We start from the raw sequence: 288,358 nt of genomic DNA, 5'->3' as shown, positions 1-288,358 counted from the left end.
TTATCCGTGAGTTTTCTTTCTTTATGTTCTTGAAATTACACAAATTTTAAAAAGTCGAAATTGGCAAAGCAAAACCTAGATTTGGTCTGTAAGACTATAACTAGTTTTTTCTCTGTGTCCTATTTCATTCTTCGCTTCCTCTCTCTTTTCTTTCTGTCCTTTCCTTCCTTTTGTTTTTTTCTTCCAAAAAGAGTGATTGCTATAATTTTCATTAAAACCATGCAGCAAGTCATGTTATGAAAGCATGCCTTAGGAAAGGGACAGAGGGACTTTGAGAAGTCTCATAGGCCTAGTACAATTCAGGAAACTGTTTTATTGCTGACTTCTTTGCGTGTTAAAATATTCCCAGTTGATAGTTAGGATAATGACTTGCAACAACTATTTTAATCAATTAATTTTTTGTTTGGATTTTTAAAAAACTATTTCTTTTGTTTTTAAAACCCCAGGGCATAAGCAGCTTTTAAAAAATCATTAATTAAATATTCTAAACAACCAACAGTAACATTAGTAAAATGAAAAGGAAACATTAAGCTTTCAGGAAATCACTATACTTGGTAGACAAACTGTCTTGTACATGAAGATCAAGATCAGAAATTCTCAGCTTGCTTAAAATTCAATACTGGACACCTAAAACTGTGTCATGGAAGCCTATGCAATATGTTGGATTTCTGTGCTATTCAGCAATTCCTGAGGTCCTAAGGATGCGAAATGTCCACGTGCCACTATTTTGACAGAGTTATAGAGACCCAAAATTAACCTTATAAAGATATTCCTGTTTCTTCATGACAGGGATAGATTTGACATCTTATGACTTACCATTATCTGCTTTGTGAGTGTTACAGCGTTGTGAACTCTTTCTAACAAGGAATTTCTAGCAGGAAATTTTCAGAATACATCCAAATTATATGCAGTAATAATTGCTTTTGTGAATAGTAGGTGTGACATTTCTACCAGGCAGTTTAATATGCCATGGTGAGATTAATGAGGTAAGGTCTAATAAGTTTGTTATTATTATTATGTTCCTTTTTGGGTTAACAAAATAGAATAATAACTCAGTGATGTATTGACAATTTTTTTCACATTAACTCATCTTCTCATTTTCATTCCTGCTAATTTTCTCTTTTCCCCCTGACTCCCATCCAATACACAGAGAATGAAGAAAAGGGAGGAAAAAAGGGGGAAACTAGCATGTGTTTTTTACTTGTTATATACAGGGAACTATGCTCCTTTCACCTTTGTTATCTTATTCAATTCTTAAAACAGCCCTATGAGGTAGTCCATATATTCTTATTACTGATGAAACAAATAAGACTCAGAGAGCTTATGGCACTCTCCAATGCCACACAATTAATAATCAGTACAGTGGGAACTTGAGTTCTGGACTATGAGACTGCAAAGCCTAAACAAAATATTTATACACACTCCCTTATTTCTCACCCCCTATTTATAGTGTGATATCTTATGGTGTCTCAAACATTTGTCTTGTAGATCCTGCTTTCTGACTTTGAACATCAAAAACTTTAAGCAAAGGAAAATAGATCACACTTCCTGAAGACCAGGCCAGGTTATAATAATAGCAATAGTAATCCTTTGCGACTGGTATGAGGTTAAAGAAGTGCAAAATAAGCAAGAAACTTATCCAAGGTTATGCAGGTAGTAAATGTTGGAGACAGACTTGATCTTTTAATGATCATGTAATTCACTGCCTCTATAATGTAATACAGCAGATAGTTTAAAAAGTGGCCAAGAATTTTAATTTACATTTGCACTCACATCACTTTAATTATCATCTTTCTGATAAGATATATAATATCATGGCATCTAGGCAGGATGGCTCAGAGTTACTGCAGCCTAATCCTCACACACAGCATCAGAACGCAAGGCATTTTCTTCTATAATTAAGCTCATCATTGAAGCTAGATGAACATTGCAAACAGATCTAGCTAGAGGCAAAAAGGTACATGAAAAAAACTCGGTATAAATTGACCTGATGCCAGAAACAGAGTTCCATATTTCATATTTTAAAATTGTTACCAGAATATTATTACCTCAACATGTTATCAAGCTAATGGGAGTAGGTTCAATCTTTTCCATAATAAGATAAATACTTTTAAAATATTTTAAAAGTTATTTTCAATAAAACTGATACTTTGTACACTATAAATATAAAAAGGATTATGATTTACCCAATAGTCCCAACAGCAAATGATAAGTATTAACATTTTGTTGATATTTTTCTCTCTTTTTTGTATGTGCAAGTAGTTTATGGCAGTGAAATTACACTGAAGGTGTTATTTTGTTTCATGCTTTTTTCAGTTTGTGTTCTAACATATAGATTTCCCTCCTTGTTCAGTTATCTATTGCTGCATAACAAATCACCTCAAAACCTAGTAGCTTTAAACAGTACAAATTTGTTTTCTCAAAATCTCTGTGGGTCAGGAATCTTTTATTTATCTCTGTGATTCTGGCTTGGCGGTCTCTCATGAGGTTGCAGTCAAGATGTTGGAGAACGCTGCAGTCACTTGACAACTTTGCTGAGACTGGAGAATCTGCTTCAAAGACGGCCCAGTGACAGAGCTTTGGCAGGAAGCCTCAGTTCCTCACTGGCTATTGGTGGGAGGCTCAGTTCTGTTCCTCCCGACGTGTGTCTTTCTGCAGGGCTGCTCAAGTGTCCTCATGGCATGTCAGTGACTTCCCCCAGAGTAATCAAAGGGTACAGAGATGGAAGCCACAATGTCTTTTATGACCTGGCCTTCAAAGTCCCACTCCATCATTTCTGCACTCTCCTTTTGGTTTCACAAGTCAGCCTTATCTGGCATGGGAGGGGTCTGCATAAATGTGAATGCCAGGATACAGAGATCGCTGTAGCCCAACCTGGAGGATGGCTGTGATGCTATTATTAACACTTTTTAAATTACTTTAATGTGGTGAGGTAAATAAATGTTCTTGTTTTCTGGGAAGTGGCTTCTCAAGCTTACAGCTGAAAACAAAGATAGGTAAATACATGCCATTTTAGATTCAGGCAACACCCAGAATTTGACAAGAGACTCCTGACTCTTACAGTCCTCTGAGAATTATTTCTCTGTCTACTACATTCCTCCTCCATTACTTCTCATGACCATTATCCCCCAGAGGACAGCCCCCAAGGGGTGACCAAATTGGAGATGATGTGGGAGCCTTGTCCTCAGGGACTGTTGCATGTCAACTCATCCCTAGTGAATGCTCAGGGAACAAGAAACAGATAAGGGAAAAAGACTTCACCTCATGTCTCTCTCTTCTCCTCATTCTAACCCTCTCAAAACAAGAAAAATAAATTCATGAAGAGAAAGGGTGTGTGTGAAAGTAAATCAACATCTGTACGTGGGCATCCTTTGGAAGTGTTCAGTGAAATCACGATACCCAAATATTATGCATCAACATGCATTGGCACTTAGTCTGGGAGAGAGGAACACATCCGTCCCTATGTTTCTTTAAAGTCCTCGATTAAAACATCTCAGATTGTGAGGATATGGAAAAAGAAATGAGAATTTATAAACATAGAAAGAAGGAAATATTTTCTCCTTAAATTCATTCCTCAATGCTTTCTTTGCAGCAAATCTCTTGGCAACCCTTTTGAACATCAAGAAAGAAACAGACAAAATGATATCTGTTGCAGACATATTAGCTTTGATCTGTTTTATAACCTTGCATTGATCAAAGAACCATAGAAATTTAGTTTTACTTTTTCAGAGAGAACTAAAGGGACATTGGGGTCAATATCACTTAGGAAATACCATGTACTGCTGATTTTAACTATTTCCAGTCAAAACTGTGGACTTGTTAAAGGTATCTAGTTGGAGGCAAGGTTCTGTAAGGGGTAGTTTAGGGACAGTCTCTTGAATCTTAGGGTCAGGGCCTCAGTAGTTTAACCTTTGAGTTCCTGAAACACAATGTCTCATAATGACTTGTTTCATGTTTCAAAACCGAACTCTTCTTTATTATCAGAATGTGAATGCACACATGTCAACAGGCACCCAGTAGGGCTCCCTTAATGGCTTTCACTCCTCAAATGCAAGAGAGGTCAATGGACACGAAGCAATTGGGAATCTAAAGGCAAATCATCAAATACTGATATGTTTTTTCTTTATTTTATTAAATTTCCTACCTCTAACTTTAATTTTCTTGCAGTTTTTCTACATTAAAACTGTAAAATAGTATTTTCCTGAGACAAAGCAATAATCATAAATGAAATCACTAATACAATACCAACTACATGCCAGGTACTCTTCTAATTGCTTTGCATATATTTTCTCATTTAATTGTCCCAAAGCCCCATGATTTTAACCCTATTTTCTGGATGAAGAAATTGAGGCATAGAATGATCAAATTGTCCAAGCTGCTAGGGAGTGGAGCTAGGATTCAAAAGATGGGAGAATCTGAGTCCAGAACCCATGTTGTTAAGCACCCCCTTATGCTACCTCCCAATTACAGAAAAAGTGAAACATAGGAAGCTTGTAGAGTTCTTGAGACCTAATTCATGTGATGACGGGCAAAATGTTCATAGTGGCCAAATAATAAATGCCTTACTCTGCCATATTTAGAATATTTAGAAACACTTTGGACAAAAATTATGTATTTTAGGCAAATAGTGATGCATAGGTGCATAATGTCTTCCTCTTAGGGACCAACATCTGTAACATGGGTACTCCTTGCCGCCCTCTCAACTACCCCTCCTGTCTACATGTGTTACAGCAGCAGAGGGTTTACTACAGGGTGAAAGAATTCTTGAGCCAAAAATAGTTCAACTTTTCTGCTCTATCCTTTTGCATGAAGTCACTAATTTGAGGATGAATGCCTTTTTGTTTTTGTCAGAGCAGCCTAAGGAAATTTCAGTATTAGACAGTACTTGGATTTGTCTTCCTTCAGACTCTGAACTTGCAAATGAGGGCAAATATACAAATCATTACGTTTAAGAGAAGACAGATCTCTTATCAGTGTCAGAAAAAATGGAAACTAAAAGCTCATAAAAATGCTAATGATCATATCTTTCCCAAATGCTCTGGTTTAGTACAAAGTTTCTTTTTGATAACACCATATAATGCTCTCTTCCCTCTCGCCTGTTAATCTCCATTTCTCAATATGAACTTGGAGCAAATAACATATACCTATAAAAAGAAACTCTGAATTCTTTTCCAAATATAATACTTAGATAATAATGCAATTATTGGGCAAAGTAGCATGCTTTGCTCATTAGCAATGAACTCAGATGTGAATATGATCCTCTGTACCAGCTTTTTCCCTACGCCCGTGGCTGCTCTCCAGTAGCAGTGCCTGTAAGCCTGCTGAGCACATGCTGCAGAGGAGAGGCCACTCTCTATTCACCTCCATCAATTTCTGTCCTTTGCTTACAGTAGAGTTCCTTGCAGCTGTTCCTTAAACACCAGCTAGGGAGAACTAGTTTTTCTAATTGTGTGGCGGTTGTCACCTCTATAGTTATAAGCCTGAGTTTGCTTAAGTGAATAAATAGGGCCTTGTGTACTGATGCTACCGTATCCTCTGAGAAGAAATCTATGGCCTTGTCATTTACGTGCAGACTAGTTCAACCTGTTGTTTGAGTAACGTCCATTGACCAAAGTTGAAAAACATAATGCAAAGTAATCAAAGGCACATAATTAACTCTGAAGCAAGGGAAAGCAAGGAGAGATAATTTTTATGGATTCTTAGTAATAAGTCTTTTCCCTAGATAACAGGTGTTGTCTTGTTCAATGAGAGACAGAGAAATTTGCTAATCCACAATTAACTGATTTTTTAGCATAACCTCCCACAGGTGACATCAAAAAACCAGAATGACCTGATCTATTTCTAAGACACATGATAAAATGAAGTACCTGTTTACAGAATAATGAAAAGCTCCTGTTTGAGGATGTTTTACCTGCTTTTATCCAGGAATCAAATCTGTCAACTATACTTTAAAAAGCTATGAAAATGTAATGACAGAGTAGTAATTACATAGCAGATTATGTGATATTTTATTGCAAAATTGAGTGCAGAGTTCTATGATATTTGAACTTCGCATTTTTGTTTTTGTTAACTTTTCATTTAAGAAAAGGACTTACTACAAAACAACATAGCAATTGAAATATACTGTGTGTGGTTTTGTTATGGTTCCAAAATATCTTATGTGACCTTAGTCAAAAACCATTTTTACGTGAATATAAGATTCTCATTTTTGTGTAATCTTTTTTTATTCCTTGTCCTATTTCTAAAATCCGAAAAACATTATGAATCAGAGAAGAGTATTGACTTGTCCTAGTTAAGGCTGACTTAAATGAAATTTGGTTGGAGATTTAAATTCCCAAGTATTGAGACAAATGCAACAAACCCCTAAAATGAAACCTAGTAGAAACAGTTTCTATAACAAGAATTTGTTAGTTGGAATATTAAATATGTTTTATGTAATCAACACTTGGCAATCTTAAACTGTCAGATTCCTCCTGTCCTTTGACTGGATCTGTCTGGGACTTTCTTGTAGTATCTGTGCTGGTGGGTCTTTGTTGTCCCATTTCTCTTTCCTTTCCTAATTTCCTGAAACTTTCTTCACTTCCTTTCTGGAGTGACACAAAGCAGAGCTTGTCTGCTTGTTCTGTGATTGACTTAAGTCTTATATATTGGGCAGGCAACTGGGACATTAAAAATCGATGCTGTAGAGTTATTTTTTTTTTATCTGAATACTATTATTGTGACCTATGGATGAGTTTATAATAAACTCAATTGGCCTCAGTTGAAAAATTTACCTGGATATAGGACTGGCCAGCAGAATAAAACAAAATTATATGCTACAGATGCATTTAACTGGTATTTTATATTTTTTTGAAGTAAGTTAGAGAATTCTCGGCAAGAAATACCACACAGTGGCTTTAACTTGCAGTCAGGCATGAGGTGGCATCAGCTGGCTGGTGTTCAGTCCATTTGGAGGAAGACAAGCTTCAGAAGGTCTCTGATGTTCTCTGACCCCTGAACTACACTGTTGCATACTTCCCTCCCGCATCACACCAGGGTTAATCTGTGCACTCAATAAAATATGGCAGAAGTGATGGCGTTTCACATCTGACATTAGGTTATAAAAACACACTTTGTCTCTCTTCAATTAGTTCCTTTGGGGAAAGCACGCTGCCATATGATGAGCAGTCTTATGCAAGGCCCACATGGTACGAACTGAGGCCAATGGCCAATAGTCACCTGGTGAGTTTGGAAGCAGATCCTGCAGATAAGCCAAACCTTCAGATGACTGCATTTCCAGCTGGTGTCTTGACTGCAACTTCATGACAGACCGAGTCAGATCCACACTATTTGTATATTCCTGAACTCCTGACCCAAATGATCTCTGTGAAGTAATAAATGTTTATTATGTTAAGCTGCTGGGTTTTGGGATAATTTGTTACACAGCTATAGGGAGCTAATACAAGGACTATAGCTAAGGCATGGGAAAAAGATTTAGTTTCTTGGCCCTGGGATCTGGCAGAACAGTGTTTTAAGCCACCAACTAAGTGGACTGTACCCAGGGCAACAATCAGTGCAAAAGAAAAACAGTCATGGGTACAGCTTCATATCCCACAGTAGAACCAGCATATGCCAGTTGCTAAATTAGTCTCTGTAAACATATTAACTCATTTAGATTAACTCAAAACCATTTAATGAGGGAGGTTTCTTTTCTGATTTTTACATATGAAGAAAGCAAGTCCCTTGTCATCAGTAATGTTGAGGATACACAGGTATCATGTGGCAGAGCCAGTAATTCAGTCTTAGTTCTGTTTAACTATAAAGATCATATCCTTAAACTGGCATGGTTTGCAACCTCTGATTATTGTTAGCCTTTACTGAGCTGCAGTGAGTGCCCACTACCATGACACTTCTCTCTTCCTCTAGTAAAAAAAGAAAAAAAGAAAAAAAAAATCTCTCCTAATCCTAAAGCCCCCTCTAGATAGGTATCACTTCTGTAAATAAATAAATGGGAAGGGCCTTTTAGAATGTAAGTATTAACATGGGGAAAGGAACGCTTTTAAGAATTCATCTTGTTTCTCAGACTCTCCCCTAAGAATACCTTCCAGCTACTTACTCATTTTGTTATTTCTCTAAATTAAAGACTCTCATAATGCCCTTAACAGGTTTATCAGAAGGATTATTTCCTCTTCTAAATCATTTACTCTGCTCCTCCTTTCCATTAGCTTGGATAATAAGACATTACCTGCATGCCTTCTTTGTACACATACATTTGAGAGAAGAAGAAAGAAAAACTTGTAGATGTATCTGAAGACATTTAGATTAGAAACTCTAAAGAAAGGATGCCTTAGTATCAAAGCATCAGGAAGATGTTCTTAACACCAAGGAAGTGGTTATCAGTATTAAAATAGGCAATAAAAATAAGAGAAAGACTTACACATGGATACAATCAAAAACTGCTACTGACACTTTATTTTATAACATACCTGCTCTTCAGGTGTGATCATTTAGTGCTGGAATTTAGAGGAGACACAGGCCATTTTATAAAGATTATCTTAAGGGACAGAGATTATACATGTCTTCTATCGGTTCTGAAGACTCCACCTCTGTTGAAAACAAATATTTGGCAGTGACCAATAAATGTTTAAGTTAAAAGAGATATGAGATGAAAAAGATCCCCCTGTATTAACTATTAACTTTATAAACAGCTGCTTCTGATTCCTCTTACTGTGGAGGTAACACTTTGTGAGGCAACAGACATATACAAGCATGTGCACACACACATACACACACACATGTATTTCTTATTCCTCTTCCTTTCCTCCCTTAACTTCAGTTGGCTCTATTCCCGCCAAAGTACACAATGAAGAGACTGTCACAAATCGTCAACACCTGGAACACATTTTCTCTTGGCTATGGTCAAATAGGTATCTTCGCTCAGAATGGGGAAATAGATTAGACTCCTGTCATGCCTGACTCGAACATTTACTTGGTATTAACCTAGTTTCCTTAATTTCAGTGTTTTAGAATTAGATACTTTGAGTATCAAGATCCTTTTTCATTCTAAAGTAAAAGTGACCTTCTGCTTTCAAAAATCTCTTAATTGCTGCAATAGATAATAGATCCATGCAACCTTAAACTTTAATAACTTCAGGGGCCCATGTGATGGAAGCAAAAATAAATGTTTTGAGAAAGCATAACAGTAATATTCCCACATCCAGGCTTCAATATGATGAATGTTAACTCTGATTTATATTTAATTTCCCAAGTCATTAAAACATTCTTGGTTGCTGTCAAATGTGTCTAACACCCTTACTCTTGATTCTGGTCCTAAACTCATCCAGAGATGTGTTTTTGATGAGTCAATACTTATTTACAGTTTGCTTAACCATTAGTACCACTGAAGTTATCAAAATGTAAAGTTGGCTGAGAATTTAATAAACATCCTGGGTATCTCAGGGTAACATACGTTGGGCCATTTTAGGGAAAGAAAACCTGCCCTAATTGAGGAAATGGAAAATTAGTCCAAGAAGTGATAGGACAGTGAAGGAACATATCAAATATAACTTCTTCCGATGACACTTTAAGAGACAAACAAAATAATGCTTACAGTGCCCATGGGTGTTGATGGTAATGCTGTTGTAAATTATTATTAATGACTCGGGTGCAAGTTAATCTTTGATTTCTAAACTTTCCTGCAAATTTTTTGTAGCACTTCATACATACCCTTCTACATACCTCAAATGAGAATTGCTTACATTCCAAAGTAGCCCGCCATTATACTAGGATAAAACTATAGAACCCAGAAGTGCTAATCTAACAAGTTTCAAAACTTTGCGGCAGTCCTATGACTGGCTTGTTCTCCCATCTTACAAACTGAATAAATATTCTCTCAAATTAACCAAACTGCTGTGCTAGGATTTAAAATTAGCATTACCCATTTTAAAACCTATCTTCATTTTGAAACCTAAAATTTGTCTAATTCTGTCACCCATTGACACTTCTTCACACTCTACTCCTTGTTCGTGTCATAATATTTTTTCTGTGCATGTCTGAATCCACTCCAATAGATCATAAGCTCCTTGGTATGTTAGTCATCTTTATATCCTCCACTGTAACCAACAGAATATTTTATGCTGAAAATATGGTGGAGTCATATGTGTACTATAGCAGTGTAAATATCACATGTTTCCATCAAAATAGAAAACTAAAATTAAAAAAAAACAAAAAACACAAAACATCTAGGAGTCCTAGAGACCTTTCTAATAGGCTCAACAAATTGTGATCACGTCTCTGCCATTTTAGTTATGTTAACATATTATTTATAAATAATGATGATAATGCTAATGATCGATAGGTTGATAATACTTATACTTACTATACTTAGTACTTACTTATATGCCAAATACTGTTGTTAAGTGCTTTACAAATGCTGATTCTAATGACAACTCTATGAAGAAAGTATTATGATTATATCCACTTAATAAATGAAGACACTGAGGCAAAGAGCATTTGAATACGCTGCCAAGGTCACACAGGTAGCAGATAGAAGACACTGGATTTGACCCCACAAAATCTTGCTCCAGAGTCCATTAATTGAGCCAGTACATTGCAAATTAAATAGACAGGACATACTTGGTGTCATCTCTCCTGCTCATCAGCTTCTTAGTCAGTGTCAGGTGGTCATTGTCTCATTCACGTGAAGAAAGTTTACAAGGCAGAGTAGAGACAGTAAGAGAAACATCACTTATCATTGGCTTTTTTCTTCTACATAAATGTGCATGCAGCTAGTCAAGATTTCCTTAATTTTGTGCTGTTACAAGTGTATAATTCTTGATTTGGCTTAAGTTGGAAAAATAATCTCTTTTCATCAGAAGACTGACTGAAAGGCTTTGCCTCTGTGCAAATTTCTTTTTTGTCTATGATTATTTCCCATCTTGCTCTTTAAAATATATGCCTGTCTATTTTTCAACATTAAAATCTAGGGTCTGAAATAGGAAAATGAGGTAAGTAACATCCTTTTACTGAATGGAGCCTGAGCAGAATGAATGCCCAATTGGGTGAGTCAACCCTTTCCTAGGTTTCTGTATATCTTCCTGTGGGAATAAAAGATTATTAACAAATAAACAAGCAAATCTTCAGTTATTTAACTAAGCCTCGTCAAGACTAACCCTTGGTAGATACAGAGGATCTGGCTCTAGATTCACACTAAACAGATTTGATTGATTATACTTTTGGTGTCCTCATTTTTTGGAAGGTGAGAAAAAGTTAATTAAGCATTTAGACCCACTTGCTTGGCTACAAGTGTGTTCATTATGCTCCAGCTGGATAGCACATTGTTTAGTGAGTACTTTCTTTGCATCCCTAAATCAATTCGTCTGTTAGATGAAACCCAATGATTTATCTGCTGTCATTAATGCACTGAGAGGTCACATAAGCATTGTGGGAAGTATGCTCCTGGAGAAAGTTGATTCTTTCTGCAGGATGTCATATTAGGAGAGGAGCTTGTAAAAGCATACCTCTATTTCATACAGCATCTGGCATTCACCCCAAGTGGCCACAGGATGCCATACTTATGGGAAGGGTGCTATTGTATTAGCAAGTGATTTATGAACTCCATCTAGCATTTAAGCAGGAAATATTATCTAATGTGGGAAAAACAAAAGCAAACTTCTAAAACTGATTTTAAAACAATCAAATAAGATCAAAACCCATTATTTAGACTCATGACTTTAAAAATAAAATTAATAACTTTTTATTTAACCATTCAATACTGTCTCAGGCACTGGAAATAGAATAATAAATATTCTTCATTTAAATATAGATTCTGACTTCAAAATATTTTTAAATGATTTCAGAACTCAGACTATAAGAGTGTCTGACTTTGTTTTCTATTTTTCTAAATATTTAGTATATGAAATGTTGTATTTCAGTAGAGTAGATATTTTACAGGCATCGTGCTGGGTCACTTATATACATTATTTTATTGTTTCACATAACCATTTGTTATGGGTGTCATTATCTTTATTTTACAGGTAAGAGAACTAGCATTCAATAAGATTAAGTGACCTAGCTATAAAATTGTTGAGACTGGTACTGAAATACCATAGGCTTGAATGCCATGCTCATTTCCAATATATTTACATATGGCAACTATATTTATGTCTAAATATTCCTTTGTATTGAGGCCAAAGTGAAACTCATTTACTTTTGTTGAAGTTTATCAGAAGTGTTTTTCTAAATAAACTTTCTTCTTGACACTGCCATTCACAGTCATACCTTAAAAAATTTGCACTAGAATTTCTTGACTTTCTTTAGCATCTAAAACTTAACTATTACATCTCATTTTCAAAGGGAGATTTCCATTCTTATGTAGAACCCCAAAACACTAGAGAATAGGTTCTGGGTTATAGTGAATAGGATTTTTGTTCATCATTATGTTGGCATTTAGAAGTCAGAACTTGTATCTTTCTTTTAATACTGTAAATTTAAATTACACCATTTCCTGCCACGAGGAAAGGAGAACTGAATTGATTCAATTGAATTTAACCCATATTTTTTGGTTTTTCAGGTCCATGGCTTAGCCTAATAAGGCAGAAATTAACTTTTAGATCAATCTTTTTAAGGTCCAAAAGGCAGTCATCAAATTCTATTGATTTCTTTTCCCCATATCATTTTTCCAAGGTTGTATTTTCAATAAAACTTATTTTGGATTCACAAAGGTGCCAGAATTCTCCTTCTTTTCTATTAGACCTTATTTTTTCCCCAAATGAAGTTCAGGAGAATGATAATAATAACTGGCCACAGTTTCTGAGGACTTGCCAACATTTTTTTAGAAGGAATGTGATAGTCTAGGCCTACAATCATTTCCACATGTCCTAGCTCTGAAACTGAGGGGAATAAGTGCCAATCCCAGTTGCCTTATCTTAATATTCAGTGAGCCTGGGAGGTTGCAGACAAATTTGCTTTCGATGCAGACACTATCATACATCACAGCAATTTCTTAGCCCTCCATCATGCTGGCTCAGGGTTGTACTAAGATAGCCAGAACAGCTGTTTTATGCTGTATACTTAGCTGTCTCAAAGAAAGATCTGTCTTTGACATCAGGACAATCAAAACCCAATTCAGAGGTTCTTAGGCTTTCAGTTTGGTGGGAGATAACATTTTAGCTACTATGACTGTATCATTAATTCTTATAAAGTTTAATTTGCATGGTTCCATTCTAGTCTTTAGAGAAATAAAAGGAGCAATGTTATCTGTTTATTTAATCTATAGCTGTACCCCCATACACCTCCCTGGCCTAGCTTCTATAGTGATAGTATTGTTTACTTTGCATGTTCTGACTGCAGAGAATATAGTCATCATTCAATTTTGCCTTTGGGGGATGTACATAGGAGAGAGTAAACAACATTGAATAAAATGACATACTTTACAAAGCAAATTTTGTACAGTGCATAATAAATTTTGTTGAGGTCACATTTTGCACTTTTATTAATAATAATAAGATTTGTGATTCTAACTGAGCACTCAAACTTAGTCTTTCATCTTAGTTCTTTAAAAATCTCAGTGTGTCAAATTTGGCAAACTCTAACTTTACTAAAATGTACCATCTTATATTCTTTCGCTGTTCCCTTTCATGGTGATATCACATGCACTGTCAGAGCTTACTGCATTGCAAAATGCTCATCTTTCTGTGCATAAGGCTATAAAAAGGAATTTATTTTGCAGAATATGCCATAAACTCATTTGGTAGTTTTTATCTGATTTAAATTAGTGCCTTTACATAATTATTAAAGCCTAAGATGCATAATGCCTACTTTGCCCTACGGAACAAATACATGATTTTAATATTATAGACTTGATCAAGGTAGTATTGCTTGAAATAAGTACCCTTGAAAGCTGCTCTTAAGAAAATGAACATCACTGAAGACAAAGCAAATATTTCAAGTTCATCTCAACCTGAGCTACATGTCTTTCTGGATCAAAGGGAAAAAGAAACTCATTTGTCCTAAACAGAGATTATACCTAAAGTGTAGTTCTCTGTCTTCTTGGGAGAATAGGAAACCTAATGGCCTTCTGGGCAGTGGGCTCCTCTAGGAGGGAATGGTGGTCTTGCTTTCAGTATGGATCACTACTGTTTAATACCTACCTACCCCTCTCTTCTGCCCTGAAGGCTGTTTGAAAACCTATTGATCAAAAAAAAAGAAAAAGAAAACCTCTTGATCTGGAAAGATACAAGTGATGATATTATCTATTGTTTTAAAAACTCTGTGTGGCAGGAAAGGATAAGTTAAAGACTGAAAAGCAGAAAGATTACTAGAAGGTCTAGGGTAGAAATGGTCAGGTCAGGGTTGACGTGTGACAGTGAGAATGAAAAAGGATATAAAGGAATGAAGAAAGAGGTAGGATCTGTAGAAGCTGGAAAAGTAGACAAGCTTAAAAATCTTAGCAATCAAAGGGATGTGTGTGTGCCAATTTCTGAAGTGATTTCATAGTGTACCATTTATTTGATATTAACTCTGGTCTAGCCTTATGACTTGAAGGTTCAAGAACCTCACATTTCCAAGTTCACAAAGCAACTACCTTAATAGAAGGGGATGATTTAATAAATTTCCTTCAGAACTCTATCAAATAAAGCAGCAGACTCAATCATAATGAACTGCCCATATCTTCATGGTGTTCCTCTGGCAACATACAAAACAGCCCACTTAAGACTTCCTCAATTGGATGTCATTCAAATGGCACAAAAATGATAGTAGGTTACTAGGAAGTCTTCCAGATCTGGGAGCTGTTCTGTCTCTTTAGGATAACTGTGCCTCTCTCTGATTTGGTCCAACATGTGTCTCAGAAGCCAATCTTATTTATCCAATTTCTAATTTCCCGAGGAAGGCCTCTCTGGAATAATCACATACTTAGTTCAAAAGACAGTTAACTATTAATAAAGGAAAAGTACAGGAAGAGCAGGATTTAAAGTTGATTCCGGAGTTTCTATCCTGGGAAAATTACTACCGAGGTAGGAGACATTAGAAGAAAAAATACTCAGCCAAGAAAGGTAATATATTCAAGATTTTAATGTGCTGAGTTAGTGCTCCTAGGATATCAATGGTATAGATTTAATTTGATAGTTGGAAATGGCTCTGAAAGTACAGTGTCTTTGCGATAAAAGAAAATATTCACATTTTCTCCAGTTTATAGTTCATTGGCTCCTGGATAATGTGAGAAAGGTCTGAGCTAGTGATATATATCTTCAAATTAGCTGCATATAGGTGATTGCTTAATTTGGGTTAAGGGAGAGAGAGCTAGTGGAAAATACTGACTCACAGTGATCTACCTCATGCCCCGGTGATCCATGGATAAATTTCACTATATTTGCTTAGTGTTTAAAAACTTGGCATTTGGTTTCTTTTAGATAAGTTGTGTGCCTTGCAGTTTGTCCCAGTGCCCTCTACTTTATGTTTTTCTCTATGAGGTTTATTTCACTCATTTTTGTTTGCTGCCTGGCTCCTGAAGTTAAAGACTATGATCATGGGAACAAGAAGACAAGGAAAACAGAATTCCTTGATCAGCACTTAACACTTTAGCAGAAAAACAGGATCTGAAGAAAGTGATTGTGAATCTTAAGAGGAACGGCAGATGGATATTTTCTATCAGATCCAAAGAAAGAGAGAAAGATGATGAAAAGCATGTAAGCATGTAATTCAGCAGAAAACTGAATAAAATTAAGATTAAATGTAGTACATTGAGAAAGTTGTTAGGGAGATATTGTTGAAATTTGAGAGAGAAATTTCAGAAAGTATTGAGAAAAGGAAGCAGAGTTTGAAGGGCTGAAGAGTGAATGCAGAAGAGGTGCATACAAGGATTATAGATAGACAACTTCAAGAATGCTGTACCTGAGCACACTCACAGACTCTTTCCCTCACCCTGGCACTCACATCTATATATCCAACTGTCTATTCAGCTAGGATAGCTAATTAACAACTCAAAGGAAATACATCTTGATTAAATTTGTGAGTTTTTTTTCATGCAAAGTGTTCCATTCAAAATATCCCCCATCTCTATTAACTGAAACTCTATCTTTCCAATTGCACAGATCAGACAATGAGTGGACGAAGCCATTGGGAGGAATGAGGACACTTACCTCACTAACAAAGGCCTGAATTAATGCACTGTAGGATTTAAAACAAACAAACAAGCCTCTAAAATAGCCTGCATGGAAAGAAGTGTTCTCCAGGGGCAGTCAGGTATTAATTTAAAGAAAAAATGAACTGAACATTTGGAAAGAATTTGAGAATATGCTGAGAGTTTAATGATGATAAACCTTAACTTATAGAAAGTGGAAGAGTGGATTCAAATTATGATATACTCCGTTAAGTATGTAGCTCTGCTTCTGTACAATCACCACATAATAGTTATGTACTTAACCTAATTGTATCTTAAAATCCTCATTGTAAAATTAGGGTAAAGAGAGCTGACCCATAGTCTTGTTTTTGTTTTTTTCTTTGTATTTTGTTTGTTTTCTTTTTGCTTACTATATGTGAAGCTCTAAAAGCAGCATCGGGAATACAAAGAGAGGTGGGCTTTCAATAAGTGTTAGCTGTTATTTCCTTTGGTACATAAATAGTTCTCAAAACTTTCTAAACTCTATCATTCACACATGAGCTCATCTTCCTCTCAATTTCTCCAATGTTGATTATGTATTTCATACTTTTTTTGCATTGTGACATTTGTATATATCATATTTTTCCTCATATGTTATAAGGTCTTAGAAGACAGGGACTTCTACTTCTTCGTGCCCCTTATTACCTAATCCACACCAGGGCTTTCAATGAATTGTTTTACTAATAACCTTCTTTCACAACCCCTGGGGAAAACTTGGGAAAATTATCTTGTAAATCCTCAATTTCCTCCATTTAATAGTATCTACCATGCAGGGTTTCTGTAAAATATCAGGCATGCATTAAGTATCACATAAGTGTCTGTTCCCACCTCTTCTATACTACATTCAATAAATAATTGTTGTCAGTGGTAATGTCTATTATTTTCTAATTAGCATTTGGAAGAGCATAGATAATGGGTAAAAGGAGGTGGGTAGGGCTGGAGGTGCCTAAAGGGCAAAGCTATTATAATGTGGTCCCATCTTATTAACTAGAAAAGAATAAATGTTAAGAAGACAAAATTATTTTAGGTGTGATGTGACATCTTATTTTAGTTACAAAACCACCATATTTTCTTATCCATATGATGTTTTCCAGGATAGAATAATAGTTTTAAATACAGGAGTATCTTTAAAAGAAAGCTGCTCTATTTTAGGATAATCATCCAAAGTTTTGCCTCAGTAATAGCGTCCTCTTTACCTGTCCCAAATAGAGAAATTCATGACAGGTCACTTTAATCCACAAGCTTTCTGTCTTTTCTTTGAACCAAGTGGTAAGAACAATCCTGTTCCTTCAGCTGGAGAAGGTGAGCATGGCCTGCTGGCGAGGTGATTTAGCAGCTCTGATGCTCTAAAGCATACCAACTTCTCTCTAGACAGCAGCTAAGGCAGACTAAAGTGAGAAATCCATTATAATAACATGCTTTCTGAGGAAAGGGGATTACAGGTAATTTTCTTTTATTCCCTAGTAACAGGGTTTTAATACAGTGCTGAGACAGTAGTTGAAAATCAAATACCTCATTGAATTAAGGTGAAAAACAGATGAATTGTCTTATTCTTTTTCAAGGCTTTGAACATGTGGAAGTTAGAGATTTTTTAGTGAATAGTTCTTTGAACATCAGATATGCTTCAATATCTAGAAAGCACATTTCTCCCGCCAGGCAGGATTCAATATGAACAATTGTAAATTCCATGAAATTCATGTTAATAGGGTTTTGAAAGAGAACCTTTGAAAATGACCACATACTCTAGGAAATATACATTCCAATGAGCATATACTTGAACTTGTAATCACAAATTTATCATGTCTGTCAGTGAATTTCTTGTTCTGAGGCAGGACTAGAGACATTTAGGAAAATTGTGGCAGAACTGTGACTTTGTTTTTTCTTACCACTTTTTCTTTGCTGGTTAGCCTGTTGACTGATGGTTGTGGCTACAATCAACAACGTTTCTTCCCTCAGGCATCTCTTTCCTTATTGGCCTGTAGTCATTGTATAAAATTTTTGTTTCTAGCATGATAATTAGGCAGCATATGCTGTTGATTCCCATAGATGAACAGCCTAAATTTCCTGAAATTCTCTCTATATTCATACATGTGAACCCCTGGATACTCATTCAGTATAGACTGCGTGAGTACTAGAAAGATTGCTAGACCAGAAGCCATACCCGACTTGACCACATCCAAGGAAAGTCACGTACCCTTTGGTGCCTTAACATTTTAATTAAAAAAATGGAAGAACCTGAGCTTCCCTGGTGGTGCAGTGGTTAAGAATCCACCTGCCAATGCAGGGGACACAGGTTTGAGCCCTGGTCCAGGAAGATCCCACATGTCGTGGAGCAACTAAGCCCAAGCGCCACAACTACTGAAGTCCGCGTGCCTAGAGCCCGTGCTCCACGACAAGAGAAGCCACCTCAATGAGAAGCCCGTGCACCGCAACAAAGAGTAGACCCCGCTCGCCACAACTAGAGAAAGTCCACGGGGGCGCAACAACGAAGGCCCAATGCAGCCAAAAATAAATAAATTAAAAAAATAGAAATTTATTAAAAAAAAATGGAAGAACCTAATTTAGATCATATATTGTCCAGACCAGCTCTAAAATTCTGTTATACATACACACACACACACACACACACACACACACACTCACACTCACACGCTCACTTCACTAACCAGACAGTAGCTCCTTCAGAGTATGGTTTGTAAGTTCCAGCACATAGAAGATGATCAATAAATATTTGCTGAATAATTAAAAGGAACCTGCACATGCGTATTTTGTTCAATGTCATAGCTTACTGAGATAGCAAAAGTAACTCATTTCCTTCCAAGTCTTATTTGTAGGCTTCAAAGCTGTGTGCATAATTTTAGATCTTCTACAAGATAGAATGTTGATATATTAGATCCTGAAAATGGGTTTCTAATGGAAAAACCAATTGACCATTAAGTAGAGCGGTTTCAGCAGTACATCTAATGGTATATTTATAATGAATAGCTGATTAGCCCCATCAGCTAATGGTGATGAACCTTCTATTTTATCCTCTTCTGAGGGCTTGTACTCTATGCTAAATTGTTTTGGAGCTCAGCTTTGTATTACTCCTGATTTTGCTGAGTGAATAGGAACCTGAAATTATGGTTTTCATAAGAATTTACTCAGCTTGTCTTTCATAACAATGTCAACACACAATGTTTTACTGTTGGGATTCCAAAAGTAAATACAGAATGATATCAGTTTTAAAAAATAGCGTAAACTCAAGGTTGAAAAAATAGGTCCTCATAACTAACTTAAAATTAAGCAAGGCAAACAAAATCATCCACCTGCAGAGGACAGTTAACATTTGATGTAGTGTAAACAAGAACCCTGATCACACTGTAGAAACACAGGTGAAAAAATATTGACATCATAGTTTGGCAAAGGAGCATGTGGGATTTTGCAGGAATGGTGACATATCTTTGCTGCTGTTAAAGCTTAAATTAACTGGCCCAAGGCTTCTGAGTACAAAATGTCTCTTTACAAATTTCAGAGGGACAAAAATGAGGAGAAAGAAGGTTATCTCTAATGTATGGGCAAACTTCCTTCATTTCTGCTTGTGAACTCCAGCATAAATCCAAAAGCCAATAGAAACCGATTGAAGTGGAACTGAAGCCAGATGGTGACGCAGAAGAGAGAAGGGTCCTCAGCTGGCACTCACTACTACCCAACTATGCCATGATGACAATGCAGGGAGTTGTTGGGAAGAGAAATACTGTTTTTCTCCCTGTTAAATCCGATTTCAACTATGGCTGATTTAAGGTATATTACAGTTTAGTGGAATTTCCAATGTGTTATTTACATGGATCTGTAAATTATATTCATTTGCTTATAATACATAAAGTTGAGTATTAAAATTTTACTGAACTTGTCTCTCACATGAGATAATACATATTATTACTAATATTTATGCTCATCATTTTTCTTAATCTCCAGGGACAGAAGAGCTGGGTGTTGCCTTTAATCTACCAGATATTATATCAGATACAAATGCACAATCTTCTGAATCACTTCCTCAGTTTCCAAAACAAGAACATAAACATGAGTTATCATCTGTCACAATAGTTTTAAGTGATCAAGCTCCTGCAATTGATCAAAATTAAGCCATTAAGCAAAATTATAATAAATGGAAGTTTATGATAAAAGGATCCCTATATATCCTAAATATTTCACAACAATAATGGAATTCCCCTGAGGGTAAGGGAATACATTTTTTCATGTCCCCAGGGCTCTCTAATATTAGATATCTACATCCCTGAGGCTAGAAATTAGGCCTGAAACCAGCAGAATTGTTGAAGCTTCAGTGGTAGAAATTCATAAGCAACACAGATGTGAAATCTCTTGATACATTTTTCTTAAAAACAGTTAATATTGCCCCAAGTAGGTAGTCTTTAATCAGTCATAGTTTCTTTATGCCATATATATATATATATATATATATATGTATAATTTGTATATAGTAGATGCACAGAGCTAACGGAGAGTCAAAGTCCAAGAATGTGCATCATTTTCTCTTTACCACTTAAATGTCTGATTCCTGTATTACTATTATTATACAATGTGTGTCCACTGAGGAGAGTTGAGTAATAGTATAAGCACAGCAACTGAGGAACAATACATGAAATCAAGAATACAAAGTTGAGCATTTGACAATCTCTTCTTGATTGCCAATAACAAATGCCAAAAGCTAAATTACTTTCCAATAAATTGCAAAAATACTTGGGGAAGTAACAATGTCATGAATCACCCATACTATCCTGCCTCACAGGAAATCAACTAGGTGACTGAAATCCATTTCTGGAACTAAAACTGGTACTCAGGATACTATGCAAGACTCAACAAAGTTACTTTGTTGATAATGCCTACACTGCTCTCAGCTATTAGTCCCTATACTGTTGCCATTATGTGTTTCAAGAAAAACTTTCTATGATCCTTGGTAGAACTGCAGTCTATTGGCATTCAATTATTCACTCATTCACCAGATATTTATTGAGTACTCATTCTTATGCTAGATACTGGAGATTTATGAAAGCAAGACATACACGATCCCTACCCTTGTGAAGCTCAGAGTCTGGTGGGAAGAAAACTACCTAAGTATAATTCCACAATTAAGGTAATGTTATGTAAGAAAGGTATAGGCTTCTATGAGAGGAAGTAATAGATGCTTTTTGCCCTGAGTTTTCTACTTATATGTGCTTCCTACTATCTCATGGCTCCTGTTTAGTAGGTCCCATTTTAGATTCTACCTATTAACAATGACACGATATTCTGTCAGAGAGAAATTGATTGATTGATCAATTGATTGATTTGGTCACTATTGACTTAGAGCATCTGTTTTGGGAAGTTCATATTGCGAGGATGTCTCAAAAGTCCACGGACACCTATAAGATTGCTGGCTCTGCAGAAGTCACTCATTCATTTGTGTTCAGGGTGAAGGGGACATATAGTAAAATCATGTGGACCTATTTATAAGGAATTCCTTGGAAGGGCTATAGGTATAGCAAGGATTCCAACTCTTCTATTTGAAACAGATAAGTCCCTTGTGTGACCTAGCCAATATTTGAATATAAGCATCTCGCTCTTCTTGTAATGGTTGACTGCTTCTAGAAACTTCCCTTTCAGACTGTTTTAGTCAAGGTTATTCAGTAGACAAAAACCACACCTGTAATATGAACAGGGAAAATTTTAATATTAAGATGTATTAAATTTGTAAAAGGAGATTAACTACTAAAAAGGGTATAAAGAGAACCCCCGAAAATACAGGTATAGCAGAGTTGGAGAACACTATCTCCAGAGCTGAGGAAAGAACACAAGGCAAAAACAGACTTGGAGGTGGGTTCCTCCCACCTTCTAGCTCGAAGCTGGGATTCAGATCTCACCTGAGAGATGTGGCTGAGGTCCCTTTGGAGCACAAAATTCACTGAGGTGCCACAGGAAACCACTCTGGGGATGCCAGTAAAACTCCCCAGGAATTCATCTAATGGAGTGGCCTTGAAAGTCGCTTAGAAGCTGTGTGCTGTGAAGTTAGGAAGCTAATTGGAGAGTTGTCTGCTGTGGTGCTGCTGAGACTCACTGGCAAGCTGTTGCTAGGATGATGGTGAGACTTGCTTTGGAGCTGCCTTGAGGTGTCCTGCCAGCCCCATTTACTATCATTGTGTTGCTAGCAAAGGACGAGGTTGGCAGGGTCCAGCTCCAGCATCATAAAACATGGAAAGAAAACTAGATTGAGAAGCTGTAGGTTGAAAACTAGCATATACTCATAACTAGAGTTGAAGTGTTAGCTTTCCTTCTTGACATGGTTTCCAATTATCTGGATGACTTTTGTGATGCTCTGATGAAAACTTACATTTTATTTAACTTACATCTAGAAAAAATGGTTTATTCTAAAAATATTTATTCAATATCATATTGCCTAAATACTACCCTACATGATAATATATAATGTTGAATTCAACTATCTTATGATATTATTAATGCTCACATACAGATTTATTAGATTGGTACATCTTCAGAAAATTTGAGAGATCAATTTAATTCAACAGTTATTCACTACCTACTATACGCAAATCTCCTTATAAGGATGAAAATATTTAAAGACGACGCTGTTCTCCTGATTATATAAGTAAAACAAACTGATACAAAAATAACTTTAACACAAGACAAATTTTTGTGTGTTATTGCATTCAGTCATTTGACTCACATTGTTTGGCCACCTACCATGAGCCATGTAACTTATTATAGTTACAAAAGATGAAGGCATTAGGGAATTCCCCTGGAGATCTCAGCGATTCTTCATAAAAATTGAGATTTGAATTGTGCTTTGAAGTGTGGAATTATTCCTTCAGTAGCTGAATTTGGGGAATAGAAAATAAGCAGTCAAGACAGAGAGAGCAACCTTAGCAAAGAATTGGAGGAGAGTGTAGGAATTGTTCCATTTATTATGTTCAAATAGTAGTCAGCCTTCATTATCTTTTGCCTAAATAGATTCCCTTGTCCTCTCCCATTTTTAGTCTTCCCTTACACTACAGTTAGATTAATCTTTGCACGACAAAGTTTAGATTGTATTGTTATTGGTCAATATCTCAATAACTTCAAACCCCTGCATGCTGAATTAAGAATAAATAACTTCTCCTGTTTTTCAAGGCTTCCATGGTAAAGTCTCAAACTCACTCTTCAATTTGTTAACCCACAATGCTCCAATGTTCAACTCAACTAATTTACCTCAAGTGCTATTGTTCATATGCACTCCTTCACCTGGAACACCCTTCACAACTCTGTCAAAGAAATGCCAGTCATTTATCCAAGCCTGTCTTAAATGTTAAGTTTTCCATGAAGAAAGTTTTTAATCTCTCAATCAATAAAGTTTCTTTTCTGAACCCTGATATGAGTAGAGGTAGAGGAAGTATCGGTAAGATGAACGATGAGGCCTGATGTGTTTTTATATCTCAAAGATAACAGTGAAGGTTATGGAAAAGCTTTGGGGCTACAGAATATAAGATATCTGGGGAAAGTATCTGCAACCAGAAAGGATCAAATGTGATGTCAGGAGAGTGTCATTACCTATTCAGGAAGAAGATGGGTCCCAAACCCCAAAACCAAACATACCAAAAATAAATAACACATTTTCTCTTGGATCAGAGAAATAGCCCGTGCATTCTAATATTCTTCTTAGACTTCTAGAAGTGAATGGCTATTCCCTTCATGTCAACTTCAAAGGTCAGAGATATGCCTCCGCGATATCCTGGATTCCCTAATGAAACTTTAGTAGACAGACAGAAAGCCGGAAGCAGATTTACTGTCTATCTGTAGTTGTCTGATTATTTATATCTCTTCATTCTTCCAGGGCTTCAATGAATAGTAAATTTGCAGTTGGCATTTTGCTTGCACTTCAGGTGCTATAAATCAAGATGGAAAGAGCCCACATTTTAGTTTATTAATGGTCAAATGTTGGCAGTCATGGGGGCTTCCTAAAGAAGGCTGTTTTTATTATCCAAGTGAAGGCTTATTATGAATATTGAAATATAAGTTAGATTCCAGATGTGTCTGTAGGCTAGATTGGAACAGGAGAATAAAATGGTATGGAAGACCATGGTCTCATTCTAGTTTCAGTATTTTCCCTCAGAGTTACCTGTCTGTCTCAGTACACTATTGAAATGTAGCATCTAAGGAAACATGTATTCTTGTGCTGGAAACCACTACTTTTGAAATAAAGACTGCTAGGGCATAGCAGAATTATATGTTTCTGTGGTCTCTGACGACTTGTTGTGGATGAGGCATACTATATACCTCTCACTTCCTTTTCTTTCTAGAGAGTTGGGCTTATTGAAGTATAACTGATTTTTCTTTATAATATGTCAAACTGGCATTTTATTGATGTAGGTAGTGGTGTAATACCATAATACTTTTGATGCAATTTTATACTATAGTGGGATTTGGGAGGGGGAGAGTTGCTAGCTTAACAGTACTTTAAAAAAAAATGTACAACTTAATATAGATTTTCTCCCTTTGGTATTTAGTAGAACAACATATTTAGGTCACCAATAAAATAACTTTTTTGAACTTTTTGCTGATTAGCCTGTATATCTTTCAAACTTGACTTGAAGAAACTCTAACCAGTCATTTAAAGCAAAATATAATGATTCCCAAAATCATAATAAAAAAAAAAGATAGTATTTTTATTTCTGGACTTGTGGGATAATCATTCTCATTCTTATTTTTACTTATTGGGACTTATTAAGAACTAGGAACATTATCATATGTAAATCACATATTAATGTCAATTATAGTGAATAATCCTATCTCTAATTATTGGAAATATCTGTTTTTCTCAATCTTTTAGAAAATTCAACCCTTCCATACTAAAAAGCAATAATTAAATTATTTAAGCTCAATTGAAGGCAGCTTTAGGTTTACAGTCGCATGGAAAGTTTTCGACATAAACTCACTACTAACAAAGAGTGAAACATTTCAAAGTATTAACAGTTAACTGCTTAACAATCAGCTTAAAAGATCCGACTTTAAAAGTACATGCACAGACGTTTATTGTCTCCATGACTGGCGTCACACAAGTGAGACTGGCTTTTTATTCTTTTGCTTTTCACTCAGGGCACCTTTGACTATGAAGACCATTCATCACGGTCACCATTGTCTGGCACTTTAGAGATCTCACTACCAACAGGAGCAGCAGGAGACTCTGGTTTAGAAGAAGAAACGATTCCAAAATCATTTAAAGAATGTGAGCCATTTAAAATCTTTGTATTTTGACTGGTTCTATATTAGTAACAATGTCAGTCGCACTATTGTCGATGTGCTCTGAATACATACTTATTAAGGGACAGCTAAGACATTAGAAGGTATAACTCTTAAGGTTGGTCTCCTTTTTTATTCTCTTGCCAAAGGGCTGTCACTGAAAGGCAAGGGGATGGCTTTAGTTGAGCTGGTTTCCATAGCATCTAAAATTGATGGGCTAGCTGAGTCCAGGGAACAAGCTGGGAAGAAGTCTAGTACCAGTCAAGATACCTGGTCTCTCCATAATTCTGCAATTATCAAACTTTGAGCAGAAAATTTTAACAGCTGATAGCTTATAAAGGCATTTTAAATTAAGCACTATTACTAAAGATGAGTCAATATAGTTTCAGTACAAAACCCTTCTTGAGCTAGAATATCTGCTTGTCTTTTGCAGGCTTTTGATAGCTGTTTTCTGGTATTCCTTGATCCTTCTGAGAGATTCAGCTAGGAATAGAGAATGTGGCTACTTTATGATAATGTTTTGTTGTCCATGGTAAATGGAAGAGTGGTTTTCCCTTTAACTTAGAAAACAGAGCAATGAGCATAATGCAAGGATTTATTCAGAATTGTTGGATCATAAAATTAATCCTGAAATGGTCTGTGGTCTAGAAGATACAAACTGGATTAGGGGACAGAAGGCCTAGGTCTTATTTCCTGTATTGTCTGAGCTGCTCCAAAAGCTGAGAGGATTGGGTTTCTTGGCCTTTAAGATCAAGATTGGAAATATATAGCAGTTTTGAAATCTGTATCACTTATATAATCTCTCAACCCCCTTGCTTTGCTTAGGTTCTGCGTAAATCTGACCTAACCAGGAATCAGTGAGATTGGTAATGGATTCCATCTTCCTTTTAGCAAAGACACCATTGAGAGTAACTACATGTGACATATAACTTTGTGGAGGAAGTTATCTTAGGATAGCTGCATCCCTCTATTATATATTCTTGTTGGCACCTGTATTTTTCACAACTGTACTTTAAATTTAAATACATGCAACTATCCATTTAGCGTCTGTTTTCCCCACTGGGCTCTACATTTTAAGATGCAAGGAATTGTATCAGTCTTATTCTCCTCTGTGCCTAGCATAGTGTCTAACATATAATATGAGGACTTAATAAGTACTTGTTCTATGAATAAATTAATAAATGATAAATTACTAAATTAAATTACTAAAGTCATTTTATAAACTTTTGTTTGAAATTGATCAAAATATTCAGATATTTTTGGTAATGATACTACTACTAACATATTTTAATAGAGCCAATCTAACTTTTAAATTTATAGTTAACTGCAATAGCATTCTATAGACAGACTGGCCTTTATGTCAACATCAAGAAAGAGATGGCTGGCTAAAGAATGACTGCTGTAATGAAAACAAGGCAATTTTTAGAAATCTAGACACTTGAATCAGAGATAGAAATTCGAATACTGGCTGAGCTTTTTAGGCAGGTTGCTTAATTTTGTACATCCATAAAATATGGATAATACGACCAATCAATAGAATTTTGTGAGGGTAAATTTAGATGGCATATGCAAAGCACCTGTCATGGTGCCTGGTGCATAGTAAGCACCCAAAGCCTATTAGTGGCTAACATTCTCAAAATTATAATTTTTACTTTTTTTTTTTTTTTTTTGTGGTACGTGGGCCTCTCACTGTTGTGGCCTCTCCCGTTGCGGAGCACAGGCTCCGGACACGCAGGCTCAGCGGCCATGGCTCACGAGCCTAGCCGCTCTGTGGCATGTGGGATCTTCCCGGACCGGGGCACGAACCTGCATCCCCTGCATCGGCAGGCGGACTCTCAACCACTGCACCACTAGGGAAGCCCTAATTGTACTTTTTATTATTTGACTATTTCAAGTTTATAAAAGTGAGTTTTCTACTATGCCATCTAGAGTTCATTTTCTATGAACAATGAAGTTCATATAGCCTCAAAGTCATGTTTGAAGGTTCCCCTCATTTTCCATCTGGTATTGAAATTTGGCTATCTCTGAAGACTCCCTTTCCCTGCTCTCATGTGGAGGCAACTTTGCTCCCATACCCCATGTATCATGAAGCCCAAAGGTGCCCTCCTTGATTTTCAGCTCTCAGTAAATTTCCTCACTACCTGTCAATCACCACAGTGTCAAAGAAGTGCATGCCACCACACTATACCACCCACCAGGCTTCCTTGTGCAGTCACATACTATCTCATCATTACTCCCTTTATTTGTTGAATGTTTGACAGCTGACTCACCGTCTTTCTCTATAGAGGACTCCTGTCAGCATTCTTGGTAATTTCAAGAATCACAGAGGTGATCCATTTAATTCTGGCTTCAGTTTTTTTGACCATTTCACCAATCATTTTTAACTCTATCTCACTTCAGATATCCAATCCTATAGTCATACATTAGAATTTGTCATTATCAATAATGGCCCCACTTCTAAATGCCCAAATTCAAGCATCCTACATTCTTGCTCCCATTTCGTATATTTTACTAGCTCATTTTCTCTATGGACTCCACTGTCATAATTCTTTAACCACACAGGAGCTCTAATTTATTGTCCCCAACACTTATTCACTGTCTGCTGTCTTTGTCCACATTTTAACCTCTTTTACTTATTAGCTTAGATCTCATGGCCCATCATTAAAATCAATAAAATATCTCTCCTGCAGATATTTTCATAGCTCTAAAACCCTTTTCTACTCCTCACTCATATCTGGTGGTCAAAATGATTAAACAATCTTATCTCAATGAGAAAATACCAGTGAAAAGAAAATGAACTCACATGTCTATCACTAAATCTGTTACCCACCTGTGGCCTTATTCTTTACATTTTTTTTTTCTTGCAAACTATAAACCATTCCTGTTCCCATGGAGAGTTAACCTCTCAATCTGTGCTCTAGCTTATTCTCTTGTACTCAAAGAATTTGCTCCTGAGATTATTTCTTCTCTCCCTTTGCCACCAATTTTCCCTTTTATGTTAGATTATTTCCAAAAGGAGAAAAAGAAAACTGAGCGGTCCTATTATTACAAACTCCTCTATCTCCAGTTTTCTTCACATTGCTCAGTAGCCTTTTGAAACAGAGTTCCTTGAGAGATTGGCTTATGTTCACTGCTTGTTCCCCACTTAATTCCCTAATTAGTGTATTATCATGGGATTCTGTCACCACCACACCACTAAAGCTGCTCTTGATAAGGTTATCAACAGATCCATGTTGTGTAAAATCCAATGATTAATTTTATTCTTCATTATGTTTAAATGCTCAATAGAAATGGATACAAATATTCACTGTTTTGTTCTTGACCAGTCAATCCCCATTCACTTGACTTCTAAGACACCAATTCCTTTTGTTTTCCTCCTACTTCACTGATGATAGCAAATTATTCTTTTCTGTATCTTCTTTTTTTCTCACTTGAAATACTGTCATTTCCAAGGCCCTGTCTTCCTCTCTACTTATCAATGCATGCCAAAGCAATCCCATTCACTTCTATGGCTTTGAATACAGTATAATTTTATCACAACTCCCAAACCTTTATCATCATCCCTGAACTATATATCTGAAAATATTTCACATTATATATAAGCAGAATCTTTGATTATTCCTCTTTTTCATGCCCAAGTCTGATCCTCTTAGCAGTTCCCTGTCCTAATAAAAAACACACATTCAGTTTCTCATCCAAAAACCTTAAGCATTTTCTTTGATTTTTCACTTTCCTCAATTCCTCTTATCCAGTCAATCAGAAAGTTCTGTGAGCTTTATCATCGAAATACATCAAAATTCAATCTTCTTTTTACCATACACTGTTAGGATCCTAGCCCAAGCAATAAGTATTTCTTGCCTGGGTTAAAATATTAGTTTTCTAATTGGTCTTCCTATTTCATTTATAACGCCATAGTATATTTTCCACAAAGTAGTTAAAGAAATGTTAAAGGAGGAAAAAGAAAGAGAATATGATGATATACTTCGTCAAGACTCTACATCTGCTACTCATCATCAAACCAAATACCTCAGAGGCTTCCCATCACATTATGGATAACAGAAATCTTTAGCATTGATTGTATAAGCCATACATTCAATGATTTCTAATGCTACTTCACTCACTCTGTCACCTACTCCAAAAACATAGACATTGCTGATGCTTCTTAAATGGGCCAACCTCATTTCCATCTCAGGGCGTTTACACTGACCCACATGAAATGCTCTTTCCTGGATCCTCACATGATTTTCTTATCATCTGAATCACTGGTCAGGTATCATCTCCTTAAAGAGGAATTTCTTGACTGCTCTATTTAAAGTACCTCCTCCATCCCCAATCATGAACAGTTCTTTTATTTTTGGCTTTAATTTTTTATTCAGCATTATCACACTACACTACACACACACACACACACACACACACACACACACCCCATAGATATTTGCTTATTGAGTTATATCAATAGAATTTAAGATTCATAAAGGAGGAAATTAGTCCTGTTCAATGCTGTAACTTCATGGCCTTGAATAGTGTCTGGTACATTTTGGATACCCGATAAATAATTGTTGAATCAGTAACTGGAATCTGTGATAAAAAATAATTACACTGAAAATGACTTTGGGATTTTGTCTATCTATTCAGTTGCTTAAAACACGAATGAAGATGCAGAGTAAAAACTGTAATTAAGTGACACTGTGTATTGCACAGAGAAACTATTTTGTTTTCATTCATTGAAGTTTTTTTTTTTTAATTTATTTTAAAGAGAGTATAAAGAATATAATCTAAGCCAGTCAGCCTGCTGTATTGCCTGCTATGGCAACCCTAAAAATATCTGTTTAGAGGTGATCTTCAGGCTTTCAAAATTGCTTACTTTTTTATGAACCTAACAAAACTAAGAATATGTTGCATCAGAGAGGCAGTACCAAGAAAAAGGATAATTTGGGTTCAACAACTTCACTTTTGTATTCAATCCAAATGTCTTTGTCCTAGTTTTTTTCTGGTTGGTAGAAGGGCAGTTCTTGGGAGTTGAATCACTGCCCTATTTTCTTGAGCTCCAGCTTTACTGGGAAGAAGCTTCTTGACCAGTTTATAAATCAATAAATATTAAACACTACTATATGTCAAATAGTCCTTAAAACATCGAAAAATTGCAGTGAACAAGATGGATTCCAATATTCCTAACCTTCATTTAGTTAACTGTTTATTGAGGAAGACATTTATTATCAACTAACTGCATGCATGATGGGCTTTCAAGGAGAATTACAGAGTACCATGTTCTGATGATCCTCCCTAAGATAGTCCCGATGGTCTAGATGTCGTTGGCTTTCCTTCTCCAGCCTGTTTTCTCACTCTTAGCAACTAGGTATCAGGTCTGCTCCTCTGGCATCTTAAGAGTTTTGGGTTACTTGTTCATGAGGAAACTCTTTTTACCCTGGGCCAGCTGTATTCCAAGAGCTCCAACCATCAATATCTGAAAAATCAGACAAATATTACAAATATTACATTATGATTTCCACATCCTGAGAACTTTTCCACTAACCCAATATCTAACTCCACCTTGGAAAAGAAGATAATGTATTTATATTTAGCATTAAATGCTCACCACCTAATAGTGCCTGAAAATGTCATCATCCTACCTTCCTAACTGGCCATTGCCAATAAAACTCAGGTCACAATGACTTTCCTGAGCCAAGTACCCCCCAGCTCCAGTCATTAGACCAGATTGGATCACTATTAAATTGTATGTGTTTATCAACTTCATCTTTTCCACAGATTATGATATAGTGACCTCCTAATGAAATTTACAGGGCTACAGAAAAATATGGAAGATGGAAATTTATTTCATTATTTTTATCTTAAGTAGAGGAGAAGTTTAGGACTAATATTAGTTTAGGACTATTATTAAAATGGACTTGATATGCTGTGGACATGTGATTGTTATATAACAGACTGGCAAGTAAGAAAACTAGTCTGCTTTTTTCATGTGAACATCTTCAAGTAATGCTGTTTTAATATTTGATAGATATGGACCTCAGAGCTTAAAATAAAACAGAAAATTATATTTGCTTCTCGTCTTTTATTTTCAGACATTTTTTCAAGGCCTCCATGACTTGTTATTTCTCAAGGTTAACATATCCAAATTACAGTTCCCACCAAGTATTTGATTTATTGAAGCACACATAGCCTCGTACTGAGTGGAATTGCTGAACCTCTTTTGGTGTACATTTTCAAAGTAAGTGCGGGGAAGCAAAGCAAAAGGTGTGTCTCTTTTGTGAATGTGAATGACAGCTCTCCTGGTAGAACACTTAGTTTCCAAGGTGGATGTGCAACTGACACTGAATGGAGCACATTTAAGCTTTGTACCCTCCTACAAAATAAGTGAATAATGTTGCAATTTTAACTTATTTCTGCATCTACTTTAATTCAAAACATTGTAATCCATTGGCTGTAAGCAGATTTCAGAATTTCATGTGCCAAAACAGGATTGAAAATAATTGCTTTCTATTAATGAAGTAAACCAATTATGGGCACCATATGATACAAACCCATCTAAAATAGTATTATTAAATGACTAACTTAACTTAATCTACTTATGATACACATTTTAAAAGGAATAATTGAATTCAAAGAGAGACATTAAAAATATGTGATGCTAACAGAATACATTTTGTCTAAGAAATTAAAAAAATATCAAGCCCTGTTTCAAATCATGTGGCATTGCATTTTTTGTTTGTTTTGTATATTTATATCATTTCCTAGTACAAGTGTTTTGAAAATGTGCATTTTTCTTATACTTTTAATGCACTAAATTATTATTCTAAATGCTCATTATTTTTCAGAGTAACTTAACGTTGCAGAGATCTTTACCCTTAAATAATGAGATTTTTTGAGATACTGACTAGTTATTAATTATATCTAAAATAATAATATTTACTATTATCTGAGATTCTCAAGTACATATAATGTGTTTGTTCTATCTATAAGAAGTAACAGATATAATAAGCATTATCAGAAATACTAAATCTTAGAGAAAAAATTTCATAAGTTTATTACATATATTAAAATTCTAGGTGTTAGACAAGTTTCTCACTGTGGTATATTTGTGCACTTTAATTTGAAATGTATAATTGCTTTCAATAATAGCTTTAACATGTTTGAAAGTTACCTGTTTTCAAAAGGTCCTGATAGATGACACTAACTTATTTGTCTTTTTTAAAGTATTTGTATTATTCTAGAGTTTGCAGACAGCCTCAAGATTCCCAAGTCTAATATTCTCCTGACGTGAAATCTAGTGTTTAAACTCTCTAATAAAGCCAAGGTTCAGAGTCTTACTTAGTCTTACTAATGAGGAGACTCTTCTTTAATGCACCAAGATAGCAAACTGGATCTATTCAATTACGTAGAAAAGCAGATATAACTACCTGGAATTCCCCTTAGAGAAACCTATTTCTAACATCAAATTATCTGAATTGTTTTTTATCCATTTAATTTTCTAGGCTGACCTGTTTCCCAGTTAATCTCCCCCAGTCCAGCCATATCTGTTCACGGTTTTCATAAGCTGACCTTGGGTACTCTTCCTCCAGCTTTTATTACACATGCTCCACCAGGCAGAATTTTGTCCCTCTTGATTTTATATAGTTTTTATTTTAAGAATAATAATTATTTTTCTAATATAAAATTGTATAACATTAAATGTGTTTTGAACATAGACTCTGTATGTATCCTTGATCCTAATCCCTTTTGTTATCAAGAGACAAAAATGGTTATCTCTTTCCTTTTCAGGAATTGACTTTAAATATCTCTGGTTATGATAACTGGTCATTAAAAACAGCCCCACCTCACCATTTTTTTCTCTTTCCCCCTCTTCAAAAACATTTTTTTCCTTAGACGTAAATCTTTATTAAAAGTTTCTATGCCTTGTTATACGTGATTACGAGGGATATATAAAACATATTTATGGCAGTCTTACCACTCACCTATAAGTTCCTTAGAAAACTAATGTTTTTTTGTTTGTTTGGGTCTTTTGTTGGTTTTTGGTCTTATGAATTGTTCATTAAATTTTAGAAGAAGGACAATACAACTAAGGTGAGTGGTAATATTTGAAACCATCTACTGGAATTTTCTAGATATTCATATCTAAGTAGTTCTGCTTTAAGAAATGAAAATTCCACCTTCACATCGTAAACAAATAGTAACACTTCAAAGCTGACAGAGAAAAAGGACCAGGAGGAAATGACTTATACTTTATAAAGGTGAGTACTAAACCTTCCCCTGCTTTTACAACAGACATATACACACTCAAAGTTTGAAGATAATACTTTACTGAACACTCCCTCTAAATTAAGCCACATTTTCTTTTCTTTTCTTTTCAACATCTTTATTAGAGTATAATTGCTTTACAATGGTGTGTCAGTTTCTGCTTTATAACAAAGTGAATCAGTAATACATATACATATGTCCCCATATCTCTTCCCTCTTGCATCTCCCTCCCTCCCATCCTCCCTATCCCACCCCTCTAGGTGGTCACAAAGCACAGAGCTGATCTCCCTGAGCTATGCAGCTGCTTCTTACTAGCTATCTATTTTGGTAGTGTATATATGTCCATGCCACTCTCTCACTTTGTCACAGCTTGCCCTTCCCCCTCCCCATATCCTCAACTCCATTCTCTAGTAGGTCTGTATCTTTATTTCCGTCTTGCCCCTAGGTTCTTCCGACCATTTGATTTTTTATTAGATTCCATATATATGTGTTAGCATACCGTATTTGTTTTTCTCTTTCTGACTTACTTCACTCTGTATGACAGTCTCTAGGTCCATCCACCTCACTACAAATAACTCAGTTTCGTTCCCTTTTATAGCTGAGTAATATTCCATTGTATATATGTGCCACATCTTCTTTATCCATTCATCTGTTGATGGACACTTAGGTTGCTTCCATGTCTTGGCTATTGTAAATAGAGCTGCAATGAACATTTTGGTGCATGACTTTTTTTGAATTATAGATTTCTCAGGGTATATGCCCAGTAGTGGGATTGCTGGGTCATATGGTAGTCCTATTTTTAGTTTTTTGGGAACCTTCATACTGTTCTCCATAGTGGCTGTACCAATTTACGTTCCCACCAACAGTGCAGGAGGGTTCCCTTTTCTCCACACCCTCTCTAGCATTTATTTTTGTAGATTTTTTGATGATGGCCATTCTGACCGGTGTGAGATGATATCTCATTGTAGTTTTGATTTGCATTTCTCTAATGATTAATGATGTTGAGCATTCTTTCATGTGTTTGTTGGCAATCTGTATATCTTCTTTGGAGAAATGTCTATTTAGGTCTTCTGCCCACTTTTGGATTGAGTTTTTTATTTTATTTTATTTTATTTTGTGGCACGCGGGCCTCCCACTGCTGTGGCCTCTCGCGTTGTGGAGCACAGGCTCCAGACACGCAGGCTCAGCGGCCATGGCTCACGGGGCCAGCCGCTCCGCAGCATGTGGGATCTTCCCAGACTGGGGCACAAACCCGCGTCCCCTGCATCGGCAGGCGGACTCTCAACCACTGCGCCACCAGGGAAGCCCCGAGTTGTTTATTTATTTTTTTGATATTGAGCTGCATGAGCTGCTTCTATGTTTTGGAGATTAATCCTTTGTCAGTTGCTTCATTTGCAAATATTTTCTCCCATTCTGAGTGTTGTCTTTTGGTCTTGTTTATGGTTTCCTTTGCTGTGCAAAAGCTTTGAAGTTTCATTAGGTCCCATTTGTTTATTTTGGTTTTTATTTCCATTTCTCTTAAAGGTGGGTCAAAAGGAACTTGCTGTGATTTATGTCATAGAGTTTTCTGCCTCTGTTTTCCTCTAAGATTTTGATGGTGTCTGGCCTTACATTTAGGTCTTTAATCCATTTTGAGTTTATTTTTGTGTATGGTGTTAGGGAGTGTTCTAATTTCATTCTTTTACATGTAGCTGTAGAGTTTTCCCAGCACCACTTATTGAAGAGGCTGTCTCTTCTCCACTGTATATTCTTGCCACCTTTGTCAAAGATAAGGTCACCTTCTGTGTGTGGGTTTATCTCTGGGCTTTCTATCCTGTTCCATTGACCTATATGTTTGTTTTTGTGCCAGTACCATACTGTATTGATTACTGTAACTTTGTAGTGTAGTCTGAAGTCAGGGAGCCTGATTCCTGCAGCTCCATTTTTCTTTCTCAAGATTGCTTTGGCTATTTGGGGTCTTTTGTGTTTCCATACAAATTGTGAAATTTTTTGTTCTCGTTCTGTGAAAAATGCCAGTGGTAGTTTGACAGGGATTGCATTGAATCTGTAGATTGCTTTGGGTAGTAGAGTCATTTTCACAATGTTGATTCTTCCAATCCAAGAACATGGTATATCTCTCCATCTATTTGTATCACCTTTAATTTCTTTCATCAGTGTCTTATAATTTTCTGCATACAGGTCTTTTGTGTCCTTAGGTAGGTTTATTCCTAGATATTTTATTCTTTTTGTCACAATGGTAAATGGGAGTGTTTTCTTGATTTCACTTTCAGATTTTTCATCATTAGTGTATAGGAATGCAAGAGATTTCTGTGCATTCATTTTGTATCCTGCTACTTTACCAAATTCATTGTTAGCTCTAGTACTTTTCTGGTAGCATCTTTAGGATCCTCTATGTATAGTATCATGTCATCTGCAAACAGTGACAGCTTTACTTCTTCTTTTCCAATTTGGATTCCTTTTATTTCTTTTTCTTGTCTGATTGCTGTGGCTAAAACTTCCAAAACTATGTTGAGTAATAGTGGTGAGAGTGGGCAACCTTTTCTTGTTCCTGATCTTAGTGGAAATGCTTTCAGTTTTTCACCATTGAGGATGATGTTGGCTGTGGGTTTGTCATATATAGCCTTTATCATGCTGAGGAAAGTTCCCTCTATGTCTACTTTCTGGAGGGAGTTTATCATAAATGGGTGTTGAATTTTGTCAAAAGCTTTCTCTGCATCTATTGAGATGAACATATGTTTTTTCTCCTTGAATTTGTTAATGTGGTGTATCAGGTTGATTGATTTGCGTATATTGAAGAATCCTTGCATTCCTGGGATAAACCGGGCTTGATCACAATATGTGATCCTTTTATTGTGCTGTTGGATTCTGTTTGCTAGTATTTTGTTGAGGATTTTTGCATCTATGTTCAACAGCAATATTGGCCTGTAGTTTTCTTTCTTCATGACACCTTTGTCTGGTTTTGGTACCAGAGTGATGGTGGCCTCATAGAATGAGTTTGCGAGTGTTCCTCCCTCTGATATATTTTGGAAGAGTTTGAGAAGTATAGGTGTTAGCTCTTCTCTAAATGTTTGATAGACTTCGCCTGTGAAGCCATCTGGTCCTGGGCTTTTCTTTGTTGGAAAATTTTTAATTGCAGTTTCAATTTCAGTGCTTGTGATTGGTCTGTTCATATTTTCCATTTCTTCCTTGTTCAGTCTCAGAAGGTTGTGCATTTCTAAGAATTTGTCCATTTCTTCCAAGTTGTCCATTTTATTGGCATATTGTTGCTTGTAGTAATATCTCATGATCCTTTGTATTTCTGCAGAGTCAATTGTTACTTCTCCTTTTTCACTTGTAATTCTATTGATTTGAGTCTTCTCCTTTTTTTTCTTGGTAAGTCTGGCTAATGGTTTATCAATTTTGTTTATCTTCTCAAAGAACCAGCATTTAATTTTATTGATCTTTGGTATCGTTTCCTTCATTTATTTTTATTTCTAATCTGACCTTTATGATTTCTTTCCTCCTGCTAACTTTGGGGATTTTTGTTCTTCTTTCCCTAATTGCTTTAGGTGTAGGATTAGGTTGTTTATTTGAGGTGTTTCTTGTTTCTTAAGGTAGGCTTGTATAGCTTTAAACTTCCATCTTAAAACTGCTTTTGCTGCATCCCATAGGTATTGGGTCATTGTGTTTTCATTGTCATTTGTTTCTAGGTATTTTTTGATTTCCCTTTTGATTCTTTCAGTGATCACTTGGTTATTAAGTAGTGTGTTGTTTAGCTTCCATATGTTTGTATTTCTTCCAGATTTTTTCCTGTAATTGATATCTAGTCTCATAGCATTGTGGTTGGAAGAGATACTTGATATGATTTCAATTTTCTTAAATTTACATATGCTTGATTTGTGACCCAAGATATAACCTATCTTGGAGAATGTTTCATGAGCACTTGAGAAGAATGTGTATTCTGTTGTTTTTGGATGGGATGTCCTATCAATATCAATTAAGTCTACCTGGTTTAATGTATCATTTAAAGTTTGTGTGCCCTTATTTATCATAATTTTGGATGACCTGTCCATTGGTGAAAGTGGGGTGTTAAAGTCCCCTACTATGAATGTGTTACTGTCGATTTCCCCTTTCATGGCTGTTAGTATTTGCCTTATGTATTGAGGTGCTCCTATGTTGGGTGCATAAATACGTACAATTGTTATATCTTCTTCTTGGGTTGATCCCTTGATCATTAGGTAGTGTCCTTCCTTGTCTCTCTCTCTCTTTTTTTTTTAACATCTTTATTGGGGTATAATTGCTTTACAATGGTGTGTTAGTTTCTGCCCCATAAAAAATTGAATCAGTTATACATATACATATGTCCCTATATCTCTTCCCTCTTGCGTCTCCCTCCCTCCCACCCTCCTTATCCCACCCCTCCAGGTGGTCCCAAAGCACCAAGCCGATATCCCTGTGCCTGTGCTAGTGGGCTGCTTCCCACTAGCTATCTACCTTACGTTTGTTAGTGTGTATATGTCCATGACTCTCTCTCGCCCTGTCACAGCTAACCCTTCCCCCTCCCCATATCCTCAAGTCCGTTTCCAGTAGGTCTGTGTCTTTATTCCTGTCTTACCCCTAGGTTCTTCATGACATTTTTTTTTTCTTCTTAAATTCCACATATATGTGTTAGCATACGGTATTTGTCTTTTTCTTTCTGACTTACTTCACTCTGTATGACAGACTCTAGGTCTATCCACCTCATTACAAATAGCTCAATTTCGTTTCTTTTTATGGCTGAGTAATATTCCATTGTATATATGTGCCACATCTTCTTTATCCATTCATCTGATGTTGGGCACTTAGGTTGTTTCCATCTCCGGGCTATTGTAAATAGAGCTGCAATGAACATGTTGGTACATGACTCTTTTTGAATTTTGGTTTTCTCAGGGTATATGCCCTGTAGTGGGATTGCTGGGTCATATGGTAGTTCTATTTGTAGTTTTCTAAGGAACTTCCATACTGTTCTCCATAGTGGCTGTATCAATTTACATTCCCACCAGCAGTGCAAGAGTGTTCCCTTTTCTCCACACCCTCTCCAGCATTTATTGTTTCTAGATTTTTTGATGGCCATTCTGACTGGTATGAGATGATATCTCATTGTAGTTTTGATTTGCATTTCTCTAATGATTAATGATGTTGAGCATTCTTTCATGTGTTTGTTGGCAGTCTGTATATCTTCTTTGGATAAATGTCTATTTAGGTCTTCTGCCCATTTTTGGATTGGGTTGTTTGTTTTTTTTGTTATTGAGCTGCATGAGCTGCTTGTAAATTTTGGAGATTAATCCTTTGTCAGTTGCTTCATTTGCAAATATTTTCTCCCATTCTGAGGGTTGTCTTTTGGTCTTGTTTATGGTTTCCTTTGCTGTGCAAAAGCTTTTAAGTTTCATTAGGTCTCATTTGTTTATTTTTATTTCCATTACTCTAGGAGGTGGGTCAGAAAGGATCTTGCTGTGATTTATGTCATAGAGTGTTCTGCCTATGTTTTCCTCTAAGAGTTTGATAGTTTCTGGCCTTACATTTAGGTCTTTAATCCATTTTGAGCTTATTTTTGTGTATGGTGTTAGGGAGTGATCTAATCTCATACTTTTACATGTACCTGTCCAGTTTTCCCAGCACCACTTATTGAAGAGGCTGTCCTTTCTCCACTGTACATTCCTGCCACCTTTATCAAAGATAAGGTGTCCATATGTGCGTGGGTTTATCTCTGGGCTTTCTATCCTGTTCCATTGATCTATCTTTCTGTTTTTGTGCCAGTACCATACTGTCTTGATTACTGTAGCTTTGTAGTATAGTCTGAAGTCAGGGAGCCTGATTCCTCCAGCTCCTATTTTCGTTCTCAAGATTGCTTTGGCTATTCGGGGTCTTTTGTGTTTCCATACAAATTGTGAAATTTTTTGTCCTAGTTCTGTGAAAAATGCCAGTGGTAGTTTGATAGGGATTGCATTGAATCTATAGATTGCCTTGGGTATTATAGTCATTTTCACAATATTGATTCTTCCAATCCAAGAGCATGGCATATCTCTCCATCTATTTGTATCATCTTTAATTTCTTTCATCAGTGTCTTATAATTTTCTGCATACAGGTCTTTTGTCTCCTTAGGTAGGTTTATTCCTAGATATTTTATTCTTTTTGTTGCAATGGTAAATGGGAGTGTTTTCTTGATTTTCAATTTCAGATTTTTCATCATTAGTATATAGGAATGCCAGAGATTCCTGTGCATTCATTTTGTATCCTGCTACTTTACCAAATTCATTGTTAGCTCTAGTACTTTTCTGGTAGCATCTTTAGGATTCTCTATGTATAATATCATGTCACCTGCAAACAGTGACAGCTTTAATTCTTCTTTCTGATTTGGATTCCTTTTATTTCCTTTTCTTGTCTGATTGCTGTGGCTAAAACTTCCAAAACTATGTTGAATAAGAATGGTGAGAGTGGGCAACCCTGTCTTGTTCCTGATCTTAGTGGAAATGCTTTCAGTTTTTCACCATTGAGGATGATGTTGGCTGTGGGCTTGTCATATATGGCCTTTATTATGTTGAGGAAAGTTCCCTCTATGCCTACTTTCTGCAGGGTTTTTATCATAAATGGGTGTTGAATTTTGTCAAAAGCTTTCTCTGTATCTATTAAGATGATCATATGGTTTTTCTCCTTCAATTTGTTAATATGGTTTATCACATTGATAGATTTGCGTATATTGAAGAATCCTTGCATTCCTGGAATAAACCCCACTTGATCATGGTGTATGATCCTTTCAATGTGCTGTTGGATTCTGTTTGCTAGTATTTTGTTGAGGATTTTTGCATCTATGTTCATCAGTGATATTGGCCTGTAGTTTTCTTTCTTTGTGACATCCTTGTCTGGTTTTGGTATCAAAGTGATGGTGGCCTCATAGAAAGAATTTGGGAGTGTTCCTCCCTCTGCTATATTTTGGAAGAGTTTGAGAAGGATAGCTGTTAGCTCTTCTCTAAATGTTTGATAGAATTCGCCTGTGAAGCCATCTGGTCCTGGGCTTTTGTTTGTTGGAAGATTTTTAATCACAGTTTCAATTTCAGTGCTTGTGATTGGTCTGTTCATATTTTCTATTTCTTCCTGCTTCAGTCTTGGCAGGCTGTGCATTTCTAAGAATTTGTCCATTTCTTCCAGATTGTCCATTTTATTGGTATAGAGTTGCTTGTAGTAATCTCTCATGATCTTTTTTATTTCTGCAGTGTCAGTTGTTACTTCTTTTTCATTTCTAATTCTATTCATTTGAGTCTTCTCCCTTTTTTTCTTGATGAGTCTGGCTAGTGGTTTATCTATTTTGTTTATCTTCTCAAAGAACCAGCTTTTAGTTTTATTGATCTTTGCTATTGTTTCCTTCATTTCTTTTTCATTTATTTCTGATCTGATTTTTATGATTTCTTTCCTTCTGCTAGCTTTGGGGTTTTTTTATTCTTCTTTCTCTAATTGCTTGAGGTGCAAGGTTAGGTTGTTTATTAGAGATGTTTCCTGCTTCTTAAGGTGGGCTTGTATTGCTATAAACTTCCCCCTTAGAACTGCTTTTGCTGCACCCCATAGGTTTTGGGTCATTGTGTCTCCATTGTCATTTGTTTCTAGGCATTTTTTTTAATTTCCTCTTTGATTTCTTCAGTGATCACTTCATTATTAAGTAGTGTATTGTTTAGCTTCCATGTGTTTGTATTTTTTACAGATCTTTTCCTGTAATTGATATCTAGTCTCATGGCATTGTGGTTGGAAAAGATACTTGATACAATTTCAATTTTCTTAAATTTACCAAGGCTTGATTTGTGACCCAAGATATGATCTATCCTGGAGAATGTTCCATGAGCACTTGAGAAAAATGTGTATTCTGTTGTTTTTGGATGGAGTGTCTTATAAATATCAATTAAGTCCATCTTGTTTAATGCATCATTTAAAGCTTGCGTTTCCTTATTTATTTTCATTTTGGATGATCTGTCCATGGGTGAAAGTGGGGTGTTAAAGTCCCCTACTATGAATGTGTTACTGTCGATCTCCCCTTTTATGGCTGTTAGTATTTGCCTTATGTATTGAGGTGCTCCTATGTTGGGTCCATAAATATTTACAATTGTTATATCTTCTTCTTGGATCGATCCCTTGATCATTATGTAGTGTCCTTCTTTGTCTCTTCTAATAGTCCTTATTTTAAAGTCTATTTTGTCTGATATGAGAATTGCTACTCCAGCTTTCTTTTGATTTCCATTTGCATGGAATACCTTTTTCCATCCCCTTACTTTCAGTCTGTATGTGTCTCTAGGTCTGAAGTGGGCCTCTTGTAGACAGCATATATAAGGGTCTTGTTTTTGTATCCATTCAGCCAATCTGTGTCTTTTGGTGGGAGCATTTAGTCCATTTACATTTAAGGTAATTATCGATATGTATGTTCCTATTCCCATTTTCTAAATTGTTTTGGGTTCGTTATTATAGGTCTTTTGCTTCTCTTGTGTTTCTTGTCTAGAGAAGTTCCTTTAACATTTGTTGTAAAGCTGGTTTGGTGGTGCTGAACTCTCTCAGCTTTTGCTTGTCTGTAAAGGTTTTAATTTCTCCATCAAATCTGAATGAGATCCTTGCTGGGTAGAGTAGTCTTGGTTGCAGGTTTTTCTCCTTCATCACTTTCAGTATGTCCTGCCACTCCCTTCTGGCTTGTAGGGTTTCTGCTGAGAGATCAGCTGTTAACCTTATGGGGATTCCCTTGTGTGTAATTTGTTGTTTTTCTCTTTCTGCTTTTAATATGCTTTCTTTGTATTTAATTTTTGACAGTTTGATTAATATGTGTCTTGGCATATTTCTCCTTGGATTTATCCTGTATGGGACTCTCTGTGCTTCCTGGACTTGATTAACTATTTCCTTTCCCATATTAGGGAAGTTTTCAACTATAATCTCTTCAAATATTTTTTCATCCCTTTCTTTTTCTCTTCTTCTTCTGGAACCCCTATAATTCGAATGTTGGTGCATTTAATGTTGTCCCAGAGGTCTCTGAGACTGTCCTCAGTTCTTTTCATTCTTTTTTCTTTATTCTGCTCTGCAGTAGTTATTTCCACTATTTTATCTTCCAGGTCACTTATCCGTTCTTCTGCCTTAGTTATTCTGCTATTGATCCCATCTAGAGTACTTTTAATTTCATTTATTGTGTTGTTCATCATTGCTTGTTTCATCTTTATTTCTTCTAGGTCCTTGTTAACTGTTTCTTGCATTTTCTCCATTCTATTTCCAAGATTTCAGATCATCCTTACTATCATTATTCTGAATTCTTTTTCAGGTAGACTGCCTATTTCCTCTTCATTTGTTAGGTCTGCTGCATTTTTATATTGCTCCTTTATCTGCTGTGTGTTTTTCTGTCTTCTCATTTTGCTTTGCAGGCTGCAGGTTCGTAGTTCCCGCTGTTTTTGATGTCTGTCTCCAGTGGCTAAGGTTGGTTCAGTGGGTTGTGTAGGCTTCCTGGTGGAGGGGACTAGTGCCTGTGTTGTGGTGGATGAGGCTGGATCTTGTCTCTCTAGTGGGCAGGTTCACGTCTGGTGGTGTGTTTTGGGGTGTCTGTGGCCTTATTATGATTTTAGGCCGCCTCTCTGCTAATGGGTGGGGTTGTGTTCCTGTTTTGCTAGTTGTTTGGCAGAGGTTGTCCAGCACTGTGGCTTGCTGGTCGTTGAGTGAAGCTGGGTGCTGGTGTTAAGATGGAGGTCTCTGGGAGATTTTCGCTGTTTGATATTATGTGGAGCTTGCAGGTCTCTTGTTGACCAGTGTCCTGAAGTTGGCTCTCCTACCTCAGAGGCAGAGCCCTGACTCCTGGCTGGAGCACCAAGAGCCTTTCATCCACACAGCTCAGAATAAAAGGGAGAAAAAGTAGACAGAATTAGTAGAAGTATGAAGAAAGAAAGAAGGAAAGGAGGGAAGGAAGGGAGGAAGAAAGAAAGAAGCAAAGAAGGAAAGAAGGCAAGAAGGAGAGAAAGGAGGGAGGGAAGGAGGGAGGAAGGAAGGAAGGAGGGAAAGAAGGAAAAAAGACAGAAAGAAAGAAGATACAGTAAAATAAAATAAAGTATAATAAAGTTATTGAATTAAAAAAAATTTAGAAAAAAAAAGGGACGGATAGAACCTTAGGACAAATGTTGGAAGCAAAGCTATACAGACAAAATCTTACACAGAAGCATACACATACACCCTCACAAAAAGAGGTAAAGGGGAAAAAAATCATAAATCTTGCTCTCAGAGACCACCTCCTCAATTTGGGATGATTCATTGTCTAAAGGAGGGAAGGAAGGAAGGAAAGAAAGAAGGAAAGAAAGAAGGAAAGAAAGAAAGAAAGAAAGAAGAAAGAAAGAAAGAAAGAAGGTAAAGTATAATAAAGTTATTAAAATTAAAATTAATTATTAAGAAAAAAAATTTTAAAAAAAAACCATGGACGGATAGAACCCTAGGACAAATGGTGGAAGCAAAACTATACAGACACGATCTCACACAGAAGCATACACATACACATTCACAAAAAGAGGTAAAGGGGAAAAAATCATAGATCTTGCTCTCGAAGCCCACTTCCTCAATTTGGGATGACTCGTTGCCTATTCATGTATTCCACAGATGCAGGGTACATCAAGTTGATTGTGGAGCTTTAATCCGCTGCTTCTGAGGCTGCTGGGAGAGATTTCCCTTTCTCTTCTTTGTTCTCACAGCTCACAGGGACTCAGCTTTGGATTTGGCCCTGCCTCTGCGTGTAGGTCGCTGGAGGGCGTCTGTTTTTTGCTCAGACAGGACTGGGTTAAAGGAGCCGCTGATTCGGGGGCTCTGGCGCAATCAGGCCGGGGGGGGAAGGGAGGGGCACTGCGTGCAGGGCGGGCCTGCGGCGGCAGAGGCCGGCGTGACGTTGCACCAGCCTGAGGCCCGTCTTGCGTTCACCCGGGGAAGTTGTCCCTGGATCCCGGGAACCTGGCAGTGGCGGGCTGCATAGGCTCCACGGAAGAGGGGTGTGGATAGTGACCTGTGCCCGCACACAGGCCCCTTGGTGGCGGCAGCAGCAGCCTTAGCATCTCCCGCCCGTCTCTGGGGTCCTTGCTTTTAGCCACGGCTCGCGCCCGTCTCTGGGGTCCACGCTTTTAGCCGCGGCTCGCACCCGTCTCTGGGGTCCACACTTTTAGCCGCGGCTCGCGCCCATCTCTGGAGTTCTTTTAAGCAGCGCTCTTAAACCCCTCTCCTCGCGCACCAGGAAACAAAGAGGGAAGAAAAAGTCTCTTGCCTCTTCAGCAGGTGCAGACTTTTCCCCGGACTCCCGGCTAGCCGTGGTGCACTAACGCCTTCAGGCTATGTTCAAGCCACCAACCCCAGTCCTCTCCCTGCGCTCCGTCCGAAACTGAAACCCGAGCCTCAGCTCCCAGCCCTGCCCGCCCAGGCGGGTGAGCAGACAAGCCTCTCGGGCTGGTGAGTGCTGGTCGGCACTGATCCTCTGCGCGGCAATCTCTCCGCTTTGCCTTCCGCACCCCTGTGGCTGCGCTCTCCTCCTAGGCTCCGAAGCTTTCCCCCTCCGCCACCCGCAGTCTCCGCCCGCGAAGGGGCTTCCTAGTGTGTGGAAACCTTTCCTCCTTCACGGCTCCCTCCCATTGGAGCAGGTCCCGTCCCTATCCTTTTGTCTCTGTTTATTCTTTTTTCTTTTGCCCTACCCAGGTACTTGGGGAGTTTCTTGCCTTTTGGGAGGTCTGAGGTCTTCTGCCAGCGTTCAGTAGGTGTTCTGTAGGAGTTGTTCCACGTGTAGATGTATTTCTGATGTATTTGTGGGGAGGAAGGTGATCTCCGTGTCTTACTGTTCCGCCATCTTGAAGTTCCTCCCCAAGTTTTCTTTTGGATAAATTTCACATGTGTTTTTCTCAGTTCAGTATTCTCCTTGAGGAACAAGCAGGGTTTAGTTAGCTCTGTAATACTCTTGAATACTTTTCGTTTCTTTTTCTGAATAATGTGTCCAAGATGGAGATCACTACCAAAACAATCAAAATCAGAAGCTGTTAAATATTTAGTTAGCCTATATTTCACCATTTACCACTTGTTTATTACATTTAGTTATTTAGATGTATATTTTGAGTTTCACTTTTCCCAAAGGATATTCTCGTCTATGAATTCAATATAGATATTTTTCTACAGCCATACTGGGTAATGGTAGTATGTGCTTTACTTTTTTCTTTTTTTCCTTTCCAGGCAAAGTTTATGAGAATCATACTTCTAAGGGAAAACTCTGGAATTTTGAGTATTAAATTTCCTTCGTGTTGAAGTGAAACCAGAATTTTCTGTGAGGAAATTGTGTGGCTGCTTACTCCAGTTCCACTGGCAACCATGTGTACAGGTGTGGCATTACAGGAGTCCTGGAATAAGCTCACAAATGGATGGCGATCCTGCTGTCCTCTGGGTTGTTATGACAAGCATAGCATACATGGACTTCAATAGTTTGTCAGATTATTCAACCTTGAATTCACCGCTACCTTTGTTAAAAATTTGGCTGTGAAACCAGTATTCCTGGAACAGTTCATAAAAATATAAAGTTTATTCACTTGAGGGGCTAAAAAACAAACAAACATACGCCCAAACCTCAACACGGAAATTCTAGTCCTTAAATTTGGGATAGGGATAAGACAGTCCTATTTTTCTTTTACAATCCATGGTTGATTGAAAAATAATGAGGATTAAGAACGACTATTCTAGGTACTTTACGTTTTATTCCTGAATCATGTCAGGGAAGCTCAAATCCTCAATTGTCACATAAAGCTGAAAATTTGACTTTTAACTTTTTTATCAGCCAAAAGTCTGAGACTACACTTATCACAATCATCGTGGCCACCTTCTGGAATCTGCTGAGTTTTCTTATATCCCCATGGCTCAGAGTGAGCCTTTGAGCATCACAGTGGTACAGAATGTACTACACATTGGGGTACTTTATTACTTGTTATAGTGTCTAGACAGGTGTAGAACAATGAGATTCCCAAACAATTCTAAGACCCTCTTCCCCTTGGAGTCGACTCCATTAACATCCCTGTGAAAGCTTCCCTTCTTCCTCAGATAATCATCTGACTCAGGTTTCTCAGAGTTTTGTGTGACTCTTCATTAATAACTTTCATCATTCTGATGGGTTAGAGTAAGACATGTGTGCATTGATCTCTCCACTGGTCTTTCCCCGAGTACATGTACATTGTCTTTCAGCACTTGTATTCCTATCTACATCCAGCATGGTGCCTTTCAAACAGGTGTGCTCAGTGAAAAGATGTCTCCAGAACCCAGGTCCAGGCTGAGCTGCAGAAGTATAACTGATACTGCTTAGTTTGCAAGGTAAATATGTGATTGGGTGTAACAACTACCTTCTTGTATTAGCTTTCTATTATTATTGTAACAAATTGCTACAAATTTAGTAGCTGAAAATCACACAAACTTATTATCTCATACTTTTTTAGACCAGAAGTTCTAATCAACTTGGCTGGTCCCTCTTCTTAGGGCCTCACAAGGCCAAAATCAAGGTATCAGCTCACACTTACTTGGAGATTCTGGGGGAGAATCCACTTCCAAATTCATTTAAGAAGTCACAATTCAGTTCTTTGCAGTTGTAGGCCTAAAGTTCCCATTTCCTTGCTGGCTGCAGGCCCAGAATCTCTCTCAGCACCTTAAAATCATTTGTATTCTTTGTCATGTTACCTTCTCCATCTTTTAATCACCAAGGATGAGTCTTCCCATGCTTCCAATCTCTCTGATTTCCTTCTTCTTCTGCCTCCATCTGGAAAAAGTTCTCTGCTCTTAAGGGTTTGTGTGATTAGATTGGACCCAGCTAATCCAAAATAATCTCCCTATTTTAATTACATCTGCAAAGTCCCTTTTGAATGAACCATATGATATTCACAAGTCTCAAGACCATGGACATATTTGGAGGGAGTAGGCACATTCTGCCTACTAGACTTTTGTACACTCTCCAGTTTTCCCCTACCCATTTTATATTTACCACTCTAACTCATAAGGAATCTTGCCATTATGTATCACTTGCTTTTAGAGCCGATTAGGTGAATGCTGAATCAAAATGTTGGTGAGATGCTGTGTTTGGGAACTCAATACTACAGCCTCTCTTCCCTCTCAAAGACACACGAACACTGGAACTAGTTTTCTTCTTTCTTATTCTCATTCCTTATGAGACATACCACACCATAATCAAGAATACCTTGCCTTCATGTTTAATTAACTCTGAGCTCATAACTTATCTTCACCTTAGAAACTGCAGAGAATATTTTTCTGCATTTATGTAAATATTCTTTCCTATTAAGTTATAAGAATGAGCACGGGTAATTTAAAATGTGTGATTCCCCATGGATTTAAGCTATAATTTGTTTCCTTAAATGCAGAAAAATAAATGGGACATTAGGAGTGTGTTTTAATAGAGTTTACTAAAAGAAAACAATGTACATTTCAATCACAATTTCAAGATTTGGTTCATTTTTAAAAGAGGCAATTCTGTCTTAAAATATAATAGTGTTTTGTGCTAAAGGCTGAAGTACTAAAACACATCCATTTAAAATAAAATTATAATAGTCTCAAGAGCTGCGTCTGATCACACTCACTTCTCATCAAAAAATAGTGTTGTGTACAGATAGCAGCAGTGATGTAATGTAATGTATGTCTAGAGTATTTGTTAAGATACCATCGGGGGCCAATGCTTTATAGCAGCTGCAGTCCTTTCTTGGTGTGCTTGGTTTTAAAAATGATTTTTCATCCATTCAGACAGGTCTTTATCTGAAAGTCTCCAGAGACTATTGCATTATTCTACCTTTTCAATGACTTTCCATAAAGGAGTACAAGATGTGAATCTGGCCTTTGATGTGTACCATTTGAAGCAGTTATCAATGATACATTAGTCATTCCATCCAGTGCCCCTGTGAGGTGGGTGAGTGAATAATTACAGGTGACCTTCAGACAAGTGAGGATCTAATGTAGCCTTGAAGGCATCTAAGTATGGGGTGTTTTGTCTGATGGGTGAGTAAGCACTGAGTCATTAGCATGACATTTGAGTGATCATTAGGAATTTGTAACTAAAATAAACCTATTTTTCTTAGTCATGATAATGGGTTACTTTTCTTACCTGAAATGCTAGATTTAAAATTTTTCTTTCCTATTTCAAGATTTATCACTTAATGGATATATTTTCCTTCAAGAAAGGACATGGAGTGCAGCTATAAGAGGGAACAACGTTTAATAAAAAAAAAAAAAAAAATTAAAGCCAGGAAATTTTTAAAAGTTGAGGAAATTATGGATTCCTATTCCCTAATCCATGGCTAATCTGAAAAATTATATCATTTCCAAGCAATTTTAAATGTTTAACCCCGGCTTATAAAACTGACCAGCTCAATTGCCTTGAATAAATAATTTATCCTGTTGGTTAACACATTAAATCTGTCAAAATATTAGATCATAAGCAGTGTACGGAAAAATAGTTGTCATTCATCTTTGTTTCCCTGGCGCCCTGTGTAGAGGAGGTGCTTAACACAGATTGTTGAATAACAATGCCAATTTTTATTTTTTGTATTTGCTTTTATTCAATAATCTCTTTCTCTCTATCTACTTCAAAGTGATGGAAAAGATGTGGTCTCTATTCCATTCAGATGGAAAATAAAGGCAATTCTCTGCTTAGATACTCTTTCAAGTTAAGCCACATTCAAGGAAGCAAACACTTTAGACAGTAAGGGTTTGAGTGCTTATAAAGAAGGCTTCTACCAATATATTTCTTTCTTATTTATGCAATGCACAAAAAGAACTTTAAGAAATATATTCTTGCTATTTATGTATTTTTTACTTTTTTTATTTTCACATTTATTCTAGTCTGTTAACTTTACTTCTTTCTTTTCTTTCTTTCTTTTTTTTTTGATTATCTCCCCTATCACTCTGTTCCCTTCCTTTAATTAAGAGGAGACCCTATGATAACACCCTTTCATCTTTACCAAACTCATTGCTTTTTTTTATCCTTCGACCTATAAAACTAGTTAGGCATTAAATATATACAGCAATTGAATTGTGAAGGTTCTCACTTTTCATCTCATTTTCCTGATGATTCTTTTTCTTGTTTATGTTTTCAATGCTCTTCTTTAATTTTATATCTTTTTCTGTTCTTTGGAGATAATTAGCAGCTTGTCATTTTTTATGCTCAGTCTCCAAGACCAAAATCTTCTTCATAGCTGGTGTGAATAGTTATGCCAAGCTGGACAGTTCTTGGGCATCACTTTGGTTATGTGCTGGAAGCAGATGGTTAAGGACTTTATTCAGTATACAGCAGAATCAATATGGTGTTGATCTAAATTTCTTTATTGTAGCAAGTTTCCACTTAAGGCAAGACACACTTGGAATCAGATGGTCAATAATTGCAACAACTAAGAGAAGTTGAATTTCTTTACTCAGAAATTCCATCATTTATTAAAGAGGGGTAATAACATTACTGAAATTGTCTTCTTACCCCTTCAGAATAGATTTGAACTCTACTAGAAACAACTACAAAAGACTGACAGGAAGAGCTTTTATCATTTCATCGGTAGTATACTTATAGGGTAGGTTTCCTCAATTAACAAAATCTCTCATTTATCCATTCATTCATTCACTTACTTATTCAACAAATATTTACTGAGCTACTAGCATGTTCTGGGCACTGTGCTAAGGACTAAGACACTTTTCTTCCTGCTTCAATGATCTGATGTATAGCTGGAGAGGGGAAATGTCGGTCAAGATAGAAACATATAATCAAAATCCAATGTGTAAAAACTTACAGAGTTATGTACAAGCAACATGTAACACAAAAGAGGAGCTGATTGTTATTGATTCAAGAAAGTAAGAAATTGAAGACTAGCTGAGAGGCTCATCTCCTCCTGATACTGCAGAATACCTTTGGGGAAGGGTCAGTATGTCTTTGGATTTCATTGATCTCCTGTGCACAGTGAAGGTATGAATCGGATAACAGGAACAATAGCCAAATTTATGTAGGACTTCCTATGTGGCAGGCACTGTTATACATATTTTACTTGTAGTAACTGATCAGTTTTTTCAATCATTCTATGAGATAGGCACCGTTAATATGGCAATTTTATTTGTGATGAAGCTGAGACCCAGAGAAGTTAAATAATTTTGGCAAAGTCACTCAGTTTATAAGTGGTATAGACAAGATAATACTACTGACGTTTTTCTTCTATGAGTCCTAAGTGAACATGCTTGCAATGGAAATTTCCAAATTCATTTACAGATAAAGTAGTCAGAGAAAATTGACCAAGCTTAATATAAAATAAAAGAGTTTTCTTATGAAAATGTATTGTTTATGTATTTTTAAAATGCTCCTTTAAACATGGTTGTATTTAGTTTCCATGGAAGCCATGAACTTGTGGAGAACACCGTGTACTTTTTGAAGTTAGATGCTTAATTCTTTCAAACATTTGACATAGGAGTTAAAACAAGAGACAGGATGACTAAATTGAGAGTGGGTGACAAAGGTAGAGTGGATACTCCATGGTGAAAATTTATGGCCTTAAAATATTTTTAAACGTTCTTCTTGAGTTAGTGGGTATTATTGTTTCTAAAGCTCCAAGTTCACCACACTGAGTTGCTTTTAAATTTGTCCACCATCCTAACATTTTCTCTCTACTCCCAGTTTACCTCCTGGAAACACCTACACTTACACAACTAAATTCAATACTGATGGGCAATATGTTTCAAATTTGTTTCCTTCCCATACTCTCTTGTCTACACTAGTGCTTACTTCCTATTTCTGAAAATTGGGAATCTCCCCATGATACCTCATTCTATTATCAAAAATAAAAATAAGACTTTGCAAATCCTATTCAAATGTAATGGCACAATTTAATTTTCCTAACACTTCATTTTGAGGGACAAGCTCTGTGAATGAGAAAGTATCCAATGCTTAGGTGACAATCTTGACAGAACTGCTCTTAATAAATTTTAAAATCAAGTACATTTTGATATTTTTGGTGTAACTGAATCTAGTTAAAAATGTTTTTAGTAAATCATAAATGAAAGATTTGTAACTATATTAATGAATGTCAACATCCTTAAGGAAAGCTCTATAAATTTCTGAAGAAAGACACCCTCTCACTATGTAAGCTTCTAATTCATAATGTAACTCAGATGAATGAAAAAAATTAACAAGGACCAAATATTTTCATGCCACCATCACCTTTGCTCTGCAGTAAATATGAAAGCCAGTTGCCTGATGATATTATTCTTTATCTGTCTACTATGAAAAAAATAAAGACATGTAATTCTATTAATATTACTCATGATTAAAATAAGAGAAAATCTTCAGAATACCAGTAAGCATACTTAAACTTTTTTAAACTTGAATTTTAATGTGTACTCAGGACTTTGTGACTACTAGAATAATTATTTGGGTAATAAAATATATTTTAAATCTAACATGACTCCTTTCAAAGGGATATTTTAAAACAAATATTGCTATGTTGATATAAATAAAGACAGCATTACATAGTGGGTTTGGGTGGGGTTAATTGGCAATTCTGATACCTAACATTTCAAAGCCTATAACTAACTTAAATTTAATAATACCTTATATTTTTAATGCACTTTTGTGCTTCATAATTTATATTTTACTTGAATGGTCTTTTTTTTCCTTAAAAAGTCCATGTAAGAGCAGTAAGACATGAGTCCTTACTTTCATTTTAAAGAGGAATCATGTAATGTTGGATATGTGATGCTCCATGCTCATTCTCATGGATAGGAAGTGGTACAGCCAGGAACTAGAAACTAGGCTTTCATATTCTAAAATTCCTCTTTGTTGCATTAGCATCCACTCATTCGCCTAAAGGTAAGTGAAATAATTATTTATCAAATGAAGACCCTAAGAATATTTTTCTTGACTTGTTTTGTTATTAAAGACTAGAATACTTTTTTATTTTACTTTTCTCTCTGAGTCCTTTAGATCCATTCTTTATTTTATTTTATACTCTGAACTCTCCCCATGATAAAGCAAATTGCTTGAAGGTAAAATTTTTGAGTCTAGAAGAACATTTGGAGGGTTTAATTCAGTCAGCTCAGTCTCTTAGAACCAAGTATGGGTGTGTAAAAACATAGCATCTGAGTTCACTAGGACCCTGACAAATTGTGACAAATAGGTTATCAGTGAAACTGGCAAGTTTTTAAACTTCCCTGGTTTGAAGTTAACTATAAAATGGGGATTATAATGATACTTACCTCAGATAACTGTATGAGAATTAAATAAACCAATATCTATAAAGCTCTTATTAGTGGCACTTAGTAAGCATTATCATTGTCAGCCATTATTAACTATTATCAATAAATATGTTAAATGATAATGTGTTTTAACTGCTGCTTTATTTAGTACAAGGTTTTTTTATAATCACATAAATTTCAATAAACTTTCATTTTTTTCTTTCAAGGGTCTTCACATTATCATTTTAAAGGCTGAGATGCCAAACAGCTAAGGTAATTCTAACTAAGATTAAATAAACTCTAGGATTAGAGTTTAGAAAAGAGAATCAGTGCTACAAATTCTGAATGTTTTGAACTTACATATTTTCAGACATTTTGACCCAGGAGCATCTTGGCAGTTTCAGAGTAAGCACACAGTGCTCTCTTGCTTCAATAACTGGCACTTAGAGATAATAATTACATCAATCATGCTGTCAAGAAACACACAGTATTTAGACTTAATGGGAAGAAAACAACCTATTAAGAAAGAAAATTCTGTTAATAATGTTAATCTTCTATATTAAGCCTCTGAGCATGTTTTAACACAAATGGGTAATCACACTGGAGAAAATAAAACTTCTCCTCTATCCATGACTGTTCACTGAATGCCCATAGGAGAGATGCCAGTCTTCAGGCAACTGACAGTTTATTATTGGTTATCCATTTTTGAAATAATGCCTCTCTTTTAAAGAATATTCAGTTGAGAAAGAAAATAGATGGATCAATGACTAACTTTTTTTTTTTTTTTTTTGTGGTACGCGGGCCTCTCACTGTTGTGACCTCTCCCGTTGTGGAGCACAGGTTCCAGACGCGCAGGCCCAGCGGCCATGGCTCATGGGCCCAGCCGCTCCGCGGCATGTGGGATCCTCCCGGACCGGGGTTCGAACCCGCATCCCCTTCATCGGCAGGCGGACTCTCAACCACTGAGACACCAGGGCAGCCCCCAATGACTAATTTTAAAGGGAGGAAGGAAGGAAATAAAGAAGGGAGGGAGGGGGGGAATGAATTTATAACTCTTTTAGTTACTAGTAACAGGTAAAGAAAAGCTAATTTAAGAAAACTGAAGAATTTATTCTATGAATGTTCAAGTGTCTCACACAAGTGAATAATATAAATGCATTTGGGTCTTGAGAACAATTGGGACAAATGTAGAAATACCATCAAGAATTATTTTCCATATCTTTTTGGGAAATAATGCTGTCAACAATTCTTGCATTTTATATTAGAGAATCAGTCATCCTGAGAAGATTGATTTGATCCCCTTCTTTATCAAAGGCCACAATTCCCAAGGAAAGGACTCACTGTCCTTGTTCCATCAGACTGGAATCTCAGTCCCACTCATCCTTACTGGGGTGGTAAAGGAAAGGAGTGGGACATTACGATCAGCCTAGTTTTGGTGAGTTACCTACTCCTGAACCAGTCAGCTATGGTCAAGGGCCTGGGTTACCACTAACTTGTTTGCTCTTATTCCAACTATGTGAAGGTGAAAGAGAAAAGTTGCTAGAAGAAGGGTACCAGACAGACAGCCTTATAGCATTCCACTGAAATTCATTTGGTTATTAATATTCATATAAGTAATATTTACTGAGCAACATCTATGTGCCACACAGTGTTCTAGATGCTAGGGATACAGCAGTGAACAAAATAAACACATAGAACCTACAGAAATCTAGCATTACTATTATTAAAAAAAAAGCTTTGAGAACTTTATGGTAACTACTCCCACTTATTTTCCCACCAGCAGAGAATTTAAAATATCCATTTCTTTTTTATTTTTTAAATTTGGATTAAAAATTACTTATACTAAGGCACTTCCCTGGAGGTCCAGTGATTAAGACTCCACACTTCCACTGCAGGGGGCGTGGCTTCTATCCCTGGTTGGGGAGCTAAGATCCCACATGCCATACAGCCAATAAATAAATAAATAAATAAATAAAATTAAAAACAAATGAATAAAGTAAAAAAAATAAAAACCTTCCTTAAAAAATTAAAATTAAAAAAATAAATTAAATTAAATTACTCATACCATTCAGTCTGAGCACAGTAAGAGATTTGGTTTTGGATGACATACTGCTACTCTTGGTTGGTCAAAGGCTGAAGTATGCCAAGTATTACCATATTTCAACTTTAGTCCTTTTTACTCATTTTGCCTTTAGTTTTATTTTTTTCCTCTATATATCTCTAGTTGTTGCTCAAAGGAGCAATCTATTTCTAATTTGGTAAAGAATAGCCTTGGAACCTAATTTGGTAAGGTGCTATGAAACTCTATAAAACTGGCCTTGCTTCCTGGGAGGCCTTGCATGCCAGGGACTCTGAGAAGTTCATGACTGTTTATTAGGGATTTTAGCTAAGGTTCTTGGAAGTGCAAAGTGAACTAAGGCACAGTCAACAGCTGGTAGAGTGGAATATCACTCATAGAGGGTGGACATGTCATTTTAATTCCTGGGGGAAAAAAATCTAAAACCACTATCACTGGGTAAGAAGAGAACGGCAGTCTTGCCAGCCTGTGATGAGCATAACTAAATGCCAGGCACTGTGCTATGTCCTAGGACATAAAGACATTAGTAACAGAGCGGGAACACTTTGAAAATAATGCTCAGTCGGTAAAAAGAAATGAGATGAGGTCCCAATTTAGCCAGGAGGAACCAGAGAGGATAATCAACTGTCAAAAGATTTCATTTGATTTCTTACTTAGGGCAAATGGGCATCCAATGCCTAAACTGTCACCTATAAAAAAACTGAAGACCTGTTGAAAGGAAGAATAAAGAATATCATTTGCTAACTCCCCTGTTATTAATGATTTAACGTTAAGAGCAAAATTTTATTTGACAGAACTTTTAAAAAATGTACTAAGGGAGCTATGGCTAATCTTGCTAAATTAGTGATTTTCGAAGTGCCTGAGATTAACGTAAAATTGAAAGTAATTTCTAAATCAAATACATGACACGGTGAAAATATAAAACAATATTAAAGAGACAATATTGCCATTGATCAGTTTGAAATAGTCTCTCCTTCATATTGAATGCTAATAAATATGTTTAAATGAATAATGTCATGTTTGGTGGCTCAAGATGGAACTAGGACACTCATCAGGTTTTAAAAAGGAGGCAATAAAAAATACAACACTGGAATACAGTATTTAAAAAATATTAAATAGTAAATTAGTAAGAAAACTTTAAAGAAATGTTTTTTAATAAATGGCAATATTTCTATCTGTATATACAATGTACTTCAAACGATGTATTATTATGCTTAAGGAGAGAGAAATTAAAACTTATAAATTGCATACTACTTTGCATATGGAAAATACTCAATGCATTTATTTAAATGAATTGCACTGAATTGTACAAAGAGAATTTGTACACACTAAGGATTTTTTCTACACAAATATGCTTGAAAGTGAAAGTATTTTGCATGTTGGTCAGTACTTCTATATTCTGAATATAGCCAAAAGATGGATTGTCTACTCAAAATCATTAGCATCAGGCTCATGAAGTATGTGTTTTTCTATATAGCATTTCTATGTTTTTCTATAAGCAAAACACTGTAAAGTAACCACAGCTCTCATTGCATTAGAGATGAGGTTGTCACAATCATTCTAGTTCATATACAGTTGATATTAAAAATAGGGTTTTTCACAAGGTAAGCAACAGGGAAATTACATTGCCTAGATTCAGGTCCCCTGCACAATTTCCAAGTGATGTAGCATCAACATCAGGCAAGAAGTTTGATTTTATGACAGTATGTTTACAAATATATTAAGGGTGGAATTCTTAGCACCCTGAATGGGATTTGAGATGCATTTCTTGCTTATCATAACAGTGGACGCTTGTCTATAATTGTGTCTCTTGGCAATATGATAAAAATGAGTCCAGTGTTTATTTCTGTTCTTCTGTGGTTTAAACTACCCATACCTCCCCCACACAAAAACCTATTTAGATGATATTTTAAGTGCCAAAAGGACACATTAATTAAATGTTAGAGAATGGATGCTCCAGAAAGGATGTCATTCATACAAAAAGCCTCAATAGTCAATTTTGACTACTAAGAAGCACCGAATGAAATACAATATGAATTCCAGTGGCTCATCAAAACAATTCTCCCTCTCATAGTCTGAAATTAAAATCCGTGTGTTTTTCTCTAAGGTCTAGTCCCAGTTGTCCTATATTTTTGATGGGTAAACATTAGTGGAATATTACTTTATGTAACATACTATTCTTGTGTTTTATACAATTTTTTTTTTTGGTAAAGTATTTGCACTTGGCAATGTATAATATATAGTAATTAGTTCAAGGACTACAGTTTTCTAAACAGGTAAAAATTAAGGTCAAGGACATGGTTATCTTTTATAGGAAAATTTCCTGAAGTATTTTTTTTTTTTTTTTTTGCGGTACGCGGGCCTCTCACTGTTGTGGCCTCTCCCCTCCCGTTGCGGAGCACAGGCTCCGGACGCGCAGGCTCAGCGGCCATGGCTCACGGGCCCAGCCGCTCCGCGGCATGTGGGATCTTCCCGGACCGGGGCATGAACCTGTGTCCCCTGCATCGGCAGGCGGACTCTCAACCACTGCGCCACCAGGGAAGCCCCTGAAGTATTTTTTGATTAAAAGAAAATAGAGGCAGGTTTAAGGACATTTGCTGAAGAGTATGGTGATTCTGAAGTTTGTCTATATTTCTAGTGTAGACAGTTTTCCTGTGCCAATGCATATTTTAGAGAGACTAATAATTCTTTTCTTGTTTTTACTTCATCTTAGATTATCCGTTACTGTTTGTGCCTTTCTCCTTCACACAGTCCTTTTTCTTTACATTGTGGTGGGTCTGTATCAGTAACCAGAAAAAGAGAAAGTAAAATGTGTTTTTCTACCTTAAAAGTAAAATAGTTTTTTCTTTCATCTCACTTAATTTTGCTAGTTTTGCTGAAAGAAATTTGAAACACTACCAGAGAAATGTGTCAGCCAAAGGCAGGACCTGTCCAATCCAGATTTACAACTTTGATTTGAAGCTCTGGAAGTTTATTTTGAGAAATTATCATGTGTTTGGGATCAACTTGTAGAGCTGAGTGAGAGAGAGAAGAAAGCTAAATGATTTTGAAAGAGCTGCAAGACATCTGAAATGAGTGTAGGTGGGAACTGATCCATAAACAGGGAGAAAAGACAAAAACTAAATAAGAAAAAGGAGAGTGACAAAAAGGTCCCATGTCTTGAAAGATAGTGATTTGGGGACTACTCTTTATTCTACTTGGTTTTCATAGCCCTGAATTAGGGCTTTTCTTACTCTGTAGCAGGGAGCAAAATAATTAGCATTGCTTTTTTGTTGCTGTTGTTGTTACTTTTCTCTTGAACCAGAGAGACTTGGGTTTAGATGTTAATACAGAGATCTTTGTACTCACTGTGTAACTTTGGACAAGTGAGCAAATCTCCACAAGCCTCACATTTCTCTCATGTAAGTAGAAGCTAAGAGTTCTCACCTTGTAGACACATTAGAAGGAAGAGAAGTAAGAGGCAGTTAATGCTGGGCATACCCAGAAGTCTAAAAGGGAACTATGTGGCTGGTACAGCTGCTATGGAGGATGGAGACCAGAGGGAAGGTTGAGGCCAGCCTGAAGGTGGACTCCTCCAATGCTCAGTCTAATCAAAAAGATTTGATCATTGGTGAGATCCTGGTCCTGGTTGAGGAAATAGACTGATAGAGGGCACTGACCTGGGGTCAAGGATTATTTCCAATGGCATCACTAACCTATGTCCAGAGAGTCAGTGAGAGATCTTAGAGGCCTAAGAAACATGAGTGATAGCCTAGGGCACAGGCAGCCAAGGAGAAAGTCTAGCCTTTAAGCAGGTTGAATGCATGTCACCATGGAATTCAAAGGCTGATGGTATACACAAACTGATGAGGGTCAACAAAAGCAGTGCACTGCAAATTAGCAGTAAGCTTTTCCCTACTAGAAAACAAAAACAAAAACAAAAACAAGCTTCTATAAAGAAATAAAGCATATCTAATGTAGCCTGATAGGACTTCTATTATCTAGCTTCAGCCTACCTTAATAATTCTCATCTTGAGCCATTACCATCTTTCTCTCTGAGCTCCAATCATATAGGTTTGCTTTAAGTAAATTTAAGCATGGCTTCTACTTAAGCCTTCATGTTTATGCAGCACTTTTAAATACCTACATACCTTCAGACCTCAATTTAAGGTTACTCTTTTAGAGAATTCTTATCTGCCCAAACCCCAAACCCTGCCGAAATAATGTCTTCTAACCCTGTACTTCTTCTTATCAGTAATAGTAACTTAGTTAATGACTGTCTAATTAGTAATTTAAAGTTTCTTCACTTACCTTTTTTTTTTTTTTTTAGGAGAGAGATGATCTTATTCAGCCAGTGGCTTATATCATGAGTGCTTAGCATGGCAGCTTGCCTAAGATGAGAAATTAATAAGTAGTTGTTAAATGATTGAGTGAATAATAATCAGACAGACAGACCTAAGAGCCTTAAGTATAAGACTAAGAACTTTAGCAGTTGAATTTTCTTGCCAAAAAAAAAAAAAAAAGAACCTTAGAAGCAACAAGACAATCAGAAAACTCCATTACCTGGGTGGGACAGGAGAGAAAGGAAAAAATAGAGCCTAAATGGAAGATTAAACAGAACCTCCACACAAGTCTACCTAATGCTAGGAGTTATCATTTTATTAGGGAAATACTATGAAGTTTAAAAATCCTGCACTAGAGTTAGGCCTGTAATAAACTAGATGAAGAGAACCTTACATAGTCTGTCCTTATGTTGTCCTGCTTCTTTTCAACTAGTATACCTTGGTGATTTCTAAAATTGATTCAAATACACTTTAGTTATAATAAAAACAGGCATCTGAACTATGTACAGCCACCTCATTAGTCATACCTTTTTAAATAATGATGCTTAATATTAATGTCAGGTATTGAGTAATTTCATTTATTTTCTCACTTAATCCTATTAACCCTCTGAGGCAAGCAGTATTTGAATTTTGCAGATGAGGACACTGAAGTTCAAAGAGGTTAAGTAATTTGTCTGAAGTTATACAGATGTGAAGGAGCAGAGCTGAAATTTGAACCCAGCTGTAGGTTTCTGCAAAGCTCATGTTTTTAACCTCATGCTATACTAGACATAGTATAACCAGTGTGGGACTGCACTTGTTGCTTTATCAGTTTAGTCAAGATCTTATAAAATGGTACCATAATGGGAATTTTTTTGATGTGTCAGAAAGCCAGAATTTTACATATTCACTTCAAGAATTTATTCAACAGGTCAAGATTTTATCTATGCCACTTTCCTTTCTTTTATTTTCTTTTTTTAAGTAAATAAAATGTGAGAAAGTATACCAAAAGTTTGAACTAGCCAAAAGAACCTGAAAGAAAATAGACTGTGTATCAGTAGATTTGGAACCAAACTGAAGAATAACAAAAGATGTTAAGAGATTACACTAAAGCTTGATACACCAGAGAGCAAATCTATGAAAAATACCAAAACAAAAACAGAGAAATCTAAGGCAAATCTATAACATGTTAGTTATATTTCAATTTATTTCTTTTTTCTGTCTTCTTGTCTGTCTGAATAATCTGTTTGTTTTTCAAGTTAATTATATTTTATCTGCTTCTATTCTTTTTAATTTAATGCAAATCATTTTCAAATTGATATCTTCCTGTGTCTACTTCTAGAATAATGGTTTTCCAGGTCAAGCTTCCATGTTTAGAGACTTGGCCTCTCTCCAAGGCCCTGTCTATACATTGCTATAAATTTACATAGTCTGCCTTTTCCTGCCAAATACTGAATCTAGATTATGCTAATAATAATTCTTGCTCAAAATTACATAACTTTCAAGGAGACTGCATTTATTTCTTGCTCATGATTAACTATCAAATAAATAGAACACTTAATACTGCAGTAAAGAGTTAGACAAAAGTCGAATGAGTAGATTTCTGGAATATTTAACTCTTTTGTACCCATCAATTTAAAAATTCCTTTTATAAGCAAACTTTAAGAAGAGTCTTGACAAATGTATATACCCAAGTAACCCTCACTCCTACTGAGATATATCCATCACCCTCAGAAAGTTCCTCCATGCTCCTTCTCCATCAATCATCCCCAAACCTCAAAGGCAGAAACTTTGCTGATTTTTTTCACTATAGTTTTCTCTTTCTAGAAATTAAATAGATACAATCCCACAGTTAGTGCTTTTCTGGGTCTAGCTTGCTTCATCCAGCATATCGGTAAAATGCATTCATGTTGTTGCTTATGGCAATAGTTCATTACATTTTATTGCTGAACAACATTCTATTACATGCTATCACACTTTGTTTTCCATCCTCCTGGTGTTGGAATTTGGGTTGTGTCCAATTTGGGGCGATTAAGACAAACCTTATATAAACATTTAACAATTTTACAAAAGATACCTTTTTCATGTATCTTGGATAGGTGCTTAGGCATGGAAATGTTGGGTCACAGGGTAAGTTTCCATACACCTTTATAAGAAACTACTAAGTGTTTTAGATTCCTAGTAGCAGTGTATGCATAAGTGTTTTGGTTGTTACACATCCTTGATAGCACTTTGTGTTGTCACTCTTTTAATTTTAGTTATTCTAGTAAGTATTCAGTGGTATTTCAATGTAGTTTTAATTTGCATTTCCCTGGTGACAGATGTTGCTGAGGCCTTTTTGTGTGCTTATTAGCCAGTTGCATATCTTCCTATCAAAGTGTCTATTTTTGTCCTCTGTCCTTTTCTTTTTTTTTTTTTTTTTCCTCTAATTGTGTTGTCTTTTTATTATGGAAGGAGTTCTTTATATATTCTAGATACAAGTCCTTTGTCCTTTGTCAGATACGTGTTTTTTGAAAATATTTTCTCCCAGCCTGTCACTTATTTATTCATTGTCTTAGTACATTTTGATGAGGAGAAATTTTTAATTTTAACAAAGCCCATTTTTTATGATTATTGCTTTCTGTATAGTGTCTACGAAATGTTTGCCTACTCCAAGACTGTAAAGATACTTCCCATAAGCTTTATTCTCAAAGCTTTATAATTTTATCTTTTCCTACTTTTTTCCTAAATAAAATGCAGTGAGTTCTATAGATATACAATGGATACTATTTTCATGTCAATTATTATCAATGAACCACAGTAACCCTAAATTTTTTGCAAGTATTTGATTCTATTTTTTTTCTCCCATCTTCTTACTCTAGAGGAAAAGATTTAGATAAATACTGTGCAAGAGTTAGAATCTAGTCAGAGAGGAGAAATCACCTTTAGTATTTCAGATCGAGAGAGTTTAATTCAGAATTGGTTATGAGGATGTTGGAAGGGCTGGAGGAACAAAAGTTTACCTGAAGATTAGTGATGTGGAAATGGGAGTTGGAGATTCAAAAGGGAAGCAGAAATTTCTCAGCACCTGAGATGTCTGTGGAACTCTTACCCTTAGAACCAAAGAACTAGGAACACCTTTCAAGGTCTCTGTTACTCATCTGCAGTCATTCCTCTTGTTCCTGATCTACTGCTGCTGCTGATGCCACTGAAAACAGAAAAAAGATGAAGGATGTCATCCCTCCTTCCTCCTTTCTTCCGATATTCCATCAGAGCCTCTCACTGGCAGCACCTAAACAAAAACTAGTGTTAAGGGTGTCTGGGACATATTATCTGTGGATTTCCAAATATGAAAATACAGAACAGAGCACATAAAGACAGAATTTTAGCTAAAAGCACAGAAAAAATTTGACCTGGATATAAGGCATCAAGTCCTATCTCATTAAATAGCTTTTTGGTTTGCAGGACTTTAGGTCCATAGTCAACACATTGATGCCAATGACCGAAGAACAGTATATATTTGTTTGAGGCTTTCCCATGACCCTCCTAAGATTCCATGCAGTCTGTTTAGGTCATGAACAAAACTAAAACCTCAGTAAAATACTATTTTTACCCTTATTCTTCCAACAAAATATAAATCAGGACATAAAGTGAGAGCCATCTGCTGAGGAAGTCCTGAGCAAGCAGGTTCCCAAGGTCCACCCTCATCTATATTCACAGCTCCAGAGCTTCTCTGGGGTTTGAGGTCATTGGGTTGCTGACGGGAGCAGTCTCAAAGCCTGATGTGGTCAGAACGTTTGTGGAAGACAAAAATTATATGATAAAAAGTCCTTTCCATATAATTTCACTATATAAGATGAACAACAAGAGTGAACCTATTAAAAACATCCTGGGGAGGGGAAGCATTCCAAAAATGGTGGCATGAGGAGCTCTACAAATTCGTTCCCCAGAAAAACAACTATAAGATATAAAAATTAAAAACAAACACACAAAATGGAGTCTCTGGAAATTGTCTTATGCAAATGGAGATGTATTTACTACAAAAAATCTACTAAACCTTGGTAGGAATAGTGAGAGTCTATGGAAGTCAAGCCATGGCCAGCTTCCTTCTTTCATCCAGCTCAGTGTGATGGAAGTCTTACTCAGGGCAGGTACAGACCAGAGAATAAGGTACTGTAAGAGGTCTGACTTATTTGGAACAAAGTGTGGGAAGTTCAGCCTAAAGACACTGTCCAAACAATGATGATTTTAGTTAAGAGGAACCCTCCTGAGATCTAAGCAAGCCTCAAAGATTGGTGTTAAATACTACTCCTTCAAAGAAGTCAGACATTAATTTGATCAGACTGTGGAATGACTTATGCTCTAGGGCATTGTTGTAGATGATAAGAGAACAATCAGCTAGCAGTTAGTGATGACTAACATTGGGGTGTGATACCAATAAAGAGAGACCAGCCAGAAACTTACAAAGAGATAAGGGAGATCAGGAAAAGACTTAGTCAGAGGGCTCAGGTAAAACCATTGTTCTTCTTGGGGTGGATGGAGGGAGTTAAAGTGACTGTGCATGCCCAAGGATGCACTTCCTGAGGAGTAACATTACAGGCTATACACCACAGGAGAAATAGATTTCAATCAAAAGAGCCCTAAAATACAAGAAGAAATAACTGACAGAATTGAAGGGAGAAACAGACAATTCAAATACAATACTAGAAGTCTTTAATACCTCTCTTTCAATAATGAACAGAACAAGTAGACTTAATAGACATCTCTAGAACATTATACCCAATAACAGCAGAAAATACATTTGTCTCAAGCACATATGGAACATTCTCTAGGATCAGCCATATACTAGGCCATAAAACAAGCTTCAGAAAATTCAAAAATATTGAAATCATATGTTCTCTAAAAATTAAATTAGGAAAAAATAACAGGAGGAAATTTACAAACATGTGAAGTTAAACAATACAACTTATAAATAACCAAAGTGTCAAAGAGTAAACTACAAGAGATATTAGAAAATATTTTGAGACGAAAGTGAAGAAACTACTAAAACAGTCATTAAAGTTACAATTTATAACTATAGAAGCCTTTAATAAAAATTAGAAAAGATCTCAAATCAATAATCTAATCTTCCACCTTAAGAAATTATAAAAAGAACAAAGTAAACCTGAAGTAAGCACTGTAAGGGAACTAATAAATGTCATATCAGGAATAAATGAAATATTTAGAATACAGAATACAAAAGAAAAAAACTCAATGACTTGCTTTCTGTTGAAAAACCAACAAAATTGACAAAACTTTAGGAATAATGGCCAAGAAAAAAGAGAGGAATCTTGAAAAACTGTAATCAAGAATGAAATATGGGAGGCACCTTCAAGATGGTGGAGGAATAAGACGTGGAGATCACCTATCTCACCACAAATACATCAAAACTACATGTACATGTGGAACAACTCCTACAGAACACCTACTGAATGCTGGCAGAAGACCTCAGATTTCCAAAAAGGCAAGAAACTCCCCACGTACCTGGGTAGGGCAAAAGAAAAAAGGAAAAACAGAGACAAAAAAATAGGGATGGGATTTTCACCTCTGGGAGGGAACTGTGAAGGAGGAAAAATTTCCAAACACTAGGAAGTCCCTTCACTGGTGGAGACAGGGGGTGGGTGGGGGGTAAGCTGTGGAGCCATGGAGGAGAGCGCAGCAACAGTGGAGCAGAGGGCAAAGCCGAGATATTCCTGCACAGAGGATCTGTACCAACCAGTACTCACCAGCCTGAGAGGCTTGTCTGCTCACCCGCTGGGGTGGGTGGAGGCTGGAGACTGAGGTTCCAGCTTCGGAGGTCAGATCCCAGGGAGAGGACTGGGGTTGGCTGTGTGAACACAGCCTGAAAGGGGCTAGTGCACCACAGCTAGCAGGGAGGAAGTCCAGGAAAAAGTCTAGACCTGCCTAAGAGGCAAGAGACCATTGTTTCAGGGTGTGTGAGGAGAGGGGATACAGAGCACCATGTACACGAGCTCCAGAGATGGGAGCGAGCCATGACCAGCAGCGCTGTACCCTAGAGACAGACATGAAATGCTAAGGCTGCTGTTGCAGCCACCAAGAAGCCTGTGTGCAAGCACAGGTCACTATCCACACATCCCCTCCCGGTAGCCTGTGCAGCCTGCCACTGCCAGGGTCCTGTGATCCAGGGACAATTTCCCCAGGAGAACACATGGCATGCCTCAGGCTGGTGCAACATCAGGCTGACATCTGCAACCACAGGCTCGCCCCGAATTCCGTGCCCCTCCCTCCCCCCTAGCCTGAGTGAGCCAGAGCTCCCGAATCAGCTGCTCCTATAACCCCGTCCTGTCTGAGTGAAGAACAGATGCCCTCAGGCTAGGTGCACACAAAGATGAGACCAAATACAAAGCTGAACCCCAGGAACTGTGCGAACAAAGAAGAGGAAGGGAAATTTTTCCCAGCAGCCTCAGGAGCAGCACATTAAATCTCCACAATCAACTGCATGTACCCTGCATCTCTGGTATACCTGAATAGAAAACAAATCATACAAAAATTGAGACAGTGGGCTTTGGTAGCAACAATATATATATATATTTTTTTCCTTTTTCTCTTTTTTGTGAGTGTGTATGTGTATGCTTTGTGTGATTTTGTCTGTATAGCTTTACTTTTACCATTTGTCCTAGGGTTCTGTCTGTCCAATTTTTAATTTTTTCATTTAGTATAGATTTTAGTGCTTGTTATCATTGGTGGATTTGTTTTTTGGTTTTATTGCTCTCTTCTTTCTTTCTTTCTTTATTTTAAATTACTTATTAAATTTTTAATAATTATTTTTTATTTTAATAACTTTATTTTCTTTTCTTTCTTTCTTTCTATCTTTCTTTCCTTTTTCTCCCTTTTCTTCTGAGATGTGTGGCTGACAGGGTTTTGGAGATCCGGCCGGGTGTTAGACCTGTGCCTCTAAGGTGGGAGAGACGAGTTCAGGATATTAGTCCACCAGAGACCTCCCGGCTACACGTAACATCAAACAGCGACAGCTGTTCCAGAGATCTCCATCTCAATGCTAAACTTACCTCTACTCAATGACCAGCAAGCTACAGTGCTGGACACCCTATGCCAAACAATTAACAAGATAGGAACACAACCCACCCATTAGCAGAGGGGCTATCTAAAATCATAATAAGTTCACAGACACTGCAAAACACACCAGTGGATGTGGTCCTGCACACCAGAAAGACAATATCCATGCTCAACCACCAGAAGCAGGCACCAGTCCCTTCCACCAGGAAGCCTACACAACCAAATGAACCAACATTACCCACTGGGAGCAGACACCAAAGACAATGGGAACTACAACCTGCAGCCTGCAAAAAGGAGACCTCAAACACAGTAAATTAAGCAAAATGAGAAGACAGAGAAATACACAGCAGGTGAAGGAGCAGGGTAAAAAACCCCATCAGACCAAACAAATGAAGAGGAAATAGGCAGTCTACCTGAAAAAGAATTCAGAGTAATGATAGTAGAGATGGTCCAAAATCTTGGAAATAGAATGGAGAAAATACAAGAAATGTTTAAGAAGGACCTAGAAAAACTAAAGAGCAAAAAAACAATGATGAACAACACAATAAATGAAATTAAAAATTCTCTAGAAGGAAGCAATAGCAGAATAACTGAGGCAGAAGAATGGATAATTGACCTGGAAGATAAAATGGTGGAAAAAACTACCACAGAGCAGAATTAAAAAAAAAAAAGAAAAGAATACAGGACAGTCTCAGAGACCTCTGGGACAATATTAAACACACCAACATTTGAATTATAGGGGTCCCAGAAGAAGAAGAGAAAAAAAAGAGACTGAGAAGATATTTGAAGAGATTATAGTTGAAAACTTCCCTAATATGGGTAAGAAAATTGTCAATCGAGTCCAGGAAGCGAAGAGAGTCCCATACAGGAAAAATCCAAGGAGGAACAGACCAAGAAACATAAATCAAACTACCAAAAATTAAATACAAAGAAAAAATATTAAAAGCAGCAAGGGGAGAGCAACAATTAACATACAAGGGAATCCCCATGAGGCCAACAGCTGATCTTTCAGCAGAAACTCTGCAAGCCAGAAGGGAGAGGCAGGACATATTTAAAGTGATGAAAGGGAAAAAACCTACAACCAAGATTACTCTACCCAGCAAGGATCTCATTCAGATTCAATGGAGAAATTAAAAAGTTTACAGATAAGTAAAAGCTAAGAGAATTCAGCACAACCAAACCAGCCCTACAACAAATGCTAAAGGAACTTCTCTAAGCAGGAAACACAAGAGGAGGAAAAGATTTACAATAACAAATGCAAAAAAATAAGAAAATCATAATAGGAAAATACATATCAATAGCTACATTAAATATAAATGGATTAAATGCTCCAACCAAAAGACACAGACTGGCTGAATGGATACAAAACAAGGCCCATATATATGTTGTCTACAAGAGGTGCACTTTAGACCTAGGGACACATACAGACTGAAAGTGAGGGGATAGAAATAGATATTCCATGCCAATGGAAATCAAAAGAAAGCTGGCATAGCAATTCTCATATCTGACAAAATAGACTTTAAAATAAAGACTATTAGAAGAGACAAAGAAGGGTACTACATAATGATCAAGGGATCAATCCAAGGAGAGGATATAACAAATGTAAATATTTATGCACCCAACATAGGAGCTCCTCAATACATAAGGGAAATACTAACAAATATAAAGGGGAAATTGACAGTAACACAATAACAGTAGGGGACTTTAACACCCCACTTTCACCAATGGACAGATCATCTAAATGAAAATAAATAAGAAACACAAGCTTTAATTGATATATTAAACAAGATGGACTTAATTGATATTTATAGGACATTCCATCCAAAAACAGCAGATTACACTTTCTGCTCAAGTGCTCATGGAATGTTCTCCAGGATAGATCATTTCTTGGGTCACAAATCAAGCCTTGGTATATTTAAGAAAACTGAAATTGTATCAAGTATCATTTCTAACCACAACACTGTGAGACTAGATATCAATTACAGGAAAAAAAAAAGTGTAAAAAATACAAACACATGGAGGCTGAACAATACACTACTAAATAACCAAGAGATCACTGAAGAAATAAAAGAGGAACTCAAAAAATACTTAGAAACAAATGACAATGAAAATACAATGACCCCAAACCTATGGGATACATCAAAAGCAAAGTTTCCAAGAGGGAATCTTATAGCAATATAGTCCTACTCAAGTAACAGAAACATCTCAAATAAACAACCTAACATTACACCTAAAGCAATCAGAGAAAGAAGAACAAAAACCCCCAAAGTTAGCAGAAGGAAAGAAATCATAAAGATCAGATCAGAAATAAATGAAAAAGAAATGAAGGAAACATACCAAAAATCAATAAAACTAAAAGACGGTTCTCTGAGAAGATAAATAAAATTAGTAAACCATTAGCCAGACTCATCAAGAAAAAAAAGGGAGAAGACTCAAATCAATAAAATTAGAAATGAAAAAGGAAAAGTAACAAATGACACTGCATAAATACAAAGGATCATGAGAGATTACTACAAGCAACTGTATGCCAATAAAATGGACAACCTGGAAGAAATGAACAAATACTTAGAAAAGCACAACCTGCCAAGACTGAATCAGGAAGAAATAGAAAATATAAACAGACCAATCACAGGAACTGAAATTGAAACTGCAATTAAAAATATTCCAACAAACAAAAGCCCAGAACAAGATGGCTTCACAGGTAAATTCTGTAAAACATTTAGAGAAGAGCTAACACCTATCCTTCTCAAACTCTTCCAAAATATAGTAGAGGGAGGAACACTCCCAAACTCATACTACAAGGCCACCATCACCCTGATACCAAAACCAGACAAAGATGTCACAAAGATAGAAAACTACAAGTCAATATCACTGTTGAACATAGATGTAAAAATCCTCAACAAAATACTAGTAAACAGAATTCAATAGTACCTTAAAAGGATCATACACCATGATCAAGTGGGGTTTATCCCAGCAATGCAAGGATTCTTCAGTATACACAAATCAATCAATGTGATAAACCATATTAATAAATTGAAGGAGAAAAACCATATGATCATCTCAATAGTGGCAGAAAAAGCTTTTGCCAAAATTCAACACCCATTTATAATAATAATAAAAAAAAAAAACCTCCAGAAAGTAGGCAAAGAGAGAACTTGGAAGAATCAGTGTTGTGAAAATGACCATACTACCCAAAGCAATCTACAGATTCAATGCAATCCCTATCAAACTACCAATGGCATTTTTTACAAAACTAGAACAAAAAATTTCACAATTTGTATGGAAACAAAAAAGACCCCGAATAGCCAAAGCAATCTTGAGAGAATAAAATGGAGCTGCAGGAATCAGGCTTCCTGACTGCAGACTATACTACAAAGCTACAGTAATCAAGACAGTATGGTACTGGCACACAAACAGAAAGATAGATCAGTGGAACAGGATAGTAAACCCACACACATATGGTCACCTTATGTTTGTCAAAGGATTCAAGAATATACAATGGAGAAAAGACAGCCTCTTCAATAAGTGGGACTGGGAAAACTTGACAGCTACATGTAAATAATGAAATTAGAACACTCCCTAACACCATACACAAAAATAAACTCAAAATGGATTAAAGACCTAAATGTAAGGCCAGACACTATAAAATTCTTGGACGAAGACATAGGCAGAACACTCTGTGACATAAATCACAGCATGATCCTTTTTCACCCACCTCCTAGAGAAATGGAAATTAAAACAAAAATAAGCAAATGGGACCTAATGAAACTTAGAAGCTTTTGCATAGCAAAGGAAACCATAAACAAGATGAAAAGGCAACCCTCAGATGCGAGAAAATATTTGCCAGTGAACCAGCTGACAAAGGACTAATCTCCAAAATATACAAGCAGCTCATGCAGCTCAATATCAAAAAACAAACAACCCAATCCAAAAATGGGCAGAAGACCTAAATAGACATTTCTTCAAAGAAGACAGACAGATTGCCAACAAACACATGAAAGAATGCTCAACATCACTAACCATTAGAGAAATGCAAATCAAAACTACAATGAGGTATCACCTCACACTGGTCAGAATGGCCATCATCAAAAATCTACAAACAATAAATACTGGAGAGGGTGTGGAGAAAAGGGAACCCCTTTCCACTGTTAGTGGGAATGTAAATTGATACAGCTACTATGGAGAATAGTATGAGGTTCCTTAAAAAATTAAAAATAGAACTACCATATGACGCAGCAATCCCATTACTGGGCATTTACCCTGAGAAAATTATAATTCAAAAATAGTCATATACCAGAATGTTCATTGCAGCTCTATTTACAATAGCCAGGACATGGAAGCAGCCTAAGTGTCCATCAACAGATGAATGGATATAGATGTGGCACATATAGATAATGGAATATTACTCAGCCATAAAAAGAAATGAAATTGAGTTATTTGTAGTGAGGTGGGTGGACCTAGAGACTGTCATACAGAGTGAAGTAAGTCAGAAAGAGAAAAACAAATACTGTATGGTAACACATATATATGGAATCTTAAAAAAAAAAAAAAAGCTTGTAAAATACCTAGTGGCAGGACAGGAATAAAGAAACAGACATAGAGAATGGACTTGAGTACACAGGGAGCAGGAAGGGTAAGCTGGGATGAAGTGAGATAGTGGCATGGACATATATACACTACCAAATGTAAAATAGGTAGCTAGTGGGAAGCAGCCACATAGCACAGGGAGATCAGCTCTGTGTTTTGTGTCCACCTAGAATGGTAGGATAGGGAGGGTAGATGGAGTCACAAGAGGGAAGATATGGGGATACATGTATATGTTTAGCTGATTCACTTTGTTATACAGCAGAAACTAATACACCATTGGAAAGCAATTATACTCCAATAAAGATGTTAAAAAAAAAAAAAGAATGACATATGGGACCTCATTATCAGCATTTTAGGCATTAAGGGTTACAAAGAAATAAAATCAAAAACTATATGCCAAAAATAGATATCTTAGAGCAGTGCTCCCCAACCTTTTTGGCACCAGGGACCAATTTCGTGAAAGAAAATTTTTCCACAGATGGGTGGAGCGGGGGATGGTTCACATGGTGATGTGAGTGATGGGGAGCAATGGGGAGCAGCAGATGAAGCTTTGCTCTCTCACCGCCACTCACCTCCTGCTGTGCGGTCTGGTTGCTGGGGACCCCTGACTTAGATGACACAGATAAATTCCTAGAGAGATATATAAAATCAAAACTGACTGAAAAAGAAATAGAAAATCTGAATAAACCTATGATATAAAAAAGAGGTTGAATAGATACTTTTAAAACATCCCATTTAAAAAAAAGTCCATGCCTAGATACTTCACTGGTGAATCCTAATGAATATTTTAAAAATTATTATCAATTCTTCACAAACACTTCCAAAAAATTGGCTAAGAAATGCACTTCCAATTCATCCTATGAAGCCAATATTACTCTAGTATAAAAAAACAGACAACGAAATTACAGGAAAGAAAACTAGAGACCAATATTACAAGTAAATATAAATTTAAAAATCTTCAACAAAATACCACCAAACTTGATCCAGTAGGATGTAAAAGACTGTACATAATAAACAAGTGTGATTTATCAGAAGAATGTAAGGTTGTTTTAACAACTAAAATCTATTATTGTGTTATGCCATGTTAATAGAATAAAGAATAAAAACCACATGATAATCCCAGTATATGCAGAATAAGTATTTGTCAAAAGTCCAGCACCTTTTCATGGTAAAACATTCCAAAAACTAGGAATAAAAGGGAAATTCCTCAACTTCATGAAGGATATCTACAAAAAAACCCATAGATAACATCATACTTAATGATGAGAGATCACCGTTTTCACTCTAAGATCAGGAATAAGATAAGAATGGATGTTCTTGTCACTTCTATTCTTCATTGTACCGAAAATATTTGCCAGAACAATTAGAAAAGAAGAAAGAAATAACTACATCCAGATTGGAAAGAAAAAAGTAAAACTATTTCTGTTCATAAATGACATAATCTTTTATACAGTAAATTCTAAAGAAATCACTAAAAAACTATTAGAACCAATAACCAAGTTCAGCGGGATAATATAAGATCAATACACAAAATCAATTACCTGCTATACACTAGCAATAAACAATTTGAAAATGAAATTAAAGAAACAATTCAATTTACAATAGTATCAGAAATCATTTTAAAATTTAGTAATTAACAAAGGAAGTGCAGAACTTGTACTCTGAAAAATACTAAGCTTTGTTGAGAGAAATTGAAGTTCTAAATAAACAGAAGATATATGTTCATGAATCAAAAGACTAAAATTGTTAAAATGGCAAGATTCCCCAAATTGTTCTATTGAGTCAATGAATCCTCTATCAAAATCTCAGGTACATTTTTCAGAAATGGATAAGCAGTTCCTCAGAATATTAAACGTAAATTTGCCATGTGATCCTCAGCAATTACACTTTTATGTATATACACAAGAAAAATGAAAGCATATATCCACACAAAATCTTGTACATGAATATTCTTAAAAGCATTATTTATAACTGCTAAAAAGTAGAAATATCCCAAATGTTCATTAACTGATGAATAGATAAACAGATTGTGATATATCCATATAAAAGAATATTATTCAGTAATATGAAAGGAGTACTGATACATGCTACAGCATGAATGAAACTTGATAACATTATGTTGAGAAAGAAACCAGTCACAAAAGACATATTATACTCTTATCTTCATTTGAAATGTCCACCATAGATACATGCATAGAGACAGAAAATATATTAGGGGATGGAGAGTTTTGGGGAGTGATGAAAAATTTCTACAATAATATAGTGGTTAACAGTTGCAAAAGCCTATGAATACCTTAAAAACTATTGACTTGTACACTTTATTGAATTTTAAGGTATTTTAATTATATCTCAGTAAAGCTTTAATAGCAAAAAAACAATAAACACCTAGAAAAACTCCATTTCGTTCTCAAATATTGCAAATTTTTTCTTTGCTTTTCTCATTTACATAAAAGCCTTTAAGAGCTGTCAGGATGATAAGCACTTTATATATTTTTTTCACTTAATTTCATTTAATAACTACAGCAACTCTATGAAGTTAATATATTGTTATCCCTGCTTTGTAGATAATATAACTAAAACTGAGAAAAGTTAGTCACTTGTCAAATTCACATCATGGTCTCACTGTCAAATTCCTGTTCTTACCTGTAATGCTGTACTATTCTCCACCCTCTCAAGTAGGGCGTCTAAATACTTCTGACAATAAAGGGCCAACACCATTTGGTATTATACACAATTTCTATCCTCCTTGGGGAAATTTCAAAATTCCAGGCTATATAGTATCAAGAGTACCACAAAGGGGATTTTTGCTGGAAAATATTAATTTTGCAATATTAAACCACTCACAGATTGCTTATTAGCTCTAACTTTGGGGCATGAAGGAAGGTGTAATAATTGTCACATATAGTTAAGATAATTCACAGTGCTCTGTGTTCTATCTCTTTTTTCAATATGACAACTCATCAAATGGTACTCCTTTCTAAAATGTCTTTATGGATTCTCCTTTGTTACTTGTGCAATGTGTGCATGGTATAGGTTATAAACAGACAGATCATAGTATTGAACTCAAGTGAAAAAGGACTGTAGCAATACCAGCTAATGACAATCAACAAGACAAGGACTGATGAAAAGTGAATCGACAGATCACATTATATACTCTTGCAAGTTGGTAACCAATTGGGTTTAAGTTTGCCTTTATGTGGGATTACTCATTCATATCCCCCCAGAGTTTTATATATAGGGATTCAAAGGGATACCCAAATATTACCCGGATCAATTAAGTCTTGACAGATTAAAAAAAAAATGTGATGGTTCAAAAGTTATGCTTTATCCAAAGTCACAGAACTAAGCAGAGATAGAACTTGAACTAGAATCCAAGTCTCCAGGTTTCCATCCTGGTTACAAGGTTGCTGTCTCCCACTTAATCCCAATGGACTCAGAAGACTCATTTAATGTGGGTACACAGTCTTTATTTATACTTGACAATGTAGAAAAAACATCATTATCAAATGTGGAGTAAAAGGAATGTTGGTTACTCAACATTTTATGAAGCTTTATTAATTTTGCCCCACTTGTTCTTATAGTTGTTTAATCATTGCTTCCTCCTTATTTTCTCTAGAGAACAATCTGTCCCTGGCTCCCTATCTGTAGTCCCAAAGCATAGAAGTTTACTTTAATGATAGTATGTAATTAAAGATGACAGTTAAAGATTAGGGGAAATTATACTTTAAGAGATCACTGGGGCAATCAAGCAAATAAGATGATAAAACCTTAAAAAAATAATATTCTTGCATGTATAGAGTAAAAGCTTCACTTAAGAATAAACTTGGAAATTTAAACAGCCCACTGCATTTTCCAGGAATAATACTGAAATTTTAAAAATCCCATCATTAAATTTGACAGGGAAACAATTTCTCCTGTAATCTGACAACATTACTCTTTAAGTTTTTGAAACAAAGAGAATATTATCACAAGAACCTATTTATGTTACATGTTAGGCTTTTTTGGCACTAATTCTGGTTGGCTTTGGCATGAGTCCTGGTTTATAGAATCAACTAGGATATGACATCAAAAACTATTTTCCAGAATTTTAAAACTTTATAACATTCTTTTGGTTGCTACTTTTTATTTGTTGATATACTGTTTTGATTTTGAATGCTTTGTCTCCCTAAATATGCCTCTGATATAACTGATAGACACTTACTTATATTAGTGGCAACAGATTCTAATCTTAGAATCTGATGGCAACTATGTTGTCTTGAGTCCAATCCAATAAATAAATAAAGAAAAAACTTCAGTATTAAAAGAACATTTTGACAAGATATTACCATTCTGCATTTGAGATTCCCAGTTCCTTGCCCAAAAGGAAGAATCATAAAACATCATTCATTCATTCACACATTCGTCATTGTTACTGTCCTTTATCCAAACCATTAAGGTTCACATGGTCTCATGTCTCTTGACCTGTTTCTCACGTTCACCTACATTAATGTTGAAATCAAGTAGAATATGAGCAGAAGACATGAATGATGAATGTTTTCCTTGGACTTCCAAGACAGATTAAAAAAAAATTATATATATATATATATATATATATATATATATATACACACACACACATACACACACACACAAACATATAGTATATATCTGATTTATATATGTAATATAATATTTTTCAAAAAAGTTATAAATATTCATTATAGAAAATTCTGGAAAATATAGAATATTATTTTTAATTATCTATACTTTTATCACTTATAATTAACCAATGTTAATACTTTTGTTTTCCTCTAGCCTAAATAAATAAATATCTGAAATAAAGTTTATATGTTTACTCTCCATGCTCATCATAACCAACTGGAATTGTACTACTTGCCACAGAGTCAGAATAATATAAAGTTAATTTTCTAGCAGAGCAGCCAATTAACATGATGAGAAGTCTAAGGGTAGCATAAAGTGTGATCTTTATGAATTTGAGGGGGCATGTTCAGTTTAGACACATTAATTAAAACAATCAGGTACATGTTGTTATCATATTCGATTCACATCTTCCAAAATTGAGGTTATATTAGGTTTATAAAATGAGGAATTAATCCAGAGAAGTGCTAATTAAATGTAAATAAAGACCATTATGAACTTCTCAACGGAACTCAATTGACATTATTAGATTAAAGTATTGTCAATGCCCAGGTGCATGGCTTCTCTTAATTTCCAGCTTTAGGTTTTTCAAAGAACCATTATAACTAGGTAAATTTAATTAAGTTTTCATAAAAAGGTTTGCTGACCATATTCTTGGATGGTGTGAAATATGCTGCAACATAACTATTTATTCCCTCAAAACAAAGATTTGTTTTATCAACAAAATGACTCTAGATTATCATTCACAACAAGTTGTTTGGTTCACCCAGAAAAATCCTGGAGTATGATTTCAACTGTGGATCTTTTCCAGAAACGTCATCCAAGCATATTTCACAGTTTGCAAATGTATAGTACGAAATATGCTCATACTTCCCTTTCCTATTCAATTTGGTTTGAACATATCTAAGTGTCTATAGGTATTAAAAATAAAATTTCTATGTTGATTTAATAAATATGTGATACTAAGTTCCATGAAAAGGAAAAAAAATAGTAGGATTCATCTTGAAAATGAGTGCTTTTGAAAAATATTTTTGAAATATTATGATTAATAATTAATCATTAGCTAAGCCTGAATAGTGTTATAATTTGTCATTCTTCAGAAAAGTGGAAAATTACAGTTACAATTATTGTGCTCTGACTTTAACTACAGTGTATTCCTTCCACTGTGCATATGGTTGATTAAAACATCAAATGAATTTGAGAAGCTTAGGTTGCCAGTCCACATATTTAGGAGACAAACTCTTAAATGCTTTATGACTTCTCACCAAAACTATGACCATACTTAGTTGTTGGTGTCAGTCATGTTAGAGTGTTTTGTTTTATTTAATTAGTTGAGTTGCTTCCACATTTCCTTACATTAAAAATTTGACTCCTAAATCATAATGTTTTAAACATATGCATCCAAATAATACTACTAGCTAGTAATATTGTATGTTCTCAGCAAATGTTCATTATTTTGAATGGAACTTGAAGATACAGATTAACCTGTCTAATCTCAAGGAGCTTAAATTTTAGATAATGAGACCAAAAAAAAGTAAAGAAAGAGTAAACAAAGAACAATCAGACACATTATTAGAAAACTGGAGGCATTACATAACTCTATATACTAAGAAGAAATCTTATCTTTGTAGTATGTTTCCCTCCTTCTGAAAGTAGAATTAATTTTCTCTATGTGCTTTCTCTATTAGTTTTTGGAACTGAAATAATAACACCTTGTCTTGTTATTGGAACAATATATCAAAAGACAAGCAAATACAAAGGTATTTGTGGAATGATACGTTCAAGTTGAAATGTATGTCAAACAATAGGTTAAATTAACCTATTGTATAATGCATAATGATATTTTTGCCTTTAATATTATTTGACTAGTGTGTGTTTACCATACTAACTATGCCAACAAAGAAATTCTGGAATATTCTTCCTGTTACATACTTTCTGTTACATACTGAAGGATTTTTCTTAGTGAGATACACCAGTGGGTCTAATTTCTTTCAAGGCTGTAGGACATTTTTCAATTAGATTTGAAGCCAAATGAAACTATCAATAGAATGTATCTAAATGCAGGGCTGGAGATTTTGGCCCACCCTTTAGACAAGAAAAAGAAGGTCAGGTATATTGTTCCCTCTAGGCCTTCTATCTTTCCTAAGTCCACTAATGAGCACTTCACCAGATGAGGAAATTCATCACTCAGTGGTAGTTCTAAAATCAGAAAATTTTCAAATGTGGTGGTAATGTTTTATCAAGATTGTAGACATGTATTTATGCTAGAAAGCAAATTATTATTGGATCAACTAAATCTAGGTACAAACCTTGTTTCTACCACTTACTAGATGGGTGACATCAGGCAATTTGTTTAACCTCCTCTGAAATATAAGGATAATAATACTTACTATTTAAGATTATTATAAGGATAACATGTAACTGACAAAGATGGTGCCTGGCATACAAAGGGTGATCAATGAATGGTATCTACATTATTATTTGATTTTATATGATAGTCATTTAATGTCTTCAGAGAAGCAGTAGGTCATAGTTACATGCATACATTATTTTTTTTAAAATCTTCCCCAAATATACTGTTATATCAAGAAGATATAACATTAGTTAATATTTATGTACTAACATAGAGCAAATAAATATGTAAAGAAACTATTACAGCTCTGAAGGGAGACATAGCAACACAATAATAGTAGGAGACTTCAATACCCCACTTTCAACAATGGATAGATTATCCAGGCAGAAAATATGTAAGGACACATTGGATTAAATTATATCTTAGGTCAAATGAACCTAACAAGCATTTATAGAACATTCCATTCAACAACTGCAGAGTACACATTCTTCTCAAACATGTATGAAACATTCTCCAAGATAGATCATATGTTAGGTCACAAAACAAGTCAATAAATATAAGAAAAATGGATTCATATCAAGCATGTTTTCTGACCACAATAGTAGTAAACTAGAAATAAATTACAAGAAGAAAACTGAAAAATTTACAAATATGTGGAGATTAAATAACATATTCCTGAACAACCAAAGGATCAAAGAAGAAATCAAAACAGAAATCAATATATATGTTGAGGTAATCTAAAATGGAAACACAACACACTAAAATTTAAGGGATACAGGAAAGCAGTTCTAAAAGAGAAGTTTATAGCAATAAATATTACATTTAAAAAAATTCCAAATAAACAACCTGATTTTATACCTCAAGGAACTTTAAAAAGAACAAACTAAGCCCAAAGTTAGTAGAAGGAAGGACATGACAAAGATCAGAGTGAGAAATAAATGAAACAGAGACTAAAAAGACAATAGAAAACATCTGTAAAACTAAGATCTGGTTTATTGAAAAGATTAAAAATAAATAGACAAAACTTTACCTAGACTTACCAAGAAAAGAAAAAAGGACACAAATAAATAAAATTAGAAATGAAAGAGGAGACATTACAACTGATAACACAGAAATACAAAGGATTCTAAAAGACTACTATGAACAATGATAAGGAAACAACAGGTTGGATCACTTAGAAGAAATGGATAAATTCCTAGAAATAGTCAACCTACCAAGACTGAATCACAAGAAATAGAAAATTTGAACAGAGCAATCCTAGTAAGGAGATTGAATGTGTAATCAAAAACTTCTCAACAAAGAAAAGTCCAGGAACAGATGGCTTCAATGATAAATTCTATCCAACATTTAAAGAATACCAATCCTTCTCAAACTCTTCCAAAAAATCAAAGAAGGGGAACACTCCCAAACGCATGTTATGAGGCCAGTATTATTCTAAACCAAAGTCAGATAAGAGCATTACAAGAAAAGAAATGGGCCAATACCCTGATAAATAGAAATACAAAATTCCTCAACAAAATATTAGCAAACTGGATTTTCAGAAATACATTTAAAGGATCATATGCCATGATCAAGTATGATTTACCCCTGGGATACAAGAATGGTTCAACATATGCAAATCAATAAATGTGACATGCCACATTCATAGAATGAAAGATAAAAATCATATGATCATCTCAATAGATGCAGGAAAACATTTAACAAGATTCAACATACTTTTGTGATAAAAACTTTCAGTAAATTGGGTATAGAAGGAATGTACCTCAATATAATAAAAGCCATATATGACAAGCCCACTGCTAACATCACACTCAATGGTACAAGCTGAAAACATTTCTGCTAAGATCAAGAATAAGACAAGGATGCCCACTTTTACCACTTTTATTCAACATGGTACAAATTCCTAGCCAGAGCAATTATTAAATAAAAATAAATAAAATGCATCCACATTGGAAAGGAAGAAGGAAAATTACCTCTGTTTGCAGATGACATAATATTATATGTGCAAAAACCTAAAGACTCCACCAAAAAAATGTTAAAACTAAGAAACAAATTCAGTAAAATGGTAGGATTCAAAATCAATGTACAGAATCAGGTGTATTTCTATACACTAATGAGCTATCAGAAAGAAAAATTAAGAAAACAGTTCCATTTACTGTAGCATCAATAAAATAAGATATTTAATAATAACTTTAACCAAGGAGGTGAAAGATCTATACAATGAAAACTATAAGACATTGATGAAAAAATACTGAAGAAGACAAAAATAAATGGGAAGATACTCCATGCTCATGGATTGGAAGAATTCATATTGTTAGAATGTCTATTCTATAAAAAGAGATCTACAGACTCGATGCAATCTGTCAAAATTCCAATGACATTTTTCACAGAAATAAAACAAATAATCCTAAAAATTTGTATGGAACTACAAAGACCCTAAATAGCCAACATGATCTTGAGAAAGAAGAACTTAGCTGGAGGCATCACACATCCCAGTTTCAAACTATATTACAAAGCTATAGTAACCAAAACAGTATGATAAAATGACATAAAAACAGATACATAGATCAATGGAACAGAATAAGAGCCCAGAAATAAACCCATAAGAATATCAATGGAGAAAATGTAGTGTCTTCAATAAATGGTGCTGGGATAACTGAGTAGCCACCTTCAAAAGAGTAAAACTAGACCTCTATCTTACATCATACAAAAAAAAAAGAAAAATTAAAAATGGACTAAAGGGGAATTCCCTGGTCGTCCAGTGGTTAGGATGCCACGCTTTCACTGTTGAGGGCCCCGGTTCCATTCCTGATCGGGGAACTAAGATCCCGAAAGCTGCATGGTGCAGCCCCCCGCCCCCCCAAAAAAAGGACTAAAGATCTGAATATGAGACCTGAAACCATAAAACTCCTAGAAGAAAAGATAGTGAGTAAGCTCCTTGACATTGGTCTTGGCAAAGATTTTTTGAATTTGACACCAAAAGCACAAGCAACAAAAGCAAAAGTAAACAAGTGGGATTACATCAAACCAAAAAGCTTCTGCACGGGAAACCATCAACAAAATGAAAAGGCAAGCTGCTGAATAGAAAAAAATATTGGCAAATCATATACCTGATAAGGGGTTAATATCCAAAATACATTTAAAAACACATACAGCTCAATAAGAAAATGAATCTGATTAAGGAATGGGTAGAGGCACAGTATAATGAATATAGATAATAATGTTGTACCATAATGATGTTATGTGATAAATGTTACATTGATTATAATATATAAATGTATCAAAGTAACATGCTACACACCTTCTGTAAAAGTTCTGGTAAGGATGTGGAGAAAAAAGAACACTTGAACCCTGTTCGTGGGACTGTAAATTAGTACAACCACTATGGAAAACAATGTAAGAATTCCTCAAAAAAGTAAAAATAAAACAATCATATGATCCAGTAATCTCACTTCTGGATATATATCCAACAAAATAATAGCAGGATCTCAAAGATACATCTGCATTCCCATGTTCATTGCAGCGTTAGCCACTATAGCCAAATATGAAAACAACGTAAGTGTCCATCAACAGATGAATGGACAATAAAAAAATATTTTTCAGACATGAGAAAGGAGGATATCCTGCCGTTTGCAAAAACATGGATGGAACTTGAGGGCATTATGATAAGTGAAATAAGTGAGACTGAGAAAGACAAATACTGTATTAACTCACTTATGTGTGGAAAAAAAGCTGAACTCATAGAAACAGAGACTAAAATAACTATTAACAGGGACTGCGGGGTGGGAGAAAGGGGGAGATATTGGTCAAAAAGCACAAACTTCTAGTTATAAGATGAATAAGTCCTAGGGATGTAATGTACAGCATAATGATTTTAGTTAATATTACTGTATTATATACTTGAAAGTTGCTAAGAGAGTAATCTTAAATATTCTTACCACTGAAAAAAATGGAAATTATATGATGTGATCTAGGTATTAGCTACTCCTAGAGTGGTAATCATTTTGCAATGTATCAGTGTATCAAATCAACACTTTGTACACTTTAAACTTACACAATATTATGTGTCAATTATATGACAATAAAGCTGGAAAAAAAATAAGAGAAAACAAAAGCAAAACAAGCAGAAAGTAACCCAGTTTCTGCACAGGGCCAAAGGCACAGGCAACCCAGCTTAGATAAGCCAAATTAGGGCCAGGATACTCATGACCAAGGGAACACTTTATGCAAGTGGCTAGGAGATTGAGAGTGAACTTTGGAACATTTACTCACCAGAGACTCCAAGAAAGTCCAAGGAAGCAAGCATAAGTTTTTTCATTAGTAAATGTAGTTTGCATATTTTTATTCTTCATGAGGCTATCATACTGTTAGATTATAGACATTACTTATGCTTTATTATTATTTGATTAATTAGAAAAAAAGTGGCCCTGCCTACATGTTTGAAAATGCTCTTAGGCAAGTGTCACAAAGAAGAGTAGACAGTGAAGAGAAGTTCTGGTAAATGATGTGATTCTAGTTCTTGGGATAAAAGGCCACATGAAATTTATAACACCATTTAAAACCTAACTCTAGGGCTTCCCTGGTGGTGCAGTGGTTGAGAGTCCGCCTGCCGATGCAGGGGGCACATGTTCGTGCCCTGGTTCGGGAAGATCCCACATGCCGCAGAGCAGCTGGGCCCGTGAACCATGGCGGCTGAGCCTGCGCATCCGGAGCCTGTGCTCCGCAACGGGAGAGGCCACAGCAGTGAGAGGCCCGCATACCTCAAAAAGAACCAAAAAAACAAAACAAAACAAAAAACCTAACTCTAATAGGAACAAACTTGCTCACATCACCTTGAATATTTCCCCCTTATGAATCTTCTCAGTGCATTTGAGCAGCACGTTATCTCCCCAGTCCCAAATATATATTCTTTTAATCTCCGTCATTCAGTCAGACCCATCTCATTCACATAATATACTGTTCTGAATTAGTCCCTTTGACTGGCTGTGATGGCTTCTTTGACAGAGTGAGTTAATACAGATATGGAAGTGAATATTTGGAAAGTGAGAAGTGACAGAGACTGTTACCACTCAACTCACTGTATTCTGAATGTTTGATTTTTTAAATCACATTAATTGAAAGGTATTTTTTAAAATCCTGGTTTGTAGCACACAAAAATGAGAAAATAAGACCATGATAAACCCTGTCTCTCAAAAAACATATTCTAAATATAAGAGAGATGAGAAATATTTTCATTGATTGTGATTGTGGGGTTTTATTTTGGGAGTAAGTAGATAGGAAGGGAAAGGTACTCCACCTTTAAATTATTTCCAAAAAAACACAGTTTTATATTAAAAAATTAATGCCAATATAAACTTTTCTGATGCTAAATTAAGAAGTACTTTTTAGTAATTTGTAACATTTTTATATTAATGACTATTGAAACTTAAAATATGGAGCTTCATCATGCAAATTCCCATACACCAGAACAAGGGGTTTTTCCCTTTGTGAATTAAGTGAAATATTTCTTCAGTAATTCCATCTTTTCTATTTTTGCTTTTTTCTGAGGTTTTAGCAGTTCCTTTCCTCTTTTTCCTGTACTTCAACAATTCCTACATGAAAACAAAACACCAAAGAAATATATATCTATTTTGATTGCTATCAATTAAGATAAAAACATACTAAAGTGCTCCTTTGAATTTTGGAACAGACTTTGGAATAACTTATAAAACTGTTATGTTTTTATCAATGATGTAGTTAACACTTTGAAAAATTATCACATTCAAGGGGTAAGTTATGCTGAAATGTAAAACAAAATTTATTTTAGTCCAAGTATAAAGAAGATATTTACTAAAATAATCATATTAAGTGAAACAATATAAATATTTTAAACAAATACACTTATTAATCTTAAAGAATTATTTTTAAAATTTAAATAGACTCTTTGGTGTTACAGTGCAGTGGTAAACAAAGTGGGTTTGGGGAGTCAGGTTAACTGGATCAGCTCTCTAGCCCTTTATTCTTCAGCTTACTGATACCAGAGAAGTTACCTCATTAACTTATCTGTAAAATTGAAATAATCGAGTTATCGTATCTACATCAAAGGATTACTTTGAAGGTTAAATGGAAAGCATTTCACATACGAGGTACTTAATACACATGAGATATTGTTTATCTCTAAGATTATGTAACTATTTACAAAAGGAATTCAGAAAGTTAATAAGCGTCTTTGAAATATAGTTATATTGAAATTCCTGTTTGTGTATAAATATATACACAGTCTCAGGGGGATAAATACTTCAAGAATTTTCAGGGAAAAAGATTCTAAAGTGTCTCTCAATATTTTTTTCCCAGTGGTAAAATCCGATTGTACTTTCTAAGTAAGGAAACTTCTATTATGGTACTACCTTGTTTAACTGAGATGGAAACTACCTGATAATGATCTTTTATCAGATAACTCTGCACATACTGGCATTTAGTGGTTTGACGCTGGGAAATTGGTGAGATTTTGTTTTGTGAAATCTCAGACCTCACTCTTTTTCAGTATCTGCTCTTAGGTCTTTCAAGGCTATCATCTTAAAAAAAATAAAGTCAATTCATGTTAAGGAGATAATACAAAAAAAAAAGTATTTTTTATTCCTTCATAAAGATAGTCATGAAACAACTTTATTTTAAAAGAAGATCACCTGTTTCAATTCTATTCTGCTACTTACAAAATATTTGGTTTTGTCCAAGTTACTTAACCTGTTGGCTTCCTTTTTTTTCATCTAAAAATTGAGGACCATTCTTAACTTGTGAGGTGTCTTGAGAATTAAATGGCCATTATATGGGGGGGAGAGGAAAGGGAAGGGAAGAGAGACAAAGACAGGGAGAAAAGGAAGGGGAGAAGGAAGGAAAGAAGGTAGGAAGGAAGAAAAGAAAGAAGAAAGGAAGAAGAAACTAGCTGAAAAGACAATTCTCAACAAAAAAGAATAATGACAATTTTAAATTTTCAGGCTTTACCAAGAAGCTAAGAGTACAGAATGCCTTGTTGCATATTCTAGTTATATGTAAGATGGGCTCTATCTTTATATTGCTATTTTTCCCCCTTCCTCTGCCTACTGCTTAGCTAAGGTGACTTTAATTGACTTCTACAACAATGGAAGATACAGGAGAGAAAATGAAGAAAATTCCCCCTATGCAGCGAGGAGGCTTTTAAAGGTGATGGTTCCAAGTGGAATGGAGTGAGAGCTACTGTTGGAACACCATTCTCAGCAAGCTGAGGTCTACAGTGTATAAATATCTCAAAATTATCTCACTGTGTGACATTATTTATTCCCTCTTATCTCATACAATTTTACAGTCTTCTTTAAGGATTAGGGTATGTTTTTGTTGGGATGTTTACTTTTATTTCTTTATTTAAGATGTAATCTTAGTGTTCAAAGAAATGATGCTGAGTACTGGGGAATACACACACTCTTATGAGAAGTATCACTAGGGGCAGATATAGGAATTGATTTTACCTGAGGACTTTCGAATGAATGTCGACACAAGTGTCCCCACAGAGAACTGAGACCTTTGGATGAGATACCACGAAGAAAAAAATATATATATCTGGATGGTGATAGGAAGCTGCAGTGTGGGATTGACTGGAAATAATGTTTATAATATGGAATGGTGTTTGTATTGTTTAAAATTTGAGAAAATGTATTAGATTTTCAAAATATGTCTCAATGAACATGGCGAAGGCACTAACCAGTCAGGACAGAAACCTAAACCATTAGGTTGGACACTCAACCAATCAGAACAGATGCTGGCCACACCCGGTCCTATTGGGCAGATACCAACCCTGCACCAAGGAAGAAAGCTTTCAAACTCATTTAATCTACTCCATGATGCTGGAGGCATCCTGAGACCAGTCAGATTAAGCCAGCCTGGCTCATCTTTCACCTGAACTGCATTTACCCTGTAATCCGAGAAAAAAACAGGACTATAGTATCTTTCCAATGATTTATGCCATTAAGAATCTAATGACGGTTATTAACCTGTTCTTCAGAAAGGTGCACACCGCATAATGTTATCTACACTATTAGAGATTTCAAAAATGCTAGACTCAGAAAGCCCTGGGTTCATAACTCAATGTTACTTCTTTCTTAGCTTTGCAGCCTTGAGTAAGTCACTATGCTCTCTTAATTACTGTTTCCTCAACTGTAAAAAAAGATATTATTTCCTAACATTTAAAGTTGTTCAGAAGATAACACAAAGTAGTTCCTAACTTCCTTACCATGTCCAAACTCTCACATATGAATGATGAAATGTCTGTATTAAAAAAAATCCACTAATTTATTTATATTTGTCTAAAGAAAAATTTGTAATGCTTTTCCTTAGTATACATTTTTACATGAAATTCCTTTGAAATTTCTTTCCTTTATATATATATATATTTCCTATTATATAATTTATATCTCTAAATAGGAAATAATACAATTGTATTGCTATTTTGATGGGAGTGGAAGAAAAATGTGAGGGCTGTATATATTGCAGCTTGTGGTTAGCTAAAAGTATGGAAATAATTGGTTATGCAAATTAGAATGTAGCTCTTCATGAATACAGCTCTCATTTACCTTTTCTTTAGAATCTAAGAAATGCATCTTCTGACTGAACATCTACTAAATGACTAAGCAATTAATGAGACGAGGTCATATGGCCACTCAATATTGACCTTGAAAATAATGAGCCAAATAACTGAGGAAATTTATTAGGAGTATTTCTTGTAATTTTGGTAGTTTCTGAAACCAGCAAAACACTTTCATAATTCTTGTAACTCATAGCTCTCAGCTCATAGAGAAGACACATGTCTCATCTTCCCTAGAATCTCACCTTGAATTTTGATTTCCTGCTGGGTTACAACTGCTATTTTCTCACAGTCTACTTGACATACCCTTTTGTTGCTGCAAGAAACACACACACAGCCCTTGTTGGCAGACTTTGGTTTCACATATTTTAGTAACATGCACAACAAAGTCAGCATCGTAACTAAAATTATGTGTTTATTATGGTTTACTTGAAAATCTTTGTGTTGACATCAGAAGTTTAATATATAGCTGGTTTGTTATCCTTGTAATATGTAAATTCCTTTTTCATGTTGTTCCACACTCACAAAAACAGGCTTACTTCATTTTAAAATTATGTTAACTTATGACTCTTTTAATTTCTCACCTTGATTCAAATATGTAAATAGCAATAATTCCAATTTCATATGCTTCAGTGGTTTCTTAGTAGCCATTCAAAGGAGCTGGTAGGTTTAATCAGCTACTTTGGGTATCAGCATAGAATATTAAAGTCTTCATAAGCCCAGTTAGTTACAGCAGAGTTTTCTCTTCAGGGCTTGCATACCTTGAAAAGGAATAATATTAGGGTGCAGCTTCACCTGAAAAGAAAGGTAGTTGAAACTGAGGGCACAAAGTCCAAAGATTTCACTTCTGTTTTCCAAAGAATTCCATGTCATTAAACAGTTTCTCTTTGCCTAAAAGATAAAGTCAATTCTTCCTAACACATAATACTAGATTTTTCATAAAATGGCACCAGAGCAACTTTCCTTCCTCTGATTCTGTCTTTGATACATCAGTCCTGTGAAAATACTTGGGAATACAGTATAGAATGAAACAGACAAAATCCATGTCTTCGTGGAGCTTATATTTTTGTGATGGGAAATGGATAATACACGATAAGTAAGTGTATAGAATGACCCATGTTGATAATAAGTGCTGTGGCGAAAACTAGAGCAGGATGAAAAGGAGAAATATGGCTATCTGTAAGAAGAGTGTTCCAGGCAGAGGAAGCTGCAGATGCATAGGTCCTGAGGAGAAAGCCTGCTTGGAATGTTTGAAAAAGAGCAAGGCAACCAGTAGAGTGGTCTGAAGCAGAGTGGTTCAAAGATATGTGGTCAGAATATCAGTAAAGTTAGGGATTGCAGATTTGTAAGGCCGGGATTGGGGTGGGGGTGAGGGGAGGACATTTTCAGCATTGATTTTATTCTGGGATATTACTTTTTTATTTGATTATTATTATTTGATTTTGTTCTGGAATATTATTCTAACATACTTATTCTTTAATTGTATTATATGAGTCATGGAAGAGTATGAGCACTTTAGTGACATGATCCGATTTAGATTTTTCAAGGATCTCTTTGTCTACCATGTTCAGAACAGACTTTTGGAGGCAAGGACAAAAACTGGGAAAATAATTAATATATTGCAAGGATCTGGGGGATAGTTCTAGTGGACCAATACCCTAGGTTGGTAGAAGACTAGGTATTTTTTTTGCATCTTTGGCCTGAAATGCTGTATTTAAGCAATGGATATCTCCTTCCCCTAAACCTTGACCAAAGTACATTCATCCTTCATGTGGTTACCCCTGACATTCTAGCTTGGTGTTACAAGTCCTGCTACCCTCCCTTACTTAGTACTTTATGTGTGCTCTGTTGTACAGTATTTACAACATTGCCTTATAACTTATTTGCTAAAGTGTTCGTCTTCCTAGTTAGATTGTCAGCTCCAAAAAGTCATTGTGTTTTTAAAGAAATTTAAATCCTTTATAACTAGTACAAAATATAGATATACATTGAGTACTCCATATGTGTAAAATGAGTAACTACCTCCAAGTGTAAAGTAGAAAATATTTGAAATAAATTTCTAATCCATAAACAAAAATCACAGCCTTTTAGGCAAGGGATATCTAACTTCATTCTCAGAAATTTATAAGAACACACCAAAGCCAGAATGAGGTATCTGTCACTTGACCAGAATATAGACTATGTTCCAGTGTCCCTCTTCATGGGTCACAATAAAAATATAATTCTGAAGGTAAGGGATGTGTCATTTTGTGAAAATTCACAGGGAGGCTCTGCTTGAGCTCACCTTTGTTTCTATAGAATAAAGAGAATGTCTTCATTTTTCCTTTACTGAGCCCAGACAAGGGAGATGAGTGGGATGGTGAGTAGCATGCACTGAACCTTCTCATAAGGCATTTCTCCAGGTTTCTAGATGGAGGATTTATGGTACAGGTACTGTCAGCATATGATTATTTTTGTTTTTGTGATTTGTTTGTTTTAATAATAGGTTACTCTTCGTAAATTAGAGGAATACTACAGCCATAAGCATTTAACTAGTGTTCCCATGGCATCTCTGAGTATAACTGAGTTAGGTGTTAAAATACTCAGAGAATTTATAATTGGTGAATGATCATACTCAAAAATATTATTTAAAGGATTAATATCAACCACTAAGTCTATAATCTTCAACACTCTAGGTATTTCAAAGACATCAGTGATAACAAACTTCTCACAATATGTAGACAGTAAAAAGTTGGGAGGGTTAACTAATAAGAATCTGAAACAAAATATAGTCAGGATGGAACAAAGGGCTGAATTTAAGGGGTTGGAAGTTATTCAGGATAAATGCACCCTATTTTTTAGGTTCTAAAACCCGGCTGCAAAAGTTCAAGATGGGAAAAAAAATAAGAGCAAAATGTATGAAAGATATTTAGGATCATCTTTACTATAAGCTTGTCAAGTAGTCAAGATTGTGATTCAGCTGCCAGGAATGCAAATTTCATCCTAGGCTACATAATGGAAATATAACTGTCCAAGAAAATAAGTAACATTTCCCCTTTACCATGTGCTGAAAGGGACTACATTTGGAGTATTAAGTTCTATTAGGCATTACATTTTAGGAGAAAAATAGTCAAAGTGGAACACACTCAAAGGAGGGCAGTTAGAATGAAGGAGAAAGTCGAAACAAGGTTATCTGAGAATTAGTAAAAGGAGCTAGAAATGTTTAGCCTGGAGGAAAAATAAAATCCCTTATGGGTGTAAGGTAGACCATCAGACACCATACAGAGGAGGAATTAGAGGATTTTGAGAGGATCGTTAAACCAGAAGCTGAAACAACGGGGTAAAAAATAAGAGTAATTTCAGATAAATAAAAGAAGTAACTTGAAAATATGTGAAAATATTTCTACTTTAATGGGCTACTTTATAAAGGAGTGATTATATCTTCATAGGAGATCCAAATAGTTTTTTTTTGTGATTTTTTTTTTTTTTTTTTTTGGTTGTTGTTGTTTTTAGCCAAAGCAGAGAAGTGAAAAAGGAAAACATTTCTTGTGTTCGGAGTTTGGGAGGGATTTTCTCTAGGGTTCCTTCTGATGCTAACGTTTCATGATTTTGTTGCTGCCGTTTTATAATGAAATCCATTTCTTACAGATAATTGGGGAACATTTTTAGGTTATGCAGAAAATATTAACATTAATAATAGCACTATTGATAAGACTATTTATCATTACTAGTCTCCAGACCCTGTACTTTATTTACAATGGTTAAGTCTCACAGCAACCTTATGAAATAAGCCAGATGAGACCCCCAGATCTAGCCCTTACTATGTAACCAATGGCTTTACCCCCAAGCCATGTAGGTTTGTTTTTCTTTTCATGGATTTGTGGAATCAAACAAATGAAAAACGACCCTTAAGCAAGATCAATAATAGCTAACACTCACTTGGTACTTACAGTGTGTTAGATGCTTTTCTAAATGCTTTACACCTAGGGCTACACAACAGCTTCATTTTATGGATAAAGAAATGAAGACACAGAGAGTAACTTGACTATGATAATACAGTTAAAAAGTGGAAGAACTAAAATTCAGCTCATGGAAGTCCAGCTCTACTGTTCACATGCTTACCCTCCACTCTACACAACTTCTATAACCAAGAGAAGTCTTCCTACAAATTTTATTTCAGTAATAATATACCAAGCAACATAGATGGGTCAAAGTGTCTAGAGACTCTCAATATGTTAGTAATTTAACTTATATCTCCCTCTTCTAACTAATGAGCATCAATAACAGCCTAGCATCTGTCCTCAAGACTGAGTATTGGATAGTGAACTCAGAAGATTGTACTGTGAGACTGAGTTGACTGTTTTATAATGCCTGACTCTGGTGATTCCAACTGTCTCTGCACTTGAGTTAGGTTTATAGATTCTACAGAAATATTAGGTTGCCACTCCAAGTGGTACCTGGCCATTTTTGCACTGATAAGTTTCCGTATGTGATCAATTCTAAGCAAGCAAAGAGAAAGCACTGCAGTAAGCAAATGGCAAAACTTCATACAACAGGGAAAGTTTGAAATTGACCATTTTCATTGCCACAGTTTTAAAATGTTGAGGTTAATTTGATGAGCATGATTCATATAAACTTCTTCAGGGACTAACTGCCTGGACTGCCTCCAAGCATCATGCAAGCAGTGTCCAGGAAATTCTGGCAGTGAATCATGATGCTGACCTGCAATCCTTTGCTGTTAGCAGCCATGTCTTTCACAAGCAAATGTTGCCAAGCTAATTGCACCATACCAAAATGTATGAATTGCGTAAATGCCCACAGGCTCCACATTGAACTTTATTTATGGTTTAGTAATGCAAGGGCCTTTGAAAACTTCTATTGGCAAACCAGCTTTCTCTCTTTCTTCCTCATCACTGAAACCCGAAGAGGCTCTTCAAAATTGCAGGCATATTTGAAAAAGTGCTTTAGTGTGCTCAGATGTACCTGCTTCCACTGACTGCTGAGTTCAGCCTCATCTCGTGAGTACCCTAGAGATGTTTCTCTTGTCCATGAACTTGATTTGGAAATGATTAACAGAGAGGCTGGAGACCACAGTGGCTCTAGTGGAGTTAAAAACTTCAGTTCTTAGAATAAAGATTTCATTAAGACCATAGAGTTTGGATATAGACCTGTCACTTTAAAATATGCTTGCTTGACTCCTTCTACTCTAATGTGTCTTCGAAAGACATCTGGTCCAGAGCAAGAAAGAAGCAGAGCACCACAAGAATGTTTTAAAGTGAAAAGTCTGAATATTTAGTGTGAATGGATACACTGTAACCTAAACCCCAAAGTAAATGTGGGAGCAGAGATGAGGTGTTCTGTCAGTCTGAGCTTTCAGATAAAAACTGTCACAGGGAATTGCCTGGGATAGCCAAACCTAATTGCTGAAGAGACTATAGAAAGACTGGGAAAGTATGAAGTAAGCCATTTATAATCAATTAACCATTGGCCAGCAGAGTCTATCTATAAAATACTGAAGGTGCAAAGTTAAATTGCTCATGATTGGTTTACCATGGCAATAGTGTCCTATTTGTTTTATTTGATTCATATATATATATATACACACATTAGGCTTATTTGCTTTACTGAATTTTGCAAAAAATTAACACATAGAAGAAATATAAAATCTCTATATAGGTTATATGTAGATTTAATGAAAGTTGTAACTTATGTTCCATAGCTGAAAGAATAACCTAAGACATAATTGATATCGTTTAAGGTTTCCTTTCAAGTGTATGTATTTTGGTGAAGGAAGCATCATAGGGGCCTTTTCTATGTAGCTATGCTCCAAGCTATACTTTCCTTAAGATTCTCATGCATGAATGGGTCTAGGTTTTGCTGACATCTAGGCAATATTTGTGTCTCTACAACAAAAAAGGAATGGAAATGTGGAAAAGTAAAAGTTTGGAAATTGTTGCCATATAGGCAAAAAAAAAAATTTGACATAAAAAAAGAATATGGGGCTTCCCTGGTGGCGCAGTGGTTGAGAGTCCGCCTGCCGATGCAGGGGACACGGGTTCGTGCCCCGGTCCAGGAAGATCCCACATGCTGCGGAGCGGCTAGGCCCGTGAGCCATGGCCGCTGAGCCTGCGCGTCCGGAGCCTGTGCTCCGCAATGGGAGAGGCCACAACAGTGAGAGGCCCGCGTACTGCACAAAAAAAAAAAAAAAAAAAAAAAAAAGGACAGTTTTAGGAATTATGGGGAAGTTAGGAAGGGCATGAGAATGAATGGAGAAGTGGAAACAACTTTCATTTCCTTTTGGGAAGGATTTTCTACTTCTTTGATCACTGAGAATAGAAATATTACTTGTTGAGAAGCCCCTTTCATATTGGTGAATTCTCAGGCTTCGATCCTTTGTTCTATCTTTAGCTTCTCCTCATCTTAGACAATCTCATCTAAATCCATTGTTTTAACTCCAGTTATTGGAAAACACCCAAAACATATATCCAAAATATATATCTCTAGTCTTGGACTCTCTGCTGAACTCCAGACTTAATATACACTGCTTACCATACAACTTTAATTAGAAGTCACAAAGAAACCTACAGCTCAGTATGTTTAAAACTAAATTCATCCTTCTTCCCTCAAACATCTTCCCTATTCTGTATTTTATTCATCCAATCAGAAACCTGGACTCCTGAGCTCCCTTATATTCGTTTTCTTCCACACCATATAATTTCTCAAGTGTACACATTCTACCTTGTAAATATTTCTTAAATGTATAAACTTTTCTCCAACCCAGTTTCTATTTCCTTAGTTCAGACACTCTTCATTTCTTGCCCAAAATGCTATAGAACTTTCTACTTGTTCATCCTACAGCAAGCCTAATTTCTGATATCTATTCTGTCATTGTGATGATTAATTTTATGTGTCAACTTGACTGGGCTAAGGAATGCCCAGATAACTGGTAAACTATTATTTCTGGGTGTGTCTGTGATGATGTTTCTGGAAGAGATAAGTGTTTGAATTAGTAGACTGAGTAAAGAAAATTCACCCTCACCAATGAGCATAGACATTGTCTAGTCCTTTAAGGGCCCAAATAGAACAAAAACACAGAGGAAGGGGAAATTCTTTCTTGAGCTACGATGTCCGTCCTTTTCTGCCCTCGCTCCTGGTTCTCTGGCCTCCAGGACGTACAACAGCAGCCTCCCCGCTTTGATTCTCAAGCCTTCAGACTTGGACTGAATCATACTACCAGGCTTCCTGGGTCTCCAGCTTGCAGATGGCAGACTGTGGGACTTCTCAACCCCCATAGCCAAATGAGCCATTTCCTCAAAGAAATCTCCTCTTATGCATATGTAACCTATTGGTTCCTTTTCTCTGGAGAACCCTGACTAATACAGCCATCCTGCAGACTATGATATTTTAAATCTGAAGTTCCATAGTTACTATAATTTTAAGGGTAAACTCGTTCAGTAGATGTAAGCTCTACCTCCATTTCGGTCTCATTTCCTCCATTTTCATTCATGTATATATGTTACTTCAAACATATAAATCAACTATTCCAAGTTTTTGAATTTTCACACATGGGTGTTACTGTGACCTAAAACGTCATGTGCCCATTAAACACCTGATAACTCTTTTAAAACAGTCCAAATCAACTTCATTAAATATGGTTTACTCAAAACCCCCAGTCTGATGAGGGTTATGGTAAATCACTCTCTATATACCATACATTGTTCAAAGTTCTAGCATAGCTCTTTCTGCACCATACTATAATCATATTATCAGTAATTTTCTTATCTATCTCCCCAATAGGCTGACATTACTTTTCAGTTTAAAATACAGATTTTTCCACTTGGTCAACTTATCTGAAAAATTAATCAACCCAACCAAAAAGTAATCAATTGATTATTTCCTAAAGTAAATTCTGAACTACACTATTAAAAGCTGAACTAATTAAACATTTTTATACCCTCTCTTTTCTCCTTACCTTCTTTCAACCTGCAAGAAATAAGCAACTTTCAGTCCTTGGACAGCTTCTCTTTTCTGTTACACTGCCTCATTCAGTGATTTGATCAATTCCCATAGCTTTAAATATAATCTGTATACTAATGATCCGGATCCATGTACTGTATTACCTAATTGACATTCTACTTGGGTGTGTTATAGGCACTTTAATCTCTACACGTCACAAATTTATCAAATGATATTTCCCCTAAAACAGCTTGTCCTGCAGCCTTTCCCATGACATTATTATTCCAGTTGCTCAATTCCAAAACCTAGTTTGAAGTCTCCTTGACTTCTCTCTTTGCCTCACATGCCACATCTGGACCATCATGAAATCTTATTGGTTCCGTCTTCAAAATATATTTAAAAATTCAACTGCTTCATAATACTTCATTAATATTATCCTGGTTCAAGTTTTTGTTGTTCTCATGTTGGTTGGTTCACTTGTCTCCTAAGTTATCTTTCTGCTTCTATACTTGGTCCCTTGCAGACTGCTGTCATCTCAACAGCCTCTCCTAATACTCTTCAATAGTTTTCTTTTTTTGGCCTCAAAATGAAAGCACAAACCATACAAGAGCCTGCAAAGCACTGTGCCATCTGGCACCCTTGGCTTTGTCTGCTAGTATTCTCCCTCTACCTCATTCACCTTCAGCCACGCTGGCCTCTTTGTTCTTCCTCCAACAATACAATCAGGCCTCTGACTCAGAACCTTTACCTTTGCTGTTCCCTCTGACCAGATATCCTCCAATCCAGATGGTTGTCTCCCTACTTCCTTCAGATATTTACACAAAGATGACTTTCTCAGTGACATCAGCTCTAGAGTCCCCATTTAAAGTTTCAACGACCTCATCCTCAACATTTTCTATGCCGTTTTACTCACCAAAATATAAGCTCCTTGAAGTAGGAACTTTAGTCTGTTTCACTCATTGTGGTCTTCCAAGTGCCTGGAACATAGTAGACATTAAATGCAAATGTGTGAAATGAAAAGAGATTTACTAAGAAAGGGAAGTTTACTGACTGCTCTCCAAACTGGACAATAAAGAATTCTCTCAAATAAGCTAATAGTTGACTGATCTCCTTGTACTTTTTTTTTTTTTTTTAATGAATATCCTTTTTCTGCAGTGTGGGCAGAGCTCCTTGGTGGAACTATGAGATGGAGTCCTTTGCTTCACAAATATACTTTTATCAAAGTTAAAGAGAGATGGCCAACAATGACTCTTTAACTAGACTATACAATGTACATTGCAGTGAAGTTTTCAGTCTTGACAAGAAAGTTTTAAATTCTATATTCTAAGGAGACCACGTATCTTGCTATTTTTAGGTATCTTCAACAGAGTCAATGGTTCTTAGACTCTCTTAGCTCCAAGCTGCATCTTTTCTGAAAATTTTACTTTACCTCTTTCTGGTTCTGGAGCACAAAACATAATTTTGCTAGTTTTTAAAAAAAACTAAAAGGTTCTGCTTTTGTCCCTATCCATCTTGAAATTAATATTCATACTATTTGAATGTTTCTTTCAAATTCTGAGCCATTTTATTACAATAAGAACGTGAATGATTCTGGAGTTAGATATAAAATTGTGCTTTCCCTATAACAAAATACTATTTTTAAAATAGGCATTTTAAAATCATGAAACTTGAAAATGTCCTTAGAAGGCAAAAACATCTCTACTTTAATTTATGTATCTGCCTCAGTAAAACTCTGAAGTATTAAAGTGCTAAAAATCTTCTCTGCAAATATTTTATTAATTACTATTTTAGAATTCAGTTATAAGTTATGATGACAATGGTTTCCAGCAGAGCAAAGTAGCATACACAGACCACATGTTATAGATAGAGCCTACTCTGCATTTTGAAATTTATGGTGAAACTTCCCACAACTTCAGCTATAATAAGCATTAATAAATGGTATTCATACTATTTAGTAAAACAGCTTTTCTTTTTATGAAAAGGAGGGTAGGGAAGATGTGACATTTGAATAAAGTTTTACATTTTTAACAAGTAATAAAAATAAAAGGTTACATTTCTAGAGTCATGATTGATAACAATTGCTCAGTTTAACTGCATTTTATAGGTTAGGTAAGCAATTTAAATTAAAAAGTGACCTACACAAATATGCAGTCTTGAAAAGAAATGAAAGTTAATAGCTTTTCTTTGCAACTTGAAGAAACCTGATGGGATTTTGAATTTCTAGAGATTTGAGAAATTAGAAGGATATATTTTGCAGAGCCTTCATATGAAACATGTTTGAGGATTCGTTTTTCTTGGAGTAATGTTTCTGTTATGACTACTAAGAATTCCCTTGGATTTTGCAACATATTTGAAATATAGTTTATTACAATCAATTATATTGCAAGACATGGAAGATGGTCTCTAAGGATGAGTTTATAAAATACACCCTTCTGTCTATAGATCCTCCACAATTAACAATTCCTCCAGGGAATCACCTGGTTACCTCAATTAAGAGAGCTAGTGATGGTTCTGTAAATTGGAGACAACTAAATGCAGTGCTATATATATATATTTTTTTGGTACGCGGGCCTCTCACTGTTGTGGCCTCTCCCGTTGTGGAGCACAGGCTCTGGACGCGCAGGCCCAGCGGCATGGCTCGCTGGCCAAGCCTCTCCCCGGCATGTGGGATCTTCCCGGACCGGGGCACGAACCCGTGTCCCCTGCATCGGCAGGCGGACTCTCAACCACTGCACCACCAGGGAAGCCCAGTGCTATACTTTGTAGCATAAATTTTCAGTGTTCTGCTGTGAAGTTGCAGATAATTCAAGATCTAGTGTATTATTTCCATTATGCTTTGCTTACACTAGTATTAAATTGAACTTGCATTCCTAATCGAGCAGCCTGTAGTTTTAAGGAGAGGCATCCGGAGTGAGTTAAGTGACAGTGCATATCTCTATGTAAATATATATTTAAAATATGTGAAAGAAGTATTTAATTTTTTAAAGAATCTCTTAAAATATCATTTGGCCTCAAAATGTTTTACTTTTTCCTCACTACCCGTATGATCTTATTCCCCAATTACCAATACCCATTTCTCAAATCACTGTTTTATTTCTGTCTTAGCTTTATTTGTAAGCTCAGTGAACACAGTTGTACACTGCGGTAGAATTAGCTTTCCTTAAAAGAAAATGTCTTTCTCCAAAGTTCTTTCCCTACCAAGTGAATGAACCAATTGAGAATGCTACAGAAATGTTATAATAAAACTATTTTTGTTTGTAAAAGTAAGAAACTTTCCAAATAAATTATCTAAAAATTTCTCTAGTTCCTATTCAATGTGTGTATGAAATTGAATTCTCCTTAGACTTTCTCTAGTCATACATTTTAGGAAATACACACACATGCACATACACATATTAAACAAAAAGGTAAGACAAACTGTATTAAATTGCTCTTTAAGCCATTAAATGATTTCATTTGATTTGCATTATCTTTTAGGTTGCATATTGGACAGTAATTATCTTTATAACTACTTAAAACACAGTTTACCACAAATTTCCATGTGTTTAAAATGATAGTGTATATACTTATATATTAAATTAATATAGAATTGACTAATTTGTGGGTAACAAATTTCCCTCCTTTAAAATAAATGTTCTAGACATGCATTTAATACAGCCAAGTATGTAAACCAAGACTTTGTAAAATAAATTTTATTTTAAATATACTGTAGCAATTCAAAATTTAAAGTCATCTTATGACGAGCATACTTGTATGATACTAAATCCTCTTGTGTCTTGAATAAGTCATACTGTGAATGATCTCTTTTATACTGTTGGCATTTTATGTCTAGCACATTCTTAAAGTGAAACATTTGTGTGGGGAAAATATGGTAAAAATAATTTAATTTAGTAAAAGTGCTACTTGATTTTTAAAATATTCAGATTTATTCTAAGAATTTTTCCAAAGGAAATTTAATTTACTGATCTTCCTGAAAGGCTGACATGTGGGGAAAAAAAGAGATAAAGTAAAACTTTAGAAAACATATTTTCCTTTTGTTTTTAATGTGACAAGGAAGTTTTAGTATTGTTTAAAATATGAAATGTTTATATTTTTAAAGAATGAGGAAGTGAATATATGTCTGACAGTTTGCAAGTTGTAGTTAAAAATTTTATGTTAAATATTAATCTACTGTTGAGAAACTCCCCAAAATAGGAGCAATTCCTAAACTCCACAGTCTTCCTTACCCTGTTTACATACTTTTCTTATCATAAAATAATCTCCTGTAATTGACTCTGTATATAGCATAGGTTAGATATGGAAAATTAGAAATTTATCTAGGTTAGTTTAATTCTCTAATAATCAATTAAATAGCTTAAGGGTATATTCTTACCTAGTGTGAATTAATCAGTGGAATTTTCCTTAGTCCCGCTGATATAGCCCTTCTTCTTTACATATGCTTTCAAAGGTTCTTAAGCTTGAGTTTACATGGTAAATAAGAATGGCTCCACTATGTCAAGTAAACAATTAGTAGAAGTCCCTAAATAAGTATTTATATAGAATTATATTTTATATATTCTCAAATTTACAATTATATGATAATGCTAATTTTATAAGCCACCAGACAAATATTTACAGATATTAAATGGAAATGATTATGAAAGAGCATAAACAGTATTTGAGATAAATTAATATTCTAATATGGTGTGGGCTTGTGATAATCATTTACAATTTTTAAAAAATCTTTATAAAAGCATCAGAGACATGAATCAATTTTAATAAAATGTAAATATTACATGGGAGAAATAGACTAGGCAAAATTCTTGCATAAATTAGTTCCTTTAGCATATTATACACACTCTTCTAACACATTATTTTCATATATATTTCACATTGGAGAACACTTCATATTAATACGTAAAGAATTTATATTTTCATGGCTGCATAATACTTGATTGTATTATTTTTTTAAATTTACTACTGATGGATATTTGGGATGTGTATAACATTTGCTGATACAAAAAATAAATGATACACTAAATATCCTTGTGCATATGCATCTTGCATGAGTACCTTACATTCCTTTTTATTTAATCCTCTCAACAGTCAGTAAATAGGTATATATTATTGTCTTCCTCTCTATATAAGGAAATTGGCAACTCAAGTATCTTTTCCATATGTAAGTATATATAAAAGAAATATAGTATATGAGCTCAAGGCTATCTTATTCAAAAAGGGAAAGCTGTCTTTTTCTTACCTCAAAACAAAACAAAACAAAAACAGAGGGGAAGATAAAGGTTATACAGCTACTAAAATGCTATACAATATTACCAGTTTATATTTTTACAATATCTGGATTGTTTGACTAACACTCATGTACTCTAACATGTTCGCACTATATGTATGACTGATAGAGACCTAACAGTGTGGGCACTTAATAAATACTAGATAATGAAGGAAGATATTGGGGAATATATAAGATTAGAAATAAGAAAAAAAAGAACTCTTGCTTTTCAGGACAATACTATTCATATTAGAAATATTCAGGTTGGAGAAATAATTACCAGAAATTCCATTATTTAGAAGTATGCTAATTTCATTTAATGCTCATGTATTTTTTCCTGGGAATATGCTTCTCGATTATATTTCTAGTATTTAAGTTTTCAAATAGTTTTCTTAATGTACTTCTGAATAGTATACCTGTTGCTGTTTAAACCTAATCTCCATAAGTAATTTAATTGTAGTAATTTACTTCTCTGAAATACAGAAAAATAATGTGATTAATTTACTCTTCATTAAGTAGAAGCTTTCATTTCACTGGAAGAACATCAGTTACATTTGGAAATATATATGGCTTTTTACTTTGACAACTGCCAAAGCTACCACATTCAAAGGCTTGATGTTCTACTACTGAAAGTGAAAGGGAATACCACAAAAAATTTACAAGCACACTACAGAAAGATGTCAAAATTCCCCAAAAGAGGTAGATGAGACTGAATAGTTTAAACGCACTGTCATGAAATTCTAGACACATTGAACTTAATGCAAACGAATAAACTCATGAATTGGAATGAAGTAACACTTCTTTAAAGATGCAAATTAAAAAGGAAACATCAAAATAATGAAATCTGCCACTTTTTCTCCACTGAGAAAATTCTTTACCAGATCTCAGAAACAGGCCGGGCTCTTTGGAAAACAATGATAGAAAAAGGTATTTGATGTAGAAATGGGTATTGAGAATTCTCTCAAGACACTCTAGTTAGTATTTTAATAACCTTATAGGAAAACTACTGTAATTAGTTGTATTCATTACACATAGTTAAATATTCATTAGACCAGAGCATATTGTAGAAGAAAAATGAATTTATTTTAAAAAACATTGTAGAAATCAATGTCACTGTTTATCTCCATATATTGGAATAATTTCTCTGTCTGAATATATGTGTGACAGTGAAACTTTCCATCAAGTATGCTGCTCTGATGTTTTAGGATTGTACATTTCAAATACTCAGAGAAATTGTCAAATTTAAGTTTAGCAATTAAAAAAATATTTTAAATCAAAGGGAATATGTGTGTATTACTGAGAATCTGGAAATCATAGAAAGTACAAAGAAGGAAATAAAAAACCCCATAATGCCATCACTCATGAGTAACCATCCTTAATAAGTTGATGTATTTTCTTCCTGTATTTTTACTGCATATGAAGTATAGTGTCAAATTGTATTAGAATACTATGTAAGACTGTTATGATATAAAAAGAGTGTAATATATCACATTACAATCACAATACAATTTTTATGTAAACATTTTTTCCATGAATCTGTTTTTATTTCCCTAGGGTAGTTATTTGGAAGCAATTTCAGGGGAGACAGGTTGAAAGTACATGTATGGTGAGCAGGGTATAAGTGGGTAGCATAGCCTTCTGATATCATCACAGTCCTTATCAACTATACTCTTTGCCATCCTGAAGCAATGACCATGTCTTGTTTTTTCTTTAATTAGCAGCAATGTGTACCATACTCATATTTTCTAGGGCATGGTTCATCTGACCACTTGCATCAGAATCTCTCAGAATACTTCTTCAAATGCAGATTTGAAGGTCCATCAAACATTCACTATGAGCATGGAATAGGTCTATTAATATGCATTTTTAACAAGCTCCTGGATGTTCTTATATGATTTAAAATTTGAGAACCGCTGTTGATGTAGTTATGGCTATTCTTAATTAACGGGAGGAATCTGGAGCTTGAGTCTTTTTTTTTTTTCTCATTTGACTCAGAAAACATGAAATAACTCATTTAGATTTACTTTGACTCTCAGATCCACCACTAGCTATGTGATCTCTGGCAAGCTCGTCTGAATTCTCATGTGTCCAAACAAAAATGTTAATATGGGCAATATATACTTGAGTGATTTTTTTAAAGAATCGATGATAATGTATTTGGAATTTTGTGGTACAAAACCTGATATGTAATGGGCACTCAACAAACTTCAATTGAGAGGGAAATTTAAAGATCATCCAGACTTATCTTTAGTTTTATACATGGAGGAACTAAGGCTCAAGAGAAAAATTGGTTTCTGAAAGCATCAGCAGAATAATGTAGCATTCTGGTTGAGTTAAATTATGTTGAGTAAAAATAAAGTAAAAATGTGTGTTTGGAAGAAGGGCCCTGCACAAAATATGTATTATGTTTATAGGACTACACACAGTGGCAGGTATTGTGCACATACGCTAGTCAGTCGCAGGTACAAAGAATGTTTGTAAATTACATGTACGGTAACTTGAATTATATTTAGTTTACTAAGTGTGTGTACCTCTGTGAACCACCTGTGACATACATGAGAATACACCTTGCAGACAGGCCCCAGATACTGCACTTAGAAATCTACTGCCACATTTGCTCTAAGGCCATGCTTCTTTCAGGGTGCTCACGGTCAGTGACAGCGCATCAACAGGGATGCTAAAGCAGGCCCACTCCTGGGAGAAATGGGGCACCTTTGTCCTCTGACTTTGGCTTAAAGAGCCTTTTACTAGCCTTGCTGAACCTTCCTTATACTGTAAGGTAATCTGGGATGCTTCTTCTCAACCTTCCTTCTCTTGTTCTTTCATTTGGAGTTCAACCTACATCCCAGTCTGACAGTAATCCCAGCTCCTTTGTGGCTCTTCCTCATTTTCTTCCATGGACATTTCCCCTAATAAAATCCTTGAATAATTAATCCTATCTTGGAACTTGCCTCTTGAAAGATCCAAATTAATATATCTCCCCAAACTCCCACCTCACCTCACCCAAACTGAAATATAACTTTCTCAACGCCAACAATCATAACTAATTAAATTTTGTATTTCCTGTATAGGATGAAGTATATTGGAGACCCCTGCATTCATTCATTCCTTCAACATTTATTGAATACCACTGTAGTATGTGGCTAATAGTGAATAGATGAAAAAATAAACTATAAATCCACTGTGATCATAAAATCCATATTTAATGTTCATTAACTATTGTTAGAACAAATGGAGTATATACGTAAATACAACATGCAGGTACATACTGGTGGAAGAATATAGTCCAGTTACTAACAAACTATGGGGTCAGTAATATAATCATGAATGGTTTTAGGTGGGAGAAGAGCGAGATGCAGATAGCAAGGAGTGTAGCGGCGGGGGGATAGAGCAAGGTGGTGATTGTTCACAGTTTTCCATGCAGTCAATAAATCTTCATGTGCCCTAGGCATGCCCATAGACTAAATACACAATTGTATATGTCTCAAAGAGCTCTTCCTCTGTGTATAATGATGTTATAATTGATGGTGATCTTAATTAATAGTAGGGGTTTTTGTCAATATGCATTGCCTAAATTAATAGATTCTTAAATCAAGTATTATTATATGGGAAAAATAACCCTTTTGACATTAAAAAGAGATTCTCTTCAAAAAGTTGAAACACATTGGGAAATACTATGAGTACATTAGAAATATAAAGAAATGAGAAATCATGTGTATAACAGGATGACTTCCAGGAGAAAAAGGGATTTGAGTTGGGCCCTTAGAAATGACTACGTTTTGTCTAGAAACAGAAAAGATAAAGGAGCGTCATAGACAGAAGTAACATTTATAAATTTTGAGACTGTAAGTGCTTTGTGATATTCTAGGTATTTTATATGATAAGTTATATATTCATTATAACATCATTATGAGTTTGGTAGCAATATATCTAGTCTAAAGAGAAAGAGAATGAAGCTCAGAGAGATGAATTAGCATATTCAAAATAATATAAGTATTAAACAATGGAACGAGATGTGACTGAGGCCAGTAACAGCACATATGTCTCTCATCTACTCCAAGCATTCTCAGGTATTTAGGGCTATATAATTTATTACTAGTTTGGTCTGGTGGAGAACATTTGTTTTCCCAGGATCCAGTTTCCTTTATTATCCTCATTCTTTTCATTCCTTAAAGAAAAAAAAAAAGTTCATGGCTCTGTATACGGAGATAAAGCATACATAGCTTAAGATTGTGGATGCTTTATAATATCACTTAATTCAAGACACAAGTGCCCAGCCATGGTGGCCTCTTTACCATGTGAGAAAGATACCAGCACACATGCAGAATATAGGACAATAAGTTCAGTATATATATATATATATATATATATATATATATATATATATATTCCTATGAGATCAGAAAGGGAAAGTGACTTCTGATGGGGAAGAAGCAGGAATGAATTTACAGAGAAAGTGGCAGCAGGTTTAAAAACCTAGTGATAATCCAGAACTAACATTTACCAGTAGTACTGCAGGCAGAGTGAATGGGGCAGAATTTCTTCCTTGCAAAGTTCACAGACACTTTTTTTGAGGAAGGGAAACAAACTTTTAAGAATAGACTATGATAATAAGGATGTGTTGATGTAATAAACCAAAACAAATTAAAAAAAAACCTGTTGGAACCTAAAGGATTTCTCACATTGAAATTATAAAATACTCCAGTATAACAACTTCTTAAATAACTTTTATTTAAATGGCCTATCTTTTATTGCATTGTTTCATTTAAGCAAGAACTTTTCAGATTGCTCAGATTGAGTCAACAGTATCTTCATGCAGGTCAATCCTTTAATCCATTACTAAGTCAGTCGACAGCATTTCCTAAGTGACCCACATGTGGATAGCAAGATCCAAAAGAATATTGTAAAAGGATCAAGAAGCCCAGTGCTTCTTTTGAGGAGTTTATGGCCCCATGAAGACACAAGGTAGACCTATAAAATTATAAACCTGAGTGACAGAAACATCTGCCAGATGGAAGCCCACAGCTGTCAAGAGACATTTAGTAAGTGTTCAGTATTCAGTGAAATGGAAAGGAAGAAGTTTAGGGGTGACTGAAACTAAAAGAAGCCAAGTGGGGTTAGTTTGGAGAAGCTTCATGAAGGGATGGATTTTTTGGTTGTGTTATGGAAAACATTATCTGGCTGTATAAAACTCTTTTATTTCTTTGCGGTACTCTCCAGATGAACTCTCTATTAAATTGGTATGATTATGATTGTCTTTATTTCCCTTCTTCCTCCATTTCCTTTAGAGAACAGCCTGCTCAAGACTATATGGACTGACTACCCCATATCAATAAGAGAACTAGATGAGAGAGATATCCTCTATTCTAAGACTAGAATTCCTAAAACTTTAATATTCTCTCTCTGTGTGTCTTACGCTTGAGCCTGCTCTCATCACAATACCAAGGCATGTGGTCAAGTCTCTCAACTTTCTAGCTTCAACTCCTAGCAATAAAAGTCATGCAATTGTCTCTTCTACACTTAGAGACCTACAGAAAGGGTTTATTTTAAATAATAAGGATCAGTACTCTAGTGGATTTGTACTGTGTCAATTTAACTAAGCTGGAACTACACTTCTCAGAATTCCCTTCCCTGGGTACCTGTGGGTATGCATGAGATTTGGAAAGCAGAATGGGAAGCAGCATCTATATTCATTTTACATTTGGAAGACTGGTTGCAGGGTAAGAAACTGTGTTACAACTCAAAACACATTCTTACAGGTTTCCTGACTTACCTTGTTGAAGTGGGGTAGCAGCTGTGCCGTGGATCCTCCAGGTGTCTCCTGATCATCCTTCAGTTTCTCTGGATCCTGGGCCAGGTGTTTGCTTTGCTCTGTGAGAAAGTAGGCCAAGCTCTTCTGCAGGACTGCAAAATCATCATAGGTGGGGCCTGGATGAAGTGAGAAGAACAGGAATTCCAGTCTAAAGGCATAGGTTCTGGCTCATTTTTGTGGGTTGCAGTTTGTCCTTGCTGCCACTTACTTCACATATATCTACCTGCTTTGCACCAGATGCAAAAACAACAGCTTCTTGTAGACTGTTCAGTGAGCTACCACAATTGCAGAAGGATAAATCTTTTTAATAAATCCATATCCATGTGTATATATAAGGATATGTAGACACACATAATATAGGTTTATGTGTGTATATATATGTATATACACACATATATATACACGTGTATGTATATTTGTAAGTAGGTATGTGCATATATGTCTATGTAAATATATATTTACTTTGGTACAAGTTCCTTCAGCTTGTTTTCTACTTGCCAACATACAATCTTTTTAATAAAAACTTACGGAACTCTCCTTGCCTGGATAACTCCTTTCCCTTCTTTCTGCCTGAGCTCGTTGTTCCTTTTCCTAGAGAAGCCTTTCTCAACCACTTTACAATTTTGTTTTTTCAAATGACACTGTGTTCTCCTATTTCATAGAAGTTTTCACTACTTATTTCATGCTTTAATATAAATTGAATTTGTTTAATGTCAGTTTTCGTCAATAGATGGTTAAGTCACAAAAGCAGAGAAACCACATCTGTTTTGTTTGTTGCCATTTCTCAGAACCTAATTTGATGCCTGGAGTATATTAGGTGTCCAGTATATGTTTATTAAATGAATGAATACCTATTTCATACCCTCTCCTTTCTTCATTACCCTTTCTCCACCCATTACATTTTGTCCAGTAAATGCATCCATTAATGCGCATAGAGATGTGTATATGTATGCTCCTTCTCTACCAGTAATTGCCCACATTAAGTATAGCACCTGGAACCTATTGCTTTCCAGAGCAGCTTCTCCTCTACCCTCATATAAAACCTACTTCCTTTGACGTCATGCTCCTCAGCTGTAAGTCCTCTATCTCTCCTCATCCTATTCATCTCCTGACAATATGTCTGCTCCTGCAATATCATTTTCCAGGCCTAGACCCTCATCATATTTCCATATGTCCATTTACACATGCATAGATTCAATAGATATTTGTTGAGTCCTTACGATGTGCCTGATCCTGTGACTGAGTAATGAGGGTCTGGATTTCCCTATTCTCCAAGATCTGGGAGGAAATCTTAAGCTGTTTCCTTTTAATGCAAGCAAGGACATGTGCTGGGAGCTTTCCCTTCTATACCCACCACCCTATCTGGCCACCCAAAGTCCCTCTTAGTGATTCTTGAAGCTTACAGTTTTCAGGAGCTTTTGAAGTGAATGAGGCAAAATGGAAGTATTTGGATGAGCTGAGAAAGTCTTGAAACACAGATGCCTGTGAAATCCTAGAAAGATGATATGCAGTTAGCTGTTGATGAGTGCCTTCACCAGAGAGCCACGGGATCCTACCCTATCTCCTCAGCACTCGGCAGAGCTATTCTCACACTGTGCTCCCTTGTGATTGTGTAGCCCATATCTTCACCTGCTTTCTTCCTAATCTGCTAATCATCTTTAATAATATGCCAAGCTCTTACTGAATTATGCTTTTTCACTTACAGAATGGTTTTAGTGGTTGTCTCCTTACTAGAAATCCTGCCTTTTACAAATCATGGCTTCACTTCCACAACTGTATTTTTTTTTTTATGAAATGAGCTTCAAAATCCTAATTTTAAGGTAAAAGGCTAAATATTGATTCTATTTTTTTTTCCTCTTTGCAAAACATGTATCACAGCACTCATGGATGGCTTTGGCTCCTTAGGGAGAAATTTATGGCAAAGGAACTCTAAGAGAGAAAGCACATTAATACATTTTGAAATACACTGTCACCACTTTATGCTTGGTGAGCTGTGCCATGAGTCCAGCTAAGGCTGAAGAACATGAAGTTGTTCTAACAAAAATCTTCATGGTTGTGGGAACTCTTCTTGCAGAATTCAACCTCCAACATGAGACAGCAGAGTTCAGGATTAATTGGGATTCAGTTTTTTCTAGGTAATTAGGCCTAAAGATAAGTACTGTGAGTGAGAGAGTAATTTAGATGATAATCCATGCAGTCCAAGATGAATAGAGAAGTAGCAGAGGCCAAGACCAAACAGAGCAACTGGCAGTGAATGAGGCAATCAATAGACTGACTGTTTCCATGCATCTAAAAATATGTTAGTGGGCATGACAGAATGAGAAAGGTGAATGAATATCAAAGATTTAGAAAATGGTGGTCAAAAGATCTGACAAGAACAATTTCAGGATCTAAGGGTATGGGACATAGTCATTGTAGCTTGAGGAGAAAAAGAAAGTATTAAATTAATATGCATGGTTATTATTGCCACTTAATTTTCTTCTTATTAAGATCTAACTTCTGTGAAGAGAGGTATCATGCCAGTCTTGCAGAATATTCCTAATTCCCAGCACAATGCTTGATGCATGGTTGACAATAAAAATTTGTTGGAAGCATAATAAATAAATGTTTTTTAACACAGGCATTGAAGGCACCTAATATCCTCTATTTTAGCAATATCTAGGTCTGACATATAAAAACACTTTCTCTTGCCAATTGGACCTTGCAAACCTTCATCTTCTGATTGGAAAATAATCTGTTCAAATCTCATCTTCCTAGATTATATTAATCATTTGGGTCTCAGCTTAGTCATCAGTTCTTACAGTGAGTCTTTCCTGTTCCACCATGTTTTAGTCAGATGTATTTGTATTTTCATAGCATTCTGGACTTCCTCTATTCTTGGATTTGCTTTAATGCAATTTCTTATTTAATTATCTGCCTCTTTCAATAGACTGAAATCCCAGGCAGATGTCTTATTCATCATCACTTTCTTCACTCACTATAAATGAAAAAAATTAAAAGAAGTTACCATTTTCTTCTCTCCTAGTGGCAAAACAAACTTAGCTTTTATATTGCCCAGTCTTGATGAGGAAGCATAGAAATTAATTCTCAAACACTGTAGATGTGAGGGTAAATGTGTGCAATACCTGTGGAGGATAAATTGGGATTATCAATCAAAATTTTAAAAAGAAATATTGTTTAACTATAAATTCCACTGGAAAAAAATGTATCCTTCACACATATTTACATAAGTAAATTGGGATTGATATAAAGGACTTTTCAATCATTTTTGGATATCAGAAGCAATGGGAATGATTTAAATGACCATTGGCAAATAACTGAGCATATGATTATGATGTATTTGTCTAATGGTTTTCCATGTAAACATTAAATAGAATGTAGGAGATATTGGTGTATTTCTATGGAAAGTCTTGGAGGTGTTGAAAGTGTGTATATTATGATCCTGTTCTATGTCATTTTCAATAGTATATGTGTATTAATTATGCAGGCAAAATATATTTTAATGAAATGAGACTCAGGAAATTATTTACTTGTTACCTTTTGAGGTAAGAGATTAAAGCTGTGTAAGGAGACATTATATATATATATATATATATATATATATATATATATATATAAATGATTGGTGAGTTGTGCCATGAGTAATTTTATCATTTTTTTGCTTTATACTACTCTTTACTGTTTGATTCTTTTAAACCTTGCAATACTTTGTTCACTTTAATTACCTCAGATTTCACAACAGATTTATCTACAACCATACTCATTTTCTTCAATTCTTCTTTGGCTTTTAGAGCTCTCAATCAAATATTTGCAGCAAATATTTCTATTTCATCACTCTTTAAGGCCAAGCTCTAACCTCCTCATCAACTGTTGATTTTGTCTCCTAGTTCATCAAGAACACAGAGAAAATCAGTGTCCAAATGGGTTTACCTCAAATTTTACTCCCACCTCCTACTAGAAAAGCACCCATCTTTTTCTCTAGTCTTAAAAGACAAAGGACCCTCCCCCTGCTCATAGCCAATGCTTTGGATCTGATCTACCTCTTTAATCACTTCCTTTCTCTCTCTCCCCACTAGATCTTTGCCCTCATACAATAAGCATGTTCCAGTGTCTTCCTTCTTAAAAAAAACATATATACAAGATTAACAAATAATGTCTTCTGATCTTGAGTCAGTACCTCTTTACTGAGCCAAAAGTAGATGATACATACCAACTCCATTGTCCTGATTAATAATGATTTATCAGTTTACTGACATATGATTTTAGTTATCAGTACTCCACTGAAACTTTTCTCTAAAAATTACTAAAGCACACATTTCAAAATTGAGTGGAATAAATCCAGTCCTTATTCTTTCTTGTCCTATCATGCTGAAGACTGTTTACCACTCAACCCTACCTGAAAAACTCTACTCTCTTAGCTTCTATTGTTCTTGGACTTCTGACCATTGTTTCTCAATCTGTTAATAGGTCCCTTCTCTTTGACCAACGCTTCAAACAAGAAGTGCTACATAGTAGTCACTGTTACGTTTCTTTAGGCCTACATAAATGTTTTTAAAAATTTGAAATCATTACCAATATTTAAAAATTGTTAGATTTCACATTAAATTTTGGAATTTATAATTTCTCTTGAGAAATGACACTATATGGTATTAGCACTGTGTCCACATACCCCCAAGCCAAAAATTGGCAGAACTGTGTAAACACTGCCTTTTCACACAAGTTATGCATACCCGCTTATTCATTTTGACTTGCCACCAGCCTACTTCACACATTTATGTTATTGCCTTAATCCTGTAAGCCAGGTAACTCTAAACATTTCATTTATGCAACACTACACTAAAAATGTTTCAACATTCCCCTCATATGATACATTTTTACATTCAAATTATATTCTAATACTAATTTTCAGTTTCTAGAAGTTCTCTGTTATTCTTTGATACATCTTTATTTTTTTCACTGTGTCATATATTTCATTTGTTTCTATTTCTTTTTTAATGAATTTTATGACTGTATAATTTTGCTTTTTTATGATTTCTTATGGATTGTTGCACTATCTGAAGTTCTTGGGTGGCCTAAACATTCTGCTTATCTTGTCTGCTGACTTTCTGTCATGACTGAATATTTTTCATGTGTTGTATGACTTTCATTTTGGGGCACATCTCCAGTGAAACATTTTCTGCAGAATTCTGTACAACTTATGTGGAGGGCATGTCTCTCCAAAGCATGGCTTTTGCTTCTGCCAAAGTTCCAAGCATATAAATGTCCTGAGACAACTTTTTATGCTTGGGGCAAAAATTTATACTGAGAGAAGTTTTTATTTCTTGTCTTGGGGCATTCCAGGATTATCACGTGGGAAAAAATCAGTACAAAGTCAGATAACAAACCTCTGTATTAGTAGGCCCGTGGTTAGAAATTCTCAAGGATAACATTTTTTTTTTTCTTCCTCTACACGATTTCTATGCTAAAACACACAAGGTTCCTTATTGTCTTCTTTGGAAGTCTTTGTCCTAGCTTACTTTTCAAAGAGTCTGACTTTTATAGATGGTGGCCTCAGTTTCTGTTCCTACTCAGGTGTCAGATCACAAGCTCTGAGCTTACAAAGAGCTAGCACAACAACTCCTTACTTGTTCTCCACCATGCTCTTCTCTTTTTTCACTTCAAGTATTTTCCTTATTTTCTGAGGAATATAGTTATATATTTAAAAGGATGTTTATTATATGACATTTACCTCTTCTAGGCATTCTGTAGAAAAAGTATTTTCAGTTTGTTTAGTCCACCACATTTGCAGAAACAGAAATCCACATTTAAAATGTACGTGAAAATAGTACTGGTCTAATATATCACATATCTTAAAAACCAAACACAAAATGAGAATTTAGAAAAGAATTCAATAATTGTTTTGTTTATTATTGATGTCAAAAATATTTTTAATCTCTCTAAAATATTTTTTTTAGTTTTTAGCAAAGTAGTTGATATGATTAATTATTTTTAAAATCTTAGTTTAAATCTTCTGAAAAAATTATTTAAAGGTCTACTTAGAAATCCAATTTGTTTTAATACTTCCTTTAAATAGCTGTCACAGCTGAAAAAAATACTTCTAAATATCTATAGATTGATGGGAAAAAAACCTTTATTAAAACATTTTCATTTCCTCTGAAAAAATTATTCTAAAATTTATTTTTAAAATTTTATTGTTAATGTCTATCCTCTCTGATGGGAACCAGCATTTAATTTTGGTTTGTTTTCTTTTTTCTTTTTTTTTTTTAAAGGATTAAATAATACCCAGTAACACCTTACATTTGGAAGGTTTTCTAAAAACTCTTTAAAAATTCTGTTTCCAACTTTTTATAGCATTAAGACATGAGAATTTTAATGAAAGACAAACACCATTTTCATTTACAAAATCATATAATGATGAAAACACTTCCAAACTTTCTCAATACTCCTCTATAACACAAGTTTCTTTTGCAAAAACAGGTTCTGACTCATTAAAATATCATCTTTACCTTGAAGGGATGAGGTATATATATTTTTTTTTAATATTTGCTAGGATAAATGTTCTTGATAACCACTTATCATTAGAATAAAAATAATTAATTTGGAACACTTGCCTTTTTGAAAAGTAAAAACATTCAACAACTCTAAAATTTTTATATTGTGGAAAATAAACTTTCAGAAAAGAAGAAATAGTATTAAAAACACTTGTGTGTCAACCACCTAACTCCAACAATTTTTGTTTTGTCTATAACTGCTCTTATTTGGATTCAAGTATTTTAAAGTAGACCCCACATATCATGTCATTTATCTATAAATACTTAAGGATGTATGTCTAATAGGTATGTAGTTTTTAAGATCACTACAATATTCATCATACCTAACAAAATTAACAATTTCTTTTTTAAAAATTAGCCTTATTAGGTATAACTCATATAATTAAAATCACCAATTTTAAATATGCAGTTTGACAAGATTTTTTTAAAAAGGTTATTTTGAATTAGTTTTAGACTTACAAAAGAATTTCAAGATCATACAGAAATTTCTCTTATAGTCTTCATTCAGTTTGCTCTAATGTTAACATCTCATAACCATGGTGCATTTCTCAAAACTAAGAGTTTAACACTGGTATTATGTTATTAGCTAAGCTATATTCTTTATTTGGATCTTACTAGTTCTTCCACTAATGTCCTTATTCTGTTCCAGGATTTAGTCCAAGATCCCACATTACATTCAGTGGCTATGTCTCTTTTGTCTCCTCTACTCTATGACATTTCCTCAGTCTTTCTTTGTCTTTCATGACCTTGACACTTTTGAAAAGAATTATTTTGTAAACTGTCTCTCAATCTGGATTTTTCTGATATTTTCTTATGATTAGATAGAGGTTTCAAGTTTGGGTGAGGAATACCACAGAGGTGCTATGCCATTCTTAGTGCATTGTATTAGAGGGTACGTGATGTTGATACATCTTATTACTGATGATATTAATCTTGATCACTTGTTTAAGGCGGTTTCCACTAGGTTTTTCCACTGTAAAGTAACTATGATGAATTTTGTCAAATTGTACCATTGGCATCTTTGGAGATGATTTATTTTCTTTGCTCTATTAAATGATGAATTATAATAATGAATTTCCTAATATTGAATCATCTTTGTACCTTGGAATAAACTTGACTGGGTCATGAGTCTATAGCTTTTTTTAAGTAATATGCCATGAGGTAACCAGGAAATCTTTTTTTTAGTACGGCAGAGTTTCAAGTTTCCATCTCAGTAGAAGGTATTATAATTCTGCTATTTAACATAGTAAAATTTGGGAATCCACTTAACAAAGAATTACTTTAGAGTATGTAGTAAGCCAAGGAATAAGGCCCAGTTCCACTGTCAACCCTTCCTCATGGCGGCACTCTCATCCTTCCCTCAAGTATTTGGTATGGCATACCTGACAGCTGATCTAGGGACTGGGTGAGGGTGGGAGGAGCAATCTTCTTATATATTAGTGAGGCTTAACCTAATCATACCACTTCCTGCTCAGAACTCTTCTGTGGCTCACAACTCTTATTGAACTTGGCTGCTCAGCATGCCATATGAGGCTATCTAAAATTGGCCTTTTACTCCCTTCTAAGTCTCATCTTCCACCGTTTCCAGGCTTAGCATCTCCTAGTTCTCTGAGAGCATCATGCCAGTCAACAAAAAATTATTTTTCTTAGGTTATTTCTTCTCTCTAGAATAACATTCCATTGTTGCTTCACCTCAAGGACACTTTCTCATACTACAACACTCAGTCCAACCATCATTGCCTCTGGTAAATTCACAGATTATTAAATTACAAAGACATTTTTGTTGTTGTCTTGCTCCTGCACCAGACCATAAGATCTTAGAGGACCAGGCTTTTGTTTTATTCATGGTTTCAAATCCAGATTGTAGCATAATCCTAGTGCACAAATAGTAGGTATTTAGTAAATTTTTGTTGAATAGAATTAAATCAAACTTGACACTTAGTAAAAGTCTGTGGATTTGATTTTGTTAGATATGACAGTTTTATGAAACCCCCAATTGACTGGGAAGAAAATGCACCTCAAATAAGGAATATTTCTGGCATTCTTTTTTTACTAACATTTGTCTTTAATTGATGAATTCAAAGTCTTCCTTTGGTTAGTTATTTGCTCCAGAAAAGACAAGTCCCTTGACAGCCAAATTCCTTTTAATTTCATTTTCTGAGTCTGGGGGGAAAAAAAAGCTCCTTATTTATGAACCTTACAAAACATTCTTATAACATCTGATGCACAAATATTGATCCAGGAAGGTGTTACCTCCTGTGGTTACCCTGTGGGTTTCCACTTTGAATTGCCAAGGAACTCACACTAAAATAGGAAAGTAATGTCATAAGTCCTTTTTTTAATCCTTAACCCTGAAAGTCATATATTTTTAAGCTAACAATAACATCTGCCGACATCTAATGTCAGAAAAATAAAAGGAAAGAGTATAGTTTAAGAAAACTCTTGCCTTTTTTGAAAACAGTTGTTTTAAAGTTGACACAGAAGATTAATTAGTTAGCTAATTAATCCATGAATAATTGATGATGGAAATTTAAATTGGAAAATGGTTATATATGTTAATAAAGAATTGTTTTAATGGTTGAATGACACACCATTTCCTCCCTGCAAAATAATGTTTTGTTCTTATAATCTATGCATTTCGCTAAAAAAATGTATAATATTTATGTTCAGAGACAAGAACAGAAATAGCAAGAGATTTCATTTTTTATGTACTGCCAATATCCATTTGACAACTACTTGGCTTTTGGCCAGTAACAGTTGAATCCCTTCATCAAGAATATCAAATTACTTTCAAATTATTTCTAGATAAAATTTTTGTTTGGATTTTTTTGTGATATTGAAATAAAATTTAAAAAGTATTGCAATCATATCTACTGTAAATTTAGATACAGTAGCTTCGTGCTAAAATAAGTCTCTTCAATGAAGTAATCTTAGACAATAAAATGCAGAAATCTACATGATATCAAACTCGAATTTCATAAATGAATGGAACGAAGGAAAGTGGCCCAGCAGTTAACAGTAGCCAACAACGTAATACACTTGTCCAAAAAAAGTTTTATCTAATTGTTATGAATTATTCAGTAAACTCTTCCCTTCCCCAAATGATAATGCCTGGATCAGTGGTTGAAAACTATAGGAAAGAGATTTTGACCCAGTGTATGAAAATACTGATCACTATGCCTAGAAAAGGATAGGTTTGCTTTGAGAAAAGATGAGGTCCATTCATTAGAAGAAAAACACAGCTTGGTGTATGTATGATACTCAGAATCTACCAGATAGGCAAGGAATTTTACTAGAATAACAGCTCTCAAATTTTTTCATCTCAGGACCATACTTCATAAATATGGACCATGAATAAGTCTTAAATATTACTAAAGACCCAAAGAATTTTTGTGTATGTGGGTTATAGCAATGGATACTTACTACATTACAAAATAAAATGAAGACTATTTTAACTAAATTATTTATTCACTTATTTGAACATAACAATTATAAATATAAGTAGTAATTTTGAAATAATATCTATAGTTTTAAAAATTAGTGAGAATGACATTGCTTTACAGTTTTGGTAATCTCTTTAATATCTTACTTAATAGAAGACAGTTGGATTCTCATAACTGTTTCTGTATTCAATCTATTGCACTATCACATGTACATAATATCTGGAAAACTCCACTGCACACTTGTAAGGGAATGAGAGTGAGAAAAGCAAATAAGGTCCTGGTATTATTATTAAAATAGTTTTGACTTTATAGACTCCCTGAGATTATGAATGCAACCCTAAGTGTTCTGAGAAGCACTGCACTTGAAGATCTCAAAGTTCTTTCCAGGCATCTGATTTTATTACTAGCAAGTTATCCTCCTACTATGAGTTCCTGAACCAAAATCATATATGATTATATTATTATTTTTTTAAAAAGGAGAATTAAATATAAGGATGGGTAACTTTGTATTTTTTTTTACCCTCTCTGTTTTTATAATCTGTAGATAAAAATGTATATAGATATAGACATGCATATAATCATTCAAAGTCAGTGGAGTTGATTATGTCTCAAAGAAAAAAAATGAGTTACATTTCTGTCTTCACAATTGGTTAGGGATATGACCTTAGAAAAATCAGTTAATCACAATGACTACACTGCTCACATAGTTGTTGAGAGAATAAAATATATAGTAATGATGATGGATAATTTTATTGATTCATGCTGTTTCTGTGTCTCTTCTAAAATGCAACAATCATTTTGTAATTTCTTTAGCTAGGTTTTTTCTTTGCATTTTTGTGTCTTACTAATTTTGTGGTGTTTTCCAACTGACCAGTGAACCAGTGAATATTTAGGCAGACAGTGTGTCTGGCACAGGGCCTATATATATATATTATATATTTTTATTACATATATTACATACATTTTTTCAAAACTTTACTTCTTATAAGAACTGTCAATAAAGTGCAAAATATATTTTTTGTATCAACTGTGAGGCCCTTGAAGACAGGGACTTTGTCTATTTTGTATACTATGGTTGTCCCAGGAGTAAAATAATGTCTGGCACAAAATGAGTAAATAAATGGCAAATTAGTTTAAAAAAATAATTTCTCAAATCTTTATACCTAGTTACTTCTCAAAATTTGCCATGGAATTTTCTAAATGCAAATGCTATGGTCAATTTCAAAATAGTACATCCTAATAGTATATTAGTATAATAAAGCACTTTAAAGGATATCCATTTTTCTCAGTTCAAAAATTCTCTCTATAATCCTGACAAATGTTCATCCATTTTCCTGTTGAAAACTAAATAATGGGGAACTCACTCATAAAGCAGCTCATGCCACTTGATAAAATGGTCTCTCTTAAGCTGAAAACATGTTCTCTTCTGTTTTCTTATGCCTACATTTTAAGTCCCTGTATTTTCAGCTCTCTGCAATTTCTGAGCAGATAAACCACTACAAACATAACTTCCAAGCACAAACTGAGTATCCTGAATCCATGAAAATAATTTCTGCCTTGTTATTTCTGGGCTGTCTATATTGCCTTTCAGCAACCACAACAGAGGCATAGTAAGCTATTTATGTAATTGAGCTGAGAAAGCTTCCTGCACCATCACACACCTGACATAATTTCCTCTATTTTTCCATTCATTGCAACTATCATTCAGTTGGATATACTGGATGCACGTAAATTTGGAGAAGAATGTAAAGAAACTGAAGTCAAACTAGGCAACTTTTTTTAGTTCTACCTATGGCTGAGATAGGCAAAGTCATGTTTTTTGCTCTGAGTTTCTATTTAGTGGAGGAGACGGTCATGAACAAAATATACCATTGTATCAGTCAAGGCAGACTTTGAGAAATATTGCAAGATAAAAACAAAATGAGTGCCAAAGACAAGAGCTTAATTTTGAATGGAAGCATGGAGAAGAAAAAAGTTTATGGGTTGTAGGAACTGTTGAAATTAAAGATGAATGTCAAGGGAATAGTAACATTGATTAAAATAGGTATTTTTTTTCAGACTATCTAGTTAATAAAGTCCGTAAATTTCTATCGTTTTGCATTCCACTGAAACTTCTTGCATGATTTGACATGTTGGCTTTTCCTTCCTTTCTATAGTTTGAAATACTTCTTCTGTTTTGACCCTTCATCACTTCATTCTTAAAACCCTCTTCCTCTCTTTCATAATAGCACCAATCTCCAACTCCCTCAATCCTTTCAGCAAAGGAATTGTCTTCCCTAAGTGGCCTCAATAACCAGATCACAACTCCTTCAAACTCTACTGTATTTTAGTAATATCAGTACTATCGCTCTACAGTATCTTTCTTTTCCTGAGTTTTCAGACAAGGAGTTGCTACATACAAATTAAATGACATCAGTTACAACATAAGCAACAAATAGTTACTAATGAGCTCAAATACCACTGTTTCTAAATAATTTTTTAAATAATTTAACAAAGTGTGACAAACACATGTTTATCCTTGCAATACTCTCACTCACTCATACTCTAGTATGCTTTAATGTATGGGACACAATTGGCATGCTGCAGATAACATAGAACACTTCAGCCTGCCTCATCTTGTATTGTACAATTTGCTTTATTTTCCTGAATATTTGAGGGAGAATATTCAGCAACATCCTTCGGGATGCTGTACACATGTGTTTGGCATTTTTCATGGGAACACAGCATGGTGGCATCAATATTTGCTATCCTCTCAAAATGAGTATAAGTTAGAGCCTCTAATATTTTCCATGGCTTGCTCAAAACAGTCTTAGTCAATCATACATGATGAGGATGATATAAATGATTTAAGATGAAGTTAATTTCATTTTAGGGAGCAGATGAGCCTAAGACATAGCCTAAACCTATCATTTATATATTTAGCCATCTCTTCTTTTGGGCATTCCATTTTACTAAATATATTCCCTAATCCTTCCTAATTCAATTAAATTAGTTACCTGCCACCTAATTAGTCAGTCAGAGTAAAACAGTCTGTTTGGGGTCTTTTGCTCCTTAATAGGGCTCACATCTACCCAACTGACTAACAAAGCTATGTCTATAATGGACACTTCGAGATTAAAAATCATACAAGAAATGAAAAAAAAAATTCTGGAAAAAATATATTTGTTTGTAGAATTAACAAATTGGGGTTCAGTTCATTGCTAGCAAGACATTAAGTCACTCAGCACTGTCCATGATCAGTTGTATACATGTGATTCTACCTAGCAATACCAGATTGATGAATTGGTAATATAAATTCAGGAAAATGAGCTTTATATATTTTTCTGCATCCCTTTCTTGCCTTATAGGCAAAATAACTGACTTTCTTAGACTCTGTGAAATTTAATATTTCTTAATAAAAATATAAAATTATGTGATCCTTGGAAAGTTTTAAAAACAGTAATAATTTAGTGTAGGCTATGTTTTTAAAAGTCAAGTTCCTGAAATATTTAAATCATTAGTTTAGCAGCAAAAATAATTTGCCTTTTAAACAAAAAAATTAACTTATTTTAAATAAAAAGATTGAAATTATGTATAATGTTTTTAGATTTGAAATACTTTTTCTCTTATGATCAAACAGGTGATAGAGAAAACAGTAATTTTTATTTTACTATTGATAATTTCACATAGCAAAATCTCTCTCTCTCTAGATACCCTAGAGCTGTTTTATTATAACCGTTTTATAATGAACTAATCAATGAATTAGGTATAACAGAGTATAATTTTCAGCATAACAAAACTGTTTTAATATCCTTCATAAATTTCCTTTTTTGTACATTTTATTTATTTATTTTTAACCATTTTTAATTGAAATGTAGTTAATTTACAGTTATGTTAGTTTCAGGTGTACAGCAAAGTGATTCAGTTTATATATATATATATATATTTTTTTTTTATGATTCTTTTCCATTGCACATTATTGCATGACATTGAATATAGTTCCCTGTGCTATACAGTAGGTCCTTATTGTTGATTTTATATGTAGTAATATGTATATGTTAATCCCAAACTCCTAATTTATGTCTCCCACCCCCTGCTATCCCCTTTGGTAACCATAAATTTGTTTTCTGTGTCTGTGAGTCTATTTCTTTTTTGTAAATTAGTTCATTTGTATCATTTTTTTTTAGATTCCACATATAAGTGATACGATATTTGTCTTTCTCTGTCTGACTTTATTTAGTATGATAATCTCAAGCCCAACCATGTTGCTACAAATGGCATATTTCATTCTTTTTTATAGCTGAGAATATTCCCCTATATGTATACACTACGTCTTCTTTATCCATTCATCTGTCAATGGATATTTAGGTTGCTTCCATGTCTTGGTTATTGTAAATAGTGCTGTTATAAACATTGGGGTGCACGTATCTTTTCGAGCTGGAGTTTTCTCTAGATATATCTCAGGAGTGGGATTGCAGGATCATTTGTTAACTCTATTAGTTTTTTAAGGAACATCCATACTGTTCTCTATAGTGGCTGCACCAATTTATATTTCCACCAACAGTGTAGGAGGATTCCCTTTTCTCCACACCCTCTCCAGCATTTATTATTTGTAGACTTGTTAATGATGGCCATTCTGACTGGTATGATGTGATACCTTACTATAGTTTTGATTTGCATTTTTCAATTGCATTAACAATATTAAGCACCTTTTCATGTGCCTATTAGCCATGTGTATGTCTTCTTTGGAGAAATGTCTACTTAAGTCTTCTGCCCACTTTTTAATTGGGTTGCTTGTTTTTTTGATATTAAGCCATATGAGCTGTTTGTATATTTTGGAAATTAATCCCTTGACAGTTGCATCATTTGCAAATATTTTCTCCCATTCAATGGTTGTCTTTTTGTTTTGTTTATGGTTTCCTTTGCTGTACAAGTTTCTTAAGTTTAATTAAGTCCCATTTGTTTATTTTTGTTTTTATTTCCACTACTCTAGGAGATGGATCCAAAAATATATTGCTGCAATTTATGTCAAAGAATGTTATAGCTATGTTTTCCTCTAGGAGTTTTATAATATCTGCTCTTACATTTAGGTCTTTAATCCATTTTGACTTTATTTTTGTATATGGTGTTAGAGAATGTTCTAATTTCATTGTTTTACATGTAGCTGTCCAGTTTTCCTAGCACAGTTACTGAAGAGACTGTCTTTTCTCCATTTTATATTCTTGCCTCCTTTGTTGTGGATTGGTTGACCATAAGTGGGTGGGTTTATTTCTGGGCTTTCTATCCTGTTCCATTGATCTATATTTCTGTTTTTGTACCAGTACCACACTATTTTGATTATTCTAGCTTTGTAGTATAGTCTGAAGTCAGGGAGCCTAATTCCTCCAGCTCCTTTCTTCTTTCTCAAGATAGCTTTGGCTATTCTGTTTTTTTTTTTTGTATTTCCATACAAATTAAAAAAAAATTGTTCTAGTTCTCTGAAAAATGCCATTGGTAATTTAATTGGGATTGCATTGAATCTGTACATTGCTTTGGGTAGTATGCTTATTTTAGCAATACTGATTCTTCTAATCCAAGAACAAAGTATACCTTTCCATCTGTTTGTGTCATCTTCAATTTCTTTCATTAGCGTCTTATAGTTTTCAGAGTACAGGTATTTTGCCTCCTTAGGTAAGTTTATTCCTAGGTATTTTATTCTTTTTGATGTGATGGTAAATGGTATTGTTTTCTTAATTTCTCTTTCTGATATTTTGTTGTTAGTGTGTACAAATGTAACAAATTTCTGTATATTAATTTTTTATCCAGCAACATTACGAAATTCATTGATGAGCTATAGTAGTTTTCTGGTGTGTGTCCTTAAGATTTTCTATGTATAGTATCACGTCATCTGCAAACAGTGACGGTTTTACTTCTTTTCCAATTTGGATTCCTTTAATTTCTTTTTGTTCTCAGATTACTTTGGCTAGGACTTCCAAAACTATGTTGAATAAAAGTGGCAAGAGTGGGACTCCTTGTCATGTTCCTGATCTTAGCGGAAATGCTTTCAGGTTTTCACTGTTGAGTATGATGTTAGCTGTGGGTTTGTCATATATGGCCTTTATTATGTTGAGGTATGTTCCTTCTATGCCCACGTTCTGGAGAGTTTTTATCATAAATGAGTGTTGAATTTTATCAAAAGCTCTTTGTATATCTATTGAGTTGACCATATGTTTTTTATTCTTCAACTTGTTAATGTGGTGTATCACATCAATTGATTAGCAGATATTGAAAAATCCTTTCATCCCTGGAATGAATCCCACATGATCATAGTGTATGATCCTTTTAATGTATTGTTGGAATTGGTTTACTAGCATTTTGTTGAGGATTTTTGCATCAATGTTCATCAGTGATATTGGCCTGTAATTTTCTTTTCTTGTGATATTTTTGTCTGCTTTTGGTATCAGGGTGATGGTGGCCTCATAGAATGAATTCAGAAATGCTCTTTTCTCTGCAATTTATTTGTGTTCTGTGGAGCTGCCCATTGTGACCTTATCTTGTCAATAGAAGTGATGTTTTTATTTATTTTTAAAGTGTAAGAATAGACTTCAGCCAGGAAAAGAATATGGTGGAAGCAATGAAGTCAGAGGAATCTGTACAAAATATCCTTTAAATGGCTAATGTGACTGAAACATATTAGGAGGATGTTTGTTCTGGGATATCAGCCTGGATGATGATGGGGATGAATGTTTTTCAGTGACACAAGAAGCTATTTATTGCTGTTCTCAGGCTCCAGAGATTTTAAGTAGTGGCATTCGGCAGTTTCTTTGTTGATCAGCTACAGTTTTTGGCAGCAGGCTCAAGTGCTCACGATTGCGCAGAGCAAGGAGCATGCTGAACAATGATATTCCAGTTTAAAAAAACAGAGCTGCAGGGTTTCCCTGGTGGTTGAGGGTCCACCTGCCAATGCAGGGGACGTGTGTTCGTGCCCCGGTCTGGGAAGATCCCACATGCCGTGGAGTGGCTGGGCCCGTGAGCCATGGCTGCTGAGCCTGCGTGTCCGAAGCCTGTGCTCCACAATGGGAGGGGCCACAGCAGTGAGAGGCCCGCATATTGCAAAACAAACAAACAAACAAACAAACAAAAAAAACAGAGCTGCAAACAAAATTTCATCAAGAACATTCATAATTGGGATAGCAGCCAAGATGGCAGAGCATAAGGACCCTAAGCTCATGTCCTCTCAGGAGCACACCAAAATCACAACTAACTGAAGAACAACTGTTTATGAAAAATGATTGGAACCTACAGAAAAAATCTTCTACAACTAAAGATATAAAGAAAGAAACACAAAGAGGTGGGTAGAAGGGATGGACTTGCGATACAATCAAATCCCAGAACACCCTAGATGGGCAACCCACGAACTGGAAAATAATTGTATTACAGAGGTTCTCCTAAAGAAGTGAGAGTTCCGAGCCTTATGTCATGACACCCAGCCTGGGTGTCCATCAGTGGGAAGAGGGGCCCTTATAGCAGTTGGATTTGAAGGTCAGCGGGGTTTGATTGCAGACGCCCCACAGGATTGGGGGAAATAGAGACTATACCCTTAGGGGTTGCACACAAAATCTCACATGCACCAAGGACAAAAGCATAGTTTGATAGGAGCTTGAGGCAGACCTACCTGCTGGTCTTGGAGAGTCTCCTGTGGAGGAGGAGGTGGCTGTGGCTCACCCTGGAGATGTAGACTCTGGTGATGGACATACTGGGTAGTATTCTTCTGTGTGATCTCTCCTGGAGGTTGACATCTTGGCACCAACACTTAGCCCTACCCAAAAGCTTGTAGACTCCAGGGCTGGGACGCCTCAGGCAAAACTACAAACTGGATGGGGACACAGCCCCATCCACGAGCAGACAGGTTCCCTAAAGACTTCCTGAGCCCATTGTCACCTCTAGACATGCCCTTAGACACAGCTCTGCTCACCAGAGGGCCAAGACCCAGCTCCACCCATCAATGGGTATACCTGGGAACAGCTGGCTCCTGGTCCTTGGGTGACGAGAGTGGAATACACTGCTGGGATGTATAGGACATCTCCTAAAGAGGACTATTTCTCCAAGTTCAAGAAACATAACTAACCTACCACATACATAAAAATAAAAATAGCAATTTAGACAAAATGAGGTGACAGAGGAATATGTTTCAGATGAGGAAACAACATAAAACCCCAGGAAAAGAACTACGTGATGTGGAGATGGGCAATCTACCCAAGAAAGACATCAGTAATGATCGTAGAAATGATCAAAAAACTCAGGAAAATAATGGATGCATGGAGTGAGAAATTAGAAGTTTCTAACAAAGAATTAGAAAATATAGAGAACAGCCAAACAGAATTTAAAAATTACAATAACAAACTAAAAATACACTAGAAGTAATCAATAGTAGAATAAATGAAGCAGAAGAATGGATCAATGAGCTGGAAGACAGAGTAGTGGAAATCACTGCCACTAAACAGAAAAAAGAAAAAAAGAATGAAGATAAATGAGGACTGTTTAAGAGACCTATGGGACATCAAGAGTCCTAATATTTGCATTATAAGCATCACAGAAGAAGAAGAAGAGAGAGAAAGGGCCTGAAAAATATTTGAAGTGATAATAGCTGAAAACTTCCCTAACCTGGGGAAGGAAACAGTCACTCAAGTCTGGGATGTGCAGAAAGACCCATACACGATTAACCCACAGAGGAATACAACACGGCACATTGTAATCAGAATGACAAAAACTAAAGATAGAGAGAGAATATTAAAAGCAACAAGGGAGAAGCTACAAATAACATTCAAGGGAACTCCCATTAGGCTATCAGTTGATTTTTGAGCAGAAGCTCTGCAGGCCAGAAGGGAGTGGTGTGATGCACTTAAAGTGATGAAAGAGAAAAACCTACAGCCAAGAATACTCTACCCAGCAAGGCTCTCATTCAGATTTGATGGAGAAATCAAAAGCTTTACAGACAAGTAAAATCTAAGAGAATTCAGCACCACCAAACCAGCTTTACAGCAAATGCTAAAGGAACTTTTCTAGGTAAAAAACAAAGGGCCACAACTAGTAGGGAGATTAAAAGACAAAAGTAATAAAATCATCTGCATCCACAATGAGCAGTTAAGAGATACACAAAACAATTAGATGTAAAATATATTAAAAACAGTAATCATGAGGGGCTAAGAGTACAAATACAGGGTATATAAAATACATTTGAAATAAAGAAATCAGCAATTTAAAACAAGCATATATATATGTATATATATATAGAGAGAGAGAGAGAGAGAGAGACTGCTGTATAAAACCTCATGATAAGCACAAACAAAAAATCTATATACACAAAAAAGAAAAAGGAATCCAACCATAGCACTAAAGGTAGTCAGCAAATCACAAGAGAAGAGAGCAAAAATGAAGGGGAAAAAAGACTTACAAAAATAAATCCAAAACAATTAACAAAATGGCAATAGGAACATACATATCAATAATTACCATAACTGTAAATGGACTAAATGCTCTGACCAAAAGACATAGACTGAATATATACAAAAAACAGGACCCATATATTTGCAGCCTACAAGAGAGTCATTTCAGATCTAGAGACACATGCAGACTGAAAGTGAGGAGATGGAAAAAGTTATTCCATGCAAATGGAAGTCAAAAGAAAGCCAGAGTAACAATACTTATATCAGACAAAATACACTTTAAAATAAAGACTGTTACAAGAGACAAGGAAGGACACTACATAATGATCAAAGGGTCAATCCAAGAAGAAGATATAACAATTGTAAATATATATGCACCCAACATAGGAGCACCTCAATATATAAGGCAAATGTTAACAGACATAAAAGGAGAAATCAACAGTAACACAATAATAAGGGGAGTTTTAACACTCCACTTACATCAATGGACAGATCATCCAAACAGAAAATAAATAAGGAAACATAGGCTTTAAAAAAAGGCTTTAAAGATTAGATCAGATGACTTTTAAACAAAGGCTTTAAAGATTAGATCAGATGGCCTTACTTGATATCTATAGAGCATTCCATTTGAAAGCAGTAGAATACACATTCTTTTCAAATGTACATGGAACATTCTCCAGGATAGATCACATGCTAGGCTACAAAGCAAGCCTCAGTAAATTTAAGAAAACTGAAATCATATCAAGCATTTTTCTGACCATAACACTATGAAGTTAGAAATCAACTACAAGAGGGACTTCCATGGTGGCACAGTGGTTAAGAATCCGTCTGCCAATGCAGGGGACACAGGTTCGATCCCTGGTCCGGGAAGATCCCACATGCCGTGGAGCAACTAAGCCCATATGCCACAACTACTGAGCCTGCATGCCACAACTACTGAAACCCACATGCCTAGAACCTGTGCTCTGCAACAGGAGAAGCCACTGCAATGAGAAGCCCGCATACCGCAATGAAGAATAGCCCCCACTTGCCACAACTAGAGAAAGCCCGCACACAGCAACAAAGACCCAATGCAGCCAAAAATAAAAATAAATAAATAAATGTATTAAAAAGATCAAATACAAGAAAACAAAACTGCAAAAACACAAACACGTGGCGACTAAAAAGCATGCTACTAAACAACCAATGGATTACTGAAGAAATCAAAGAGGAAATCAAAAATTACCTAGAGACAAATGAAAATGAAAACACAATAATCCAAAACCTATGGGACACAGCAAAAGCAGTTCTAAGAAGGAATTTTATAGCGCTACAAGCTTACCTCAGGAAACAAGAAAAATCTCAAGTAAACAACCTAACCTTATGCCTAAAGCAACTACAGAAAGAAGAACAAACAAAACCCAAAGTTAGTAGAATAAAATAAATCATAAAGATCAGAGCAGAAATAAATGAAATGGAGACTAAAAAGAATTAGAAAAGATCAATGAAACTAAAAGCTGATTCTTTGAAAAGGTAAACAAAAGTGATAAACCTTTAACCAGGCTCATCAAGAAAAAAAAGGAGAAGGTCCAAATCAATAAAATCAGAAATGGAAAAGAAGTTACAACTGACACCACAGCAATACAAAGGTCATGAGAGGCTACTATGAGCAGCTAGCTATACACCAACAAAATGGACAACCTAGAAGAAATGGACAAATTTTTAGAAATCTCCCAAGACAGAACCAAGAAGAAATGGAAAATATGAACAGACCAACTCCCAGTACTGAAATTGAATCAGTAATTTAAAAACTCCCAACAAACAAAAGTCCAGGACCAGATGTGAATTATACCAAACATTTAAAAAAGAGTTAACACCTATCCTTCTGAAACTATTCCATAGATTTTCTTAAACCATGAAAAGTAACATAATTCCAATACAATGAGGTGGAATTTATTGCCAGAGAGTTGCTAAAGCTGGATGTATTGTTTCTGGAAATTATTACTCTGGAGCCAAATATAGTTGGATTTGTATATGTCTACCTATTACAACATGAACTGAACATTTAGCCAATATATGGTTTGAGCTAGACAACTAATATAGAAAATGTAGGTTCTTTTGTGTTCCATTTAGGTTGACTGTCTCCACTGATCCCATTATGGGAAAACTGCCAAATCTCTACTTCATCTGGGGCTGTAGAGACAGCCCTAAGAAAAATGTATGGGAGTTATTTTGTTGTGAGTTTTTAATCTTTTAAGTTTTCCACTGAAACTTGTTTCATTAAAATGGGAGAAACCTGTCAGAGAGCTGCCTCTGTAGTTTGTATTATTTCTTTAGATTTGGTGATCTGCTTTATGTATAGAATTCCCCCTGTGACGGTTTATTCCACTTTCTAAGCCATAGCATTTCTGGCCATGTTTTGAATTTGCAATGACATTGTTTTGGTTTAATTTGACATGTAATGCATGTTTTAGATTAGTTTGATTCTCACTTAATGTAATATTTAATAATAGCCTGAGAATTTGAAAGATTTTCCACCAGTCTTCTATAGAATAGTTACTAGTGTTGCTAATTTATGCCATAAAAAATGTTATTTAGTCCTTCAGTATTTGCTAACTTTTTCTTTAAAAAAATGAATATTTAGTCTGGAGGCAGAATCTGTCCTTTTCCTTAGTAAAAAGCTATTTTCAAATTTTACCTTTGATCAAATTCAAAAATACTTTAAAAAATGGATCAGTTTTTGTACGATAATATTATTCTCAGGAATATAAATGTGATGCTTCACTTCATGACATTTTCTTTGGGAGTAGAATACTATGGCATGGCAAATGGAACTTTCTGGGCTTTTTGACTTTTTATACTCATCTGTTTTCTATTGTTCAAGATTTGAGTTAAAAGTAAGTTGTCTTTTTGGATTTTTTTCTCCCTAGGCATGAATTCTGGGTCTATCAGATGCTAGGATCAGATGAGTAATGCCCAGGTTGTGGTTAAAGGCATTATTTAATTATAAAATGTTTAAAAATTAATAATAACTTAGATAATTCTCAGCTTTGAACTTCTTAACTCCTCAGGGGAAAGTAAACTAGAATGTAAAGACTAATATCAGATGATTAATTCAAGGTCACACAGGGAAGCAAAAATGGGAATTGTGTGTTCTTCATAGTCTACTAATCTTAATGAGACTTCTCAATAGCTATGATTGATAGATTATACTTATTAAATACTTAATATCTATAGTAAATTATTTCAGAACTTGGAAGTTAGAATGAAATACAATGAACTTTAAGCATGGCATCTATTTTAATAAAATTATAAGTTGATGGGTAGAGGAAGATGCACACAGATGTTATTCCATTTAAGAAACATAAAGTTCTTCATTAATTCATAAGATTCTAGACACCGTGTTGAAGATTGGGGATGCAAAGATGGGTGACTTTGTATCTTTTATTCTTCTATGACTTTTACCTTCAAAGAGAGAAAAGTGTAGTCAAAGACATAGCCATGTAACATGATTACATTAAAGGAACAAGATAAGTGACATGAGAAGGTAAGTGAAAAGTAGGTTGAAAAGTGAAAGATCTATCTGTATAAATAATTTTTTTTCTGTATTTCCTCAAAATTATATTTTATCTGAATGGTAAATTTATTGAAGGTGGGGCCTACACCTCACTGTTTTTGCATCCTCCATAGGACCTATATTAGTGCTATGCTATGCTACATACAGCCACCCTTGATATTTGCAATGAATGACTCCAAATAACTTCAACAACTCCAAATTTGAAAATATTCTCCTGAAAATATGTTTGCCACTAGAAGCAAGTGACAACAATGCCACAAATTTTCTAGCCAGTGACTCACTCCCATGTGTTGATCACCCAGATCAAATAATCCACATGTCAGAAAAATTTCAGATACTATACATTAAAGATCTTTTTGCTCATTTTTACATAACCAAAATTTGAATGCTGTAGTATTGAATGTCCAGATAGTAGTCAGTGAACATTTGATAATTAAACTGTTGTACTCTACTAAACTCCATATGTTCAGGGGTTATTTCTATAATAAATTATAAGAAAAGTATAATTGAAAGTATGAAGCACAGGATAATATATTTTACTGAATTAGAATTTCTGAATAAAGACATTTTTATCCTTCTCCAATTTATTTCACATTTAAATTTTCTGAAACTCTAGACACTTATTGTCTAAAAGTATTACAAACACTTTCTGCCTTCTCTCTTGCAATAGTAGAAACCCTGCTGTTCCTAGGCCTGGTGAAAAAAGATATGGCTTTAGTGCCTTAACCTGAGCTCAAACTCAGCTTTGCCACTAATTGTATCATCTTAAACTTGTAAAACTTAACTTCGTTAACTTCAACTCCTCATCTGTAAAATGTGGAAAGTAACACTGACCTTATGAGGTTATTTTAAAGATTAGATGAGATACCACAGGAAAAGCAAACAGCAGAGTGCCTGCCCACAGTGGGTAGTAATTCCCTCCTGATGCTCAAGTTACAATATTAAATGAATGTACTCAAATTAAGAGGTCAGGTAGGCCATCCAACTTAAGCAATATTTCACAATGTTCAAAAGATAGTGTTGCTGTTTTGTTTTGTCTGACACAAAATAGGTACTCAATAAATGCTTTGAATGAATAAATGAATAAGTGGGTATGGACAACTAAAGAAAAATCTTTAATAAAGTGATCTTTTGTGTTCTATATTTACTAGCAAATTAACTTCAAAGTACAAAAATAACAAATAATATTGTATAGAGCTTTTTTTGGCATTCATTTAACTTTCAAATAAATTAGATGTAAGTTAGCTTACCCTCCAGAGACACAATAACCAAATTCTGAATTTTGGGTGATTTTATATCCAATCAAATTGTGGACTAATGAAGGGCAATATTCTTCTTCAGAAAAACAAATGTTGTTTAATATGGCAACAAAAAAAATTCTGATTGTTTTGACTTTTCTTTGACACTCTCAATTATCCACTTAATCTTCTTAGACTTATAAGGCCAGTAATAAAAAATAAATTAAGATTTTTCCTTTTAAATATTTACCAGAGGCCAGCATGCTTCTAACCATGTTGTAAGATTATTTTGTTAAAACACATCATCTAAACCCAACATCAATCCAACAAACCTTAGGTATAGGAACCACAATCACAAATTGACCAATAGAAAGAAAAGATTCAGAGAGGTTAATGGATGCTACTTTAAGAGGCAGAACTGAGAATGAAATCCAAGTTTGTCTAATTCCATAGCCCATGTACTTTGCACCATATTCTGCTGTATTTTATGAGCAAGACAAACAAACTGGTGAATTTCTGGTTTCTGAGAAATTTTGTTTTTGAAGGCAAGTCTCTGTGTGACAGTACTGCAAATGTGGCAGCTCATTATAATTGCCTAAGATTCTTGCTATCAACTTTACAATTTAGTGCTCTTATAACGATAATGACTGTATTATCCATGATGTGGTGCTTGTTTAACTAGTTTTGTTAAACTGAAAGACCTGGGCAATAACTTCATGCCATCTATTGCTGAGACAACTGTGAGACAGAAGAGAAAATCTGTTTTTCTAATACTAACCGAAATGAATTGAAAGACTAAATTACCCTCAAACATATTTATCACTCCATCTTGGATGAGGTCATTCCCAGAAAAATTTTTGAAAGCAAAAAATGAAAAAGATTTAACACCTAACTTCAGATGATAAGATATTTATCTTTCCTGTTTTTAGAGCATGCTTAGGAAAGGGGGGGGGGAATCCATAAGCCCTCAAGTGACAAAGTAGAGGTTAGTGTTTTTGATCATTAATAGCTTTTGGAAAATTACAAAATCACGATGTGGCACAACTCATGTTGTGCAAACTTAGCATTGTAATTAAAATACACTAAACTAGAATATAAAATGTTCCATGTTTCCAGACTAAGTAATCATGTGTCTTATCTCAAAACCCAGTTATACGTAGCTTTCCGCTGGACTGATTGGAGAGAAAAACAAAGCTGAAGGAATTTCCTGAATAAGAAAGAACAAATGGCAACTGTGTTATGATACCAAGAGTGAAAAATAATTAACTTAATAGAAGCTTTGATATTGTAGAAGATGAAAAGGTATCAGGCTTGCTTTGAGCATTTTGGTAAAAATTTATGTGAGCTAGTAATTTCCTGGAACTCTGAATTTGTATATAGGACATTTTAAGTGTCAAGACAGTGCTTCCCACATGCCTTAAACATAGAGACCCCTCAATAAATAATCATTAAATAAATGAAATAATGAAAAACAATACAGTGAATCTTTCTTATTTTCTATTAAAAATGCATTTCAGTCTATATTCTTTGGTCCTGATGAATTCTTTTTTCTATGGGACATGTTTTGAATGTTTTTCTCTCTTTTGTGGCAGGAGAGGCCCATTTTGTTTTGTGTTGTTTTGTTTTGTTTCTGAAGTTTGCACATGTTGAACATCTGGATGTTGTAGCATCAAAGTCAGTTGACACAGCAAGCCAATAGACAGTATTTTTGCTTGTAACCAAATGAGATGCATGCTTGCCTTTTATCAAGCTTCTTCTTAACTCTGTGAGTAGAATCAGTCTCTGATCAATAAATAACAAATCATCTGCTTCATAAATCAGACCTGTCAAAGCAAAGCAACGCGTCGTGATGGGGACGCTCTTCTGTGTTTTCTTGGGCCTGGTAGCATCTGGTTAATAAAACAGCCTTCTTATACATTTGACAGTTGTTTGGATATTCTGTTTCAGCACTGTTCAAGTTTACTATCTCTTTAGACTTACTATTTCTCCTCCCCCTTTCTTCCTTCCCCTGTACTGAGATTCTCAGCTCATGTGCATAGAAAGAACTGGAGCGGAGAGGAAGGAAAGTGCATGAATGGGCCTTGGATTGCTCATTTGATTTTTTTTTTTTAGATTAATCTTTGCTAAACTCACTGTATTTCTTCTAGCTACATGCAGTTTCCATTGTATGATCATGAATTTACTGAAGTTCGTGAAATTAATGATCATGAATCAAAATGGTAATAACTTATAAACCCATCTTGTAATTTTCTTTCATATTTATTCTTCTGTAAGTTTTAATAGTAATATTAACAGCTAACATTTATTAATACCCTTCTCGCTATCACTGTTCCTGATTCTCAATATTAAGTTGGCCTCTTTTAAATCTTATGTAAATCTTTTGAAACAGTTGCTATTATTATCTCTATTTGAAAGACAAGAAACAAGTTAAATTACTTGCTCAAGTTCATGTATATAGTGTTAGAATCAAATAAGTCAACCTCTAGAGCCCACACTCTATATCATCATCGCTCAAATTTACTCTTTCTATCTTGTTTCTCATCCTTTTTAACTTAAATTCAGTATTTCCTCCAATGACCATGTTATTTCCTTTAAGAAACAGTTTCATTCATTCTAGTTGTGTCCAATACCTGCAGGCTTTATGGGTACCATATATAACAAACTACATTGTACTCACTCTTGAATTGTTCCCTACTTTATTCATGTAAAAATTCTGACATACTATGCTGTAAGCTTTTTTTTGAACAAAAACTACATTTATTAACTCCTTCAGTAACCTTGAAGCATCTAGTAGAGAGTAATTCATTGCGAGTGTGATTAATACGGGTTTATGTGAAGTTAGTATTTCCTATAACTGCTCTGAAAGAACCTGAATATTATGAATAGTTTGGTTTGTTTAGAGCATGTGATTTCTGAAATAGTGTTTTTTACTCCAAATACCAGCCTTTCTAGCATTTTAAATCAGAACTATTATTTAATGAGTTATTAAATAGAATGTTTTAACAACATTAATTCAGTGGTTAAGAATGGAGTCTAATAAAGCCCTCTACCCACATCGCTAAATTTCCACTATTATGACTGTTTGATATTATTATCATGACAGAAGATGGTAAATAAGTTTTGCCTCTTTTTCTCCTTCTTTGAAGTCCTTGCATTCATTTTTCAGTCTTATGTTCAAACATTTTAGGGATGACAGTTGGGTATCTTGCTTCCAAGACTTATTATTCTGGACTACAAATAAAACTCTTGCAAAATTCCAGAAGGTAGGGAGAATCATTTCATTTTTCCCCATGATATCCATCTTTTGTTTTTCTTTTCTCCAGTACATCTCTACCCATTTCCCATTTCATTTATTGCCAAAACCTTTCCTTATAGCACTTCCTCTCAGAGCTCAACTGTAAGCATCAGGTTTCTTATTTAGAAGATATATAGTAGTGGTTATGATCATGGATTTGGATAAACTGCCTGTTCAGCTGTGTGACTTTGAACAAGTTACATATTTCACCTCAGTTTCCCCTCTTTAAGGTGAAGATTATAATACCCACCTAATAGGGTTGTAGTAAGAATTAGGCAAGCCACTTTTCTAGAACTTTTACACCAGAACCTGGCACATTGTAAAGGCTGTAAAAGTATTCACTAAATGAATAAGTAATGTTACCTTTGCGTTGAGAATTTATTCAAAGCCTTCTATGCACTTATAAACTAGCTCCATAATGCCACTCAGAGTGATTGTATTGCTTTATATTTATTTCACAGTAGGTGAAAAAGCATAAATCTAAGAAGAGACGTAGAAAAGATTTCTGATTTTCTCACTGTCATTCTCGCACTCCAGCACTTTTACTGCACAATTAAAGAGTTGTTTTCTGGAGATATAGGGCAAATCATCTTTCATTGATAGTTTTATCCAGTCTCTTAACATCAAAACAAGCAGTTAAGGTCAATATGCCTGTGTTTCTATACTTGAGGGTGTCTGTTGCCTATGAATCTCAATTGCCCCAATGTCCTTTTTGAGAGCAGAGCTCAGAAAGACTTTGGGATTAAAACACTGTGTATTCTACGAACTCTGACAGGGAGCTAATTGTACATGGCACATGCCTCTTATCTTGTTAGCTTTCTGGTTTGGCATTGTTGGTATTGCCTGTCCTTTTTCTGTTGAATTTAATCCATCTTTAGAGACAACACAGCACAACTATTTCCTACAACTCATTGTATTCTTTGAACTCAATTTACTTCTTATTAAATTTGGATTCTGTTTTTCATTAACTCCACTCATTGACTCTCCAAGTGTTAAGACACTTTAAGCAACATAGTATGCACTATGCTTAGATAATGAAAATTAATAGTTTCCCTTTCTAATTCATAGATGGTATATATAAATATGTAATTTAAAAACTTCAGAGTTAAAGCTGATCTCAAATGGCATTCATAGAGCTGTCTCACACAAATGACTCATGGCAAGTGCACAAATATACATTCTCTTCAACCAGTTCCATGTGCCAGAGACCATTTTTCTTATCCCTTACAGTGATGCTTTTCTACTGAGCCAATTTGTTCAGTATATCTTCATTTAGTCAGAGGCTGAAATATCTTCCCAATTGTCTGGGCTAACGTATTTCAAAGGTGAATCCTTTCTTATCCACCTCAAATATATTATATATTTTTAATCTACATTTGAACTCTTTAAAACAACACATTAATCCCTATAAGCTGTAAAAGGGCTTGTTATTACCACATTCCAGTTGTTGGAGGCCTGGTACATTTGATATTTATAAAACCAGATTCTGTCCATTTAAAAACAAAAGTACGGACGTCTAGAATTCAGTAAAGATGCTAGAGTTTGGATCACATTCTGAAAGAAGAATATAATAAAACTGAGAAATTTGGATTAGAACTAGAGATCAAAGCAATACAGTATAAAGATTCCTAAATTTTTTATTTTAATCTTTATTTTTCGGAAGGGAGCAGTATTTGGTCTTAAAAATTGCAACCTCCTTTCTTGGTATTTTAAAATTCCTTGTATATCCTTAATACTGCTTTTCTCCTCACCTCAAAGGCTCAAAGTTCACCTGAGTTCTTTTTTATTTTTATTATAGAAAACTTCAAAACACCAAAAAGTTTAAAGAATATTTTAATAAATGCTGGTATCCCAATACTAAGCTTTGTAAAATTTTAATATTTGTCATATTTATTCCAGAACTTCTTTTTAAGAGATAAAACATTACAGATGTATTTGGAAATTCTATTGATACATGTATCTCTTTGCAATCCCATTTTGCCCTTCTTCCTTACTTTGATACGCCCATCATCTTAAGTTTTGTATATACCATCCCCATGTGTGTTGCTACCTTTACTGTGTATTTGTATGGCTATAATGTATATTATCGATTTATAGGTTCTCAAATTTAGATGAAGTGAATCATACTAAATACATTATTTTATAGATTAATTTGAGTTTTCATTCAATTTTGTTATTTGTGAAATTTATCCACGTGGATATGCACAGTTCTAATTTTTTCAGTTTAATGGCTTTGTGATATTCAATCACAAGCATTTACCACAATTTACCCATTCATTTTCCTATTGAAGGGTAGTTGTTCCCAGTTTTGACCTTTGTATACAATATTGCAATGAATTGTCTTGTTTGTATTTCCTTGTAGAAATGTTGCACTGAATGTTTTCAGGAGTGGAGTTACTAGACTGAAAGTTAGGTATACTCTGGTTTTCCTGCCTATTGTCAAATTTCTTACTAATATGACTATTTACCTATCTATTTTCTGGGATATAAATCTACGTTTTTCCACATTCTCCCCATATGATCTTTGTTTTTTTCCAAGCTGTTGAGTATAACATTGTACTTTTAAATTCACATTTCTCTAATTTCAAGGGAAGACAACCTTATCTGTAATATGTTCTTTAAATCCTTTGCCTCTTTTTTGATTGTATTGTCTTTTGCTTTTGACTTACAGCAATGCTTTATATATTCTGAATATTATTCCTTTGTTGATCATATGGTGTGCAAATATCTTCTCCCAGGCTATATGTATGTTCATGGTGCATTAACATCACTTTTCTTATTGTTACTATTGTTTTTTTTTAAATATAGCCATATATATCAATATTTTCCTTCACGACTGTGGTTTCTGAGTCTTGTTTCAAAATCCGTGTATATTATCAGTTGAAAAAGATATTCTTCTAGGTTATTCTAGAAATTTAAAATTTTGCTATTCACTTTTACAAATAAAATCCATTTTTCCCGTATAGTATGTGGTGCAGATAATCATTGATACAGAACTATTTATTTAATAACTGGTGTTTTCTCCTCTGCCATCTCCATCATATATCTAGATTATATAAGTGAAAAATCTAGGCTCTTTTTAAAGTTCTACTGGTCTGTTCATCTATCCCGGGTTAAATAGCATAATGTCTTGAGTTTTAAGGCCTTAAAATGTTTTAGCTACTAGTGAAGAAGTCCCTTCACCCTATTATTATTGAAACTCTTCCTTGTTATTCTTTATTTTTGCTCTTTGGTATATGAATTTCAGGATTGGCTTATAAAATTTCATGAAACTGCTAAAGAGATTTTGATTGGTGTTGCATTACACTTATGGACTAACTTGAAAAAAATTGATATCTCTAGAAAATTTTACCTTTCCATCCATAGACTTGACATATCTCTTCATATATTTAGATTTTCTTTAATTTCTCTTTATAATCTTTTATTTTATCAAGTAAAATATATTTTTAGAAAAATATATTTTTAGAATTATTCCTAGATATATTTCATTGCTGTTGTGAATGTTATTTTTTTCTTATAGTTCATATATATTTATTGACAGTACATGGAAGATATTGATTTGTGTTTCCTATTTATGCCAAATTTATTTGCTAGATTTACTTATTTATCTATTGATTCTCTTAGATTTTCTTGGTAAAAAAAATCATAGCAACTAAAAAAGGGTGGATTTTTTTTAATCCAATTAGCACACTCTTTCTTTATTTCTCATTTATTATTGCATAAACTAGGACCTCAGTACCATTTTACCAAAAGTGGTGAAAGTGAAGTTACATATCTCACTCAGAATTTTAATAAGGTTACATTTACATTTCCTACTTAAAGGAGACTTTTGGAGATACTGGCCATTAGAAGAAGCTGGATAATCATTTCTGATAATAGCCTTCTCATGGTTGTTCTCCTGCAGCCTGTATTGTGACATCTTTTGTGTAGGGTGACTGGACATGATGATCTTGCCAAGGGCAGTTGGAAATATGTGTGATTCTTATTAATTATTGTAGGAGCGTGGCATTGTGTTAAGCTGTTAAGCCTCTGAAAAACATAGAGTAGTTGATATTATAAAATTTTGCATGTGTAATAATGGTTGCTTACAAGGTTAAATGACTTGGCTGTGGACACATAAGTGCTATGTGATGAACTTGGACCTCAGATTCTGTTTACAACATAGGACAGTCATCCTTTGCATCACAAATGTGTCTGCTACATAAATGACTTTTGTTTTGCTGTTCGAAGGGTGATCCTTGTCTCCCAAAACTGGGCAATTACTTTTCTTTCATGTTCTTTCCTCCAGTCTTTTCTTCAGATCACTAGTGGATAAGTCCTACTCTCTCAGAGGATCAACTGATGACAGTGATTTATGATATTAAAGACCCACAATTCCTTGGTACTCTTGCCTTTTCCTGTCTTCTTAATCTAAGGGATTTAGAGATTAAAAGAAAATGGATGCCTGTAGCTTTTGCTTTGCATCTAGGTTATTCTTGTAACTTCCTGAACTAAGGAATATATTCCTTTCTCTAGGAGTCTAGTCTTTCCACCCTGTGGTTTTTAAACCATTTTTCCATACTTCATTCTGTAATGAATAACTTCCTCATATTCAACATATCTGCCAAATCAGACTACTCACCTTCTATAAGCAATCCAAAACCTTGCCATTCTACTCCCCTCACCCTTATGAAATATTTTTACTTTCCTTCTTTGAATATTAATATTTATCAGTCTTACAAGAATATTACAAGATCAAGGGAAGCATGATTCCCTCAATAAAAATATCTGGTTGCACCTTTTCCCCATTAACATTTTATTTATATTTCCCTTTAAGGATCCTATTCAATTTATCCAATGTTTGTCCCTGGTGGTCCAGTGGTAGAGATTCAGGCTTAAAAGGCAGGGGATGCAGGTTCGATCCTTGGTCAGGGAAATAAGATCCCACATGCTGCGGGACAACTAAGCCTGTGCACCACAACTACTGAGCTCGTGCGCTTCGACTAGAGGGACTGCGTGCCACAAACTACAGAGCCCACGTGCCCTGGAGCCTGCACACCACAACTAGAGAGAGAAAACCCGCACACCACAACTGGAGAGAAGCCCCTGCACTGCAATGAAAGATCCTGCATGCCTCAAGAAAGACCCAGCATGCCACAACTAAGACCCAATGCTGCCAAAAATAAACAATAAATCTTAAAAAAAATACCATAATATTAAATTTACCCATTTAAAGTGTACAATTCAATGGCTTTTTAAAAACGTATTTCTAGAGTTGTGCAATCATTATGACAATGTAATTTTAGAACATGTTATCACCCACAAAAGAAACTTCATACTTATTAGCAGTCATTCCCCATCTCCCCAATTGCCCAGCTCCAGGCAACTATTAACCTAATTTCTGTCCCTATGAATTTGTTCATTCTAGACATTTTATATAAATAGAATCATATAATATGTGACTGTCTTCTTTCACTTACACTTTGTGTAATATCTTCAAGGTTCATCCATGTCATTCAATCTTTCATTCCGTTTTATTGCCAGTGAATAGTCCATTGTATGGATATTCCACAATTTGTTTATCCATTCACTGTTGGTGAAAATTTGTTTCTACCTTTTGCTATTGTGAATTGTCACTATGAACATTTATGTACTAGCTTTTGGATAGATACATGCTTTCATTTCATTTGAATATATACTTAGAAGTGGAATTGTCAGGTCACATGGTAACTCTATCTTTAACAGTTTGAGGAATTGCTAGATTACTTTCCAAAGTGACTGCACAACTTTACAACCCCACTAGCAATGTATTAGAGTTCCAATTTCTTCATATCCTTGCCAACATTTGTTATTGTCTGTTTTTTGGGGATTTTTTTGTTTTATGTAGTCTTCCTAGTGGGTGTGAAATGGTATGTCATTGTTTTGCAAATATTTCTCTCATTCTGTGGGTTATTTTTAAACTTTTTTTTGTGACCTTTAAAACACAGAATTATTTAATTCTGCTGAAGTCCAATTATTCTGTTCTTGTTTTCTCACTTGGGCTTTTAGGGTCATATCTAAGAAACCATTAGTTAACCCAAGGTCATAAATATTTACTTCTACATTTTTCTCTAAGGTTTTCTAAAATATTTTTACCCCTTACATATATGTCTATGATCCATTTTTAGTTCATTGTTATATATGATGTAAGGTAGGAATCCAATTTCTTTTTCTGCATGTGGATATTCAATAGCTTTAACATCATTTGTTGAAAAGACTATTCTTTTTACATTGAAATGTCTTTCAGTAATTGTTAAAACACAATTCATCATAAATGGAAGAGTTTATTTCTGGACTCTAAATTCTATTACATTGATCTATTTATCTTTAGGTCAGTACCACACTGTTTTAATTACTGCAGCTTTGTAGTAAGTTTTGAAATTAGAAAGTGTGAGTCCAGGAAATTGGTTCTTTTTCAAGAATATTTGGCTGGGTTCTTTCAATTTCCATGAGAATTTTAAGATCAGCTTGTCAATTTCTTTTTTTAAAAAGGCAGCTGGAATTTTGATAGGAATTATGTTAAATCTGTAGATTGATTTGGGAAATAATTTCATCTTAATGATATTAAATCTTTGATCCATAAATATGGCATGATCTTTCATTTATTTAGATCTTTAATTTTTTAAACTTTTTTGTAGTTTTTAGTGTACAAGTCTTAAACTTATTTTATTGAACGGATTGCTAAATATTTTATTTTTGATACTATTATAAATAGAATTGACTTAGTTTTATTTTTGAATTGTTCATTGTTAGTGTGTAGATATAAAATTGATTTTTGTACAATGATCTTGTACCTTGCAATTTTGCTGAGCCTGTTTATTAGTTCTAATAGTTTTTTTAGCAAATTTTTTAGGATTTTCTATATACAAATTTTGTCACCTGAAAATAAAGATGGCTTTACCTCTTTATTTTTCTTGTCTAATTCCTATGACTAAAACCTGCAGTATATGTTGAATAGAAATGATGAGAGCAGATGTCTTTATCTTGTTCATGAACTTCGGAAGAAAGCATTCAGTCTTTCACTATTAGGTACGATGTTAGCTATATGTTTTTTTTTCTTTTCTTTAATAGATCTTTATTGGGCTATAATTGCTTCACAATACTGTGTTAGCTTCTGTTGTACAACAAAGTGAATCAGCCATAGGCATACATATATTCCCATGTCCCCTTCCTCTTGAGCCTCTCTCTCACCCTCCATATCCCACCCCTCTAGGTCACTGCAAAGCACCAAGCTGAACTCCCTGTGCTATGCAGCTGCTTCCCACTAGCTAACTATTGTACATTTGGTAGTGTGTGTATGTCGATGTTTCTTATGATGTTTTTTATCAGGTTGAAGGAGTTCCCTTCTCTTCCTTGATTGCGGAGTGTTTTTTCTATAAAAGGATGTGGCATACTATCAAACACTTTTTCTGTATCTATTGAAACCACCATATGGGATTTATTTTTTATTATATTAATATGGTGTATTATTTTCCTAAGATTACTATAACAACATACCATAAACTTTTTGGCTTGATATAGAGATCCTTTTTGCCAAATAATATTACATTCACATGTTCTGAGATATGGACATATTTTTTGGAGGGGCCACCATTGCACCCACCACATATGGTTCAATGTATTGATTGATTTTTTTTTGGAAGTTGAAACAACCTTGAATTATTGCATTCCTGGGATAATTCCCTTTTGGTCTTGGTGGATAATGTTTTTTATATGTTGCTAGATTTTGTTTGCTAGTATTCTGTGAAGAATTTTGTTGCTATTCATAAGAAATATTTTAGCTGTCTAGTGTTCATTTCTTGTGATGTATTTGCCTGATTTTGGTATCAAACTAATAATGAGTTGAGAAGTACTCAGTCCTCCTCTCCCCACCTTCTCCTCCTCTTCTTCTTCTTTGGAAGTGTATTGGAAAGTATGGTATTCATTATTCTTTATATGTTTGATAGAACTCATCAGTGATGTGCTCTGGACCTTGGCTCTTCCTGTGGGAAATGTTCAAATTTCTTGTTCAATCTCCTTACTTGGTTTAAGTCTATTCAGATTTTTGCTTTCTTCTTGAGTCAATTTTGTTTTTTTGTATGTTTTTTTAGAATTTTTCCATTTCATCTAAGTTATTTTATTTGTTGGCATATGCTATTCAAAATATTTCTTTCAAAAAAAAATTTTTAAGAAAAGCAGTGAGGTCCCCTCTTATAATATTGATTTTATTAATTTTAATCTTTCTTTTTCTTAGTCTAGTTAAAAGTTGATCAACTTATTGATGCTACAAAAAACAACTTTTTGGACTTATTGATTTTATCTGTTGTTTTTCTATTCTCTATGTTGTACATTCTTGCTCCAATATCTCCTTTATTCTGATTTCTTTATATTTAGTTTGCTTCCCCCACACCCCAATTTTTAAGATGGTTTTTTAGTTTGTTGATTAATTTCTTTTTTTCTTTTTAATTATAGGCATTTACTGTTCTACTTTTCCTTTTAAGCACTGGTTTTGTAGCACCTTATATGTTTTGATATGTTGTATTTTTGTTTTTGTTCATGTCAAAGTATTTTCAAATTTCTCTTGTGATTTCTTCTTTGGTTATTTTAGAGCATATTGTTTAATTTCCATATACATGTGAATTTCCAAAATTTTCTTCTATTATCGATTTTTAGTTAAATTCCACGTGTTCAGAGAATATGCTTTGTATGTTTCCAATACTTTTAAAGTGATTGAGGCTTGTTTTATGGCCTAGCATATAATCAGTCCTAGAGAACGTTCTATGTGCATTTAAGAAGAATGCATGTTCTGTTTTTGTTGGGTGGAGTCTTCTATAGCTCTCTGTTGGTCTAGATATTTTATAATATTCTTATGGATTTTAAGCCTTGTTGTACTATCCATTATTAAAAGTGGATTAATTGAGTCTCTAACTGTTATTGTTGAATTTTCTATTTCTATTCAATTCTGTCAATTTTTACTTTGACTATATGTTTTTCCAATCTTTTCTTCTTCTTTTTTTTTGGTGATTTTTTTTTTGAAGTAAAGTTAATTTACAATATTGTGTTATTTTCAGATGTACAGCAAAATGATTCAGTTATTTTTTTCAGATTATATTCCATCATAGGTTATTACAAGATATTGAATATAATTCCTTATGTTATACACTAAATCCTTGTTGTTTATCTATTTTATGTATAGTAGTCTCTATCTGTTAATCCCATACTCTTAATTTGCCCCTTTCTCTCTCCTTCTCCTCTTTGGTAACCATAAGTTTGTTTTCTGTGTCTTTGAATCTATTTTAATTTGCAATCATTTTATTATTTTTATTTGTATCTAAAGTATGGTTGTTATATATGTACAAGTTGGATCATGAATTCTTGTTCTTTCTGCCAATCTCTGTGTTTTAATTGGAATGTCTAATGACTTTACATTTAATACAATTACTGATAAATAAGGCTTCACATCTGTCATTTTGCTAATTGTTTTCAACAGTTTACTTTCTCTATCTATCCCTCATCACAGCCTTAGGTTTTGTTCAATAGATATTTTCTAATGTACCATGTAATCTCCTTGTTGTTACATTTACAGTATTTTTAGTTGTCTTCTTAGTGGTTGCCTGAATATTAAGTTAGCAACCTAATTTAAAACAAACTACATTAAATTAATACTGACAACTTCAACAGTATACAGAAACTCTACTCCAATAAAGCTCTGATCTCACCCCATTCCTCACATCCCTCACCCCCTTCCTCATCCCCTTAAACCGTATAAAACATTTTAAGCCCATCAACAAAATTTTATAAATATTGCTTTGCTCCACTTGAGTTTTAAATAAGAGAAGAAAAGGGTTATAAACAAAAAATACATTTATACTGTAATTCATATTTACCAATATGGTTAACCCTACTGGGTTCTTTTTTGCTTTGTGCAGATTTGAGTTACCATCTAGTGCCCTTACAAAATATCCTAAAGGCCTCCCCTTAGTGTTTCCCATAAGACAGGTTTGCTAGTGACACAGTCTCTGTTTATGTCTATCATTTCATCTCATTACACTTATTCCAGATTTAATTATCTTTATCAAATGAGGAACATTCATTTGAAACCTTATTTCAAAAAAATGCAGAAATGAAAAAATAGTGTGATTATTATTGCTACAGTAGTAATTAACCAATCTGTTAATTTAAATAGGACCAAAAAAAAAAAAGTAAAAGCTTTCATACAGTTTGATATCAGAATAGAATTATAATAGAATAAAAAAGACTTAGATAAAAGAATATGAGTATTTACATTCCTATTCTACTCCAGGTTTTTACAGAAAGCTATAAGCTAGGACCCAAAGCTGTGAAAGTTTGCCAAAACAATACCTGCAGTGGAGACCTTGGCATACTGTTGATCCAATTCTCTATAGACCACTTAAGTCAAGACAGGTATGCACATCTTACTCTGAACTCTTGACTCAGAGAATATTCTATAGGTGAGCAAGATCATAACAACATTCTTAGCCTTTAAGAGGTAACATTTACAAATGTTTGGGTATAAGGATCATTTTGTTTAAAGGAATAATTTGTGCATTTGAAATTCGAATGTTCATATTTTAATAAAAAACACATTTGTCCATAAAGATTTGCAAAGAGAAGTTATAAAAGATATGAATGTTCTGAAATCTCCTAACTTGAAGTTTCTCTCTCCTTTCTTGTTTAACAAGGGGAATGAACAATGCACAACTATATTGACTTCTGCCCTAAGTGGATAGCTGTGTGGCATTTTATGCCAAGCTATCGACTTCCTTTAGTCTCTTTTGATCTATTTTTCCACCTTTCTTGTAACCTTGATGAAGAGTTGAATGATGTGTAGAAATTGAGTTCTCCCAGAATCAATGCCACTGAGTATGCTATGTGATCTCTCAAATATATAAAAACGGGAAATCTAAGAACATTGTTACCACTGAAGCTCTACATATTCTATTTAAGAGTGTTTAGATTGGATCTCATTTTTATTGCAAATTTGAATGAAGCTAAAATTATGGTTTAGCCTATCAACCTGTCAATTATTACAGAAATGGGGCATTTGTATTGTTTTTTTCCAATATATACAATATACTTCATGTATCTATATTGTTTTTTTACTAAAGCATCTCAGAGCTCTTTATATACATTTACTCCCATAACTCACTCCCTGTCCAGTGTCAACGTAGGTAAACAGGTGGTGAAATTGAGGTTCTCCTTTAATATTAAGATTTAATAGTGAGTTGGTGACTGGGTTAAAATATGAAATGATTCAATGCTTAAATCTAAAGCAATTCATATATTGAATACAAAGTTATAAAGATACTTTGTCACAAAACAAAGATTTTTAAAGGTGTGGTTGCTTATTTTTAAGTTGTTTTTCTGTTTTATTCTTCTGCAGATTAGAGAGATCCAACGGGCACTAAAACATTTACCTACCTAAAACAGCTGGGTAAGAGGAGCATGGCTGACATTCTAACTAGAGTAAGGGGGAGGGAGGTGGGCAGTAATGAGGACTGGGAGCTGGTAAGCAATTTGAAAAAGTCATGCTTTGCATTTTAAAAGTTAAAGCTATCACTTTCTTTCCTCTCTCTCTCAAGGATTCCTCATACCTTCAATGCTTCAAAGTCTGAAACTGGGTACAAGATAATCCAATCACAGCATGTATAGTCAATGACAATGGTTATGTTCTCTTTATTTACCTTTCTCCTTTCAGAGACATTGGCAGTTTGGGTCCATTCAATCACCACAAAGTACCCAATTAGATATATACCTGTTTTCAAACCGCTATTGAATTCTATTCATCAAGTGGAATCTGCATTTGAACACTTTCATAGAAAGTTTGAAATGACCATGAGGTATTGACTAGGTTTTCCTGGAAACTTGCTTACCACTCAACTTCAGATTCATATATTTGGGTGTATTCTTTCTTATTTTTTGTTTTTTGTTTTGGCTCACTCAGAAGAGGGGACCCATCAATCTCTGGAGCAAAAGTTGTGGTAGAAGTAGAAAACCTGCTAATTTTTGCTTGCTAATTCTAGTTTTTTTTGTTTTGTTTTGGTTTGGTTTGGTTTAGTTTGGTTTGGTTATAAATAGATTCCTCCCTTTACTTCACTGGTTTCAGTTTAGTTTGGTAATGTGGCCATAATTAGCAGACTAATTTGAGTTTTAAATAGAAATCCTTCAATTCTATATTTTGTAGTTTTTCATCTTGTTCAAGGATAATTCTGTTTTTCCTTATCCAAATTTGGTATCTAAGAGAAGCTGTACCTGAGAAAGTTGGTTTAACATACATCGATTTTCTGTTTATACACTCTAATGGAGAGCCTTTTATTTCTTAGGCATTGAAGATTAATGGAACACTGTTTTCGTTCTTTGGCTGCTAATGGCAATCACCTGTTGATTACTAAAAGATAAAGTAAGGAAGTGAAATAATCAGAATTTTCTCCAAATTTATTTCTTAAAATAAATTAGTAAACCAGAATCCAGTGTTGTTTTTTTTTTTTTTTCTTGCATGTATGGGCAATTTCTCTCTCAAAGAGTGTGAAGAAGGTATATTAAGAACAAAGAATATTTCATACTTGTTAAAAGCAGACAAATCTGAAATTCCTATAAGTCACAGAATATTATAGAAAGGGTGCTAAGACATTTTTTAATGGTTTAGTCACCACACATTGGTGTTTTATTGGTCTCCTTACTGCACACAGCACAAGTTAATATTTTATGAGGTTCAAGCAAACTAAGCAAACTAAGCAAGATTTCAAGGAATCGTGCAAGTGTGACTACATAAGTACTTTCATTACCAACATTGGAATAGTTATTGAGAGTGAAGACTTATAGAGCAATGGAGTCAAAGTAATCCAAATCCTGTTAGAAATTGATCTAAGGAGAATTCCAACTAGTAAAATGAGTAATCAAATTATTGTGCTTATGCTTACTATCTTGTGTTAAATTTTGAAACCACACCTCAGGAAATAGAATGATCATATTTACCAGAATTTCTATCATCATTCATTATGATGATTTCACCATAAGTATGTTTTCACTTATACCTGGTTAAATGTCACTGGGCAAATGTCTGTAGCAAAACTGTTAGCTTCTAGTTTCATGTCACAATATACGTTGGAAATGTAGCATGAAATCCAGATTTTTTTATTCCTCAAATCCCTTTTAAAATATGGAAGTGAATAAATAACTCCACAGAGGAGGCTTTTCCAGATGCTGTTGTTAGCCATTAAATGTGCAAATAATGCTTATGTTTTGAGAAGATGGATAGCATTCACATGATTCCAATCAAAAGAAATCTCAATGATATGGAAGTCTCAGGTAAAGGAAAATATGTTTAGTCTAAATTATCTATGCAATTATTTCAATTATCCGTTTCACTTGAGGGCATCAACCTGACTCTTGTGACTGAAAATATTATTATTAAAATAGAAAATTAGAACACAGGACAGTGTTATGATTGCTGTGGTAGTTTTCATTGCAGGTTTCTAGGAGTGGATTACTAAGTTCAATATTTTACTTATAAAAGACTTTGGGCTAAAATTTCAAAAATGGTCTTTTACTTTTTGACTGAATATTCAAGCCTGCTCCAGTGATATTATATATATTTATACATATGCTCAGAATTTCCTCTTAATCTTACAAATGTGCTAATGAGATTTCTTTAATATTTCTACATTTGACTATCTGTCAGTGAATTTAAATGTGTCCTTGTATGTTTAGGGTGTCCTATTCCTAATACCAAAAATAAATCTTGGCTTTGTCCACAATTAACATTGCAATATTTTTGTTTTTATTACTCCTCAGGCTAGTCTTCTGAGGTAGGAATACTGCCAAATTTCCTACATTTTCCTGATTTGCTGTGGAAACTTGTGATAGAGAAGAAAGTCTAGCCTGGAAGAAAGTCTAGTCTGATCATGGCTTTACTATTTTCATAAATCTTTGAAAGTGGATTACACTCCAATATTTATGTTCTTAGCATCCTGGAAGAAGTCAACACATTCTTAATGCCACCATCCAACTCATAAGTGCAATCTTTAAGGCTGTAGCACTCTTAATCAAGCTTACAAGAACCATCTTTTGCAGAACATTAAACATACACCATATACCATATTACTGGTAATCTGTTTGTTTTCAATTTTATTTTAAAATTTCAATTTGGCCAAAAATTTCAACTTTTGGTTTGCTTGACTTTTCCTCTTGTGATCAAGAAACTGTCTTTAACTTTCCTTCTGTATTTGCTAAAATATTAACTGTAGGCTTATATCATGATTTCCATTTCTCTGAAACTTTAGCTATTTAAGATAGATTTATACCTTGTGGGGGAAAATGCTTTAGCAGAGGTGTAGATGTGGATTCATTTCTTCAGATGGGAATTTCTCATAATCTACAAAGTGCAGAGCTGAGTACAGGGCACACTCAGACAGATGTCAGTCCCAGTAAGCAAATCACCCTTTACCCTTCCAAACTGATACTTCATAATATTTGCTCACTACTAATGTACAAAAGCGGCTGAATTCTGTGTGTGGGATAAGTGATGTAGGAGGACTAACAGTGGAATCTTTTACCTTGTACTGCATAATTTAACCATAGTCCCACATTTGCTCACCCATTTTTGAAAGCACTGCAAATGGCTTATCATATTTCTTCCAAAACATACCGTGCTATCCTTGACATGAGCTCTGTGAAATAGAGTTTTATCCATCTTACTATGTTCCCAATGTTATCTTAGCACCAAATTAGTATTTGAAACCCATATATATTGGCCCATAGAGGCAGGTGGACAAATCTCATCTCTTAATTATCCTGTGGTAGTATAACAAAGTAGAGAGAGCCTGTGGCTGGAAATCAGACTCTTTGGTTGAAAAACATGTTCTGCCATGTAACAGATGACTAATCTTAGAAAATTTCCAAACTTTCATAGCCTAATATTGACCTTCGCAGGGAAATTCATAGTAAGGCTTTTATGGAGAGATGACTCAATTTGACAATTGATGACAAGGATAAGAAGAGGTATGGAACACCTTGTCTTTGTATAGGAAACTAAGTATTTCTAGATTAAGGGAGATAAAAGCAAGATGTAGAAACACGAACCACTAAAATAAAAAAAATCCAGGCATTAAAATAATGGTCTAATTACAAACCAAATCATGGAATATTTAGTCTTGGTATAAATGTAATTTGTGATGTCCTACTTTCTCAAGCTGGGAAATGGGTAATGATATCTTAAACAACGTAGAAAGGAAGAGAACACAGCATAATAGAATAAGTAAAAGGAATTTTTGATTAACCAAAGTTATGAAAAAAGAAGGTTGCTGGTGAAACAAAATCTGTATTAAAATTGGTCAAACACTGGGCAAACAGATTTAATGTAAAATGCAATAGCTTTTGATCTAACCTAAATAGTTAGACCTCATATATGATTATTTTCCCCAAATAGCTAAACAAATGATTCTCAAAATCAGATTTAAATGAGTCACAGTCAAGAAAATAAATATTTTTATCAAGTTGGTTAAAATGAATCCTGTTATATTTTTCCCCAAATCCCAAAATGTTGTAATGTCCATACCTTAGGGAAAAGAATTTGCTTTTGAACCCACAGAACCCATGAGGCAGTTGAATATGGGCCTGGAGCTCAAGACAAGCTCCTGGGACCCATGAGCTTGTATTTTTGTGGTCAGGCATGTAGAGAATTGACCAAGTTTATAAGACAATGTACAAATGCTGAGTCTCTGGAAATGTTTCTTCTTACAGCCAGTTTTTGACTGATGGTAAATGAAGTCATAGATCATCTAGTAAAGAGGAAGGTTGGGAAAGGATTATCAAAGGTCAATATTTTTTAGAGAATGGACTGAGGAAGAGGTCATACATGAAATGGAAGGAGAAGTTGTAGAGAGATACTTCAGTATTTTAGGAAAACATTTAACTCTATAAATAACATGAAACATGATAAAACAAGTAATATTTAAAAGTTTTAAACATTGAAAAATGAAATATTCTTAATACTACCACTTAGATTTAAGCCACTATTAAAATTTTGGGTATCCATATCTTTTTCATTCAACTGATGACAATTGATGTCATCAATTACTGTAGGGTCATGGGTAAATTAACTTAAAAACACATTTAGAGATATAAAATTGCACCTTCATGTGGAGATTCAATGAGGGGGTGTATGTAAAATGAAGTCATTAGTGCTTAACGTTCAATAAACCTTAGTTATTACAACCCCCATAATTCTCTAACATGCTACAAATCCAGCAACGCAATTTTCAAGTTGGGATAGCATTGCAGTACGTTAGTAACTTTGTTTTTAATGTTTACATTTCCTAACTATTGTTCAAAAGACAAATGTGCCTGCATATCCCTATGTGTTTAGGCATGGATAAAGGTTTGAAATTTCAACCTGCACCCATGTTCCCCTATCCCCCTTTCCCTGCTCTAATTTTTTTCTGTAGTACTTGCAACTGTTGAACATGTTCAATATATGTCATTCTCCCCCTGCTAGAATGTACATTTCATAAGTGCTGAGATCAATGCTTTATTCACAAATGTACCTTAGAACAGGGTCTGGCACTTACTATTTTACTGTGCATATTTGTTTAATGTCAAATGAACAATGATGATAAAATATTTTTTTAAACTCACATTAAAAAACAAACCAATTATAAAATGGGCAAAAGACATGTAAAGACATTCCACTGCAGAGAATATACAGATGGATATAAGCATATGAAAAGATCTCCTACAAAATTAAAGCCACAATGAGAAATCACTACACACTTATCACAATGGCTAAATTTAAAAAAATAAAAAATCAGAACAATATTCAATTCTTGCTGGAAAGAATATGGAAAAACTGGATCACTCATTCATTGCCGATGGGAATTTCAAACATTAAAGCCACTCTGGAAACCATTTTGGCAGCATATAAGAAAATTAAATATGAAACTACAATATGACAGAACAGTTGTACTTTTGGGCATTTACACCAAAGAAATGAAAACTTGTGTTCACACAAAAATCTGTACAAAAATGTTTAAGGAGGGCTTTCCTGGTGGCGCAGTGGTTGAGAGTCTGCCTGCCGATGCAGGGGACATGGGTTTTTGCCCCGGTCTGGGAAGATCCCACATGCCACAGAGCGGCTGGGCCCCTGAGCCATGGCCGCTGAGCCTGTGTGTCCGGAGCCTGTGCTCCGCAATGGGAGAGGCCACAAGAGTGAGAGGCCCGCGTACCGTAAAAAAAAAAAAAAAAAAGAAAAGTTTAAGGAAGCTTAATGCATAATCGCCAAATACTGGAAATAACCCAGATATTCTTTAGGGAACAGTGAATTGTTAAATAAACTGTAGAATATCCATACCGTGGAATCCTACTCAGCAATAAGGATTAATGAACTATTAATACTAACAACAATCTGTATGTATCTCCAGAGAATTATGCTGAGTAAAAAAAAAAAAAAAGTCAATCTCAAAATGTTACATACAGTATGATTTCATTAATAAACCTTCTTAAAAAGACTGCCTAAAGTAATGGAGAACAGATTGGTGGTAGTCAGTGTTTAAGGAGGGTCATAAAAGTGGTATAGTTTGAAAAGGGCAACAGGAAAGATCCTTGCAATGATGAAAATATTCTGTATCTTGATAATATCAACATTAATATCCTGATTGTGATATTGTACTATAGTTGTGCAAGATGTTGCCATTGCAAGAAATTGGGTAAATATTACAGGAGATTTCTCTGTTTATCTCTTAAAACTACGTATGCATCTACAATTATCTCAAAATTAAAAGATTGGACATGGAGAGATTGCTTCAAGATGGCAGAATAGAACGACGTGCTCTCACTCCCTCTTGTGAGAGCACTACAGTCACAACTAACTGCTGAAAAATCATTGACAGGCAGACACTGGAACTCACCAAAAAAGATACTCCACATCCAAAGACAAAGGAGAAGCCACAATGAGACGGTAGGAGGGGCACAATTACAATAAAATCAAATCACATAACTGCTGGGTGGGTGACTCACAAACTGGTAAACATTTATACCATAGAAGTCTACCCACTGGAGTGAAGGTTCTGAGACCCATGTCAGTCTTCCCAACCTGGGGGTATGGCAATGGGAGGAAGAATTCCTAGAGAATCAGATTTTGAAGGCTAGCAGGATTTGATTGCAAGACTTCAACAGGACTGGGGGAAATGGACACGCAACACTTGGAGGGCACACACAAAGTAGTGTGTGTGTCAGGACCCAGAGAAAGGAGCAGTGTCTCCACATGAGACTGAACCAGACCTACCGGCTGGTGTTGGAGGGTCTCCTGCAGAGGTGGGGAGTGGCTGTGGCTCACCGTGAGGATAAAGACACTGTCAGCAGTTCTGGGATGTAACCTTGGCGTGAGCCCTCCAAGAGTCCACTGTTAGCACAACCAAAGAGCCCAGGTAGGCTCCAGTGTTGGGTCACCTCAGGCCAAACAACCAACAGGGAAGGGACCCAGCCCCACCCATGAGCAGACAAGCGGATTAAAGTTTTACTGAGTTCTGCCCACCAGAGCAACAGCCAACTCTACCCACCACCAGTCCAATCCATCATGAAACTTCCACAGCCACTTAGATAGCCTCATCCAACAGAGAGCAGACAGCAGAAGCGAGAAGAACTACAATCCTGCAGCCTGTGGAACAAAAACCACATCCACAAAAAGATAGACAGGATGAAAAGGCAGACAGCTATGTACCAGATGAAGGAACAAGATAAAACCCCAGAAAAACAACTAAATGAAGTGGAGATAGGAAACCTTCCAGAAAAAGAATTCAGAATAATGTTAGTGAAGATGATCCAGTACCTCAGAAAAAGAATGGAGGCAAAGATTGAGAGATGCAAGAAATGTTTAACAAAGACCTAGAAGAATTAAAGAACAAACACCTGGAATAATTAAAGGACAAACAAACAGAGATGAACAATACAATACACTAGAAGAATCAATAGCAGAATAACTGAGGCAGGAGAACGGATAAGTGACCTGGAAGTCAGAATGGTGGAATTCACTGCTGTGGAACAGAATAAAGAAAAAAATAATAATAAAAGAAATGAAGACAGCTTAAGAGACCTCTGAGAAAACATTAAACACAACAACATTCACATTATAGGGGTCCCCAAAGGAGAAGAGAGAGAAAGGACTTGAGAAAATATTTGAAGAGATTATAGTTGAAAACTTCCCTAACATGGGAAAGGAAATAGCCACCCAAGTCCAGGAAGCACAGAGAGTCCTAGGCAGGATAAACCCAAGGAGAAACACACCCAGACACATAGTAATCAAATTGGCAAAAATTAAAGAAAAAGAAAAATTATTGAAAGCAACAAGGGGAAAATGACAAATAACATACAAGGGAATTCCCATAAGGTTAACAGCTGATTTCTCAGCAGAAACTCTACAAGCTACAAGGGAGTGGCGTGACATATTTAAGTGATGAAAGGGAATAACCTACAACCAAGATTACTCTACCTGGCAAGGATCTCATTCAAATTCAATGGAGAAATCAAAAGCTTTACAGACAAGCAAAAGCTAAGAGAATTCAGCACCACCAAACCAGCTCTACAACAAATGCTAAAGGAACTTCTCTAAGTGGCAAACACAAGAGAAGAAAAGGACCTACAAAAACAAACCCATTACAATTAAGAAAATGGTAATAGGAACATACATATTGATAATTACCTTAAACATGAATGGATTAATGATCCAACCAAAAGACACAGGCTCACTGAAAGGATACAAAAACAAGACCCATATGTATGCTATATACAAGAGACCCACTTCAGACCTAGGCACACATACAGACTGAAAGTGAGGGGATGGAAAAATATATTCCATGCAAATAGAAATCAAAAGAAAGCTGGAGTAGCAATACACATATCGGATAAAATAAAAAATATTACAAGAGACAAGGAAGGACACTACATAACGATCAAGAGATTAATCCAACAAGGAGATGTAACAATTATATATGCACCCAACATAGGAGCACCTCAATACATAAGGCAACTGCTAACAGCTATAAAATAGGAAATCGACAGTAACACAAAAATGGTGGGGGAATTTAACACCTCACTTACACCAGTGAACAGATCATCCAAACAGAAAATTAAAAAGGAAACACAAGCTTTAAATGACACAATAGACCAGATAGATTTAATTGATATTTATAGGACATTCCATCCAAAAGCAGCAGATTACACTTTCTTCTCAAGTGCACATGGAACATTCTCCAGGATAGATTGCATCTTGGGTCACAAATCAAGCCTCAGTACGTTTAAGAAAATTGAAATTATATCAAGCATCTTTTCTGACCAAAATACTGTGAGATTAGAAATCAATTACAGGGAAAAAAATGTAAAAAACACAAACATAAGGAGGCTAAACAATACGTTACTAAATAACCAAGAGATCATTGAAGAAATAAAAAAAATACCTAGAGACAAATGACAATGATGCCTCAAGAAAAGAAAATTACAGACCAATATCACTGATGAATATAGATGCAAAAACTCTCAACAAAGCACTACCAAACAGAATCCAACAACACATTAAAAGGATCATACACCATGAACAAGTGGGATTTATCCCAGGGATGCAAGGATTCTTCAATATATGCAAATCACTCAATGTGATACAACTTATTAACAAATTGAAGACTAAAAAGTATATGATCATCTCAATAGATGCAGAAAAAACTTTTGACAAAATTCAACACCCATTTATGATAAAAACCCTCCAGAAAGTGGGCACAGAGGGAACTACCTCAACATAATAAAGGCCATATACGACAAACAAGCAGCAAACATCATTTTCAATGGTGAAAAAGGGAAAACATTTCCTCTAAGATCAGGAACAAGACAAGGATGTCCACTCTCGCCACTAGTACTCAACATAGATTTGGAAGTCCTAGCCATGGCAATCAGAGAAGAAGAAGAAATAAAAGGAATCAGATTGGAAAAGAAGTAAAACTGTCACTGCTTGCATATGACATAATACTATACATAGAGAATCCTAAATATGCTACCAGAAAACTACTAGAGCTAATCAATGAATTTGGTAAAGTTGCAATATACAAAATTAATGCACAGAAATCCCTTGCATTCCTATACACTAATGATGAAAAATCTGAAAGAGAAATTAAGAAAACACTCCCATTTACCACTGCAACAAAAAGAAAAAAATACTTAGGCATAAACCTACCTAGGGAGACAAAAACCTGTATGCAGAAAACTATAAGACACTGATGAAAGAAATTAAAGATGATACAAACAGATAGAGGGATATACCATGTTCTTGGCTTGGAAGAATCAATATTGTGAAAATGACTCTACTACCCAAAGCAATCTACAGATACAATGCAATCCTTATCAAATTACCAATGGCATTTTTCACAGAACTAGAACAAAAATCTTAAAATTTGTATGGAGACAGAAAAGAGCCAAAGCAGTCTTGAGGGAAAAAAAATGGAGCTGTAGGAATCAGACTCCCTGACTTCAGACTACACTACAAAGCTCCAGTAATCAAGACTATATAGTACTGGCACAAAACCAGAAGTATAGATGAATGGGACAAGATAGAAAGCCCAGAGATAAACCCATGCACCTATGGTCAACTAATCTATGACAAAGGAGGCAAGTATATACAATGGAGAAACAAGAGTCTCTTCCATAAGTGGTGCTAGGAAAACTGGACAGCTACATGTAAAAGAATGAAATTAGTACACTCCCTAATACCATACACAACAATAAACTCAAAATGGATTAGAAACCTAAATGTAAGAATGGACACTATAAAACTCTTAGAGGAAAACATAGGAAGAACACCCTTTGACATAAATCACAGCAAGATCTATTTTGATTCACCTCCTAGAGTAATGGAAATAAAAATAAACAAATGGGACCTAATGAAACTTAAAAGGTTTTTCAAAACAAAGGAAACTACAAGCAAGACAAAAAGACAACCTCAGAATGGGAGAAAATATTTGCAAAGTCATTCAATGGACAAAGGATTAACCTCCAAAATATATAAACAGCTCATGCAGCTCAATATTAAAAAAAAAAAAACAACCCAATCAAAACATGGGCAGAAATCCTAAATAGTCATTTCTCCAAAGAAGACATACAGATGGTCAAGAAGTACATGAAAATCTTCTCAATATCACTAATTATTAGAGTAATGCAAATCAGAACTACAATGAGGTATCGCCTTACACCAGTTAGAATGGGCATCATCAGAAAATTTACAAACAACAAATGCTGGAAAGGATGTGTAGAAAAGGGAATTGTCTTGCACTGTTGGTGAGAATGTAAATTGATACAGCCACTATGGAGAACACTATGGAGGTTCCTTAAAAAACTAAAAATAGAATCACCATATGACCCAGTAATCCCACTACTGGCATATACCCAGAGAAAACCATAATTCAAAAAGACACATGCACCACAATGTTCATTGCAGCACTATCTACAATAGCCACATCATGGAAGCAACCTAAATGCCTATCGACAGATTAATGGATAAAGGAGATGTGGTACATATATACAATGGAGTATTACTCAGCCATGGAAAGGAACGCAATTGGGTCATTTGTAGAGACGTGGATGGATCTAGCGACTGTCATACAGAGTGAAGTAAGTCAGAAAGAGAAAAACAAATATCATATATTAACGTGTATATGTGGAACCTAGAAAAATGATACAGATGAACCAGTTTGCATGGCAGAAATTGAGACACAGATGTAGAGAACAAACGTATGGACAGCAAGGGGGGAAGGTGGCAGGGGTGGTGGTGTGATGAATTGGGAGATTTGGATTGATATAGATACACTAATATGTATAAAATGGATAACTAATAAGAGTCTGCTGTATAAAATATAATGTAAAATTAAAATAAAAATTAATATAAATCAAAATAAAAAATTTGGACATAGAATGGAGAATATTTTCTTTAAAGGTAGTATTTACACAGCACCTTCAATGCAATAGGCAATATTTTAAGCACATTACATCAATTAACTCAATCCGTCCTCCAAACAACGCTATGAGGAAGGTATCCCATTCTCTTTCTTATATAAATGATGAACTAAGTATTACATAACCAAAGTGCTTATATGATGAAACAAGTTTCGTTTTGTTTTGTTTCTCTTTAATTTCAAAGAAGTTAAAAAAATAGAATAATAATATGAACTTATCATCTAGTTTCCATAATTATCAATTCATAAACAGTCTTGTTTTATATAAATTCCTACCTTCTTACCATCCTCTGGTTTATTTTGAAGCAAATTCTCATATCATATATTTTAACTATAAATATTTTAGAATATTGCTCTAAGAGATAAGGACCCTTTAAAAATGCATAACCCCAGGCTTCCCTGGTGGTGTAGTGGTTGAGAGTCCGCCTGCCGATGCAGGGGACATGGGTTTGTGCCCTGGTCCGGGAAGATCCCACATGCCACAGAGCGCTGGGCCCGTGAGCCATGGCCACTGAGCCTGCGCGTCCGGAGCCTGTGCTCTGCAACGGGAGAGGCTATAACAGTGAGAGGCCCGCATCCCGCAAAAAAAAAAAAAAAAAAAGAAAATGCATAACCCCAATACCTTTACCACACTTAAAGCATTGCCTTACACAAAAACAAGGTTATGCCACTTTGTTGATAAGCTAGGGTATAGTGATGAATTAAAATCTAATTCTGCTCTGATCTTTGATTCCCATGTTGCCCCATCTACAATTATTTTTTCCTATTTAGATTCAGATAGATTCATTCAATAATTATTTCTCTTTCTAAATGTTCTCTTTCAGGTCTGTTTTTTATCTATCTTTTGGACTTCCATGCTGTTCCCTAGTTATTGATCTTGAAGCGTGTCACACCAGTATCTTGCTTTCCTCTCAGAGTTAGACCACTGCTAGGCCTCCTAGCCTTTACATGCTTATTAAAATAGGTAAGTGTCTGGTGTAGTTGTGCATGATACAACAGACTGGCATTTTGAAAATTCATGTCCTCAAACTTTGATTTATATTCAAATTTACACATTTAGAAATAGTATTTTATTCTGAAAGATCAACATGAAAAATAGGAAACCCTTATACCTACATAATGTTTTAAGATGATATAGTATTAGAAAAGTAAAAAAAGACAAGGACAAGGGTTTTTAGCCACATTTCACAGCAGCCACGGAAACTATGGCTAAGATTGTCAGAAAAACTGACTAACTTTCTAGGAAATAGAGTCCAAGAGTTTTGAGACTAAGTGAACTATTTTAAAGGGTGTTCTTAAAAAAAATCAAATTTTTAAAGATGACAATGAAAGAAAACATTAAAATACAATTCAAAAAAAAGAGAAATTGGTAGCTAAGCTTTACATGTGATTTAACTGAGTTGTCCAGAATACATCCTAGAGTCCAATAATATTAATATCCAAGTTCTACTAAAGTCAACCAATGAGTTGTATTTAGAGTGCCCTCTCTAGTTAGCTTTTGTAAAATGAAACTTCAGGTATCTACATATCCTTGTCCAAAGGTGTGACTTGTATAACATGTATGTTCTTGAAAATCAATTTATACACTTTGTAATCTATATGTTTAGATAAAGAAGAGTTTGAATACCATTTGTATTTATGTACTAAACAAGGTAGTTGGTTACTAGATTATGATCCAGCTAGGCAAATGAATACCATGTTGGGTTCAGCAATTTCAACTAAGATTTCTTTTTCTAGGGAGCTCACAAGACATAATCCATTGTTAATTGCTTTGATTATGAATTATCTAAGCTCTAATTCCCCATGACCTTTTCCAAGTCCATTTTCAATTTAATGAGCCAAACTACTAAAGTTTACACTGTACTCTTGATAAGGGTTTCTGGGATGTCCTTATGAATTAAAATATTTTTTGTTCAAACTATGTTCCTTCATACTAAACAAGGTTGAAGAGTTGACACCTTTATCTTAAACTTTGCCATCTATTTGCATAATTATGCCTTGAAACACGTTTATGTCTCTGGGCATTTAAAAGTTTCAATACCAAGGGTTTTTGTTGTTCTCTCTTTATTAATTAATTTTCTATTGCATTTCACTGCTTATATTATGCAAATACTAATTTAAGTAATAACCAGGAGTAACAAAATGAAATTTATCTCCATGTCTAAAAAAACCCATAATATATGAAACAACAGGACTCAAGTCATCAGTGTCATGAATAAGGGAAAATGATTCCTGAGAAATTTTGAAACAAACAAGGTGAGACCTATGATTGCTCCAACTTGCTGCCTGGAGAGTATTTTCAGACTGTGGTGCCAGGAGGGGGAAGTCCTGTAGTCTTCCTGAATTAAGGAGATAGAGCTGGGAGTCGAGAAAAGACAAAGCAGTGAAGTCACAGGACAGGGTGCCAGACACAAGAGAGATACATGGAGAGATAACTCTGCTGACCGCAGAGAGTTCTTCTGGAGGATTCAATTGAGAACTGATTAGCGCACTTGTGTGAGAAAACTACTCTAGGACGGAAAAGAACCACTCAAAAGGATTAAGAGAACTCTGTGCCCAGAGTTCACACAGGACCAAGAATAGTGTCTGTTTCCAACAATCAGTGTGGAAAACCTCATAATTCAGGGGGTATTGATAAGAATACTAAGAAAGGTCTTGTCTTCTTAGTATGGAAGCTAGGTGTTAACCCTAGATTAAACCCAGGTCTTGTCCCACCTGAAAACAAGATCTGAAAGGATCACACTGATTCCAGGTAAATCAACTATATTCTAAACAAAGTTCAAGAATATTTATAGGAATAGAAACAAGGTAAAATTCACAATGGCTGGTAACCAATCAAAGATTATAAGAAATGCAGAGAAGCAGAAAAGCATTATTCATAATGAAAAGAATAATCAAATAAAACCAACCAAAGGAGACACTGATGTGAGAATTAGCAGAAAATACTAAACAGATATTATAACTGTATTCTATAAGTTCAAGAAGTTAAATAAAGATATAAAAATATTAACAACAACAACAAACAAATCAAACTTCTAGAGGTAAAAACTCTAATGTCTGAGATGAAAAATACACTGTATGGGATTAAAGGCAGATTGCTGAGAAAAGATGTGACTTGAAGACATAGTAAAAGAAATGATCCAAAATGAAACACAGAGAAAGAATTAAAAAAAAAATAATAGAGCATCAGTGAAACGTGGGATAACTACAAGTGGTCAACTATATATATTAGAGTCCCCAGAGGGAGTGGAGGCAAAACATATTTGAAGAATTAATGGCTAAATATTTCCAAATTGGAGGAAAATTATAAACTCACAGATCTGAGAAGCTCAACAAAGTTCAAGCACAAAAATATGTAGGGAAAAAAAACCCCACATTAAGACACATCATAAACAAATTGCTTAAAATCTGTGATAAAAAGAAAATCTTAAAAGAAGATAGAAAAAAAAAGTTACAGAGATTTAAAGATAAGGATAACAGCAGATTTCTTGTCAGAAACAATGCAAGCTAAATGCCAATGGAGCAACAACTTTAAAGTATTAATTTTTTTTTTTTGTTAAATGTCAACTTAGAATTCTTTATTTAGCAAAAGTATTTTTCAAAAAATGAATATAAAGGCATTTTTAGACATATAAAAGCTGAAAATTTTCATCACCAGCAGATCTGTGCTATAATACTATATGTATGAATATGCAACTGAATAAATTTAATTAACTTTGGTGATGTAACAGGAAAAATACAAATGTCAGAATTTCAGCGTTGGCAGTTAAGAGGTGACCAAAGAATGGATAAGACCTTAATACTGTATTTGTCAATGTACAAAGAAAAAAATATTATGTATAATTTAGAAAAAAGAAATAAACATGGGGCTATATTATTTATAGATGCAAAGAAAATTAATTTTAGCTGTACTAAAAATGGTTGTGTAACTATATTGGGACAAGGAAGGAGGGGAAGAGTGAACAGAAGCAAAATTTTCATCTATTATAGAAGGAAATTAAAAGATCTGAAATTGATAGTCTAAGAAAAGATCTATGGAAGTATTATTGGGCTGGCCAAAAAGTTCTTTTGAGTTCTTCCTAAGATGTTAGGGAAAACCCGAACGAACTTTTTGGCCAAACCTGTATTTTCACTGATGTTTCCCCAGTAGAGTAATAGTGTGGAAAAAGATATTGGTTGAGAATTAGGGATTGTAAGCTCTTTCGTTTGTACAGGTAATTTTTGCTTTGCACAATAGTGTGGTACTCTAAAAATGAGCATGCAAGCTGAAATCACACAAAGCTATTTTAATAATGGGGAAAATTACAATATTCCATGACCTTTTATCAAACATTAGAAACTCTTATACTGTCCTTTATCAGTGGATTGGGAAGTGAAAATATAGTAAAACTAATATTTACTTACTATGCTGTAATTTAATTATTGATAAATGTTGACGATTAAAATGTTTTACTTCTTTGTAAAAGTGTTATTAAAAGTTGTTGCACACTGCAACAACTTCATGTAACTTATAAAGCAAGGAACTTTTTAATGTCTTGACCAACTGTCATGTTCTTTTCTAAGTTTGGATTCTGTCCCAACATTTTATCCTATGTGCTTCCTTTTTGTTTTTTTTTAAACATTTTTTTGATGAGGATCATTTTAAATGTCTTTATTGAATTTGTTACAATATTATTTCTGTTTTATGCTTTGTTTTTTGGCTGTGAGGCATGTGGGATCTTAGCTTTCAAACTCCCTGCTCCTTGAACTCACACCCCCCACCAAGAAGTCTTAACCACTGGACCGCCAGGGAAGTCCCCCTATGTGCTTTCAATGTCATGAAACATCTTTAAGAGTTCTTTAATATGAAGTTTTTGCTCAAGTCACTTACTCTGGAACATCTTCTTCCTTTATATCAAAATCATTTTTCTCATTTATGTCAATAAATTCACCTTCTCTAAGTTCCCCTGGCTACGTATCTTGAGTTTTTGAAATGGCAGTGCTGTCAACATGGTCAGCTATATCTTCTATAACCTGGTTTACATTCAATTTTAATTTTACTGTGGGCATTATCACTTTTTGGTTCTTCACTGCATGTTCATCTTTTTGCCCAATTCCTTCTTTCAAACTACCATACTTGTTTGTATTATGTCATGTGGGTTTATCACAGGGAGACAAGAAACAACACATCTAAAGGCTTTACTGTATATACGTGAACTGAATAAACAGATAAGCAGTGATGAATCACTGACTTTGAAAGAAGTAACATGAATTGTCACTGATCATAATGTGCATCTGTTGCTTGTGTAGCAATTTGTGGACTAAAGAGCCAGCAGTGGGCTTCCCTGGTGGCTCAGTGGTTGAGAGTCTACCTGCCAATGCAGGGGACACGTGTTCATGCCCTGGTCCGGGAAGATCCCACATGCCGCGGAGCGGCTAGGCCCGTGAGCCATGGCTGCTGAGTCTGCGGGTCCGGAGCCTGTGCTCCGCAACGGGAGAGGCCACAACAGTGAGAGGCCCGCGTACCACAAAAAAAATAAATAAATAAAAAATAAAAAAAATAAAGAGCCAGCAGCCCACTTTGTATTTTATGGAATTAGTCTTAGTTGATATATTATGGTACCTGAAATTTGAATCATGGTGTTGAGGGGCTGGTTTTATTTACATAAATACAGTTACTGAAATTTGTGAATTCTGGAACTGAGCAAAGTGAGAGCTGCCTTTTTTTTTCTGTTCCCATACAAGGTTATCAAAATACTATTGACTATGTTTCCTATGCTGCACATTACATCCCCATGACTTATTTATTTTATAACTGGTAGTTTGTACCTCTTATTCCCCTTCCCCTATTTCGCCCATTCTCCCAGCCCCTGCCCTCTGGCATCAGTCTGTTCTCTGTACCTTTGTGTCTCTTTCTGTTTTATGTTTGTTTGCTTGTATATATATGTCAATGGAAGAGAATATATATATATTCTACATATAAGTGAAATCATAAAGTATTTGTCTTTCTCTGTCTGACTTATTTCATTTAGCATAATACCCTCTATGTCCATTCATGTTGTTATAAATGGTAATATTTTATTCTTTTTTAAGCCTGAGTAATATTGCATTGTATATGTATACCACATGTTCTTTATCATTCATCTATTGTTAGACTCTTGGGTTGTATCTATATCATATCTATTGTAAATAATGCTGCAATGAATATTGAGGTGCATATATTTTTTCAAATTAGTGTTTTCTTCAGGTAAATACCCAGAAGTGAAATTTCTGGATCATATGGTAGTTCTATTTTTAATTTTTGAGAAACTTCCATACTGTTTGCCATAGTGCCTGCACCAATTTACAAACAGTGTAGTAGGGTTCCCTTTTCTCCACAATCTCACCAACACTTGTTATTTCTTGTCTTTTTGGTAGTAGCCCTTCTAACGGGTGTGAGGTAATACCTAATTGTGATTTTGATTTGCATTACCTTGATGATTAGTGATGTTGAGTTTATTTTCATGTACCTGTTGGCCATCTGCAGGTCTTCTTTGGAAAACTGTCTATTCTGGTCTTCTACCCTTTTTTAATCAGATTGTTTATTTTTGGAGATTTGAGTTGTATGAGTTCTTTATATATTTTGGATATTAACCTCTTACAGGACGTATCATTTGCAAGTATCTTCTCCCATTCAGTAGGTTGCCTTTTTGTTTTGCTGATGGTTTTCTTTACTGTGTAAAATCTTTTTAGTTTGATGTAGTCCCATTTGTTTATTTTTGCTTTTGTTTTCCTTACCTGAAGAGACAGACACGAAAAAATATTGCTACAATTTATGTCAAAATGTGTACTGGCCATGTAGGAGTTTTATGGTTTCAGGTTTTAAATTTAAGTCTTTAATCCATCTTGATTTTATTTTTGTATATGGTGTAAAAAGGTGGTCTAGGGGGCTTCCCTGGTGGCGCAGTGGTTGAGAGTCCACCTGCCAATGCAGGGGACATGGGTTAGTGCCTGGGTCCAGGAAGATCCCACATGCTGCGGAGCGGCTAGGCCCGTGAGCCATGGCCACTGAGCCTGCGCATCCGGAGCCTGTGCTCCACAACGGGGGAGGCCACAACAGTGAGAGGCCAGCTAACTGCAAAAAAAAAAAAAAAAAAAAAAAGGTGGTCTAGTTTCTTTTGCGTGCCCAGTGCCCAGTTTTCCCAACACCATTTATTGAAGAGACTGTCTTTCTCCATTACAAATTCTTGCCTGCTTTGTCATAGATTGACCATACAAGCATGCATTTATTTCTGGGCTCCCTATTCTGTTCCATTGACCTATGGATCTGGTTTTGTGCCAGTACATTAATTATTATAGCTTGTAGTATAGCTTGAAATCAGGAAGTGTGATACTTCCAGCTTTGTTCTTCCTTTTCAAGATTGCTTTGGCTATCCAGGGTCTTTTTTGGTTCAGTACAAATTTTAAGATTATTTGTTCCTGCTCTGTGAAAAATGCCATGGGTATTTTGATAGGGATTGCATTGAATCTGTAGATTGCTTTGGGTAGTGTAAACACTTTAACAATATTAATACTTCCAATCCAGGAACATGGTGTATCTTTACAATTATTTCTGTCATCTTCAATTTCTTTCATCAATGTTTTATAGTTTTCAGAGTACAGGCCTTTCACCTCTTTGGTTAAATTTATTCCTCGGTGTTCTTTTTGATGCAATTGTAAATGGGATTGTTTTCTTAATTTAAGTTTTCTTAATTGTTTTCTTTCTTATAGTGTGTTATTGGTATATAGTTATACAACATTTTGTATATTAATTTTGTGTCCTGCATCTTTACTGAATTCATTTTTTAGTTCTAATAGTTTTTTTGGTGGAGTCTTTAGGTTTTTTATATATAGCATGTCATTTGCAAATAGTGACTTTTTATTTTACTTCTTTCTAATTAGGATATATAAGGTTGCCTTTGATTGCATGTGTATTAATTGTCTTTTTCTTTAGTTGTATATTTATTCATTTATTTTCACCTGTTTATTATCTATTTTATTGCAATATAATTGACATTCAGCACTATATAAGTTTAAAGGGTAGAGCATAACAACTTGACTTACATACATTGTGAAATGATTACCACAATAATTTTAGCTAACATCTATCATGATTATTTTCTTTAATTTCTATGAGGGAAAGACTTTCCCTGTTTTACCAATGTTTACCTAGAACATCAGAAACATATAGAATCTCAGTAAATAGCTGTGAATTAATTAAAAAAAATAAATAAATTCTGTGTTTTCAAGAGGAGAGTTACCTCTTGGCTTGTGTGAATCCATTTGGAGTCATTGTAATACATTGGTTAAGAGTGTGGCTCTTACAAATTAATAGAATTAAAATAAAATTCTGGATGAAAATCCCAGCTCTGCCATTAACTAGCCATATAGTCTCTGGTAAATCTTTTAAATACACTGTGCCTCAGTTTCCTCATCTATAAATATGAATATTAAATAAGTTAATGTACACAAAACAATTTGACAATTCCAAATAATAATCACTGTACAAATGGTAGCTATCATATTTGAGGAGACTAGGTTTTTGAAGCCACAGTACTATATGCAAATACCAATAGATAGAGTCATTATCTATTTCCATGTGTAAAATGGCTACTGGAAAATGATGAAGATATTAAGAAAACTCAAGTTGGGGTATATATATATATATATATATATATATATATATGCAAAAATAACTAGATGTATTTGTAGAATATGGTACATTTTAAATGCCTTCCTAGAAACTGGAATGGCAATGAACTTAAAAACTATCATGCTTGTACCTTTTTTTATAAATATTTTCATGGGAAAGTTGTGGTTTATTTTATTCTTTGCTAACAGGAGTTTTTTTCTAGAGCTTCCTGTTGAATAACTAAGTAAGTAACAGTGAGTGTGTCTTATATTTCTTTTCTTTCTTTTTTTTTTTTTTTTCCTAAAGAGAAAGAAATAAATGTCAGGCTTCAGTTTTAATTAAGCAATTAACAAAATGTAATATAGAAAAGACAAGAAAAAAATTTCAATTGTGTAATTTAATTTTAACTGAATGAAATAAGTTAGTGAAGATTAGCTGTTGTTTCATGAGTCTTTTCATAAGGCAGAAAATGGATTTTGACAGCAGAGACAGGGGTAGCACTGAGTCTAATTCCATTTAATTAGCAATGTCCAAACTTTCTCAACAGAAAAGCAATATTCTTATTAAATAATACCAAAAGTGCAATGGATTTTGGCCCAGAGTAGTGCAGATGTGACCTCTACAAATAAACATTTCCCAAGAGTGGATGCTGCATGCATCCAAAAGGGTATGTTCAAAATAAAAAAAAAGTAATTACATCACTTCCAGTTACTCCAGGACAAAAGCAGCAACACAGAGTCCCCCACCACAGATAAAATAATAAATTCTTTAACAAGATTAAACAGATTTTAACATTTAGCCATACTATGGCCATAACCAGCTGTCTATTTATTATTTGTATTTGTAAGTAAACTTTTTGTTGAAATATAACTTACAGATTAGCAGTGTACAAATCACTGGATTTTTACAAAGTTAACACACATAGTAAGGAATGCCAAATTCAAGAAATAGAACAAAGTTGCCCTGCCCAGTCAATATTGCTCCCTTCACAAGTGCATCTGCTATTCTGACTTCTTACGCCATAAACTGCTTCTATTGTTTTTAATTTACGTAAATTAGATCATACAGCATGTATTCTTTTGGGTCTACATACTTTGCTCAAGATTTTGTTTAGGAGATTCCTCCACATTATAGCATGAATTCAAAATGATGCATTGCCATATTCTATTGTATTTATGTACCCATAATATATTTATTAATTTAAATATTGATGGACATTTTGATGATTTCCAGTTTTGTATACTGTTAGGAATAGTGTGGCTATGAAAATTCTTGTGCAAAACTCTTTTGTAAACGAATGGATTTCTGTTGGATATATACTTAGGAGTAGAACCACTAGTTATGCATATATGCAGCTTTCTTTGATACTTCTGGAGAGTTTTCCAATGTAGTTATAATAACTTACACTTCTACTAGCAGTGTATGTGAGTTCAGTTGTTTGACAGTCTAGTCAACACTTAGAATGGGTGTCTTTCATTTTAGCCATTCTATTAGGTGTATAAATTATGGTTTTAATTTATATTTTTCTGATGACTAATAAAGGTGAGCAGATTTTCATGTTTACTGGCTGTATGGATATTCTTTTTTGAAAATTTTCTGTTTTAAGTCTCTTAACTGTTTTTTATGAGGTTATCTTCCACGTTTTTATTGATTTGCAGAAGTTCTTCATTCTAGAGTAAATAATTATGTGTACTCTTAAAAAAACAAAATCTTTGTATACCCAAGGTCACAAAGATGTTCTCCTTTGTTTCTTCCTGACATCTTTATCATTTGACTTTTTATATTGGGATCTATATACGTGAAATTGATTTTTGTACATAGTGTGACAGAAAGTAGGTAAACATCAATCTTCTTTTTCCTTATGGAAAGTCCATGGTAATCTCAGAAAATTCTAGTAAATTCTCTGATTCTAAAAGACAGAGCCACACCCTTTAGGGAATACTACTAAGAGTAGAATCCAAATAAACTAGGAAAGTAGACTTGGGGATAAGGGAGAAAGAAGTTTTAGATAACTGAGGGAAGGGGAACAGTTAGTGGTCCTGAGAAGAATTATCTCAGAAAGTATCTTAAGAGAAAAATGCAAGGTACAAGGGGGAAAGCACTGTTTTATAGTGCAAGACCTATAGATCTATGAACCACAGCATTGGAACCAGAGATTCTTCTTGACCCAAGTCTCACAAATGAGATTACACAGTGGTTATATATTTATTTTTATTGCTCTAAGACCATCTAACATGAGTTTACCCTCTTAAACTTTTAGATGTACAATATGGTACTGTTAACTATAAACATGATGTTGTACAGCAGATCTCTAAGACTTATTCATCTTGTGTAACTAAAATTTCATACCTGTTGAATAGCAACTCCCTGTTCCCCCTTTCCCCCAGACCCGGCAACCACCATTCTACTCTGTTTCTATGAGTATGACTATTTTAGCTATTCGAGGTTATTTTTTGAAACCTTCATAGTAAGAAAAGAGGGTGCCATAAAGGTTGAAAAGTTTTCTTGGCCTATTCCCTGGCCGATGCCCTACAACTACCCAGAAATTTATTCTTATTAGTCCAGGAAAACCCTTCTTATTTAAACATAGATGATGACAGCAACAACGAAAATGTTTACAATAAGGCTCAAAAATATTAGAATAAATTTTAAAATGGACTGAATAACAGTCTTTCAGTTACTGATAACATACAAGGCCACAAATGGAAATAAACCAAATATTTCAAAATAAGCTTTAAAAAAGGAAATATAATTTAAGGTTTGAAAGAACAACATAAATGAGAAATAGAAAAGTGGGCATGTCACTTAAACTTTCTGTTCTCAGCTTCTTCATCTAAATAATGAAAATAACAATTAGAACTATATTATGGGATTATTGTGAAAATAGATGATAAGATAATACATCATCAATTTATCCTGTTTTTCTCTTAAGTGGACCATTCCCATTACCATATAAACATGCCGTAATTTCTCCTCTCTCAAAAAAACAAAACAAAAACAAAAACTTACTCCATTTTCTGACCAGCTAAGGCTCCATTTCCTTAGCTGCAAAACTCCCAGGTTAGTCTCCAGTTCCTTTCCTCCTATCTTAAACTTACATCAATTAGGCTTCAAATTTCAGCACTCTATCAAAGATGTGCTTATCAAAGTCACAAATAGAATCCACACTGCTGATACCGTGAACAATTCTCAGACTTTATCTATTACAGCATTTGACAAAGTTGATACTTGTTCCCCTATTTTTTACTTCAGGACATCACACTCACCTGAATTCTTTCCTGTATCACTATCACTCTTCAATTTCTTTTTTTTTTTTGATCCCTCTTCTTCTCCCCATTCTCTTAATATTGGAACACCTCAGGATCAAGTTTTTTTCTTTCTATCCTCTGCCTATACACTTTCCCTTGTAAATCTCATAGTTTCATGACTTGAGATACCATCAGTTTGCCAGTGACTCCCAGATGTATATCTACTGTTAATATCTTCAGAACTGTCCTCCAAACTACAGACTCATATATCCAGCTGCCTACTTACAACTTTACCTGGATAGCCAACAGACATTCCAAATCCATCACATCCAAAACTGAATATCTGCTCTATTGACACCAGCTTTACCTACAGTTTTCCCCGTCTTAATTACTGGAAACTCTTTCACTTGTTCAGAAAAAACAAAAAAAAAATCTTGTCTTCCTTTATTTCTATTTTTACTTACATCTTACAACCAATTTGCTGAGAAGGCTAATGGCTCTACCTTCAAAATAAATCTAGCACATGACTAGGTCTCACTACATACACTCCTATCATCCCAACTGAGCCACCAATGTCTCCAGCCTGGAATATTGTAAGAGCCCCTGGGTGGTTTTCCTGTCTTTACCTTTTCTACCTACAATCTAATCTCAACTCAGAAGCCACACTAATGCTTTTAAAACATGAGTCAGTTCTGTCACTTCTCAGGACCCCCAAATAGCTCCTCATTTCACTGACAGCAAAAGCCACAGCTCTGGCTTGTCTGATTCCATCTCTTCTTGCTTTCTCTAGTTCTGGAAGAGTATGGTTGTAAAATAAAGAAGAAAGCAATGTTAAGGTACACTATTATAATCACGTAGGTACCTGATATTCATAAATAAAAACTCATACAATATTACATTTAAAAAATCCCGTTAGGGCTTCCCTGGTGGCGCAGTGGTTGAGAGTCCACCTGCCGATGCAGGGGACACGGGTTCGTGCCCCGGTCTGGGAAGATCCCACGTGCCGCCGAGCGGCTGGGCCTGTGAGCCATGGCCGCTGAGCCTGCGCGTCCGGAGCCTGTGCTCCGCAGTGGGAGAGGCCACAACAGTGAGAGGCCCGCATACCGCAAAAAAAAAAAAAAAAAAAATCCCATTAGCTCTCATTTATATCAGGATAGTTTATTGAATAGGTAAATGTTTGAATAATAGCTTGCCTTTTTCTTTTTCTCTTATGCTAATTGCATCATAATATCTTTGGCAATTTGGGGGTCAATTTTAGCCTCCAAATAGAAAGAAACTCAAAGTTTAAGACTGTCAAGTATATAAAGTCTAGGTAGTTTAGGTTTCTGGTCATAGCATATTTGAAGTGTATCACTGATATAACAGAATGAGAAAACTCTTAAGGCAAAGGGCTTATACTAGTTTTATTCTTTTTTCTTTCTCCCTTCTCTTCCTTGTAGCCCTTGTGAATTGGAATAAGAGTTAGGGACTTTGAAAATTCCGCTAATGATATAGTTACAAAAGCCTCTTCTTCCAAGTCAGGTTTAACACTTAGTATAAAATACTTCCTTGGCATTTTGAATGCTGTGTACCCATAAAAATTTACCAAAATTCTACCTTCCAAACATTTTTTTTTCATAATTTATATTATCCCAGAACCCTAAACACTATGTCCAACATACACAATCATCAGCAGGGTCTAAAAAGTATCCCCAAATCACTTTTAATAGATAAAGGGAACAAGTCAAATGATGCAAGACAATTAGTGATGACATGTGAGTACAGAAGAAGAGATAGAAGGAAACACAGTAATATTTTTCTAATATGTTGTGCAAGTATCACTGCTGTACTCTACTTAACCCTTATGATTTCAACCTAGAAAGAGTACCAAGAACAAATTGCTTTACTAGGAATAACATTTCTTTTCTTCCCCTTTCCTGACCTGACTCTGGCCAGGTTTATATCTAACAACTTATATTTACTAATTTTCCTCCATTGCTCCATATGTTTTAACGCTAGAGATCTGGAGTAGCCCACTAAAATTAAAGCAGACATTTAAAATGACGATCTTTTGTTTTACAGAAATAAAAATCCCTTCCTTTACTGCTTTTGCTCAGCCACGGATGAAATAAAATATCTCAAAAGCCAGCTCCAAGCTTCTTGGTTTCCAAAAATGGAAAGAACATTGTCAGTTAATTTCCTTAAAATTCTCCACACTTTATATACCACAGAAAGTCTTAATGTACCCCAAGGTTACATAGGTTTCAGTTTGAAAAACAATTATAGAGGAATTACAAATATCATTTGAACATATAATTCATTTTTTTCCGTGCAACTTTTAAATTGTCAATATTGTGTATTGCTTCTTCATTAACATATCAAATGTTTCTATACTTTTAAGAGCTATTTACTAACATAATGTTAAAAATTGCATCTTTCATTTCATTAACATTAATAATTATAATAAGAATGGTTCACACTTATAGCACTAAATGTTCTAAGGACTGTTCTCATGCTAAATTTATTTTTTTCTTTTTTTAATGGTAAAACTCTTTACAACTGTAATCCCCCATTTTGCTACATTTCCAGTTATCTGGATAGTATTTTTCTTCCCCTTTCCTTTCCCTTCTTCACCTCCCTCTCCTCTTCCTCCTCCTTCTTCTTTGATTAAATTTTTGTCTTCAAGTTATATGTGTTGTGAGTAGAGGGGTCGTCACATATGCTACTTTATAGGAAGTAAAATTTAGTATAATCGTGTGTTTTACTATCTTGCACTGAATATCATGACCTCAAAATTGTTAGAAATGTAAATAATATAATTCAAAATTTTAAAGTTAACATTATATAATTGATTTCATAAATTTTAAAGAATGTGTTTAATAAAGAAAAAATTGTATGCTTTTTGAGTCAGCTTCTTCTTTCAAAGGACTGTTTATTTTGAATAAAGTAGAATGGTTTAAAATTGAAGGATGAAACTAATTCTGCTGATATATTTTTATTTTATTATTATTTATTTTTCATCAACAGAACTATCTTTATTCTTCAATTTTAAACCATTCCCTATTCAATTTTATATTAAAATTAGTACTGCTGATTTACTGTTTTATGTTTTATATCTGAAATATCTTCACCCATGTCCACTACCCTTTTGTTAAATATTGTAACTGAGTTTTGGGAGTAGGTCTCATATTGTAGCATTAAAAAAATCTTTTAAGAAAATATATGAAAAATTAATGTCTTCTATAATATGCCTTACCTAATCATTTAAAATAATTTAGGGTCTTCATATCTTCTAGTTTTGTCTATTTTGTACAGTAATATGCATTGTATAAGTATTTCAATTGATACAGGCATTTTAAGATGTTATACCTATTGTCATAATATTCTCTAGTTTTATTTATTTGTTTTCCCCATACTTTATTATCACTTTCTATACTTTGTTTTTATATAGATTACAGGTTTCTTTTTTGTTTTTGTTTTTGTTTTTGTGGTACGTGGGCCTCTTACTGTTGTGGCCTCTCCCATTGCAGAGCACAGGCTCCAGACGCGCAGGCTCAGCAGCCATGGCTCATGGGCCTAGCCGCTGTGCGGCATGTGGGATCTTCCCGGACCAGGGCATGAACCCGTGTCCCCTGCATCGGCAGGTGGACTGTCAACCACTGTGTCACCAGGGAAGCCCTACAGGTTTCGTTTTGATATTTTATAGTTATTTGGTAGCAGATAACCAAAAGTAAGAACTAAAAATATTTTTTTATACTTTTAATTTCTCTTTTTCCTTTCATGTCAACTTTTCATACTTTGTAAATGTAATCTGGGGTTATAGAGTAAGATTTTTATTCATAAAAATTAATCACAAGAATTTTTATTGGCTTACATTTTGTTACCATATTAACAACAATATTTTATACTTAACTCTATTTCTTTAACTGAAAGCAATGCTGCCACACTTTCCTTTACTTTTATAGAAAAAAATTACCTGATCTTGAGTTTTTATTTTTATTCTTCTTCCCATTAGCTGAAATATATCTTCAAAAAACTTTTTTTCAGTAAGGGGATAGAAGCAATGTGTTTTATGGATTCTCAGTTATTTGAGATTATCTTCCTGTTTCATTACTCTAGGAACAACATCATGATTGTATATTTGAGTTTATCCCTTGATTTTCTGTAGAAAATAATTGATTTACTTTAAATATTCTTAATCTCCCAAGAGAACTCTAAAATTAAGATTTTTGCTTCTGTATATGTAACATTTGTCTTCTCCTTTTGCTTGGATATATTTAGAATACTTTTCTTTGTACTTTAAAGTCTAAATAGTTATTTGATAATATCTAAATAAGAATTTGATTTACTTATTTTGACAATTGACACTAGTTAATTTGAAATTTCAGAAAAGTTTTTTTTTAACATCTTATTGGATTATAATTGCTTTACAATGGTGTTTTAGTTTCTGCTACATAACAAAGTGAATCAGCTATACATATACATATATCCCCATATCTCTTCCCTCTTGTGTCTCCCTCCCTCCCACTCTCCCTATCCCACCCCTCTAGGTGGTCACAAAGCACCAAGCTGATCTCCCTGTGCTATGCGGCTGCTTCCCACTAGATATTGGTTTTACATTTGGTAGTGTATATATGTCCATGCCACCCTCTCACTTTGTCCCAGGTTACCCTTCCCCCTCCCTATGTCCTCAAGTCCATTCTCTAGTACGTCTGCGTTCAGAAAAGTTTTATCTCATGAAAGTTTTCTCTAATAATTTAATTCTTTCAGTATTGCTTCCCTTAGTTTTATTCTGATTTCTTCTTCAGGAACATTAGTTTTCACAGACTGGAGTTATTTAGTCAATTCTTCCTTTTCTTATCTATTACCTTTTTTCTATTATTTTCATATTTTTCTTCTCCTTCCTATATATTGGGAGGTGTGAAATCACAATTCTGGTAAGATCATTTCCACACAACTCAAATATGCAGTTGAATTTTTATTGGATTTCTGGATCCTTTCCCTGGATTTTTTTTATTGTTGCTGTTGTCAGCCTAATTCAGTATAATTTTAAATAGTTTTTTTTTCTTTCTTTAAGCCTATAAAGACATTTCTTTCATTGAATTTGAAAAGTACAGAATACAAAAGATATTTTCTAAAAATTGTTATTTAAAACACATAGAAACATGAAAATTTCTTTACGTATTCTGGATAACATTCGATTACTGTGTCCAACAGAAATATTTATAGAAGACTTTTTTTTTTAATTTGTATATGAAGAAAATGAGATCTATCTAAATTCAGCATGTTTCTATAGAATATGTTATGCTTGCATTATCACCCTTTTGCCCTTCTTCCTCTCATGTTTGCACTTTCCTCTGGCTCTGTCTCTTTCCTCCTAGAGTGGTTCAGTCAGACCTAAAGTCAAATTCCAACTTAATCACTCGTTAGTTTTAGTTTCCTCAGTCCCCTCACCTGTACAATGAAGATACTATTCTTCCTATCTTTAGTGTAACTGTTACAACGACAATAGAATGAAAGTGGCTAGAACATTGCCTGAGATAGTGTACCCTCAAGAGTTAAAAAAAAAATTAAACCACACAGGAATCGTAATTAATAATATTAACAATTACTATTATGATTAAAATATATAACACTATTAATAAGGCTATTATTACTAAAATATATTTGCACTATACTATGCTTGTTAATCTTCAAACAGCTGAATAAAGAAAATGGTTAATGGATAAAGGGTAAAGATAGTTAACCTTGTTTGGGTCAGAGGTTTTCATCAGTGGGAATTTGGAGTGGAGATTCAGTAGCTCTGATCAGTGACACTTATGTCTCAGTGAATAAGATTAAATCAAATCTTATTTAAGTGGTAGACCTTATTGCTCTACATAATCCAGAATATTAGTTATTGCTCCATCCACATCAATGTTGGAACTAGTGAATATTTGCACCACACGTTGATAATTGGTCCTCTTTTCACTATTTTCCAGCATATTTTTGTTCTTATATTTGATTCCATGGGTTTTTACTGTGCAACCTTTTAGGTATTACCAATCTCCTGTCACATTAACAAAAAAGTACCATTCTGAATTTTAACTATGTTTTCCTCCTTCAGGGAAATATAATTGTCTCTGCAACATAGGCAAAATTTAGGTGTGTGAAAAACTATGATTTTCATCTAATTGGTCAATATTACACCAATATATCGGCTGCTTAACTCCTACAAATACATTTATTTAATATAGAATACTCTTTCAGGTACAACATTTGACACATTTTACAACTGAAAATATTTATCTATGGTTTTGACTATGGACAGCTAATATATAGCAACATATTCAGGTTTATAAAAGAAAGAATGCCTTTGGAATTTATTTTTTGTAATGTCCACAATAAGCAACACCACCTTGCTTGATAGCACCCTCACTCAAATTATAGATGGTTTAGAGACTGAGCTTTCTTAATAGTGAAGTAATGCCACAATTTTCCATAGTTCCCATTATTATTTAAGATGGCTTTTTACATGCTTTAATGAAAGATTTTTTTGAGTATTATTACTTGCAGTTAAAATCTTATGCATTTGTCATCATTGCAATTTTCCTTTCATTAAATTATATATCCACATTAAAATAATTTATATTATGACTAAATATCTCAAGAAGAAAAGGACAATGAGATATGATAAAGTATGTCTTCTCTTTTGCCTCTTTCTCTTAGTGAATCATAATGGTAATTATTCAGAAGGGGATTTAAGATAAATTGTTATAGGACTATTCATTAATTTTTTTTTAGATAATTAGCAGAAATTCTGTCATCTTTATGAGAGGTTTGCATGGCCATTATGAATTCAAGATGATAATGACATCCAAATGAAATACTTATTTTTGTAGGATTTAAAAGATTAAAGGTGGTATAATCATGTTTAATTGACTGTCTCTTGCCATGAAATATTAAGTAAAGGAAGATGTTATTTCTGAAATAGTATTTTATATAAGAAGAGTTGAGAAGACCAATGTGTCTCCAGGAAAAAAACATAAGCACCTTCAAGAATTATATTCTATTTCCACCTCTAATATGAAGGGTAACCATTGATTAAATAAAATGTAACACTCGTTAGAGGCTTCTGAATTGTCTGTCTCCACCAGTGAGAATAAAAAATCAATAGGAATAAAGATCAACATTTTTAAAAATTTTAAAACCACTTGATCTTAAATCTGAATCAGAAATAACGGTATGAATTTATGGTTGGTTTCTTAGAAAAAATAACCAGCAAAATTGATCCTAGTTTTGTCCACTGAAAGGCTAGTCATGTAACAATGAGTACTCCCAGCACCTGTAATGTGGTCTCTTAATACCACTTTCAACAAAGGAACCAGGGGTTCCTGGAGAAACAGGTCACCCAGACTTGGGAGAATTCCATGAGTCTGAAAACTCCTATTTTACCAAAAATGAAAGGGAGCTCTAGGGTCTTTTTAAAGAGTCCTAGAAGTTAACTTTAAAAACAGAAAAATTTAACCATCAAAAAGAGCAAAGACTGCAATGTATTTAAACATATCAAATATGTTTAAACTCCTAAGTTTAAAATGATACTGAAAGGAAAAAAAAATACTTTACCTTGGGTTCCCTGTCTCAGGAAATCAACTCATTAGTCTGCAAACACAAATATAGGGTATGAACCAAGCATCTCACCTATCTTTCCTAAACAAACTTCTTTTCATGAAAACAGACTAATTGATAGGAAAAGTTGTTCTTTACAAAATAATTCTATAAAATGCAGACGTAATGAAATAATCAAAACATTACCATTTTATAACAACAAATAAATTAATGGATTCTAGGCAACAATCATCAACGACTGCTAAAACCATGAAGAAAGTCCAGTGGGGAATTTTATAATGAATGGATTAAGCTGAAAACATTTGAATCACTGATCAGTATGAACACTGTTGAAAGACAATATGTCTCCCAGCATAATGCAACAAGAAGTATACAGTATCAATTATAAATTAGATATGGAAAAAAAGGAGGAAGGGGAACAGGCACTTTCGATTCTTTTGTTCATGACTGTATCCCCACACATATAATTATACCTGACACATAATAGACACTGAATAAGTATTTATTCAATAAATGGAAGGATGGATGGTAAATGATTGATTAACTGAATGTAGACAGAGGGCAATGTTAGAACTATAAACACAAAGTCATTTACTTTTTGTCATGGATGACTTTATGCAAGTCACAACATCTTACATCAAGCAAATAAAAAAAAATATTTCAGAATAAATGTGTAAATAAAAGGGCTAAATAGAGAGTTTGCTAATCTCTCATGTACTTCTTTTGTTTGTTCTTTAGACGTAGTCCTAATCCTCTCAATGAAATTGATAAAGGATTCATTTTTTTACTTAAAATTTTTTATTATTAATACCTTTTAACATATTGAAGTATTACAGATATATATTATGTACATTTTCCTTCTCCCCATCGGGGATTTCATATTGACGTCTTAGAGAAACCTACTTGTCCCCAAAGCATTCCCATTTTCAGTATTTTTTTGAAGATCCCCTACAGTAAATTGCGAAATTGCTCAAAGTTGACTCCAGGCATTGTAAGAAGCCTACACCTTCCAAGGGACTTGGTAAAATCTAAAAACTCCATATCTCCTGAAGGAAAACCACATCAGACATATTATTCTGTGTTATTGTGGGGTTTGTTCTAATTCAACTTGAGGTCAAAAAGTATGTATCATGTCCCAAACACTTGCTGTTATTTTTCTCTAATATTAATTCTAGACCCAATGTAAGCAAAATTAGATTATTAATATGGTTGAAATAACATAAAATTTGACATATTTTATGTGCAATACATATTGCATTATTATATGGTTCTAGGTCACATTTGCATACAGCCATAATCTTTGATGATTCTGTTGCTGGAACACTGACATAATTTTAGAATTTTAGAATTTAGAAATAATTTTAGAATTTAGAAATAATTTTAGAATTAAAGTGATTGTTTCATCATACCACATTGCAGACCTATACTTAATTTTCATGATTCATATTTACTATAATATTGTCTTGCTTATGATATGTTTACATTGGAAAAGATTAAAATCAACATTTCAATTGCTTATGAAAAAGTTGGATTCCCTAAACTATGTCTCGCATTGCCCATTTCATTGACAATTGTTGACCCAAACTGATATTTTAGTCCCTCAATCTTGCCAGCCACTGTCCTGATTTCAGTGTGTCTGGGTCAGGAATGTTCGTCCCTGCCTTCACAGTCTGTAGCACGTCTCATCCTAGAGAGTCCTTCCTCCACACAACTAAACCTTGGTCTTCCTGCGCCATTACAACCTATCATAATACTCTGTTTATTTCATTTATAGCACTTCCCACAATTTGTAGTTTATAACTCCTTATTTATTGTCCTCCACCCCCACTGAACTAAAAATCTGAGCAGAGAAAGGCTCATATAGATTTCTTCGCCATTGTCACTCAGTACCTTACACAGAAGCATCTGAAGAGTTTCTGAAAGAATTAATGAAAGGCTGAAATCTCTCCTGATATTTTGCATATTCGTTTAAATTTAAGGAACCATGGAAGTTATGTAAACAATTCCATTTCCATCTAAATATCAAATATTAGAAAGCTTGGAACCTGTTGTTTTTTTTTAGGCCCAGGTCTATACATGTCATGTAGATTCTCGAAAATGCTTACTGAATGATTGAATAAATTTCTATAAATAAATAAACAGCTGTAAAAAGGCTGACTAGGGCATGGTAACAAGACAGGAACTCAGGATAAATCTCAAATTAGAGTTGTGACATATTAATTAAAAACTACCACTGTGATGGTGTGTGCTAGCCTTGATGGTTTTCAAATTCATAGTGCTTAAACAATTCAGTAAGGCAGGTATATTGTGCATTGGCTCTACCCTATATACTATTGCACTTCCTTTTCCTATGGCTTTGCACTTAGATGAATATTCCTCAAGTATGTTTCTGAGTGGATCTGCTTAAGAGACCAGAGTACAAACTTCCATGGAGAGACAAACCAAAATGAAGTCTATGGCATTTCTCATTACGCCTGTTGCCTGATTTCCATTAGGCCTGTTGCCTCTCTCCCATTAGGCCCACTGCCTGGTTTTCATGAGTTGCACTGCCTAAGATTCATTAGGCCTGTTGCCTGACTTTTATTAGGTACATTACCTGATTCTTATTAGGCCTAATGCCGGATTTCTTTTGGACCTTTGGCACATGGGGCCAGCGCTTATTGTCATGGCTGGTCCATTGGCTGGACTGTCTTTCCCCAAATTAGTGATAACCAGAACTCACAAGTTCCTGATGCCTGATGAGAGGCACAAGAGAGATTTTCACAACAAAAGCATTTTGAAACCTAGGCTTTTTTGCTCCCTCATCCATTAGAATTCATTAGCTCTTGTGGTTTGAAGTTGATGTAACATTACCTTTTTCAAATCAGTACATGCCACATAAAACAAACTTGCTGCAGAATGAATAAATTAAAAAAGGATGTCATTAATTTGAATTCATTTGAATTGGAACAAAAATAATTTAAATGATGTTATTAGGTTAATTAAATATTTTATTTTCTATTACATTTATTTATTATGCATTGTGAAATCAGTGACCTTTGTCACAATGTCTCTTTTGTAATTACAAAAGATAATATAGTTTAGTGTCATTAATTTATTTACATGCAAACTGGACTGATACAGTTAAGCCATTTCAGTCCAAACTCAATGTATCTATAAATAGAATATAGTATATTAAACAGATAAACACCTATGCTTTTCTTGAGACGTCATTCTATGTAATTTACATATATGCGGCCAGAAACAAAATAGTTTTTCAATTCACAAGACAACTTTTTAACACTCTTAATGTTTTAAGTACAATTTTGTAGATTTAAACATTAAAAAACTCTATCTCTTTGAAATATGAAGGAAAACATATATTTTGTGCAATTGGTATGCTCCATATATTAACCAATAAAGTTGATATAATTTTTATCATAGTAGTATACATATCTTTCATAAATAAATGAATTTAGGCTGTTAACTTCTGTTTACTAATGTCATAACAAGCAGTACTGACACACTTAAAAAAGGCTTTGAATTCAGTCACATTTTCAAATTGTTTAAAGTTATTGACTACTGAATAAAGTTAAATAATAATATTCAAAATTTGAAAGCTGTCCACTGGAAAAATTATTGTCATTTATTCTTAAGGGAACATTAACATTTCCTTGACAATTTCTGAGATTCTACTTTTCATGAAATTTCAATGAATAAAATGTTTTTATTTACTTAAAATGTATTGGATGCAATAAATATAATAAATTATATGTATTTTGTGTTTGTAAGTTAAAAATAATACATTACCATGAATTCTGATTCAGGATCAACAACTAGCTCTGAATTCCTTTTTAATGCACATGTGAATTATCTTCTATTTTAGTCCAGGCAACATGGTGAGATACCATCTTCTAATTTCCAAATGTTATTCTCAAATATTTTAGGCAGTGTGCTGACAGAACAGAGGGGGTGTATTAAATATTGTATATTAAATAGTGGATGTTCGCCTGATCAGATCTGGGGGCACAATCTATGTTCAAAAACCCATGTCTTATACACTCACTACTAAATCTGTCCTAGACCGTGAGAGCTTTGATCTTGAGTTTGTCACTTTATTAATCACTTACGTGTGGGAAGCTGACAGCCAAAACCAGTCTCTCTTGACAGTAGTGTTTAGATAAACTGTTCATTAAACATTTGGCCTAGGAATTATGACAGACATATAGGTTTGAAAGACATATTTTGACAAAATGCTTTATTGGGGAGATTCATGCATCACCCATGTCCACATGCATTGATTTATTTCTTGTCAAAACATTAGCTTGCCAACATATAGTCACAGGCTTCTCTGGATTAAGTCGTGTTTAAGTACTCTTGAAAAATAAGCACTCTCCTTAAAATTCTTCTGGGAAGGAAATGCTAAAAATGGGGTAATCATCTACCAATGTTAACTTTGACACCCACATTGAACTACATATTGTACACTTCATGGTCTTGTTGATTTAAAGAGGACAATCTGGAATAATTAGACCCCTTTATTTATTTATAAAGAGCTTAAAGAGACCAAACCTCATTCCTTAAAAACGCCTTCACCCTAGACAGACAAGTGCAATTAGTTTTGTTTGCTTTTGGAAAATATGTCTCCTCAAGAACGTGTTGGTGTTCCTGTTTCATTTTTTCTATGTCTATACTACTGCAGCAGATCAAATTTTATTTTTGTGAAATTTAGCCCTTAATTCCAAAATAATTGAGATACGAAAATAATTCTGAAAATCAATAGTAAGAGGAAAATTGTTTCTCACTCTACAGTTTAATTCTAACAGTAAAGTGCTTGTTAACATCAAGCCCCCCACCCATCATTTCTTAGGGAGACTTCCCTTTTATTTAATTTATTCATTAGTTTTAAAATATTGGTCACAGAACCATGTTCAGGAAAGTTGGCTGCTGGGCCAGGAAATCCTTTGTGTCAGTCAGCCATCAAAATCAAAGGTCAAATCAATTGTTTGAAATGCCAACTAGCAGAGATTAGACAATGTGGTTACAAGGTGGCCCCATCATCTCCACGTGCACCTTGTTAGGTCTAATTCCATTGAAAGGCATGTTATTCATGGTTAATCTAAAGCAGCTGAGAGCATGGATCATCCTACAAAGGCTTTTCACCTGTTTCTAACTCTTAGGGAATTATTTCAGGATGTAGACATAAAGATATACAACTTTTAAAAAAATAACAAGGGGAGAAAAAGAAAAGAAAATTCAAGACTGATATATCTGCTTAGACTTCCAGAAGTGGGAGGTAGACTGCAGTTTTAACAAAAGCATTCCTCTTTCACTCTGCTCAACACATGGAAGTGGAACTTCAACCTCAAACTAAGCTCATGGCCAGATGGCTTTGAAAAATCGGGTTGTTAACATATTTTTTGCTGCTGGGATATTTTGAAGCATTGATTGAAGAAAGTAATTCTATTATGATTGTTTATGTGTCAAGTGTATTGAATAAAATGCATGGAATAAATTATTCCATCTCCTCACCTCCTTTTCCAAAGTCTGAATTTCCATAGAACATATCCCAGGTTGTCTTTTTTTCTTCTCTTTTTTTTTCACATTTCTAAGTCTGCCTGTCTGCCCCTTCCTACTATGTATTGGTGACTCCACCTCTCATCAAATCATGTATGGAGTCCTTTCATCCTTCTGTGTCTTGGTCACTGTTACCTCAAACTTTGCCCCAGCAAGAATTTCCTATTTACATTATTCATCTTGACTTGTACCCTTCACTACATTACTGACATCTCTGTCCACTGCCAGTTTGTAATGGAAAATATATGCAAACCCTTTCTGTCAGAGGTTTCAAAAAGCCAAAGAAATGTTCTGGCAAAAAAAAGAAGGCAAATAGGGCTTCCTTGGTGGCGCAGTGGTTGAGAGTACGCCTGCCGATGTAGGGGACACGGGTTCGTGCCCCGGTCTGCAAGGATCCCACATGCTGCGGAGCGGCTGGGCCCGTGAGCCATGGCCACTGAGCCTGCGCGTCTGGAGCCTGTGCTCCGCAACGGGAGAGGCCCCAACAGTGAGAGGCCCGCGTACCACAAAACAAACAAACAAACAAAAAAAAACGAAGGCAAATAAAATCACAACTCATCTTTCTTGTTAGTTATTTCATGCAATCTTTTTTTCTCCTCTAAGATTTAAATAAGCTTACCACCAATATATTCCAGTTACTGAAAATCTTTATTCCTTCCATGAATATTTCTTTTCCATTTTGTAACATTTCTTGCTCTTCTGGAAGAGGAAGCTCTTTCTTGGTTTAACCAGCTAGTAAGTTAAAAATCCCTTTTTAACAGCTCATGCTCTCATGAGTATCTGTTTTCTCTTCTCAACCTCCATTGCTTATAGTTTCTCAAGAGTATATTATTTGTGATTTTACATCAGTTTGTGAATAGTGGTCAGTGTCTGATCCATACTGACTCTTTCTAACTTTCTAAATAATTCTCAGATTCCCTTTTCAATTTTGACCAGAGCTGTTTGGAAATGTTGACAGATGTTTTGGTATAAGCACAATAATCATTCAATAACAGCCCCAAGTTCAGCAAATATTTGTTATCCACTGTGCCAGGCTTTATGATCATTGCTGAGTGAATGATAAATAACATAGAAGATGGTATCTTTGCAGTGAAGGACCTCATAATTTTCAAGTAAAAACAAGACAACCCAGTAGGAACCCTTGAAAATCATAAGTGTATTATACAGATATTCATGTTCAAAATAATATTTATAGATACCCATCAGTTATTTAATAGTCCATAAAGTGAAATTACACCTAGTTGAAGACTCTCTTTGGAAAAAAAATGTATTTTCTACAGTCTTATTTTACATGGATGAGTCAGTGTTACATCCATGGGGTGTTCCTGCATATCACCCTCCCACCAGAATCTCCTTCAGGATGTCATAAGTAAGCAAGCGATCTGAAAAATTCTCTTGATTCCCTCAACTCCAGAAAACTAGATAATCTCAGGTATCATGAGTTAGACAGTTTGACCAGTTAAAACTCAGTTTATGTAAAAAACACAAGTATGGTTTTGAGAACTTAGAATGTACCAAATGTTTTATAGTTTGGGGAAACAATATTAATATAAAATCTTCATGTACTTTGATCCATAGTGCATACTTTGATTGTCCCACATTTCTTGATTCCATGTACAAGTCATGCCTTTTTGCTGCCATTTTAACTGCTTCAATTTCAGCCCCTTTAGAATGAGGCACGGTAGTGTCCATACTGTAATCAACATGTGGCTTAAACATCGTTCTGTAAAGACTTGATTCATGGTGTTCAAGGCATTCAGTGAAAGCTCTTCACAGTAGTTTGCTTCAGTTACAAGTTTAATATTGTCTTTTGAGTATATTTTTTTGTTGTTTTTTATTAAAAGAAAAAAATGAAAGAAAAATATGTCATTGAGACTGATTGTAACGGCCAGCTGTTATGATCTCAATGGAAGTATTAGAGTCCCTGCTTAAGGTGCACTGAAGAATGCCAAGCCTCATAGCAACTCAGCTCATCCTAAAAAGCACTGTGGCCTGGAGTGAAAGCTGCAATTTAAAAATCTCCCAGAGACCCATTATTTGCAAATCATTGACATAACAAACTGGAACAACCCTGGTCCTCCATGTCAATGAATGCTTAGGGAGCTTTTCAATCCACAGAACCTTGTATGCTCAATAACTTTCCATACTAAAAATCCTTATGAAATTTCTGAAGAAAATGAGTAACTGCACATGAGCCAGAATCCCCTTTAAATGTTAAAAGAGAAAATTACAATCGACTACTCTGGTCAGTGGTATCATATATGGCAGGGAATACACATAAGTCAAAAGTTAGTTTTCATGCTACCATATTGCATAAAATAAAGCCAACTGGTTATTCAATTTTCTAGCAATAAAAAGCATCTGAAACATCTCTGTTGACACTCCCTCCCCTTGTCTTCCTGCTAAGATCTTAAAAATAAACTAATGGCTTTCCATCTAAACTTGAGGAGAGGAAAATATCACTCTAGAGTGTCAACCTTTCTGCCAAGTTTAACCACAAAGAGAATTTTCACAGCCTAGGCGCTGACTTTTAAAATAAAAGATTTATAGTATAAACGTAGTAATAGGTTGAACTGTTACTAGGCACGGCAGGAATATTATTCTTCAAAGAAGGACACATATGGGTTTGAGCCCTTAATATTTTAATACATGGTACTGGCTAGCTATCTATAGAAAGGTAATTTGGTTGAATATTATTTTATTACTAGAGCTGATGTTACTTCTATGTGTGGTGTCATTGGGAGTCCTCTCTGAAATTTGCAAATAGGAGATATATATCCTTTTGGATGACAGGACTGTTGAAGGTATCACCAGAAAATAGAAACTTAGGGCCACATAGGGGAAAATAAGTAGTCTGTTAGATTGCTAGGGACTGGGGTAAATGGAATAGAGAAACCCCAAGAAATGTAACCAAAATGACTGAAGAAAAAGTCAGGTTTCAAAAGGAAATGCCATGGGATATTACAAGAAAGAGGTGTTGACTTGAATTCCAAAAATATCTCTTCTTGTACCAACAATGGGCCCATATTCTTATCCACAAATGGTAATGGATTTTTCTCTCCCAAAATTTCTGCTAGGTTTGAGTTATTATCTCAGTGTTAACAATTAAGAACTGAAACTCTGAAGCTCTGAAATAAATGATTTGCTCACAGTTATATCTATCACCAAGTGGCCAAGTTTTGATTTCATATCAAGCCTCTTGGCTTTAGTCCTTTTTTTTTTTTTTTGTGGTACACGGGCCTGACTGCTGTGGCCTCTCCCATTGAGGAGCACAGGCTCCGGACGTGCAGGCTCAGTGGCCATGGCTCACGGGCCCAGCTGCTCCGCGGCATGTGGGACCTTCCCAGACTGGGGCACGAACCCGTGTCCCCTGCATCAGCAGGCGGACTCTCAACCACTGCACCACCAGGGAAGCCCTAGTCCTTTTTTTAATAAACCACTTCAATGTATATAAAACATTAATTCCTGTGTTAGTACAATAATTACAGGATTAAATTATTATTTTATTATTATTTCTGCTGTTGTTTTATTTTTGTCTTGTTAGCACGTATGGATTGTTTAAAGATTTTCATACCTCCTATCTCCTTTTAGCACCTAAACAGACCACACAGAAGATAAGTTAGAAATTTCTGTCTCCATTTATAGAGCAATCCTAGTGACAGGTGGGATAAGTCATTCATCAAGTACTGTATATAGATTTTGGTTTCCTAGCTCTGAGCTCTTTTCATTGGGATAGTAAAAGACAAGAATACAGATTACACATCCATAGCTATAGATAACAGAGATGATATAGTGGTTCTCATTGGGAGTTAGTTTTCCTCCCAGGGGATACTTGGTAATGTCTAGAGAAATTGTTGTCTCCTCTTGGAGTAAAGAGGATGCCAGTGATATCTAGAAGGTAAAGACCATGGATGACACTAAACCTCCTACAATGCACAGTACAGTACAGCCCTTTATTAACAACTCTATGGCTCCAAATCTCAGTTGTGTCAAGGTTGAGAAATCTTGCTATAAAAGGTGTAAAAGGGAATTCCCTGGTGGTCCAATGGTTAGGACTCTGCACTTCCACCGCAGGGGGCACGGGTTTGATCCCTGGTCGGGGAACTAAGATCCCACAAACCGCGTGGTGTGGCAAAAACAACAAAACAAAAACAAACAAAAACTCTTAAAAGGTATAAAAGCTATGTATACAGCTAATATTGCTATAGATGTAGATATAGTTGTAGACAGACATGGACTTAGACATAGATGATATATAGAACTACATCTTAGGTATTTGTTCTGGTTCCTCTGAAAGATGTAATCAACCTTACTATAAATTTATATACTTTACTGGTTTATATATTTTACTAGAACTAGCATTTCTCCTTATTCTTTCTTTCTTCTTTTTTCTCCAGCTTTATTGAGATATGATTGATGTATAACATTGTGTGGGTTTAAGGTGTGCAATGTGATGATTTTATATATATATATATATATATATATATATATATATATCTCAAAATGATTACCACAATAAGGTTAGTTAACACCTCCATTTCCTCCTTTAACATTTTTTTTTTTTTGTGGTGAGAAAGTTCTACTCTTTTAGCAACTTTCAAGTGTACAATATTAACTACAGTCATCATGCTGTACATTAGATTCCCAGAATTTACTCATCTTTTAACTAGAAGTTTGTACCTTTTGACCACCTTCACCCATTTCCCCCATACCCTCACCCCTGGCAACCACCAATTTACTCTCTATTTCTATGATTTTGGATTTTTTAGATTCCAAATATAAATGAGATCATACACTATTTGTCTTACTCTGTCTGACTTATTTCACTTAGCCTAATGCTCTCTAGGTTCATTCATATTGCCACAAATTGCAGGATTTCCTTTCTTCATAGGTGAATAAGATTCCATTATATATGTGTATATGTTATGTATATGTGTGTGTGTGTGTGTGTGTGTGTATTAGGTCAAGGTTCCTAATTTGTTTTTTTAAATTTCTCATATTTACTTGAGCTACTGTTTCTAATATTGTATGTTAAAATAACAAACAAGATTGTGAATTTGCTATTCTTTTTATATTTTTTATTTTTTTCTTAGTAGAAATCAGAAAATATAATTAGAATATACTATAACTTTTGTATATTTCTGGTATTCCATTCCTTTTATTATTTTTGCATTTTTAATTTTATTGCTTTAAATAATATTTTACCTGTGAGTAATGTTATTAGGGCAGCTTTCTTTTTCTCAGTGTTTACCAGGTATTTGTATTTTCATTTCTTAATTTTCACTCTTTCAGGGGAAGAGGGTTCTTTTTTTTTTTTTTTTTTTTTTAATGTGGGATCTTCCCGGACGGAGGCACAAACCCGCATCCCCCGCAACGGCAGGCGGACTCTCAACCACTGCGCCACCAGGGAAGCCCGGAAGAGGGTTCTTTTAGTGGAAATCAAGTACATAGCATAGAGCTTGATCCTGTTTTTTTTTTTTAACCAATCAGATAATTTTGGTCTTTTAATAAATAAGTTTAATAGTTTACCTTATTTTTAGTTGAACACAGGGATTTTCTGTAATTACTATTTTGTGCTTTCAGTCTATATCCTTTTTATTTCCTCCTCAGTCTCCTCTTCTTTTTCCTCCTCTTATTCTTTCCTGTCTTCTCGTGGAGTTGATAAGGTTATCTTTAATACTGCCCTTTTGTTTCCTTCAACTGTTTGGAACATTGTATTTCTGGTGTTTTAGTGAATAACTTACATTTTTGAAATACTAAACACTTCTTAACAGCATCTAAAATTGAAAATACAACACATGCAGTCACTGGGCCAGCAGGTGGCTTCCTGCTTGTCCTCAAGCTTCCCAAGTCCCCTAGAGTCCATACAGCTGTAGTGCTGGGCCACATTCTAGTTCATAGCTCCAAGCCTCAAGTTCTGGTCCCAGTTGAAATGGTGTTCCATTGGTTCTCAGTAGTCAACACATGCCGAATTCCCAGTACCATCGTATTATTCTAGGCTTAAAACTAAGGAGATATGTGGCTTTAGCCTTGTTTTCTGTTTCATTTCTAGTCAGGATTGAGGAGGATGCATTATAGGATGAATTCCTTGTGCCATCTTCCCTAATGTTCCCAACTTTTTTTTTTTTTTTCAATTTGACTTAGGTAAATAAGGTTGATGTTGATCTTTTAGCAAAACTAATTTACATTTAGTTTAATATAAAGAATGACGAGAGGCCAAGGCTGAGGTTGAGGCACATAACTATTGTTCATGAATCACTTGGATTCTTAATAGTAGCCAAGGAAAGGATAGGGATGCTCAAGGAGCTATTACACAGTTGTAGAGTGATAAGCAATTGTCCCTGGGAATGGGAAAGAAGAAGAAGAAGTAATGTGGCATGCAGTCACCTTCTACTGAATGAAGAAATAAATCAATAGACTATTTGGAACCAAGGAGAGAATGTAGCAGTGGACAGCAACAAATACTTTTCTTTCCTTTTAAAGTAATTTTACATGTCAAATTATTACTATAGTATTCCCACTTTGAGAAAGTAGCTTTGTTTTTGAACCAGAAGGGTCTGTGAATCATTTTGATATGTTCCATTTTATTTGTTATATGTGACGGTTCAATTTATGTAACTCTTTGTAAAATAAACGTATAAACTGCATTGGGTTTACAATAAAACATGTAAATATGAGGCCCCTTATTTAAGGGGATAGTCTTTTCTTTCAAATTTTCAGAAAGAAAGTGAGGTGAGAATTAGGAGGGAGAAGTCGTGAGAACATTTTCTGTGTGAAGAGTCTGGATCTTATCAATTTCACAGCCCAGGAAATTTCCTCACATTTGGGAGTTATACTTTATTATTGAGTTGAAACAAACAGTGAGAAGTTAGATCACATTACAGAATATAAGATATTTTAAAATATTTTCCCATGCTTAATACCACATTTTCCTCCCTAAAATTATAAAATGAATTTCATGCTCACAAAAATGGCAAACTGATTGCCCATGAGAAATCTGCTTTCTATTTGTTTAACGGGTCTAATATAACCAGCTATATCTCTGCTTCCTTACACAGAAACATCTTCCTGTGTTGGATTCGAGCAAATTCAGAGGGTGAGCTTAAACAAAACATATGATTAATTATCAGAGACTGCTACCCATTCACGGGAGGATGTGTTCAACATGATAATGGTACAGCTGGTATAGCAGGGGTCAGTGACTTTTTTTTGCAAAGGGCCAGATAGCAAATAATTTTTGTTTTGTGGGCCACACGGTCTCTGTTGCATCTACTCAACTCTGCCATTGTAACATGAAAGCAGCCAGAGACGATAAACATAAATAAATAGGCAGGGCTGTGTTCTGACAAAACTTTATTTACAAAATCAGATGGCAGGCTGGATTTGTAGCAAAGGGCATACTTTGCTGACCCTTGTGTTATAGCTCCGATGGACCACAAAATAAGGCATTATGTGTCTTCAGGCAGATAAGTTTATCATTACACCATTCCACTTGCTATGTGACTGGTAAAATACAGATATGAGAACCCAGTTATCCCGCCTTCTAATACAAATACTAGGACATTACCAAGTCATGATATCCAATTGCTACCAATTTAAGAAATATCCAGACGGTAATAATTTTTAAACCATTCATACTATGTCCCCTGTGCCCTTTAAAATATTATCTTCACCACTTTCTATTTAAAATTTCCCCTTTATCCAGATTTATAGAGCCTGAAATAATGTGGAAAACTGGCAATATTATGGTACATTTTACTGATGGGGGAAACCAATACAGATAATTTAGGTCCATAAGTGACTAAAATTGTCCTTAAATTTCATAGTTTGCCTATCTACATACCCCAAATGCACAGAATAATTGCCAACTTTATTTTGTGTTTACTACATCAAGTATTTTATACGTTTCAAAGCAAGGTAGAGAATCTACAGTTATTAAAAAAAATTAAGTCTACCAAACGACAGTATAGTGTTAGATTAAAGAATTACACAGATTCATCTCTCAACAATAAAGACATCACTACAAATTGCTTTGTGCAAATGTTTGACCCGAGTGCATAAGAAAATATTAAAAATGCCAGCTTCACTATATAGCATCAAAGTCCCGGGAAAGTTGAATATATGCAGCAAAAAAAACAGCATCTTATTACCAGGTGATACATCCCATAATGCTCACACTCTTCTATAATTCTCCCCTAAGTCCCAAACTCCAAAGAAATAATATACTTTTAAGAGTCTGAAATATGATAGAATATATAAAATGTGATTATAAATTATATATATTAAGTTGCAAAATATTTTTCCGTGATATTTGCTATTATGCAATTTTTGAAAAGATGAAAGATCTATGGTCTGACATTGATTTCTCCTTAGGCTAATCCAATCAACATGCTCCCACTTGTGGGAGTTGGAAAAAGCAGGGCATAGGAAGTGAAAGGTCCTCTTAATATACCACCAACACTCCTCACAAATGGGTTCTGCTATACAAAGGGGACTGTCCTCTTTTTTTTTTTTTTTTTTTTTTTTTTCCGGTACGCGGACCTCTCACTGTTGTGGCGTCTCCCGTTGCGGAGCACAGGTTGCGGACACGCAGGCTCAGCGGCCATGGCTCACGGGCCCAGCCGCTCTGCGGCATGTGGAATCCTACCCCGGACAGGGACACAAACCCGTGTCCCCTGCATCGGCAGGCGGACTCTCAACCACTGCGCCACCAGGGAAGCCCGGGACTGTCCTCTTTTAAGAAAACCTGAAATGACCAAGAATGGTAAAAATTTGGGCAAAAAAAATCAGAAACTTTGTTTTGACAGAAGCAACAGTAAAAATTTGCCTTTAATAAAATGTATTTAGAAAATGTAAAAATGGCTCCTCTTTAAATTTGACTTGGTAACTGAAAATTCCACCCAATATAATCATTGGGTTTCTACCTCACTAAATCTTCACAGATTTTGTCCTGTTATGATAATCCCACTATAAATATATATATATACACACATACACACACACACACACGTATATATATATGCTAGTATCCAGATAATTTAAGTCCAAAACATATTTTTATTAAAGTTGCACAAACAAAACCATTTAAAAATTACCTGAGTTCCTGAGTTCCCTAGATGATTGCCACAATACCTTTAAGAGATGCCATCATCTCATAAGAACACGAGCTATTCATTTCTGTAGATATCCATATAATATCATATAAAGGATATGAAGTAAAGTGTACACTGGCAAAAGTCACTGTTTTCAGGTTATACTTATAGATATATACATACATGCAAACAGACATAATTGGGAACATAGTCTAAACAATGTCTTATAATCACTGTAGATTAAATATGAGTACATTTTTACTCCCTGAATAATGCAATCACCACTAATAAGGTAATTAATGTCAACAGTAGAGGTGTAGTCGTGGCTCCTGAAGATTAGATTCACCTCAATGCCTCTGAGAGAGAGGTACTGGCTACCACATTGGTTAACAGGTTTTAGTTCCCTGGAGTCTCTGTGTCTGCTCATAATTCAGAGTTTTTGCCAAATTTTCTTTTCCCTGGAGCCCTCTTCCCTCCCCTTTTCCTCTGGATGCCTGCTTTTTGTTGTCTTCCTTTTGGTCTTTTTTGAAAGTGCTCCCTCTTCAAGTCTACCCTAAATTCAAATCCAAAGTGCTTGCTCATTTGGTCCTATGGCAAGCTGTATTTCCTCTAAAATGCTATAATGTAGTTAAACTGACTACTCATATTCATGAAAACTCCCTAAAGGCAGGAACTCTGTCATACACATAGTGCAGTCTTGATAATATTGTTGGATAAATTAATGATTGCATTTAGCTAAGTTTTATTATTTTCATTCCTGCCACCATATCAGAAAATAGCAGGACTTGTTTTAACAGAGTGCTCTGATGTTGCTTTTATAGTCTTCTTTATCTATCTCTTAACATATCAATTCCAAAGATGTTTAACTTCTCCTTGTTTAGCCTTAAGTGCATCTCCTTCCTCAACTTCCAGAATAACAAAACAATAGTTAATTGTACTAAGGTATGTACTCTTTTACTTTTGCTAAACATAGAGACAAAGACAAAAAATTAAAGGATAAATCCAAATCTCCAACCTGAGCCCAATATGTTGAATTTTGTGAATAAGCGTCTTTCCTGATTCTCAGCATCCTGGAAGCTCAAGTGATGAGTGATAGCAGTAGGACAAGACATGCAGAAGGAAATGAAGCAGAAGGAAATATAGAAAAGACGTCACCCTCTTTATTGTAAAGAAGGAAGTAAGTTTCTCAAGAAACTTCCTTGGTATTTAATCCTACGAGAAATTTCTTGCACAGAACAATTTATAGAGGGCACTGTGCAATGTGGTGAGCAGTATCACCCACATTGCTATGGAGAAAGAGCAGAAATTAAATGTATATAGCCAATACTTGTAGCTGTATTTGATAAAAGTGAAAGGTGTAACAATGAAGTGAAATTCAGGGAAGGTGACTGGGTAGGGGTGTCTAATTTGATCAAAGGAGAACATTTGATTTTCCATAGAAGAGTGTAAGGCCAACTGGCCTGAGGCAGGGGAACGCAATCAGATTCACAGGTTGCGTCAGACCGAAACTCTCCGGACCACCCAGCTCCAGAAACTGACCTGGAGACTTTCCGGACCACCCAGTTCCAGGAACTGACCTGGGGACTTTCCACCCGGCCCAGCCTTCCCGCCTTTCGAGGGGCGGGACTAACGGTGCCAAGATTGATGCAACCGGTACCGGATATTGCCACGATACCGAAGAGACCGCCAAATAAGGAATACCCTGCGCCCTCCCAGATTCACCACACCCCTTTCCCTTCTTCCCCTATAAAATCTTGCCCAACCCTCGCCCAGGTGCGACTTCTCTGGTCCCTTTCTCTCGGACCAGTGAATCTCGCCCGGGAGCGCTCCCTAATAAAGCTCACTTGAAGCTTTCCTCTGTTTCACGGTGCCGTTTGTTAAGATCCGACCTTACAAAGAGGACCGGTGGCAGGCACCTCAGAGATCTCCCTTGAGCTTGCCGTTAAGGGACTGTTGCTAAGAGCCAAATAACAATTAGTTCAAGGTTTTCCTGTAGGACAAAAGGACTAAAGTCTTTTTGTACTTAACAGAGTTTTAAGGATACATTCTTAAGCTTTGAAAAGCCAGGTGAGTGTTATGACTTTTATTAAGAGAATTAAGGATTCTCCATACTATTCTCAGCAGAATGGAGAAATTGTCACCTCTTCAAAGATGTACCTACAGGAAAGACAAACAAAAAACTACTTTTGTTTTGTTTCACATCGGAAAACCCTTGGAACAAAACTTTTGATTAAATCCTATATAAAGGCTTCAAATTTTCACAACATCCCAACTCAGAGAGGGATATGGTCTGTGAAAGCATTCCTTCGAATTGATGCCAAACTTCCACGAAGGCTGGAGAAAGATCCAGTCATAATCCTAAGGGACATGTGCAAGGAAGTGGTCTCACAACAGTCAGAAGAAATTAGTGACAAAATTCAGCTTTAATTAAATTGATGCATTATGCAACTCTCTGGCTTATTTGATGCTGACCGCATAACTATTGGAGAATGTCTGGCAGAAACAATAACCTCTGTTTTGCCATGATGCTTTTTCCTAGCCAGCAGGCAGCTCCTAGACCACATAGTTCTTAAGACTACACCCACCTGGTTCACAAAAAGGAATTAGTGTTGTCAGCGCCTAGGAACACATTTATCTTCTTATTCACTCTCTTGGGTAAACAGTTACTAACTTTTCAGGCTGAGGCACCCTTAGAGGACAGTACCATCAACTTCTTTGTAGTTAGTCTGCTTTCTTGAGTGGAAGAGTTTGGGTCATTCCACTACAAGGATAAATGACTCCAAACTGGAATGCCACTAATCATGTTCCTGATGCTCAAATAAAATCATTTGCCCTTTAAAACACACAAAGATTTTCTGCCACTTTGTGACCATATGAGCTGCGTTTTAGAAGTAAATCAACATATTGCAGTTTGTGAAGTAATCTTTAGTACTTAATGGATTTTATACAATATAGTTAACACGTCAACAGTGATAGAGAAGTAAATATTCATCTCCCTAGTCAATTATTCTAAACAGAATTGTCACCTTAAAGTAAATGAGTTTTTATACAGCTGCCTTACCCTATGTCAAAAGGAATGGCATAAACAAAATCTGAAATTATGGATTTGGCAATGTGTCAAGTATCTCAAATGCCTTTTTGAACTTTTAAATATTTTTTTTTGCCATATCCAAATTATTTTGCATTTGATACAAGTAAAAATACTAATCTAGGCACGGAAAAATGTAAGCAAAGGTAATGTCTTCTGCCCAAGAGAAAGATGGTGATATGCCAAAAAAACTCAGTAACTGCCTCTTTTTTTATTAGCTTATAGCTAGACTATAATGCGCATTGGTATTTATGCTTCTGTCCTGAGCATAGCTGGAAGCAGAAGACTGTGATTACAAATCTAAGTAATCTGGAATCTGTAGGAGGCAGCAGGCACAAGCAGGGAGCATGGAGAAATGTGTACCAAGACTTATGAAAACTAGGAGAGGGTAGATAGATAGTAGAATATATTTACTGATTATTAAATCATATTTTTAAATTGACTTTTCAGGATTTCATTATATTATTATGAATTTAACATATCGTACTAGTTTCCTATTGCTGCTGAAACAGCATAGCACAAATGTACTATCTTATACAACTTAAGTAATTCTTTATCTTAAAACAACACAAATTTATTATCTTACAATTTGGGGGGGGTCAGAAGTCTGACACTGTTCTCACTGGGCTAAAGAAAATCAAAGTATCAGCAGGGCTACATTCTTTCTGGAGGCTCTAGGGGAGAACCCGTTTCCTTGTTTTTTTTCCAGCTTCTGGAGGCTGCCTACATTCTTTGTTTCATGGCTAGATTCTTCCATCTTCAAAGCCAGAAACATCTGGTGGAATCCTTTTCATGGTTCAATTTCTCTGCCTCTTTCTCTTCTGCCTTCCTCTCCTACTTACAAGGACACTTGTCATTTTATTTGGCCCACCTGGATAATCCAAGGTCAGATGATTGGTGACTGTAATTCCAACTGCAAACTTAATTCCCCTTTGCCTAACTTAATACATACACGGATTCCACGTATTAAGACGTGGATATCTTTTTAGGGGAGAGGGGGAGTCATTATTCTGTCTACCACAGGTATTATCTATGTTAAACACATATTCCTTTTAAGTCTCTTTATCCCTTAAAACCTTTTATTGATTCATCTCTTTTAACAGAATATCAACCATGTCTTGCATGGTGCACCTGTCCTTACCTACACTCTCAGTCCCATGAACCCCAGGTCCAATTACAGCAAATCACTCACTTTTACAAACAGATGCTGCAATTTCATGGCTTTGTTTTTTGAATTTGTTGCAAAGACTGCCCTTCTCCACCCTCAGAGGAAGCCCAAGTATTATCTCTTCTCACATGTATCTGTGTCCTATTTTATTTCCCAGTGGATCCATAATGTAGTTTACTTACATTGATATTGTCAAGTGCATGTGAGTGATCACTAAGTGTATGACTAGCTCCTCCCTTGTATGGGGAGATGCAGGAGGACAGAAACTGTCTAGGCTTATCTTCACCTCTCCAGCACATAGCAGGGATCTTAACTTAAATGATGTTCTTAGTAGAAAGATGTGTTTTATAAAAAGTGACCTAATCTGTGTTTCTTGTGTTTAGACCATGCTCATATTACAGAATAGTATTCATTCTTGGGCCGTCTTTCAAATGCATTTTATACATTTTATCATCATGGGGAGACAAAATACACAGTCAGGGTCACATCATCTCAGTGTTTCTCTTTCTCTACTATAGTAGAGACTCAACAGAGTTCATTGCCAAATGAAAGAATGGACGTGAGTCCCAAAGATAGCCCAGAGATTGCAGAGGGCTAGGGCAACCAAGGCTAGCCAGGAGAGGGTACAGAAGAATTCCAAAAAAATAAAAAAAAGAGTCAAAAGCAGCTCCAAAAATTATACAGGGTTAGAAGAAGGAAGAATACTTATTCATATACCTTGATTCATGGGGAACAAGGGGCAATTCTTAACTAAACCAGGGTGAGGAAAGTGAGATAAAAATTTCATCTGCCTACCAGATGGGCATATTAATATTAACCTCTTATTCAGGAAATTCTATTGCTTTCTTATAAAAGAGATTTTTAGCTGTTTTAAGATCTTGATTCCATATCTTTTGAGGCGTGTTTGAGGGAAAGGGAAGTGAGAGTGGAGGGATAAGACTTTAATGTTTAGTTTAATGTACTGAGAAAATATTTATATTTGTCCCCAAAACATTAAATCAGAACCAGCTACATAATTTACGGGTCCCAGTAAAAAATGAAAGTCTGGAGCACTTGTTCAAAAATTATTAAGGATTTCAAAACTTATTAAACCAAGCATGGGGCCCGTCTAAGTTCAGGGCCTGTGCAACTGCACAGATTATATGGTTGGGAAGATGATCTTGAATCCATATCTGATTTTTAACCATAGCTATTCAGAATAACAAAAGATTTTACTAAAGTTTAGGAATATTGCCTTACCTGTTCCATCATACTTAAGGACTGAAATAGAGCAACACATTTATCAAATATTCATAGGTTTTTTGATTGAAACAAACAATGTTTATTTCATCCAGTACCACCAGATAATATAGAATGCACACAGACTCTGGAGCCAAAAAGAATAGGTTCAAATCCCATTTCGTACCACCTAACAGCTATGTGAACTTGAAAACTTACCTCTTCCTTGTTTCGTAACAGTGTAATAATAATAGTATTTGCCTCTTTAGTGTTGGTGAAGGTTAAATGAAGTAATATACATAAAGTATTAGAACAGTTCCTGGCACACAGTAAAGACTATTTAAATGTTAGGTATTATTATTGTGCCTAATTATGAAAGGAAGTTCCCAAGCTTTAAGTGACTTGCCCACCATCTCACAACTAGGATATATCAAGAGAATGAATGTCTTGCTAAATAGAATTCTTTCCATGACACAAATATCATAAAGTGGTCTACTTCATGAAATTACTTTTTTTTTTTTTTAAACAGGAGACTTACAAGAAAAAAAAAAAAACAACCCAGTATAAGTCCATAATTTAAATGGAAACTTAGAGGAATAAAATTCAACTTTATTAATTTCTTCATTCATTCTGTCAATGTGTGTTTATTGAGCATCTCCTTTGTGCAAGCTACTGTGCTAGACTTTAAGACTAAAGGCTATAAATCTTATGTGTAATCAGCATATAATTCAGTAGGTAAAATTCAGGGATATCTGTAATACCAGGCTATGTGAGCCATCGTATGAGGGGTCTGCAGTGTTCAAGGGTAGGAGGGAAGAAAAGAGTCTGACTTCACTGATTAAGAAACTCATCCTACAAGAAATGACATATAGGCTGGGCCTCCATTAAATGCGGATGGATTTCAATAGCAAATACCAGGATGAGAGAGTATTCCAGAGAAAATAGCATGAACAAAACCGGAGAGCTGAAAATATGTCATTTCAAAGTTGAGGTATTTCACCTTTTTATTCTACCTTGTTCTAGACAAGACTTAAAGTATCCCACTAGGATACATAAATTGCAACAAGGTAATGTGATTAATGATTATATTAAAGAACCACTTCAGGTATCTCTTGGTTGAGTTTAGGTTGCTAATATAGTAAGAAGCAAATTTGGAAAAGTGAATTGGGATCACAGTTTAGTGAATAAGAAAATTTTATTTTATTCATAGGAGTCAGGAGCCATAGAAAATGTGTGAGCAAGAGCTGAGAGGATATTAATTGGGCACTTGAAAGAGCACTTGGGCAGCAGGCTTGAAGATGGGTTGAAATGAGGGGTAAAAAATATGAAAGTGAAAACTAACCTCAGGAAGGAAATGTAGACAGGGAGTAAAAACATTTTGTGATAAGACTGTGGCAGTAGGAATGGAAAGGAAGAGAAAGATGGGAAAGAAAAGAATAGAAGCATTCAGGGAAAAAAAAAAAGGTTTTTAATTAAAACAGGAGCAGAAAGGAAATATCTATGCAGAGTAAGTAGGGTTTATTTCGGTCTTGTTTGCTTGTTTGTTTTCATTTAAGATTGATTTAAATTCTCAGGGTTCTTGCTTCTGGTTGTAACCTCATCCTCTCCAGAACACCTGCCTCCTGCCCTGGGTCTAGCGGGTGAGAGGGAGGCGGGCAGGTGATCAAACTTCCTTTTCATTTAGGCAGGAATGAAGGACTTTGGGGGGAATACAGATGTGTGCATGTAATCAATCTCAGCAGAGCTGTCCCGGAGAGCTTCACAGCCCAGGACTGGACTAGAGAGATGAAAATAATTCAATTTGGCACTCTGTAGCTATAAAGAACCTTTCAACTGAGAATGCCTGAATATATTCAACTTTCACTTAACCGTACTAATCAACCATCCACATTGTATAAAGAGCAAATAACATAAAATAGCAGGAAAATTGTCTTACTTTAATATGTGATTTTGAAAGGTTTATGATTACCGCAAATATTTAAAGATAAGGTAGACCTGAATACACAGCAATGCCTCATTCTCCCAACTGAAAGATTTTGGGGGGATGAAGGGAACAATTTGAATATATAAACCTTGAGGCAGGTAGATTAAATAGATGACAACAGTACTTACAATATTTGTTAATTTAATTATACATGTTTAAATTTAAATATTTTACAATAAAATGTAAATTATGTCCACACTTGAATTTTACGGAATAATTTTATCAAACCTTTCTCATGATCTCTAACATCAGTGACTTCTCCATACCAGAGTCGCCCTTTGAGCCATCTTCCTCAATCTTCCAGAGCACAGCTTCTGTCAAAGTTGTTTGAATTCATTTTGAATTCATATATGATCCTGTCACTAGAAATTTTATTTGCAGTTACAAGCGTCCATTCCCATACCATTCTACCTTTTTTTTATTAAATTATCCTGAAGGCATATTTTTATTATCTCTATGAGGTAAAATTTTACCATTTATCTTTTAAAAATGGTTTTAAGAAGGCTTTTTTTACAGTGAGATACAACACTTACAGTTGTGAGATAATTTGTCCAAAAATGACTAAATGTATTTATTTGCCTTTTTTTTAATGGAATCTATCATGTGATATATATATAAATATCACAAACTAGCAATTAGAAGTTATCTCAAGCTAATGTTCAAAATAAAATAATTGAAAGATCACTCCATAATATTACAGACTTTGTGAGAATTCAAATATATGACAATTCATCCTTTTTAGGGTGTGGATTTTTCAGTGAGGAAAAATAATGGCTTATGTTTGGTGGTAGATAGTAATTGAATATGAACGTGTCTCATGTTTTGCCAATTTACATTTTAAGCTAAAGAATGAAACCAAAACATAACAACTGCCCTTTTCTTGGTTCCTCTTTGGTAGCTATTCCTCTCATGTAAAACAGAGAAAGAAATCATCCTATCTATTATATGGGGATAACTCACAGTACCAGCTACATAAATTTTGGGGGCCTCGTGCAAAGTGAAAATGCAGGGCTCTGATAAAATACTATTAAGTAGAACTTTAAACAGAGTGCTGGGCCTTTCCCAGCACAGGGCCCTGTTCGATTGCACAAGTCCACACCCACGAAGCCAGCCCTGATATCTAGTGCTGCTTGTCCTGACTGTGTCTTGAGGTAATTATGGAGACTGAATGAAAACAAGGAAGATTCAAGTGCACCGACAACTTTTAAGGGTTGCTTATGCGTAAGGGAGCTTTACATTCCTAAAGAATTAAGAAAACCTACCTGAAATGTCCAGTCTAAATTTGCTGTATTTCTAGAATATTTCTTCTTTCATTTGGGTTCATAAACTGCAGCTGGGGAAAGGGAGAGAGAGAGCAAGGGAGAGAGAGAGGAAATAAAATGGGGAAAAAAATTAAACATAGAAGGTGGTATCACCATACGTTTCAAAGTTTATGAATAACTGAAAGTTTTCTGAGAACAAAAATAAAGATTTCATTATTTGCCTAGATTACAAGTCTAGGAAGCATTTTTTCTATGGTTGTTAACTAAATCATATCTCCTTGATAGATGGTCAGTTATTTGTCAGTTTATTTCCACAAAATCACATAGGTCTCTTCACAAGAAACTTTTAATTTGATATGAAAAAAGTTGCCATTAGAAGAGCTAGTCTTCTACATTATAGATGTAAAGTCACGGCTGTGACTTCAGATAAAAGTCCCGTCCAGCTGAGGAAGAATCAGATGAACATTTCCTGCTATATGTAAAAGTAACAAGGAGACATGAATTCAGAGATGAAAGATCAAAATGGGAATTGCAAGGGGTGTAGCAGTCTTCATTCTTCTGATGCGTTATATTTGGGTAGCTATAAATTCACACTACTTTAAAATTGAAATTACAAAAAGGCATCAGAACATGTGAACATATTTATTTTCTAAAATTATTTGACTAAATTTTTTTACTAAAATCTTATAACAGTTCACTGTAAAAATAAGATACATTGAAGGGAACATGTTGCCAAAATACAATCCTTCCCTTACTGGCATAGTGCATTAGTAGTTAGCTGATCATGAAAAACAGGGTGATCTTCTGGAAAGAAGTGGATTTAGCCATTTGTAACTAAAGGAAGTGTATGTCTGAGCAAACCACAGGAGCAAAAAACGTGAGATCTTTTGAAAACAAATTAATTGCAGATTGTGTGGTGCAATACTAATTTAAAGGCAGTTCAGAAGTTCAAACAGACAATAATTTGGATTAGCAAAGTGGTAAACTTCCCATAGAGTGAATGCTCTCTAAAAACCTTGAATCTCCCCAATTTGCAGGAGTGGTGCCCAAATATGCAAAATAATCTGGCAGTGCAGAAAACTATGATAGATGAGACAGGCCTCATGAAAGGATAGGCTTCAGAGCCACCCAAATCCAAATCTGGGCCCATAGACATGTCACTTTTTCTCTTTGAGCCTTGTTTTCCTCCTCTGAAAAAGAGATAATAATCATATGGGGTCATTTTAAGAGTTAGAGTTAACACTGTATATATCATCGATTCCAAATCATGATTGTTTTCACATTTCAACAAATCAGAAATCAGAATGTGTCTTACAATTGTTGGTGACTAAGATTCAGTAAATGCAGTATATAAAATTCCTGGCACTTGGAAATACTCACTTAGTTATAAATTACTTTGACTAGCTTTGTGTTAGTCCTTTTCAACCTCTATTTAAGCAACCTCAAGCACTTTCATTGTGTCCCCTACACAATGAAGATTTTCAAATTTGTCAACATCAGACTCAACTCCTAACCTGAATTTGAGCATAGAGTATAAGCTTTCCAGCTAGGTGACTGGGGGAATGTGCTCATAACCCCTGCACATGAGTTATCTAACATGCCAGCTAGTGAGAAGCCTTCTCCATAGGGTCTTTGTGATGAGTATATACGACGAGTTATGCCGTAAATGTACCTACCAGAGTAGCTGAAAAATGGTGGGAAAATAGAGTGAAAAATGTGTGCTATTTGGAAAACGATACACTTGCCTTCAAAACCAAACAATCCATTCACTAGGTTTATAAATTTGGAATGTTATTAACTTTCTCTTTCTGAATGCCTATTTTATTTTCTCATTTGTAGAATGGGGATACTAATAAAATCAACACAAAAAAGATTCATTTATCAAGTGAATTCATTAATATAATAATGATATATATTACAGATTCAAAAATTGTATATGTGATTATGTATGTAAAATATATACTATGTATGATATATATTACATAGTTAATGTCATATATTACATATGATATATAATATGTATAGTATGTGTGTGTGTGTATGTGTGTTATTGAGCACCTATCATACATCAGACTACTCTTCTAGGCTTTGGAGAGTCAGACATAATATATGTCAAGTTCTTGGTTTATAACCTTCCTGTGCCTCCCTCTGCCTCCACTTCCTCATCTATGAAGAGAACAGTATTACCTACACAAAAGGATTATTCTAATGAGCTGATATCTGTAAGTGCTTGGAAGAGTGGCTAGCAGAGAAAAGCATTTAGCTATTATCTATTATTATCATCTTTCTCATGCTGCATTATGTAGTGGTTAAGGCACATGCTCTAGAACCAGACTGGTGGGGCTAAAATTACAGGTCCACCATCTACTAGTTGTGTGACCTTGGACTATTACTTAACTTCTCTGGGCTCTTCTGTTTTAGTATCTAGAAAATGGAGATAACAATACCTACATTATGATGGTTATGAGAATTAAATATTACAATATTTGTATAGCATTAGTGTCTGGTACATAAAAGCTCTATATAAGTACTTGCCAAATCAGATTAATAAATAAAATTCTGCTTTGATTTATATAAAGTTCTAGAACAGTTCTATCTATAATGATAGAAATTAGATTAGTGATTTCCTATGGTGGGTGATGGGAGTGGATTTATTGCAAAAGGACCAGAAGGAAATTTCTGAAATGAAAGCAATGTTCTGTATCTTGGTGGAGATGGTGGTTGTACAGGTATTTGTCAAAATTCATCAAACTGTATACTTAGAAATGGGTGCATTTTATTACATGTATATTATACCTCAATAAAATTGAAGAAGCACATTAATAAAAAATTCTCGTTCCATCGCCCACAGGCCAAAATTGAAATGATCAGAACAAGAAGAATGTGATGTTGTATAAGATCTGTGAGGCGGACATATTTTGGTGAGGTCATCCACTGTGTGTGGTTAGGAGCAACGACTTTGGAATCTGATGCATCGGAGTGTAGACTACGATATTTATTAGGTATGTGATAAAAGAATAAACATTGCTCCTATATAATAGATGAGACGAATGAAAAATGTGCCCTTGGGCTTATCACATCACTCTTCTGAACATTAGTTTCTTCCTTTGTGAGTTATGGGAATTGGGTCATTCCTGAGGCCTTTCACTACTAAAATTCTTTGGGTTTATGGCTTAGAAATACCACGCTTAATTAGTCAGAGATAGAACTGGAAATACTTTATTTTCTTTTCTTTTTCTTAACTTTTAATCTTCAGGATCAGTACAAATTAGGGGCAATTTAAATGAAGACAAGAATGAGTAATTCTTCTTTAAATCACCACTTGGTAAGTCTATAGAGTTTAAAGCTTTATTTGTAAATTGGTATTTTTTAGTTATTTCTTAAAACTGCTATTGTCTGTGAATATGATGTCTGACTCACTGAGGTTTAATTTGCTTTGGGGGTCTTAAAAAAATAAACTGCACAGCAGTACCCTTAGATTCCTCAAATTCCAATTGATGTAACACTCATTATCAAAAGGTTAATGCCAGAAATAAAGCTAGCCTCACATGCCATTACTACATGTTTGAGTGATGGGAGGTGAGCTAGTGCTTGTACTGAAGACAACTTATTTCTGTCTGAAAAATGTCAGGAAAAACACACTGATCAAATATTTTGAAGATATATGATTTTTTTTTGACTATCACACATATAGTTTATATTTACACACACAAAGAAAACAGTAAGATTTTTAAAAATCTGTGTATGGTGTATGTAAGGAAATAGATTTTTTTAAATACATGTAGTTGCTTCCCTCTACTTTTACACAAAAGCTTTTGTTCATTCTTATGGCAGATGAGCGTTTTAGAATTGTGTAATACAGGTTTTCGCACAGATATTTAAGACAATTATGAAAAATGTGTCCCTTGGCGTATCACTATAACGATATCTTACTATTGTGCAATATAAATGAGAAATTTTAGAAGGGTATAGCCTCATACATAAGACTATAAACACATACTTAGCACTACCTTTTTTTCTTAATAGTTCCAATTACCTCATTAATATTTGTTTAGATGCAGCAAGCAGAGAATATACTTTGTAACATCTGTTTGTTGAACGGGGTTTTCACTGAATCACAATTGCCCACTAATAGCTGCAACAAAGAAAATTATGAGAAGATTGTTTCTGAAGCACAAATGCTTTTTGGCTGTTGTTTTCCAGCAGTGAATATGCTTTTAGGAAAAAAATTAAAGAAGAGACAAACATTAAAGAGAGAAGCACTGTAGTCTCCCCAGCTGTGTATGTCACATATCCTGTGAATGGGGGTATCATTTTGTTACTGGTTAGCTAAACAACTGCTTACGTGATCGATAAAGAACATTATCTTAAACCATAACATGAATTCCCAATATCATATATAAAATCAATAAAACTCACAAAGAACAGGACTGAAGTGTTCCACTAAAACATTGCCTGCTGCTTTGGAAAATAATATTTAGTAGGTTGGATTTTTTTGTTGTTGTTTTACTAATTATGAGCCCAGTGGCAGTTTATTCTGCAGTAAATCTGCTTGTGTGAGATTAAACCTGTTATTGAACAGAGTTTTGAATCTACTGCAAGGCACTCATCACTGCTGGAGAGTGAACATTGCTGTTATCTCATTTAAAAGTTGGCCAGCAAAGCAGCCCATTTGTTTAAAATGCAATTAAGCTGGTGTCTTGAAGAGAAATTAGCAAGGAGTACTTCATTTTGGAGGCACAAGAGGTCTGTTTGTAGACACATTAATCCTGTGATTTGGGACATCACTGAAATTTGGGACTCTGTTCCGAAAGGCTGTTCAGAACACACAAGCACAAAGGGAAAGCTGGGTGGGTAGAAGGGTCAGCTCTGCTCTTGATCAAAAGAATCACGTACATGTGTTCACATCCTAAACCCGCAGCCCTGCCTTGCATTTTACGTGCTCCAGTTGAAGAAATTAAAAAGCGAGTCTAATGAATGTTGCTGCTGAACTGAATAAAAAAGGTCAGCCATTTTTCACATCAATGTACATATGATACAATTTGTTTTTAGAAGGAAATATATAGTAATTTCACTGCTGGATAATTGTTTTAAAAATGCTCAGTATTGAGTCTGTTTTAATTTCACGATGCAATGATTGCTACAAAAACAATGGATAAATATTTGTCATAAAATTTCCCAGAAAATCAATTACATGAAGCAGAAAACTTTTTTTTGAACCAGTACACTTTCAGATTTCTTCTGTTCATGCTGTTTCTAATTCTAGAAAAAAGTAATGTTTTTGAAAATATTACCAAATACAGTGTTTTCCAAAAACAAAGATTTTAGTTTGCAAACAGCAAAGGTACTTTACAATGTTTTACTTATTTCTCCAGGTAGTAACAATAGTAAACCATAGCATGATATTAAAAAATACAGCAGAGGTTTGAGGTAATTACTTAGATGAATCAAGCAAAAAACAATCTAAATCATAATAATCATTCACTGAAACAACAGATTTTTGTGGTATCTTTAATATGAGGTATTAGAATCTCCCTCCTGTATGCCTTTCCCTAAAGTGATTGGCATGTGGGATATTTGTGTGTTGTAAAAATTAAACGGGTGTCTATCCTCTCAGCCACCCATCTTTCCAGTATTTTGGTCTGTACTCCCAAAGGAAGTGGAATAGCAGCTCACTTTAATGCTTCAATCAATCCTATGTGTTGAAGTAGCATATGCAGCGATCAGCTCTGCAGAGCTCTCCATTGACTCAGAGATAGTTGGAGATTAACTCTGTAAGAGCCAGAATTGTTTTTAAAATTAGTTGTGCTGCAAATCATTCTAAAAAATATTCCCTGTACTTCCCCGTCATCTTTAACAGAATATACTAACTGAGTTTTGCCACTTATTATGAATCAGGGTCGGCATCGTAAACATCAGTTTTTAGGTTGAACTAAAACACACAGACACACAGACACACACACACACACACGCAGCAGAAGCAACTTGTGTTTTCAAGCGTGCTGGGTTGAAGTGCCCCAGGCAAATTTTTTTTTTTTAATAAATTTACTTATTTATTTATTTTTGGCTGCACTGGGTCTTTGCTGCTGCACATAGGCTTTCTCTAGTTGTGGTGAGTGGGGCTACTCTTCATTGTGGTGTGCAGGCTTCTCATTGCAGTGGCTTCTGCTGTTGTGGAGCCCGGGCTCTAGGCATGCGGGCTTCAGTAGTTGTGTCTCGCGGGTTCTAGAGCACAGGCTCAGTAGTTGTGGCACACGGGCATTGTTGCTCCGCGGCATGTAGGATCTTCCCAGCTCGGGGCTCGAACCCGTGCCCCCTGCATTGGCAGGCGGATTCTTAGCCACTGTGCCACCAGAGAAACCCTCCCCAGGCAGATTTAATAAAACCCTATTCAAGTTGCCAACACTGTAACAGCTTCAACAATATTTTATTCAAATTATCATGTAACCTGTCTAAGCTCCTTGAAGGCAGGGGTGAGCTGCATTCATCTTTGTCGATCTAGCACTAACCACAGTGCCTGGATCATTTTGAACACAACAAATAAATTTTTTCCTCCCTGTAAAAATGTGAACTGCTCTATATTCTTCAATTCTAATTAATGACATCATCATCTCTGATCCTCTTCAAATTATTTGCTATTTTATTTCCTCTTATTTTTTTAAAAATTATTGTTGTTTTATTTTGATAGCCTAAACAGCCACCCTCTCAGGGCTGCCAGCAGCCTGTCTAAAGATTCCTTTCTTTCTTCACTATGCCCTAGCAATTGCAGAATCAGCTCTCTTTTCTCTCTTCTCTTTTCTCTCCTCTCCTTGTTACAATAGAAATTATTTTTGCTTCTCCATGAGAGTTTTTCTTTCTTAATTCAAACTACACTTGAGCATAAACTCTCTGCAATATGGGAAATGTGATTTTTAAAAAGGTTAATTTTTATTTCTTTGACTATGTGTGTTTGGACTTTTTCTTCCCTTCCTTTAAAAAAAATGTTTATTTTTTAAACAACTGTTAACTTAAAAGCTAGTTGAATTTCATGTCTTTTAAATAAACTTTTCTTATTTTTTGTACATTTTCTACTGGGTCCATAATGTTTTTCCTAACTGTTCAGAATCCTTATATATTAAGAATTTAAGATTAAGAGTATGAACTCTGTGTCATAGTTCTTGAAAATAATTTGTTCAGTTTGCTTTTCCTGTTAATTCAGTTTGGATTTAGAAGTTCAAAAGTTTCAAATTGTCATATAGTTATCTCTATGTATCTTTCCCTTTCACATTAAGAAATAATAAAAAAAAATTCACAAATATTATCTTCTAGTTCTTCATGGTTGGAATTTTTACATTTAATTTTTTGTTCCACTTGGAACATATTTTCATAAATGGCTTGAGACCAAAATCTGAATGGATTTTTATCCAAATAACCAACCAGTTGCCCCAGCTCTGTTTATTGAATAACCTTTTCCTCTCCCCACAGATTTGTTATGCCTCCTTTATCATCCATGGTCTATGACTGGGCTACTTGCCAGTCACCTAGGAACCATATTTAAAAGAAAATGGGACAGTGATTATAAGATACAGAAAAAATGTGGATGCACATGCCTAAGCCTTAGAGTATTTAGAGTTTTCTGGGAGAGACTGACCTGCCCCAAATATTCCTTATAAACTTTTGTCTGGTTTTATCAGCATCTAGCCGGCTGTGTCCATAATGCAACAAAGCTCTGCTACTCCATGCAATAATGTTTCCTTAAAAGAGAAAGTTAGTGGATAATCAGGAAATAGAACTTATGTTGAAAACTATTTAAGTTATAAGGTAGCCTTTTCGTCTATACTTACACTTTGGGAATATTTTATCAAAACCATATTTGCCTTGCATCCTACAAAGTAGAAAAAGATATTTGCAGTGCATCTATCTGACAAAGACTTGTATCTAAAAATGAGATAAAAATAGACAGCTTAATAAGAAAATGGGAAAATATTTGCGTGTATACTTCAATAAGGAAGATGTACAAATGGCTAATGAATATATGACAAAGTGCTCAGTATCACTAGTCATTAGAGAAATGCATATTAAAACATCAATGAGGGGCTTCCCTGGTGGCACAGTGGTTGAGAGTCTGCCTGCCAATGCAGGGGACGCGGGTTCGCGCCCCGGTCCGGGAAGATCCCACATGCCACGGAGCGGCTGGGCCCGTGGGCCATGGCCGCTGAGCCTGCACATCCGGAGCCTGTGCTCCACAATGGGAGAGGCCACGACAGCGAGAGGCCAGCGTACCACAAAACAAACAAACAAACAAACAAACAAAAACATCAATGAGATACCCTATCCGCCATCAGAATGATGGATAAAAATAAAATGAATACCGAATATGGTTTTGGTGACTATATTAAAAAACTGTAACTTTTGTATACAGCTGGGGAATGTAAATTAGTGTAACCATTGAGATTAACTGTATGATAATATGTACTAAAACTGAACAAAGGCATATCCTATAACCCAGAAATTATACTCCTAGGTATACACATACAATAAGTGCATTTTCATGATCACCAAAAGGCATGTACTGGAAAATTCATACATCTTCATAATAACTTTACACCGGAAACAGCCCAAATGTCCATCAGCAGTAGAATGATAAATATATCACAATATATTCAGAGAATGGAATACTATATAGCAGTGTTTCTGAAAATTAGTGGGAGTCAGAATCATCTGGAGGGTTTGTTAAATCACAGAAGGCAGTGCCCCACCCCCAAAATTTATCATTCAGCAGGTCAAAGTGGGCGTTCAAGAATTTGCTTAGAAATTTGCATTTCTAATTAGTTTCTATGATGCTGACACTGATGCTCTGGGGACACGTTTTGAGAGTCACTGTGACACACTATGAGAATGGACAATCTACGGCTGCCACAACAGTATGTACAAATCTCAGAAACCTGTTGCTGAGCACCAGGAGCCAGGCATTGATATAAGAACATAAAACAGGCAAACAGGGCTTCCCTGGTGGTGCAGTGGTTGGGAGTCCGCCTGCCGATGCAGGGGACATGGGTTCGTGCCCCAGTCCGGGAGGATCCCACATGCCACGGAGTGGCTGGGCGCGTGAGCCATGGCCGCTGAGCCTGCGCGTCCAGAGCCTGTGCTCCGCAACGGGAGAGGCCACAGCAGTGAGAGGCCTGCATATCGCAAAAAACAAAACAAAACAAAACAACAGGCAAACAAATTCCTAGTGTTCTGAGTTGGGACAGTGGCTACACCTGGAGGAGGAGGAGTGTTAGAAAGGAGGCCAGGTGAGTCCTTCAGGGGCATTGGCTCTGATATTCTTCTTGCTCTAGTTGCCTGATATATAAATAGATAGATAGATAGATAGATAGACAGACAATAGATAGATCTCTACACACACAATCCACGTATATGTCTATAGGTCAATAAAAATTATAACTGTAATATAAAAAGTCCAAATATTATACATCTATCTCCCAAATTAAATCCAATAATCATGATAAATTCTAGTCCAGAGTATGTGTTCACGTAACTAAATATCAGATTTTTAAACCTCAACCGAGGATTTCTAACTATTGATGAGGCTGTATCGAGTGCAGCAGGAACACCTGCCTGCTTCTGCTCCAGGTCTGCAGGCGAAAGCTTCTCCAAAGTGTCCCTACAGAGCCCTGCAGACTAGGTGCAGTCTCCACCCTGTGGCCCTCAAGTAGCTCGCCTGCCGGCTTTCCATGCTGCTGCCAGGTGGTAGACTCTTAAAGCAGCTTTAAAATAAAGAGAGAAAATGAGGGAAAGGAAGCAAGAAAAGGAAGGAAAAAGAAGGAAATACTCCAAGAGTGAAGAAAAAGAAAAATGCCTTCCAGCTGAAGCAGGGTGACAGAAAGTTCCCTCATAAAGAGTAAGTGAACACAGAGCTCAATCTTGAAAAGAGGAGAGAGGAGGAACATGTTTTACTGATCTTGATGCCTTTTTCTTAGTGGATATACTTTGCTATTGCCCCAAACGAGACCCTGAAGATGGTGAAAAGCCTCCTAGAGTTTTTACCCTTTATGCTTCGCTGCTGCTATTGTTTCCCTCTCAGGGTCATTCTACTTCAAAGCCAGGTTAACGAGACAAAAGTAGATCTTTTACAAGGTTAAAGTTGCTTTCACAGGGGAAAAAAGAAAACCTTCCATAAAGACCCTAAATTCTCTCCATCCACTTTCCCCTGGTGCTCAGTGTTTCTCACTGGCCTGCAGGTTAACCTCCAGCTCCTGAGACCCAGCATCATTTTACCTCACCCGCAGCCTCTGCAGTGATCCTTTCATTTGTTTTTTTGAAGATGACCTCATTAGACCTGATAGCTATAACAGGTTAACTAATGAAAGGAAAATTTGCCTATATGTTTATATGTTACTGTTTTACCCCCAAAACATTGGGATGAAATAAAAATATGATCAGAAAATTTTTTAAAAACCATGTAATATGGATCCTCTCTTTTCTACTCTTTTTTTTTTTTTTTTGCGGTACGCGGGCCTCTCACTGTTGTGGCCTCTCCCGTTGAGGAGCACAGTCTCCCGACACGCAGGCTCAGCGGCCATGGCCCACGGGCCCAGCTGCTCCGCGGCATGTGGGATATTCCCGGACCGGGGCACGAACCCGCGTCCCCTGCATCAGCAGGCGGACTCTCAACCACTGCACCACCAGGAAAGCCCCTCTACTCATTTTTTGTATAAGCTGGTGGCAGGGTTCATCAGCATTTTATATAGGAACATTGGCTCTTTCACAGCCAAAAGATACTCTTTTTTCTCTTAACTATTGAAAGGGAGGGGAGTAGAGGGAAAACAGAGAAGAAATACTAATTGCAATTGTCAATTTTACATGCCAATGCTTGGAAACCCAGAGACCAACCCTACCAATAACAAATGTAAACTATGAGAAAGAATGAACACTTTTGAATGCTAAGAGGGGTGTGGGTAGGGGGAAGGGTTAAAGAAAAATAAATAAATAAAAGCAAGTTCTCTTTCTTTGCTGAGTTTATTGCCTAACAGCAAGCAATTTAGAAAGTAAAAGAACAAGAGACCCAAGATTTACAGAAACAAAAGAGAAAGAGATAAAAGTGTATCTATATTGAAAAAGACACAGGGTTTGCTTGAGATCCCAAGGCTGCTGACTGGTTCAAATAAACTTTGCTTAAAAATTACATTCTCTTATCTGTGAAATGATCTATCAAGTCCTATTCTCTTATCTGTCTTTTGTATTTTTCAGAGCCATTTCTTCCATACTCTTTCACTAATTCTTCAAATCGATTGTCAACGTTTTCAGAACTAGAACATATTCTCTTTCATTTGTTTATTATTAGTATCTTACCTCTATATCCCCCCCCAAAATATATGAATTATAAATATGTACAGAAAAATAAAATAAAATTTGCTAAAAAAGAAAAATAAGATAAAGGGAAATCAAGAGAAGCAAGAGTAATATTGAGTCAGGGATAAAGTTAGTGACTGAAACCAATGTCATCATGTGTTACAGACTTGGGGAAAAATGGGCTGGAAATTTGGTCTGTGTTTCCTAGGAGCCTGTTCCAAAAGGGAAACACACTGCAGCTGCGTGTTCTTTTCAGAACATAAATTTAGTCATATCAAGCTTTCCCAACATGCTGAAAATCTTCAATGACTTCCCATCTCCCCTTTCATTTCTTCTCTGACCTCACAAATGGGTCAAGTCCTTATTCTGTGCCCTGAAAATGGTACAATTGTGTTCTTCACAGAACACATTACAGCTTCATTTCAACATTTTTTATAGGTTAGTATATTTCACACCTGTCTCATTTATTAAACTCTAAGTTCCTTGAGTATAGGGACCACATCTCTTTGTGTTCATCAGTGTATGCTTATACCTGTCAGTGTTCAGCATGTCATAAAATTTCACTTAGGGTTTGTTAAAAAAAAAAAGAACAACGGAGAGGCAATCTTTTTTCTTATTGAAACCTGACAATAAAAATGTCCCTGATAGAGCCTCATAAAAGGAGAGTGTGTGATAAGGGAAAAGCTGCCCTCAGCAATCTCCTTACAATTAATGTAGGGTGAAGATATTTACTCATAAACATCCTTCAATGACAGTTCTTCAAACTGCCATGATACTAAGGCACAGTTTCATAGTAGCAGTTCAACAGCAGTCCCAAATTATCCAAGGATAAAATTAGAACAGAGTAAAGAAAGATTTCATATTGTTCAGCTAATCCATCACAAATAGTTTTCACAATCAAGTATAAATATAGAGCATCAAATAGAACCAATACTTGGAGTGTAGATATTTTTAAACTAATGGACAGCAGAGCCATACCTATAAGAGTCAGTCAAACTGAGGTAAGCTTGATGTTTGCTTACGAAAACTAAGAAGCCCCACCAAGACAGAGGCTGACTAGAAGTTGAAGCTACAGTTATAACTAGTATTAGTGGTAGATACTTGAAATGTAATCATCTCATGAATGAAGGCCTCCCCACTCCCTCTCAAATGATATTTTCTTTATCATCCTCCACTTAGTGTAGCCTATATAGTTCCTTTTCCTGAGTGGACTGAAGGGACTTTGTTGGTTTCTGAGAAAAGGTCTTTGCACATTCTTTTCTAAAAATACATCAGCTGAAATGTTTAACAATTTATGTCCTGAAAATTAAAAGGCGTAAACTTTCATCAGTATTTTATGGTGACCCAGATCTAAAATGGTGGGCAATCAACAAAATTATGTATAAAAATAAATTTATGAGATTAGATGTTAATCAGAAGAGTTGGTGGTGGAAAGAATATAAAGAGTTGCCAAGAAAAGCTTTGTCTCAACTGGAAATGAGAATTGAGAGGGTACCTCACAGACCTAGTACGCCAGGCAACTTAAAATCTTCAGGAATGTATGGTGGGTAAAATAGCCTCTGTTCTTTCATATTAGCTGGAAGGGAAGAAGGAAGGAAAGAGATGTTATGAACCAGAAATCATTTTACACTTATACTAATGATACATGGTAAATTATGGAGATATTAATTTGTGTGTCGGGTTTATTTTCCCTTCTGTTTTAGAATGCTCTTCCTTCTTTGTTAGCAGTTGGAGAAGGAAGGGGTGATGCTGTCTCGGGTTGGGAGATGGGGCCAGGACTATTTTGTAAATTTGACTACTCTTTAAGAAAGAGAACACAGAAGTAAATACAGGACAAGAATTTCCTTATTATGGTACTAAAGAGATATTTAGGTCTTGACATGTCTTCTTTGCCTGCCTTGTGGTAAGAGAGGCAGTTAGCTCAAGTCCTGAATCCTTGAACCTAGCTGAATCTTCACTTAGTGTGGGCTGCGCTGACCACCAGATTTCAGGCAAACCACTGTGCGCAGTTTAGATGTCACTGGAGGGTATGGGGAGTGTCCATGTATATGCTGTCCACATCCTTTGCAAAGCTTATTAGCTAGTTTAGTAGAAAACTGAAACGAAAGGAGTTCTACACATATACAGAGTCATTATTATACTTGTCTTTGAGAACAGGCCAGATGCTGTGGTCTGGTTAGTCGAGGGGTATCTAATTCCAGAGGTACTCACATGACTTTCCAGATGTTTAGTTTCTGAGAATCTGAATCTGACACCTGGAAGACTGGACTGTGGGTTCTCTGGAAATGAAGACTACAGTTTGCTAGTTTCTGAGAGAGTCCATGGCTAAAAATTCTCTTGCACACAGCAGCAGTGAATTAGCAGGATATCAGATGCGAGGGCAGCAGCAACCGACACTAAAGGGCCAAAGCTTTGGTTGCTGAGCTGTGTTCTCATGAGTGAGTTTGCCGTTGAGCAACTAAATGCCATCAATTGTGTCATCTCCATTCAAACTGCCCGTGGGAGCTCAGGAAGGAGCCACACAACTTGCGGACAGAATGGAAGGGAAATTTCTCCATTCTCTGGCAGCACCATGACTCTGGGAATTTTGTACAATCCAGCAGAGGGAGCAAGAAATCCCAGAATGAGTGATATTAGAATTCTTGACAGTACTGATGAGTCGGATTTTTCTTGCACTCCAGTGCAGCAGTTATCTGTTACACAAGGAAGCCTTAGGGATCCAAGGGATTCGTTGAGACTGGAAAAACACAGACCAAATGTTTTCTTAGTCGGGCTATTAGAGCTAGAATTAGTCCAGTTTATGCCAACACCAGAAAAGAGTTGGAAAATGCATCCAGGACAAATGATAGCAAGTTAGAGGAAACTAAAAAAAAAAAAAAAAAAGAAAAAAGGTAAATAGAAAAATCAAAGTGAAATTTAGCAGTAATTAATTAATATATTAGTTTAAGATAGAACAGTACTTAAATTTACTAAGGTATTTGTATTTTTAATTAATTGTTAAACTGAGGTTTATAATTAGAATATGTATCATGATATTTTAACGAAGTATAACTCCCTGACTTAAAACTCTTTAATTATTCCCCATTACTTTCAAGTTGAAGATAATAGCTTCCTAAGTGGTTTTCTTGCCGTGTCCCTTCCCTCCCCCACCCCACACCTCATCATCTTGCTCAACACAAAAACCAGAGTGAGCTGTTTAAATGGGAATTAAATCATGGCACTCGCCTGCCCAAACACCAACTTATCAGTTAGGCCAACCCTCAAAACCCTATGTAAATAGTCCCCAAACTTCAACCCTCATGCTTCCGTTTCCCTTGTCTGTTTTACTATTCTTCACAATATTAACCACCTTTGACATACTAGAAATGTGTTTATTGTTTGCCTCCCTCCCAAGGAGATTGTACCCTGATATATGGCGAATACCTGGAACAGTTAGTTCTTGGTTCAAAGTAGGCCCTCAATGGGTAGTTGCTAAAAGAATAAATAAAATCCACAATGGAAACTGGGATGCTATGCAGGCAGATTGCATTAAACCTTCATTCTCACCTCACAGTTCTCATTTTCAGCTACTCTGGCCTCCTTCAAGTTCGTGGAACATACTAATTTCCTTTTGACGTCAAGATTTCTGTTCATTCTTTTTTTCTATGTTTGGTTGCTCTTCCTCAATGTCATCCCCTGATGGGTTCCTACTTACCCTTTAAGGCCAAGCCTAAATGCTACTTTGTCAGAGAATCTATTCTTGATAAGCCCCACTACATTCAATGCTATATGTTGTTTGTGTTCTTCTTGGAACTTAACACCCTTGCAGTCCCTATCAATGGATTGTCTCGGGAATGTTTGTCCTAATGTTTACCTCTTCTACTGAACCACAAATTCTGTGAGGGTTTGCCTTGTTCACCAGTGTATCTTCAAAGACCAGCAAATGGCCGGCACATAGTGGGAATTTGGAAAATAATATTGAATGGATACTTGAAGGGAGTGTGTTTTGATAGGAAAGAATTTAGAACAAATCAATTCCTGCTTTATGTCCTAATCACTCAAACTTGGTTAAAATGGAGTTGGTTTTGCCTCATGCCCTTTAACTATGGGAATTACCAGGTGTTATCAGTCTGCACATTGCTAGGAACCAGATTCCTAAATGAAAAAAATGTGCATTCCAGAGGAAAAGACTCAATTTTATAAGCAAAAATATCAGCTTCATATGTTAGGGAAACATGATAATTATTTCAATTTCTAGAGATTCTTTACCATACCTGTATAAACTAGGAATTATTGAAATTTAAATGGGAGAAAACATTCATGTAGGAACAATCACCAGGATGCAGTGGCTGACCTCCAAGATTCCTCCCTGGGTGGCATTACCTTAGTGAATTCACCATGGTTCTTGGTCTTACAGGTATGAAAGCCAAATTTTAAAAGTAAACACATAAATAATTAGACTCTTAGAGACAAACTTATCAGAACTAATTTGAAACTAATAGGTGAACTAGATAGCCAAGTAATCAATTTGTAAATAGGGAATATTTCTCTCTGGTGAATAAGGTGTTTATATCTCCTACTCAGGAGTTTTTTTCCATATGTAAGTATCGGGTAAGATGAAGTATTAAACCAATGGGCTGCTTAGTGACTGCACAATTAGAACAGAATGTGGCCAAAGGTCTTGAGGATGGTTCATCCAGACCTTATGAGGCTTGGTGATCAGGAACTCACAACCTCCTGGTCTCTCTTTCTGTCCCCTGGATTTTGCAGGCAGCTGGATCCTCTGAAGACAACTTGCTATGTGGCTGCTCCTTTTACATGATGTATGCTGACTGCAGATGTGACCATTTCACTAATGAAGTGATATTCTAGTATGTTCCCATGGAACTAGAAAACATTTTGCTAAGCGTTGTTTTCAAGTCATTTAATTCTCACAGGACAACCTTATTTCCCTGTTCTCTAAGTACTTGGGGAGGCCTCATTGCTCAATCCTAAGGGCTTGGGACTGCACGGAAATAAATTATTCTTATCCCCTCCTAAGGCAATCATTAGATACTACAGGGGTATTTCTAAAAGTTACTGTTCTATATTATTTTCCTACTCTAATGGGAAAAAATGCTCAGAGCTTCCCTATTCATTCTGAATAATGGCTGGCAGACTCCAGGTTATAGCCAGGAAGGCAGAGGTATGGACTATAGACAAGAGCACATGTCCAACCTCTGTAGACACATTCAGGTTCTTCCGTAGAAAAGAGATTCATCTCATTGTTTCCTTGAAACCGGAGAAGATGAGGTGGTGAAGCATGAGTATGTGTGTGTGTGTGTGTGTGTGTGTGTATGTATGTATATGTGTGTATGCATATGTGTGTATGTATTGTGTGCTCACATCCCTTCTGACATTTGGGTCACAAAGCACCATCTCCTCTTCCTTATTGTCATGCTGCCTTCCTAAATGAAAATAAGCCTACTTCAATAATATACCTTCCTAGCTGAGCCTGACTAGTAATAAATGTTAAGGCCTCCTTCAGTGGGTAGAGATGGGGAAGTCCCTACTCTGACAGTAGATTTGGTCAAGGAAACAGCCTTCAGTTCCTCCCAGTTTAGCTCCAGGCTCTTCCTCTCTCAAATGAATGCTCTCACAAATAGGCTGAGAAGCACCACACAGAGGCTCTGTCTCTGCCCTTGCAAAGGGACAGTGGCAGACCAGTGAATATTAAAGCCTTTATGTGGTGCCTCCTGAGTCAGGCTGAATAGCTCTCAGCTGAAATTACAAATGGATAAAAGCTCTCTTTAGAAATGGCCCTTGGATGAAAAGTTTTGGAATTCTTAGGATTATAGCCCTTCAACCAAATCCCATTATTTTCTATTTCTGCCTTTGAACTACAGGGAACGACAGAAGTAAAACCATTCTAGAGAGAAAAGAGGGGAAGTTTGCTCTGGAGGGGAAAGAAATGACTTAGTGTTCTGTCTTTGCCAAAAAAAAGAAAAAGTCTAGTTTTTAAACAAGAGGTGTCTATGAAATGAAAGTGAGTCTCAGGGGGAAAGTTCAGATGCTGCTGTGATTGGGAACTTGGCTAGGGTGGCAGCCTCTCCATGAACCAGGTGTGGAAGACCCAGTTGTCATGCACCATAAAAGCTTAGGCCAAGCTCTGAGTTATAAGATCAGGCAGTCAGCAATTAGACAGTGTTAGGAGACATCTCTCATTGTTCCTCTCAAAGTAACCTTTAATAATTTTTCCAGCTGTGGCTACAGGCCCTTTACTGTCCATTTTTTCCTTATTTATCATTTTATTAAGCATTTCCTGGCATTCTATCTTCACAGGGTTTAATAGTCACTAATCGGGTAATTGTCACATTACTGCAAGGAAATTCACTACCAGTGTCATAGGATGCCAGAAGAAGGAAATGGGAGCATGGAGAGGTTAAGTGAATTGCCCAAATTCACTTAAGCCAGTAACCAGAGCATAAGGGTGAACATCCTTCGCATATGATCCCTTGTCTGTGGTGAACCCTGGGAATGGCTGGCCACTTTAATTTAAATTTTTACTTTGAGTGATTTTTTTTTTTTTGGTCACATTTGTTATCCAGTTTTTCTCCATTTTCCAGATGAGTAAGCATCATACAGAGGCTTGTATAATGATCTCCAAACAGGGGCATTCCTAGCCATCACGTTCAGAAGAAGGCACAATTTAGAAATTACTGCTGGAGGGTAGTAGTAATGCAGAAAAAAATGCAAAGACATCCCCTCAGTAGAAATCTTTTATACCTCTCTGTATTACCAAAAATGCATGTATGTCCCAAATCCACTATCACAAGAAAAGTGCACATAGAAAACACTTGTGCACACACATTTGAAAATCACACACACAAACACATACACACAAACTTTCTTCATCCTAAACTCCTGCTGTCTTGACTAATTACACTGAGTTAGTAGGCTAAAGGGAAGATTCTGATATTAAGTCGAAACACAGAGCTAGAGGTTTTAGTTCCCAACCGCAGTGGTTTGTAATATTTTCAAGAAATATACTGGAAAGAAAATTCATCTTCCAGATTTTTCCTCAGCCCCTTTTTCTTCCTTTGGAACAAATGAGATGGGCTTATGGAGTTACAAGTGGTTAATAAGTAACAGTTCCATAAGAATTATAAATATTACTAGTCAATAAAATCTTGTAAAGAAATAAGAAGTTAAGCTTTCCTATGGTGCTTTGCCTTTTCTGCATTTAAGGCCTATTTTTAATTTAGGCAGAAAGAATGAACAAAGAATTATAATAGTTGGAAGATAAAGATCTTTAGTAAACTAAAGGTGGTACTAAGATTCCTTTTATTTCCCAAAATAATTTCTCAAAATAACTTCTATAAAGGATGAAATAAAAGATGTTTAAAATGAAATTTGGGGTCTTCCCTGGTGGCGCAGTGGTTGAGAGTCCGCCTGCCGATGCAGGGGACACGGGTTCGTGCCCCGGTCCGGGAAAATCCCACATGCCGCGGAGCGACTGGGCCCGTGAGCCATGGCCGCTGAGTCTGCGCGTCCGGAGCCCGTGCTCCGCAATGGGAGAGGCCACAGCGGTGGGAGGCCCGCGTACCACAAAAAAAAAAAAAAAAAAAAAAAATGAAATTTGGAATTAAATCTATTCAAATGGAAGAAAAAATCAAAATACAAAACATTTATTATCTTTTATCGAAAATAAGTACGAGTCAAGCACGTGAGCCTGGGATAAAGTGGTGGATAAGACCTAAATTAATCTAAGCTAGCCTGTGGATATAAGCTTTCAATTTGAGAACTAAGCAGTGAGTATTGGCTAAGCAGTAGGTGGAAACGGGAAGTGGAGTGGACAGAGAGAAGGAGTATTCCAAAAGGAAGGAATGGCATGTCTGGAAGATCAGGAGAAGAGAGAAGGAGTAACACAAGGATGGAAGACATTCAGTATTGCTGCTGTACTGTGTATGAGTGGTAGGTAAAGCGTACGTACAAAGAAAGACTGGAAAGGGAGGCAGGAGCCAGACCAAGAAGGGACTCTCAGTCATTTGTCCTGGGGCTCATTTAGATGGGGAGAGAGAGGGTAGACCTCGTTTCCCTCCATCAACTTGTAAAACTATACAAGAAATCAGAAGGATGTGCCATCCATTCTTCACTTATTATTTAAGCAATATGAGGCCTCAGTTGCAGAGTTTACAAAATGGTGATGATTCAAAAGTGGCTTTCCAAGTCGATTCATAATGGGACATAAATTAATCTTGAGATGCGTCAGAAACCACCATCCACAGACAGCAGACTCCTTGCACCATCAATAATTATAGTCTTTTCTCCTTCCACACAATTTGTCCTGGTATTTTAATCACCCGCACCCACTTCCAAGGCTCCAAATTCAAAGTGTCAGGACTCCAACCTGAGTTATCAGTCAGTCTCCACTTAGCCTGTGGCTTTGCAGAGTCTTGGCTCTACAGGACCTGGAGCTGAGTGTTCTTGGTCTGAGAATTGACTCAAGTCTGTTTAATGAGGGATTATGATTTTTTCATTGTGGCAGTTAATACCAGCCTTATCTTACCTATTCTTGCTATATTTTTGTTTACGTAAGTCAAACAATATCTTTGTTGACTTGCCATCTGTGTTAGCCCTAGGAACACTGTGGCCTATTATCATTACCATAGATCCCTGTATCAGGGCTGGCTTCGTGGATGTGCAATGGAAGAGGGACCCATGCTCAGAAGGGTTCCATATTGGTTTAAATACTCTCCTGTTGCCACTTAAAAACTTTAGTAATTTTGAACAGGGAGCCAGAATTTTCACATTACACTGGGCCCTACAAATTATGCAGTGGACCCTGTTCTATGTTTAAAAGCCGGTAGGATGTTTTGCAGCCATTTTTTCCTTTAACTTACACCTCCCATGCCTCTGATGGCTAAATGATTTACCTGGTTTCTGCTGTTCCAGAATCCCACTATCCCCACTGACTTTAGAGAGCCCATAGCAGCACCTCTTATAGTCCACTCTTGCCTTTATAAGACTGGTACTACTGAGATTCTCAGCCAAGTGGATGGCCCCTCACTTGCATATTTCTTATTGCCTTAGTGAAGGGAGTGTAGTCTGGGACTTTCCAGGGAATATACGTAGCAGGTGTGTTCTCAGGTCTAATACAATAAATCCATTATTTCACACTGCATCTCTCAGAGCCTTTTAAATCCTTCCTTGATGCTGGTCAAGGCAGCCAGGTATATTCACCTCTGTTACTGTAGGCCATCATTTTTATCTAAGCTTCATGTTAGCACCAACCCCACCCCCCAATCCCAGGTGTCCTGGCCAAGACATTAAATCCTGTGTCACAGGACAGTGTCCTTATATCAATAAATATCTCTCATCCAGACTTATACTTCACTCCCCATTCCTAGTCCAGAGCCTCAGGGTCCATTTTCAAGCATATTACAGTGCCATTTGCAACATATTGGCCAGATCCTTTAGCTCTTTTATTGAATAACACACTTCTTCCCATAATACAGATAGTATTTCCCAACGGGGCTATGCTGAAACTTGTCTTTAGTTATTGGTCTAAATGCAGTGAAGGCAGAGGGCACAGATCTTGAGGAAGTCAAGCATGATCCTATGAGGCAATAGTCTCAAATGCAACCTCTATGTGGCCTCCAAGTGAGGGGAAGCTGCTCTCTGTTAGCAAGTAAGGCATGCGTGTCAACACATTTTCATCTGTGTTGACCCAGATGTCTCCATGGAGGCTTTAGGGTCCTTTCCAGCACCCTAGCCAAGCACAGGAAGCTTGCTGGGGCTTTGTTTTTTTGTCTGGTTGGTTGCTTGGTTGGTTTTTCTTTTTTCTTTTTTTTTTTTTTAATTCTACTACTCTGCTAATCAAATCACGGTCATGATTTTCAGAAGAGTCTCTCCTGCAACAACAAGAATTTGGGTGTCTTTAAATGCAGCCATACATTTTTGGATTTCATACCATGCTTTAGGCTGATAGCTGGCTTATCTGAGCTTATCATTTACTTCCTTCCAAGCTCTTATGGCAGGTAGCAAAAACCAACTCCTCCAGAGTTTTTATAATTGTCATTTTCACCATGTCTCTAAATGCACTAAACAGAGCATTCCCTTCTATCTGAATCTCATCCCACCACAGGTGGGAGTCTAATATTTCTGTGCTATAACATGCCAGGCATAAACATCACTCCACTCATTAATGGCAATGATGTCCTTATCTCACACAGCCAGTGAAGGATCCAATTCCAGAATCACATTCTAAGAACTGCCTTCCTATAAAAAAAAAGAAAAAAAAAACAAGAACTGGCTTCCTAGGACTACTTTCAGTATCAGCTGTCTTCATTTATCCTTCAGAAGCAGATCCTGAGACTAGGATTCAAGTTCAAGTAGTTTATTTGTTTGAGCGATACCAGGAAACACTAGAGAGGAGTGAAAAAGTAATACAGAGGCGGGAGAGAAGCCAATCAAAGGTGTTATCCCTGGAAAGCTTAATCCCACTGGGCAACTATGGTGCAGTGTGGGGTATGTGTCTCAGACTTATCCCACATAAAGTTTGAGCCAGCACGGATAGTCATCTACCGGCTCAATTTTCCTCCAATGCCCTTCAGTCATTAGTGAGTATGGCTTGGGCTTCCAGAATTGTTCATGGCTCATTAATCCCCTGGCACTTCTGTCCTGCACCTTTCCTACACCATACATACACACACACGCACACACACACAGGAGGCACCAATGGCCCAAGAAAGCCGTCAGGCAAAGAATAGCATGTTCTCACAGTTGGGAATGAATCCCAGAGACACAGAAACAGTAGATTACAGGAGTTTATGGACAGGACACTGAAATTATCTGCTTTAGTTTTCTTTTAAACAAAGCCTTAAGGCTTTATATTCATTCAAAGTCCTTCAAATCTGATCTCTCCACTACTCAATTATTATAGAATTATTAATTTAAAAAATGTACATAATTTTTTTGTGCATTGCAAGGTTTTATATCATGCAGCTCTTAACATCTATTTGTTAAATGAACATATAAATGATATTTTTTAATTGGAGAGAGGGTTCACCTTGAAGCTACTGTGAACTTCAAGAGACTGAATTGAAAGGCACAAAATGCTCTAGTCATTGAGAATTAGGTAACTGGAATTTTACCATGTATTGTTTTAACTCATCAAACTGATGACAAACATTTTTTTGATTATAAAAATTTCAAATATGTTAATACATATGTAGAAATGCCTCTGAATTGGTTAATATGTAATTTCATTTATTCAACAAATATTTGTTGGCTGTATGCTTGACATTGATTTAGGATGAAGTGTGTGTATGTGTTGTGTGTATGTGTTTGATGTTTATTCATATGATAGAGCTCTAAAATGCTACAATGCACTATATTTACTTAGAATCCAACATTTAAATGAAATCACAACAATATATTATTTAACCATCTTAATCAGACTATTTTTCAAAGAAAATATAAACCTAAAGCAGGGCTAACACTATAGTAATAATTAAGCTCTATCAGCAAGTGATTTGGGGAAAAAAATGAACAAGATAGACAAAGGAGACTAAGCAAGCTGAGTGATGAATGAGATGACATTAAAATTTCTGAGAGAGAACATAGGTCATACTAAACACAGAAACGGGAGATTCATTTTGGTACATAAAAATGTGGCATCTCCATTCATAGGAACTACACCCTGCATTTGCTCTATTACAAAGCTATTAACTTCTATTAAAATAAAAATTAAATTCTCAAGCTGGAAGAAGCTTATGGAATTAATTATGATGATATGTGAAGGGAAAGAGGAGGTGTTTCCATGGGGCTGCAAATGTATGAGAGGAAATGAATAGAATGGAAGAAGCTTCTCCATTTGGGATTTGTCAAAGACTTTCCAGGAGAAATTATTCAGATAGTTTAGAGATGGGATGTTTGTTTTTTTACCTATAAAATAAATTTTGCCAGGTAATTTCATGTAGGTTGTAAATATGAGTTTCTTTTCTATACCTTCCCACAATTCTTTGTGTGTTTTTACCACGACACCCTACGGAGATGTGTGAGCGGGTGTGTGGACTTTTTTCTGATGGAATGATCTCAGAGGATCAGGCTTCACAATGGGATGAAAATGAACCCTCTAAGTGGCTTTCAATCAAACAGGAAAAAAAAAAATGAAGCAAAAAACGTGTGACACAAAGTACTACAGATAGCACTCAGAGATTTCTAAAAAGAACTCTAAACTCAAATCATCAAAGGCAACATCTGAATGCTGATTATGGGAATTTGTTTCCTTTTTCCATATTCACACATTCACTGACTGCTCCTTCACTTTCCTCCCTGTTTATTTGTTTGCCAGAAAGACAGATCAACTAATCATAAACAATGGGGGAAATGGCAGTTTAAAAGCAATAAAGTAAAAAAAAAGTCATGAAAAGAATTGAAATCAAAAGATAAATGTTTATAATATAGTGCAGTGCAGGGGGCAATCCAGGCAGACTCGATCAGACACAGGGCCATGATAGTGACTTTATTAAAGTCTTCAAAAAGTCTTTGGGGACTTGGACAAAAAGAAGTCACCAGAGGCTTTAAATGTGTTATATGCAGTGACTCTACAACTGCGTTTCACACCAACAGACTGTGGCTTATTAAAAACACAGACATTGGCCAAATTGTCATGCTATTTTGCTGAAGGCTGTATAAAACTCATGCGACACACAATAGATGAGAACAGGACTACAGTGATATTCAAATCACACCAGGTACACGATGATCCCTAGTTCCAGATAATGTTAATTCTGCAAGTGCTTGCTAAAAGTGAATTTAATTTTTATGACTTAATAGGGTACACAAAACCTTAATAACATGTAAGAATGTTCAAGCCTCTCATAGTGCAGACTTCAAGTATGAGCAAAAATTACTCAAGGTTTTAGGACGGTCTCCAAACCTTAGAACAAACACCCCATGAGATCTTTAATGTCATTACAAAGCAAAGGAGTCTAAGTTTATAAGTTCTCATCTGAAACACCCTAACACAGTGAAGTACGTGCTGGTTGATTTATCCCTTCTGGAAGAATGAAAGGTTGCGTTGGACCTGGTGAGATTTTAACCTGTGATCCTAGAGAATCTTCCAGAGCTTCAAACCTGAAGTTTGATGTGTAACCTACTGGTTTAAAGGGACCTACATATTAGTAGTGGAGAGTCTGACATAATGGGTGGGTACATCAGACATCAGAAAGAGCAATTTAGTCAGCAAGATACCTGTATTCCCTGTTCTAATCATAAAAAAAAAGATGATCTTTCCAAGAGCTACCACAAGGAGAATTTCCATGCATACTGAGTGAGAGCAAATCATGATGTTGGAATTTTCCTTTATGGAGCTTCAGGCTCAATTTAGAAAAAAATCCTTACTTATTTCTGAGAATGTAATGCCTTATTAGCAGAATGTTTGTGATGATGTATGTTATGTTCAAATTTGAATGATGTTATTGTTGTATATACATCATTCTTGAGTTCAAAGTGTGGTGATCTTATTTACCTTGAATTAATTAATATTCCTCAGTATCATAGTTTGTTATTACATGGATTCAGATAGACAAATGGTGTTCTCTGAAACACAACTTAGCATACTAAATGACACTCGATGAACTGCTATAGCAGTGGTTCTTATTAAGAGGAGTTTTATAAACGACATTTCCACCCATCACTACTTCACACTACCTGTTTCAACAAGAGACCAAAATCCCAGCCAGTAGAATAGACTTTCTTCCTTTCCTGGCTGCTGTTTTTGAGCCAAGCCTCCTGAATACCATTATTTTTCACATTTTATGCTTGTAAGCTATTTTCTTTTGTGGAAGGTGGGGAGGAGCAGGGGAAGAGAGGAATTTTTAGAGGGTAAAAAACAAGACCAAGTCTTTTGGAGTATGGTATAAATCTCAGTATAACCAAGGTTTTTTTTTTTTCTAATCAGAAACAGTATTAATTGTTGTGACTACTTACTGGTTAAATTCTATTTTTTTCAGCCACTATTACCAATTTCTGCCCAAATGATTAAATTTGCTTTGGAGTTAATCCAATGTGGATTTATCAAGCAAACAGACAGCTAGGAAAAAAAAAAAAAATCACCCTATCTTGTATTCCTTTTTTCTTTTTCTTTTTTCTTTTTATCTCTGCTCTTCTCTTTTTACCATGCTACTGCGCTTCTCAAAATAATGAGCCTACTTTTAAAATAATGGCTTTTGTATTGCTATTAATACCAGAAATAAAAAAGTAAATTTTACTAAATTTAACATGTATAATGTCTTCCCATTTCCCCTACTCTCCCTACAAAAAAGAATTGCACCTCAAAAGAGAACAGTAACACATCTACGTATTGCACATCAGTGCAATTCACTGAAAGAAGATTTTGTTAGAAGTTGCCATTTTGCATCTTGGCTGATTTAACTGCCTAGTGACTAGTCTGCCCACTTAAAATGTATATTGAAAGAATAAAGTTATTCCTCCTATGCCTATGATTGCACATTACTTACTGTACTTAGGGTTGCCAGATTAAATACAGGATACCTAGTTAAATTTGAATTTTAGATAAAGAATAAAGAACTTTTTAGTATATATATATATATGTCTCCAATATTGTATGGGACATATTTACACTAAAAATTAGTATTTGTAACCTGAAATTAAACTTTGAGTCCTGCATATTTATTTCCTAAATCTGGCAATCCTCACTGTGCTCAAAGATGAAATTAAAGGGTTTGAATGACCTGGAAAGTGAGCAGTATTTTTGATAGTGCAAGGATTTTGCAGAGTTTTTATCTATAATTTTAATAAACTGCTGCTCGAGACTTTGATTAAACAAATTGTTTTTTAACTAGTGATACTTATCTTGATGATTACCCATATATGGATGTTCCTTTTGCAAATCTTAAATACTTTGGTATTAAGGATTGTTATTTTGATCCTGTATCCATGTCTTTTGGCCATTATGGTAAAACTCAGATTTTATTTGGGTAGTGCCAGGCCAGACGTGGTTATAGTCACAGAAAATGTTTTAGGACTACAAAGAGTGTGGTTTTCTCAAAATTCCTCCTTGGCTCTTCCAACACTAACAAAATGGGAATATTGTTGGTAAGAAAAGGATGTATCTCAGATCCCTAAATCATGAGTAGACAAACCTCAGAAACTGGCTGAAACTGGGAATTAGAAGCCTATTCCTGCACTCTGTGTTTTTTATCTTTAGTCTTCCCAGTGTTGGCTTCCACCTTTTCCTTACAGACTCCTCTAAGCTCTTCATACCACATGATGAAACTGTGACACCCCAAAATTCTGACTTTATATGTATGGGTGCATCCATTATCAAAGCCTCCGTTTCAGTTCCAACTCCTTAGGAATAAAAACGATCACTGTTCCAACAAGGAACAGATGAACATCTCTGTGCTAATAAGCTATGGTCAGGGGTGATGTCATCAAGTAAGTGCCTAACTGATGGTGACTCACCCCTGATGGAGAGCAGCACTTGTAGAAAAGACCAGCCATTAGCATGCAGGCTGGGAAGATACCCCAGCAGGTACCCATTCCAAGTACTATGGAAGAGAAGTTTACAAGTAAACTGAAATTCAAGATAAGTGCTGTGGCATAGAATGAGGCCAGGCTTGGGTAGGTTGATGGAACTTAGGGAGCCTCTGGGAATAAGGAAAGCACCATGAAAACTTGGCCTTATAACAGAACTCGTAGAGATACTGATCTCAGGGTGGCTTCAACCTGAAGCAGTTTGAAGCAGGATGTCAGTTCCCAGCCAGAGATTGAAGTCAGTCTGCAGCAGTGAGAGCACTGAATCCTAGTCACTAGACCAGTGGCCAGTGACAAGGCCTTGGCCCTTTGGCTTGTGGAAATGAGTTCCCACAAAGATGGAAAATAATGAAACAAGTAAAGTGAAAACAATTAAAGCATTTATTAGGAGAAAATATTACATGTGACTAGGCACATGGGTGGACTCAGAGAGAGTTGCGCCCTCCAGTTAATTTGAATCACTTATATGGGGCATTTCTTCTGGGTTTTCTTTGGCCAATCATCTTTCTTTGCTTATCTCTGAGGGGGTATTTGGTTTATCTCAGGGTCCTCCCTGGTGTGCACATGCATCTCTTAGCCAAGATGGATTCTAGTGAAGAGGCTTATGGGTAGGTTGATGTCACCTACTAGAGGGTGATGTTCCCTCCCTTGTTGACCTTCACGGAACCTTTCTGCACATGTGTAGTCAGGAAGGTCTCCTTGACCTCAAGAATGAGAAATATGTGATCTCTTATCTGGGCAGGGCTTAGCTTCTTTTCCTCTTCATCTTGGAGTATCTGTCCACAGGAGATGAATTCCAGCTGCTCATCCTGGGGCTCAGTCTATCTACTGCCTCAATACTGCATATTTCAATGATAGGCAAAGGTGATGTTTTAAATACTTCTTCTTCCAGTGTTTTACTTTAATGTCAAACTGAAATTTCAATTTAAAATGATTTGCTTTACAATTTTGAGTAGACATACACATACATATCCCCAAACATAATTAATATGGGAAAGACAGTATGCTAACTGTTCTGAAGCTGTTTTAGAAAGGGGCAAGGGGGTAGTATATAGATCTTGTGTTTTTAGATTTAGGTATTTGTTCATGACTGTATAAGTTAGAACGGTTTTGTTTGTTCAATACAAGAGTGACCGACAAGCCTCTTAGATAGCCTCATCCACCAGAGGGTAGACAGCAGAAGCAAGAAGAACTACAATCCTGCAGCCTGTGGAACAAAAAACATATTCACAGAAACATAGACAAGATGAAAAGGGAGAGGTCTATGTACCAGATGAAGGAACAAGATAAAACCCCAGAGAAACAACTAAATGAAGTGGAGATAGGCAAACTTCCAGAAAAAAAATTCAGAATAATGATAGTGAAGATGATCCAGGACCTCGGAAAAAGAATGGAGGCAAAGATCAAGAAGATGCAAGAAATGTTTAACAAAGACCTAGAAGAATTAAAGAACAAACAAACAGAGATGAACAGTACAATAACTGAAATGAAAAATACACTATAAGGAGCAAATAGCAGAATAACTGAGGCAGAAGAACGGATAAGTGACTTGGAACACAGATAGTGGAATTCACTGCTGCAGAGCATAATAAAGAAAAAAGAATGAAAAGAAATGAAGACAGCCTAAGAGACTTCTGGGACAACATTAAATGCAACAACATTCACATTATAGGGGTCCCAAAAGGGTAAGAGAGAGAGAAAGGACCTGAGAAAATATTTGAAGAGATTATAGTCGAAAACTTCCATAACATAGGAAAGGAAAGAGCCACCCAAGTCCAGGAAGTGCAGAGCGTCCCATACAGAATAAACCCAAGGAGAAACACACCGAGACACATAGTAATCAAATTGGCAAAAATTAAAACAAATAAAAATTATTGAAAGCAGCAAGGGAAAAATGACAAATAACATACAAGAGAATTCCCATAATGTTAATAGCAGAAACTCTACAAGCCAGAAGGGAGTGGCATGACATATTTAAAGTGATGAAAGGGAAGTACCTACAACCAAGATTACTCTACCTGGCAAGGATCACAGTCAGATTCGACGGAGAAATCAAAAGCTTTACAGACAAGCAAAAGCTAAGAGAATACAGCACCACCAAACCAACAACAAATGCTAAAGGAGCTCCTCTAAGTGGGAAACACAAGAAAAGGACCTACAAAAACAAACCCATTACAATTGAGAAAATGGTAATAGGAACATACATATTGATAATTACCTTAAACGTGAATGGATTAAATGCTCCAACCAAAAGACACAGGCTTACTGAATGGACACAAATACAAGACCCATATATATGCTGTCTACAGGAGACCCACTTCAGACCTAGGGACACATACAGATGGAAAGTGAGGGGATGGAAAAAGATATTCCATGCAAATGGAAATCAAAAGAAAGCTGGAGTAGCAATATGCATATCAGATAAAATAGACATTAAAATAAAGAATGTTACAAGAGACAAGGAAGGACACTACATAATGATCAATGGATCAATCCAAGAAGAAGATATAACAATTATAAATATATATGCACCCAACATAGGAGCACCTCAATACATAAGGCAACTGCTAACAACTATAAAAGAGGAAATCAACATTAAGACAATAATAGTGTAGGACCTTAACACCTCACTTACACCAATGGACAGATCATCCAAACAGAAAATTAAAAAGGAAACACAAGCTTTAAATGACACAATAGACCAGTTAGATTTAATTGATATTTATAGAACATTCCATCCAAAAACAGCAGATTACTCTTCTCAAGTGCACATGGAACATTCTCCAGGATAGGTCACATCTTGAGTCATAAATCAAGCCTCAGTAAATTTAAGAAAATTGAAATCACATCAAGCATCTTTTCTGACCACAATGCTATGAGATTAGAAATCAATTACAGGGAAGAAAAACGTAAAAAACACAAACACATGGAGGCTAAAATATATGTTACTAAATAACCAGGAGATCACTGAAGAAATCAAAAAGGAAATAAAAAAATACATAGAAAAAAATGGCAATGACAACACGACATCCAAAACCTATGAGATGCAGGAAAAGCAGTTCTAAGAGGAAGTTTATAGCAATACAATCCTACCTCAAGAAACAGCAAACATCTCAAATAAACAATCTAACCTTACTCCTAATGGAACTAGAGAAAGAAGAACAAACAAAACCCAAAGTTAGTAGAAGGAAACAAATCATAAAGATCAGAGCAGAAATAAATGAAATAGAAAAAAAGAAACAATAGCAAAGATCAATAAAACTAAAAGCTGGTTCTTTGAGAAGATAAACAAAATTGATAAACCATTAGCCAGACTCATCAAGAAAAAGAGGCCGAGGACTCAAATCAATAAAATTAGAAATGAAAAAGGAGAAGTTACAACAGACAGTGCAGAAATACAAAGCATCCTAAGAGACTACTACAAGCAACTCTATGCAAATAAAATGGACAATGTGGATGAAATGGACAAATTCTTAGAAAGGTATAAACTTCCAAGACTGAACCAAGAAGAAATAGAGAATATGAAGCGACCAATCACAAGTAATGACATTGAAACTGTGATTAAAATTCTTCCAACAGGGCTTCTCTGGTGGCGCAGTGGTTGGGAGTCTGCCTGCCGATGCGGGGGGTGTGGGTTCGTGCACCAGTCTGGGAGGATCCCACGTGCCGTGGAGCAGCTGGGCTCATGGGCCCTGGCTGCTGGGCCTGCACGTCCGGAGCCTGTGCTCCATGGCGGGGGAGGCCACGGCAGTGAGAGGCCCGCGTACCACAAAACAAAACAAAACAAAACAAACAAAACGAAACAAAAATCTTCCAACAAACAAAAGTGTAGGACCAGATGGCTTCACAGGTGAATTCTATCAAACATTTAGAGAAGAGCTGAGACCCATCCTTCTCAAACTCTTCCAAAAAATTGCAGAGGAAGGAACACTCCCAAACTCATTCTATGAGGCCACTATCACCCTGATACCAAAACCAGACAAAGATACTGCAAAAAAAGAAAATAACAGACCAATATCACTCATGAATATAGATGCAAAAAAACTCAACAAAATACTAGCAAACAGAATCTAACAACACATTAAACGGATCATACACCATGATCAAGTGGGATTTATCCCAGGGATGCAAGGATTCTTCAATATAGGCAAATCAATCAATGTGATGATACACCATATTAACAAATTGAAGAAGAAAAACCATATGATTATCTCAATAGATGCAGAAAAAGAGTTTGACAAAATTCAAAACCTATTTATGATAAAAACTCTACAGAAAGTGGGCATAGGGGAGCCTACCTCAACATAATGAAGACCATATATGACAAACCCACAGCAAACATCATTCTCAGTGGTGAAAAACTGAAAGCATTTCCTCTAAGATCAGGAACAAGATAAGGATGTTCACTCTCGCCACTATTATTGAACATAGTTTTGGAAGTCCTAGCCACGGCAATCAGAGAAGAAAAATAAGTAAAAGGAATCTAAATTGGAAAAGAAGAAGTAAAACTGTCACTGTTTGCAGATGACATGATACTATACATAGAGAATCCTAAAGATGCCACCAGAAAGCTACTAGAGCTAATCAATGAATTTGGTAAAGCTGCAGGATAAAAAATTAATTCACAGAAATCTATGGAATTCCTATACTCTAATGATGAGAAATCTGAAAGAGAAATTAAGGAAACACTCCCATTTATCACTGCAATAAAAAAGAATAAAATACCTAGGACTAAACCTACCCAGTGAGACAAAAGACCTGTATGCAGAAAACTATAAGAAACTGATGAAATAAATTAAAGATGATACCAACAGATGGAGAGATATACCATGTTCTTGGATTGGTAGAATCAATACTGTAAATATGACTACACTACCCAAAGCAATCTACAGATTCAGTGCAATCCCCATCAAATTACCAATGGCATTTTTTACAGAACTAGAACAAAAAAATCTTAAAATTTGTGTGGAGACACAAAAGACCCCTAATACCCAAAACAGTCTTGAGGGAAATAAATGGAGCTGGAGGAATCAGACTCCCTGACTTCATACTACAATACAAAGCTCCAGTAATCAAGACAACATGGTACTGGCACAAAAACAGAAATATAGATCAGTGGAACAGGATAGAAAGCCCAGAGATAAACCCACGCACCTATGGTCAACTAATCTATGACAAAGGATGCAAGGATATACAATGGAGAAAAGACAGTCTCTTCAATAAGTGGTGCTGGGAAAACTGGACAGCTACATGTAAAAGAATGAAATCAGAACACCCCCTAACACCATACACAAAAATAAACTCAAAATGGACTAATGACCTAAATGTAAGTCTAGACACTATAAAACTCTTAGAGGAAAACATAGGAAGAACACTCTTTGACATAAATCACAGCAAGACCTTTTTTGAACCATCTCCTAGAGTAATGGAAATAAAAACAAAAATAAACAAATGGGACCTAATGAAACTTAAAAGCTTTTGCACAGCAAAAGAAACTACAAACAAGACAAAATGACAACCCTCAGAATGCGAGAAAATATTTGCAAACGAATCAAAGGACAAAGGATTAATCTCCAAAATATGTAAACAGCTAATTCAGCTGAATATTAAAAAAACAAACAACACAGTCCAAAAATGGGCAGAAGACCTAAATAGATATTTCTCCAAAGAAGACATACAGATGGCCAAGAAGCACATGAAAAGCTGCTCAACATCACTAATTATTAGAGAAATGCAAATCAAAACTGCAATGAGGTATCACCTCACACCAGTTAGAATGGGCATCATCAGAAAATCTACAAACATCAAATGCTGGAGAGGGTGTGGAGAAAAGGGAACCATCTTGCTCTGTTGGTGGGAATGTAAATTGATACAACCACTATGGAGAACAGTATGGAGGTTCCTTAAAAAACTAAATATAGAATTACCATACGACCCAGCAATCCCACTACTGGGCATATACCCAGAGAAAACCATAATTCAAAAAGACACATGCACCCCAGTGTTCATTGCAGCACTATTTACAATGGAAGTAACCTCAATGCCCACTGACAGACGAATGGATAAAGAAGATGTGGTACATATATACGCTGGAATATTACTCAGTCATGAAAAGGAACAAAATTGGGTCATTTGTAGAGACATGGATGGATCTAGAGACTGTCATACAGAGTGAAGTAAGTCAGAAAGAGAAAAACAAATATCGTATATTAACACATATATGTGGAACATAGAAAAATGGTACAGATGAACCGGTTTGCAGAGCAGAAATTGAGACACAGATGTAGAGAACAAACATATGGAGACCAAGGGGGAAAGTGGTGGTGTGGGGTGGTGGTGGTGGGATGAATTGGGAGATTGGGATTGACATGTATACACTGATGTGTATAAAATGGATGACTAATAAGAACCTGCTGTATAAAATAATAAATAAAATAAAATTCAAAACTTCAAAAAAAATTATAAGGTGTCTTGGTATTTGTGTTATGACATTAAATATATATATATATATATATAAAACAATGACCTAATAACAGTTTCCTTTAATATTTTTAGAAGAAAAACTAGCTATTACCTTATTAGCTTGTTTAGAAATAAGACATAGTATTTTTATTTCATTAAACTTTGGTAATATTTTTGGTACTTTTAGATCCAGCACTCACGTGAAGTTACAATTTAAAATCTTAAAGAGACTGCTGTCTGCAATATCTTGCTAATTCTTATAGGAGCTTTCATTAATAATAGCCAAAGGCAGCTATAGCAGTTAAAGGAAAGAGACTGAATTAAATTTTTAAGGTGAGACTAACTACTGTTGAAATATATTTTAGGTTTGTGGAGGCAAACTAACTGTAGTTAATGATAACCATGTACGAGGCACTGTTCTAGGCCCTTCATGCCTGGCGCACTTAAATATTACCTTAAGTATTAACTCATTTAAACCTCAAAACAATGCTGTGAGGAAGATGCTATTATTCTAATCTTTCAGATGAGGAATCTGAGGCACAGAGAAGATAGGAGGTTCTCCAAGGACACACATCCTGTAGGTGGTGGAGCCAGGGTTTCACTCCAGGCAGTCTAGCTCTGTGGTACTTGCTCTTTATACCACTGCATGCTCTCACGCAATCAAGGCATTAGCACATTGATTAAATCATAAGCACAATATCTTTTTAAAAAGCATTGATATAGATGTTCATCCTTCAAAATAGGCATTAGGCTTATTTGTTTCATATTTTTTTTTGTTTTTGCGGTACGGTGTCCTCTCACTGTTGTGGCCTCTTTCGTTGCGGAGCACGGGCTCCGGACGCGCAGTCTCAGCAGCCATGGCTCACGGGCCCAGCCGCTCCGCGGCATGTGGGATCCTCCCAGACCGGGGCTCGAACCCGCGTCCCCTGTATCGGCAGGCGGACTCTCAACCACTGCACCACCAGGGAAGCCCTGTTTCTTATGTTTAATGTGTCCATATGACATATTTCCCTTTCCATGTTCTTTTACTTTTGAATAAATATTTATTATATTAAACAAAATGCAACACCAAAAAAAAAATGTAAACACAGGATAATTCTGACAATATATTCAAAATTTATTCTTAAGAAATCATGCAAGAAAAAGGTATATTTAAATAATATCAAATGTTCTTACCATCATTTACTTAAAAATCAGAGATACATTATCTTATAGCAAGCTAATAGCACTCTTATAAAAGCTGTTTTCTCAATCTGATTTCTTTTTAATTAATGGCTAGTGATATTTATGCTAATAAAAGTATCTGGTATATGACTGGGAGATTCTTTTTAACATGAAAAATTATACGACCTGACACTGTTCCAAGAAATAATCACTTTAATAATGATAGATAAAATTCTGCTTATTAAAAATAGCATAAACAACTGTTCTTTATTTTGGCAACAGCCTCAAAGTCATCAATTATATTTCAAATTCACTCTAAGTTATAAAACTTATCTTGGAATAAGTTTGTATGATTACATAATTTCTATAAACTTAAAACCTCCTTTCCACCTCCCCCAAGCTCTAATAAAACAGGCAAATATACATCTCAATGACAGATTAAGGCTTTTTGGTAGCTAAGCCTAATTAAAATGGCAACATTCCAATGGTTTCTTTACCAGGGAGCAAGGACATCTGTAAGGGATAAAAAGATACCAAGCATTTTGATGCATTTGTTTCCAGTGTTTAAATGTGGCAACAGAAAACATGGATTGATACTGGCTCAGCTACAAGCAACATTTGAGTTAGATGTTTAAAAAGAACACAGGAAATCAAAGCAGTTAAATGAATTTTTATTTTAGGTTGTTTTGCTTGCTATTTCTGCCTATTTTCATTTGCATAGAATTCCCCAAAATCTGACCCAGCATATTACAGTCCTCTCTTGGAAATGTCTGATATAGAGAGAAGTTCTACAGAAGAAAACAAACAAAAAAAACTGCATTAAAAAAAAAATTAATAAACCCAGCATTTCCCAAATTCACTGACCATGAAATACTTTTCTTTTTTTCACCCTCCCAGCATCAGCCGCATTCCCCTTTGAGCATGGTTTGGGAAGAATTGCTCTACGACTCTTCCACAGTATTTTAGAATATCATCCCTATATCTCAAATGTTTTTAAGTGCTTTTTGTGCCCTGAAATTTCCCAGTGGCCATATATATTCTATATTAAGGTGCCAATCCAAGTTCAAAGATAGAGATGCAATGAGAGGAAATACAACTTCTCCTGCCACTGAGAAGAAATTTTGTGACACTTATAAAAGTTGCTAGTTTGTGTTACACTGACTTCCAATAATCTCCAATTATTGACTGAAAACATTTGAGGCTCCAGATTATACTGTTTCCAGATTCATTTCATAGTTATTTTAATACCTATCAAGGTACATAGGTATTGATATTTATTGAATTGAAGAACTCAGATTTCCTCAGCTTATTTATTTTCATTATTTATTTTCATTCTGTAGCTCCTAAACACTTGGAATTATACTAACTGAAATTTGGCACTGAGATTTTTTTTTTTTGACTTGATATTCATGATGGTATTTAGCAACAGGTAAACTAACAATAAATTCAAGTATAAAAATAAGATAGGCAGTACACGTTAAGTCAAGCATTTTTGTAGTTCTTAATTTGTCTTATACATAGTAGGACTGAGAAAGCTAAAAGTACTTTTTCTGAAGCTTTTATTCATTTCTGTATTTTATTTTATAAAGAACAAGACATGTATTTTTCAAATCACTGTGTCAATGGGGTGCCTAGATTTTTTTCTAATTTTATCACTTTAAAATCCCAAGGATTTTAAAACCATGGGAGAGAGATATGGAGGCATTGCTGGGGGCCATTTTCCTTGAAAGCAAATATTTCAGATGAAAAAAACTTCACTTAGCAGAAATATTTCAAAGCATAAGTTTGTTTTTTCTCAGGTTTCATTTTTCACCTGCCATGTGGCACAAGATGAACAGATAGAAGGTTATAAGTGCAGGATTGGGAAAAGGCTTTCTTTCACACATAGTATAGCTTGTGCCTCAAGCTAGTTAAATTCTGTTCTGACATGCAGATAATGAACGTGTTCTTTAATGTAGTCACATTCTGCTTTTTGCAGAAACTTTTATTCTTTGACACCATTCCCTGGAAACAAAAATAAAATTCAGCATTCATTCAATGATTAAAAAAAAAGTTATTCAGTAAAATAATAATCAAAAATTTGCCATCTGATATTTGCTAGCACTTGATATTTTTGATATATCTTTAACAGTTAAAACAGTCTGACATTTTCTTATATAGCAAATGACCTTGAATCAGCTTAGCAGGATAAAATCCTAAGCTTTAGGGGCTTCCCTGGTGGCGCAGTAGTTGAGAGTCCATTTGCCAATGCAGAAGACACAAGTTCGTGCCCCAGTCCGGGAAAATCCCATGTGCCGCGGAGCAGCTGGGCCCGTGAGCCATGGCCGCTGAGCCTGCGCGTCCGGAGCCTGTGCTCCGCAACGGGAGAGGCCACAACAGTGAGAGGTCCACGTACTGCTAAAAAAAAAAAAAAAATCCTAAGCTTTAACTAAGTACTTTAAGTGAAAAATGCATACCAAAATGTTTTGAATATCTGCTAGGTTAGTAATAGCGATACTTATAATGAGAATTATTCAAATATAAATTTAAAATTTCATAAATTTTCCATTTTCAGATTATAATTTTAGTCATGATCTTTTCCTTTTATTGAGGTATATATTTTTTTTCTAATTTTGATGTTCATGAACAGTTTTACTTATTTTGTAAATAAAACCAGAATGCACTAGAAAGTTTTTGCACAGACATTTATATAGCAAAGTATAAATGGTTAGCTTTTGGTTAAGGAACCAAAACCCACTCTTGATGTGTTCCGCAGAATCTAATATTCCGCAGAATATTAGAGTTATAAACATGCACTAGAGACTGTCTGCCTCTTTGCTTCTTCCTCTAAAAGGTATTAGGCAAGAGCAGTGATGTTTACATGTTGGAGGATGGTATCATGTTACAGGAAGTTAGAGTAGTCTGATGGCTGTCAGTGAGGACAGTTTGCACAAGGTTCACATGAAGACAGCATGTTGGAGCAGGATGGCAGGAATGTCCAAGGAGTAGTCAGTAATGGCAGCCTACACAAAGTTGATGTTTTGCAGCAAGGCAGCAAGTATAGTCTGGCAGTCCCAGTAATTAGCTACAGTGTGGGAACTGAGCAACTAAGTGTGGGAACTGAGCAACTAAGTAAATGTATTGAGAATAATGGGAGCAGGTTTCTCGCTGAAGGGTGAGGAAGGTACAAATATTGAAATGAAGAAAGCTGAAGTAAAACCTGTGTTGTTAGATTGAAATTGGAGATATTGGGGTAAACTCATGGTTTTTAAGACAGAGGGAGAGATAGATATATAAATAGATGGTAGATAGATGATAGGTAAATAAATAATGGATAGATGATTGACAGATATGTAAAAATATAAAGTACATGTGGGTGTGTGAGTGTGGGTGTGGCATGATGTGTATATACATACACATATATAGACTTCAAAGCTCAGTTCAATTCATGGCTCTGTATGCAGCAACACCCCAGAAGCGATGAGTACTTCCGGCACTCAGATCTTGGTTCCTAATTACAACTCTTCACTAAAATAAACTTGGGCTCCTGGAGAAATGGCAGATTCTAGGGCTGGATTTGGAAAACTACAATATGTCCCTGGAAATAATGAAGTATATAAAAAGTAATGAAATAATCAAAGAATGAACGAGTTTTGAAGGCAAGTCAAATGGACAAAAAACTAAATTGAAGGGGCTCCCACTGGCAAAATCTAAGAAGTATAAGCACAAAAGAAAATAATAATAGTACAGTTAGCCCTCCATGTCCACAGGTTCTGAATCCATGGATTCAACCAACTGTGGATTGAAAATATTTGAAAAAAAATTCCAGAAAATTCCAAAAATGAAAACGTGAATTTGCCATGCACTGTCAACTATCTACAAAACATTTACATTGTATATAAAACTATTTATGGGAATTCCCTGGCAGTCCAGTGTTTAAGACTCCAAGCTTTCACTGCCAAGGGCCCAGGTTCAATCCCTGGTTGGGGAACTGAGATCCTACAAGCTGCTCAGTATGGCCAAAAAACCAAAAAAACTATTTACATAGCATTACATATTAGGTAGTATAAGTAATCTAGAGATGATTAAAAGTGTACAGAGGATATACCTAGGTTATATGAAAATACTATGCCATTTTATATAAGGGACTTGAGCATCCATGGATTCTGGTTTCTGCAGAGGGTCCTGAAACCAACCCACCTTGGATACCAAGGGCCGACTGTAATGGATTTTAATCCACTGAAAAAAAGAGAAATCCTTGAATCCATATGGCTAAATAAATGAGGAGAATAAAAATCTGTTCCTTATAGTAATGCCCACTAATAAATGTAGAAGGAATGATTGAATTAGAAAAATCACCATTTTGCAATCATCATAGTACTTATTTAGACAAGGAATATCAATGAATTCTAAAACTATTGGGTGAAAGTGTAATGGGAAAAGGGGTAGTAATCTACTGTCAAATATTTCTACAGAAAACACTTATTTAACAAGGTAAAAAAAAATACAGTGGAGAATCGTGGTATTCACAATCTTAGTCTAGTGATCAAAATTTAAACCACCAGTAATGGGACAAATCAACAGTGAATGCTACCAGATAGAATGTAATGAGAAGAACACTGCGTCACTTCTGTGCTATTCCTGCCAAAATTGCATAACCCGGGTCTAATCATGAAGAAACATCAGACAAGTCTAATTGAGGAACATTCTATACACAATTGTTGACCAATAATCTTCAAAAACATCAAGGTATTGAAATGAAAGACTGAGGTCCTGCTCCAGATTGAAAGAGACTGGAAAGATAACCGGATGCAAAGCATATATATATATATATATATATATATATATATATTTTTTTTTTTTTTTTTTTTTTTTTTTTTGCCAAAAAAAGGCATTACTGGGGATATTGGTGAAGCTTGAAAGAGAACTCTAGGTAAAGAGTGTATAGGCATTTGCTATACTATTTTTACAACTTTCTGGAAGTTCAAAACTGTTTTAAAATAGAAATTAAAAACAAAAAGTACTAGAATGACTGAAGAGTACGAGTCAGTTGAAGATGCCGATAATTCTCAATTTGCAACTAAGCATTCATTCAGAGAGTTGGAAAACTGCAGGAGCTTCACGAAATTGCCAGTGATGAGCACAGTTGCTTCCTGAAATGAGGCAGATTCAAATCCAAACACACAGAAGCTTTTGCAAAATTACATATGTGAAAATTCATACATCTGTCAACCACAGCCAGAGAAGCAATAGTATGGCTTCTGACTGTGTTCTTACTTCCAGATCTCTTGTGAGTGGTCCTCTTTAGAGAAACTAACCTGGAATACTGCTGGCAAGGGCTTTTGGGAAACGTAGTTCCCCAAATTCAAGACTTGGTATGTATAGAAAGTGGATAATATCAACAGTGTGGCATCCAAAGCATTACAGGTCAATTCATTAACACATGGTTAACTGCTTTTTGTTATTTATTAATAAGCACAGGTTTGCAGTTTGAAGATAAACTCCTTCACTTTTTGACTGAGTTTGCACATTCATTTGTTGTTCAATAAGTTTCTTTTGTTTTGTGTTGTTTTGTTTTTTGTGTACCTAGTAAATGGCAGGCTCAATTATAAGCACTGGAGATTCAGTGGTCAACAAGCATGAGAAGGCTTGAGACCTCTTCCAGTTTGTAGCTCTTATGGGGCCTAGGGAGACAGGATGCAAGTTAGTAAGAAAGAAAACATCAAGTCCAGACAGGTACTATGAATGAAATACATGGGGTCATGTAGCAGAGAGTACCTGAGAATGGGGAATACTTTATGCAGAAGGGTGAGAATGAGCCATTCACAGGAAGCCTTGGAAGAACTGCATTCTGGGCAGATGGAACTGCAAATACAAGAGCCCAGAAGTGAGAAAGGTGCAGAGGTGGGAAGGAAGAACAGTGTGGGGCTGAAGAGTCTGGCTATTTCTCTAAGGGAAAAGATAAGGTAATTGAGGAGAGAGATATGATCTTTGCTTCAAAATTATAATTCTAGTAACTTTGTAGACAATGTAACATGAGGGGGTTAGGTCAAGAGTATAAGCAGGGAGGAAAAATTAGTGGGTTGTTTTATAAGATGAGATGAAAAATGATGGTGGACTCCAGAGGTACAGGGAAATGAAGAGATGGGAGATGTTTTGGAGGTAGAACTGGCAGGATGCTTTTCTATTTTTGTATTGTGTACACAGTAGTTTTTGGTTGGTCAGTTGGTTTCTTAGCTCAGAAAACATTCTGTATGTTTCACCATGGACAAAGCCCTTGAAGTAGGACAATTAAAATTTAAGGTTAACGTGATGAACAATTGTTTTTGCCTATGCAAAATCTTGTCACCATCTTTTGCTAATAAAACCAATTTTACTTTACTTTTGTTATGTTACTTTACTTTTACTTCCCTGTAACACAGTCCTGGTGCAACCATTGTTTTATCTCCCTCACTCCATCTCACCCTCCCCACTGGATACACATATGATTCAATGTAGTCCATTTACACTTTCATCTCCCAAGACTGTGAATCAAGAGTAAAATGATACAGGGATGGCAGGGGAGTGGAGCTAAGTTTTTCTAATAGAAGTGTTCAAACAGACTCAGTGAGCTCCTCACACCCTCTGAGATATTGTAACTTCTGACATTTCTTAGGCCAGGTATATCACATTTTTCTTTGAATACATTAGTTTATCAGTCCGGTGTTCTTCCAATAAATTCCTTCTATGTTTATTCATCCAACCTCAATCTCTTTTGCTTACAACCAAAAGTCCTAACCCATATAGTAATTTCCTAATGCTTAGCTACTTTTAATTTGAAGTGTAGCATAGCAATTGTTAATTTAAAAAGGCAAAATAGAAAAAGAGGTATTTAACTAGAATTTCTCATTACTGAAATCCATGTAGAAAACTAAAATAGAGCTTTCACCTAACTTAAAAAAAACAAACTTATCTGCATATAGGTAAAACATATAATAATAGAGAAGGTTTAATGAGAAACAACAGTTCTTTGCCCCACCTCTCTTCACCCCCAGGTCTACTCCCTAGGTAACCTCTTTAAATCATTTTTGTTTTTTAGACTTCTGGTTGTTTTCTTACTTTTATATAATTTGCTAATTACACTGTTCCAGATCTTTAAAATGTAAACATTATCTATCACATTCCTACTATGACACATAAAAATTTAGAGTATTCAGATCAGTATTTTGAGTTTTCACTATATTTTAAAGTTATTACTTATATCATCTTTACTTATTTTGTCAACTAAAGGGAGAATATCTTGATGTCTGACAATATAAGGATCTCACTGTTCTTAAATGTCCCTTAAACTCTTTGTGTCTATCTACCTGTTTATGTACTTTTACATTGTTTAGGTTGGTAAATTTTACGTTTAACTTAGTAACTTTATGGTTATTGTATTTTTCCATAAATTGAATTTGAGTTGAAAATCAATGTACAGTGTTTTCATTATCATGACCCTTCCCTTCCTCCATTCCTCTCTCCTTCCCCCCTCCCTCTCTCCCTCTCTTTCTTCCTTCCCCATGTTCTTAAACAGCACGTTTCCTTTGTGCTAAACACTGCTCTAGGTGTTGGGGCATAGTGGTCAATATTGTTCTTTGCATCGATAGGTGATGTGCATTGTGTTTCTTGTTTAATATTTTGATATTTATGAATTTTCTGATCCTTTTACCCACCCCTACCAACAAATATATTTTACTTTTTCTTTCTTTTTTTTTTCCTCTGTTCATTATGTCCTTAAGTGTGCACACTATAAGTTTACTAATCCCTCCTCTCCTCCCTGCCAATTTGTTTCTCCATAGCAATTTTTCCCTTGAAGCCCTCCTTGTACTAATTAATCTAGGACTATTAGCTATCCACCACCCTGAGATATCCCCTCATAAAAGCTGTTGATTTAGATCTGCCTCTTATTGGACTCATGACTTCATTCTTCACTTAATTCCTTACTATGCTGTAGAACATCTAGCATTAACTTTCTAAGAAATTATTCATGGGACACAAAGTTGCCTAAAAGTCTTTCTTTTGTCCTTATATGTGATTTGATAATTTCATTCAATATTGAATTTCTAGGTTTAAATTAATTTTCCTCATAATTTTAAAGGCACTTCTCCATTATATTTTAGCATCAGATATTACTTGATAATGCCTGATACCAGTCTGATTTTTGTCCTTTTTTAAATTAAACAAATATGTTATTTCCTTCCTTTTTCTTTCTTCTTTCCTTCTTTTCTTTCTGGAAATTTTCAGAGGTTTCTCTTTATTTTTGGTATCCTGAATTTTTACGATGATATATTTAGTTTATTTTTAATTTGTTTAAAGTTATTATTTGTTTATATTTATAATTTTCCCCATGATCAACATTCTCTGGGCCTTGCATTTCTTCTGCTTTTAGATAGTTTCATTTACTGTTTGTATGATAATTGATTTCCTTCTATTTATTTATTTCTTTTTCAAATTCTAGAACTCCTAATACTTGGATACTAGGCCTAGTATTGGATAGAACATTCATATCTCAGTATTTCCCATTGTCTTGTCTTTTCATTTTAAATTTTAATTGACTTTCTTGCTTTGTATTTTTGCAATTTTGTGGATTTCTTTTGGGAGTTAGTCACAGTTTTAGTTTCGAAGGGTTCTTTTTGTCTTGTGTATCTTTTTTCATAGTAATTTATTTTTCTTTTATGGATGTAGTACCTTAACTTTCTCAGAGTATGTGAGACATTATTTTTTTTACATTTCCTATCTGAGAGAGAATTTTAACAGAAGAAAATTCTTTTTCCTTTGGGGTACATTTTCCCATTTTTATTTTGGTCTCTCTCTTTACACTACAGGTTTTCTTCAAATGACTGGTAGTTCTGGTAAAATAAATGCATACTTAAGAAAGAAGCAACTGTAAGCGTGTTTGGAAATACTGTGCACAGTGGGCAGCTTGTCCACTGGCATGTTGCACTACCAGGGCTGTGGGTGGACAGTGACCATGACACTGTGGTACTTGGAGTGTTTGACTCTCAGGCTAATCAGTTATCATCAGTGATTCATTTTCTCCAAACAAATTATGTGTCTCTCTGTGTGTGAGAGAAAGAGAGACAGACAGACCTGGGGGGAAAGAAGTAAAGGATTCATTTGTTCTATAAATGGATCTTTAATTAAACCCCATCTCAGCCCCAACTCCGGCTATTACATTCTCTCTTTCACAGCAACCCTCTTGTGCCTGAAGCCTGGCTGGGGTTCTGGGTTCTGGGGGTACCAGGCCTGTACCCCAGCACAGTTTCTCTGAGTGTACTTCAGGCTTCAGCATCCCCTCTCTGCTTTATCAGTCATAGCTTCCATTAGCCTCCCACCTTCCTGAAATATATGGAAAATTCATCTCGGGGCTGTCAGCCTTTGCATTCTTTTTGTTGTAGTTGGTTGGTGTCTTTTATCATTCCTCCACTAGCATTACAGCAGAGACATGGGTGAATGAAAAGAAATGATACTCATGCCACATTCACCTTCCTGAACTGGAAGTTAACTGCTGGCACTTTTTAATTATGCTGAAGAAGTATAATTTTATTCAGTTTTGTAGGTGAAAGGGCATTTATTAATATTAATTATAGTTTATATTTCAGATTTTCTAATATATGATTCTGAAAATTCTTTAGTTATTTTCAAATATTCAGAAGTCATATAAAAATTCATGATTTTTAAGGATGGGTTTAACTCTAAAAGCAACATCTAATGTTCATCATTCTGCATTGTAGAATGTTCCACTCTATCTGACTCTTGAACCATTTTGCAAATAAAGATAGTAATCAGAGTCAGAAGCACTAGGAAGAGCAGAAAGTCAGTCACTCTTGGGAGCACTTTAAGTGGTCCAAAAAAAAAAATTCCCCCCAACAAACCTCTCCTCGTATTTCATTGGCCCAAAAAATCTCTTGTCACATCACAGGCCCACTCCTAATCTGAGAGGGGTGCTCTAATTTGCATAGATGAGAGAAACCTGCCTCTGTAACCAGGGAAAAACTTCCAGTGCATCCCAAAGGCTGTGTGGGGAACGAGAGGATATCTGAACAAATTTGAAAGTCTTTGAGGGCTTCCCTGGTGGTGCAGTGGTTAAGAATCCGCCTGCCAATGCAGGCGACCTGGGTTCCAGCCCTGGTCCATGAAGATCACACATGCTGTGTAGCAACTAAGCCCTTGCACCACAACTATTGAGCCCACGTGCCACGGCTACTGAAGCTCACAAGGCTAGAGTCTGAGCTCCGCAACAAGAGAAGCCACCGCAATGAGAAGCCCATGCACCGCATCCTCCGCTCGCTGCAACTAGAGAAAGACACGCACAGCAACGAAGACCCAATGCAGCCAAAAATAAATTAAAAAAAAAAAAAGTCTTTGAGGAAGGAGAAATGGAAGCATGAATACTAAAAGGGCAACCGAAATATTCATTATAACTGCAATCTACTTATATTAACCATTTAGTTAATGACAATATATTCAAGTCACTGTACTCAGGAGGGATTTGGTAAACTTTAGTGAATAAACCACGATAATGCAGATAATTATGTTGAGATGATGAGCACAGAGAGAAAGGCACGAGCCAGATAAAGGAGAGTCTTATAAGCCATTGTGAGAAGTGTGTGTGTTCATTTTATGGATCAGAAATTTTTGAAGTGTTTTAGATAAAGGAATGACTTAATACATCTTGCCTTTTAAGAATATCATGCAGGGACAGCTGTTTGATGGCTGGGCTTGTGGAGCATAGGACTAGGGGCTGAGGGGCCGATTAGGAAACCCTTTTCATTGCTTGCCTTCAGAGTACTATTCTTATTAATCCGTTTGCATCTATTGTTCTGATTATTGTTTTTGAATGTTAATTGCCAAAATATAAGCCTAGATGATGTGAATTACATGAAGCCTACTGTTAAACAACAGCAATCATCCTTTTTACAACTTGTTTTCTCATCACAAATGTACTGAAAATCACAGAATTGACATCTAATTTACTCTAGGGAATACTTTAGAAATTATATCTCCTTTCCCTTGTCTCTATTTTCTTGGAGATAGGCTATTATTTAATTGATGTGTAGATCTACAATATGGTTAATTCACACACAGTATATGATAAACATACATAGAACTTTATAAAAATTTTTTGTTAAAATTATTCACAAATTGATTTACACTTCTAAATTCAAGCTTATTTTTGTTATTCGTGCAAAGTTTCTAGGCAATGTGTTAAGTAAATATAGTTATGAACTAACAAAATTGATAAACAAATGTAAACTAAAAGAAATATGTCTGACTAAAACTATGAAATAAAAGATTTTTTTAAACTTCCAGTATGAACTTTACCCATTTTACCTAATCTTAATTATTTTTTAAAGGACATCTGCTTAGACTTCTGTAGTATTGCTACAAGCTTGCATTTTGATTTCTGAACATATTATTTAAAATTTAGATTTGATGTCTGTCAAAACAAAACACTGTCATCCTATTGTATATTATAATATAGCAGCTAATGACTGCTGAAATTTAACCAACCACACAAGATGACAGAGGTAAACACACAGACAGAAACTTTATGTCAAAACCATTGAGGAAAAAAAAAGCAAAACTATTGCAAATTAATGCCTTCCTGGTATAGTAAATTTAATTCTGATTAGCAAGATTTATGGTGCCAGATAGCCAACAGAGACAATATAATGTTTTTTGTGATGCTGTCAGAAACTTTTACAGTGGTCCCAGTAATATGATCCTGGGCCTGTCTGACAGTCTAGGACACAGAGAGCTGTCAACCCAGGAGCAGGCTGAAGATGATTGTTAAGGGGATTTGGTACTCCTTCTATTTGCCTAATAGAGAGCCTTGTGCTCAGCATTTCCTGAAGCAAAAGAAGACAGATGAAATCTCTGGGTACTTCATTGCTGTTGCCTCTCAAAGATTTCCTGTCAAAATGGGCCTATAAGGGGAGAAAGGTTTTCAATAACTTATTTTTTTTTTTAACCTGGCAGGATTTCCGGCCTTCTATGGAAAGAGTTTGAAGGTGCTGTCTTTGTTAAAGGAAAAAAAAAAAAAAAGAAAGTAAAGAAAAGAAGGGAAAAAAGAAATACTGCCAAACTACCAAATCTAGTTGTGTTTAAAAATAAAAAAAGCAATAGAGCAATATTGTTCACGTTACCATAGCATACACAGAAAAAGTTTTGATTGACATTTTATCCATATTTTAGGGATTTTTTTCCCCCTCAAATGGAGGAAGTGGCCTTGATATTCTTACTTCTTAACTGAAATAGAGAGCATGTTTGTTGTCAACCATTTTCAGGACTCTTTTAGTAGCTTATGTAGAAAATGAGGAGCTAAGGTCTCATTTTTGCCAAAGGGATGTTGGCCAATCTGCCTTTCTCCTTATTAATACTTTACTCCTATGCTTCTGCCACCTTGTCAGTCAGTCAGCCAGTCAGTAAATCAGCCCACAAATATCTAATAGTTGGTGAAAAGACAGAGCTTCTGTCCTCGAGTGCTTTATATTCTATGGGGAGATACCTTGCAATAGGGGTAGTTTTCTAAGTTTCTAAGAAAATACATTTGTACTCTCTGGTGGTGCCAAACAAGTAAGGAACCACATCTTTAGCTATCCATTCTTTGCCCCCAGACAGAGAAGCTGTTTTTCTGCCTTGTTTAGCATGGTTCATGTACAATCACAACTTTCTCTGTTCCTTCCCCCTTATTTTAATCCCTCTGAATGGAACAAAGACAGAAGAATCTGAATAAAATAAATAGAAAAAGGTGATGAAATAAAGACAATAGTGTTCTCAAAGTTTTATCAAATTGTAATTCCCATCATGGATCTTTGGTGCTAATTTGTACAGACATTTCTGCTTTTGTGAATTGGCATAACGTTAGCAAAGGAGAACAGATAGCTAACAAAGAAGAACCACACAAAACCAAAACAAACAGTAAACAGTAAAACCTCAACAGTCTGCAGGCATTTAATATAAGGGCACACAAGGCAGAAGTTTCAAGGATAATACAGAACAGAACAATTGATTTTTATAAAGACTTTCAAGTCATTACAGAAATGTTAAATCATGTTGGCCATACTTTGCTAGTATAAGAAAACATGCCATTTATTTAATAGCATTTTAATCAAATTTATGTACTAAAAATGGGTATATAAATAGTGAGTGCCTTTGTTATCTGGAAAATTTATTTATAGAAGGCACTTTATTTTACCAAATAAATTGGATAAATGAGATGTTACTATATGTTGAAATATATCATATTCCTTTTAAGTATATTTATTTCATAATATTATGATATATTTCTTTTTCTGTAGCAAAGTTTTAGAAATTTGTGGGTCAAAACCCTATAGCTTTAACATGTAAGTTAACACAATAGATAACACAAAAAAAGTTTCTCTAAAAAAGCAGCCACAGTTATGGCAGACGACTAATTGGCAGCCTGTAGGCAATGTAAAGCCTTTTTTAATGGGGAGGTCCCAGGTGGAGGGAGCTGACTCTTAGAACAGCAGCAGCTTTCAACAAAGGGTTTCTTTTTTTTCCTAAGAAGGAGGTGAAGATGTGAAGCAAGGAAGGTCATAAAGTACATGGTCATGAGTTAAGGATAAAAGAATATCATGGAATGTTTCTAGCAGTGCAGGGACTTGAGCAAGACTATGAGATGATTCAATTATGTATAGACATGTGAGTAAATATATATGTTTTATTGTTTAGAAAAGACTAGGGTCATGATGAAATAATTTGCAGAAACTCAAGACTAATTCCTTTTATAACAAACCACTGCAGTAATATATATATTTAACAAAATTTTGCCAGGTGCTAGCAATGAAATGCTGCTATTATTATCTATTAAAACAAAGTACTATTAAGACAAAAGTAACCCAAAATAATACTGGACCATCTCTGGAAGTTGTAATAGGGTTTGAGACCTGAGCCAAAAAGAGAATCATGAAAAAGAGTGAAGAGTCAACAAGATTTAGTAAGCTGAGTTTCCAGACTCAATAGCAGACTCTCTAGTGTTCTGAGAGTGACAGTAAATTCTCTTGAAAGGTGGAATAGTGTGTAAATAAAAGACAAACTCAGAAGTTATTTGAGTATTAAAAACTGAGAGACAAAAAGGCATTGAGAATAAACACTGGAGAGATTTTGAATGAACTGAGATCATGATGAATGTCTTTTTGGTTGTTGATTTTCCTTTTTTGTGAGAAAGATGGTCTAATGGATATATATTTTCTTCAATTCTCATCACTGCCTTTGACATTCTTCATGAAGCATTGTCAAACTAGTCAGGTTGAAGAAGCTAACATGCTTACATGAAATAACACAAAAGTTAGTGTGGTATACATTTTAAATCAAAAGATCAGAAAGGCAGAGCATCAATTCTTCGATCCACTCAGATCCCTTAATTCCAAGTATAAAAATAATTGTTGGAGAGTTTGTGATATATATAACCTCTGCCCATTTGTCTATTGGAACTATAAGCATAGGAACGAATCTGTGACAGTGAATCAGTAAAGACTTTGTAAATGGGACTGGATAAATAAAGAGCTAAAAATCTCCTGTTTCAATTCAATGGAGATGTTTCCTTTCACAGTTAATGGATCCAATGTTGAGAACAAAAGCAGGAGACAGATTTGGCATTGCCTTCTGCATTTTGGCGCCCCATTGCTATTCCTAGAATTAATGAAATATCAAAACCAGGCTAGTGGAAGAAATCTTAATTTGGTGTGTAATGAAACAAAAGAATCTAAAATGCATATGCTTCTACTTTCCTATGAAGAGAAGACAATAAAAAAACAAAAGAACAAATTGCACTTTGTATCGTGGGATATGAAACAATTACAAGAGTTGGGAGGTGGAGAATGTAAGGCTCAATGGACCCTTTAATGAATAGTAGAAAAATATCCACCCAAACAAATGGCATTCTTCATACCTTAAGGATAGAAAATAGCCTGCTTCCATTCAAAGTGTTGTAAAAGGATCTTTATAGATTTTTTTCCTCTACTTACTTAATGTCAACTTTTGGAATCAATCGGCTTTCATCAGGGGACAAGTACATGCATCACAACAGCTTTTATATTTCTCCAATTGTCACTTCATCTGAGACTGAGCTCATTCTAGGGAGTTTCCACGCTCATCTGACATCAATTATCCCAGCTCCTGCTGATCTCCAACTCATGTCATAATAATTAACTTGTATCTATTACAAACAAGTTTCACAATGAACATTTTATTTGTCAGCTAAAATTTTCTCATGGACATGTTTTAAGATATAGCAAGCTTACAACCTTTCAAAAGCTTTTCTCTTTTATAACCAATAGTAAGATTTAATCCAGTTTAAAATTCAATGGCCGTGTGCTTTAACTCTTTGTCAAGATTATTCACTTTTCTTGATGAAGGAAATAATAGTGAATAGTAGATTTCCTCAAAATAGCCTAAGTTACCTTATACTTGAAAAGTCAAATAATTCTTGAAGAATCCCATTACTAGGCCATATTTTCTAATGGAAAATTATAAATCCAGCATCATGACCTCTTAATTATCACCTTCAATTCTGAAGAATTTTAGATGTCTGATCAATATACAATTTATAACAAGAGCATGCAAACCAAATAGAAACAGGACTTGATAGCATTTTAAAAATACATACTTACTCATTACAATGATAGTATAGAAAGAAATGATTGGACATAAAATTTGAAGAATTCAGAATTCATTTCAGACCCTATCATGTTTGGAAGAGGAAAATATATATATATATACACACACGTGTATATATACAAACACACACACATGTTATATATCTTGTTATATGTTATACATGTTATATATATTAAATATATATAACATATATATGTTACAACAAGGCTAATATCAGTCACATCATTTTCTCTCATCAATCTCCTGAGATACACAATAAAATCTTAAAACAAGATATTAACAAGCATAGCATCCTTCTTATCTGAATCAGGTGGATGATTAGCAGTAAATTTAACAATTGCCTATGAGCTGACAACTTGAGTTTTCCATTATATACTGATAACTCTACGGATAACTGAAAACTGAAATTTCACCTTTAAAAAAAAAGTTGTAATTTGAGGGAACAGTGTCTTCTAGATCTTAAACATATTTTTTAAAATATCCATTGAAGGTACAGACAAGCTAAAGTGGCTATTCTCTATGAAAGACTTAGGATGGTTTCTTCTCTTATCTGTTTTAAGGTATAATTAGGCTAATATATTTTCATTAGCCAAAGAATTTACTTAATTTCACAAATTCTAAAATCTCTCAATTATATCTCTTACATTACCAAAAAGTTGTCTAATCAAAGATTAACTTTTTGTACTTTTTATGGTTGGTATTTCCTATAAATAAATGTAGGAAATTATAGAAACAATTAAAATGTATTAGAAAGTAAAAAATAAAACTCTACTGGGGCTTCCTAGGAACCAGGCAATAACATACTAATTCTGACAATTTATATTTATGGGACATTTTACTATTTAGATATCATTTGTGGATATATTAGCACAGAGAAATAAGAAAAATAGGGTAAAAATAAGGAAAGTGATTATCTAAGGTTTCATAGTTACAAATATTAACTCAGGAACTCAAATACAGACCTCATTCTAAACCTATGTCATCATTGTTATTTAAAGGGTATAGAATATACAAACATATTGCCCAAAGACAAATGGTATGGAAACAGAAACCTTGGTATTCTCAGGAGTACATTTTATGGTTCTCAGTTACTGGGAATAATTCATTCTGATTAGTACTTTGAACATCTGAATGAAGTCTTAGAATCTACTTTATGCTTTTTTGTTCCACCCTTCTTTTTGTATTGCTGTTTCTTCTGATTCTTCATTTCCAACTCTAAGAGATTCTCAAAAGTTCAGTCCCAGACGAAACAAAGAAAAGAAAAGCTTTAGTCTTTCTCCGAATAGATAAGAATACCAGGGAAGCTCCCAGAATGAAACCAATCACTTAGTCAATATCAAACTATGAAACTCACAGTGAAGATCTGACAATGGTACATACGAGTCTGTTCCAGCTGAAAATCATGCCTCGAAAATGCAACTCAAGACTCCAGGCACCTAACGACACCAATTGGTATTCACGCAGGAGTACAGACTGTTACATATGCTCACAGCAAATTTCGCTTCAGGGAAAAATGGAGGACCATTTAAGTGATTCCTTCTGTGCATTGAACTGTCAACTTACAGAAGTGCCATACTAATCTTAGGAAACTCTCTGCAAAGTCATTTGAGTGGTGAGTGAATGTAAATGTCCCAAATTATTAAATATCTACTTCATCAAACCTGGCAACCAGGAAGTGATTGATTTTGCACTCAGCTCATCCACAGACCCTTATTTATTATATACTATTTTGGAAGGTCTTAATCCTTTCCTTCAAATATGAAATATTTATTTTCTTCCTGAGCAGATAATGAAATATACTATTTTTGGACACAGATTTGTCTTTAGTAGAGTTTCTGCTGCACAAATCATCCTTTTAAAATACATCTGAATGATCATACTTAAATTTATGTACTATATTAGAAATATTTACACTTAGCTAATATTTTAAAACACTGTATCCAATAAGCATTATGCAGCAGAATCTAGACAGAGAGGGAAGTGGAGCAGCAATCAAAAGATAGCTTTTGGGATTTGTTTGGGATTAACATATCCACACTACTGTATATAAAATAGATAGCAAACAAGGACCTACTGTATAGCACAGGGAACTATACTCAATATTTTGTAATAACCTACAAGGAAAAAGAATCTGAAATAAAATATATGTATATATAACTGAATCACTTTGCTGTACACTTGAAATGAACACAACATTGTAAATCAACTATCCTTTAATTAAAAAAAAAAAAAGCTTCAGAAACACAACCCTAACCACTGAACCACTGTCTTGAACACTAACAGTAGGATACAAAATGTAGGATCAGTGGTGTTCATGGAAATTGTAAGACAAAACAAAGCAAAAGAGCAACAATAGAAACAAAATTTAAGCCTGTCTTTGATAAAATATTTATAAAATCTGATTTTAAAATATTCTTTTTAAGGAAAGTCTATATTTTAAGTTTGGGAAACTTGACTTCTTTTCCTCTTCCCTAAAAATGAGTGGGGAAAAGAAAATAGAATGTAAGTATCTGCCAGGTGGGTATTCCAAGTCCTGATTATTAAACTGTAATTTTCATCAGATTTTAAATGCTCCCATCAATAGCAAGATTGTAGACAGATGATACAGCTAAATCTCTGCTGATAGACAATTAGTTGAGTCTGCTGTCTCAAGCCAAGATTGGCAGAGTCTACTACTCTCGTAATCAAATTCCTCAGCATTCAGTATAGCAGGCCTGAGTTTTCTAGTTACTGTTATAAAGCAGCATTGAATAGATACAAATGGCTTAATCCTTTTTGCAGTCATATCCTCCCACACTGGTCTATGTAATTAGGAAAATACTATATCTCATCTCTTGAATACAGCAGATTGTTAATCATTATATTTATATGGTTTATGTAAAAAAAAATTAAATTCATGAGTACTATAAGATTTCTTTCAAAGAATATTAATACATGTACAACACCTGAATATATATTGTCATGCTGTGGCCTATTGATGTGTCTATAGTGTTTCCTTAGGGAATTACTATGTAACAAAAATTCAGGTGCAGCAAACGTTGAAAAAAAGGGTATATATTTTTGTTTATATCCATATATACACATATATATATATGCATATAAAACAAATTTGTTGGAGTTTGCACATCCCAAGGAAAAGTCACATTCGAATATAGTTGAAAATATAACCCTACATTCAAATAAAAATGTCACATTAAAATGTACACTAAAAGTACTTCTAGTAATGCCTATTTTATAAAATGCATTGTGAACTATATTTTATATGTATTTTACACCAATGTAATATTGATTTCCTACAAAAACACATTAAGTAAAAGATTTATGAGGAATGTAGCAAATCTCATTTGGCCAACAAACCATAACTCTTTTGTGCCTGCTTTATGAACAGGAGCAAAGATGGTAATGCTTCACGTAGTTCAATAATTTATCAAAAATTTACAAATGTTCGTCATTTAAAAATAATTAAGAAAATAATAAGAATAATAATGGGTGATTAATAACAAAATAATAAGGATTTATTTAACTCTCTAACACCCTTACAACCAACAAAAATATATATAAATGTATATGTATGTACATATATAAAAGGATGAATGCCCTTTCAAAAATGAGTTTACAAATAATAAATAAAGAAGGAAATTAATAGGCAAAGAATATGGCTTTTGAAATAAAATAGGTTTTTGAGACATATCAAGCAACAGCAATTACTTAAAAAATACAAAACACAGCAGCTTGAATCTGATTGAAGTGGTTACATACTGTGTGGGCAAAGGATGCAAAGTCTCGAAGAAGTCTAGGCAGAGAACAAGGAAAGCATGACTGAGAAACACACAGGAATGGTTCTCCTTTTTATCTCTATAACCTCCATCCTCCCTCTTTCACCTTCCAAAGTTGTAACCCTGAACTTGGGACAATAATCAGGAGATTTCTGTTGAAGCTGTTCTTCCTTCCCCTAATCTATTCTTTCACATAATTAACAGCCTGACTTATTTGTCCTCTGATTTTATCTGAGGAGCTGGCAAATTTCACTAATTCCTGCAGTTACCACATATCAGTGTTAAAGAAGTATTTAATTCCCAAGATGAAAAGCAAACATTCAGAGTATACATAAGTGAGACTGAAATGCTGGAAAGTTAATAACACTTGTCACTCTTGTAGCATCTTTCAGCCAAAGATTTCAGTGCCTTTAAAAAGCACAAGCTTATCACTCTCATTTTGTTGAAACTGGAATACAGAAAGGTTAAGTGATTTGTTTATTTATTTATTTGTGATTTATTTACTCTGTCCTAGCAAGTCAGTAATGGAGCTGGGAATAGGAGACAAAATTTCTGATGCCTTATTCTCTTTCAGACCACTCACCTTGCTTAAATGCTCACAGTGGAGGCTGGTGACATTTACTTTTATAAGTCAGGCATCATCATTATTGAATTGACATGCCTACCTTATGCTTAAAAATAGTCAGAAAAGTCAACGGCCATTGCTCTGGAGCTCAGAGTTCAGAGCCAAGTTACTTTGAACAATTATAACTTTAAAAATTACGGAGTTAACGGAGACATTTATTCAGTGAGTCCCCAGTATGTTGTCACAGATCTTGCTAACATTTACTGTGCCTTATATGACAGGCACTGTGCTAACTGCATTGAGTTCATTAAATCAGTTAAGCCACATAACAGCCTTATCCACGAGTGCTGCTATTATTCAAATTTCCAGAAAAGAAAACTGAGGAATAGAAAAGTAATTTGCCCAGACCACAGGTTGAGTAAGTGAAGGGGGAAGGGGCATATGATGCCTAGCTGATGACCTCAGAGCCTGTGATCTTTACTACTAAGCAATACTGCCTCTCTTTTTGCATCCCTGTGTCAAAAAATTAACAGCAGAAAACATGTTTCGTACAAGTGAACTGTTAACCTTAATGTGGGTCTGTCCATCAAGCTGCTTAAAAGCATTCTTTATTTTTAAGTGTGACTATAACTTCATAACAACACCAATTAAAAAACAAACAAAGTCCAGAGTTTCCAATGCTGATTGGAGGAAAGAAAGAGAAAAGGGCTTTTTAAAAAAGTCTAGTTTTAACTTCTAATTTATTATAAATGGCCAAATCCTTTCTGCTTTGGGAAAGGGTGGTATAGGAGAATATATTGACAGGCCTATGTCAAACAAGTGTATATTTTGACTAAAAAAGTTTACTTCTCTGCTGAAGATTCAATTTAAAAAGTTTTATTAGATATTAGCCAAGTGCCAGATATATGTAAGTAGGTTCTACAAAATGTAAGTTTAAAATAATATACATTTTAAAAATATACATAAGAAAATAAAACTTTTAATAATGTATTACGTGGTAAGGTAAAAAAAATACTGACCTAGTCAGTCTGGACATAGTTTCAACCAAAGACTGCCATGGACTTGGGTAAGTCATTAAATTTTGCTAACCTCCAATTTTCTCAGAGTAATATTCCTACCTTGTGGAGCTGTTGTGAGGATTAAATGGACCATGGACTTTGTGAGGGAAAGACTGGTATTTGTTTTGTTCACTACTTCCTAACATCCAGCCTAGCATAATTCTTGGCTTATTATAAGACACTAAATAAATGTTTATTGAATGAATGAGAATATGTAGAGTTCCAACATAGTAGCTGGCATGTTAGGTACACAATACATGCTATTAATTTTTTAAACTTCATGTTAATGTTATTAGCATCGATAATGTATATGCAAAAACCGGGAAGTGTCTGAGATTTACCCTACTCGGGAGCTAATTAGCCTGCCCTGTTTCATGGGCTTGAGTAGAAGATATGAGACTCCTGGAACAGAGACAAAGTGCAGTTTCTTAATTATAGCAATAACCATAGTCAGAGTAACACTATTTTTGCACTGGTTGCCTTAAGCCCCATTCCCCCCAGGGCAACATGAAGGAGAGCCAGTATTATAGATCAATCAAGAAACATGATTGCCATTTACTCCAATGGGAGACACTCTATCTTCCAAGGCTGAAAGCAAACCTGTCCTTTGCTTTGAAGAGGGACACTATGTTTTCTAAGGGTGGTATGCAAGCATCCAGTGCCTCACTTGCAAGATGTATAGACACATGGAAGACCCATGGAGAATTGCCACCCAATAGTATAAAAACACAGTATATTGAAATATACTGAATTATATTATGATTGGAATGTGATTTTTGATTATAAAAAAAGAGGTTAGAAAATTATATACCTTATTTTTTTCAGAGAGTTTAATGGTAGATTTAGTTTGTCAGATGTCTTGGTATCTATATTAATTAATCTATTTTGTTAAATTTTACAATTTTGTGAGAACATGAACACTGACTATAGAATCAGAATGGTAGTTCCTTTTGAACATTATTTTATTCTGAACAAAGACATCAGAAAGTTTATGAAAGAGGTTTTATCTATCAAAAACATAGAAATCATGAACTTGAGGTTATTATTACAGGATTCTATGCATCCAGACAGAGCAGCCATATATTTCTTTACTGGAAATAGGTTCAGTTGTGGAACATCTCAGGCAGCAATTCTAACAAAGATATACTTGCACTAGTCTCTGCCAACAAACAGCTCTCTCAGATGGTTTTCCTATTTTTCTACACATGTCACTGCTAACCCTTGAAAGGAGTGGTTTACAATTATTGCATTCACTTCAATACTCATTCTTTTATTCCTTAATCACTTAAATGTCAGGCATCAGTACCAATGGCTCAAAAGAAATCCTTAAATATCAACAATGAACCTTCATCAAATTCAATGACTTTTCCTAAGTCTCTTCCTACCTGTGCTTTGGGTATCAACTTGTCCATTTTGCAAGTCTATGCCTTCCTAATTCTATGCCTAGTTTTGTTCTGGAATCTCTCTGATAGAGAGCACTTCAATTTTTCTCTTACTTGGTTCTGTTTCCTACCTTATCTCTTAAATGTCAGCTTTATTTTGTATCTTTTGACCTTTTCTCTCTCCATGTTCTCTCTCTTAATGAACCCATGGTTTTTGAGTCTTAGCGCTATACAAATGGCATCAAAACGTATATCTCCATTTTTAAATTTTCTCTTAACTTAGTCTTCGATTTTCAGACATCTGCCAGACACCTCTATTTGAGGGCCCTAATAATATCTCGTACTCAATGTACTCATAACTTAACTTCTCCACATATGTGACCAAATCAGTTCCTGCCCATGAATACCCAATTTCTTCTAAGGGCACTGCTGTTATGAAGTACACTGCCATTGCTTCTCCCTCCACATCATGTCTCAGTTATAATAACTCTTTTCCATTATAGTTTGTTGCTCACCTTTTGACAAATATAAAAACTTCCTGACAGGTTTTCCTGCTTTTAAGCTGCACTTCTCCCTGCACCCTGTTTCTGTTCTTACCTTTCAGAAGGAGCAACGGTCAGGAACAAAGTGCTTCTCCCTGAACCAATCCAAGCCCCTTACTCTGGCATCAAGACCCTTCACAACCTGGCCTTTGCCTCCCTTCATTCAAATATTTAATGAACTAGGAATAATGTAGTATATAGTAAAGGGTGCCTTTTTGGAGTGGACATGCACGGAAAAGGGGGGGCATGGAGTAAAATCAATCAATAAATTGATGTATTATTACAAACCATGGAATACTAAACAATTTTAGTATTCATGAGAAAGGATATTTCAGAAAGTTATGTTTCTACCCTTATCTCTGGCTACTGTGATGACACATACCTGATATTATCACCAAGCTAGATTGCTAGAGATCTATCAGAATTTTGTTCCTTTTCCCTCTCGAAATATAGTAATATGTTGTATCTTATACAACCTTTCTTTTTCCTCTTTCTTCTCACTATCTTTTGAAATCCTTCCCATTCCATGAGGTCCAGCTTAAATGCCATTGCTCCTAGAATCCATCTTTGATCATCTTAGCCACTCTCAGAACAATGTTTGTACAATGTTTATGATAGTTACTCTTACCACATCATACCAAAGTTGTATGTACACATGGTAACTGCCTCTGCTATATTGTGAAAGAACTGAGAGGAGGGTATCATGATTTAACACTTCTTTGTAATCCCTACATGCCTAAAATCTGAGCTAGTCCATAGTAGACTTTCAGTATTTGTTGAATGAGTGAATGAGTTAATAAAACAACCCTCATATCCAGTGTGTTTCCTTTGGCATAGTCTAGAAACCTAGCACAAGCTGCTAATTTATAGGAAAGCAGTCAATGGCTGATGTGATGGGAGACACCCCTTGCTGGCAAAGAAGTTAACAAGGTATTATGATAGACATGAATTCTACCTGGAAACTCTTCATCAGGACCCCATATCTCCTACAGAACAGCTAGGAAGGAGGTCAATTTCCTGGTGGATTGGGGAAAATAATCTACAAACAAATTTCACTAGAGCAGATGTGCCCAGAGCATAATATCACTTCCTCAGGAATTCAGTATTTCTAATACGGATATCATGAAAAATCAATCACTCAACAGTTCTGCTATTGCCATATCATTCTAGGAAATGTTATTTGCAGAAACAGTAAAATAGACAAGAGCTTTGCTAAATCTCCAGATACTTCTCTCCTAAATCAGGGGCCTCCAGTTTTCTAAGCTCATTAAACTACTCTTTAACTTCATGCCTATAACACACTGCTGTATATGTGGTTTAAAACAATCATAAGATTTAGCATATTATATCTTCAAAGCTCTTTGCACATATCAAGTAATTATTCACATAACACCCCTGTGATGCAGGTGTTATTATTCCCATTTTATAGATAGGGATATTGAGAGACTAGAGATCTAATAATGTGCCTAAGGCAGTATAGTAGACAAGCTGCAGAAATGAAATTAAAATAAATTTTCTGACTCTTTGTCCTGATTTCAGACTGTAAAACTGTACTGGATCCCAGGGTTTCCTCTATATGCATACTTTATAATATCTACATGGGTATGTATTGAGTTATATATGTGTCCTACAAAACAAGCATCACTATTATTTAACAGTAATATAGATACTTCCATCTTAGGCTGCTTTTTGCATACGAGATAAGAGAAATAAACATTATCCCAGTATGCTTGGAAAATATATATCAACTATAGAATTCTATTTAATAATCTGTTCCTCTTAAAGGTATAGATAACATTCCACACTGTTAGCAATTTTAGCATTCTCAGAATGAGATGATTAGAAACAAAATGGCTGGTTTGAAAAAAGCTCCGAGTCCGTTCATTTTGTGCTGTAATACCTCACCAAAATGGGGTGTACATGATAATCCTGTACCTCATGCAAAATCAATTACATTTTAGTTCAAGATTCTCGGTGGCTGAAACAGGATATTATTTTATGTCCTGAACAATATGTTGTTCCAGTTACTAAGGAAACCAGTAGCAAAAACTAAGTTTACAATGATGCATTTTCAAGAAATTGACTATAATGTCAGTCTCTGGGGCATCATTACAAAGTGCTATTTGCATTTAAATTTCTTAAAACCCTTAAGCAACTGATTTGTTTGTTTATAAGCTTGGGTATGCATTTTCAGCTCTGGAAAAAATTTTTAAACATCCAACCAATACATCAATATTTAACCATTTAGAGAGCTACCCGTTAAGCATACTATGTCTCTTGCTGAATTATTATGTGTGGATTGTGCTTCCATGGGTTTCCAATGAGACCTGTTAAGCCTTAGCACATAATATGCTCCTTACTAATGAAAGCTGCACATTCTGTTTCACACATGGCAACAAATAGGCAAAGTCATGTTGACTTACACTGTTGCATGTCACAAATAACAAGATTCTCCAGGAATCAATACATCTATTTTGCACACAAGGTTTCTGGAGTCTACCGCTATTCAAAGCGGGCTCCAAGTTCTTTAGGGAAGGCAAGGAAAACCCCAGATTTTTCTTGACAGACACTTGCCTCTTTTGTCAAAAAGAAACAACAAATATTCTGATGAGTTACTGATGCTTTTATAGTTGAAAAATCTCCTGACAAACTACTTTACTGACCAGAGATGACAAGACCTTGACATGCCGCCTCTGCCTTCAGAACATATAGAACTGCTACAAAAGCTGATCAGACTGCATGCGGCCAAAGAGAAAGGGAGAGTGATGGAGACAGAACAGTGTGAGGAACACTGACTCTGGGCTGTTTTCCCTTAGTGAAATCAACATCCATTCGTTGTCTCTCCAGAATTCTTTTCCAGCAGTATCCTTTTGTCTTAAGATTTTGCACTTAGTACTTTGTAATTATTCTTATATAGAAAGCATTTCTTAGGCTGCAAATTTATTCTATATTTAGTGAAATAAAACCCCACAAACAGTATAAAATGAGCCTTAGCTAAACAAATCACTCTTATAACTAAGCCATAGCTCACACCCACCCCAAGGAACACAAAAACTAAATAGAAGAGGCAAGATTTCTATTTGAAACTGAAGACCACCAATTGCAAATTCAGCCCTTCACAATGTAAAACAAATTTAATTAAGCAACATTTTAACTTCAGAAAGTATGGCCACCGATTTAGATCAAGGTTTTTGTTGTTGTTGCTGTTAATTGTTGTTTTGGGGAGATGGCAGAAAACTGTCCTAACACAGTAATTGTAAGACTGTCTTTGTCATTGCCGATTTTTTTCCTTCCCTCCCACTTAACTCAGCATTGGCATATATGGTAAAGATATTGCTCCTGAACTGTGAGAAATTATGAAAGGCAGGAACAGAGATCAAGCTTTCCTGGGTGTCTGGGAAATCAGCACACTGGAGGCTAATTTTGTGTAAGGTTTCTTTTACTTCTTACCAATATGCCATAAGCCTGACCTGGAGGATCTCCTTCAATTGATGCAAGAAAGTAATTAAGTCTCCAGGCTCATCACAACTTGTGCAATCTCAAGTGCAAAGATTGCACTTTGAGTCAAACAGCTTTTAATTTTATGACAAAGACTCCTGTAATGTCGGGTTAACAATTAAAGGCAGGCAGTCTGTTTCTCTCATGGGGCTTGATGCTCACTCAAGTGCTACGATCACCAATCTCATTTGAAAGGAGACTGGTTTAAATCCAGATTTTTCTTTTCTTTTCCTTTTTTTTTTTCATTCTTTTATTTTCCTTTCCTTTCCTTTCTTTTCTCTTTTGTGTTTTTTTTAAGGTCAGTCTTTCTTTGCTTCACCTGTTTAGTCATCTTGCTTTCCTTGTGCCCCTTTTTCTTCTTGTTACACTTGGTCTAAATGGAAATTTTAGAGAAGTTTCCTTGGCATGAGCCACATAATAAAAATCAAATCCTCAGACAACATGTGGGTTATTTACTGATTAAGCTTCAAAATCTTGAAAACAAAATGTATCCTTGGCAGGTATAACGATCTGCTGCAGTAGCGGGGTATCAGTTCAGCTGAGTTCCAGCCAGAGTGAGTAACAACACGTACCTATGTGCAAGTGCCCTGGACTCTTCCCTGCATTTTCTCACTGGCTTGTCTGCATGTGGAAGAGGCATCCTCCTTGTTAAACGCAGCCTTACTTTCTCACTTCCGATAAGGATTGCCTATTTCTTCATCTCCACGTTAGACATCTGCTTGCTTTCTATGACGAACCCGTATCATGACAGTTCAGTGTATAGTTTCAAAATTAGATTTTAAAAAGCATAACATTTGTTTGGGGGCTAATAACATGTTGCTAACATAAAAATTGACTTAGTCAAGAGATGTGGGAGGAAAACAAGTGAATGCAGGCAGGCAGAACTCCTGTAGGAACACACACCAGTGACCTTAGCAAGTCAGAAAAGGGGCTTAAGAACATCACATAATTAATAGAGGCAAATTTTTAGAAGCTGAAGTTTGGGACAATTGGTTTGCTTTTTTTAAGGGAGACGTTTAGGATCTGAAAGAATTTATTCATTCTCTCAATCATTTAGATCAGAAAAGTGTCCTTTTAGTGAACCTAAAAAAAAATGATTACTGTTATGTTTGCACTATGTCAGAAGAACGGAATGAAAACAGCTAAGAAGGAAAAATAAAGGCGACAGATACAGTTCAGAAGGCGATTAAAAACAGTTTTTTCTTTCGCTAGCACTTCACTATTGAACACAGCATTCTGAATGAAGTGAAGGGTGTCCGTGCATGTGGCACGGAGCGCACAGACAGCCTCACAGCAAACGTTACCAAATAGTCTGTAACCTCTATTGGAAATCCGCAGTATTTTTTTTTTTTTTTTACCCCCCACAAATCTCCGCTACTTTTTTTCTGGCACTTATTTTGGACAAGGGCAGAGGAGAGGGTCTCTTTGAAGGAGAAACCTCTGTAAACTAAACATGAGAAGCTCCACGGAGTGCCTGCTCTAGCATTTTACCCTTTACCTCCGCGGTGAGAATTCGCCGATTTGCATGCATAATTGCAGGAATTAAAGGTGCAAGTACAATAATCACGAAACAAACTCGAGATGCAGAAAGGAGAACACTGGGGTGGCAGCAGTTGGCTTCTTGGATTCTTCCCTTGAGTACTGGAAAGAGTCCCCACTTCTCATCTGTTTTCATCAGATTCTTTCACCTTAACTCTGTTTCAAAGTCATAAAAAAATCTTCTATCTTAACCATGGCATGAGGTCAGGAGAAAAGACTTTAGAGGTGCATTTATAGGTATAGGTTTTTATCCTCAGTCTCAGGGGACTGCACATTCTCCAGCGAGCTCTACCTTTTGAAGTTTCACAGAGGTTCTATATGCTTTCCAGTTACAATTTCTTTTTTTTGTTGTTGTTGTTTTGTTTTGTTTTTAAGAATCCAAGCTGATTAGTTAGCAACTTCTTTTTCTTTTTTTTTTTTTTTTAACTATTTCATCTGGTCCAAGAGACTTAAGCTATATTGTTTCTTACCAGATTTTCTCTTCACAATAATAAGATCATCTTTCCTACAAATTCACCTATGCTATCCTCAATATTGGTTTATTTGTATATTTTGGTAAACTCGAATACTGTAGTAGAGAGTCAGAATGAATTTGCATAAGTAGGTCAATTTATTCTAATTTAAAATAAATGTGTCAGAGAGGAGACAAGGCATTTTCATTTTTAAATGTAAAGGGGTTATATCCATTTAATTCTGTGTTTGAAGCAAGATATTATTTGAGGCAAGAAACATATACTACTATAAAAGAGATTTGACCATATTTCAAATGTGACTATTTTGCATGAGACCTAATATTTATATCACACATTTTTATTTGAACATGTTTTGTTTCATCATGTTGAAGTGTGAGAAAAAAGGAAGTAATATTGTCCTCCTAGTAATTAAATCTGAACACTGTAGGATTGTACTCCACTGCCCCGTGTTCAGGGCAAATTAGGTTTCTCAGCTACAGCTCAATGTAAGTCTCCAGTGAAAAGCCTGAAGTTAGGGTATTGTCTCTGTGTGCAGTCTGTCTGTTCTCACAATCCCACCAACTTTATTCTGACACAATACAAGACTAGAACTTGCCCTCTGCAGAAACTATGACCGGGAGCTAAGCTTCTATATGGTTTTACAAAATAACTGAATGAAAGAAAAATAGAAAATTTACTTTCCATGGCTAAGAAAAGGAAACATTAATAGTCTAAAAATCCATTTATATATAGTACTAAAAGTAAAATATAACCAAATGAAAATATGTCCAATTTGAGGTTTATTTTCTTTACTCAATTTGAATATCATAAAGCAACAAAACAGAAGAATCATGTGATGCCTCAAAATAACAGAAAAGAAGGTTCCCATAAGCAATTATGGTTTCAAATTTAATTTTGGGTAATTGCCCAAAAAGAACAAGGAAGTTCCGCAGGAATTGTGCCAACCAGAAACATAAAGGAAAAACACAGTTTAAAAGACATTTTGGCTTATGAAACAAAACTGTGTGGTCTTTCAACAGATTCATGAAAAAGCAACTGAGGGAAATGGAGAAAGGAGGAACATTTTAATCTTGTCAGCTAACCCCACTGTGGGACATCCCCGGATTATCCCTCATGACACAAATTCTGGGCAAAACTTAAGTTTACCATCTTAGCCAGGAACTAGTAAATGCTGCCGGGTAGTAAGACAGAAGCAGCTAGAATTCCTGTTGCTGGCATAATCAGGCGGCAGGCAAGTTCACCGGAGTCTACTCTAGTCTGCAATTATCCACATTGCCTGGTCCTGTCAGCACACACGGAAATAGAGCAAGTTATGTTGTGGAGGTATCTGTCAACCCACAGTGGGATTTTCTCAAGGAAGTATTTATTTTGCCTTAAAAATGCCTCTGACTCCTATTCTAAAAACAAACAAACAAACAAACAAACAAAAGAAAAACCAAACTGAAATCCACAAGATGTCTCCTTCCTTAAACTTCCCCAAATGTATCTACACCTCTATTAGAGAACTTGAAACTTTTTTTTTTTTTTTAGATAGTTGGGAATGTCCTATCTACTTTAGTAAATGCAGACCCTTTAAAACTATATGAGGTTGTAACAGAGGAATGTGATTCAGAGCACTGGCCACAAATGTATTCTGGGCACCGCCCTTAGCTGTGTGACCCTGGTTAGGTAATTTAACCTCTTGGTGTTTTAGCTAACTTATCTGCATAATGGAATTTTAGTAATACCTCATGAGGTAGCTTTGTGAATTAAATAAAATAGTGCCTGTAAAACGTTTGATTTATTGTGAACTGTTTTTATTACTAGTTTCTAGCAGGAACCCTATTAGTAGTTCTTCAATAATAAATATTGTTCAATCAAGAGTGAATAGTTTTCATTTCTCCAGTTTGTACTGACTTAGTTATTTCACTTATTTTCATGTTCAACCAGCCATATGTAACTACAAAGTAAAATGTGTAATATATAACTAGATAATAAAAAATGATTTTAAGCATACAACAAAAAAGTCTTACTAGAAAAATTTGAGTTGTGAATGAGGATTTACCATAACTTTTAATTAAAATATTAGACTTAAATGTCACAAGTTACTTTGTCGATTATTTAGCATATTTTGAAGTAGATATCATGATATAACATTAATGGCAATCCTTAAAACACACAAAAGAAATAAACGTCTCACTTTTTTTCAGACTCTGATTGTAATCAGTATAGAGTTTTTCCTCTTTACACCAATTTGAGATGATTTGGTAACACTGTAATGCCATTTTATTATGAGAGTAAATAAGAGACAAAGTGCTGCTAATAGATTGCAGAATCTCTTACACTAGGATTTAAGGTGACGACACCCTTACAAAAAAAGATTGAAGCTAACAAAAAACGTTAGAGAATAGTCATAGACTACGGGAATGAAAAGGAGCTTAGAAAATCTAATTTTAAACTTCTAAGGTTGAAGAAGAGAAAAACTAAGTCTGGAGAGGTTAATAGTTAGCCTTAAAAACAAAGCCAGGATAAGAAGCTAGATCTCAGATTTCAGACCATCAGTTTCAGGGGGAAAAAATGTTTTAAATATAATTTCTATCAACTAAAAAATATTGAAATTTGAAAAAATATAAGAATAGAAAGGTTATAGAAAATACTAAAATTTATTGGAAAATGTTAGTGTAACAAAATGCCTTACAATAGCCTTTATCCTAATAGTTATTTTTATTTGCTAGTTTTACATTTCTACTAGAAATTTCATGTGTTTATTACAATTTTGATGTAATTTGATTATTTGCCTTGTTGCAAAAAAACAAAACAAAACAAGAGTTCCAGTGTGCTGTGTCAGTTTATGGCTTCCTATTTAATTTTTCATTTAACACTCATCAGTTTTTCATTTGAATGTTTGTGTTAAAATAAAATTCCAAGTTTCCAGGAGAAGAGCTGCTATATGTTAACCTTGTTTTTTAAAAACCCTGCTTTCATAAAATATACCAAATAAAAAATGTTACATCCATAGCACTTATTACTATTGACTCTTAGAATTACCAGAATCTTGAAACCACAATAAACAGGATTCAAAAGATGTTTACAAAGAAAAACAAAATTATTCACAAGTAGGGAAGGAATAATAAAACCACAACTTTCTAAAAGATTTCTAAAAGGTCAATTATATTACTTAACAGGTTCTTTCCTAAAAACCTCTAAGATACATCAGTAGGTAAAGCAGATACTAAATACTGCTCTCGAAGATGGAGATGTTGAGTACCTTTTTCATAGGTTGTGTTTGTTGTTGTTGTCGTATTTTAGTATTTAACACATTCTGCATAGCAAATAAATTCATTTCATGTGGACTTCAGAAATCTTAAACCTGAGACTTAAAAATGTAGATGTATTATTTGAATTAAATGAAACTAAACAAAAAGATACAAATATTATCTCTGTTCTTCTACAGAGAACCGATGTATGTTAACCATATAAAATACAATCATGTAACTATTACAACAATAGATAACAAGAAGCTTGGCTTTCACTTGATCCCTGTTCCCAGCTTCTTATAAGATGGCATCCATCTTATTTCTCTTTTGAACCAAAATCAAAGCAGACAGTGGTTATTTGTAGACGTTAAGATAACGTAAGGAATGGACACGGTGTGAATGTGTGGATATGGACCGATGATACAGTCATAGTACCTCCATTCTGGGAACATGGAATAGAGATTCACTCGAGTATACAGCAACAAGCTAGAGAAACTTACTTCCTGTGTCTGAACATTTGACCGAACTTCAGAAACAACACCCCTGCAACCTTGTCATTTCAATTTTTCACACTTTTGCCTGTATGTGTTTTATGTCTCAACAAAGACTTATCTCCCCAACCCACTGCCACAGGATAATTCTCTGTAACAAAGCTCAGTCTCAATCTCCAACCAAATGACAAAAGGGCAAATCCCCAAAGAGAAAAGTAGCGGTCACAACCATTTCTATGGGTCCCAATCTCACAGACCAAGGAGGAACCGATGACAGTTCATCACTACCATAAACCAGCAGAATATGCCCCAAAGGGACTGGAGGTTCTGTAAGGGGATTTTGTGTGAAGAATATCTTTCTGAGCCCTCCAACAGAGAGAAGCATTTTTTACAAGTAAGGAAGCTGTGTTGACACAACAGACAACATTTTCAAGCTGGGTGGAGATGCAAATAGCCACCAGTGTGAGAATGTTGGTGTCTGTCATACACAGGACTTCCTAAGCATTCTTCTTTCTGTCTTTTGTATAATAATGTCTGGAGGGAGAAAGACCATAGCATCGTGGAAACACTTTTTTTTTGCTGTAAATCATCACAGCATCCAAAACATCAAGGGCCCTCAAAATGGACCTGTTTCCCTTTCCTGGTAAGGGTTAGAATGAAATTAGGCAGCCAAGTGAGGAAAATGGGGGAGAAAAAAGGTGGTGGTTGGCCAAAATGCAGAGTCATTGCTTAAAATCGCACCTGAAACCTCATGGCCTATTTCTGTCACATGATTCTGTTTATGTAGTGTCTTTATGCCAAAATGCATCCCCAAATACTTTACAGACTAAAATAATACACTTAATACAACTGCCGTGTGGTGTTATGGTGTCCCAGATCACTAGGAGTCTAGAATTAATGCTCTATCATGATCTCTCCCCAGAGGTAGGTGGGAATGTCTAGTTGCTCGCAGATTATAAGGGGTTTGGGGTAGCATAATTAAAGGGAGGTGCTTGATAGCTGGTGTTCCTCAGAGATTCTAATTTTCTTTTCTCTATTTTAAAAATCTGTAAGAAATTGTTCTGTGGGCAAACTACAAACTGGAGAAAATCCTGAAATGTGAGCAAACATCCAGACATTTTCCTTTAAGAGGTGGAGAGATATTGGATGATGTTGATAATATGGGTGAAAATGTTGACTGTGAGTTAGCCTCTTGTAATATCGTTCAATAAAAGGACAAGGGCTTAGCTCTTATTCACCTAAACATCTTAAGTATAAAAGAATACAACTCTGAGACCAATATGGAACTATTTCAGGCAGTTTCTATTACACCTAGCATGTGACCTTCTAAACCTCCCTCCCCCAGTCCCTTGTGTATGGCATATTCCATCTAATACAGGGGCTTTTGTCTCTTTCCATATGCTTCACTGTCTCTCTAAGACAAAAGCTAACTTTTGAAGTGCAAAATAAATGTGTTAAAGGGCTTTTAAACTAAACTCACAATGATATAATCATTTAAAGAAGTTGATGTAATCATTACAAGCAATTTGTCCTTGCCAGAGATTGAAAAATGAGACCTATAAGGGGAGAGCTAGTGCTGAAGCCTGCATCTAGCTTCGCATAGAAGGACAGAAAATGCCTCACATATGTTTGCCTAAGTTTTTCCATTGCCTAATTGGGAAAACAGGACAGAATTTACGGCTCGGAGTTCTCCTCAGCCACAGGTTTAGAGTGAGACTGGGATTGTTAACAAGCTAATTTTGGTCTGGAACCCAGTTTAAGCGTTTCGTTTCTAGTGGTTGGAGAGATGACACACATTCTTGGGCAGCAGAATGTGCTCTTCCCCTTGCCACAGAGATTAGCCACAGCCTGTGATGCTGGTACTTTGCTGGAAGGAATAGGACAGAAGCTCCACTGCTGTGTTATTATCTGGGATCCATTATGTTTTTACATTTTTCAAAAATCTTTAAGCTAGGTCTTTGACATTCAACTGCCTATAAAGACATGCACCACCCGATGAGAAGCTTTGATGTGCATTTTGAGGATTAAATAATCTAGATAGAAGGCAATGTGTTTCCAGCCAAGAAGAAAACTATGGAGAAAATTTTGCCTCCTGCAGCTAAGCTCTGTTGGCAGTCAATACCTTTTAGCTTACCCTCTGTATTTGATTTCATACATATTTACAGACTATTTTTCCTCTTACTGGTAATTCTTTTGAGACCAAATTAAGAACAAAGATAACAGGAGTAGGCTTCATCAAATAAAAATGTAAATATGCTGCATTTCATTTGTGCTTGAAGGAACTTTATTTAAATATTTTTTGTGAAGTGGAATAGTCTGACAGGATCATTATTATCAGCGACTGGGAAAGTAATAGCCTAATGAGTCAGCCATGGAGGGGAAAGTAAGCTTATACATTCTGGAAGTGTGGTCTACTTTGGAATGAGATTTTTCTATAACTTCCAAAAAGAAAGTGACAATTGTCATGACCGACTTTATTTTATGATGTATCAAATAAAGAATTATTGTGTCACTTATAAGTGGAATCTAAAATATGATTCAAGTGGACTTATTTACAAAGCAGAAACAGACTCACAGAAATAGAAATCAGACTTATGGTCACCAAAGGGGAAGCGGGGGGAGGAATAAATTAGGAGTTTGAAATTAGCAGGTACAGGTACAAACTACTATATATAAAATAGATAACAATAAGGTCCTACTTGTATAGCACAAGGAGCTATATTTAATATTTTGTAATAACCTCTAATGAAAAAGAATATATATATGTGTGTATAACTGAATCACTTTGCTATACACAAGAAACTAAAACAACATTGTAAATCATCTATACTTCAATAAATAAATAAAAAAGAATGATTGGATTTGGCTAAAGGTATTTTACAAAGTACCATTGATATAATATTTTTAAGTGAAAGAAATGGAGGACAATTTCTGAATTTTTTACGTATTTGTTTAAATTTACTATACTTTGGTTTTGGAGAATAGTAAAAGAAAGCTCCAACAGTCATAAGCTAATTAGGCTGGGCTGAATTTCATTTCCCCTAACTTGGTTGAAAGTATTACATGGCATCATCAGCAGTAGCCAGGAAATAAAGCAAAGAATCATGCTAGCTGCATAAAACATTATATTAATTAAATAATGCAGTAAGAAGGGAATTTTTTTTATAGACTTTCAAAGAAAATAATTCTAAATCTCAATCAGAAACTAGTTTTCATTTCTTTGGGTGTCAAAAACTATCACTTACCCTTCTCCAAATTGCACTAATTTGTCTTTTTTTAAAAAGACGCATTTGATAAATTCCAAAAAGGGGCTATTTTTCTTGCTTGCGGGCTGAAACTTCATATTTAAACTAAATGGATTTTTTAAAACAGCATTTTGAGGGTATCAGTATAATGTGTCAGCTGCCAATGTCATAAGCATCCTAGCTCCCCTTCACCTTCTTTTAGAAAAACCCTCCCCCCACTCCCACCACACACCTTATTTACTTATTTATCTAGACCAAGTTATTCTTAACGGGTGGGAAGAGGAGTGAAAAACACAAGCTCTCCTCTGTCACTGGGTGTTTTACATTGTCTTTTTGTTCAAACATATGCCCTAAAATACCAATTGTTCAACTCACTCAAGTGTTTTACCCTTAATTACTTTAACATGAAGGGGAGAGCTAGTCAACCTTCAAGAATTAAGGAGAGAGCCTAAAATACATGATTGACCGCTATATTCAAAAACTGAACGATTGCAGGGCATCTTTGGCTATTGAAGGGTGTGTATAGTTCACACACAATGAACTCCTGCTATAAAGCAAAGAAGAGAGACTGTTGTTTCAGGAAGAAAAGAAAAAGAGAGTTAAGATTGACCTCCACAAGGAAATGTTTCTTGCTAAATACTACCTTTTTTTGTATGTGCTGGAATGACTGTCCGCTACAGCTCAGCAGATGAAATGTGCCCATGCTAATAGACAGGAGAACTTTAAGTATCTCAAGTATGAGAATAATGAAACTAACATTTCTCATCTGCAACATTATAATCAAGAGTTTGAAAAAACTTTCCGTAATAACTATGAAAGTGATTTATACGAATAAATGTTTCAAAATCTCAAAAGTTCCACCACAGTAATTAAAGGTGCAACTTTTGCATGTGTTTTGTAATTCATGTCTCTGGAGACTAATTTAGGGTACTTTTTACACAACAATATTAATTTATTTCTTTGTGCTACATCTTAGATGATTTAAAGCTAACATCTACAGTATCCTTGCTTTTAAATGTAGATTCTGCCTTTCTAACTCTTGCTTGCTAGAAGAACTGTATACGAAATGCATTCACACTTCCATACACACTATTTCCTCACATACTCATTCATGCCCACACACTCATTCTCACAGCACACACAGACATACAGATGTTCTCTTTTCAGATCAACATAGGCATCATGTTTAGGTTTTCAGGGTGGCCCAGAAGATTTGAAACGAATATCCCACTCAGAAACCTTAAAATCTTGAGATCATTGTCTTGAATTCAAGTAGATTCAATGTTATTTATCTGCTTAAAAATCAGTAGATAGGATTACTCACATATCTGGCTTTTTTGAACATGAATTAAATCATATTATATCTATAACAACTGGATATAAACTCAACATTAAGAGATTACGAAAGGAAAAAAGAAAAAGGCCAAACCAACAGCAGACCCTTCTGTGTGCTAGATAACTCATTTCAGCCAACACTGTCTTACCGATTGCCTCCTGAGAGTTGCTAGGAAGTGCCCCATTCTTCATAGACTTTTGTTGTCTTCTGGAAGCCTCCCTCTTGGCTCCCAGATTCTTAGTAACCTAGTTAGCATATCTCCTTTGCATGTAAAAGGGGATACACTGTAACCTGAGGCCAGGCCCACCTTAATTAACATTTCAAATCAGAGACTCTAAGCAGATATTTTACAGAGGTACGAAAAGGAAAAGAAACTGGCAGGGTGGGATAAAGCCAAGCCTATGGAGGCCTAATTTACTGAGCATTATTAAACAAAGATTTCCTAAAGAGACAGCAAAGAGAGAAATGGATTTCTATATAGAGTAATGAGCATTAAGCAACTAAGCTCCTGTCTTTTAAAATGGGAATAGCTACGGCTGATTCTATTCTCTTAAACAGGTTAGAACACAGTAAGAAAACAGACAGTCACTTAATGGAGGATACTTCTGATATTTTGGATCCATATTCGTCCTTCCTCTCCCACCTACAACTCTATTTTAACCCTTTGAGTTCTTAAGGTATTTGTCTGCGAATGCTTGTTACTATGTACAAACAGGTTATTTGGAATTACTGAGTGAATTGAATCAATGTAGCTATGCTAATTGGACCCATCAGTTCCCAAAGTCGTTTTGTTATTGCTTTTTAACTTTAAGCATTTTATTCTATCATTTTATGTGTCTGGAAGTATTCTAGGATCCATTATGCTGTGGTAGTCTTTGGGTGAACATAGCTAAACTAAATGGGATGGAAATACTAAGTATAATTAATTAATAGAGCTTTTAACTGTGCTTACAAAAACAATCAAGAGTACATTATTGTTACTTTTGTTGTTGTTGTTGTAACATATGTTTTGGAGGCAGGTGGTGTATAAATTATACATAAACAAGTAAATAAAATACTTGTCTCTGTGGAACTGGACCTACTGAATGTTTCACTCCTAGTATGGTGTGCCTGTAGTTATAAACCTAGTCACCACTCAGGAGAATAGCCATAGAACTAGCTTTTAATTATTCAGTTTTAAAATTTAGTTGCCCATAAGTTTCTCCCATTCCATAATCCTGTAATATTTATTCTAACAATCTATAGATTTTTAACCAGAGTCAAAATTATGAACATACAATATCTTCAATTGTCATTGACTCCAAAGATGGAAGCATCACTTTTTTGCTCACACAATCACTATAATACCATTGATGATTCTTTCAAGATCTTTGTTATTCTGCTGGGGCCTAATAATTCAGGAGAGTACTTGTTCCTTTTGGGGCAGTTGAATGAGTTTCAGCTCAACTTCTGGAGGAATAGGAACAGATGAATTTCTGTCAAAAGTAAAAATGTACCTTCTTCCACCCTTGTAACTGGCAACGTTATTTTAGGATATCCAGATCCAGTAGAACAGCTGAAGCAAGCTATTAAAACTAGAAATTCTCTTCCCAGATGACCAAGGTAAAAGAAGGGTGAGACTCTAGACATGACATTCACCTGTTTTCTCCTTCCAGTGTTTGTGGCAGACATTATCAATCACACCCTTTTCTGCATGAGTAAGAAGCAGCCTCAAAATTCTTTATGCCAGTATTTTCCAAATTCCAGAGAGTAACAAAACTTGGTTGTTGCTATCATTGCTCCAAGAATTAGTTTTGGGAGCAAAGTAAATGTTATTTAATTAGGAATTTTTTTTAATTTATAAAGTTTTCACTCAATTGTATTATATAAGAAAAATGTATATCATTCTATAATATCTACAAACCATGGGTTTGATATGCTAGTTAAGTTTTTCTACTATATATTGAAATAATTGATTATTAAAATATGAAATGTTTATTTGTATACCATCTAAGTATACAATATTGCTCTATACAGTGGCCAATTAATGGGCAGTCAGACCTGAGAAAACTTATTTTCTTTCTTTACTCTAGGAAACATATCCACCAGAGGGGGAAAAATTTTAAATGAAGTGATTTTATTTCAATTCATTAAATAAATACTTATTCTTTACCATCTCTAGATCTGAAGGAGAAATGGGAAGGAATGGTTGCCAGATCCTGGAAAGAGAGCTGAGATGAGCTATGGCCTTTAGTGGAGGGATGCAATGGAGCCAAGGTGACTAGGTAGGAAGAACCTCCAAACCTCATCTTCACTCTTTTCTGATCTCATGCCACAGTATCTCTAGCAGAAGCCAACTGAAACCCAAGGTAAGAAAGCCAATTGATACAGTCCATATGGATCAATATCCAGAATATATGGCAAGGTTTTAAGAGCTTTGAGAGGATTGAGAGGGCAAATGGTGGATATCTACTGAGCATCATTCTCAGGACTGGAGATACAATAAGGAGTGTGACAGAGAGCTTATAGTTCTGTGGGTAGACAGAAGGATAAACAAACACTACTGAGTGGGTATGCACATGGTGCACAAGAATGGGAAACCAATCAGCCTAGGCCACTCAAGAAATTTACACAGAGGAGGTAAAATCTAAATAAAATCATCCTCAAGAAGTAGGCATCACACAGCGCAAGGGGAGAGATAGACATGAGATATTTTCCAGAAGAATGAAGATCACATTATGGTATAAGAACTGACAGTATTTAGTATTTCTGGTCAGGGCATAAGTTTTGAAAGGAAGAAAAGAGGAAGAGGTTATAAAGGAAATGGAAAGAAATTCAAGGTCTATAGAGAGGTTTAGACCTCATGCTAAGGTATATTTAATCCTGAGTTTATAGGGGAGCCACTGAAACAGGGTAGTAAAATCATCATATTTGTGTTTTAAAAAAGATTACACTGATTGAAGAGAGACATGACTGAAGTCAAGACCAATTAAGAGTCTACTGTTTTAATAAAATAAGTGGCAATAGTGTGCAGAATTTAAATTGTTCCAGTGGGGTGGGTTTACATTCATATTTAAGAAGTACTATCAATAGGTTTACATGATTTGTGGAGAAAGAGAGCAAGAAGGACTCCTCATTCTGTTAGCCCAAACCTTACCAAATCAATTAGGCTTACATATGTTTGGGACAGATAAAAAATACTCCTTAAAGAAAGTTAAGTACTTAAGGTTTCTACGTATGGAATCCTTTTTCCAATTTACCTTTCATGAGAAATTTGGGGATGCAGTCTGAGGTGGGTGGTAGGAAGAACTGATTGGAAAGTATAATAAAAAATCAGTGTTGGAATTTTATTTAAAAATATTTAAAATAATTTAGATGGGAAAAAGAGTACCTGGAAAATATTAAAATATTCTGAAACAATACTGCAGGTATATATCAATTGTTTGGGTTATACAAGGGACACAATCACAATGAGTTCTTTCTCATAGTTCAAATAATACTTTCTTGCCATGGGGCTGAATATAGAGACACCAAGTTCACAACATAATGATATTTAAAATAAATCACTAAATAATAAAGCAAATTAAAGGATTATTTTCATATTTGGTAGTTTAAAAATGAAGAAAAACATAAGCTATACCATTAAAAAAAATCTCTTCCCCATTCTCTTCTGCTAAATAAGAAAACCTTAAGTGTGTTGATTCTACAACTTCCAGGGAGGAAGCTCCTATCTTTTATTTTTTTTAATTTTTAAAATAAATTTATTTATTTATTTGTTTATTTATTTTTGGATGTGTTGGGTCTTCATTGCTGTGTGCAGGTTTTCTCTAGTTGCAGTGATCAGGGGCTACTCTTTGTTGTAGTGCACAGGCTTCTCACTGTGGTGGCTTCTCTTGTTGCAGAGCACGGGCTCTAGGCACGTGTGCTTCAGTAGTTGCAGTGTGTGGGCTCAGTAGTTGTGGTGCACAGGCTCAGTAGTTGTGGCACATGGGCTTAATTGCTCCGCATCATGTGGGATCTTCCTGGACCAGGGCTCAAACCTATTTCCCCTGCATTGGCAGGTGGATTCTTAACCACTGCGCCACCAGGGAAGACTCAGGTGCTATCTTCTAGAAGTAAACAAATTACTCTTTGTAGAAGGGAGGACAAGACATAGAAACAACACAGGAATAGATTCAAATGTAGCAAGGAGTAAAGAAATTAAGATTCCATCCACAGTAATGCTGTATATAAGTATAACTCATTCAGGCAAATGTTTTCCTCATTTTACCAATGAGGAAGTTGAGACTCAGAGAGATTAAACAACTTACTTGAGATTAGTTGGCAATTAAATTAGGTAGAACTGAGACTTGAATCCAGAAAATCAGAACTTTGTAGGGCTCATTTAGGAACATCACATTGCCTTCCACAGTCAAGAGAAGCTAAAAACATTATTACTAAATTATTAACTTAATTATCTATTAATCAGTAGATAATGGTTATTAACTCAGGTCAAGTTTTAAAATTCTTCTTTAGAATTTCTAAACTTCAAGATCCCTAGTATCCCTGTATGGTTTCCAGCTATGATCTATATGTTGTTCTTAATGAGGGCTAATGATGTGGTGGATGGAAAATTTCGAAGTGGCACTTAGGGCCCAGGAATTTCATAGCTACTGCCTTATATGCCAAAGCATAAAACCAGCAACTGCAGCTAGGATATTTTGGAAACCAACACATGTCCATGTGAAGAAATCACTTTCACTATTAAAAAAAAAATATTTCTTTGTTAGTAAAATTTTTAAGGGTGGTTATTAGTCAGGGTTCCCAGCAGAAACAAAATCAATAGGATAGATAGATAGATAGATAGATTTATTATCAGGAATTGGCTCATGCAATTATGGAGGCTGAGAAATCCCATGATCTGCCATCCACAATCTGGAGACCCAAGAAGGCTGGTGGCATAAATCAGTCCAAGTGCAAAGGCCTGAGAACCAGAAGCATAAAGGACAGAAGATCAATGTTCCAAATCAAGCAATCATGCAGGAAGGGGTGAATTTTTTCTTCTTCCATCGTTTAATTTCTTTTTAGGACCTCAATGGGTTGCATGATACTCTCCCATACTGAGCAGACTGCTTTACTGGGTTCACTGGTTAAGATACTAATTTAATCCAGAGACACCCTCACAGACACATCCAGAAATAATTTTTAATCTGGACACTCTATGGCCAGTCAAGGTGGCATATAAAATTAACCATCATAACTGGTAAGCTTGGTTATATTTCCTTTCAATTCATTGGAAAATTACCCAAACTTTGGCTTCTGGTCTAGAGTTCAACCCTGACACAACCATTTGCTTGCTGACCACCTTTTTTTTTTAAATATTTATTTTTTTATTTTGTCTGTACCAAGTCTTAGCTGTGGCATGCGGGATCTTCAACTGCAGCATGCAGGCTTCTTAGTTGTGCCATGTGGACTCTTAGTGGTGGTATGCATGCAGGATCTAGTCCCCCAGCCATGGATTGAACCCAGGCCCCCTGCATTGGGAGTGTGGAGTCTTACCTACTGGACCACCAGGGAAGTCCCTGATTCTTCATCTCATCTGTTAAATTTGCAGAATGGCTTTTCTCTTTAGTCTAGTTGTAAGAATTAAATAAAACACCACTTAATGCATCCAATATAGTTCTTGGAAAATATTATTATTAGACAAATATCAACTCTCTTCCCCCTGAATTTTAATGTCTTACTATAGAACGCACCTAGTATTTAATCTAGCCATATAACAAAAAACTCTTTTTTTTTTTGAATACCTACTAAGTATTAGATAGTGCATACTTATACCCAAAGGAGGAAATTAAGATCTAGGTACCATAGCATGATATAAAAAACAAATATTTCATAGAGTAGAACTCAATAAATGACACATTTCTAACATCATAATTTTTTTTTTTTGATTAAGAATAAACTTTGTTAAGTTCAGACTGTAGCCTGTAAACAAAGCTCACAGATGAGTTAGGCAGTGGAAAACATGCACAGCTCTAACAGAGTAATTTTGTGATATGTTGCCTAAAAATAGAATCCTCATATTCATTAGTCCAATTTCTATACTTCTCTCATCTTATGCAGAATGGTAATAGGAACATACATATTGATAATTATCTTAAATATAAATAGATTAAATGCTCCAACCAAAAGACACAGACTGGCTGAATGGATACAAAAACAAGACCCATATATATGCTGTTTATAAGAGACCCACTTCAGACCCAGAGAAATATACAGACTGAAAGTAAGGGGATGGAAAAACATATTCCATGCAAATGGAAATCAAAAGATATCTGAAATAGCAACACAAGACAAGATAGACTTTAAAATAAAGACTGTTACATGAGACAAGGAAGGATACTATATAATGATCAAGGTATCAATCCAAGAAGACAAAACAATTATAAGTATTTCTGCACCCAACATAGGAGTACCTCAATACATAAGGCAAATGTTAACAGCCATAAAAGTAGAATTCACAGTGACACAATAAAAGTGGAAGACATTAACCCCCTACTTTCACCAATGGACAGATCACCCAGACAGAAAATAAATAAGGAAACTCAAGCTCTAAATGACACAATAGACCAAATAGACTTAATAGGTATTTGTAGGACATTCCATCCAAAACCAGAAGATTACACTTTCTTCTCAAGTGCACATGGAACATTCTCCAGGAAAGATCACATTTTGGCCCACAAATCAAGCCTCAGTAAAGTTAAGAAAACTGAAATCATATCAAGGATCTTTTCTGGCCACAATGCTATGAGGTTAGAAATCAGTTAAAGGAAAAAAAATTTGTAAAAAGCACAAACACATAGAGGCTAAACAATACTTTACTAGATAACCAGGAGATCACTGAAGAAATCAAAGAGGAAATCAAAAAATGCATAGGAAAAAATGACAACAAAAACATGATGACCCAAAACCTATGGGATGCAGCAAAAGCAGTTCTAAGAGGGAAGTTTATAGCAATTCAATCCTACCTCAAGAAACAAGAAAAATCTCAAATAAAAAACCTAACCTTACACCTAAAGCAACTTGAGAAAGAAGAACAAACAAAACCCAAAGTTAGTAGAAGGAAGGAAATCATAAAAATCAGAGCAGAAATAATTGAAATAGAAATGAAGAAAACAATAAGAAAAATCAATGAAACTAAAAGGTGGTTCTTTGAGAAGATAAACTAAATTGATAAACCTTTAGCCAGACTCATCAAGAAAAAAAAGGGAGAGGATTCAAATCAACAAAATTAGAAATGAAAAAGGAGAAATTACAACTGACACTGCAGAAATACAAAGGATCATAGAGATTGCTACAAGCAACTATAAGCCAATAAAATGGACAACCTGGAAGAAATGGACAAATATTTAGAAAGGTACAACCTTCCAAGACTGAACCAGAAAGAAATAAAAAATACAAACAAACCAATCACAAGTAATGAAATTGAAACTGCAATAAATATCTTCTAACAAACAAAAGTCCAGGACCTGATGGATTCACAGGTGAATTCTATCAAACATTTAGAGAGGAGCTGAGACATAGCCTTTTCAAATTCTTCCAAAAAATTGCAGAGGAAGGAACACTCCCAAACTCATTCTATGAGGTCACCATCACCCTGATATCAAAACCAGACAAAGATATCATATCACACAAAAAAAGAAAATTATAGACCAATATCACTGATGAACATAGACATAAAAGTCCTCAACAAAATACTAGCAAACATAGTCCAACAATGCATTAAAAGGATCATACAACCATAATCAAGTGGGATTTATCCAAGGGATGCAAGGATTCTTCAGTATATGCAAATCTATCAATGTGATACATCATATTAGCAAATTAAAGAATAAAAACCATATGACCATCTCATTCAGGAAAAGCTTTTGACAAAATTCAACACCCGTTTATGATAAAAACTCTCCAGAAAGTGGGCATAGAGGGAACCTACCTCAGCATAATAAATAATTATATATATATTATTATATATTATATTATTATATTATATTATTTATTATATTATATATATTATACATTATATATTAATATAATATATATTATTATATTATATATTATATATTATATTATATATATTATAATATTTTCAAATGAAGCAACGGACAAGGGATTAATCTCCAAAATATACAAACAGCTCATGAAGCTCAATATCACAAAAACAAACAACCCAGTCAAAAAATAAGCAGAGACCTAAATAGACATCTCTCCAAAGAAGACATACAGATGGCCAAGAGGCACATGAAAAGATGCTCAACAGGGCTTCCCTGGTGGCGCAAGTGGTTGGGAGTCCGCCTGCCGATGCAGGGGGCACGGGTTTGTGCCCCGGTCCGGGAGGATCCCACATGTCGCGGAGCGCCTGGGCCCGTGAGCCATGGCCGCTGAGCTTGCGCGTCCAGAGCCTGTGCTCCGCAATGGGAGAGGTCACAATGGTGAGAGGCCCGCATACCACAAAAAAAAAAAAAAAGATGCTCAACATCACTAATTATTACAGAAATGCAGATCAAAACTACAACAAGATATCACCTCACACTGGTCAGAATGGCCATCATCAAAATATCTACAAACGATAAATGCTAAAGAGGATGTGGAGAAAAGGGAACCCTCTTACGCTGTTGGTGGCAATATAAATTGATACAGTCACTATGGAGAACAGTATGGAGATTCCTTAAAAAGCTAAAAATAGGGCTTCCCTGGTGGCGTAGTGGTTGAGAGTCTGTCTGCCGATGCAGGGGACATGGGTTCGTGCCCCAGTCCGGGAAGATCCCACATGCTGCGGAGTGGCTGGACCCGTGAGCCATGGCCGCTGAGCCTGCGCATCCAGTGCCTGTGCTCCACAACGGGAGAGGCCACAACAGTGAGAGGCCTGCGTACTGAAGAAAACAAAAACAAAAACAAAAAATAGAATTATCATATGACCCAGCAATCCCACTACTGGGCATGTGCCCTGAGAAAACCATAATTCGAAAAGACACATGCACCCCAGTGTTCACTGCAACACTATTTACAATAGCCAGGACATGGAAACAACCTAAATGTCCATCGACAGATGAATGGATAAAGAAGATGTGGTACATATATATAATGGAATATTACTCAGCCATAAAAAGGAATGAAACTGGGTCATTTGTAGAGACATGGTTGGACCTAGAGTCTGTCATTCAGAGTGAAGTAAGCCAGAAAGAGAAAAACAAATATCGTATATTAATGCCTATATGTGGAATCTAGAAAAATGGTACAATTGAACCTATATACAGGGCAGGAATAGAGATGCAGACACAAGGAATGGACATATGGACATGGTGGGGGGTGGATTAAATTGCAAGATTGGGTTTGACGTATGTGCACTGCCATGTGTAAAACAGATAGCTAGTGGGAACCTGCTGTAGAGCACAGGGAGCTCAGCTCAGTGCTCTGTGGTGACCTAGACGGATGGGATAGGGTATGTGGGAGGGAGGTCCAAGAGGGAGGGAATATAGGTATACATATAGCTGATTAACTTCATTGTACAACAGAAACTAACACAACATTGTAAAGCAACTATACCCCAATTTAAAAAATAAATAAATAATAAACAAACCTTAACTCCAAAAAAAAAAAAGAGTCAAACCCATATTTGCCAGTTTGATAATGAGTCTTTAAATATGACATCACTCTAAGACTAACATATGTGGTTCAATCCTTTAATAGATTTGTGGGTGTTGTAGTCTGAGGTTTTGACTTATAGTTCAGCATTCAGTTGCCTCCCAGATTAAACTTATTACTCCATGTCTGAGACAAGAATTATTTTTACCATCACTGTCCAACTATTAGATCAAAGGTGCAAATAAACAGAGACGGGCCAGCTCAGAACACAATGATTATTAGAATAAGGCCAGAAAACGGAAAGGCATTGATCCCCAAAAGCCTGAAGTCAGAGTTGTACAATTAGGAAAGAAAGTTTTTCTAGGATAGATATATTAGCCAGAGAATTAAATTTATCCAGTGATAGATGATTTGATTAACTTAAGAAAAGCTTTCAATCTCTTACCTCACTCTTGAGTTGCAAACTGAATTACCTTTCATCCCAATTTTCCTTGACATCCAGTTTCTTAAGACTTATTTTTAGAAAGCCTATAGGTATTAAATAACAATGCTACTTGGTAGTTAATCTAGTTTAATAGTGAAAAGCTATTGCCAGTTTCCATAGATACATGGTTAAGGTTATAAGACTAAGGATTAATTAATGTTGATCTTAGGTACAGTCAAATTTTTACCAGGAATTTGGGGAAAAACCTAAAGGAAGTGATGTGTTAGTAATCAGAGGCAGTAAGTTTGAGTCATGATTAGGATACCTCAGTATGACACAAAAATGCAAGATAAATAAAAAGCACTTATAATAAAATAATATCTTAGTGAGGGGATCGTGAGAACTCCTGATTTGTAGCCAAGTTGGACTGAAGTGTAGGTAACCAGGGAACCCATAACTTGTAATTGGCATCTGAAGTGTGGGAAAAGTCCTGTGGAACTGAACCCTTACCTCTGGAGTCTGTACTAATTTGGGGTAGTTAGGATCAGAATTGAATGAAATTGTAGAACACCCAGCTGAGGATCGCTTGCTATGGAAAAATCCACATATTTGGTGTCAGATGTGATATAAGTAGAAAAAGAGTTTTCCTTTCATTTCAAAGGGAGATATTAACACATAGATCCCACTCTATAGGAAAACTGTACAGTCTGGATAATAAGTAGAAGACCCTAGAGATCCTTTGTTATATTGCCATCAAAAATGGAGGTGAACTGGCGATAATATCAGGTAAGGGCCTGTCCAGAAGCACACCAGCTAAACTGTCTTTTGAAGCTTTTAGACCTTAATAGGGACATGACCCAGACTTTTGGTCAGTGTAGTCTACTCCAAAAAGTCAGTGGGCACAATGATAAGAAGAGTCTTTTGCAAACATGCACAACAAAGAAACAGCCATCTTGGCAGCTTTTCTGTAGTAATCCACAATGTGTGAGACAGAGATAAGTTCTATGCTAAAGCTAAAGATAATGATAGACATACTTATACAGTGATCACTGCCTGCCAGGACCTTGACTTAGTAATTTATTTAATCCTAACAAATCATGAAATAGGTACTATTAGTATCCCCAGTTTATGGATGAGTAAACTGAGGCACATAGACACTGAGTAATTTGCCTAAAGTCCACAAAATGAGTTAAGAAACAAGGTTGCCATTTAAACTAGCGCAGGTTGGCTCTATAATCCATATAGAGATCATTAAAGGGAGTCGAGAAGAGCAGTGGCCTAAACAAAAAAATAAATGTTTTCTAAGTTACGTAACATTCAGAAATAAGCAGTTCTCTGCTAGCAGGCTGACTCCTTTCTACCAAATCTTCAGACCCTTAGTTTCCTTGCCTAACCCCCAACCCCCAAATTTCTTCATGGACCAACAAGGCGCTTCGTTCATCAGTTCAAAATTTTAAGCAACACAGTGGAAACATAGATGTTTTCAGGCTTCAGACTGCAATGCTTCATCATATACTCTTAGATATATCTGAATGCCAATTTTTTTTTTTATTAATCTGGAAATTTTGCAACAAAAAATTTCAAAACCAGAGGGCAAGAAAAGCCATCAGAAACAGCTATATTGTGAGGATAGACAAGACTGTTTTCCGGCAGATTGTACATCCTAGAAAATAAATGCTGTGAGAAGAATTCAGGAAACATTTACAGGACACACTGGAAATGAATGGATAGGAACAGAACAGAAGGAAATGTGTAAGTGCATAAAGGGCAGACTCAGAAAGTCCAAGCTGTACATAATAAAACATTTTAGAAAGAAGGAACAGAATAGATAGAAGCAACATATGCAAATAAAAGGGAAGACATTATTCTCAATTCTAAAGAGATTGTTTGCTCTAAAAAACAAGAGTACATGCCATATTCCAGCCACATTTAAAAATAAAATCGCACTTAGAAATGGCCTAGTGAAATTGAAAACTTCAAAGATTTAGGAGAATTCTGCAAGCATGAAGGGGGCAAAAAAGCCCTTTTCTTCTGTGTAAGAAAAGAAAAATCAGACATGCCTCCACATTTCTGCAACCCTACAGGATAGAAGAAAATGGATCAATGACTCTAGTGTTCTGAAGAAAAATGTTTTGATCCAAGAATTATATATCCAGTCAATTTGTCATTCATTTACGTAGACAGGAAAAAGCAATTCCTTGATGTGCAAGGTTTTAATCCTATGCCATCCAGTTTGTGCTCTTTTCAGGGTAAACTATTAAACTGCCAGAATATCTATTCCAAACTGAGAAAATATGAATCAAATTATAATGAAAACATTGTGGCTGAAAATAACTGACAGGTTGAGCAATAAAATACGTTAACTATATTGAGATAAAATTTAATAGTATTTTGAATCTGATTAAAAATTGGTAATGGTTTTTCTTTGAAGTTTGAAACAAACCTTAAAGTCATAGAGTTTATGATTTCAAATGAGAAACAAGTGTGTTGTTGAGAAGGTGTGTTGGAGAGTTAGAAACATCTCAATAACTTCACATTTGCCAAAGAAAGTGAAAATTTTTAAAAGTGCAGTGATAAATTAAATATAAACTTAAGCATGTCCTTGTAAAATTTAAGGTAAACATTAGTAGAATTAAAACAAACAGTTGTAAAAAAATCAGAGAGGAGGGATTCAGCACTTTGCAGCCTATATAGGGCTACCTTGCTTCACCCCCTCTATTAATTTTAATCTATTTGTTTTTCTTAGAATCCACTGTAATTCCAATAGAGAGGATTTATATGGGGTTTTATTCATTCGGGGTTGGTAAGAACCTGAAGATCCAAATCAGAGAACCCAACGAAAAAGTTATATAGCACTGCATAGTTAGAATGATTTGGCTCACAGAGGAGTGTAGCTCTCTCAGGAGAAGTTCAAGTTTGGTCTCACTTTAATGTACACGGTACCTACTTTCAAGAAGCCAAGAAGCAGATGAACGGGTGGATCGTATGTTCTTGCACCTGAGGCCTGTCTGGTGCTATATGGCTGGTCTATATAAAGACTACTTCTTTTCTCTCACTTTTGGGTGTGCTGCTAATTAGGATCCTATAAAAATCAGACCAATTACCAATCAGTCTAGAAAGAAAATCAATCATACTTCGTCTTGGTGCTCAGCAATCTGAGATAATATCAGTCAGAGCCGTTAAGCCACATTGATTCAGTTAAACCCATTGGTTCAGAACTGTTGTCAGGGACATAGGCGTGAACTGACAAAGAAGAACAGTAAGAACACCTTAGAAGATGCAAATGTAACATGAAAGTGTACATATGCACACACACACGCACACATGGATGAGGTTGCTGGACATAAAATCATAATTTCCAATCTGAATGATTTATTCAAGAAGAGTATGGCCATGGCTGAGATGTGAATTGGTGACTTGGAAAAACAAATAGAATAAATTTTAATTTTAAAAGTCTGAACAAAAAGAAGGCAAATTATAAAAAAGAAAAATAAAGGCAATGAGGTAGGTGGGATATGAGACTTGGAGGATAGATCCAGGAAACTTAGCATAAGATTAATCCAAATTCCAAAAAAGATAAGTTAAAAAGTAACAAATGGGTGATGGGCAATAATTTAAAAGTCATTAAAGATATTCCTTAAGATGGAAAAAGAACTGAATTTCTAGATTGAAGGGGTTCACTGTGCTTCAGGAAGGAATGATTAGAAAAGACACATGGATAGACATGCACAGCTAATTTTTTTTTTTTTAATTCTAAAAATAATTAGAACAGGTTACATATTTCTGGAGAGAAAGGATAAGTTTCTGATAAAGGAAAAAGAATCAGATTGTCCTCAGACTTCTTATCTGCAATATTGCAAGTTATAAGGAAGAACATTATCTACAGCTTTTTACAGATTTCTAAGGCCAGAAATCCAATCCAATAGTCCTATGAACAGACACGTTATTATTCACCTGTTAGGGTAAAAAATATTTTTGTGTATATTCAATAATTTAAAAAATATTACCCTTGTACCCCAAGCTAAGGAAATAATTGAGAACAAGTGCCAGCTAAACACCAATGAATCAGAATAGATACCTTAAAGTGGGAGAAGGTGTATTCAAATCCACATGATATAGGCATATGAAGAGTCAGTGGAAAGAAAAAGAAAATGGAGAAATAGATTTCAGTACATATGGAAATTTAACATGATTAGCATGGCATTTCTATTCAGATGGGAGAAAAAAAGATTATTTAGTAAATTGTGCTATTAAAATATTTGTTAAATGGCCACTCATCTGGAAGATAATAAAATTAAACCCTGTGTTGTACCTCATAAAATTAAGTTATAGCTACATTGAAGTCTTAAAAATATAAAACAAAAGCTTTTCTACAAAATAATCTAGTAGGTTACATATAATATCCAGGGATGGGCATGATCTGCTTTCTAAAACTGGAAATATAGAAGCTATAAAACAAAAGAAAAAAAGACATATTTGACTATATAAAAATATTCCTAAAATCTTTGAATGACAAGTGATACCATACATAAACTCAATTGGCAAAACTGAAATTAAAAAAAGTTTATGACAGAAAAAAGAAGAAAGTATCTCTAATATGCCAAGATCTCTTACAAATTCACTGCATAGCAATAAAAATTGTTTTAGAAAAATAAGGCCATGATGTAAAGAGGTAAGTCATAGATGAGCAAATCAAAATGGCCAATAAGCATACAAAGCTGCCCAAACACATTAGTTCAAAAAAACAATAAAGTAGTAATGAGGTATCATCATTTTATACCTACCAGAGAAGAAAATATTAAAATAACTGAGAATATCAATATTATTACTGGTGGGTATGTAAAATAAGTCTCTCATATACTAGTAGTGGACATTTTGACACATAGCCTTGAAACAATCAAGCAAACTCTATTAAAATTAAAGTGCACAAACCCTTTGACACAGTAATTTCACTCCTGGGAATCTGTCCCATTGACATAAAATAAAAATCATGTAATGATTGATGTACCTGGATGTCAAGAATATTGTATGGCATAGGGAAAAATACACAATACAGCTGTAAACATAGTGAATAAATGACCATTACTAAGGGAAGGTTTAATACCTTATATTAAAAACACAAAATGGACTAAATAATTATAAAAATCTAAGAAGTGAATTGGTCATGAATAATGGGACACATTGGCATCATGTTCCTTTTGATTTGATACTGAAAAGAAACAAATATCACCCATCTAGTATTCCAGACAAAAATGATTAGCCCAAATGTAACCATGAGGAAACAATTGAGGAACATTCTGCATTCTAATACAATAGACCTGAACTCTTAAAAAATGCCAGCATCACGAAAGACAAAATTGATCAGAGAAGTATTCAATATTCAAGGAAAATATAGAGATATGACAATTCAGCACAATGCATGATCCTTGATTGGATCCTAGGTGGAAAACAAAGCTAAAAAGAATGTAAGTGGGACTATTGAGGACATGGAATAAGAATGATTTTAGATAATTGTATTAATGCTAAATATCCTGAGTTTGATCACTGTATTGTGGTTACATAGAAGTCTGTCTTTATTCTTATGAGATACATGCTGAAATATTTTGGCCTAAAGTATAATTATGTTAACAATACTCAAATGGTTTATTTAAATGTTAACAGTTTGTTAATGTAAGAGGTAGGTGAATGTTCTTTCTACTATTCTTACAATTTTTCTAGGGTTTAAAAAAGTTAAGACAAAATTTAAAAATTGGAAAATTTATTAATAAATTACCAAACAAAACAAAACAAAGTCAGATGAACAAAACAAAACAAATCCTGGACTAAGGTGTGTTACCCAATTCTAAAACTGGGGTAGGAGGAATTGTTTCTAATTCTTAGGAATCAGCTGGGTTCTTCCTTGGGATCACAAGAAAATGTAGCCCCGTTATGCAGGAAAGAGTGGGTTCAGATTTTAGTCCCTGCCTTTTCTATCACCCCGACTCCTACACTGCACAACCAACTAGATTTCCTTTCTATTCCCTATATTCTGATAAATGTAAAATATGAACTCCAGATTCCCGTAGTGTCCACTTCTAATTGCCTCTATTTAGGCAAATTTAGAACTGATCTTGAGCCAGTGTGAGTCTCTCTTAGTGGCATTTGAGACAAATCATTGTGACCATGCCAACCAGTGAGGTAAAAGGAAAGAAAGCAATGGCAAACATTAAATCTTACAAGTGCTTAGTTGTGCTGCCATAAGAATCTTTTAAAAATAATCAAGTTAACACTAAATTTATTGAATTTGTAGCCTATGAAAAATGAGATAATTCATTTGGAAATTCACCAAGCTTTCTTTGGGAAAATGGATACTCTATATGTATATATTCACTGACACCTGGCACGTCTGAGATCATGTATACCAAATTTTAGCCTGGAGGGAATTTTTACCAAGAAGTTATAAACCTCTGAAAATAGAGGTTAATAGGAAATGCTGAAACATCCTTAATGACAAGGTTGCTATGGCAACAATATAAGCTTACCACTAGCATCAAATATCTGCTGCATTTAGGGCTCCTTGTCTCCTTTGATAAGTTTTCCCTGAGTGAAATAAAAGCATCAATTGACTAGCTCAGGAAGGCTTTTCTCCCTGTGTCATAGAATCACTGACTTACTGTGTAATTAGGTGAGCTAGTCAGAGGGGAAGAAAATAGAAAGAAACAGAGTATGCCCAAACTGCCATTTTCCAATGTAACTGGGTTGCTATAACCTAGGGCATTGTGAGTAACACTTTTAAGAAGTAAGGGCAAAGCAGAGGGGAAAAAATAAAACAGCTGAATTAGCATGCAAAAAGTAATCATGCACAGTCTTTTTGGGGGGGAGCTGGGGAAGGGCTCAAACAATAGGCCAGATGCATTTCTAAGAGATTTTTAAAAATCCATTTGTAGTAATTCTAGAGCAGTTGTTCAGAGTGTGGTCCACAGTGCTCCTCCAGGTGGTCAGAAGCCTGTCCCTTGTGGGGCTGATGTTTCTCATGTGAATATGTGGTCCTCTGTTTCTGGTGACTATTAATAATGTACTCATTTTTGTAATCAAAACCAGCCATCATTTTATTGGCATCCTATCCAAAACCTCATCATTCCTCTTGTCAATTCCAGGCAGGGCTCTGGGCATTGCAAACAGAATGGGGTTGGGGTTGGAATAACTGGTCTAAACTGTCCTTATATCTTTACCTGATTGGAATTTTTAAGTAACACAAACACATTGCCATGACTTTTAACCCTTCATTTACATTTAGTCGTCTCAAAGTCATTAGAAAAAAGTGAAGTGGTTCTTATAGGTGATGAAACTGAAAGAGCAAAAATTAAATTGTACCCTTCAGGCCCAGAACAATGGAGCATAAATACAGCCCAAATTCTTGAGGCTTTCTCTTCAGTGGCAGACACACCATACTGAGTCCTAATCTGAGCCCTAACTCACCTCTAGGGACTTTCAAGCAAACACAAGCTATGGTACACTCAGCTGGCTAAGAGAGGGAAGGGTTGGTTAAGATGCCATGGAAAGAGTATGTGTAGAGATTTAGCCTTTAGAGGAGAGTGGTTTTAAATGAATGCTATGATCAGCTTCATGAGCAAGGCTGGTGATCACTTCTGGAGAGAAGGGTTATTTTTCATGACTGCCAATAGGATCCATGCTGGGCGTAATAGACAATACCATTTAAATTAATCCAGACGGTTGGGGGCAGAGGCTACAATTGTCCAGCAAAATCCATTCTTTCATCTTTTTCTAATAATGCTAATATGCTTTCCAGCCTCCCCTGCAGGTAACGAGGTCCCTGCAGATGGAACTCTGGGTAGAAGGGTTCTACCTGCAGCGGGGTAGAAGTGCTACACACCATTTCTAGATCTGGGCCTTGGGACATGGGTGTGCTCACATTCATGCTATTTTCCTCTTCTGACAAGCTGAGCATGACTTCGCTTGAACCATGCAGATGAGGACAATATTCTAGGGAATAATAGAGCAACAGCATGGAAGAAACCTGCATCTCTGAATGGAAAAGGGTCTAGACTCTTACTTCTAACCTTCCTGTTACCCAAGGTGTATGTTGAGAGAGAAGATTAATTTCTATAAGCAATTGTATTTTTTGGTCTCTTTTATACAGCAGCTTAGCCTTACCTTGATATTCCTTCCAGTGGTAGGATTTCTAATGTATAACAAGACTGAGATTTGCTTATTTCTATTTTTGGTGGTATGGGCAC

Source organism: Delphinapterus leucas, chromosome 1 (genome assembly GCF_059928025.1).
Source record: "Delphinapterus leucas isolate spDelLeu-1000000601 "Yukka" chromosome 1, BTC_Dleu_Yukka2, whole genome shotgun sequence".
Taxonomy (NCBI): domain Eukaryota; kingdom Metazoa; phylum Chordata; class Mammalia; order Artiodactyla; family Monodontidae; genus Delphinapterus; species Delphinapterus leucas.
The sequence above is the reverse complement of the archived record's forward strand: the minus strand, read 5'-3'. Positions refer to the sequence as shown.